The following is a 243,793-nucleotide window of genomic DNA, read 5'->3' on the forward strand; positions in this document are numbered from 1 at the left end:
CCTGCGGTGTGGGCATGCGTTCCCGTCAGCGCATGCTGAAGACGCCCGTAGAGCCCAGCCTGTGCCCAGATGAGCTCGAACAGGTTGAAAAGTGCATGTTTCCTGAATGCCGTGAGTAACACACACACACATACACACACGCCTTTACTTGCTATCTAAATGGGGACATATCAAAGACTTCTTGTTTTCATGTAAAGCTAATTCTAAATACTACAAACTAACCCTAATACGTTTTACCAATTAAAGATGTCCCCAAACGGAATTTGGTTTACAAAATTGTCCCCGTACTATAGCTAAGTACATGTACAAAAATGCACAGATGGGTGAAATGCTGTCTTTTTAATTGATTCCATTCCTCCTCCAGCCACGGACTGCATGCTGTCGGAGTGGTCAGCTTGGTCCGAGTGCAATAAGTCTTGCGGGAAGGGTCACATGATCCGCTCACGAATGGTCAAGCTAGAACCTCAGTTCGGGGGCCTGCCCTGCCCCGAGACGGTCCAGAGGAAGAAATGCAAGATCCGCAAGTGCGCGAGAGGCTCCCGTGCCAGCGACAAGAGAAAGAGACAGGAAGCTCCAGACAGGAGGAGAGGAAAACAGAGCAGAGAGTCTGTGGCAGAGGAGAGCTCAGGTCTAGAATTATTTAGTATTTACTTGTAGCAAATTTAGCTCTGTCAACAGATCATTCCTGGAAGCCGGATTTATGTTAATTGCACATGGATTGTGCAACTGAATCTGAATTTAAAGTCAACCTGAAATTAAATTTGACCTTTTTTTTTTTTCTTTTTTTTTTTTAATATGTTCCTGGTTTTACTTTGCACGGTTTGTCAGTGGAAGTTAATCCAAACGAAAAAAAAACATATTTGTCTTTGCAATCTTTTATCAAAATGTAATAACTTGCAAAGCCTCTTTTTCCTGGCTGATAGCGGATTTGAGGTGGGTAGAAAAACAATACGATGTTACTAATGTAGCCTCGGTTCTCTCTAGAAGAGGGAACAAGTATTGCGTAAGCTAGCTTACGCTAAGGGTAAAGTCATCTTTTCTTTTGCGGAGCGCATAATGTAAATCCTGAGTGCCCTGACGGGGCACAGGATATTCACATCACCCTCACTGTCGGATACAGGCAGAGCCGAGAGAGAAATGACCTGCGCTCTGAAAGGGATGCCCAATATTTTAGGGACATAACCATGTCTCGGCTTGAGGATGACTTGAGAGTCATTTGGCCCTAACTCAAGACACGAAGCACTAACAGATAGCGCGTGTAAATCCCCCACACGTTTAACTGATGAAAGAGCTGTCAGAAAAACGGTTTTGAGCGAGAGGTACTTTACGTCCACGGAGTCTAGCGGTTCAGAGGGGAAAGCTTTCAGGGCCTCTAGGACCAGTGAAAGATCCCAGATGGGAACCGAGGGGGGTCGCGGGGGGTTCATCCGTCTAGCTCCTCTAAGGAAGCGAATGACGAGCTCGTTCCTTCCTATTGACTGGCCGCGCGTCGACTCAGCGAACGCTGCAACGGACGCCACATAGACTTTTAGCGTGGATGGGGACCTGCCCTTATTTAACAGCTCCTGAAGGAAGCTAAGAAACCCCGGGACCCCGCACATTCGTGGGTCTAGATCTCAATCAGCGCACCATTTGGAGAACACAGACCATTTAGACGCGTAAAGCCGCCTCGTAGAGGGGGCTCTGGATTGCGTGATCGTGTTCATAACTCCCTCTGGCAGTACAACGGGTGTCCGTTGATCAACCATGCATGTAGAGACCAGCGCTCTGGATGGGGATGCCAGATTGAGCCGCGGGCTTGAGAGAGGAGGTCTCTCCTCACCGGAATCGGCCAAGGGCCTGTGTGGGACAGCCGCATCAGCTCCGGGAACCAAGTTTGATTCTCCCAGTGCGGGGCTATAAGGAGCACCGAGTGGCACGTTTCCCCGATTCTCTTGATTACCTGTGGTAACAGAGAGACCGAAGGGAAAGCATAGAGTGGGAGGCTGGGCCAGATTTGGGCCAGCGCATCCTCGTTCTTTGAAAAGAACATCGGGCAATGAGCATTGTCTTTTGACGCAAAGAGGTCGACTTTCGCTTTGCCTGAAAAGGCGCCATAGTAACTGGACTGTTTGGGGGTGCAAGGACCATTCCCCCGGGGGGATGTGGTTCCTGGACAGTGTGTCCGGATCGTCGTTCAGATGGCCTGGCACGTGCGCAGCTCTCAGCGAGCCTAGACGGCCCTGAGACCACATAAGGCGTTCCGTCAGATGGCAGAGGTTTCTGGATCTGACGCCACCCTGACGGTTTATGTAGGACACCACCGACATGTTGTCCGAGCGGACCAGTACATGGTGGTCCTGTATGAACGGGAGGAAGCGTTTGAGCGCGTTCTCGACTGCTATCATTTCCAGACAGTTTATGTGGAAGTGTTTCTCTTGGTCCGACCACAGGCCAAAGGCCGGTCTGCCCTCGGAGACGGCGCCCCAACCCAGGTTGTAGGCGTCTGTCGAGATGACCAATCGGTGTGAAACAGCCCCCATCGTCACTCCCCGCTGGTACCAGTCGGCCCGCTAACCAGGGCTGCAGAGCCGAAATGCAGCTCTGAGTAACTCTGATTTGCCTGTAGCCTGAAACCCAAGCCCGGTGAGGCACTTGGGAGTTCAGCCAGCGTTGTAGCGGCCGCATGCGCAGCAGGCCCAGCTGAAGCACAGCCGCAGTTGATGCCATACAGCCTAGCATCCTCTGGAATGTCTTCAGAGGTATAATGCTGCCTTTCTGGAAAGACACGGCTAGCTGTCGAACATGGCGCGCGCGCTGTGTCGATAAGCGGGCCGTCATAGCCACCGAGTCCAGTTCTATTCCTAGGAAGGAAACTGACTGACTGGGCAGTAATGAGCTCTTGGTCCAGTTGACCGTGAGACCCAAGCTTTCCAGATGGCTGAGAAGCGCAGCTCTGTGAGATAAGTTCCCTCTCTGACTGGGCTAAAATCAGCCAATCGTCCAAATAGTTCAGAATTCGCAGCCCTTTCACTCTCAAGAGGGCGAGAGCCGTATCCATGCATTTCGTAAATGTACGGGGTGCTATGGATAGGCCGAACGGGAGGACGGTGTATTGATATGCCCGACCGTCGAAGGCGAATCTCAAGAATGGTCTGTGATGCGGGGCTATCGGAATCTGAAAGTATGCATCTTTCAGATCGAGAGAAACGAACCAGTCTCCTGGGCGAACGTGTGCGAGGATTTGTCTGGTCGTAATCATTTTGAACGGCCGTCTCATGAGAGCTTTGTTCAAATGTCTCAGATCTAAGATAGGTCTTAGAGCTCCATCCTTCTTGGGTACGAGAAAATAACGGCTGTAGAAGCCTGACTCGCTCTGTGAAGGAGGTACTGGTTCTATGGCCCCTTTGCACAGCAGTTTGGCTATTTCTGCGCGGAGTAGATGTGCTACATCCGCTTTCACTTTCGTCTCGGTCCGAGCTCGAAAGCTAGGGGGACGGCGAGCGAACTGAACCCAATCTGTCACACCTGGAATAGCCTTCCATGCTTCTACATGTATAGCTAGGGGCAGAATGGACTCCGGGTTCCGTTGGCCACGTAGCGCGGGCTCGGGAAACTGTACCGGAGGCGTGAGCGGGGTGCGCACGCTCTCTGATCTCAGTAACGGCGGCTCGCCGACAGCTGTAACTGCCTGAGCCACTTGATATGACCCGATTACTGGGAATGGGGAATATTTCGTGGCGATATTTATTGCGAGCGGAGCCTGGGGCGAAGTGTTTGTCCGTAAGCATGAGTGCTCGTGGGCGGTCATGTGACTTACGTTCATAATATGGCCGCTGTGAGGCTGTTGCCGTGTAACAGAGAGTACAGCGAGTAGGTGTGAGCACAGATTTGTGGGCACATTGTCTACATCTAGCACTCGAGCGGCGTTTGCCAGCTTTATGAGAGTGGGCTCTGTGAGTATGTGAGATACATGGGGCATAGTGTTTATATGTAGGGGTGAGCACTGACTTGTGGGCACGTTTTCTACACATAAAACACACTCGACGTGAGCCGGATAACCAGAATTTATACTCTTTTTGAGATTTCTCTGGGTCGCCGTAAAAACGGCGTTTGTGTGCAGGCGAGCGGGCTGTGTTGCCGACTCGTTGGCCGCTATATGTATGTCTGTAGTAGCGTTCACCGAGGGGACTGACCGTGCTTCGACGGTGGTCCGGCCGCGGCGAGACCAGCGCGTCTTTTCCTCACTAGCATTGCTAGGAGGGCTTTCCCTGCTCGGGGTTCAGCACAACCCTAGGCCGGGGTCCCCGGGGGGGAGACGGCCTGCGACCGGAGGAGCGAGATCTAGGGCGGCCGCCCTGTCGACGCTGCGGAGGCTGGGGCTGGGCTGGGCGCTGGCTAGCTTGACGTGTAGTTTGCTCACGTGGGCGGCTTGCAGAAGAGCTAGCGCGTCGCGGCAGGAAAAGGCTCATGGCCTGTGTGGTCTTCTGCACTTCGGAGAAGCGGTCGACGATCACGTTTACCGCTGGGCCGAAGAGACCAGAAGGGGAGAGCGGCGCGTCGAGGAACACGGACCGTTCAGCTTCCCCCATATCCGCCAGGGTCAACCAGAGTTGCCTCTCTGGTTGACAGCTCAGTGTGCAGCTCTGGCAGAAAGGGTGCAGATCTGGAAACGGGCTGGGGGCGGCGGCTGTGCAGGAGACAGCCGTCAAGCCTGTTGGGTGCGGGATCCTTCGGCGGTGACCAATCGAGCCCGAGTTGGTCGACGGCCTTGGAGAGGAGCGCATTAACTCGGCGTCCATGCCTGCCCGAGTCCTGCTGGATTCCTGGACGGATGAGGAGGCGGAGTGATGTGAACTCGACCACTCCTCACTGTCCGACGCCAGCTGTCCAGTGAGTGGCCTCCTTCAGCCTCGTCCCCTGAGGCGGCGGCAGCGCGGGCCGAAGCCGGCGGCTGCGCGTCTGGGAGGGGCGGAGAAGGAGAGAGTGAGGCCGGCGGAAGACGTTGCGGCGAGCACTTCACCGCGGCCACGGGCTCCGGCATCCTATGAGCACGGCGCTTCTTCCTGCGTGGTCCAGAGGTTGGAGTGACAGCGTTCTGTGTGAAGGCTTTGAGTCGAGCCCGCAGGGTAACAGTGCTCGCAGCCGCCCGTATCCAGTGCGAGGGCTGCGTGATCCGGTCCCAGGCAGAGAGCGCAAATCACCTGACGGTCTCCTGCGCAGAGCTGGGCTCTACACGAGCCGCAGGAAAGGCGAGGCATTTTAAAACAAACGTTTGCGCTCTTTTTGTGAGAGAGAGAGTGAGTGTCGCAGCGGCACACACAGATAGCAGTATAAAGGATACACGCCGAATGGCGTAGCAGGCACGGATGGCTGAAGGTGATGAAGACGGCCGGCTTCTTCAGGCACTTTCCTCTGCTTGCTAGTCGCTGGATTCAAAGGCGGCAGCTTCTCTCAGAGTCCAGCGATGCGGAGAGATTCGCTGAAGATGATGAAATCAGTGAGACAACCCACAAGCCTGGCTTTTATACGCTAAGCCACCCTCATTGGACGTGACGTCACGCGCGAGGCTCAGTGGTAGGTTGCAGCAGTTGCCGCAGGGCAACCAATGAGCACGCGATATGGCCTGCTCTAAGTCTGCTAGCTGCTGCACTGCGTTGACAATAAATACAAAATTAAGGTTCATTTTTTGGCTTCAATATCTCAAGCAAAGATGACTTTACCCGTAGCGTAATCTAGCTTACGCAATACGAGAGAACCTCTCGTAAGAGAACTATATTTCAATTTTTTTGCAAAGGAATGCAACGTTTCTCAGGGGAATGCCAAAGTTTTGAAAGTTTTTTAAAAAGTTTTTTTCATTTTCAAATAACAATTGGGATTTTAAGGTTACTTTTTTTTACATTCAATCAATTCCAAAAGGATAAAATCAAGTCATTTTTTTTCTTATTGAATTCTCAATTTTACACAGAAATATGTTGCATTATGGTAGTAAAATGAGTTGCAAGTTCCAAAACCTACAAAGCTGCCTACAGAATCAAGATTTTAAGGCATCACAAGTGCACTCTCAAGGCCTCTTATTAATTTTTTTTTTTAAAACAGCATTTATTTGAAATAGAAATCTTTTGTAACTTAATAAATGTCTTTACTGTCACTTTTGATCCATTTAATACACATTGCTGAAAAATGAAATTATAAATTTAAAAAAACAACAACAATATTTGGATAACATTCCAAACTAAGCACTTATGAGGTGCTATGACAATTGGATGCATCTTAAAAAGATCCCTATGTAGGCATCAATGCTTACTACGTTTTGTAACGGAGCTCATATTTTGTTATTGATCAAATTGTTCTCTTAAGCTCCCTGTAAATGCTCTGTATTGCTCCTACGTGAACCGATCAATACATCAAATCTTTTAAAGCTGTGCCGGGGCATCTCTTACAAACACTAAAACACACACACCGTATTGTCAGCATAAGATGAAGTGATTCAGTATGGCCATAGATGGTGATGTAGAGAATGTCCCAGGCTCATTGTAAAAGGGAAGTCTCTCTGGTCTCGCTGCTCATTTCTAACACACACACATACATCACCTTTAACTGTGCTATCCTCATCATCTGTGGAGGACACTGGTAATATTCATTCTTGGCACTTTATTTTGGTCGCCACCTTCTCAAGAGGAAGTTAAAAACTCTTGATAACCGCCACCCGCCTTTTGAGCATAGACACGAAAGTACACTATCCAAACTTAAATGGTTGTAATTCATGAATGCTTTGGAATTCAGAACTTAGGCTGGTCTCTATTTTTTAAGAATCAAATAAACTCAGTAGATTATTGATGAAATCAAAGCACTTAAAAAAATGTAAGTGTGAAAAATGTATAGAAGTTTGTTTACTGTAAAGAAAAAATATTGCACTAAACATTTTTTTTATTTAATACAAAATATATATTTTACAAAATAATTTGGACTCTACAATTGCTTTAAAATCAAAGACGTACTGTACTGTATGTCTCACTAAGTTATGTTCTAAATTTAAAGGTGATATCACAAAAAATGAAGGTTGCTGTGGCATTTTATTTAGGCACTATACCGAAAAAAATTACACCAGGTGACACCCAAACTCCATTAAAAAACTTTGTTATTACGAAATACTGCACTAAATTTTGTAAAATTTGAAATATGAGACTGCCCACTAGGGGGAGGAGCTTGCTAAAAGGATTTAAAGTACTGTCTCCATTAAAACATGGAAACATGTTTGAATCATTCAACATTTGAATGATACCTAATTTATGATGATTACTAAAATATTTGATAGGGGGAAAGGCAAAAATGCAAAGTGCACCAAGTGTCCCAATACAAGGACACTGACAGTTAACAGTTAAGGGCCCTTGTTCAAAACCCCACCTTGATTTTCTTGTACTCTCTACCAACAGCCTGTCCGATACGCCCGTGGTCCAGCTGGACGGACTGTACCAAGCCGTGCGGCGGGGGGATGCAAGAACGCATGATGAACGTAAAGAAGAAGGGCAAATCCTCACAGCCCAACCACTGCAAAAACAAGAGGGAGATCCGCGCATGCAATGTGCACCCGTGCTAAGAGTGACACTCTATCACTGTAATACACACACGCACACCTCAACACACACAGACTCAGCCCTTAAAGAGGCTGAATAGGGCAGAAACAGCTTAGTTTTAACCCAGGGTTTCCAGAAGTGGGACCAGTGAGGGATGTGTGTTCCAGTTACAGCTTGTAGGATTTTAGAGTAACTCACACGTGGACCAGGCCTGTTATCCGTGATTAGTTTTAGATGCCTTCTTAGCGGGCGTATATACTGTATCAATGTATAACCGACACTTTTCAGTACCAACTTCACTTAAAACATCAGTGTGCACTTCTTTTTAAACAGTAATTACATTTTCCTTTCATTCATTACGCACAGCCACCTTCTTTTGGGGTAAAGGTCAGAGGTCAAAACAGATATGTAGCATTCCTGTAAAAAAACACGTGCTGCATCCGAAATCGCATACTTCCCTACTATATAGTAGGCCACTAGTAAAAACACTAGGCCTATGTGACAAAAGAAATATGTCCAAATTCACAGAACATATAAGAGTAGGCAAAAAGTGCCCGGATGACCTACTACTTCCGGCGAGATTCTGAAGTGTGCATACGATGGACACTGCTATCCCATGAGGCCACGGAAGAGGATTTGTGAATGTCAGTGAGGCGAACATTCATGACAATTACAACATGATGAATGAAATACATTCACAAATTCATCCTTTTTTAGCGTTTGCAAAGTAAGTACACTATTAAAATACTATTGGCATCAATTGTACCATAAAGAATCTTTAACATCCATGGAAACTTTCCATTGCACAAAAAGGTTCCTTGTAGTGGAAAATGTTTTTCACACTTTGAAAAAAACCAACATTTTTTAAGAACTGGTCACTGAACGGTTCTTCTGGGAACTAAAAATGGTTCTTCTATGACATCGCTGCAAAAACACCTATTTAGAAGCTTTATTTCTAAGAGTGTACTTGTTCAAAATAAGTACCTACTCAAGAGAGTATGCGATTTCGGACACAGCAATGGTTTTCTGCATCCAATAAAGCATTTTGGATGCAATCTCATAATGGTTTGCAAAGAAAAACGGAGTTTACCACCAGCATTTCAGTTTCTAATCCGAGGCTGGCTCTATTTAGTGATATCAAGGTGGGTCACCCACAATCGATGCCCAATTGATTCGGACAGCAAGTGTTTGGTGAGGACGGAGGATTTTTTTTGGGAAAACTAGGTAAATACAGGCTTAGGGAGATGCACTGGCCGGCCTATGGATAGTTTAACATTTGCATTCCTGAACTAAAAAGCACAGGCAAGCATAACCATTCGACTTTTTTTGGTTTTATTTTATAAATCGTGATATATTAACTTGGAGATGAAAATAGATTGTGTCTTTTCATTGCATTATTAGATGTATAAGAGGCTAATGTGAAATATTAACTCATCTGTAGGGACAGAAGGCATTTCAATTAGACATTTTATTACTTTTATTGTGGAATTTTGGTATATTTTGTTTATTCAAAAAGTCTCACCAAAGTAAAGTGTGGATTTTCACTCATTTCACTCATCCCTGCAATATTATGCTATTTTGGAATAAATCTTTACAATAAAAGTTTATGTGACTACATGTTGTGACTACATGCTTATTGGAAAAAGATTTTAAAAAATCAGTAAGACACTGTTTTTAATATATTCTTTGCTGATCTAGGACAGACAGTTCTTTCTGGTAACCACTAGGGGGAGACAGAGACTGAAGTTTCGCGATATAATTATGTCGTAAATGCATCAGTTCGTCACCAAGTGGCATCGTGCGTTTACATTTCAGTTTCTCGATCAACTCACTCAGCTGCAGGATGAGGAATAGGACAGCCAAAAGTGAAAATTCTGTCATATTTTATCATCCGTATGTTGTTAGGCAGATTTGATCTTTTTCTTCACCTGAATCTGACGTCTTTGTTGTGTTTCACAGACGAAACAAAGTCATGTGGGTTGTTTGGATTGGAACATCATTAATATTACAGGATATATAGGCCTATATGTTTTATGTTACGTGGTGATCTCATACAGTATACATTTGGGTCATTCCTGGCTTACTACCTTAATGTTTAACCAGAGGTGTCAAGTCCAGGTTCAGAAAGTAAAAATCCTCCTCAGTATTTTGTCCCAATCACCTGGATTTGCTAATTAGCACAGTTTTTCAGCCAGGAGATAGAACTAATTAGTGAAATCAGCTGGCTGAGTTAATGGGTGGAATAAACATATGGCAGGACTTTTACTTTCTGACCCCTGGAATTGATACCTATGTGTTTAACAACATCAATTGTAAACCTGTCTTAGTCATAAATAACACCATTTGAAATCTAAGTAGGCTATATTGAAGTTGATTAAAAAGAAAATTTGATACATTTTACAGCATTTTGATATCAGCATTTTTTCTAAGTCCACAGGCCTATGTAGCCCATTTTCCCATTTTCTTTATATTGTTGGGTATGTCAACTATGATTCCCTCATACATACATATATATATGTGTGTGTGTGTGTGTGTGTGTGTGTGTGTGTGTGTGTGTGTGTGTGTGTGTGTGTGTGTGTGTGTGTGTGTGTGTGTGTGTGTGTGTGTGTGTGTGTGTGTGTGTGTATCAATTATTACATTTATTTTTACAATTATAATTTGGGTCTTTAGCTTGTACCTCAATTTTTGGGCAAGTGAGAGATCCTAGATTGTAACTGTCTATTATTAACAATTTTATCTTTTAAATTTGATGTGGTCAACCTTACATCCACCCTGTTAAAGGAAATATTAAAAAAAAGGTTAGTATAAAAATCGCATTTTTTAAATTACAGTTTTAAAGTCCATGCAATTATTTATCTGATAAACCTTGTTAGCTTGTTTCTGCTCAGATTGCATTGGCTGATTTTTAATCAGCTTGTCCACCCTGTTTATATCTGAGTATATATATATATAAGAGTGAACACTTAGTGTAGTGATTATGAGAGTGCATTTAAAGTTCGATAGGAAATCATCCATTCTTTATAACACTTGTCCACCCTGTATAGCCTATCAGTTTTTCCACCCTGTTAAGTAGCCTACTGTTTTTTTTTTTACAATAATTTCATAAAATCCGCAATAACAACAAAAAACACTAGTAATTCACTAACAATGAAAATTTACTAGAAATTAAATTTTACCTCACCCTATCATGACTACACAACAATTTATTTTAAAAACGGAGTTCTTCATTTTATGATGGCCAAAGAGCACTGAATAGCAGGAATGACCCATTTATTTAGGCGCCTATCGTGCGCCTTAAATATAAAAACTTGCACCGTTATTTAATTTGACAAGTGTGGGGTAAACGGCCTAGGGGCTCTATACTTAAAAACACAGGAGATTTTCCTCTATTCCTAAACATGATAGGTGCAATTTATTGTTAGAACGCATCATGTCTCGGCTAGCACTGAGCACAGAAATTAATTAAACTGGGCCAAACACGGCAGCTTGGTAGTCATGGTAACACACGCTAAAGCCTTATATTTTGCACATGAAGCATGAAGAAAAAAAATATTCCAAAAAAAGCGGCTTTCGCGATATAGCAGTTCAGTAGGCTACACTTGAAATCAAATCGCAATAGACTAGTGTGTGAATATTAAATCGCAAAAATACTATTTAAATACGAATCCCACATGTTCTGTGTGAATGAATGGTGCAGACGACGCAGATTTATTTAGCCTACCACACATACACGCTGAAGCACGTGTAATATGGCGCTCGAGCAGTTTTTTTTTTTTTTTTTTTTTTTTTTTGAGGAAACGTATGCATGAACTTCCTATCCAGACTAGTTTCGGGGGATCTACCTAAATCTGAGTTGATCGTAGAGACCATTGGTGCCCATGGTTCTACGATTTACTTAGGCTTATGATGCTTTTGAGAAATGCGGCCCAACCTTATTTCACCAACTACAACATGTTCCTGGATCAACATCTTTGATGATCCTGGAACAACATTCCAATCATCCAATCAGATTTGAGGGACCATTTTACAGTTTATGTAACTTTAGCCTTAGGTGCTTCTATATCAGTGTTATTCACCTTTCATTTAACTCTGATTATAGGAATACGTTATGGGTAGGGTTAGGTTTAGGGGTTGGGATAGGGTTAGGAATACATTTTCAGACAGGAATGTTGCAGGATCAAATATATATATTGATAAATAAATAAATTAAAAAATAGGTTGATCCAGGAACTTGTCTTATTGGCAAAATCACGGTGACCCAGCCCTGCATACATTAGATCAACTCAAAAGAACTGACTCACAAGAGTCATTCATTCGGGAATCAAACTGCACTGTTCATATAGGCTACTGCAAATTCACTAAACAACCGTCTCGTTAGAATAAATTGTTCAGGAATCAGATTAAACATTTCGCTTGGTTGTTTCTTCCTGATTTGTAGCATACATGTTTAATGAATCAAGTGTACTTTGACTTCACAGATGTTTTGACATCATGCACAATGACATCAGTAGAACAATGTCTGCTCTATTGTCTCTTAATGTGAGTCATCAGGTTGCCTGGCATTGTTAAATGCTACACATTCATTAGGCTACATGGTTTTCAGTAAAGTTTATTTCTTTCAGAGACGCCTCTCCTACATTCAGTTTTTGCTTAAAGGTTTTCTGGAGGTTGTGACCCTAACTTTAAAGAGCATGTTATTGTCTGTTTTGGAAACCATGGGAACATAATGCTCCTACTGTGGAAGACCATGAAGCAGAGAATAATGTGCAGGATACAAGGTTTTCAGATGTTGCTAACCAATGAAACACGTTTTATAAAGACATGTGCATCTGTATATGTACATAAAAGATGTTTCCTGGAGCCTTTTGTGAAGTGAATGCCCAATTGCAAGGAATAGAGAATCGCAAAATTAGTATTGTGGGTTTTCAAATGTCACAATGCATTTGACAACAACAAAAAAAAGATTTTGAAATGTTAATCTTTCAGGCATTGAATAGAAGGCCGTTCAATCTCTTGAGAACAACAGAATGCAATTCTGCTTTTAAACAATTCAGTGCCCCAAACAGCCCAAAGCATGAAAGGAAATTATGCGGATTTCATATGTTGCCTATTCAGGTTGATTTTTTTCTTTGTATCCTGCAGTGCACAAACTCCCTGAATCTTTGCACCTTTATCTGTGATGAAAGTGGCCAGTAAAACAATGCTGAGAGTTGTATGTTCTGCCATTGTGTGCGAGGGGAATTCAGGCTCTGTTGGAACAAACATGAAAGAACATTGAATGAACATTGAAGTTTATGTTCAGTGAGTCAGTAAGCTGATGACTCAAGAACGATGAAGCACTGAAGGCATACACTCACTTCAAGATAATCGGGCCGATTTTGGGACAAATCCCCCTTCTACAGATTATCTTATCAGATTTTCTTGTGGTGTCTGTGAGGTACTCTTTCAGCAATTGCTATGCTATGCAACTGTTATCAAAGCATTGTGTTACCAATTAGCTGAATTAGCTGAATTAGCTAGTTATAGCTAGCTACAGTTTCACTAATATTTAAGCTGAGATTACATGATCATTTTAAGTTAAATGTACAAATTAAGTGAGGAGCAATTAAAATGTACAAATGAGTACATAATTGAAATCTGCTAGTTCTGCTTACTTAAACTTTGAATTTCCTAACTTACATATGTTGATGTAATGATCACCTAAAATTTTTGAGTTTGCAAACTCATTTGGCTTTACAGTGCATCACATTCTTTTGCCCAAAACAAACAAATTTCTACTACATTTTTGACAAGTTTCCGAGTCGAACGTAACATCACTAATCGTTAACCCAAGAACCGCTCACACCGACTGAGTGAACAAATCAGTAAGAATGTTTTTTGTAAATCAGATTGTGTCGTTCATTAATAAGATCTGAACCTGATCTATGTGAACATCTAAAAAGGTTTTTGTGGTATAAATTCTCTGGTCTCCTGTGTTCAACTGTTCGATTTATAAGTCAGTTAACCTTCATTGATGTATCTTGTCCTTCGAACTCAAGCGGAGCTCTTGAAGGTTTTAGTCTTTACAAATCTGATAAGAAATGCAGAAAAATCAATGTCATGTCCAGACATGGCGAGACATGTTTGTTGGTGCACGACTCTGTTTTATTTCCCTCAACCAGCTGCTGGCCTTTGAATCAAGCACAGGAGAACATTTATTTTTGGCACAGGCAAGCAGAAGGGGATATTCTCACTTCAAGATTACTGCAAATCTTTGTGTTATCTGTTTATTCAAATTCATATATGCATACAGTGCGTCTCCAACATGGCCAGTGATTTTTACGCTGGGGGGTGTACTGTCTGCACACGCAGCAAGGTCTCTCGCTCGCTTACGTCTCTGTCGTGCACGCGCGCGGTTTGAAGCACAATATCTGTCTCGCATGCACGCTCGCTCTAGATAGATTACGGGATATTTGAACTAATTTGCAGTATAAAAGTCGATCACGAGTGGCTCAACAGGTAGATATATAGATAAACTCATCTTTCAGGCATTTGACCGACCGGGTTGACACTTCAGCGTGAGAAATCGGTGGTGTGGTGTGGCGTGAGAGCGTGAGAATAGGGTCAATTGCGTGAGTCTCACGCTCAATGCGTGAGAGTTGGCAGCCCTGTCAATTGCATCCTTGATCACAGGCACACAGTACAGAACATCATTATATCTTCATCACACTAGCGTAGCCAGGAATCACAATGTAGGTGGGCCCAGAGAAAATCGGGTGGGCACAGCCTAAAATTGTTTAAAGGGCCCCTATTATGGATTTGAGAAAATTACCTTTAATGTAGTGTCAGGGCTCCAGACTAACTGTTCCACTGGTTGCACTGGTGCTACCAACTTTCTCAGTTTAGAACCAGCATAGGATTTGGTCGCACCAATAATTTTTTTTTTTTTTTTGCTACATGCCATGGGATTAATCAATGCATGCTGATGAATAGTGGTCTTAATCTGCATAGCCTAGTTTTACACTGATGTTAAAAGACTGACAGTGACAAGACCTCATGTTAGCAAAATGTTTTAATCTTTTAACTATCAAATCAAAAAACTCTTTAAAAAAAACTATTAAAAAAACATGTATGTTCTTTTCATTTGTATATGCCTTAATTCTTGAATTCCTAATTGGCGCGTTTCACCATCAGAGTGCAATGCGCTTGATGTGTACGTTCGTTAATAAATAAACTGCAAGTGTCTTACGGAAGAACATTGTAGCCTGAGCTACTTCTCTCCGTTAATGTCTATGGCGAGTCACTGGGCACAGCCGAGCCGACCCCGGGATAAAATGTATAAACACTATAGGCGTACCATAGTGATTCAGGATAAGTCAAAAACACGGTTTGGAAAATGGATTCATGATGTACTCATTCATTTTGAACATAAGTTACGGACTGCAGCAGCTGATACAACGGCGTTCTGTTGCACATGCGTGAATTTAACTGAGTAGTAAATGACCATGCACTCGCAAAAATGCGAGCGACCACATAAAATTTTAACTCGCACATTTTTAAAAAATGGTCGCAGTCTGGAACCCTGTTAAGATTTATTTTTATAGGTCAAGTATTTTAATAATGGCAACAGAATTCCCTCATTAGGCTACCTTGTGTGGCTACTGACTGGATGGGCCTGACTGACAAGTGGGTGGGCCCAGGCCCATCCAGGCCCACCCGTAGCTACGCGAGTGCTTCATCACTCTGAGCTATACAACCAATTACATATTATTTGAGCATTGAATACTTCTGAATATTAACATTCTTTGTTGGGTTCAGGTCAGTTCTGTTCTGTTTTCTGTTAAATTGTACAATGTTCTGTTCTACTCTATTTTTTCTATTTGTTCCATTCTGCTTTGTTTTACTCTATTATATACAGTAGTTCTATTATCGTTCATATTGTGTTCTTTTATTGTTTGTTCCATTCTATTCTTCTTCTATTTTCTTTTCTATTGTTCTGCTTTTTTGTTTGGTTCTGTTTTTGGTTCTTTGGTCCTTTTTCTCTTTTGTTTCCACTTTACTTTTGTTCTATTCCTTTCTTTCTGTCTGTCTTTGTTCTGTTTGGTTCTGTTGTTACATTGCAATATGTTCTAAACTGTCCTGTTCCATTCTGATTTATACAGTTCAATTATTTTCTGTTTGGTTCTGTTTTCTTTTCTGTTTGTGTCTATTATTTGATTCCGTTCTGTACTGTTCTGTTCAATTCTACATTATCTTGTTCTGTTCTGTTTATTTGGTTCTATTTTCTCTGTATTTTCAGTTCCGTTGTTCAATTCAATTCTATTTTAATTAGTCTACAAAACCAAAGATCTGGAGTTTCATTTATGTTTTTGCATATTTTCATGTACAGTAGCATATAAAGACCCTCGTGTTTAAATGTGCATGTGTGCGCTTACATTTCTAACATCGACACATTCTTGTGTTTTACAGGTCACTGTATGGTATTGTCCTCTATTAAAGTTTAATAAGCAAGTGTTCTAAAGGAGATGAGGGACAATCAAGACTTCCTGCTGCTCTTCCCTGTGAATGCCACCATAGTTATGCATCTTTTATTCATGCGTTGACTTCTTCTAGTGCGTCTTTGTACTCCATCATATCAAAACCCACCTAACATCACCATTACAGGCCACTCCATCAAGATTCAACTTTACTGTTAATTTGTCATATACAAAGTCAGACATGTTCTTTTTGTTACATAATAGCCATGAACTATGATGTGCAACATGCTGTTGGGTGGTTGGTCATTTTAGGGGGAGGGACTTTCTCATTTTAGAGTATTTGACTTTTGATTTTTGGTTTTCTATGTAAACATGCACTAGACTGGTGTGTTTGACCATTGCATGTGTCTCATCTATTTGAGAGTTCAACTTTTTTCAAAAACATAACGCTAGACCTTGGTGATCCCGCCACTCTCACCACTCGAGAGACTGTCCATGGATTTTCTTGCCGATGTTTTTCCCAAGGTACAGCAGGTCGCCAGAGCTTTCCCCAACCCTCCCGATTACATGGCTTGAGACTCACACTCACACATTTACACCTACGGACAATTTAGGGTCTTCAATTCACCTGTACTGCATGTTTTTGGATTGTGGGATTAAGGTCTTTTGTGGAAGTTCCAAGTGAATTTAGAGAAAGGTGAACTCAAGGTTGAACTTTAATGCAAATGTGATTTGGTCCTCACCTAAAATACACCAAGATAGATTTCTTTTGGTATATTTGGAAATTAAATTTCCAAGTCTGTCTTGCTGTTTTTCTTCTTTTCCAATTAGATTTTTGTTCAGACCACATTATCAACTCATTTTTAAATTAGTGTAATCATCACCCGGTAGGTAGCTCATTTTTGTTGACTAAGCCATAACACTGTAACCAGAAATAGCATGCATTCTTGAACGATTTCGTAAATGCCAACATATGCCACAGTAATGGTGCTAAGGTGACATTTAAAAGGTACAGTACCAGCATAGGTTCGAAAAATTGCTATACTTGATATTTTAGGAAGTACAATTAAAGAGGGGTTGTTTTTTGATGTATCAAGGCAGGAATGTCTTGCAAATGAGCCAATAGAGAACATTGTGGGTCATAAAGGGTTCAGAGCATATATTTTAAAGAGTTGCCATGGAAATATACCATAAAGAATTGTAGTCGGTACATCATAATTAGATCTTTTAATAGTTAAACCGTTTTTTGAGACAATGACAGTTCTCCTATAAAAACAAAAGGAGGGGAAAAATGTACTCATTAGTCCTTACAAGTATTCCTAGAAGTATCTCTCAAAATATTTTTTCAGCATTTTATTTAGAAAACAATCAATGTGCAATACAAGCATCGACATATTGACTCACAAAGAAGCTCATATTAATTATGTCATATTGCAGTGGACACAACCTCCCACCTGAGTAAACCCAGCTGCCCTGACAGACTTCAGCAGTGATTATTTATTTTTTAACCTCATTATGGATGACACAAATGTCTTCCTCAGCAGAGGGGCTGTTGCCATAGTAACAGAGTGCAGCAGTGGCACATGGTCCCTCTTATGGGACATGCCCTTTCTAAGTTTTTATTATACACGGTCAACCAATCACAGTGGTCACAAGGCCACAAGACACACGGCCTACATGATGTAATATGTCAAACCGGCGACATGATATCATTGGTCAGTGATAGCAGAAAGACAGAATTTGCTCTTAGAGGGTCAGATGTCTGAGAAGCGTCTTCTCTGGCATGTGTGATTCATCAAGTGATGGAATATACAGACACGGTGTTACCATCTTTATTTGTTCTTCAGGGAGCTCAACTGTAATGAGAAACAGTGTGGCGAGTTTCAAGAGCCAAAGGCCATAATCATGTGACAGTCAGGCACCTTGGATTTAGTGATGACAAACAAGGAGCCCGTTGGCATTCTGGGAAAAGTTTGGCTCCTGTTGTTCCTTTAAAAGTACTTTTGACCAAGATAAAGATTGATCTGGACCTTCTTAGAATCTGGTAACCGTTCCAGTAGAAGAACCTCAAGGGGATAGTTCACCCACAAATGAAAATTCAATTATCATTTATGCACCCTCAATTCCTTCCTTATGAATGTATTTCAGTGGAACACAAAAGGAGACATTTTTAGAGGAATGTATTAGGTTCTCTTTGCCATACAATGGAAGTGAATGGTGACCAGAGATGTCACGCAAGATATTCAGTGAATAACAACACAAAAGCATCATAAAAAATGTCTGATCTACAAGGGTTAGTTCACCCAAAAATGAAAATTCTGTCAAATTCAATCTGTTCATCATATAAAGCGATCGTGTCTCTTCAGACATTTTTGACTAAACCACTCAAATATGGATTAGTTTTAAGATCTCTTTATGAAATTTCTGAAGCGACAAAGTGGTAGTTGTGTAAACACTCAATGGAGGGACAGAAATCTCTCAGATTTCATTCAAAATATCTTTGTGACAATTTGTGTTCCGAAGATGAACGACATGGGTTGGAGCGACATGAGGATGAGTTAATAATGACAGAATTTTCATTTTGGGGTGAAAGATAATATGCTTTAAAATAAAGCTGTAATTATTATATATACTTAACAAAAAAAGCTTAAATTGAAATATTAAAAAAAATAATAATAATAATAACAAAATCACATAAAAAGTATTAAAACTTAAAGGAGCCGTATGTAAGATTGTGGCCAAAACTGGTACTGCAATCACTTTCAAATTACTGTAGAGCGATGTATCCCCTCTCCCTCCTCCCTGACTCGAGGTTGCCAGATAAGCTGCAGGATACAGCAGGAATGTAGGCTGCAACAAGAAGCTTTTTCTGTTAATTATGTTTATGCTTCAAATGAGAGATGTTTTGCAAAGTAATTATACGTATATCGCAAAAATGTACTAATGGCGATTAGCCAAATATAATCGTAAAGATGTACGCTTGTATGTGACAGTACATTGTTAGATCAGTAGCTAGTCTAACCTGTAACAGTAGGTATCTGTCACTAACGTAAGTGCAAGCAAAAGCCTCTGTCACTGTGTGTAACCGATATCAAAGATACAGCTATTCATTTAGCTGACGCTTTAGTGAAAGCTACCAGCTGTATTTTTTAACTTACCCCGCAGTACACGTCCATAACGCTAAAATATGTGATGTAAAAGATTTCATGTCATTCTATTATTTTTGGCTGTAGAACTTGCATGATAAACAATAATGGGTGTGCTAATGTTGTTTTCCTCAGCGTCTCAGCATAATGACAGAGAAACGGGCTCTGATAATGCTAATGTTAGCAATGACGACTCGCCGTTTTTATTACACAAACAATTCCTCACCTTTTCAATTCGATGACCCACCTCCTCTATATGACCTAACGTAACATTACTTTGCACGAACATGCTTTGTTCGACTGTCATGAATATTTGAAATGTCCATTTACATCAAGTACAAGTTAGCCAAACATAGATGAATCTTATTACCTGTCCAGAAATTCTTCTCCGTTTTCAGCCGTCTCCATCTTTGAAAGGTATCTCCTACACAGATCCTTGTTTTATTTCGGACTTTGTCACGAAGTATTTCGGATTCATAATGAGTTTTTTTTTTTTTTGGTTTCGCAACGTTAGACATTTTTTTATCCGATTCCGACACGTTTGTAGATGCAGCTGTGGTAACTAGAGCAGAGCTGGGAATCCGGATGCCGCAACACTACTGACTTCCTTATTGGTAGATAGTTGAAGGGTAGCGCATCAGACCGAAACACAACATGACAACATCAACATCAGTTGAGGGCTGCAACTTCACTTTTTAAATGACAATATCCTGGCCGGACTATTGTTGTCAGTGATATAAGTATTTGAAATGAACATGATTTCTTAATGTCTAGTGACATATCAGGGCCATTTTATGATTAATTGAAATAAATTTCTTACATACAGCTCCTTTAAACTAAAAACTTTTTTTTTTTTAAATAATAAAAAATATTAAGAATGAAGGTCATAGAGTTTTGGAACATGCTGACAGAATTATCCTTTGTGAGTGACCTATCCCTTTAAAAGTGAAAAAAGCTGAACTGATATTCCTGTAGCTGTTGTGCAATGGCTTACTTGAGCCTTCATACTAAACGAATCATATTATTTACTGCAGTGGACTGATGGGATACTGTGCCATAAATTCACACATTGTTTCTTAAGGCTACTGCGTTTGTTCCTGTGGAGCTGGTGAGAGAGGTGCAAATGCAATCTCAAAGAAAACGCAATTACATCATAAATTCCATTTGGACATATTGTGCTATGAAAGATGATCAAGCGCATAGAGATCAGAGGAGCACGACTGGTGAGTGCTTCGACTCAATCAGTGTCATATATGTGAAATCTTTCAAGTTCCTCCCTGAAAATAAAAAATCAACAATTGTGCCAAAAGTTGAAAATTGTAACAGAAAAACATAATGAAGGTCTTGGGTTCAATACAAGCTAGTTAATGTATATGGCCATGTATATATGGTTGACGTCTTGCTCCTATAGTGACAAATAGTGGTGTGGCTTCAATATTGCCCCAAAATATTCAGTTGCCGAAATGTTATTTACATCAACCATGATTCATTAATTTAAATCAATAAATAGTGCATTAATTAATAAAAAATAAAATAAAGTTGCCACAAGCAGTTATATATATATACTGGGTCATAGGCCTATATATATATATATATATATATATATATATATATATATATATATATAGGCCTATGACCCAGTATATATATAATTGCTTGTGGCAACTTTATTTTATTTTCAACTTTATTTTATTTGTCTCTATATATTCCATGAGCAAAACTCCTCATTTATGGAATGATTTCAGTTCAGCTATAAAGCAGTGATGTCATTATCTAACTCAGTTCTCTTCTGATAGTGTCAGTGCAGTCAAATCAATAATATTGCTGAATATTAAGTGTCCCCAAATAAGCAAGCAAGAGGATGTATTACACTATTGATACAGTGACGAGTTTACATCATTTTAAACGTGTAATAAATAAAACATAACTATATATTACTCAGTGATGAGTTATATGGGTTAGGCTATCATTTTTTTCCTGTAATCATAAGCTTGTCACAGATGCTGTTGAAAGTGCTGAACATAATATTTTTTCTATAGGTTATTTATGAGTAGAATGAGCATGACTTTTGTTGTTGCACTTGAACTTTACTTTATCATTGACAATTCACCGTTTGTCAGTGAGTGAATAGTAAATTCTATACCAACGGAAATGTAGACCTAATTGTAGGTCCAAATAACCAAACACCAAAGACTTCATCAGATATATCCCACAGTGCTCTGTGTGTGAGAAAGTAGCATCTTGGAGTTCACAGGACATTGTCCAATACAGGGATTTGCTGACGGTGAGTGTGTGGGAATAAGCAGTAATGACTGGCTTTGATTGAACTTTACTGGGTGTTTACACTTGGTCACTTCATGCATTTTGATTGGATCGCTATTCAGTGCATTACATAAACATACCGTTCACTGTTGCACTAAAAAAAGTATTATTATTGTAAAATAAACCTCTTAAAAATACAATATAACTATTATAAACTAAATTTTGTATTAAATAAGCACATCTGTGAGCTGGTTATCGGTTAGCAACATCTGCATATCATTTATGGGAATTTTAGAATGATGGTTTCCTGTTTATGAGTGAAATAAGGTCTGTATTGAACAATACTTGCTAAAGAACAATTGGCCTTAAAAATGTTCCCGTTTTGTTCGCTAACATAAATGATACATAATCATATCTTAAACATGAATTTCAAGCATAGTGTGTTTTAAAAACAGAAGTTAAAAAACAAAATGTACCACCATTGTGATAGAATAAGATGATCTGTCTTAACATAACAACTTCACGAACATTACGGTACAAGCAAGGCTGAAAACACTGAGTTCGATAAAAGAGGAAGTCACGGCATTTCAATGTGCAGGCTATATGTAGCTATCAATATAATGATCAAGGTGATATTCCCAGAACATTCCACATAGTCTTCAAACAGGTATAGAGCATGCCATGTTACGTAAGTGTGCTCTGTCAAAGCTTTTTTTTTAAGTTCTTCAGTAAAAGCAAATCTGATCAAGCCCTAGTAATAACGTCTTGTGGCCACTGGATAGACACGCAATGGCTGTGAGGCTTCTTTTTGCTTCAGACATATAACACACTTAAATAATATCGGATGCCCCTTGGCATCAACGTGTGCAACATTAGAGACTTATTTGAACCTCCAATGGTTGGTATTGCTTCGTACTATTGATGGGAATTGTGGAGGAATATCCTGCTGCTGCAGCACATGAAATCACAGCTCAGTATAGTTTTTGTCATGATTTAAGATCAAAATGTGTTCAGAAATGTATGCAGTTTTAAAGAAATCGACTTGATCTTGAAGCACTTTTAAGCATATCTCCAGACAGTCTTTCTTCAACCAAACTTTCTCAAGCGTAGACAGCAATGTATTCATATTTAATACAATCATGCAAAACACCATCAGTCAGGGCTCCAAACTGCAATTAAAAAGGATGCATTGCAAAGAAGCAAAATATTTGCGCCACTATTTAAAACTCAATGGTTGGAGAAATGTGTGCGGAATATATGTTTCATACTTAACGAACAATAGCAAAAGCCGTGATTCCTGATTTGCAAACAAATTACTCTTTCGAACTGGTTCTTTTTAATGAGTCAGTCAAAATGATTCACAAGTCGTGTCCCGAATGACATACTATGCACTTATATGCATGTACTCTGTGCAGGGGGGTGTCCAGTCCCATCCTGCTCCAGGAGGGCCACTGCCCTGCAAAATTTAGTTCCAGGCCAAATTGAAGCAGCTAATAAAGGTCTTGCATAGCTGAGTGCATGAAGTGTCCAATATTCCACACATTTCTCTTTTTGTTGTTGTTCATTAAGTGCTTAAGTTCACCATGTATTTGAAGTAAATTTTTTGATTTAGGGATTTTCAGTGTGAACACATACTTGTACACTATTCTATGCCATTTTTGTATAAATAGTATAAGTAGGCTATGCAAATTGGGACTATACAGTCTCAAACTCGGTTTGAATCAGACTCACTTGATCAGTGAATCGTTCAAAGCTCTTACAGATTTCACAACGAATTTTATATCCGATTGAAAATGAATCAGAAACCATCTTTTAGATCCAAGTTAGTCAGTTTACTGAGGGGTTTTCAAGCTGATTTTATAGATGAGTGAATACATTAATGTTTTTAACACGACTGTGGTGTGAAACAGGGAAACATATGTTGATCTTCGTTTTAGTCCTCTTTTTGTCTCAACGTCTGCTTGCCATGGTCCATAATGTTTGAACAAAACAACAACAGTGTGAGCGTCCTGCTAGGCATAACGGGCATAACCCAGTTGTCAACGTCTGTCGCCATGATTACTATGGCAGAACGAGATCAAACCTGGCGGAAACCGAGGGTAACGCGGATATGACGCCATTGACTGGCGACTCCTCACCCCTGCTCACACGTCCCGTTTCCTTGGTTAAAATCGCAATTTTCTCACGATTTACAAATAGTTTGAAACATTTGGGATATTGTAAGTAATCAACTAAACAAAATATATAACATTGGCCTAGTGGTTTTTGGATATTTTACTGCAAAAATCCTACATATTGTACCTTTAAGTGTCGTTTTCTTGTTTTACCGCGAGTACCATGTTTTACCATGCCTAATATCGGTCTAGCTTACTGCAGTGTACAACAAGTGTCTCATAGTATCCGCTTAGTAGCGAACGCACAGAGAAGCATTATAGCAACTTTCATCACAGTCAAATATATCTAATATGATAAAACAGCGCTGCATTACCCCACATACGCATGACAGGAAGAAGCGGGAGCAGTCGCCTGCGGCATAATGAAAGCTCCACTGCTCTCCAGCCGTGTGTCGCGCTTGTCTCTCATTAGCGATCGCTCGTTCCGCTCCAACAGCTCTTGTAACGTTAATAAATCATTGATATATTACCGGCGGTCATCCATGAATATGATTTCTGCCCGAGTCCCGTTGTATTCTCCACCGGCTGTAGAGGTGATAACAACTCCCATGATTCTGCGAAATCAAGGCGTCATCAAGCTACGTCTTTCTTTTGAATAAACAACCTCTAGTGGTGAAAAATTACATAGTGTGCCTTTAAAGGGTTAGTTCACCCAAAAATAAAAAATCTGTCATAATTACTCACTCTCATGTCATTCCAAACCTGTAAGACTTTCGTTCATCTTCTGAACACAAATGAAGATATTTTTGATAAAATCTGAGAGCTTTCTGTCCCGAAGCTATGCAATACTGCAAGGTCCAGAATGGTAGGAAATTAATTTACTGTTTATTTGACAGGGACAGCGCACAATTTAAACAATTGCACCAGAGTTAGCTAACAGCTAATTTGCATCTGTTGTCTGTTTAACCTCAATTTTATGAAGTGACGCGAGGGCTTTGTCTGTAAAGAAGTAACATGATTTAAAGCTACCACTTTATTTACAAAAATATTGACCTGAAACCCAGTAGGGGGAGCACCACAACACATGCATGTTGTGTTGACTCGAATGCTAACGTAGTTCCGTGAATGCGCTTTGGATAACAGGCCTATTTTGTAAATAAAGCACTAATTTTGTTTGTTTTTTCCGCAAACAAAGCACTCGCATCACTTCATAAAATTTGAGTCTGGAGTGTCCAATTTCACTGGAGTCACATGGATTACTTTAACAACGTTTTTCCATTCTGGACCTTGAATGTGGTAGTTGCGTATCCCAATGGAGGGACAAAAAAAACACTCAGGTTTCATCAAAAAGATTTCATTTGTATTTCGAAGATGAACAAAGGTCTCACGGGTGTGAAACAACATGAGGGTGAGTAATTAATGACAGAATTTTCATTTTTAGGTGAACTAACCCTTTAAGACTGAAAGATGGGTGAGATTTTCAACCTACATTTTAATAAAGAAAGTGAATGATAAGACACAAATACAATCGGGATCAGAAGTGACAGCTTTAATAATGGGGAAAAAAAGTCCTAGTTAGAATAAACATTCTAGTTTTTATATGACTTAAATTGCCATAGTCTTTTTATTAAAAACATCTCTTCGTCAGAGCACATAGCAGTGACTAATGTTAAAAGGCAAACTGCACTCAATGAGTGCTTGTGAACAATCTTTTTTATTGAATGAAATGTCATTTGATTTTTTTTTAGTCTGGTGCCCTGTCAGTGTAATTTGTATCTCTCAAAATACATCCCAAAAGACATTTTAAAGTTAGACTGAGTCTTTAAACATCAACCCTATCCAGCAGAACGACTCTTTTTGTTATATAAAGACGAAACAGAGCACATAAACTGTTCATAGCCTACTCAAAGATAGAAGAAGGCCAACCGTACTTAGCCTTGCCTCTAAGATGACTGCTTTCTTTCAAAGCGACAGAACAGCTGAAGAGAGACTAGATTAGTCCCGTATGAATAATCCAACAGGAAACACAGAACCTACATTATCACAGAGAACAGCTCTGTCTGTTGACTGTGGAGAATGGCTGGCACTTACAAAGTGTGAGAGAGCTAATTAAAACACAAGATGTGGCACCACACCGCCATAGATAGGAGCAAAGAGAGAGAAGGAGGGGGGTGAAAGGAAAGCAGGGGTGAGGAATCTACACATCTCATTAGCCTTCATCCTTGGATGTGGGACAGTCTGCACTTGTCTAAGCTTTGACTTAAGTCTTTGTATATCTTGTCACATTGGTAAATTGTTGATGTCGGAACACAAGGAGAGTCTGTGTGGAGTTTCAGTCTATTAGCTGCCATGCACTGACGGCTCCAGCGGAAGGGGAAGGGTGAAAAGAATCCACATTATTTCTACTGAGGCTGCCTTGGCATTTGATGGAGCTCTAGATGCCCGAGTCTTTGTATACTTGGAGTGAGAGAAGTCTTACTATTCCATTACAGGACTATTGGTATTGGGAAGGATAATGGATCCGTACTGCTGACAAAGGCATTACATAATCCATCAAGAAACTGGGATTATCCTGGTCAGATGTCTCTTATGTGCAGACAACACAAAATGCATTGAATGTGTATGAGCGGAATAATGGTGGCTGTTACATAAGTGAATACATATTTGATTCAGCTTTCCATTGGAAGTTCTCGGAGTTTATACATCCTTCTCAAAGGATGAATTTTATTATGTTTTTATTTCCTTAATGTTCATCCGGTTGTTTTGTTAGTCACTGTACATCAGTCCTTTGCTTGGCTGGTATTCTTTGTCTATTAGTTATCTTATATAGGCCTATATTATATTATATTATATTATATTATATTATATTATATTATATTATATTATATTATATTATATTATATTAAAATGTTTTATATTTATTGTATATTTAAATCTGTAATCATAAATCTGTATGCATATATATATATGCATAGCTATACACACACAGTAAACTTTATTTAATTTAATGCAGCATTCCAGTTAACATATATATATATATATATATATATATATATATATATATATATATATATATGCATACAGCAGGTTTATAATAAATATGAATATTAAAATGAAATATACATTTTATAAAAATATTTTAATTTTATAATGCACTGTATAATGTAGCTATATATAGGCTACTGTATTTTATATTTCATATATTAAAATAAACTATTTAAATTAAATAAATGTAGCTGTAAATTATATATAAAATTATGTATATTCATTTATTTTATGCTAGAAAGATTTGTATTTTATTTGAAATACATTTTTATTTTATCAGCCAGTAATGCATCACTATATTTTCAAGTTCTGGCAATGACAGTTAGCCTAACTTTTTAACCGTAAATTTAACAAGTTTGTATCATCAACATCAGTGCACAAAAACATGTATTTTATGTCTGTACTAGCAACTGCTAATGGTGTTGTTTAAAACTCAATTTAAAAATTTACTCTCTGATAACATTCTGGCAGAATTTTCTCCCCTCTCATTTTTCAATTTCTCAACAACTTGATTTCTTATGGATTTGAGGAACACAAGTGGGATTTTGTAGCCAAAATGATCCTGTAATAGAAGTCTGGTGTGGAGAAGAGCAAAGCTGGTGTGGGAGGAGCAGTTTTAGATTGGCAGGAGACAAGGGATCCCAGAAGGCTTGAGGAAGATGCGAGCCAGCCAACAGCTTTCCATTCATGAAGATGCAATTCAGCTCTAACACTTGCTGTTTTCTTCGGGAGTAGCCCAGCTGACAGTGTGAATTCAACCAGTGTCACCGAGCGCTATGCACCCAACTATAGACACACTCATGAGTCCAAACTTGTGGGCTTGATCTGAACACAACTGGACACTGTTCAATTCAACTTTCCTTATGGGATTGGTCTGGGCGAGTATGAAGAGCGCTGCCAGAAGCTGGAAGCGGCGGTCAGTGTCTCGATAGGCGTTATAGAAGTGTTCATTCAGAAGGATGCTGGAGGGAAATGCCTGCAGACAGAGAGGATGAGATTTGTGGAAAGGCGCTGGAGCTTCTGTCCGACCTGTGCTCGAGAGGAGAGGTGCACAATGAAAACTGCTTGGAATTCACCTACTATTTTCGCGATCTCGGGAGACCGAGATATTCGGACTCTGGTAAGGACTGTTTGATTTTCTTGTTTAAAACATTATGTTTGCCGTGCTGACGAGCTGTCGTGTGTCGTAACTAATCAAAACGCCGAAAATCACATTTAAACAGTCGCGTCCAGCTGCTTTTAAACTACATACGAATCTTCTACTTGCTATCATGGCACTTACAGGTATTTTTTTTTCTCTCTCTAGAAAGTTATCAGGAATGTTTTCTGGCGACTTTTCGTGTTTAAAATATGCATTTTTGTATTTATGTTCGGGTAATTAGCAGCTAGCATTGATGAAGTGTTTCGTGTCATTAAAGTAACCACACCCATTAGTTACATTATAGCCTGTAAAGCAAACAGTAGCCTATTTATTAATATTAAAAAGGCGTCCTTTTGTTGTTGTCATGCTCTTATTTACTGCGATTATTATTTGATTATTGTTATGTCATTTTTGACTTTCGTTTAGTTTATTCAGTTTTTTAGACTTTTCTCTCTTTTTTATCTACACTGTTTGTTAAAAACAGACAATGTAGCCTGCTATAACTTATAACAAGGAATAAATGTTTTATGCTTTGTTTTTTTTCTAAAGTAAAGTTACATTTAAATATTTATCTAATTACATAAGATCATAGGCCTATATCATTTTTGACAGGTTCTTTGATAAAATTACTAACATTTTTATGTTAACAATGGTATTTGGATTGTTTTTTTATTTTATTTTATTTTGACAACATTTTACATTATTCTTATTTAATGTTTTGTTTGTTTGCTTTGGTTTTTATTCTCTATATTAATATATCTATTTTACTTCAAGACAACCACACACACACACACAGACACACACACACACACACACACACACACACACACACACACACACACACACACAAAACAAGGCCTAATCATCAATCCCCACAGTCCAGCATTAATGACCTATTTTGAGCTGTCCTGTATTTTGCCATTTGGAAATGCAGCCTACATTCATTCAGATTTAATGCTGCAGCATGTCAGAGGCAGTGTAATTTTAGCAATAATATTCCTGTACGACCTGCAGGAACATTAATAGGTTTTTTTGTTTTGTATCTTTTTGCATTCAGAAGTTAAATTAAGCAAAACATTTTTACACAGGTATTCAGTGTTCCTAGAAGGCTTTACAGGAAACTTGTAAGTCCCCAAAACAACCTGTCATTGATGTCAGAAATAGAGCACTGCTTGATTCAGTATATGGGCTAAACTAAACATTAGCTTCACCGAACCTTCATTCATAGATCATGCTCTCCTCAGATCCTGTCGTCCTCATCCTCAGAGACACAGAGCGGTCGACAGGAAGCCATTAGGATTCCACCCCACCCTGCTCTGTACAAATTCCCCTTTGTGATACCCTGCATTGACATCCGTTAACACGAGGCCTTCAGACCCATGGGAGAAAGATTCATACGAGTAATTTGGTCCCTCAGGATGGATTGTACAAGAATTTAATGAAAGGGAACAGCTGGGTTCAGACAGAGGAATCCAGTAAATATACTCTTAGCCTGATGGGAGTTCACATGCTTCGCTGTAAAGTGCCTGTATGGTGGAAAGTTTGTAATGGAACCCAAGGGAACCTGGCACTTTGAGAGGTTAATAACACATCACTGTAATGGATGACTTATGGACAGTTCAGATGGCTTGGTGTGGGTGCATATTGACAGGTCGATGTGTAACTGATGGCCCAAACACAGGAATGACAGTGTCTCATTTTTACATGGGAAAGTTTATAACACATCCATGAGTAATGCAACAGTGAAGGGCTATTGACTGTGAAGCTTGTGTACTATTATGTGAGTCATATTTATTCATAGCTACCCTCACCTATAGTTTCTACTACCGTTGACATCTGGACTGTCATAAAATTGTCTTCGATTGGTCAACCTCTAAACTCTTTTCTACCCTCTGGCAGAAAAAAACGTTGTATATTGCCATTAAATTTGCGAACAGTCTCCCAGCTTCCATCTGATTGGCTAGTAGCTGCTAGCATCTGCACTCTGCCACCTGGATTCACAGAAGCAGAAATAAAAATAGACATTCGTGAGAGGTTGAGCTCGGTGAATATTGTCTTTCGAACTACCTAAATGCCTTAGCATGCTTATCACACGTATAAAGAATGATTAAATAGTGTTTTTGTGTTCATATGTGAACAAATACCCAGATGTAAAAGGTGTATGGATTTGTGTTACACCTGCTAAAGCTCAAGCAGACACCTGTTTAAAAAGATGCATAACAACATGATCCCTGGGAATGTACTGTGTATAGCTTATTAAAATGAAAATGTAAATTGAGAGGCAGTTTGTCTGGAAAATCTGGCTGTAATCCATTTGACACCCTAAATCATGGTTTGCCTTCTCTAAGTGACCTGACCTTTTCTTGTAGACATTCAAGTGTACTTACCTCAGCAGGAGGCTTCATGTTCCTCTGTTTCTTATGTAAAAGTGGGTTCATCTTTGCTCACAAGGACACAAAAAACTCGGAGGACGAAAAATGCAATCTCTTTTTTTTTTGAGCGGGAACGTAATGGTAAACAAATTTGCTTTAAGCCTGTGTCATTAATCTTGTGTTGGATAAGTGAATAATGTGATGTCAGAGCTTAGAAATGAGTTTAGTGTCTTGTGGGATTGTGAAATCATTTTGAAACCATGAGACGCAATCTTTAGTTTCCATATTTGTAACCATTACAGATGCAACATGATGTTTCCATAGAGATGCACTGTTCTTTCTGAGTGCTTGTTGTTAGAGCCTTAAAATGAAGAAACATCCACGAGCCAACAATCTCAATTGTTTTTTGATCTTTTAAATCTAACTCCCTTTTATGGCAAGTCAGTTCACTCAGTGGCCATCTTGGGAAAAAAAAGTACAGTTATACAAGTATAGCTCATATTTGAATGGAGAAAGAGCGTAATCTATTTAAATGTTTGTCAGTGTTACATTTAAATAGATATTTCACATTAGGAATAGGAATGAATTGTGCTTTTTAGCTGAAATTACATAAAAAGGATTGTATTTTTCAAGCTAGTCAGGCTAATGCACATACATGAATAAACAACGCAAAAAAACAGTTGGCAGTTTTAACTTTCAATTGGGATTTTCATTTGTCTAACAAACATGTGATTGGCTGCTTTAACTGTTTGACGGGGCATCGGCTGAGATCTTGAATGCTATGATTTCTCCAACTTTTTATGTTTTAAAGGTACACTATGTGACTATTGGCCCTCTCGCAGTTAAAAAACAAAACTGCATGCATTTTGCGGAAGAACATTGTTTTGGTTGTGCTTCGTCTTTGCGTGACTGTGTGGATGAATATTGTTATCCTGCTGCTTATAAAACATTTACTACTAGGCTTAAGAGATGTAACCAGTTTAGATGGAAAGGATCTCAAGCTGACTCGCTGAAGACGTTACTGTAGCTATACCCATTAATAAACATGTTACTTCCTTCAAAATAAATTACAGCGCAGCACTACAACAACAATCATGAAGTCAACACAATGTTGCCAAGTCAATGTTGATTCGGGTTTTATTACGTGCTTTATCGTATCGCATTCTCTTTTTGACTCTCCTCTGTCAGATATAAAATACAGTATAGCCTATATATACATTATACAGTGCATTATAAAATTAAAACGGGTGATTCCAAGAGGCTTGAGATTTTGCATGTTCCATGTTTATCTTTCTTGCTCGTTGTGACAGCTAACCTATGCCACTCACACACCATACACACGGCAAACCCGAGCAATTTTTCTCTATTTACGGATATGACAAGACATTTGATGTATGTTCACAATGAAAACCATCCCGCTATATCTAAAATATCAACACTTATACTAGGCTTAAGTTACCATAGTGAATCAGGGTAAGACAAAAACATTTTTTGGAAGAAGGATTGATGATTTTTGTTAACTCTTTTCCCGCCATTTATGAGACAACGCTTTTCACTGTTATGTGGTAGGGGCTCTACACATATTCTGAAAGAGTAATAAATCTTTAGATCAAAACACATGTGAATAAGATGCAGAAACAAGTGATAGCATATGTAAGCATGTAAAATAGCGCGATCATCAACATTAAACAGCATATAAATCAAAACTACCTAATGTTACCGAATTAAATGTCAACCCAGGATGGATTCGATCTACTCCATCTATATTTTGATCATCGTTCTGAATCCGATCCAGATCTTTGACAAAAATTATGTATTGCATTACTTACAAGTGTTGATAAAAAAAAAGAATGCATGAAGCTAGAATAAAACAGTTCCCTTTCGAAGCGAACTCAACAATACGTCATTGACGTTATGGGGAACGCCTCAGGCGTGACAGGTGTCTGAAATCAAGTATCAACTCACAGCAATCATGTTGACCGGCGACAGCCCACGCATCATCAGCTCGAATGATGAGCGCGTCAATCTGGATGCATAAAAAGGGCGCCTTGAAACCGTGACAACATCCTTTTCGTCTTCAGGGACTGTTTGTCTGTTTTTGAGTAGTCAACAAAAATGAAGCGTGCAGAGAAGGGGAGAAATACTTTCCGCAAGTGTGCCGACCCGTGTCCCAGATATTTGACACCGGAGGATTCACACGATCTGTGCGTTTTCTGCCTGGGAAAAGAGCAAGAGCGGGAAGTTCTCGAGGGAGCTTCCTGCGCAAACTGTGAGCGTTTTTCTCTGAAAACGCTCCGTTCTCGTCTGTCCCACTTCTCGAGGGAAGTGGGCGCGGCATCTGAACCCCGCGGTGTTGGTCTCGCTCGGGCTGAGCTCGTGGGGCTCTCAGATGGAGCTGGCAGATCATCTGGAGAGGGGCGTTAACCTCGCGGATGATCTGCCAGCTGACGAGGGTGAGTTACAGTTCGATGTTGAAGAGGTTCTTTCTCTTTCTGATGGATCTGTAACTGGTTCTCTTCGGGCCGGGCAGGAGTTGGCTGCTGATGATGTCAGTCTGGTTGAGACTGAATCATCTCAGCCCTCCTGCCCAGTGTACGCTGAGTTGGTGGATGTTATGGGGCGCGCCACCAACAGATTGCAGCTACAGTGGAGGCGCGTCCGGGAGGTACCTGCTCGTGGTATTTTGGACGATCGGTTCCTCCCTTCCCATAAGCCACCAGCCCGGACGAGCCTTCCATTCCTTCCATATATCCGCTCTGAGATCGAGAAGGCATGGAAGAACCCGTTCTTTGCGTGTCTCATCTGCATCGGCGGAATAATTACGCTGTTGTGGATGGGTCGTCCACTGTATGTGTCGATGCCACCAGTGGACGAGACGTTGGCTAACTATCTCGCCTCTGGTCGGTCATCGTCACTGGGAGCTCCGACCCTGCCATCCAAGCCACTTAAGACGACATCACGCTTGAATGGCAGAGCGTACACGGCAGCAGGTCAGGCAGGTGCGGTTCTGCACACCCTCGCGGTCCTTCAGGCGTACCAGGCGGACCTGCTGCGGGACCTCGATCAGGGGGCCGGCCTGTCCCCTGACGCGGTCGCAGAGCTGCGCCGCACCACGGATTTGGCTCTCCGGGCCACCAAACAGTCTGCCGTTTCCATCGGTCGTGCGATGGCGGCTATGGTGGCCACAGAGAGGCATCTGTGGCTCAACCAGGCTTACATCGGGGAGAAAGAAAATACCTTTCTCCTCGATTCGCCGGTTTCACATTCCGTACTTTTCGGACCTTCCGTCGAGACGGTAGTCGATAAGTTCAGGGAGGCGAGGGCGCGCTCTGCGTCGTTTAAGAGCTGCATACCGCGGAGGTCCTCGGCCCAGCCCAGGCAGGCGGGAGGGCCTGGTCCGTTGTGGTCTGAGGATCACAGACAGACCCAGAAGGCCAGTGTCGCTTCCCGTGCACCCCCTCCTCCTAGCAGGGGGAGCAGGGCGCGCAGGAGGCGTAAGGATCTTAGGGGGTAATGTATTGTAAGGTGAGCTGAGCTCCCACATGTTGTGGTCGCCAGGTTACAGGCCTCACCCGGCCTTCCAGGCTATGAGCTTCCATATGTCAGGTCACAGGCCTTATCCAGCCTTCCTGAATGTGAGCTCCCACGACCTCACACACACGGTGGTCGCCAGGTTACAGGCCTCGCCAGGCCTTCCTGGTTATGAGCTCCCACATACTGTGGTTGCCAGGTTACAGGCCTCACCGGCCTTCCTGATATTAGCTCCCACATACTGTGGTCGCCAGGTTACAGGCCTCACCCGGCCTTCCTGAGTATGAGCTTCCACATGCTGTGGTTGTCAGGTTTCAGGCCTCACCGGCCTTCCTGATATGAGCTCCCAGCTACTGTGCTCACCAGGTTACAGGCCTCACCGGCCTTCCTGATATGAGCTCCCACATACTGTGGTCGCCAGGTAACAGGCCTCAACCGGCCTTCCTGAGTATGAGCTTCCACATTCTGTGCTTGCCAGGTTAAAGGCCTCACCCGGCCTTCCTGGTTATGAGCTCCCACATGCTGTGGTCGCCAGGTTACAGGCCTCGCCAGGCCTTCCTGGTTATGAGCTCCCACATGCTGTGGTCGCCAGGTTACAGGCCTCGCCAGGCCTTCCTGGTTATGAGCTCCCACATGCTGTGGTCGCCAGGTTACAGGCCTCACCGGCCTTCCTGATATGAGCTCCTATATACTGGGTATCAGGTTACAGGCTTTACCAGCCTTCCTGATATGAGCTCCCACATACTGTGGTCGCCAGGTTACAGGCCTCACCGGCGTTCCTGTTTATGAGCTCCCAAATACTGGGTATCAGGTTATAGGCTTTACTAGGCCTTCCTGGTTATGAGCTCCCACATGCTGTGGTCGCCAGGTTACAGGCCTCACTGGCCTTCCTTATATGAGCTCCCATATACTGGGTATCACGTTACAGGCCTTACCAGCCTTCCTGATATGAGCTCCCACCTACTGTGGTCATCAGGTTACAGGCCTCACCGGCCTTCCTGGTTATGAGCTTCCACATTCAGTGGTCACCAGGCTTCAGGCCTCCTCGGCCTTCCTGGTTATGAGTTGTCACATGTCAGGTTTCAGGCCTCACCAGACCTACCTGAATGTGAACTCCCACTCACTGTGGTCGCTAGGGTGTGGTTGTGAGCTTTCACATGCCAGGTTGTAGGCCTCATTAGGCCTTCCTGAATGTGAGCTCCAACACATTTTGACTATCAGGTTACAGGCCTCATCTGGCCTTCCTGATCATGTTAAAACCATACTTATGGTAAGTCACACGACGGAACATCTTGTGTACTTTCTAAAATCCATTTTCATGGTAAGGGTCATGCGCTGTATGCTTCGGTCCCTTCCTATGTAACCCAGACCCAGGTCTTTCACCTCGGGTCCCACTCTAGAGGTGTCCTGTCGTCAAAATTTGCTACGACAGACACCTTTTCTGATCCAGGCCTTCCTGGATTCAGAATGATTAAGTACACGCACTTTTGTTTCATGTACTTTCTAAAATCCATATTTATGGCCTTTCTGAAAGTAGCCCCCACATGGTGTGGTTGTCAGGTTACAGGCCTTGTCAGGCCTTCCTGATATGAGCTCCCTCCTACTGTGGTCGTCAGGTTACAGGCCTCCCCAGGTTACAGCCCTCGCCTCCCTGAACTTATCGACTACCGTCTCGACGGAAGGTCCGAAAAGTTCGGAAGGTGAAACCGGCGAATCCAGGAGAAAGGTATTTTCTTTCTCCCCGATGTCTGCCTGGTTGAGCCACAGATGCCTCTCCGTGGCCACCATAGCCGCCATCGCACGACCGATGGAAACGGCAGACTGTTGGGTGGCCCGGAGAGCCAAATCCGTGGTGCGGCGCAGCTCTGCGACCGCGTCAGGGGACAGGCCGGCCCCCTGATCGAGGTCCCGCAGCAAGTCAGCCTGGTACACCTGAAGGACCGCAGGGTGTGCAGAACCGCACCTGCCTGACCTGCTGCCGTGTACGCTCTGCCATTCAAGCGTGATGTCGTCTTAAGTGGCTTGGATGGCAGGGTCGGAGCACCCAGTGACGATGACCGACCAGAGGCAAGATAGTTAGCCAACGTCTCGTCCACTGGTGGCATCGACACATACCCGTGCTCCGCGGCCCCATCCACAACAGCTTAATTATTCCGCCGATGCAGATGAAGACGCGCAAAGAACGGGTTCTTCCATGCCTTCTCGATCTCAGAGTGGAGATCAGGAAGGAATGTAAGGCTCGTCCGGGCTGGTGGCTTATGGGCGGTTTCAAGGCGCCCTTTTTATGCATCCAGATTGACGCGCTCATCATTCGAGCTCATGATGCGCGGGCTGTCGCCGGTCAACATGATTGCTGTGAGTTGATACTTGATTTCAGACACCTATCACGCCTGAGGCGTTCCCCATAACGTCAATGACGTATTGTCTCGTTCCGTTCTCAGGGAACATAGGTTACAGTCGTAACCTGAGACGTTTCCTTATTTAAGCGGAGGGTCTGTTCTTTCTTTTGATTTATTGCATGTTTAGATTTAGATTTTCAAAACCGCTTGTGGGGAAGGAGTTAATTTTGAACAAAAAAAGTTACATAGTTTACCTTAAGTATATTATTTGTCATCTTCAGAAAACCGGTCACTACAAAAACATGTAATCAGCAACAATATCCCACATTTGCTTCATTAGACAGGAGATATTAGCAGCCCAGCTGCTAGTCGCTTCTTTGAGGCATCTCACAAAAGTTTATGTTGTAAATTATATTATAAGTAAATATCATCAGCACTTTAGCCACAATTTTTCGCCCCATTACTTTTTCATCATCTCAGTACTTGTTTAAATGCTAAATCTAAGCAAATCAGATTTATGCAAATAAACATGGTCTGGTATTTACAGTACACTTTAAGCTATACTCCCTAAATTTAAGCTTGGTGTCCTATTTAGCTTACCTTTGGAGTCCCACACTGAAACAATGTGCATGAAATGTTATCATACTGACTATGTGTCCCAGTGAGGCTGGTAGTCAGAGCATGTTCTCTGTTGCATCATTTATTCATAATGTGTGTCCGTATGGTAACCCTAAGGACACAGTGGCTGTAGAGAATGTTTTTTTTTAGTGCATATTTTTTATTTTTTATTTTTAGCCAACATGTTCTAATGGCAATTCACAACCTACAGTATTTTACATTTTACTGAATTGTTGGCTAATTCGAATATATATTTGTTCAATCGCGTTTGTACGATCTACTTATATCCCATTGACAGTTAATTTTATGGATGGACCTTCATACTTTTTTTTCCCCTAAAAATTAAAAAGAAAATTACAGTTCACATTTAATGCAAAATCACCACCAGTGTAGGTTATCAAAAACCCAGCCCAAGTGAGGAAAAGTAATACAAAGTTACGTAATGCATTCCTTTAATAGTAGTTACTAATTGGTTACTTTTTTAGGGAGTAACACATTGTTGTAACTTTTAAAAGTAACTTTCCCAACGGCCAACACCGATCAGCACCTTGTAAAATTCTTATGAGATCAGGTTTATTTTAGCACAGAATACAATTGTTTTATCCCATCTGAGGTAACACAAGAATCATTTTTTAATGTAATATTAGCCATAATAATAGAAAACATCAAAAAATTTCAAATCAAAATGGGCATCTAATTGTGACGTTTCATGCAGACATGGATATTGTTGTATTGGGAGTGTGCTGGATTTCATGCACATGGATTAGTGCATTGTTACGCAAATGAAGCCTGGAGTTAATTTAACGTGTCATTGGAATCCCACAGAGTCTATTAAAATCTGTGGAACATTGCTGAATGCTAATAATACTGATTACACCTTGACAGCAGTACAAAAGGAAGAAATTATTAATCCATTCAATTTATGATTTCCCAGTATGAAGCCTGCAGGAGGATCTGTTTTGTCAAATGATATGTGCTCGCTTTTAATGAACACTCATGACATTTCAGAACAGCCAAATCAAGAAAATCAATCACTTGTTATTTTAGTGCAATGCTATTTTGATTTATGGAAAGTATAACTAATTATTATATTAGTTCGAAAGGACCAAAGATGTTTTATATAAATTCTTCACTTTATAAGCCTCAAATAAAAAAATTAAAAAAATATTTTTTTTAAAGTTCATAATACAACACTTGAGCTTTTGAAGTTTTAATGTAATATTTTTTATACAAAAAAGAAGATTCTGTCATTATTTAATCACCTTCATGTTGTTCTAAACTTATTTGATTTTCTGCAGAACACAAAAGATATTTAGCAGAATGTTCACACTGATCTTATCCATACATGAATGGTGGCTTTTATGGTACTTTTATTGTGCTTTTTTGCCATTTTTGGAGCCATTGACCATTTAATTATGCAAAAGTAAAAGCAATCCTGCCTAACATCTCCTTTTGTGCCCAAAAAAAATGAAAGTCATAGATGTTTGGAATGACATCAGGGTGAGTAAATAATGACAGAATTACATAATTTTTGACTGAACTATAGCTTTAAGTGCATCCTAAGTCTTCCTGTCTCAGGTATGATAACCTGCAAAACTATTCTGAACATATATATATTTTTACCCCATACAGGGAGAAAAGATCGGAGTGGACAGAATAGTTAGCAGGAGGCAGGGTGCTCTGACAGGGATTCATTCAGTCTACACCAAAAGCATCTCTGCCTGGGTGGCCTAATTCAGAGAAACTATCTCAAGAGAGAGAGAAAGAAAGAAAGAAAAAAAAGATAGGGAAGGAGATAGAATCAGGAGTGGATCTTATATGTATCTATTACCGTGCATTCAGCAGTTAGAGTTAAGGTTCAAGTCTAATCCAGATATTAGAGATGTCCTTTGCAAAATATCTCAATATCTGGATCACAGAACGAGTTGTAAAGTTTTCAGCTTTTATTTTGACGGTCTGTTTGGACATAAATCTGAATAACTTTAAAGCCTTTATAAAATACTTTAATTATTTGTGAAAGTTCACTTTACTGTTCTGAGGCTGCGTCATAAACAATTCAGCTCGCCTGTTGAGTCCATTTGTAATGCCTGATCAAACAAAAACATATAAGTTGCATAAATCATATAGTTGAAGGGTATAGGCTAAGTTAGCAGACTAATCTAACAGAACTAATCAAATCAATTTGAAAATCTTAATTTCTCCTAATGATTCTGTTAATGAAATTTATGTTAATTAACTTAAGACTATAGGCCCCTTCAAACTAAGAATGATAACGATATTAGCGTTCACACACCACGTTCTGTTTATTATAAGCACGTACTGCAGTTTTGTCGTCTGCTGCTTTAAATGATCCTGCACTTCTGATTGGCTGTCAATGTTTTTATGGTTCATCAACTGGAAAAAAAGTTTTGAAAGTTTTTCGAGTGATAACGTTCCTCTGTGCAGTTTGCATTACAGTTGTGGTGTGGAGTTCCCTTAGTCACATAGAATTAGAATGATTATTAAAACTTTATAGTTATCTTCAAGGTGGAGGATGACCAACTTTCTCTCTTGGTCTTTGCTCCAGATGTGTCTGTGAGCCTGTTGTCCCTTTTGGTGACCACATGTGGCCTGGCGCTGTTTGCCGTCTCCCTGTTCGTGTCATGGAAGTTGTTTTGGGTGCCATGGCGAGATCGCTTCTGGCCCGGCCTAAAGGACCAGCAGGGCGAGCAGCAGCCGGTCCTGGCCGAGGTGGAGGGTATGGAGCGGGAATACAGCGAGGACTTTGAGAAGGATCCCATCGGCCCAACGGTGCTCCCAGAGTCAGCCATGAAGATCAGCCACACGTCCCCGGACATCCAGCTGGAGGCCCAGTCTAAGGCAAAGGAGCTCAACCACATCCATGTAGCTCGCGTACAGCGCCAAGTCACCGAACCGACCTCATCTGTCAGGTGAGTCATGTGTTTCTGACTTCATCAGGCATAATCACTCAGCCACCATTGATATACATTTAGCAATTCCCAGTTGCCATTTGTCGGACAGTGTGAGCCTCTGTGACCTACAGCTTTAATTAAAATTCTTTTCAGTCTCGTTATTCAGATGTCTAGCATAGTGGTGACCAACAGAAATCCGCCCCTTTTTTCTTCTCACTTCAGGCACAATTCCATCCGGAGACAAATGAACGTCTCCAATCCCGATTTCAACATGGCCCAATTCCAGAGACAGGAGTCCATAACAGGTCCAGGCTTGGGACGCATCAAGCCTGAGCTCTACAAGCAGAGGTCAGTGGATGGGGATGACGTCAGGCGAGCGGACAGCTGCGGACGCCTGCACTTCATCATCAAATACGACTGCGACTTGGAGCAGCTCATCGTGAAGATCCACAAGGCGCAAGATCTACCCGCCAAGGACTTTACGGGAACGTCCGACCCATACGTGAAGATCTACCTGTTGCCAGAACGCAAAACCAAGCATCAAACCAAGGTCCACCGCAAGACTCTGAATCCCATCTTCGACGAGGTTTTCCTGTTTCCTGTGGAGTACGCTGAGCTTCCAACGCGCAAGCTCCATTTCAGCGTCTACGACTTTGACCGTTTCTCGCGTCACGACGTCATTGGCCAAGTGGTGGTGGACAACTTCCTGGATCTACCTGACTTTCCACAGGAAACCAAGCTCTGCAGGGATATCCTTTATGTTAGTGCGGTAAGTCTTCCACAGTGTGTGTATATACTGTATGCTAGTCATGTCAATATTGCTCCTGAATTTGCCCATAAACATATTGTGTGCTCGGTCATCTCAGAGGATGTTGTTGTGGCAGAAGCTCTAAATAGTGAGAAAAGTAACATTCATGAGAGGAAAGCAAGGCTGTTTCGTCACCTGGCTTGAGTGAGGTGTTGGTTGAATTAGCTGGCGTATGTAGTGTTGACTCTGTGGAGGCTTCGAGTCTGTGACTCAAGAAGGTTTTATCCAGGTACAGGAGGCTGCTATTGGAAATCTATGCAGGGAATTTGTACATTGATGATAGTGTCAGTTTACATTAAACCAAACACAAGAACAGTTTGTGTGTGTTTCCCTTGATTTCAGTAATTATAATAATTTTCTATATATATATTTTTTCTGTTTTATTTATTTACATGTTTATTTAAAATAAATTTTGTGGTTTATAATTGGTGAAATCAAGGAAAAAACTTAATATAAAAGTTAAGTTAGTAAGAATTCTTTCTTAAAATAATAATAATACTTTTATTCAGCAAGGATGCATTTTTACATTATGAAATATTTACTTTGAATAAGTGCTGTTCTATTGAAATCTCTATTCATCAAAGAATCCTGGGGGGGGGAAACAGTTGAAGACACATGAAGAGTATTGGTGCTTAGAATTCAGCTTTGCATCACAGGAATAAACGACTTTTTATGAATTTGGATTGTTAACAAATTGTTAAACAATATTAATGTTTTCACTATATATTTTTTTATAAAAGAAATCATCATTGGAGAGCATTAGAGAATTCTTTCAAAAACATTAAATCATCTCTCTCTCTCTCTTTCTCTCTCTCCTCTCTCTCTCTCTCTCTCTCTCTCTCTCTATATATATATATATATATATATCCAGATTATCTTCATGTAAAAAAAAATCCATTATTTATAAAATCAGATTAAGCTTCACAAATGTGTTGCAATGTGCTAAAATCTCTGACAGATTCGAACTCTACTGTGTAGTTTTGGCAAGATTATAGTGGTGTTAACAGTTCATTTTAACACCATGAAATATGAATGGAATTGGAAATGGAATTATTAGTCCATTTGTAACCGTTGTGAAGTAAATGCAGTTAATGGTCATACTGAAAGAACAAGTGAAAATATTTGAGGATAGTTTTCTCTCTATTCCGATTACTTTCATGCTTCAGAGGTAGGAACATAAAAATATACTTTGAGAAGTGTGAATATTTCATAAGCACACATGGCACATGTAGGGGTGACCTATATTTGAAATAGCTGGAGAGTTTGCTCTGACATGAATATACAGCGGTTTCAGGTTTATTGTTTTAAATTGAAGGAGCGCAGGATATGTCTGATGGGGTGAAATTGATCCGTCTCATAAGTGGACCTGTGCCAGTTGTCTGGGAGAAATGCCCTCAGCCAAGAAACAAACACAGGTTGTTGTGTGCAGGAGGTCTTGTGACATACTGTACTTAAAGGAACAGTTCACACTCGTATAATATTTTAAAACCCGTTTGGCGGATGACTCTTGCAAAAAAATTCTTTCACAATTTGTTTTGAAGCCTTACTTGTAATTTTACATTTTAAATAACCAAAATTATTTTCAGTTATTTGGTGGTACTGTGCTAAAATACAGGACAAACTGAATTCTGTAGGGATTTAATGTGGATCTCAATTCTGTTCCCTTAAATGAAGTATGGTATAGATTGTATTAAATGGGATGGTTGGTAACCATACTGTCTATTTGAATATTATCCATGCTTTAAATTTGTATTCATCATTGTTGACATGTTTATTTTAGTCTAGCAGCAATTTCATGTATTTCACTGGATCTAGAGGTTAGTGTATAAGTGATAGAGAGCATCTCACAGGCTGTTTCAGTGCATATAAGTGGGCCATACCTCTAGGGATCGCCTCTTGGTGGAACACAATCCAAACCTGCCATCAATGCATGAATCATTTTTGGAGGCTTGATTGTATATCTAACATAACTTATGTAATACTATGGTGTAAGACTTTACATTTCGATAACGTTCGGTAACTGTATGTTGATGACTTTAGTGCCACTTAAACAATTATGCAGTTGTTTTCTGGTGTTTGGTCGTCATTTGCACACATTCATAAAGCAATTACTTTAAGTCGAGTGAATTGCCATTGCAACCCACTTTGCTTCTTTAATCTGACATATTTCTGATTGCAACAAGATATTTAATTGGAAAAAAGTAGGATGGAACTTAACTAAGGATGGTTTCAATGGTGAAAAATGGGTGTTAAACAGTATTGGAGCAAATTTTAATGTGAGTTTGCTAAAACAATGGCTAAATAGCTAAGTCAATTCAGAGCAGCCTTGCCAAGTCTGTGGTTTTCCTGTGATGTTGGGTTATTTTTACACTGCTTCCACTGGTTGTTTTTTTTAGCCCGCAGGTTGAAGCGAACACCCCCGGGAAACTACATTTTTACCCCATGGAACACGATTTCTACCGGGGAACCCCACCACAACGGGATTGGGGTAGTTTTGGCCTTGATTGGCTGTGTTTTAAATAGCAATCAGGCATATTTTTTTATGCAAACCCGGCAGCCCTGATTCAGAGGATTACATAAGCACAGTTCTTGTTTTGAGAAAGTAAATAGGGTCAATCTTTTTATTTTAAGTTGACTTTAAAAGTGGAAATCAGTCTTTTCTCCAAATAATAGAGTGCTGCAGGAATGTTAATGTTAACCCGGAACATTAATTCCCCACTAGTTCCCTCAAGATTTCCCTATTGGTTTTTATGATGGGGGTTTTCAATTTATGAGTAAAACACAAATTGACGATATTTGGATGTTTGGTTCCACAACGTAAACTGCAGACACGTTCCTATCTAGTTACTTATTAAAAATGTTTTTTACAATAAACATAACAGTTTCAAAATTCACGTTTTCGATTATTGGTGTGGCTAATTTACATTGTAGAGCAAAACGTCCAAGTATCGTTACCATGGATCTTATTTTACTCATAAATGTAAAAACCATTAGGAAAATCTCTGGCGAATTATTCTTTCAGGTTTTGACGTCATCTCTGCAGCACTCTATAAAGATAAATCATGTTTACACAAGCACTTGTTGATCTTATTGGATAAAGCCGACTGTGATTAATACAGGCATAAATAAATAAATATATATAAAAATATAAAATTTGTACCATTTATCTTTCTGCTCTCTCTATCTGATTACATCAGGTTAATTTCTATATTGACATCGATCAGCTAACAGTGTAGCACAGATGTCAGAGTGCTCCCTATCTTCATGCTAACTCTGTATTACTTCAGGGATTCTGAGTAACTTGTTAAAAATGCATGAGAGTTCTAGTAGCACAGCCGGTCTTAGATTGAAATGAAATACAATCCACCGTACACGATCATGACATGCGGATACAACTTTCCGAATATCACCTCTGAAAAAAAATGCAACTTTAACCTTTCTGTTTTTTTGCACGCAAGTAATTTGCATTTCAATCTGAATGAATGATTATGTTTGCTCAGATCTATTCAAGGTGTAATTCGGCTCTGCCTATAAATAAAACACCAGCTAGTTAATGTACGAAAAGGCCAATCCATTCCACCCAGCTGGAGAGCGAAAGATTGACGCATCTCTAATCCGGAAGAGTAAAAAGGTCGATCAGCAGGATTTAGTGCCATTGAATCTCCTGTCAGGATTCACCTCTAACCATGAGACATTTACCTCGGATTGCGACTGAAATGACACTTTTTGTAAACTTGAAACGAAGGTTTTAATCCAGCAATTCTTGGCTTGGGAATGATTGTGACACGAGATAGTTGGTTGTTTCACATTAGTGTACTTGCATATCCTGATGCCACATGGTTTTCAGCATCATTACTCCAGTCTTCAGTGTCACATGGTCCTTCAGAAATTAATATTATAATATGCTGCTTAAGAATCATGTCTTATTATCATTATGTTAAAAAAGTTGTGCAACAGATTTTTTGTGGAAACGATGATATTGTTTCAGCATTATTTGAAAAAACAGTATTGATTTAAAATATAAATATTTTTGTTGGAAATGTCTTTACTGTCACTTTGGATCTATTTTATGTGTCCTTGCGTAGTAAAATTATTAATATGGGGGGAAAATCCCACTGACCCCAAATTTATTTATGATGCAAAGTAGCCTTTAAAGTTAATGTAATCCAATTGTATTTATCATAATCCCATACCACCATTCTACGGCAATCAATTCAACAATCCGACTGAGCTGGAGAGAGCTGTAACAAAGCAAGCCCTTATTTTCTTGTTTGTTTGTAGGCATAGACATGAAAGACAGGGGTATTTCAGCAGACGTTTTGAAATAGTCTGCAGTTAAAGTCAGTGAAGCCATAGATAATGTAAAGCTTTATGGCAGTTGAAATACAGGTAGAAAGACTAGGTCTGCATGTAATAACAGACATAAGGAAAACATGTTTTAGGTTAGATATTTTGCTGACAACGCTGTATGTAACTGTATAAAGGTAATTGTGAGATAAAGTTGCAAAAATGAAATTAAGGGACAATTATGAAGATTAGTTGCAGCTGTTAGATTGAGATATAGAGACACAATTACAAGAAGGAAAGCCTCAATTTTGAGATATTAAGGCACAATTGTGAGACATAAAGTTGTCATTTTGAGACACAAAGGAACAATTTTGAGATATAAAGATTCAATTAGGAGAAATAAACTTGCAATATCAAGATGTAAAATTCACAATTGTAAGACCAATAGCAATGGCTTGTGGAATTTTGAAGTTGAATTCATATGAAATTTTAAATGCCACCTTTTTACAAGATGTAATATTGGTCTCGGGTGTCCCCGGAATGTATTTGTGAAGATTCAGCACAAAATACCCCACAATGAATTTATTATAACCATTTGAAAATGTCATTTTTGGGGCCTGTTTTAAAAAGAGCTGTTTTGGTGCGTACCACCTTAAATGTAAATGAGCTGCATATCCCCGCCCAGCCTTTAGATGAGGGCGTAACTTGCAAACAACAGTCGGTAGAAGCAGAATGGCTGAGAGTGAGAGACGTGCTGTTTTGTATGGCATTCAGCCGTACATGTTTGAACCGGAATCAGACCCAGATGATGAAGAGACTCCGGCAGAAGAAACACAAATGAGAATGGACCAGGACGTCTCGGAATGGTTATTTGAAACCTTTGAAATTATGGATGTGCAACACACAGACACACACAAACTGTGATAACGTTGGTGGAATTTTTTGAAACTACAAACACAAATAATGTGATAACGTTTGCTACGTACAAACGAAATTACATTTATGCGAGGGACCTGTTGCGTCATGTTTACATTACTTGTCGTACAGGTGCTTATGTGGCAAATGTGAGAAGATGGCTACAGAACAAGAAAATATATGCTGCAGGGAGATAGAACAGGTATTCATTTATTTACATTTGTAATTGTTGAAAAAATAATACGTGACATAAAACTGTCTGACGCTATTTGTTGTATCGAAGGTTACAAGACGGATGAAACAGCAATTTTGATGTCTTGCCTTTACAGAAAACATGCACAGTTTTTAATACAATATCTTTAAAAAATATATTTATAAACGTGTGGTCACACACTATACTAACAAGGTTTAAATTATTACACAGACATCCTACGACGACAACAACTTTAGACGCATTTGTTGTTGAATTGTCTGACATAAAATACACTTACTTCTACTGGAGGTGACCTTGGATCGCGAACAGTAGGCAACGATCCACACTTGAGGATTAACTTTGAAGCAAGACGTGCTTTGAATTGACCCTCGTTCACAAAACAGTCTGTCAGAAAATTATTCGCGCAAACATAAACGTATTTTGGAAGTTTAAGTGGCACCTTTCCTTCCTAAATAAAATCCATCCACTGCGTTTTCAGTGGCTCTGATGTCGGAAGTAAGTGAAAACTACTGATGGTGAACAGATCACCGAGGGCGGGGTCTATGCCAAAACCACAGTGTCAATCAAACCACCTAGGTGGGGCTTGCTCAATTCTACGCCACACTGAGCCGAATCTTAGAGCAGCTTGTTCTGAAACAGTGCTTATGATTTATTGAGATTGTAAAAAAACCACTGGGTGGATTTTTATCATTCTAGGGTGGTTTTGCTCACATACTGCCAACACACATTTATGTTCAAACACCATGTAAAAGTGAATTTTGCATAATAGGTGGCCTTTAAGGTTTTGTGCCAGTGCTGGAGTACAGATTTACTTTCTGCATGTGGTCTTGTCACAAAATGGAAAATCTGTGATTAAGCAAATGTTAACAAGCCTCTTCACTTTGCCCTGACTTTCGTCAATGTTTTCATTACGCTCTCTTTCTTTCTAATGTGGTGAGCAGCCCTTGTTAATAAGCCTTTGAATAAGTGGGGGTGGGTGGGATTGGAGATGGAGAATCACACTAGATAGACTCTTTGAGCCATATTCAACCTCTTCACAACTGCACTATAATTTCATTCACAGTTCGCAAGTGACCATAATTTTAACGCTGACTTGATTTAAGTGCTTATGAGAGCTGTGGCGTCTGTTATCCTATAGTCTACAGATGGAAGGGCGTAATTCAATTACCTCGCCAGAGAGGAATTAGTTTCACGAGGTCCTACCCTTAATGTCTCTCACACACAAAAAGAGGGTGTGTTCTGAGCATTAATAGCCGGTTGTCCCACGCCCCTTCCCACCACATCCCGCCCACTTTACCATGACATGTCAGGGAAAGGAACACTACAAACTTAAGCACAATAGAAGGGACAGTTACATTAACTGTCATATTTTGCTATTTTACTGTGATATTTTTGCTGTTTGGCTACAAGAGAATCAATTGCATTGCTATGGGCAGTTCTATGGGCTCTGCATATGTATGAAAAATGTGTTATGTACTCACCATCATGTCAGTTTAAAAAAACTGTTTAATGTCCTTTATTTTTTTTTACTTTTATTTTTTACTTCCCATTTAGAATATTTGAAAAATCCTTGAAATAAATATAATTTTACTTGAGAAGCAACACTGCAGAAGATATTACGAGCTGTTTTCAGAGAATATATAAAGAAATATAGATAAATATTAGGAAATATATAAATTAGTTTAATATGTATGAGTGTACTTTGTATAATTGATTAGTCCAATTTAACAGAATTTTGTCACTTGATTTAAGTAGGCCTACGTTTAAATAAGTTAGGAAAATGGAAGAATCTGCCAGTGCAGTAAGACAAAATACATTTGTATTCAAGAAAAAGGAACACGCCGACTTTTTGGGACTTTAGCTTATTCACCGTATCCCCCAGAGTTAGATAAGTCCATATAAATAACACCAACATTTTCCTATTTATATGTTGTGATTTGTATAGTCACAGTGTGGACAAATAACAAGGTCATATGAGTCACAGGCATCTTCTAACCGTATACATACCGGGAACTATATTCTCAGAAGGCGAAGCACTGCTACTTGGGGTGGAGTGATTTGCTCGCAGCACCTGAGAAGCCCCGTGGTGAGGAGCAGAGAGTTCGCTCAGAGTGTTGCGCTAATCACTCCGCCCAAGTAGCAGTGCTTCGCCTTCTGAGAATATAGTTCCCAGCATGTATACGGTTAAAAGATGGCTCATATGACCTTGTTATTTGTACACACTGTGACTATACAAATCACAACATATAAATAGGAAAATGTTGGAGTTATTTTGTCACTTATTGGGAGCAGTATGCTAGCTGGAGCCATTTACTTCCAGTCTTTGTGCTAAGCTAGGCTAGCCGTGGGTGCGTCAGACAGAGTTACAGCACGCATGGAGATGAAAAGGGTATGTATGGACTTATCTAACTCTGGGGGATACGGTGAATAAGCTAAAGTCCCAAAAAGTAGGCGTGTTCCTTTTAGATTTTATGCAGCGCTGCTTCTCAAGTAAATTTTATTATGTTTTAAGGATTTTTGATTTTTTTTCTTGTTTTCCAGTAAAAATCAAGAAGAAAATGTATGCAGTGTATCTTAGTATAAATGCCATTAATTTATCTCCGCTGTAGTGCTCAAAAACTCATTCACACAAATACATGTTCAAAGATACGTCACATCAGGTTTGGCAACATTGACACCATTTTTCAATATGAGCATATGTTTTGAATACAAGCACACATGACATTTGAAATCTACATTGGAGAGCAAGATTTTCTGTAAATAAAGGCTGTCACACAAAGCTACTATGGCTTTATAGTTTATCACTTTTATGATGTTTTTTGTTTATTTTGGAGCACCTGGTCACTGTTTAATCTTAAAAAAACGCACCATAAACATTCTTTGAAAAGTCTTCTTTTGTGTTTCATGGAAGAAACTAAGTCTTAGAGGTTTGGAACAACATGATGATGACTTTTTAGTGACCGAATCCTTTAAACAAAAGCCTCTAACATTTAATTTCTTAATTTTGTGTGCTGCTTGCTTTAAAAGACAAAGCATTTGTCTTTATAATGAAGCAATGAAGATTTGGCTTGATGAGGAGAATCCAATTTAGGATTTAATTTGCAACAAGAGTCAACCTCTCTTACCTCTCTGTTAATGAAGGCTGTGCATCGTATGGATGAGACGAAGGCAATAAGAAGAAACATTACCTTACTCCCTTACCCATACTCCCTTTCCTAGACACTAATTATTATGTGCAAAGAACAACAAACACTGCCTACATTACATCAAACCCACAGGCCATCACCTTTATTGATCTTTCTGCTTACTTGGCTGTCACTAGGGATATCAACCAGTTTTATTTAAATAAAATTGCCAAAATAATACATAAAAAACAGCACAATTACAATGCAAAAGTGTTAACTCAAATACGAATACACTTAATAAAATGAGTGGGAGTTACTGATTAATATATAATATATACAAATATATACAATACTGTTCAAAAGTGTGGGGTAAGATTTTTTAAAAATGTTTTTGAGAGAAGTCTCTTATGCTCAGCACGGCTGAATTTACTTGATCAAAAATACAGTAAAAACAATAATGTGAAATATTATTACAAATTAAAATAACTGTTTTCTATTTAAATATATTGAAAAATTACATTTATTTATTTATTTGATGGAAAGGCTGAATTTTCAGTCTTCAGTGTCACATGATCCTTCAGAAATCATTCTAATATGCTGATTTGCTGCGCAAGAAACATTTCTTATTATTATCAATGTGGAAAACAGTCGTTCTGCTTCATATGTTTGTGGACACTTTTTTTCAGATCAATAGAAAGTTCAAAAGAACAGCATTTATTTGAAATAGAATATTTTGTAACATTATAATTATATTTATCCTCACTTTTAAACAAAATGTAATGCTAAATGAAATGAAAGAACCAAAACTTTCAAATTGTAGTTTTTATTTCTTCTGATGAACGCAAATGAATATATTTTCAAAAAAAAAAAAAAAGTCTGGTTCAAACATGTTTTTTGGACTCCAATAACTTAAAAATAATCTTCTTTTGTGTTCTGCAGAAGAAAGAAAGTCATCATAAGGGTTTGGAACAACATGAGGGTGAGTAAATAAGAACGGAATTAAATTCTTTAGGTGAACCGTCCATTTAAATAAGCCCATGTTGTTAGGAAAGGTTGTGCTTGCCACTTTTGGTGATGAAGACTGACCTCTAGTCTGACGGTAAACTGATCCTTTACCAGTGTTTGAATCCATGTTCCAAAGGCAATTAAAGGTGATATAGTAGTGTCGACTGTGGAGCTGCACTTAAGTCTGATCTCTGTGAGGCAGTAAAACACCATCCAGTTCAAGTTCATCCCTGTAGAGCATTAATGAACACGACTCTCGGCGTAGCCGACAGGACCGGACGTTGTGCTGAGACCTGGCCAGATAATGACCCTATCTCTGCCGCCTGCCTCCGTGACCTTTCTTCTTCACCGTAATAGATGGAGCCTCCTACTGTGCGAGAAGCCTGAGGGCTGTGAACTGCTCCGAGTGGGACTGATCTATCTTAACAGACCCTCTGAGCTCCTCAAATACACACAATCACAGATGATTAGATTTGTCAGGAAGCCTTAGAAGCCCAATGAGGTGTGCAGACCACTCATGCAGTTTCCTTTACAGTGCCCAAAGAGACTTCCAGAAAGGCAGTATAAGTCCATGACCAGCATGCACTAGGCATAAACCCATTTGCTAAATCAGTGAATAACATCCTTGAAATAAGTCTCCAGTATTTATAGTAGAGTATAGTAAAGTCAAGTGTAAAGCCTTTTAGATGGGTCTGTCAAGTTTCAAGAATTTGAGGTTGAGTCTAAGTCAAGTCTCAGGTGTTTAGGGTAATTTAGTCCAAGTTAAGTATCTCTCTCTCTCTTTTATTTTTTTACTTGTTTGTTTTTAAAACCTTGTTGAAGAGCAATCCGTGTCATATTTGGAGTCCAAAGTCTAAAGTCGACCTATTTATCACAGTGTTTTAGATCAAAATGTCCATGTGATTAATAAGACTTAATTTCAGATCATTTATCTTGAATTAAGTTTATTTTTCTTACTCCACTGGTACTGTCTTTTTTATTATTTACTCATAAACCTCACAAATTATTGATTTATTATTTTTTATTTGATATTTTTAAAATTAGTTTTGAAACAGTAAAAAATATATATATTTGCCAAAGTCAAAGATATTCTATAAAACAAGTGTAAATTTACTGTTCAAAAGTGTAGGGTCACTACGAGTTTTAAAATGTTTTTGAAAGAAGTCTCTTATGCTCACCAAGGCTGCATTTATTTGATCAAAAATACAGTAAAAACTGTAATATTGGTAAATATTATAATTTAAAATAACTATGTAATTTGCCATCACAGGAATGAATTACATTTTAAATTGTAAAGCTGAATATTCAGACTTATGTGTCACATAATCCTTCAGAAATAATAATAATTATTATTATTATTATAAATGTTAAAAACAGTTGTGCTGCTTAATATTTTTGTGGATACTGCAATACATTTAGATAGAAGCATTCTTTGATAAATAGAAAGTTGAAAATGATAGCATTTATTTGAAATATAAACATTTTGTAGCATTATAAAGGCTTTTACTGTCCTTGCTGAAAAAAGTATTAATTTGTAGTGACCTGAAACTATATATATATAAATATATTGCTAAGCAAAACAAAGTTTCTCTTATAATGCCCACTGATGGGCCTCCTGCAACTTCGAGATCATTCTCTTGAATCCTTTGGGGGTAGAAAGATATGAGAGACTAAGTAATGTTAAGAGTTTTTACATGCTCTCAGCAACATTACACACCCATCTGATCCCAGTGCAGAGCGTGTCCATTAACATAGATCAGTTAATAATTGACAGCACGTGAAAGTTCTGGTAGCTGTGGGATCCGCCAGTGCTTGGCTTCTGTGTGCATTAAATGCCCATTTGGGTTCTGCACACTCTTTGATTCATTACTAATGTATGTCCGTCGTCTTCTCTTCCGTCCTGATGTGTCATTGCATTAATGCGCTGAGATGAGCCACAGAGCTGCATGTATACATAACAGTTCACCGATGGTGACCCAAGAACTACATAGTTACCTAGATCACATAGGTTATATCACGATTGTGCTCTGGGGTAATGCATTTAACCCTAGGTTGATCCGAGGGGCTTGTCCAAGCAGCTGGTTAGCGTCTATGAGTCTATGTACTCTATCTTTTCCCAATGACCATTCACAAGTTTGTTCTGATGAAATTCATTTTTAAATAATATAATACACTCATCAGCCACTTTATTAGGTACATCTGTTCAACTGCTCGTTAACGCAAATATCTAATCAGCCAAATACATGGCAGCAACTCAATGCATTTAGGCATGTAGACATGGTCAAGACGATCTGCTGAAGTTCAAACTGAGCATCAGAATGGGGAAGAAAGGTGATTTAAGTGACTTTGAACGTAGTATGGTTGTTGGTGCCAGACGGGCTGGTCTGAGTATTTCAGAAACTGCTGATCTACTGGGATTTTCAGAGGTCAGAGGAGAATGGCTAAACTGGTTCGAGCTGATGTAAAAGGCAACAGTAACTCAAATATCCACTTGTTCCAACCGAGGTCTGCAGAAGAGCATCTCTGAACGCACAACACGTCGAACCTTGAAGCAGATGTGCTACAGCAGCAGAAGACACACCGGTGTCACTCCTGTTAGATAAGAACTGAGGAAACTGAGGATACAATTCTCACGGCCTCAACAAAATTAGACAATAAAAGACTGGAAAAACATTGCCTGGTCTGATGAGTCTCGTTTTCTGCTGCAACATTCAGATGGTTGGGTCAGAATTTGGTGTAAACAACATAAAAGCATGGATCCATCCTGCCTTGTATCAACAGTTCAGGCTGCTGGTGGTGTAATGGTGTGTTTGATATTTTCTCGGCACACTTTGGGTCCCTTAGTACCAATTGAGCATTGTTTAAAGACCACAGCCTAACCTGTGTATAAAGAGTATTGTTGCTGACCATCGCTTTATGACCACAGTGGATCCCTCTTCTGATGGATAACTCACCATGTCATAAAGCTCAAATCATCTCAAAATGTTTCTTGAATATGACAATGAGTTCACTAAACTCATACGGCCTCCATAGTCACCAGATCTCAATCCAATAGAGCAAATTTGGGATGTGGTGGAACGGGAGATTCGCATCAAGGATGTGGCTTATTTTGATGATGTTTTTTATGGACCACATTTTTAGTTCATTATACGAATGACTCTAATTAAAAAAAAAAAAAGTGCAAAGTGTGTCTATTTACAGATGTGATAATTAGGCAGCAGGTTTCTGCTCGCTGTTATGAGGGGATAGCAAAGTGAAAGAACAGGATTCCCGTGAGGTGAATGTGTCTTTGTTCCCATACATCTTTTACCAATTTATTGAGTCTTTACTGTATGTCAGACAAACTTAATAATGTGTTTTATTTCTTAAAGTGGTTATATTGTATGCAGTTTATTGATATTGTCCCATTTAATGATTCTTGCACCAAAAACTGTTGTAATCTAGCTGTACGTGACAGTTTTCTACCCTCTTTCTGACCTTTTGAAATGAGCAGGCTGTCGTTGCATGTGTAATGAGTTGCAGTGTTTACTTGCAGGTTTGCTGTGGGCTCCAATACGATTGGCACTGCTTCATTCTTCAATAACAGCGTCTTTGCCAAGCATGAATTACATTGACACATTCAACAAACAATATGTGTCTTTCAGCTATGTGTTTGAAGAAGCTCCCAATCCTAAATATTAAAGTGAGTTGTAAAGGCACATTCTAAGCAAGGACGAAAACTATATTAGCATACACACCAAACGTTAACACTCTTGTTTATTTTGAGCTAGCGCTGCAGGTTTGACGTCTTCCACTTTAAATTGTTGAACTCTTTAAAGTCTGGTGGATTCTGACTGGCTATTGTTTTTATTGTTAATCAGCTGGAAAAAAATCCTTCTGAAAGGGATTCCTACGATATTTATTATATTATAGTTGTGATGTGGACTCTGCTATTCTTTAATAATTGGAACGATTTTTAGAACTATATCTCTATCATTAGCGTTATAGTTATCGTCCTTAGTGTAAACGGGCCTTAACTCCACAGATAAACGTCAAATCATGCAGGTTGTAGAGAAAAGGTGTGCTATTGCTTTTCTAAGCATCATGGCAGTGAGTTTTGCACTTAAAACAGCAAGGAAAGAAACATGTTTTCCATGGTATGATGCCTAAGAGTGTTTAAAAAGCTATTTCTGTACAAGTTGTGTCCAAGAAAGAGTTTTATATAATACTGCACACTGCTATGGAATGACAGTTACAATGACCAGAAGCTCAAAGAAGACTTTGTAAATGTTATTTGATTTGCACTAAATCAGCTCATATGATTCTTTCCGTTAATGTACTGCATCCTGTTTCTGTATTGCTGTGTCTCTTCTAGGATAATGTGGATCTGGGAGATCTGATGTTTTCTCTTTGTTACTTGCCAACTGCTGGCCGATTAACAATAACGATAATTAAAGCCAGAAATCTTAAAGCCATGGACATCACGGGAGCGTCTGGTAGGCTCCTCACCATCCTCACCTCTACATGAATATTGTCTCTGCAGTAATGATTTTTTTGTGTCATCATGACATGTTAGAACAAAGGTGCCCGTGGCTCTCCTAAAGAACATCGATTTAATCGTCTAAACACTTGAGAATGTGGCCGGATATTTTATATACACAAGTAGTGCTAAGTGGGGTTGGTCAAAATCCAGAATTTCTTGTGAGTTCACTTATGTATCTATGTATTTATATATGGAAGCTTGTTTCTGCCACGGAATAGAACAACTTAAAAGATAATCGAAACTTTTTATTACTTTTTTTACATTTTGCAATTTTGACACTTCTCGTAATTGCAAGTTGTAAAGTCCAATTCTGAGGAAAATAAAGACTGACTTGTTTATATGTATATGTATATTTATATGTGAGAGTTTATATATCTCGCAATTCTAACTTTATAACTATCAATTGTGCGTTTATATCTCTCAATTCTGACTTTATTACTCGCAATTGCAAGTTTATAACACATAATTCTGACTTTATAACTCGCAATTGCAAGTTTATAACACATAATTCTGACTTTATAACTCGCATTTGCAACTTTATATCATGAAAATCTGACTTTATAACTCGCAATTGCAAGTTTATATCACAATTCTGACTTTATATCACGCAATTCTGAGAAAAAAGTTGTATGTAAACTCGCAATTACCTGTGTGTGTGTGTGTGTGTGTGTGTGTGTGTGTGTGTGTGTGTGTGTGTGTGTGTGTGTGTGTGTGTGTGTGTGTGTGTGTGTGTGTGTGTGTGTGTGTGTGTGTGATAATTTTAATTTACTTTCCTAAATTTGAATTGTAATTCCTCAGTCCTGTTTGAACCCAAATTTAAATCATTTGAATAATAATTCAAAAAACAACAGGCATTTTTAATTCAGTTCTGAATGGTGCTGAGCAACTTTTTATGTTCTTTTTCTCTTCTGTCTTTTTAAGATCCTTACGTAAAGGTTTCTATTATGTGTGACGGCCGGAGACTGAAGAAAAGGAAAACTTCAACAAAAAGGAACACACTCAATCCAGTCTACAATGAAGCCATTGTTTTTGATGTTCCACCTGAGAACATTGACCAAATAAGTCTTTTAATAGCAGTCATGGACTATGACCGGTAAGGTATTAATGTGTCTTATTAGCATTATCTCAAAACTAGTGACTAGTATTACATCACTGTTTTATTTCACTGTCACATTTACAGCAGAGCGAACTAAAGCAATAACACATCAGAACGTGTAGAATTGGGAAGTCTAATTCGTTTTAGCGAATTGGCTTGTTCAAACGATTCATTTACATGAACGGATTCAGAAATTATTCACTGATTCATTGAAGTTCATGCACAGTATTTTACTGATTCTCCAGTTCATCACTATGTTTTTCACCCATTTAAATAAATTAGGATGTTTTCTAGTTTTTCATTGCATTTGCTTGTAATTTTTTTAGTTGTAAGTGTATGTCTGTAAATATACTTTTTAACCCCTTACATAGCTTCAATATAGCTAGCTACCTTTTGTTATTATCTTGTACTACTATTTCTTGTACTACTGTGGCTTTACCGGTTGAAAAGACCAGCATGCAAGCAGCAAGCGTTCAAACCATCATAAACCAGCTTGGTCTGGTTAGAAAAACCAGTCCTGTCAAAGTCGCTTCCCCAACACTTTTGTTAGTCCTTCAGATTTAGCAGAGCTAATCTAAAGGTACAGCTAGCAGCGTGGTGGGATCTAGTAAGCATTCAGTGTCAAATTTGAACTGAAAAGGAGTCTCATTTAAATTAAATATGCGTTTAATTTTTCCCAAGCACAGTGCTTAGAGACTACAGAAGTTTAATCTTAGTGCTGGTGGGTGATCTGAGGAACAGCCTGAGCTGTATATTCCCAATGCAGCGAGAGATTCATATCAGATTTAGATCACTGTCCTGTTTGAGAAGTACCAACTCTAGCATTTCAGTGTCTCATCGCTGCTGCAAAAATAAGAGAACAGAGAATGTATTGGATGGAGACTAAGAGTTCATGTGTCTTTGTGATGCAGAGTGAAAGATGTATAAAATATTTTAAGATATATAAATATTTTGCAAAAATCATCATATTTTGTGCTGAAGGGGTAGATGTGGCACTTTAAAGTTGGAAAAAGACACATTGTTTTTTGGCATCCTGGTTCAGCTGTCACACTTTAAGCATGGGTATACTCTTCTCATTTACAGCGTAGGTCACAATGAGGTTATTGGTGTGTGCCATGTGGGAAACAGAGCTCAAAGTTTGGGACGCGATCACTGGAATGAGATGCTCACATACCCACGCAAACCCATCGCCCGCTGGCATCCGCTTGTTGAGGTAATGTTGAGCTTACGACTATCACTTCATTTGAATTTCAACAGCTCCATTTGTTTTTTGAGAAGTGTTTGGAGACCTAGATTCACTAACAACCTGTCAATAATTACATTTACTGATGTTTTGAAATTCCTCTGAATCAGTCAAATAATCTTTAAATTTACTCTAGAACCAGGACTGTATCCATCCATCTATCATTCTTTCTATCCATCCATCCATCCATCCTTCCTTCATCCTTCCATCAGTCCATCCATCCGTCCATCCGTCCGTCCATCCATCCGTCCATCCGTCCATCCATCCGTCCGTCCATCCATCCATCCATCCATCCATCCATCCATCTATCATTCTATCTATCCATCCAACTATCTATCCATCTATCATTCTATCTATCCAGCCATCTAAGCCCTTTGAGCTGAAAACTGATTCAAATTTAAAACTACTTCAAATTGAAATCATTTGAACTTCAAGCTTTTGAAACTGCTTCAAACTTTTTATAATATATTTGAAATATATAAATATATTCAAACTCTCTCTCTCTCTCTCTCTCTCACTCACTCACTCACTCACTCACTCACTCACTCACTCACTCACTCACTCTAACTTCAATCTTTCAGGCTAGGCTTTCTCAAGCCAAAACCAGTTTGTGCACAAACTTTACTCTTTTTAGGAATTATAGGTTTAGGAATAATAGCATCCTACTTTCTCACTGTGATGGTGGGCCATAAGTGTCTTAACATCAAATAGGTGTTGTTGGCGTGTAAATAGTCATATGTTATGTTTTACATTTAATGCTCATATTTATGCATTTGGCAGATGCTTTTATCAAAAATGACCTGCATTGCATTGAAGGTCTACTTCATTAAAAATCAAACCCATGACTTCAACGTTGCAAATGCGAATTTGAGTTCAGTAGATGATTTTGTATTCCTTTTAGAACTGGGAAGCAACTGTTTAGGTCTTAAAGTTACAGTATGTTTACTTTTCATAGTAGAAAGACTTGATTTCTCATCATATGGTGCCTTTATTACATCATGCAAAACTGCAGCGCAGATGTTATTGGAGTCAAATAAACCCACAAAATATGCTGGGGAAAAGTGAAAAGTTATTTTAGGTGATAATGTTTTGGCAGAAACCCCCAGCAAAAGTCCAGTGTAATGTCTCGTTTGTGGGAATTCCATAAAGACTCTTAGGTTAACACTGTCAGTTTCATCATCATCTTTTCCCTTTTTTTAAGGCTTTTCTCACATTACTGCACTGAAATCATGTTTGCAAATCTTTGACCTCTCTGGAGCCCAGACTACACATCTTTAATAATTCACAATCCCTGTCCTCCTCAACCACGTTATGCTCCCCGAGTAACCGTAATATCAAACAAAAGGGAAGCTTAAAACTTCTCATATAGCCTTGGCTCGACTGGCATAATCAAATCCGAAAATCACATCTCGGAAGATGGAGGACAACATAACGTCAGGCAAAAAGAAGTCATTTTAGGGAAATCTGAGGTAGATGAAAGGGTATCATGAGCTGATTTTTGCAGCCATGGCACAATCGCAATTGATTTGAAGGCAAAAACGAGCCGTTCAGACGCTAAGAGGACCATTGTGACAATATGTGCAGCCCTTCAGTGTCAGGGAATTGGATTTCGTCTCTTCTCACGATGCGTATAATGTCTGATCTTTAAATATGATTTTCAGCATCTGATCTGATTTGAGTTCTCCTCTACTAACCCTAATTTTTCTCTCTGGCAGTGGGTCGTTCAGAGCACGACCGGCGGTAGCCAAGACTCCTGTAATTCCCTGAGGACACCTCCTTCCCCATAATGGACGCCGTGAAATTTCAGCCATGAAGAAACCCGGCAAAGTCCAGTTCACAACTTTAATGAAAAGGAAAACGCGAGAGAGAGGAGAAAAAAAATCTCTCGCTTCTGTTAAAGGTCACTTTAAATGTGTGCACACACTCAATGCAGTAAACACGCAGGACACCTTAGACGTAAGATTTCCTGGATAGAAGAAGAGTGTCAAGTCCACTGCATGTGAAGTGACCGCGTGTGCACAGTATTTGGTTATAAATCGAGCCTTGAACATTGTTCTGCTTTTGTTGAAAACTGTAGTTGAGAGGCAAGTATTTTTGACATTGTCATGTTGTATGTATCTGTATAACACATTGTAATACACTAATATTGTTTGAAGTGTAGTGCATGGGGTCTATTTTGTGGTATTTTATTGTAAAAACTTACTGTATAAAAATATATAAGAATTGCATTACAGACTCGAGTCATGATTTCTGCCAAAAGCAAATACTGCCAAAATTACTATTTTGTTTATTTTATAAGCCTGCAAACTGATTCAGACAGTTTAAAAGATATTACATAAATACATAAAGCAATAAAAAACACAATATGGGTAAAATAAAATCATTACAATTGCAATAAAACGAACCTGATGTTTTAGTGTTTAACCTCATTTGCTTTTAAAACGTAATAAAATTAAATAAAAACTCAAAAATGTATTTACATCCGGTGTTTGTTTTCAGAGTATTGCTAACAAGCCGTATACTGCACTTTAGGAGTGTTATTTGTACTTTGTGATCTTTCTGATTGTGAAGATGAAGTTAAATTTTAGTCAGGCTGCTGCTTTAGAAGGTTTTAGGGTTTTTTGTTGTATGTACAAAGGCAAAAACACAAAATCTCTTTTGCTATTTTTTTCCCCTGAATGAGAGCAGACCAATGAGAGAGATCAAAGACGAAGGCTGAGCTTGCGCTGTAATTTTCACTCAAATGATTCCCTTCTTGCCCTCACTCTTTTTAGATTCATCGGGCCCGACCACACATGACTGATGCTTGTCGACTCTGAAATCAGTCGAGGGTAAAAGATTTTTCACAAAAGTGAAAAAAATTGCAATCTGCAAGAAAAGATGATTGATGGCTCTTTAATCAGTGTCCTGCTGCACTGAGGCTTCCTGACGTGTGGAGCGACCTGGGTTTACATCTGTGCTAGGGGTCTAAACTTTTAAAATGATACTTGCCATGCTGTGCTTTTTACCGGAGTCAGTGGACGAGGACTGATGATAGAAAAGATGCTCCTGCCAGTTATCAGGTGGAGATCACAATTACTGACAGCTGGGAGTGAGAGCTGATTGCTGAAGACACAGGTAGAGCAGCTAAAGCAAGTCAGGAAGATTCAAGAGATGAGAGGCATCCAAGGTTAAGATCAGGAATGCAGCGCTGCATTGCTTCTGGACACGTTTATGCGATTTATTTCAAATGCAATTTAAAAAAATGATGTAGTAAGATTCAACTTTTTTTAATTATGAATACTTTTTAATAAAGAGGTAAGTACCTCGCCTCATCAGCATGACTGTTACTGTGTTGTCACTTGGGGCCTCCAAGTTAATATGATATTTGATCCCTGATTATGGCTGGAGGCAATATAAATGACAATGTAAATTTAAGATGTTTTTTTTATCATCCACCAGGTTTAAAAAAAAAAAGTCTAATTGTAGGGTTGTTACAATCAGAATTTAAGTAATTGATACTAATGCCACTGAAATTTCACAATTCTCACGATTATTTTTTGATACTTCAGCACACTTTTATTATTTAAAAAATTCAATATTTACATGAATATTTATATAAATATAAAAAATTATATTTGGCCTTCAAGTACTCCTCAATTAAGCAAACAACTTCATTGTTAAACATTTACATTAATATTTATATTACTATTAACAAATAAAAATTGTTTTTGGCCTTCAAGCATGTCAATTAAGCAAATAGCTTAATTTTTTTAATATTTATATTAATAATTATATTTGGCATTCAAGTATACCAATTAAGGAAAGACTTTTTTATATTTATTCTAATACCAAATTAAGTTATAAAGCCTTTAAATATTTGTCAATTAAGCAATCAACTTCATTTTCTTTTTAATATATTAATATTACCAAATCTATTTAACCTTCAAGTATTTGTCATTTAAGCAAACAGTTTCATATTTTAAATATTCCCATTAATATTTGTTTTATCATTAACCAATTCAATTATGTTTAGCCCTCAAGCTCAAATATTTATCAATTAAGTTACTTGAGTTACTTTTGAACAAACCCCTAACCCTAATAAAGCATGAGCAAGAGTAGCCTAATATTAGCATATTAGCTTAGCAAGCACCACTAATAGCATCTTTGGGCTGTCAGGGTCACATCATAACCACATAACTGTCTACACTATTGTGTAGCTTAAAGAAACAAAAAAAAGATTTGTTTCATCTAAGAGATGAAACAAATGTTGCTAATAACAGCTTGCAGGCTATAGCCGCGGCTTTGTTGATCATAACAGGAACATTCTAGTTTTGTTGCATTACTCGCTCTTATAAGCAACAGGGTGTTTTAGATGTTATTAGAAGCATTTGTTTTGTAAATTGACCGCAGTTAGACCTCCTCATGCCGTTAGACCCATCAGTGTTTACCTAATGCAACCTGAAATTTTATGATGGCAAGAAGTGCTAATGGCTCACATTGCTAATCAAGGAGCTGGCACTCAGCGGTAGAGGAACTGTCAAGGGTGAAGAGGGAAGTGTTTCCAGTAACTGCTGTGTTCTCTGGGCCCCACCGCTTCCTAATTACTGCCAGCATTATGAATTATTTAACAGTGGAATCTCTGTGATGTGCAAAACTGAGGCAAACTCTGGGCTCTCAGATCATTCCATGAGGCCGATCTGTTGCTAGACGGCAGGGCGCTTTAGTAGCGCAGGCATCGTGGGGATTACAGTCCTGTCTAGTGCATTTCGCATCTCGATGCACCTTTTCTCTCAATTCTCTAATCAGACTGCCTTCGGGGGCCGCTAAGGGGGTGAAAGTTAGGACGATTCTAAGGGCCCACGCACTTTTGGGGGCCCCAGAGATCGATTTTATTAATGGAATGGGTGCGGTAGGGGCCCCAACCTCATTCTTTCATAGGGCCGAACATTGCTGGCGGTGCCCCTGTTATTAGAGACACCTTAAGGGCTTCACTGAGGTAGAGCTGAGTGCATATGTATTGCTTTTTTCAGGTAAACTGTAGGTTTTACCATGGTACAGATATGATATCCAGTGTTGTTATCATTAAAGAAACTAAAACTATTAAAAAGGCAGCGGCTATATTGCGCTAAGCGCAAATAGCGATAGATACTATTTACAGTAAGTGTAAATAGTTGTTAGATGCTTAATGCAAATAGTGGCAGATACTATATGCACCTCAGTTAGTGTATTGTAGTATGTTATAAAACGGTAATAGCAACATATTTAATGTATGTGATTATTGGCCGGTTTCATAGACGAGGCTTAAGCCTAGTCCCAGACTAAAATGCAGGTTTGAGCTATCTTATAGCAACTTTCATTGTCATTTTTTTAAAGTCCCCATGAAATCAAAATGGAAGTCAATATGTTAGTTTCACTGTTATCTATAAGCTAGTGTACACCAAAACATTGAAAAAATTCACATTTAGAAGATATAAGCATTCAACACGTACAGTCTCTCACTTCCGCCAATATTGATCAATGATTTTGATGACATCTCTCTGCAGTTCAGCTTTCATCAGATTTTCTGTCCAATCAAATGCTCTCTAGAATCTAAAGCGCCCCGCCCCCCTACACTATAAATAAATGCTGAAGCTGCAGCTGAAATCTGTCACTTGTTCACACATTTACTATTTTTATGCGAATGGAACTAGTGCAGTATATATAGGATAGAAAAAGATTCAGAATGTGTAAATGCTTTCCATTGGGACAAATAATGTCTGATTTCCCGTTAGTGTCACGCAAACTGCCGCCGCACACACAGTCTGCTCCTGAACAGAGACGTGATAGCACAGAGCAGATCATATGCACGAGTCGGTGTAGACCAGAAAACGTTTTCGAAAACGACCCATTTGAATTCTACAACGAATGCTATATTTTAACGCGATTAGGAGGAGAAATGGTTAGAGATCCGGAGGAAACCGTTGCTTTACCAAGCTCAACAGCTCGGGCTGAACTGTGAGTACTAAAGTGATATAAACATATTTTTCTAAAAACAAATTACTCGAGTGCCTTGGATTGTTTTTTCTTATGAGTGAAACTATCCCTACACCCAAAGTGCACAGAGATACGGAAGTTACACCCCGTGCAGCACTTCTTGCATTCCTTGTAGTCTATTTATAAACTGAAGTTATTTCGTTTTAGTTGGCTTCTTTAAAAAATGGGAGGAGCTGTTCGATATTTCCCACCTGTCTTCCTGTTTCAGTGGAAATCACGTCAACACATGGAATAATGGTGTGTCTTTCAAAGCACTTCAGTGGGCTTTTAAAATATGTCAATGCCAAAAACTTAATTAATTCCTGTGCTAATAAAGCAGTATTTTTAGCATCATTACTTCAGACATCATTCTAATATGCTGATTTGATGCTCAAAAAACATTTATTATTATCATCAATGTTTAAAACAGTTATTGCTGCCTAATATTTTTATGGAAACCACAATTTTTTCAAGAATTCTATGATGGATAGAAAGTTCAAAAGACAGATTGACAGAAATCTGTTGTAACTATAAAAGTCTTTACTGTCACTTTTGATCAAATGAATGCATCCTTGCTGAATAAAAGCATACATTTTTTTATTTTGATTTTTTTTATCTTATTGACCCTAAAACAGTAGAGTATGTGATATTGTTTCAAGGCACTTTAAAAATACCATGATACATGTAGAAAAAAGTGGCACTTTTAGTGAATACTTTTAACACCACCTTTAATTTATCAACAGAGCAAGAACTTAGGTTGACTATCACATATAATCTACAGAAGCATTAATCAAACTGAGAAAAGTTTTCGCTGAGGTGATTCACCCTGTTCTTAGCCTCTGTTGCTAAGTGGTAAAGCGGTTCAATTAGCATCTATAATAAACCAATGAACCATATCGAACAATATTGAGTGGGAGAGAAACATTCATATTTTCTGATTATTCTCCACATACACACCTGATCAAATACAATTTGGAGAGTCATTCTATATTTGCTTTCATCTGCCATTGGTTGCATTCAGAGCACTGTTACCGGTATATAACGCCAGTGTGCTTAGTTAATGACTAATGACTTTTATTTAGCAGCTACATCTGTTACAGGATCTGGAGGGTTATAAAGATGTAAAAAGATGATATCAATAAGAGTTATTTTAATTTAAATGTGATACACCAATCAAATCATTTTTGCTTCATATCCCTGTTGTGTGATTTAATACACGTTCATTAGATGTTCAATGTATGGATTTAAATGTCAAAAGTGATCTGTAGAAATAGTTGTACTTGACGTAGTCTTCCTAAAATCCATGGTCAGTTTTGTCTGATCATGTTAACAGCCTGTTAGCTTCATCATGGGGCTTTTTGAGCTTAAAGTTATAGGCAATTTTGGAGAGGCAATAGAAAGCTAGTTTATAATATAAAAGGCTCAAAAATGACAAAAATGTAATGATGATGATTTTTTCACACTCGGACATAGTTGAAAAAGAAGACTAGCTAAAGATTGCACTATTGTTTTCTGTGAAATTCTGCAGCCATAGCACACCATATCTTCAGTAGTAGCAGTCCAGTTACAGAGACAGTTCCCCCACTACACATTATTATACATCCCACACACACCTGTTCAGACAGCAAGCTGGATGACATATTTGTGGATGATTTGGTTCATTACATCAATTCTTTTGCACCTTTCAATTAAACTTGAGAGTGTGCTAACAAGGGTTGCATCCACATAAGCCAGAATATGATATGGCAGCGTGTGATTTTCGCTGCTGATATGTGCATACTAAAGAGAACACCTCCTGAAGTGTTTTCTAAATCAGATTATAGGTTAGACAAACATATGCTGTGTGTGCTCAAATGGCACACTAGTTAATCGGTTTTGCCATTGAAACATCAGTGACATCAGGTGCATGTTACCGTGGTCCACTGGAACTATTATTGATGGTTCATTTAGCCAAGAAAAACCAAGTGCAGAGCACTTTTGTGGCTACAAGCTTATTTTGATGCAAAACAGAAACCATGATATTCTTAAATACAGGCTTGTGGTTTTATTTTTTCTCTATCATCCTTATTATAATCATCACAAGGTATATCTCCTCTCTCATTAAAGTTCAAAGGTGAATTGCAGATTGCAGCCCATGGGCCTCCCGCCTTAAATGCATGCCAATTAGGTGAGCAGTGCTATGGTTACATGTCTCTGATTTACAACCCATGGGGATTCAGGAAAATTAGGGTTTCACTGTTATCCTGCATCACTTATTTGAAAAGCCCTGTGAATGATTGAACATCCATCTAGATTAATCATCAAGCTATCACAAATACCCAATAACGGTTTGTTACTGGCTACTAATCGCGCGATTCACACGCAGAATAATTAAGGCTCCAACCTACGGCTATATCGTTCTCCAAACAATATGATGTTACTCATGATCACTCTTTATTGTACACACAAACATTTATGCATCTTAATATACTTTAATATTAAACCACAGATAATCAGATAATGCTGTTTTACTGTAGGCTGAGAACAATATGTATGTGTTGTATTCACATTTCCTAAAAATGCCATTATGAAATTTTATATAGGAACATGTATTAAATGCCTTAATATGTTCAATATGGCCAGAATGTCGGGGTTACACCCCTACTCTTTTTCCAGGGACATCACCAAAGAGTCAGGACCTTGGTTTAACGTCTCATCTGAAGAATGGTTTAAGATTGGTTTGAGAATTACTACTACACAACTGAACCCTAATGAGATATGATTACAATGCGTTCCTTAGCATTTACGTCAAGTGCAATGTTTTTACCAGTGGTTTTCAATTCATGGACCTTGACTCAAAAATGGGTCTCAGATCCATTCTGATGTTTAAAACAACGCTAAGTGCAAGCAATAAAGTGCATCTAACCGTATAATCGTCCATAAGACAGAGAAGTGAATAAGCTTAACAACATTTAAATGCAATGAGAAAACTTCAAATATTTTGTTGATTGCAAGTAAAAGGTTGTGTGAAATCAAAATCTATGATATTTTGGAGCAGATTCACCTGGTAGAAGTTGCATGAACTGTTTCAGGTAAAAGTACATATGATACAGACTGTTGAATTAATATGCAACAAATACTCCAAATAATAAAAGTAAATAATAAAAGTGTTGAGTTGCATCCTGATGTCCAATGTAAAATCTGGATCCTAACCTGAACTTATTAAGGGAAGCCCTTATAAAACAATTAAAATAACAAGATGTTGTTATTAATAAGAATGTCAGAATTTGCACAAGTAGCCTGGGTGTGTGTTCTGTTTTTCCTCCTGTCAGATTCCTGTAAGGGTGTCACTATCTATCAAATCCATCTGCCACACATGGATCAGGTTTCAGCAAGACCACCGTAGCACTTAGAGTATGTGATGGAGCATAATATATCAGCATGGGAATGTCACCAGATGTCAAGATGATCCAACTCAGTAAGATACTATTCTCAGATACATGGAGGTCCAAAATTCTGAAACCACTAGTAAGAATACTGTTCCAGATTTTGATTGTGGTACGAGGCTTTAGGACCCCAGTGTATTTCCCCCTAATACGCAACGTAGACAGCATGAATATTCAAGTCCTTGTATATACATTAAAGAAGAATAAATAGATTGCTTGCTTTCCCACTGAGTCCCAAGGTGCAAGACATGAAGTTTCAATGGTGATTAATTTTCTTCCGCGCAAGCTCTGAAGAAAGACATTCAGGTCTCAGTTCTCAAAGCATGTTTAATAAATGCTGCAAGGTTAGGCAAGTGCAATCACCAAAACAAAGACTTCCACAACTAGTCAAAGAAAACATCAAACAGAAGACATTAGTGACAAGGTCAGTAAATATAACCAACTCTTGTTTCAGACAAAGCAAATAGTTAAATGAGTCATAACAATAGCCTAATCAAAAAGCAACTGGGTGAATCATTAAACAATTAGTGCCACACAATATTCTGAATAAGAGATCAAAGCAAAGTTTCTAATAACATGTTCAGTCTCAGACTGGGTAGCAGCTGCGTGTCCAGAAATCTAAATAACTTTAACATGAGTTTTAGCATTTCAAATATCAAAGAGTTGCTCTGATAACATTCCCAGGAGGCTGCAAGGCAATAAAGTCTGAATAAAACCAGTCCAGGAATAGAGCCTTGAGGGATCCCTAATGTTATAGTTGTTCCAGCTAAGCAATAACCCTTGATTGAAGCAAAGAATATCCAGTGCCTGGTTTCTTCTCAAAGTAGGCAAGACCCTCTATCTGTGTAACTTCCAATGAAAATCCAAACATCTACAGTATCCCTTCACAGAGAACTGTTATATCTTCACACATTGCTTGATTTCATAGATGTTTATGATTTTATTTGGTAATCCATGTTTAATGTGAAATAGGTAATTTCGAAGGCTCTCGCGACACTATATGATTGTTTTCTAACAGGTTTCGGAAAACTAGACACTGGCTCCATCCATAATCACATTGGCCTACTTAGTATGTAAAAAAAAACTGTGTGACAAAAGTAGTATGTCCGAAATCACCGTACTCATAGATGAGTAGGCAAAAAGTACCCAGATGACCTACTTCTTCTGGCGAGATTCTGAAGTGTGCATACGATGGACACTTTACTATCCCATGAGGCCACGGGAGACAATTTATGAACGGCAGTGAAGCGACGTAACTGACACTGGTAGGTCACATGATAATGACAACATGGCGAATGTAGTAGGTAACATCCAGATTACATTCATACACATTCATACTACATAGACCTTACTTTTTTAGCGGTTGTGAAGTAATTACTAATTCAAAATAAGTACCTACTCGCCTATAGGTCCCTCTTCCAAACACTCCCCCTGACTGTGATTGGTCGGAGAGACAGGTAGTCCCGCTCCCCCAAACTCACACCACTGGACTAGCGTGCTGGTCGGGATTCTCAAATAAGAAGCACGTTTTTGATATCGCAAAACGCTTTACGGGAAAATGAACCTAGAAATGCATTATGTACAGCTAAGATTTTAACAAAAAAATCACACACTTCACTTCACTTATAAATTTAAACACGCTGTCCCGTTTATGCGGGATGTCTTCTTTTTCTGTGCATTCAGAGTTTTTGTTCTTGGTTTACTAAAATGTTAATATGTTAATGTGTAAATGTTAAAATAAAAAGTGAATGTGTATAATAACTTTTTTAAATTGTTATTTAAAAAGCCTTTGCAACACCTTAATTGTTACTAGTAGCCTATGTAGTTTAAATGACATATGCAATGCTATATAAGCCTATTTGAAGGCCTAGTCTTTATATATAGGCCTACTGCTTAGGATGCAAATCTATCAGGAATCAGCTTTGAAGTTTCCTGACAAAGTCATGAATCTGTTGTTGTGTATGTTGTTCAACAGCAGGGAGCTGGTATAGGGCTAAAACCCTAAAAGAAAAAGATGACAGGGAATTATGGAAGTGTGTCAGAGGGTTGGCTCAGTTGTGGAGACTGTTTGGGGACCATGCATGCCCTCATTTGGTGGTAAAAGGGATGTTTGTGTCCATCTGATGTTTCCGAACAGATGTACCATTTCACGCGTATTATTCATTTGTGTATAAAAGTTCAACTGTAGAGATAAACACATTCATTTTTAGTCATTTACCTGTTGAATTTAAGGGATACTGACTGTTATTTTATGTGCAGTCTTTTGTGTAAATAACTATTAGCATTAGTTGCAACTCTCCAGAGCAGAGATGTTATAACCCCAAAAAAATATTAATACCAGACATACACATTAGAAAGCTTTTATGGGCTTTGGGACAGGGACATGAAGTCACTGAAGATGGGATGTTGTTAAACTCATTCAGCATTGGAAGAGACACTGTTCCACTAATGGAGTTTTTGATGATGGGTTTTGTGTCGCTGTGCTAGGTTTGAGTTCGGTCACCAGCCACTTAAACAATGTTATTAATGGAAGTAGGACTACTTTGGGACAAAGTGTGTTGAAATAGTTTTAAAAGGTTTTTAATTTCTTCATGTAAATAGAAAAATAGGGTAAATAATAGATATAGCTCGTTTTCTATAGAAGATTTTGTTGTTGTTTTTTATCTTTTTCTTTATGTATTTGCAGTGCTTTACTTTAGTAAATCAAGTCCCTGGATTTGCAGAGTTGTGATTGAATTAGGCCACAAAAGTTTCCACATTAAATGTTTCTACATCATTTGAGCCTGTCGCTTCCTTTTGCAGTGTTTTCTTTGACAACAAGCCCAGTCCCCTCGTGACAAGCAAACCTCATTTTTGACAATTGCCCGAGCTACTACATTGCCATTTCTGATTAAATGAAATAATAATAATAATAATAATAATAATAATAATAATAATAATAATAATAATAATAATAATAATAGGCTACAGTAAAAAGCAAATGAACGAGGCAAATATAAAGAAGATATGATCTGATCCTAGTTAATGCAGAAGGCCTGTTTTGTGATTTCTGTTTAAGATGAGGCATAATTTTGAATGATGCCATTATACAACAGCCTAAATAATTGACTAGCGAAATTTGGGCCAGTGGTGTCAGAAGCACAAAAACGTCTAAAGGGAGTTATCCAAGTTAAAATGCTGAATTTCAGATAATCACTGATAAACCAGAGATGTTGGGAATGGATATATTTTTAATCCATGTAAACAAACTCTCATTGTCTTAGAGGACAAAATCAACAATGGACACTTGTGAATCCTGTTCCCAGAGTTTACATTGTTGTTTTGGTATTAAGGCGCCATCTGATGGACAAACAGAATAACCACAGTTTATCTGGGAGTCGCAAATGCTAAAAGAAAGTTAAAAGATATTAGCAATAATGTTATGCTAAATAATATTTTAGTAATAGGCTAAAATAATTTTAGTAATTTTAGTTCGTAGCCTACTAATAGAAATAAAATCGGTCCATAATAATTTTTTTAAAAGAAGTGCAGGGTTCCAACAAGTTCCTGGAATAAAGTAATTTTCTTCCCCCCATGTCACTTATTTGGAAGGAAAGTGTCTGTTTGTGGGCCAAAAATGAAGGTTACGTCGGCCAGCCAGACTGAACAACCTGAAGGTGTCCTGATGTGTTTCCTACTCTCAAATTACCTACTTGAACTCTTAAAAGGCTAATCGACAAACTGAAGGGGGGTGAGGCAAATATGGTGTACATTATACTGTAAATATGCAGTAATTTTTGTCGTACTATCTGCAGATTTGATTTACCGAGTGAAAGCGTGTCAGGACATCTGGAGTTTATTAATACTAAAAACACAGCTTGAGAAGAACTGCCTTCTCAGCATCTTCCAGAATACAGTTCCAGAATTTGAATAACAAACAGCCAGTTGCTTCTGGAACTCCGCCTGGCTCCGTTTTAGAAGACTGACATTAGATAAGAAAGGGAGTTTTCTTGCTTTTATTATATGAGACAAACTAAACGAGAGGGAAAGACATCAGAGGTGAAATATACATCATGCTTTTGTCATTGATAACTATACTTTTGCTTGGAACTGCACAAACTCAAAGGACAACTCCTGATTTTATGATGGAGTATTTTCAGAGACAACTTCAGCAGCTGGAGGTGAGACATTTTTTCCTAAAATAGCTTATTTGTGGCCAAATAGTTTTGCTTTTACAGCAACCATTAAAATACTTTAATGCATTGTACAGTATGCACGTTTAGGACAATTAAAGCTTAGCCTACTATCATATGTGTTCAGATATAAATCTTCCTAAAGTACTCTTTTTATATACTGTGATTTTGTATGTGTTCCTGGATCTGGATAGTTGGTTCTGGAGCAACATTGCTACAACATAACTCCAATCTGACCACAAACTAGTTATGAAACCATAGAAGTTTAACTGCACTAATTTGCAGTTCCCATTTGCCTAACTTTTTTCCATTTATCTACAGTGTGACTGATAATTTGAAATGTTGCTCCAAGACTAACAAGGATGTTGATACTTGTCCAAATCAGGAGGTCAAGGTTTAGCTGGTTTGCTATGTGTTCAGACTCAACTAAATTTCAAGCAAAACACATATAAATTGCTAACATTTAAATATATAGTAGATGTTTTACCAGTCGTCGTTCTATTCATAGTTTTACTTTTGAGTTTTAATATAGTGTGATCAGTCACATGGTATTTTTGTGCATTCATCTGAACAGGGACGACTGATCAAATGCGAGCAGGACTTCCAGCACTTCAGTCAAAGGATGTATGAAATGTCCAAGGAGATACACGGGGAAACAAGCAAGATGAACGTGTTGAAATCAGAGGTCAAAGGTCACATTGATACCATCGCTATGCGCATGGATCGAGTGGAGAGAGATGTGGAATACCTGCAGAATAAGATCCCTGACACTCAGATTGACATTGAAGACTCGCTGCTCGAGCACCAGATGAAAGAAGCCAAGCTAAAAAAGACATCTGTTATCCCTAAGGGCAAAGGTAAATTAGAAGTTTAGGTATCTATCAATTGGAATTAAGCCCTACAATTTTAATTTTCAGGACTTTTTTTGGTGTTAGAGCATTACATTCAGAATATTTACCCCCAGTTTCACAAACAAGGCTTGAGCCTAGTCCCAGACTAAAATGCACGTTTGAGCTGTTTTAACTTAATGTCTTAAAATATGTCAGTGCCATTGTTTTGTCTCAAAATGCACACCAGTAATGTTTTTTCTAAGGCATGTCTATAAAAGCTACGTCCTTATTGAACTAAGGTCTAATCCTGGCTTTTGTCTGTGAAAATATGCCTTAGTTTCCAGTAATTGATAAGGTATCAATAAATTCTGCGTTCCTATAAAAAAGATATGGTAAATAAAGGATGTTATCTACATTACTATGTATAAATATAATATTTATAATAACTTATATTGCTGCATAAAGTTGATTATTTTGATCTTGATTCTTCCAGACTGCAGTTCAGAGCTTGTGGGTATCAAGTCCCTCAAAATCGTTAAGAAGGCAGGCGACGTCAATGGATCCTGGATGAAGGATCCGACGAAGGGTTCTGCTAAGATTTACTTTTTTAGCGGGACTCAAAACAGCACAATATTAGCATATACTTCTCTGAAGACTTTCACCGAAGCAAACTCCACCAAAAAGACGGAAGTTATCCGTCTTCCTTTTCCCTGGCATGGAACCGGCCATGTAGTCTATAACGGCTTTGTGTACTACCACAACGTAGACACCAACAATGAGATCCTGAAGGTCCACCTCGGCAACCGCACAGTGGCTGATCGCTTGCTGCTTCCTGGAGCCGGTCGAATGCCTGCTTATTCCCTCAGCCCTCACACCTTGCTGGATCTCGCCCTAGACGAAATGGGGCTCTGGTCGATCCATGCGGACCCAGACTTTGGCGGCAACTTGGTGATCTCCAAGCTGGACCACAGTAGTCTGGCTGTGGAGCACACTTGGGATACCAATTGCAATAGCCGTGATGCAGAAGCAGCTTTCATGATCTGTGGCACCTTATATGTGGTCTACAACTCCCACTATGGTGGAAGGTCCAGCATCCAATGCTTGTTTGATATCCACGACAACATCTACCCCGAAAGCATCCCTGTGCTTTTCTTCCCAAAACGTTACACCAGCCACTCCGGTTTGCATTTCCACCCCAAGGATAAGCATCTGTATGCTTGGGATGATGGTTATCAGACCATCTATAAGTTAGATATAAAGAAGATATAAAATAGGTCAGTTCTACTTAGAATCAAAAGGGTTAGTTACAATAAGGTCCTTTTAACCAGCAGTGCTTTATTCTTCTTCCCAATCACATCTGATCTGCTTGTACTGTAATTTAATGGAAAGCACTTTGTATTGCACTTTGTTGTTGTGCCAGACTGTAATTTCCTGAAAAACAAAGGACTCTTTGGCTCCCTCGGTTCAGTCAGAGGACCGCTATCGTATCTGCACTCTTATGATTGATTTGAGACAATAAATAAAGTTGTTTTGGCCCAGGCTATATGCTCCCACTGTTTTTGACCGATTAACTTTTCCAGCTAAATTTTGTATTACTTGTTTAAATAATTCTATAATAATTTAATGGGGATTTATATTGATATGTTAACTATCAGTATTAGCACCTCTAAGTAATTATGCTTTTGAGTGCAAAGTCTTCAAAGTCTAGGCTATTCATTAAATAAATGTTTAATACTATTTTGTTCACTTTCCCAAGGCTTCAAATCACGATTTTAAAATATTTCCAGGTTTATTTTCACGAGTCAAATACTTTGGTCTCTTTACATTTTGTTTTTAGCTTGCAAGCGTGTCCCTGCGCTGATAACCGTTAGCGCATGCGCACTTGTACATTTTTAGCTGTATTTGTCATATTTGTGAATTTGAACGGCATGAACAATAGATGGAGCTGCTATTCTACCCACACATTTCCAGCACCACCTGAACATGTGGTCACTAGTCGACTGTGGTTGTAACGGAACATATTTGAAGACAAAGGCGACACTACAAACAACGTTATTGAAATGATTATTTTATGAGTTTATTTCATACTGTGACAAAACAGTTAAAACTAAAGAAATTTGTTTTCACCGCTCTTGTGATTCTTAAAATATTACCCCCTCGTTACCTATACCAAATTAAAATTGTTCCACTGTACTTTGATACCCATAATTATGATTAAAGTGTTACTTTAGTTTATTTATTTTAATTATAATATGGAAATCATTTGGCGATAAGACCCGCCCCTTACAGCACATCGCAGGTGATTGGTCAGATGAAATGTACCTCAAATGGCTTTATTATATTGGAGCAACGCAGTTCGATGATAACAGATGAGCGGGACGCCAGCTGACAACAAGAGGATTTAAAATCGGCCAGGATCGGGAATTACTTACAATACAGCCTACAGGTACGTTGAATTTTTAACAACATTCTGCCAACATCCCTTTCTTAGCTACAGAACAACTTTTTCGTCATTTTAAGCATTTTAAATAGTCTTTCGCACACGTGTAGCAGCTAATGTCATAGAAATGATCAAGAAAGTTTAGATGCTGTGTTCTTCGTCATAAATTTAATTTAAATCACATTGATTGATCATTTCTGTCATTGTATTATTATTATTTATGATAAATTTGTGAGTTGTGGCTACTATATGGGATCAGAACTGTCTTGATCTTTTGCATAACATGCAAAAAAAGAAAGAAAAAAAAGCATTTGCATATACTGTTTGTGAAGTTTAATACCGAATGCTAATAAGTAGGCTATATATGAATACATAAAAACTTTAAATGCGAGTGAATATAATTACTTACATTTATATATTAGTACACCAATAAGCTGTAATGATGACCATGTGAATTCTATTTTCTAATGCAAGTATTTAATGCAAACATAAAAACGTCAAATGTGAGTAATATAGCTCACTCCCATTTAAAGTCTTCTTGTATTACATTATATAGTAGTAGTACACAAATAAGCTATACACTGATGATGACCAAAGACTGAGGAATAATCACTGACCAGAAACTTAAACTCAAACGTGATTGGTCTGTCAAATCCTGAAGGATCTTATTAGATAACTGGGTCATACAATGATGAACGGTCTCAGATTAGCCATTATCTGAACGAATATTCACAAAACATTCGGCACTGAATTACAGTTCTTGTCTCTGCCTGTTACCATTCACTGTCCGCGTTTGTTTTACTGCCAGTTTTTATTATAGTGCATAAAGCCTCTTCCTTCAGTACTGACACCAGTGGGCTCAGTGAGCAGCCACACTCTGTGCTGCAATGGAGATTTCACTTGGTAATGACAGTGGGGTTCAACAAAGCTGTCTGTGAAGATCATGTGCTTAGAGAAAAGGATAAAGGCTTTTTTATTTATCCACTTCCCCTGGCGTTCTGAAAACAGCACACAATTGTATTATCTTTGATGACACTACCTTATGTTTGCCAAATTAAACCATTTAGAAATAAAAGAATTTAATAACTTGTGGATGAACATTTTAGTTGTTACAGTACAGTTTTTGTTTAAATAACCATATGATAATGTGTAGTCTTGAAGTAGCTTAACATTTCAGAGATGTTTCAGGTTGATTCAAGCCTTTACAGTCTTCATAACCTTTGACTTCTTTCTCCGTCCCGCTTTGACCCTCACCTTTCTGTATTCAGAGAAGTCTAGTGAGATCCTTGAATATAGCTCACAGCTTAGCCGTTCTTAGCATCTTAGCAGTTTCTTGTCAGACCAAATTAAAAGCAAGACATCGATTTCTTATTGATTTTTTTTTTTTATTGTTGTTGTTGTGGTAGCAAGGTTGAACATGAGCAGGCCTAAGTAGTTTATGATAACAGGTGAAGGAGAACGTTCATATCGTTGTTTTGAACAGACGCATAGCCCTCAGGCTCTTCTACTGTGTGATTACCGTGCCCTTATTTCCATAGAGGTGCACACACACGTCCTGATTGACCAGTTTTACCACAACCATTTAATTCCCAGAATGATAATTTGAAAATTGTAGTGATTTCCTCACTGATATCAAGTAGGCCTAGTTAGGCTAGTTCAAGAGATAATTCACACAAAAATAAAAAGTCTGTCATTATTTACTTACCTTCATGTCATGCCAAAACCTGATATTTGGACCGTACACTCAGAAAATGGTACAAAAAGCGGTCACTGGGATGGTACCATTTAAAATGGCTCTAATATGTACCATTTAGGTGCTAAAATGTACACGTTTGGTACCAATAAGAAAAGGACCTACAAATAATATGCACTCCTCAGGTACAAAGGTGTACCTTTTGAAAGGGTACCTTGCCAGTTACAGCTTTATACTGAAAGTTAATGGTGACCAAAACAACTCAATAATGATGACTGACAACTAAATAAAATAAAATAAAAATAGTCCAAAAAAACTTAGGCAGCTGACTTGTTGCCTCGCTGCCTTATCAGGCCATGACTTTGCAGGTAGCGTTTGCGCACGAAGGCACCTCATGAAATTGGTTTGGGACAGACTTCTGAGGCAGCGTAACAGTTTAATGATCTACAGCAAAATAGAATGAGGTTTGGTGATAACTAAGCAAATATTTAATGACTACAATAGTAATTTCTCGCTAGAAATGACATCAAAAGTAGGTCAAAAGTTGGTCAAAAACGTACATTTAAACACAAACTGACCACCAACCACAACTTTCAGATGCCAGCTTTATTTTTTAGGGTAATTGTCACAGAATGGAAAGCACAGGATTGTGGGATATCAAAGGCAGTGAAGGATACATCTATGCTGCCTTCAAAAATCGTTCAGATCTAGAGACAGGAAGTGAAGCTAACATAGGATTCGGATGTGCCTTGATGCCTTAATACCTCAGAAATCGTCTTCCGAAGGCAGCATTTTTAAGCTTTCGGATGCAGCCATTGGATAATTCACTCAGTTCTCTTTCTCACAGGGGTCTCTCTAAAGCAATACGGGAAATGTATTCTTAAAGCTGAACAGCATTAACTGTTTCTATTATTATTATTATGGAACACTATTAAACATTCATAACTAGTAATATATTCCCCAATTAATTTTTAGTGTATGGACATTTCTAAAAATATCTTCTTTTGTATTCCACAGAATAAAGAAAGTCATACAGGTTGGTAACAACATTGGGGTGAATAAATAATGACATATTTTTTATATTCAAGTAAACTGTCCCACTAAGTGCAATGCAACCTTATTGCGCTTTTGTTTTCTGAGGCTTTCAAAGGCTTGTAAAGTTAAATGCAGTTCAATGAGCATCTAAAAGGGTCCATCACTCACTTCAGCTGCCACACTTGGAGCTCTTTACATGAATTCTTTTCTCACTCTTTGATTTAGATACCATCCACTAGGCTTAGTCGAGATCCAATTCCCAGTTGGCATCTGACTTTCTGTGAACTTCGTACTGAGGTAGACAGCTGTGGAGATCCCATGCAATATGCATTTGGCAGTATTGATGTCAGGGACCTGTAGGACAGAGCCGTGACGTTTTGCCCCATGAGCAGGGTTTTCCTGTGCCGAGCGGCTCACTGACATTTTCGCGGGCCTTGGCACCACAGTCGAATGCACCTGCTCAGGGCTGACATTTCTCTTGTTACTGTGGAGGAGTGCAGCATTCACCCCAGCTGCCAGAACGCATCCGCTCCGGTGAGTACAGCTCAGGATCGTCCAGAGTCTGAGCCCAAATCGAACTTACAACCGCCTACGACGAGTCATGAATCATTCCGCGTACAGCGGTGCGAGTGTGTAACATCAGAGCTGTTTTGATCTCTTGGACATTCTGACGTTAATATGTGTGGAAGTGTTATTGGAAACGTCTTTATTAATATGACGAAGCTTCCTCTCCGTCTTCCGCTTGTTGATCACACTATTCCGCCTGTGGTGTAGTCATAAGGCTCTGCAACTCTATCCCGTTGTTATTTGAACCAGGTTTGTCGTGGATGACTAAACGTGTTTGAAAAGTAACCTGTATTGAGAAGGTAGCTTGTGGCAGAGCATAAACCTGCTTGTAAAATCACATAAAACGTCCAGATCCCACAGCACTGAGGCCTTGTGTCACATTGTGAACTGCGCTTCAGGTCACCTTTCTAACATTATAGTGCGTTTAACCAAGGTATGCGCAGTGCACACGCGATGTGTCACTCCGTCAGCTGCTTACTGAACACACACACAGATACACACACACACATCGGGATGTTTTAATGCAGAGTGCTGAGTGGGGACGGTTAAGCTGTTTGAGGACTGCTGTCTTTGATGTTCTCATATTAAGCTGTGTTGACGTGCTGGGTTTATTGGTCTGACACCTAAAGCTGATGCCACTTCCTCCACCTGCAGTATTTCTGCCCAAGACTGCTTACAGTATGTGTCTTTTTTTTTGGTTTTACTGTACAAAGTGGGGGACATGGATGGAAAATACGTATATATGTTGGACTGGCTTACAGGCAAATTAATAACAATTAAAAATTATAATTAACATGGTTTTATGTTTCGAATAATACCATAGTTGGCACAGTGGATTTATTAACATAATATTTAATATTATATTTTTATATACACTACTGTTCAAAAGATTGGGGTCTGTTAGGTTGTTTTTTTTTTTTATAATTTTTTTTCTCTTCTCAACAGCACATTTATTTGATCAAAATTACAGAAAAATTATGATATTGTGAAATATTGCAATTTAAAATATAAAATATATCAATGTTGAAAATAGTTGTGCTGCTAAATATATTTTTGCGGAAACATTTTTTTATATGAATGCAACAAATGGAAATCTTTTGTAACATTATAAATGTCTTTACTGTCACTTAAATCCTTACTGAATAAAAACATTCATTTCATTCAAATAATTTTTTTTTATTGACCCCAAAACCTTTGAACAGTAGTGTTAATTTATGAGAACTTTTTTTCAAAGAAATATTTTACCTAAAAGTACATTTAATATACAGTATGTATATAATTTGTATATAATATTTCTTATTAGTTTGTTATTTATATAATAATATAATATTTTATATAAATTGTATATACTTTAATATTTTAAAATTTTATGGGAACTGTTTTCAAAAGAGTAAAATTCACAATTCACAAGTGAGGAAAAACAAGTTCCTCAAACTATTGCTATAAAAAGTTATTTAAAAACCCCTATACATCATATACAACAAGTTTAGAGTTAAATAAGTTCCTGAAGTGATACTAGATAGAAGTTTGAAGTCGGATTTACGAGTCAGGTTTAAAGATCATTCATACCAAGAATAATAACTATAACGATTGTTATAGTCCACCAGTGGACGATATCGTTCTGTTTATTCTAAGAGAGCGCTGCAGTTTTGTCATCTGTCCCTTTAAAGGGTAACTAACCCCCTGGTCAGAGCCTGACTCCACCCACTGGCAATTTTTGAAAAATGATGGAAAAGTGGGCAGAGCCCAGCGGAGGGGGGCGTACACCTGAGACGCATATGTCTGCATGGAACTTGCCTACCTCACTAACAACCCCTTATGTCACGAACCACCCCAAACATCCAATAGGAAAATTCAACTGCAGTAGCCACCGTTCAACCTGAAGAGGGCAGCACTCAGACGTTTTTACACCATATATTGTAGAATTAAAACACTTTATACACAAATGTCAAAAAAGTTACTCGAATCAATGAACATTACTAATAAAGCCCCATTCTTACAGATCATTAACTAAAAAAAGTTGGTTTAGGGTTTAGTTACCCTTTAAATGCTCGAGCTCTTTAAAACAGGATGGATTCTGATTGGCTCTATAAAACTGATAAAAATGATTTTATCATTCATGAGCTGGAAAAAATCATCTGAAAGTGATTCCAACGATATAGTTATCGTTATTGTAATTATTCCTGGTGTGAATGGGCTTTAAACCTTAGTAAATCAGTAAATCGCTAATTTAAAAAAAAAATATATATATATTTTACCTTTATTTTACCAGGAAAAGAAGCACATTGAGATTAAGAATCTCTTTTACAAGAGCGTCCTGGCCAAGACTCACAGACACAGCTCGTTTGAGTTTAAAAAATAACATCCATCAATACATAGTTACATACACATATACAAACACAAGCAAATCCAATCAGTTTCAATATAAATACATAACTAGTTAAAACATCTACAGCCCGATGTGTCATTCTCCAAACGCTATTCTTTTATATTTAGATACATTTTTAGTTTACTATTTAGTATAAGCTATATCGTTATTGTTCTTATTGTGAACAGGCTTTTACTAATGTTTACTCAGACTCATTAGTGCATCTGCTCTAAAGTCCAAACATGTTCATGGTCACAATTTTCCTGTATTTTAGTAAAGGACAACCTTGGATGAGCCTGTTTATCATTAACTGTAATGTAGCTAAAAAATACAGGGAATTCCCGCAGTAGTTTCTGTTTGCCTCTCTAAACATCCTGGAGTAAATTAAGGAGAACGGTTAATCTAACACCACAGTTTGCTTTTTGGCACCAATCGCTGGGCTCACAGTCTCGGGCAGTTTTTGAATCACATGATAAATAGCAGTAGCTTGTTAAAACCAAAGAATTCGTTTGCTTGTTTGGTTTCACAATATTTCAAAGGGTTTAAGATCCAAAAGATCTATAGATTCTTGAGTGTCTGCTTGTGAGTGATATCTAGAGCAAGCACTCAAGTGTTGTCAAAAATTGTCACATGTCAAAGTAAAGCAAACAACACTATACTAATGAATCTCTAGAAAACATGTCCAGGTCACATTTCACCTCAAATCAAAAATATATATTTTTATATTTTGCATGAAAAAAACAAAGGTTACTTTAGTAAAAAAAAGTAAAGTAAGGGATTACTCTTAATTCTTCTGTAATTTAATTATAGTTACTTCTGATTTCATTGCATTAAATATTGAATAGACTATAGTACAACTTTATTTAAAACAATAGTGGATTTAACATCAAAATAATAAAATGTATGTTTTTTTAATGTAACCTCCCTTTAAATGCTTTTGTCAGTTGAAGAATAATTTATACGCTTAAATATTATTTATTTTAAAGTATTGTATTACTTTACAGTCCTTGTATTGTTCAACTGGTCGTGGTAGAAATGGGATTTGGAGAGTAATTATTAATAATACGATACATAGAGAGAGTAATTAGTACAATATTCTAATTACACTGTTGAAGATGTAATTAGTAGCTAATAATTAATACTTTTTCGTTGAGGAACTTGCATAACACTGTATACACACACTGTAATGATGGTTGAAACAAGATTTTTACATTTTCCGAAGAAAATGTAGGTGGTGCTTACAAGAGTCGTGAAAAGGTCACCTAAAAGCAGATTACTATGGTGTTCAGGGTAAAGTCTAAATAGCCCAGTAAGTTCTCTATGATATCCTGGTCTTGTAGTTATGACTCTTGTCCCTCCCTCAATGTAAGTCTATGGGATTGATATCATAAATGAGTAAAGTGAGGGTGAGGGATACTGTAGTTGGGATCAGGTTCAAACACTTCATTAAAATCAGTTTCCCCTCTGAAAGCCTCCTCATGAATAACCTGTGGTGGTTTGGATGGCCTTGCAATCTCTATGAGAAACTGCGTGAACGGAAATATTCAGAATGCAGTTGGACTGAATGGGTTTGGACGGAAGAAGGTATTTTTTTGTAATTCAAGGTCCAGCTGTTTACAGGTTTTGCTGTTTGTATTGGCTTATCAGGGTTTTGTAAACACAGAGGAAGGATCTAACCAGCCGAGGACTTGAATACTGTCCGGCATGTGATGTGTGTGTGATTCAGTCACTCTTGAGTATCAGGAACGCTGAGGGCAGGGGTTTCTATTGGAATGTGTCAACACTGATAGAAGCAACACTGACTTACTGTGAGGGACATTTCAGAAGTTCTATTACTTTCCCGCTAAACAAACATTTTAAATATTTGTTTGAGAAACTTATTAATAAGTCAGATCCATATGCATTTATAGTACTGATTATTTTACTGTAAGTAATGTAAAATAATCAATAATTTTCGATAAACAGAAATTCCATTTACAAACTCTACACACATTTCCTTGTTGTCTGTGTTTTGTTGCTGTTTTTGTTATATTTTGCCAATAATTAATATAATATTACAAATATTGCTTTTAATATTACACTAACTATTAACAGTAGTAATATATTGCTATATATATTTACACACAATTTTTATATTAATTATTGATTATCATATGAATCCTATTTATCATATTGAATTAATAATATTATATATTGCTGTATTAACTACTGTGTGTACTCTGTGTGTGTGTGTGTGTGTGTGTGTGTGTGTGTGTGTGTGTGTGTGTGTGTGTGTGTGTGTGTGTGTGTGTGTGTGTGTGTGTGTGTGTGTGTGTGTGTGTGTGTGTGTGTGTGTGTATACAGGTCCTTCTCAAAAAATAAGCATATTGTGATGAAGTTTATTATTTTCCATAACGTAATGATAAAAATGTAACTTTCATATATTTTACATTCATTGCACACCAACTGAATTATTTCATATTAAGACTGCCGACCTGACTGCTGTCCAGAAGGCCATCATTGACACCCTCAAGCAAGAGGGTAAGACACAGAAAGAAATGTCTGAACAAATAGGCTGTTCCCAGAGTGCTGTATCAAGGCACCTCAGTGGGAAGTCTGTGGGAAGGAAAAAGTGTGGCAAAAAACGCTGCACAACGAGAAGAGATGACCGGACCCTGAGGAAGATTGTGGAGAAGGACTGATTCCAGACCTTGGGGGACCTGCGGAAGCAGTGGACTGAGTCTGGAGTAGAAACATCCAGAGCCACCGTGCACAGGCGTGTGCAGGAAATGGGCTACAGGTGCCGCATTCCCCAGGTCAAGCCTCTTTTGAACCAGAAACAGCGGCAGAAGCGCCTGACCTGGGCTACAGAGAAGCAGCACTGGACTTCAGGCATTTTGGCATTTCCTTCTCCCCAGTCTTCCTCCAGATTCTGGCACCTTGATTTCCGAATGACATGCAAAATTTGCTTTCATCCGAAAAAAGTACTTTGGACCACTGAGCAACAGTCCAGTGCTGCTTCTCTGTAGCCCAGGTCAGGCACTTCTGCCGCTGTTTCTGGTTCAAAAGTGGCTTGACCTGGGGAATGCGGCACCTGTAGCCCATTTCCTGCACACGCTTGTTCAAGGTGGCTCTGGATGTTTCTACTCCAGACTCAGTCCACTGCTTCCGCAGGTCCCCCAAGGTCTGCTTCCTTCCCACAGACTTCCCACTGAGGTGCCCTGATACAGCACTCTGGGAACAGCCTATTTTGTTCATAAATTTCTTTCTGTGTCTTACCCTCTTGCTTGAGGGTGTCAATGATGGCCTTCTGGACAGCAGTCAGGTCGGCAGTCTTACCCATGATTGCGGTTTTGAGTAATGAAACAGGCTGGGAGTTTTTAAAAGCCTCAGGAATCTTTTGCAGGTGTTTAGAGTTAATTAGTTGATTCAGATGATTAGGTTAATAGCTCGATCAGAGACCCTTTTCATGATATGCTAATTTTTTGAGATAGGAATTTGGGGTTTTCATGAGCTGTATGCCAAAATCATCAGTATTAAAACAATAAAAGACCTGAAATATTTCAGTTGGTGTGCAATGAATCTAAAATATATGAAAGTTAAATTTTTATCATTACATTATGGAAAATAATGAACTTTATCACAATATGCTAATTTTTTGAGAAGGACCTGTATATATATATATATTGCTGTATTAACTACTGTGCGTACTCTCTCTGTGTGTGTGTGTGTGTGTGTGTGTGTGTGTGTGTGTGTGTGTGGTGTGTGTGTGTGTATATATATATATATATATATACATATATATATATATAATTCTATTATATTAATAATAAGAGTGTTGTTTTAAATATAACCGTATATACTAATTATCTCTAAATTCTGACTCCATGAGAGTACTCGCTAGTATGATCTAAAGTCCAAGAATTTGGAATATGGTTTTAACTTTGATATTTGCATCACATAGGCTACTGTTTTTATAATGTGCTTTAACTGTAGGTGACATAGCATTGAGCTCAGGTGAAACACACCATACAATATATGGAGAAAACTTTACACAGGTGGAGCGTTTGAATGGGGAACTGTCCACAGTGAGAAATAAATAACCTAAACAACCGAAGAATCTCTTGAAGTGATTTGTCAGGTCGTAATGGTATGAAACAGATGACACAGGAGAACTACTATGGTTAACATTATCGTTATCAGACTGATTTAATTGCCTACATTAAAATTGCTGTGTTTGTGGGTCAGATAAGAGCGTCTGATCTTCAGTAGTGGGTCAGGAATCTAAAAATTGTTGTGATTTCTCATAAATGGCAGGAGAACATTGAGGGATTGGATGTTTGTAAGCACAGAAATGAGCAAACCTGCAGATTATTGGACATGAGATGTGAAAGAGAATGGTAAAACTTGATTTGATAAGCAACAGCGGTATATTTCTTTCCCCTACAAACTGCACCACCTCATAATAAGTGAAGAGAGACGAAAAAGCCTCATCAGCATGATCAAATAAGACGTGACTCCTTTTTTAGGGCATGCAGATAGCACATGACAGAAAGCCTACACACCCTTATCTGCTCGAACAACTGGGGTGTGTGCGCAATGCTTGAGGTTGTACTGGATTTTACATTTTTCCTTGCATTAAAAAGCATGCTATCTATTAATGAACAGCACCGGGCTGCGCTCATCTCTTCTAGTCATTTAACTGAAGGCTTGTATTCACGTGCTTATCAGGGCCGTGATTACAGCGCTGTTGTGTGTTTCAGCAGTGAAAGATCCCACCGCCCCGAATAGAGTCAACACTCTCTTGTCGTGTGAGGCTAAATTAAGCTAAACATAATGAACAGCATTGTGGGCCGTGCACAGCACGGTGACCTTCGACAGTTTGTGACCCTCCACCCGACTGGCATGTGTCCCGGCTGCCCACTTAAAAGATTACAAGTAGGTTAAATGTTCTGTTCATGATGTGGCCTACCATTTATAAAAATGTAATATCCAGTGCTCGAAGGTGGCCGGCACTTCTGTGTTTTAATCTGTGGCGAAACCTCATTTTTTCTCGCATACCAGCACTTCTCACATGTTCCTGGTTGTGGATTCCTATTGAAATGATTGTCCGAGCAAGGGTAAATGTGACCGGACCTTTATTCCGAGACAGAAACGGGCTTCCATAATTTAGAGATGCCTCTTTGTGTTTGCTTATGTGTGTGAGGCTAAATATATGATGTATGAATGTGCGTATATTACACATGCCACAAGGCATGACAATAGGGTGAAACTTGACCCTGACAAGTGTAATCATTCTCAAATTTCCCTCCATCACTGAGGTCCCACAGGGAGAAAGTCAACCTGCCTCGGGATACGTCAAAGCAGAGAGTCAGGGGTTAACGCTTTGGAAAATACCAGCTCTTAATATGGAGACCCTTTTATATTATAGCTTCAGAAAGCATGCAGTCAAACACATACAGGCATTTTCTTAAACAGACTTGTCAGAGTGGACAGTATGATTTGTATTTACATGTTGTTGTATACCACATTTGCTCAAGGGAATTTATGTAATGTCTGGTTAGATTGGCATCATTGTACATTACAGTCAGGAAAGCTGCAGTCTTAGACACGCCAAGCTGCTACTTGTGTCAGATGAGATTCATGATATTGGTTCACACACAAGATTAATGTTTTTACTCCACCCTCAATTTCGAAACGCACTTTCCCAGCAACTGTAATTGAGACTTTTATTCATAATGTTGCGTCATTATATGACACATTTTTTGCAGGTCGCTGAGAAGCAAACCAGCAGATGCAGTAGACGGCTGGCGCCATGGCCTCAGATGCAAGTCACATGTTAGAAGCAGCCTTGGTACAAATGGATGATATTATTGCTGGTAAGACTTTAATTTAGACTTTAAAAAGTTGATTAGAAATCCTCCTTATGAACTCAATTACAGAATAACAAACAGGATAATTTCAGCTTCCCACAAAAATGGGTCAGGTAAAGGTTATCTTGCAGTTTGTTTCTGATTGGCTGCTTTTCAGGAAGCGATCAGATAAGGGTCTGCTCCTATATAATGTTTTTTTCAGCATATCTCTTGATCTGTGCATGCTAATTGGATTCCCTCAGCACTACATTTGTGAAGCTTTTTGAAAGGATTACATGGTGTTGGATATTTTGAAAGAAAAGTACTTGCCAAATAAAGGTAAAGCTAAATGAAAAGCCTTGATAGTTAAAATGTACGGCTTAATGATGGGGCTGTCAATTTAATATGTTAATTTAGTAAATGATAATAAAATAATGCATTAAAAAATGAATTCATTTAATCATGCCCCTAAAAAACAAAGGCTATGGCTATATATTCTATCTGCACTATATATATATATATATATATATATATATATATATATATATATATATATATATATATATATATATATATATTAGGGCTGGGAAAAGATTAATCGCGATTAATCGAATTCAAAATAAAGGTTTGTGTTTACATAATATATGTGTGTGCACTGTGTATAATTATTTTGTATATATAAATACACACACATGCATGTATACATATAATTTAAAAAAATTATTTATATATAAAATATTTATATTTATATATAATATAAATTATAAATAAATATATACAGTATATACATGCAAATATTTCTAAAATATATACATGCATGTGTGTGTATTTATATATATACAAAATAATTATACACAGTGCACACACATATATTATGTAAACACAAACTTATGGATTTTATTTTGGATGCGATTAATCGCGATTAATCTTTTCCCAGCCCTAATATATATATATATATTATAGTGTTTAGAATTACTATAATTTATTCTATATTAATGTATAATTACTGTAGTTTATATAATATAATAATTACATGATCGTATTGTAATTTTTTATGAACTATATAATATATATATATATATATATATATATATATATATATATATATATATAAATTGTTATATTACAGAAATTCATATTATTAAATCTGAAAACTCGACCAACTAGCATTGAATACTTTTTATTTATTAATGTATTTTTAAATTAATTAATGTATTGATTGTAATAAATATGTTGTGTTAATTATGTATGTATGTATTCAATATATATATATATACAGTTTCGCAGGGAAAACTCTTAACAAGGCTTGGTAGAGAGAGGATGTGGGGGCTGTGAAGCCCCTCAAGCATTCTCAGCGATTGCCAACATGATTTAACTAATAGAGGATAAATGTTTAATGTGGACAGTCAACAAATTAAGACTGGGGGAGGAATGGAGCGGAACATGCAGTTTGCTGTCTGTGACACAGAGAGAGGTACAATGCAGTGGACTCAGCTAGTCTGGACTGTGACAAAATCTGTGATAAACACTGTTTATTTCAGTTTCCTAACCTAAGGTCATACTACCATTAATAACATTTAGACAAAATACGTTATACCACATTTACTTTTAATGTGGGATAAAAAGAGCCACAGTGATCTAAAGACTAATGGCTATTTTTGATAGGCTTCGCATCATATCATTTTTTAATATATAAATATTAATGTATGTAATAAATGTGTTCTATTATAAGTAAGTGCTGTTCTTTTAAACGTTCTATTCATCAAAGAATCCTGAAACACGTGTATCACAAAAATATAAAGCAGCACAACTGTTTTCAACATTGATAATAATAAGAAATGTTTCTTGAGCAGCATATTAGAATGATTTATGAAGGATCATGTGACACTGAAGACCGGAGTAATGATGCAGAAAATTCAGCTTTGCATCACAGGAATAAATTAATTTTTTTAACATACTTAAAATGTTTTAAAACATAATAATGTTTTACAATATTACTGTTTTTACAGTATTTTTGATCAAATAAATACTACATATTTAATATCTACAATACTACATATTTATTTATTTAATATGTAAACCATTTGTATTGAATTTACAGCTGAAATATCATATGTTAGCATTTATGAAAAATTATTAATAAAGTGTTGTAAGTTATGGATTGCATACCACACATAGTCTAGTAGCTGAGTAGTCCTTCATGTCATGAGTTATAATTGTACAGAATGAAGGCTACATGTGCCAAATATTACAGATGCAAAGGACTTCAAATAGCACAGGCTTATAAATCAATTGCTTATGAATGTAAATCATTTGAAACCATTAATGTTTAGCAATCAAATGTCATACAGTGAGGCTAATCCTGGATCTAGACTTTAAATGAGTGTCTGTCTGTGTGTGTTAAGAATAGGAGGGTGTGATGAGAGTTGACCACAGGCATGTTGTGTCTCTTCGGGTCTGCTGAGTGAATTGACTCATGACAATGAAGGGCTGTTGTTCAGAGTTTCTCATGGTTCTTGAAATGTCTCCACCTGCTGGTGATAGTTGGAACATCTCAATTACAATAAAGATGATCCAACATCTAGCATTCTAGCCTTATTCGATTAAAAGGTCATTTTCAATAGCTTAATTTTATTTTATTTTGTCTTATTTTATTTATTTATTTTAGGTGATTTTAATTTATTTTTGGTGTTTTTATATTTTATTTTTATTTTATTTATTTTATTATTTTGGATGATCAAAACCTAAGGGATATTTGTGAGCATGAGTATCAGAGAAGGGCACAACACCCCCCACCCCTTCATTAAAGCAACCAATGAGGTCATCTTATGCTCTCAGCCAAGCAAAACACTTGCGCCTGAATGCACAAATTACGCATTTATATAAACAGTTAGGCTATGTACATTTTGTCCTCACATAGCAGCCGAAGACATATGGAAACACACACTAGCAGAAGACATATGGAAACGATATAAATCTTACGTTAACGAGACCTGATTTTATTCCACTTAAAATAATGGAAAATTGTATAAAGTGCTGGCAATTGCATGAGATGAAAATGAACACTGAGGCCATTATTCAATAGTCAACTGTGTCTCTCTTTGTTCTTATTGGTGATTCTGCTGTTAAAAAATGGAGCGATGTCATCATAGACTTTTAAAGTGTTATAGAATCCTGATGGTTTCCAGATGTTCTGGTGCTTCCTGTATATGTGTTACGTCTCATTCCATAGTATCCAGATGGGGACCGTTGGAAGTGTTGTTGTGCGAGTTGATGGAGTCAACACGTGGCTGCAGCGGTGTGTGTGGGTGATGGGTAATATGATGTGATGATGTATGACATGGCGTGATGGTGCATCTCTCCTGCACTCTTTGCCTCTCAAGTCACTTTTTTACCCTGTTTGTACTAAATATCACATCTTTTTTCACATACACTGCAAAAATGACTTGAATTAAAACAATGATTATTGGAGTACACTTACCAAGAAAATTCTATTTAGTATTATTTTAGTTTTTAATTTCATTATAGTTTTATTAATATTTTCAATTAATTTTTTTTTATATTATTAGTTTTCATGGTAGGGTTAGGGTTAATTAATTTTATTTAAATTTTAAGACATTCGTTATGTGGTTTTGTCATTTTATTTCATTTCTTTTTAAATATTGCTATTTAGGTTTAATTTATTTATATTTCAGTTTTACTTTTAGCTAGTGTTTGTTTTTATTTATGTAGTTACTCATTTTTGTTGTTCTAATTTAACTTACTGTTTCAGTTTATTGCCAAAGCAATAATTTTCTCATTTTCGCTTGGTTAAAGTTTTTCATTTTCATTTTTTTTATTTCAGCTTTATTTCAATTAACAGAAATATTTTTAATAATTTTAGTTTTAGTTAATGATAATAACCCTGCACTATGCAGTTGTAAGACTGGAAAAACTAGAAGAGAGGGCAACTCTCTGAGAAAACAAAGGAAATTAACATTTGAACTGTCATCACCATTTGATTGGTGAAGAAAACCAAAAGATAATAAAGTTCTTAAGAGTTTAGAGATAACTTGCTCACAGAGGAGGGTGTGTCTTCCAGGCAAATGGCATTCTGCTCCCAAAAGGTGTAAACTCTGAATGCAAATTCCCATTGTTATTAAATGTGTCTTTATAAAGAAATGCAACAAGATGCTCAGGGCGATTTGTAACTCAAATTAGCCCGTGATGCGGAGTGTATCCTATGCAAGACCCTCCGCATCATGAATTTTATAATGTCAGGTTCGCATCTTCTCTCTTTATTCCAGAACATTTGATGTTTCGTATTTATTATCTTTTAACTGATTATGACATTTGTATGGTACATTTACCTGACATAATAAATTGTTAAATTTGATTTTATTCCGACTGACTCTGAAATTGTTTTCCCAAGTAGATTAAACAGATTCGTATGTTACCGCAATTCTTCATCAAATTAGTGACGACTAATATTTGCCACTAATTCAAGTATACTTGGTTTTGCAAAGACGAAGAAGTGAATTTCCATTTAGAACAGCAAAAATGCTGCTTGACCAATCAAAATTTTGGTGTGTCTTACCTCTGTTTTAATTTGTTACTTTAGATAAGTGTACGTGGGAAACCACGGCTTGGCCAATCCAAGGCTATTATAAGAGAAGTATAGAATGCCGACATTGAGTCGATCTAGATGGGCTTACACAGTCTTCAAAAAGTCACGTTTATTTTCTGCAATTATTTGTGAAATTTACTAGCAATTTTAAGTGACAATTGTTTCAAAGTAATGTCCATATGAGCGTATGACGGCTAAAGCAAGCGTCTAACCTCTTTTGCTTCTTATTTAGTGTACCTTATGTTACTGTCGGCAGGTTCCAAGGCTGCGATGGAGTTCAGTAACGGGCTCTATGACCTGGGCTCTCCTGTGAGTGTCGGGCCCCTGCAGGTTCTACAGCTTGCTGAGGAGCTGAGACTGACACTGGAGCTGCAGGTCGGGGACGAGGACCGCAAGTCACTGCGCTCCCAGCTGCCCTGCAGCACTGCACAGAGCCTCATGGAGTGGCTGGAGAAAGGATCGGTGAGCTAAAGCCTAGAAAATGAATGTGGATTTTATGTTGGAATAGTAATACAAAGTCCGTTCATGAAACTCATGTTGGCACAGGCTGATAGATCCTTAACTCAATCTGCCTGCAATTAAATCACATCATTCTCTATTGGGCACAGCTGATTGGTTCCTGCTGTATCAGTAGCCAATAAGCTCGCTGCTCTAGTTTTTTGGATAGTGTTTTCTGCTTCATATAAATATTTGCACACAGTGCAGTGGTACAGATGTTTTTCAGATGACATTTGTCATGCTTTAGAAACAAAAACCTTTTTAATGTAAACCTTGTGACATGATTATAAACAACAAAAGACCCTGAAAGTGTTAGGACAGTTCAATATAGGCAGCTATACTGAGTCATAAAGGGACAGTTTATCCAATGATCCATTAATGAAAATTCTGTCCTAATATTCTCACTCTTATGTTGTTTTAAACCTGTATGGCTTTATTTCTTCAGTCAAACACATAAGTAGAATTAAAAAAATAATTACATATACATATATATATATATATAGACACAAAGTTTTATGAAACTTTATTGAAATAAACGTTATTTCAGTATTATTTATTAATATTTTATTAGAACAAAATATTTTATATTATATTTTTATATTCTATTACTTTTCGGTTTTCATTTTAATTCTTGTTTCAATTTTAGTAATTTGTTGTGTGTTTTTTAAATATTTCTATATAGCTTTAATTTATTTTATTTCAGTCTTAGTAAAAAAAAAAAAATCTGTTAGTTGCCAAGGGACCATTTATAATGTTCGCTTCCTTTTACATTAAGTTTTCCATCTAATATTTATATTTTAATTCAACTTAATTACTGAAAACTATTTTTTTCTTTTACTTTTCCAAAGCATTAACAAGGAGCTCCATAAAACTGTAAAATTTCCAAGTCCCCCCCCCACCCCCCTCACATTAACCCTTTTTGACCATAATGAATAATTAAATTATGTATATACCTGTAAATGTTATTGATAATAATAAAAAATAAAAATATTTTATTGAAAAAAGAACTGAAAGAATATTTAAAACTTTCCTTCTGTATTCCAATGAAAAAAATAACAGCCTACAGGGTTGGAACAACGTACATAAATAATGATAATTATGATAATTTTCATTGTTGAGGGAACGATCCCTTTAAGTACAAACTTCTGCCTATTACAGGGTCTTTTCTCACGTGTCCCAGAGGCAGTTTCTGGCCCAGCACTTGCGTGCGTATGCGTGAATGTTGCTTAGATGTTTTTAAAAGAGTTCGGATCCCCTCTGAGACATTGATAGGGCTGCGCTTCCTGCCTCTCTCCCTCTCTTCCCTTCATATTCCTCTCTCCACACAGTCATTCTCTCCTTTCTCTTCACTCACTCTTTAGTCTATTTAGTCACCTTTGACTCGGCTTCATCTCCTTCAGGGTAAGTATTCAGCTGACATCTCTGCTCATGCAACTAGATTAGTTTGTTGATGTGTAACCTGGCAATGCTTGCATACCAGCTTTCTCAGAATAGTGTTTTTCTTGTTTTGCTGGTATTTGTTATTGGCAAAAACAGTCACAAGATTCAGTATACTGTTATTTGTGTATCCCAATGGAAAATGCTGGCACATGATTCTCATCAGTACCTTGTGGTGATTTCTTGGTCAATTAACATAGAAAATCTCTATGTAAAGTGCATAAGCAACCTGTTGGCGGAGCTCGAAGATCAGTCAAGGGCCGTGTTTTTGCAGGGATCACATTTGTCAAATTTTCAAAGCCGAAATCCAGTAATTTCAATAGGAATCCACACGATGGAAAATTCGCCACGCTTACCAACAGAAATCTGATTGGTTTGAAAGTTACTGTGCTTCATCAAAGTCCCTTTCAAGGAAAGTCTGTTCACTTGTTTACCATATTTGGAACGCCTCCGGGCAGCTATTTCGGGCAACCAAGACCAAGTCTACCTACTTGAACGGGGGAATCTTAAAACCTGCTTGCCACACTAACATAGCATATTTTTAATCAACAACCAAATCTGACATGAACTGTGCCATAAATGCTGTTTCTTATAGCTCAAGTATAGTCAAATGCATAGCCTGTCAAAGTATACTCATAGTTTGTATGAACAAAAGTGCTTGACATATACACACTAGAAATATTCATGCTTGTCCACTGTCTGCACTATTTTTCTCCAAATGTTAAAACATTAGTGATAAAAAAAAAATTCTTTGTACTAATTTAAACTAGAGTTATGAGTATCTCTTGATCTCCTCAGACAAACTCGTCAACATGGGTTTCGATGGTCGTTTCCATCTAGTTTGTTTTTCTTGTTCTCCATTTATCCGCCACTGTTGCCACTTTGTGGCCAAACTAATTAGTGCTAAAAAAAAATCTAAGCGCATAAGCGAGTTGGAAAAATCTGTCTGGGTGTTCGTTCAGTTTGTGGAGACTGTGCTGATGATGAAATTCACATCAAGCACACAGTAGTATGCATACCCTAGCGTAAATGTCAACTCTAAAGTGTACTTGTGGCTTTAGTCCATAGGCTCCTTCTACAACACAACAGTCTTCTGAAAAGTGTCTCTAAGTGGGATCAAGTACACATGCTCCCTAATTACAGCTGATAAAAAACAGTGCAGGAAATGCGATCGACTCTTGATAGTGAGACGTTCGCATCAGAGGGACCGCATTACGCTTTGTTCTTACACGCCGTATCTGGCCCGTGTTTACATGCACATGAGGAATGTTTGTGGCAGCTGCAGAAAAGAGATAAGAGAGGTCGTTCTTCTCATAACCTGATCTGAGACCTGTCTGAGCCGCTGTAGGTAAAGCGTGTCTGTTTGATAGTATTAAAATATGTCTACTCTTGTTTATGTATGCATGCGCACGTGTGTCTGGTGTGTCTCCAGCTCCGCAGCTGTCAGGATCAGAGACTTTGCCAGGTGCAGCTGAACTCGCAAAGCTCTGGATAAGTTGCCTGATACACTAATAAAGACCCAATCGTCTCTGCTTGATCTCAGGGTGGAACCTCTAATAATGCTTGATAGCTGACATAATCACAGCCTCCTTCCCTCAAGAATATGTAGTTGTTTTTGTCTTAGAATGGAGAAAGTTCACCGTAAAGCACCAAAAAGACAATGCAAAGCAGTGTTTTCTCTGCGCAAAATAGCCAAAGTGTCATTTGTTGACTCCAGCTGTATTCATTTAATGTTTTTGACTAGAGTCCCATGTGGTGACCGTATCCCCACTCTTACACAACACCCCATGACACAAACAGGAAACGCTCTGAGCGAGGCAATACTAGGTTTAATGCCCATACTAAATATTTTCAGCATTTTGTATAATTTTGTACTTGTTTGATAGTTATGACTTTATGATAGTTTTGGCTTGCTTGGATAGTTAACCAATTAGTCACCCTTATGTCGTTCCAAACCTGTATGAACCAGTGGAACACAAAAAGTTGTGTTTAAATGTTTAAAGAATATCACAAGCCGCTGTTTTCAATGGGGCTGTCAAGTTCCAAAACGAGACAAATATGATAACAGAAAAATGCTCTATATGACTTGTGCTCTATATTTTCGGCTTTGTGTCAAACAGGCTAAAATGTAACTCTTTACCATCACAGAATAGTCTTCCCTGGCTCTTCTTGGCACGTTTATAAGAATCTTTTTAATGAATCATCAGTCGATCCATTTCCCTAAACCTGTGATGTGATGTTAAATCAATTTTTTTTAACTTAGTTAACTAACAAGTTTTTACTGAGTACTTTTACAATGCTTTTTGTAGTTTTAAAACTTTGGTCTCCATTTATCGTAATTGTATCCAAAGAGCGACCAGCACATTTATAAAATTGTCTTCTGTGTGAGTGGTGACAATGGACATTTTTTTGCACTGGACATGTGACTACACCTTAAATGATACTTTTTTCTTTTTTAGCTCTTTAAGAAAGTTAATTATATAATAGTTTAAATCAATGTAAATAGGGGTATGTTTAGCTAAAGGCCTGACAAGATCACAAGGTTATTATGTTGTTATCTAGTACTAAACAGGCTAGTTTGTGCTTGTCATTCCCTTCACAGTGTTTGCGTCAGCTGTGTTTGTCTATGAAGGAGACAACTGGACAGCAGGGTTGCTTGTAAAGTTAAAAAGACACAGAAATGGATGGATGTCTTCCACAGGAAACAGGGTCTTTGGGTTGTAGCCTTGAGTAAAAACAGATGGGAGATCACTGGAAGGCAGTGTGCCTTTAAATGCCCCCCCCACCCTCTCTCTCTTTCTTGTGCTTAAACAGAGACACTAGCTTGTTTCGGTTCAGACATTGGACCTAGGCTAATTAAAGCCACTGTCTCACACAGAGAAAAGAAAAAGGCTGAAAGAGAGGGAGGGAAAGATTAAAAATATATAGACTTTCACATGTGAACAAGAAAGTTTGTGTGTTGTAGTATGTAACATTAGGGAGTGGAAGTTGTGGATTTATGTTTTGCATCCGACACACACACACACACACACATACACACTGAACTTCTAAGTGTCTGGCTGGACATCAGACGCAGGGGGTCTCGGGCAAACGTCTGGCATTAGAAATGAGGTTTGTGCAGTTGCTTCAGCATGTTAGGAACTCCTGTCTTCAGCAGCCAATATAAGGAGGAGGAGGCGACTGTAAAACAGGCGCACAGATTCACTGAAACCCAAAGCTCAGATCTTAGCCTGCCGCTGCAGTCGCTCCCTTACTATAACGGGTCGAGATGGGCCTTCAGCATGGAAGAGAAAATTGACTTTTATAAGCATTTCACTTGGCTTAAAAAGGTAAGTTGAAATGTCTGCTTTTCTACTGTAAGTTATCCACTTTTATGGATATTTCCATTCAGCTTTTCTTTTTTTTATTTGAGCAGGATATAATATGAAAGGGATCATGCACAGTGAAGAGGTCATTATTGCGATATATATATTATGAAATATTGATTTGAGTTTCAAATATTAAAATGGACAAAACAATCAACAAGACAAACATAACGACAATACTACGGTGATATTAGTGATTTTGAAGGTGATTTTCACAACAATCGCTAAGTGTGATACAAGATGGACAATGTTATTTTAGTACCATTGAGATACTAGTTTTTATTAATATTTATTCATTTTTATATTAAAAATTTTGCTTTGGGAACTAGATTAAATAAAATATATTTAATTTGTAAAAATATTTGATTTTATTTCAGTTTAACGTTTATTTTAATTTTAGTTAACTATTATTACTCACTCCATTTTATCCCTGGCAGAAGTTGCATTTGTATGAAATACAAACCATATAAGAGAGACGTGAAAGTTGCGCCGGTTTCTGTTGCACTTGCACTTTGTCTTGGATGAGCAGACTGATATAGAGTGGTTGGATTTGTGTAGAGCTGTTTGTTGTTGTTCAAAACGTCAGGCTGCTTTGTGCTGGTGTGGATGTGTGCCGGGAGCTTGTGATTTGCAATAGTACAAAAGCGCTTTTTATCCTGTCCAGCTTCAATGATTCTGAGCTCAGAGCCCTTGAACACAAACAAATATGCATTCACTAACACAACACTTGATTCTTAGTGGTCGTAAATCATGCAGTAAATTTTAAATTAAAGGTGGGGGTATGAACACCAGCATGCACACCTGTTCTTAAAGTGCAAAAGGCCTTGAAACGCTTGCTTGCCATGGTTGATGTGGTTTACAAGGTATTGCGGTAAGCCAGGTATGTGTAACATTGCAGGAAAGGACACAATGTAAAACTTAACCAACCATTACAGTTCAAAGTAAGAAATTGCAGTAATTATCCCCCACTAGAAAAAAACTGTAAAAAATGCCAGTTTTGAAGAGGAATGGAGTGCATTACACTATTACAGGGAGGGGTTGTATCATAAAACTCTCAATATTGTCATACATTCTTGGACAGTGGAGTAATAATGAACACTGTAATTTCTTTTTGAGCTCTTCTGAAGACATTTCAGGCCTTAACATTTCTGTTAACAGGCAGTGGGACATGAAAAGGGGGAAATTCCGGGGCTTGTGGGTTGTCTTGCTTATAAACATCTCTCTGGTGAGGTAATAAATTTAAACGGTGCTCTAGAGAGCATCATGAATCTCTGTGTGTGAACTCTAAAGGTTATATTTACTGTTGATTGTGCGTGTTGTGAACTTCTTAAAAAATTGGGCAAAGTTGCTTTCTCTGAGTTTGGGTTTTTCAGTTAAATGTAAATTCCTGTTTCTTTTTAATGTTTATGGTTATGGTTTCCAAGTTAAAACCTAAAGTGTGATTTATGAAGGACTAGTGCCACTGAATGGCAATAGTCGGGTTATGGAAGTAAAATCCCATTCATTTTCTCCATTGGGTAATTAATATTTAATGATAAATTATAGACAGTTAAAGACAGACCTATGACCAACGAGATTGTTAATTGATGGTATACTTTAGTTGAAACCATCAGCCTACATTATTTCAACTTTTTAAAATAATTTTTTAACAGTGACATTCTTGGTGAAAAACAACATTATCCATGATTCTGCAGAGAATCTCCACCAATCAGAAAATCGCGATAGACAAATTACACCAAAAGAACTCTAGTGCCCGCCCCCATGAAGCACTGCGAATTACGTAATTGTAATTGAGACACTCTCAAACAACTAAATATATACATAATCAAAATTTTTAAATTAATTTTTTTATATTTATCCATTGTTTTTTCATTCGATTATATAATTTGTAATTCTTCACGGGATTGTAGTTCTTTCCTTCAATTAAGCCATTAAAGGGGCATTCGGCAACTATTTCAACTTAATAAAACCGTTTAGAAATCATTTGGATGGTTTTATAACCTTTTCTGGTGAGAATGGTGACTTTCCCCGCTCCCCCCAACGTTCCTAGGCGGAAAACTAACCTTGCAACATGAGGATTAACGTCCCGGTAAGTTGGAAATAGGAATTCTCGTGAGAAGCGAGAACAAGCGAGAAACGCAAACTGCTTTACGGCAATTCGACATAAACACACACGCCGCCCTCAATGTGTATGATGTATTACCCACCTCGGTAGACATACTCCACACGATAAAGTTGTCCGGCTCCGATAATAACAAATGCACATGAGCAGCGGTAGAAAGCGAGAGGAGGGTGCCGCAAGTGAGTTTTCTTACGAAATTGTTGTGAAATATACGCCTCACAGCTGTAGGGGGAGCTCGTTGACAAAACATGCGACAACAAAAGTGAAAATCCGCGAAGAAATAGCTAGAATTGCCGAATGCCCCTTTAAGTATACAGTCTTGTACCTTTTACTTTTTGTCTGATTTTCAAATTCTTTTGTTTGCTTTAAATCAAAGTATGTAGTGTTGTGAATCACCTTGTAGCTGGTTGGTTTGGTTCATGGCTTATAACTCTATTTTGAAGACTATCCCTATGGGAGAAATGAACGGGAAAAATTCTTCCTAAAACAAGGCCGATGAAAGAGTGGAAGGACACTGTTGCACTCTATTGAACAAACAAACTCAAGCCACATGTTTATAGTTTTTACAAAAAATAACATTTGAATGCCTTAGAGTTCCCCTTATAGTTTCTGCATATTAAGCTGGGATAAGACAAAGTATACTAGGTTAGGAGGTTGTCAGCCAGGTACCAGCTGGATTATAGCTAATGTTGACCTGGTTAGGGCTGGTACTTTATGCCACCTTTGCTATGCTAGTGTGGACCTGCTTAAGCTGGTTAACGGAACACAGGTTAAACCGTTTGACCAGCTTGAACACATCAATCTTTTTTCTTTTTTTAAATCAGAAAATGGTGTTAAAGGAATTGAAAGATTTGTTGGAATAAAGGCAAGTCAAGTCTATAATATAACTGTTTTATGAAGTGAAATACCGTTCAAGGAGCTTTATCATCACAATAATATATTCATATTTACTCGCTTATTTTATTTATTTATTTAAAAGAGACAATGCATATTAATGAACATCTTAGCTTTTCAGCAATGTAAATATGCCAGAATTAGCCCCAAAGCTACTTTACATATGCAGTCCCCCGTCAGGTCATCATCACAATATCAAGTAACAAGGCTAAACATTGAGATTAAATATGATGCTACACAATTTAAAGGACACCACAATATTCAACAACATATTATAAGAGATACCACCGTTTTCAGACAGGGCATCTAATACAGGTTACACTTACATATACACATATACAATAAAGTGCTATTCTATGTACTTTAAGTACATTGTAATTATGCTAAAATACTAATAAATACAGTAAAGTGCTGGATCTGGTTTGGTATACATACAAATACTTGAACAATACCACAGTGATCATATCCATATCCACAATAAATATCGTTAGTGGGCACAATTTTGATGTGTCTTGAGCCATTGTTTAAGTTGGTTCTTAAAACTGGGGTAGCTCGGACATTCTCTAACAACAGCCGGTAACTTGTTCCAGATCTCTGTGCCCTTAATTGACAATACATATTGTCCAAATGTTGTACGCCTGTAAGGCACCATACAATCACCCCTGATGGAAGCCCTGGTCTTCCCTCTCCTGGTTTTTTCAATATAATGTATTCACTTAGTGGGGGTGTGGCAAGTCCATGCAGGATCTTATATATAGCACAGGCATATTTGAGCTTTAGAAAATTTTCAAAACGTAATAAATTATATTTCTGTAATATTAAGCAGTGATGATATGAAAGCGGTTTTCTATCAAATATTTTTAAAGTTCGTTTAAAAAGTGACTCCATTGGTTTAAGCGTTGTAGCATTTGTGAGTGACCAGTTTGTAAAACAGTATTCAATGTGAGAAAGAATCATAGAATGAAGAAGCATTCTGGCTGCTTTACATGAAAGTGATGGTCTGATATATTTGAAGTTAGCAAGATTAAATTTAACAGTTTTTGAAAGGCATTTGACATGATTTTTAAAGGACAGTGTAGGATCTAATACAATGCCAAGGTATTTAAATTCATTTACAATCTGTATTTCTTCTTGTTTTAAAAATATATTTGAGCGTGTCAATTCAATCTGCCGCTTAGAAAACATTATACAAACATTTTTTTTAGGATTCAATAGTAGACATGATTTTGTGAGCCACTCCTGTACACGAGTCAGTGCAGATGTAAGCGACTGAGAGGCATCTTGAACAGTTTTGGCATGTGTAAAAATTACTGCATCGTCTGCATAAATTAAAATATTGATGTTTTGGCATACTGTAGGCAAGTCGTTAATGTATAAGGAAAATAAAATTGGTGCAAGTACAGAGCCTTGAGGGACACCTACTGAACATTCAAGGTGAGGAGATTTAATATTGTTAACAGAGACACAGTGCTTTCTGTTGGTTAAGTAGGAGTTCATCCAGCTGATGGCTTGTTTGGAGAAATTGAAGTTTGTCAATTTAGACAAGAGCATTTGATGATTGACGGTATCAAATGCCCTTTTCAAATCCAGGAAAACAGCACCAACAACAGAATGAGTGTCTAACGAATGTTTGACCTTTTCAATAAATACATTAACAGCTGTTTCAGTAGAATGATGGGCACGAAAGCCAAATTGCATGGGATGCAGAGGAGAGCCACATATATTTAAATGCTTTACTAGTTGTTTTACTATCCATTTTTCAATAATTTTAGATATAACAGGCAAAATACTGATTGGTCTATAATTATTGATGTCTAATCTGCTCCCTGATTAAAAAATTGGTGTAATTGTGGCCATCTTCCAATCTGGTGGAACAACAGAGTGTTTAATAGATAGATTAATCATATGTGTAATAGGGCATACTAAAGACTCTTTGTGCAATTTAATGAAATTTGTGTCCAATCCAAACTCATCCTTAGCTTTGGAACTATTTAATTCATCATTGATGGAAGGCACATCTGGTTCAGTAATTTCTTCTATCATAAATATAGGCTGTGTGTAATTAATAGGAGAAGAAACACTTTCAGATGGGATAAATAATTGAGATATTTCTTGACCAGAGTTTTTAAAAAACAAGTTTAACTCAGATGCTAGGATGAGTGGATCTTTTACCAATACATAATTAATCTTAAGCTCAGTTAGTTTATCTTGTTTATTCTGTTTACCAGTTAGTTTGTTAATGCTTTGCCAGATTTTTTTCCCATTCCCTTTTGCACTATCAATAATAGTCATAAAAAAATGTGTTTTGGCCTTCCGCATTATCTGTATAACTTTATTTCTAGCTGATGTAAATAGTTGTCTATCTGAGGTAAGGCCAGTTTTAATCGCCCTTTTAAGTAATTGACCTCTTATCTTCATTTGCAGCCTGCAATCCTTATGAAGCCATGGTATATCATTGTCATTTGTTCTTCTGTGCCTCACCTTTCTAATAAATAATGCCATAACCATTTTAACCTTACTGTGGAAAGTAACACTATTATCTATAACATCTTCACATGAGACAAAAGCAGCCCAATCCTGCTCATTTAGGGCTATTTCCAGATTTGAATGTTGACTTTTGGGGATTATGTCATCATACAAATAATTATTTAAAATATTGCAGTACGAGATCGAGATCGTGCTTTGATTAATTTTCGTGAAAAAAATATTCCATTATGATCAGACAGACCAGTTAAAAGGTTGTAGGTTTTTGTAATTCTTTCAGGTCTGTTTGTAAAAATTAGGTCTATTCTTGTTTTAGTTACTCGGGTTGGCGTTTTAATTAATTGTTCTAAATTAAAAATGATCAGTTATCTGTTTAAGGTTTTTTCTTTCTTTCTTTTTTTAAAAATATATTTTAGCTGATGGTTTACGATACATACATATGACTGTGAATGTCATTTCTGTAGAAAGTATAATGTCTACTCCCACACACTCAAGGTTGGTGTCATCAGACCATTCAATCCTACTACATTTAAGGGTGTCTTTAACATATAATATACCCCCCCCCCCCCCTTCCCCTGGTCCCTATCCTTTCTAAAAACATTGTAGCCAGGTATTGTTATTGCTGCCTCTGGTGATGAAGAAGTTAACCACGTTTCTGTTAATCCTAGAATGGAAATATTTGATTGAATTAATAAATGCTCTAACTGTTCACGTTTAGGGATCATGCTTCCGATATTTAGGTGTCCACCAAGTAGCCCTTTAGGTTTACAGCATGGGTCCCAGATCATCTTAGCCTGATTTATAGTCTGAAAATTTTTTGTTACCTTATGTTTCATAAGGTACCTTATGCTTATACTTATACCTTATGCATTACCTTATGCTTCAAGTATGAACGATTCTATGGTTTAAATCATTGCATAAATAATAATTATACTGTTAAAGTTACTTTTGAGCTCTTCATGAGCAATATCACACTGGTCTCGTAGCAGTGCGATATCACAATATTCGGCTGTAGGTAATCACAGCGTAATATACAGCCATATCGCACGGCTACGAGTGTGATATTGCGTTTAAACAACAGTTCGACGGCACATGTGAGTAAATAAATAAGAAACAACAACGGAGTGTCTTTAAAACCCGTCTTTTGTGCAGAACTACTTCCTTGCGCCGCGGATTCAAATCTCAAGTTGACAGTTTGACAGTTGAGCACAAGCCATCGTTACTAATTCTAAAACGTCACTTTAGAATTAGTAACGAAGGAACGCTGAGTTGCTTCATTGATGCTTTTTGTAGAGTACAGTATTATGGTATTACTAGTGCAAAGTTGTATTTGCAAAATCAGTTTTTGTATGTGTTTTTAGTAATTGTTGGTTTGGTGTGTTTGAGTTCAGAGACATTTTTCTTTGTGCATGATAGAAAGCAAATACTGATACTGACATAATGACATACAATAAATATGGAAAATTGAACTACACGATTCAGGGAGCAGGCTTCACAGTGAACTTTGAGAAAACGCTACGCTTGAGCAAACAGTTTGTGAATAGGCTACTACAAAAGATGGCCGTGGAAGAGACTGTGAACGCATTGAATATGATATGTTTAGTTGGTGAATAGCATAGGCTACTATTAAACAGTAGCGATACCGTTAAGCGCACCAGAATAAAATATAATATTCAGAAGTAAACTGCGTAGCTGACTTACAGATTCAGTTAACATCCATAAATGAATAAGCGCGACGATTCAGGGAGCAGGCTACACAGTGAACTCCGAAAAAACGCTACGCTTCAGCAAACAGTTTGTGAATAGGCTACTACAAATGATGGCCGTGAATAAAATATAATATTCAGAAGTAAACAGTGTAGCTGACTTATTGTTTAGCTGACAAAGTGTTTATGTCAGAATGTTTATTTTTAAACCACAAGCTTCTAAGTGCTTCTTTTACCGATATATTTAACAATATCTTTTGCATTTCTAATCCTAACAACCTCAAACTACAGGATTCAAGTGAAATATAGCCTAAATATAGTTATGAAACTTAATTTTCCCTTAACCAAAATCGATTTGCTCTGGAACAAGTAACTTCACTGATTAATAAGACCAAAGATCGCCCATTTGATATACCCCAAATGAAGTATAGGCTATCTCATGTTTAACCACTGTCTACATAAGTGGACTGTCCACTGGCAAACTCCCGAAGGACTGGCCGAGATGACACTGTCCTCTGCGGGTAACGTTACATTAGCGCTGAACGGCCGCTGGCGGCCTGGAGCTTTTGTGAAAGCGTCTCAACATATCGTAAAATAGGCACTAAGATTATATATTAGTCACATATTTGATGTCTAAATAACTACATTCTTGCCTAAAAACTCTTGAAACTACATTTCGTGACAGAAATACAGTTGTATTTATTAAAAATATGGTGGATTTGCTCGACCGCCATAACAGTCGCTGTAAGCGGAATGATACAAACGGTGAAACAGAGTGCTGTTACTGCGCAAATATCGCACAGCTGGAAAAGGCTCTCAGCAAATCAGATTCGAGAACCAGAAAGAACCATTGTATAAACATAAATATAAAATGATATCACATAAAACTCTTATCTTCTTTCTACCTGTTTCCCAATAAATAAATAAATGAACATTCGGTTTAAATTTGCTGTGAACTGCAATTAATGTGCAGTGAAAGCCTCGTGTGAAGACTGAGCACTGCCTTTAGACAGGCTTAACCCTGTTACTCCGCCAGGTAGCCGGCCCTGTAAACCCTGAGTAGACAGCTTTATTGTGGCGCTCAGAAGGAATTGACAGCCCTGGACACAGCAGAAGCTTTTAAAAAAGAGAGATTATCTGTGTGGCAAGTGCTAGCTTAGCGCTGACAAGTGACAGTGTCCTATCTTGCATGCTGTTTATTTATTTACTGGCATGTTTTCTGCTGATATAGTCCGAAGACTGGACAGAAGATTTATTTAATATTTTTATTTTCAGCTTATGAGAATTTGTTATGCTAAATTGGTATCATCCATCCATCCATAACAACCCTGGGGTACATCAACATTTTAATTGTGACCCTTAAACTTTATGCAAATGTCCTCATTAATTTGCAATGAGCTCCTTTATTGTGTTTGCATTGAAGGGGCGTCAAACCTGTCAGTTCATTTTTGGCGCCAACATGTTATATAACACCTTTACAACTCTCAAATGTATGTGGCTCACTTGTATGCTACTCTTTGTTGAAGAAGTTTATTCTGTCATTGGCGGTGAGACATTTATTCTCAAAAAACTGGATAAGCAGGTTAGCTCCGCCTCTTGCACACCTCTCTGTTGACTTTCAGTTTCTGTGTGTGCGTGAGTGTGGTTCAAGTTTTGCTATTTGAGCTGAATGTCCCCACAAAGCAAGTACAACTTGAAACAACCTACATTAAGGGGACATTTGGGAGGCCCTCATGAGGAAAACAGCCACTTAAAGCGATAAAAATACATATGCATGTGTGTGTCTCCACAGGTTAACCTCCAGTCCTCAAGCAACAATGAGACCTATCAAGAACGGCTGGCGAGATTAGAAGGGGACAAAGAGTCTCTGGTTCTCCAGGTGAGATATTTCACTAAGGCCTCCAAGGCATTTCAGCTCAGCATAATAGTCAATATGTCAACACAATGAGAAAACAACTAGCCAACATGCTTGTAAAACCTCACAGGGTCAAACCAGGGGACTGTAGTGTCTCTGTGAACGAATAGACATGTGACACTGCCGCGCTCCAGCCCAGGGTGACACAACTCCCTGTCTAATACACACTGGGTTGGTCATTGATCACATAGCTATGAAACAATCTGGTGAAAGGTTAGAGGGTTGGTGTTACTCAACATGCTACTAAGTCACGATGGTAGCCACCACAGAGTGAGTTTAGCCATTATCAGCTCAATACTGTTCTTTATGGTAATGTTTACACTAAACTAGCAAGCTTGTGTTCAGTTAACAGACTATTCAAAAACAGAAAAAGTCCAATTGCTTAGAAAATACTAGCAAACCTCTCCTCAGAACAATTTGATCATCCATTCCAAGTTGCTTGTCAAACAAACATTGCAATGTTTTGTAACCACCACAGAGCCACAAATCAACCTATAAATAACTTGCAGTTGTCTCTGCACATTCAACAAGGGTAGAATAATATATTTTACCATTACAAAATGGCACACTTCACCTTTAAGAAGTTAGGTTGTCTAACTCTGCAACAAGTGTCAAAAAGTTGTCAATCTCCATATGCCCGCCCTTTTTGCTCTCGGATTGGTGGATTGTCTTGATCTCTAAAACACTGATGAACATGATTGGCTCCTAATGCCCTCAAGGTGTTGTTCTTCTCCTTTTACCTGTCCGGCTGGTTGGCAGTCCTTCAGTTGGTGTTGAACAAAAGGACACTTTCAAAACAATAGAAACTCAAGCAGGCTCACATGTTAGCATGGCTGTGTGTCAAGGCTAAGCAATGGTCGTTTTTAACCTAGATGTACACATTTGAAGGATTACATTCCTCTGCTGTTTAGACTTTGGAGTTGCATGTGTGTTGCAATCACCATTAGCATACCTGTAGGAGGGACCGTCAGAGAAACACTGGCCAGATTTCAAGGTTAGCCTGAGTGAACGGTGTCTACTGTCTGTTGGTTTTAGGTGAGTGTCCTCACTGACCAGGTTGAAGCTCAAGGAGAAAAGATCAGAGACCTGGAAAGTTCCCTGGAAGAACACCACCACAAACTCATTTCCACTGAGGAAATGCTCCAGCAGGTAAGACCACATATTCTGTCATTTATCAGGCTTTACGTTCAGTTTTAAGCAGAAATTAGAGGAATAAGGAAGGGAAGTTTAAAATGATTGAATCTTCTACCTGCTGGTTTTGCTTGACTGCTTTGGAGTGTTGAGTGTGGTTTTGCAGGATTTTTCTTTTCTTTTCTTTTTTTAAAGTCGGACAGAACTGATTTAATTAATTGTTACAATGTTTACAAAAGGTTAAATGATTAATGTGTGAAGTTTCTTCGCACTTCAGACACTTTTTACTTGGAATTCTGCCATTAAATTATTTATTAATTTATTAAATATTTTAAATTATTATAAATAACTTACATTATAATGTAAATAATAGTAATATATTTTTAATATAATTTTTCATAGCTATTGTTTTAATGCATAAAGTTTTTTTTTTAATTTTTTTTTTTATTGTATCTGAACATAGATTTTTTTAATGACAACCAGTTTAATGTTATATTATTGATAATTGCCCTCTTTCCCTGGGATCGTGTTAAGGATTCCATAACAGGAATGCTTTGCTAACAATAATATCAAGATGGAATGTCAGAGATGGAGAGATAAAGACAGCCCTCATGTTTTTCTTGCTTGATAGTGCAAGTAAACTCACAGCTTAGCACAGCACCGCTTTCTTTAACATTACTCGAAGTATATTTTAAATAATGATTTATAGTAGATAATAGGAGACTATATAGAGTGATAGAGAGAGATAGGGATTTTTTTTAAGGTGTGAAAAAGTCATTTAATAAAATCTTATAACTCCATGGACCTTTTTGAACATTATGAATATGGATTTTAGAAATTGTGAGTGAAAAAAATATATTTTTAAATCCTTATCCAGTAAATCAAAAACAACTGGAAAAGTCGAGACAAAGGCCTTATTGTATGTTGTTGTGGACAGTGAGGGGCCTTGGAGTCAAAAGGGTTGAATAATGGAAAAATAGCATGTGATCTAAAGGTCCTAGATCACACAATTTTTTTAAAACTTTTAAAAACTGTTTTTTTGAGTTTTTGTCTGCTGAAAGTTTTTTTTTCCCGGCGTTTCGCCAGCTAAACAATGAGTATGTTTCAAACAACAGTACAATCCAATAAATGCACTGTATTCTAAACCCTCGCAACCTTGTTGTTATTTCTGTCAAAAAGTAAAGATGGCACTACCCTGACTAAGGTCTATTGCATGATAGAGTGTTATGACATGAAATGTTGTATTCTGCTTCAGAAACTAGAAAGGAGAAGTTGTACTGTGAAAGAGGAAGTGATAGTGATAGTGCGTTTTTTAAAAAAAAATTTAAGCTAGAGCGTTTAAGGGTAATTCTGGTTAAAGTATGAGGCATAACTGAGACCAGACAAAATCTGCTGACTTGAATATCTTTTTGGGGATGTAATATATATATATATATATATATTTTTTTTATATTTATTTATTTATTTATTTATTTATTTTTTATTAATAAACAAACATGCAAGAGGTGGACCATTTTTACATGATACCATTATAATATTGTATGTGTATATATATATATGTGTGTGATATTGAGATTTATTGAGGTAAAAATTATTTTACAATAATTTTTTATGAGGGCTATTATGTTTTGACTGGTTAGCAAAAGTTCTCAGAGCCCTGCTGAATTTAGCCCATAGTATCAGGAATGCTGAGAAACGAAGTTTCCCTCTTTTGGCCCTCCTGACTTTCTCACATACATGCTCCAGAGAGGGTGAGGAAGTAAAAATAGCATTCATTGCTTGAGTATATTTAGCGGTGCTTAGCTTTGGCCCAAGCGTTACTGTGAAAGAACTTGGCCAGTGGAGCAGCGAGGAGCCGACTGTGCCGTGGGATTGTTACTGTATACAGTACAACTGTGTGGGTGTGTTTGTGTGTCACCATGTGTTCGCTAACGTGTGTGCATGTGCTGTAGGAGCTCTTCAGCCGAACCTCACTGGAGACACAGAAACTGGAACTGGTGGATGAAGTTTCCTATCTGAAACTCAAGCTTGTCGGCATGGAGGAGGAACACAACCACATAGATGAAGAGAACAAACATCATAAAGCCGAGGTACTGTATCAGACTGTCTGCTCATACAGGGCAACGGGTTCATCCATTATACGATGGTACTTTAATAATATCATATTAACGTTGTTCTTTAAACTACGGTTTAATCCTATAGCTGTTTGCTTCCTCTATTTTTATGGTCTGTCTTGTAAGGATGTCACAATATATAGTATGCAGTAATTTCACAATTCTCGATACCAATTTTATTATTAAAGCAAAAAAGAATGTACTGTCAGTATAATATATATTATTATTATTATAGTATTTATTAATATTTTGATTTAGCATTAATTTTTATATTTCTTAGTTTATTTTTAAGTTTTTTACATTTATTTTAATGTATTGTTTTGGACTTTTTAATGTTATTAAATGCATTTTTAATTTGTATTAGTTTTTTTAGCTTAGATTTTAGGTTTTAGTTTGAGAAAGTTTTGTATTTCAACTTAAACTGTTTTCAGTTAGTTGGCAAGGCATTTTTAAGTTTTTATATAATAATTATATTTTGTTTTATTTCATGTTTATTAAGTATGAACGTTAAAAACTGAATATTGTTATTATAAGTTGTGTGGTGTATATTTTATATATATATATATATATATTGTGTATATATATATATATATATATATATATATATATATATATATATATATATATATATATATATATATATATATATATATATTGTGTATATATATACACACACATGTATATTCATTTGTGAGTCAAAATTTAAACAAGTGAAATACTGGTTTAGCCTAGATGTCCTGACTGAGAGATTGTTATATTCATCTTTTTCATTGTGCCTGTGTCTTTATTGTCCACCTGTTGGCTCTAATTCAATCGACACCAGGCATGTCAGTATATGTGTGGTTTTAATACTTTTAGAACTATATTAACTGAAAAGTGTGTCGTTCGGAATCTGATTTTAGACATTATATCGTGGTTACGAAGAGCGCAATCTTGAAATACAAGAACAGTAAACATGCTCAAAATATGAGCTGATATTTAATCTGATGTTTCCATATGGCACATGGAAACATAACTAGAGGACAGGGAAGTCATGGTGGCATGTTTATGTTGTAGTGTGTGTATATGTGGATGCTGTTGATTTATCACCTCTTAACACCTTATTACTTATAGGACTCCTAGAGTTACACACTGTGTGTCGTCAACAGACTAAACAGAGACTCAGAAAAACACCATAACACTTTAAAAGAGCATCTGTCCTGAGCTTCATTTTTCTTGAACAGACTAAATCTCCGGCTTGCTGACTAAAAATTGGAAGGTTCCTTTTTCAAAGCATTTTCCCAGATGCTAAGTGGATGGGTTTCCCACAGCCACAAGAAAACCTGGGGAAAAAACTGGGCAAATTACAATCATGGAAATGAAAAGAAACTTAAAGTCATGGGGATTTTCATAGTAAATATACATTCGTCTTGGTATCCTCATCTCAAGATATTTAGCTATTTATGAGTGCTGTCTATATTGGATTTTTTAATTAGTATGTGAACATTTTGCAGGTGTTATATTTCAGGTAGGTACAGTATGCCAAGGGTTCAAAGAGACGAAAAAATGGGAAGAAATGTGACCCCAAAGATGTCTCATTTTATGCCTTCATCAATCGTTTGAGCCGGGCTATCACACAGACTCAGCCTTTCCACACTGACAGTGTGTTTACAGAAACATGATTTAATGATATGTACACACACGCACAGACAATTACACATACACACTCAAAACCTATGTCCCACAAATGCTCCCAGTGCCAAAAAGGCAATGCGCTGATAAAGGAAGATGTTAATCGGTAGGGACACAAAAGCATGCGGTGGGCCTAAATGGAAGACAATGACAGGCAGTTTGATGAATGTGAAATGACAGACGCCAGAACTGCTCAGTGCTTGTCTTGATGAGAATTCAGCTCCACACATCACACACACACGGTTTTTAACACGTATCAGCAATGGGTGTCATTCACCTTTAGAAATTAAGTGAAACGCAAAGAAAAGGCTGCTAATGGCCGCTGAAATGCATGTAGCTTTTTCAGTTTTTAGGGCACCGTACTTACATTTTACATTTAATATTTTTACGTTTTGAAATGGGGATGTATAAACCTAAATATTTTCAAAATCGACTTGTCATTCAGTTTAGCAGTAAAAAAAAAACTAGTAAGATATGATAACCTAGTAGTCACGCTGTGTCTGTAGAGAAGCGCACAATAAAGAGAATAGGGAAACAAAAAAGTTTTTATTAAATCTACACCGAATACTCATACTCGAGAAAACATAAGCAACCACATTAACCTTAGACAAGAACATAGACAATACTGGACATATAACTAAGGAAACTCAGGCCTTCAATACAAATTTCTGTCAAATCTTGCTTATTACAAAAAAGTGCATATTCTGTGACTGGTTAATGAAATTTCTAGGTTTTCTGGGTAATGACTACATTTTGTAAACCATTATTTTTTACATCTTTTTTTCTTTTGAAGCGTCACCTCACACTGTTAGTGTTGGGGTAACTGAGCTCTCCTTGCATTTGTTGCATCAACAAACACTGGCCTCAAGGGTGACAGCTGCAAGGCTCCATTCAACGGGACGGAATGGATGAAATTCACTTTGAACATACCACAGTCGCAAACACTTTCACCACAGACATCTCCCCCACTCACAAACCTTTAGCATGGAGCTAAATATAGGCGTGGAACGTGTGCCTTATCATCAGCTTTAGCATCAGTGGGGAATATCATATGAAACTTCCTCTGGCTGACTGCATTTAGTCTGACTAATCATTCACTTGTTCACAAGTGAAAAACAAACCGAACATTAACACGCTCGTTGCTTAAGTCAAATCTCGTAATCAGTGCATAGTACTGTTATACATTTCAGTTTTGATTAAGAATTTGAAATTTACTCCCCATGTTGTCCCAAAACCGATTTATTTGAATCACAAGCATCTGCATTTTATCCCATGAAATACAGTAGCTTGGTCCCCAGAAAAGCTTGCCCTCATAGAGACCCTTCTGTAAAATTAGTAGGTCAGTAACTTATTTACTCTGGCAAAGAGGTCACAATGGAGGTCCCATCATCACCTTTACTATTTATACAAAGGGGCATTGTTTCAAGCATAAAACATAAAAAGTACATATAATGCTGGCAACATGGAGAGGTGTTCACATTTGTATTTTTATGTTCCAGGGGTTAAGTTGGGAAATCTTTGGTCATGCTTTATTTTCTTGTTATTTTTGAATGCCTTTAATGTATAGCCTTTATAGATTTAGGTTAAAAAAAAAAGATTTCCATTTGCCTATCACAGTGCTAATAAATACATTGGTTGATGGAAATAATACTTTTTAAATTTAGTTTCAAAAAAATAAAATGACAATCCAATTGTGGTGTATATGTATATACACTGTAGGACTTTGTTAGTGCACAAATTAACTGACAGTTTGAAAATTGTGTTTTAAGATTTTCAAAATATTATTTTTAAAACATTCTAAAAGTCCACAAGGCCAAAAGTTCAAGAAACCTGAACCTGGAAATACTTTTCTGGAGTGGACATTTGACTTATTACATACTAAAACTGGCTATTCCACGAAGCCAAAGAATGAATGTGCCTTTTCAGAGAACCCAGATTAATCACTTATGCCTATTCATAATTTTGTTTCCAAATCTGATCAACATTTTCCTTTTTCTGGCTTTCTTGTTTTTGCTCTCTCAGAGTGTGGTTAATCTAATTAGTGAACTACAGGAGCAGATGTGTAAATTCCAGGAGGAAATCAGCAATCGCATTCAGGAGCAGCGGGCCCTGGAGAGCATGGGGGACAGTAGCACACGCGAGGCTCTCGACCAGAGCCCCGATGTGGGCCTTGGTGCCTCGGACGCTGAGGAATGCAGCTGTCGCTGTAGAAGCGGAGGAGAGAATGTAGGCAGATCCTCCATTACATGGTGGATTTACTTCAAGACCCTCTTTTACCCCTTTGCTCTACTCTAAAACATAACCATTCCCCCATCTCACTCTTGGACACTCCAACAGGAATTACTACTAACTGCCTCTTCCTACAGTGTCCAATGTGTCTGCGGGCTCCACTGTGGGAATCTCATGGTTATTGGTGTTTGCAGTTTGCTCTGATGAAAGAATGTAATTTATTTTGGGTGTACACCTGCATGATGGATGCTCACTAACGCTAAATGTTGCTGAGTAGTTCCAGAGAGCTTCCAGAAGGGTTGTGGGCTTAGTGGTGAACCCTATTAGATGTTTCCTCCTTGATCAGTTCTGTTAGTTTTTGAGGAGCCAAGGCATCTTTTTAAGAAAAAAGGTTTCCCTGGAATCTCCGGAGCTTTCTTGTGTTTAACTGCACGGTGTGTGGGTTTCATGGGTCAGTCCAAACCCTCTCCTCTGAATTTCTTTGTATTGATCTGAATGATCTTAGTGCAGAGCCCCTAAAGTGAAATTTGTATGGGAAAAGCCCCTGTAACTTTGAGTGTGCGCAAGTACATATTTTCACATGTACAAGTAAATCTTGGGGTTTTATTTTTTGTACAGTCAATTTAGAGGCTCCGCACCTTAGATAGCTGTTGCCAAATGGGTAGGATATTTGCTACCTAAAGGTAATGTGTAATTTTTCTTCTTTTTTCTTCAGGCATTGCTACAAGAGCTTCGCCTTTTTAAGAGCAAAGTTGAAGAACTGGAGGGAGAGAAATCGCAATATGAGAGGAAGCTCAAAGCCACAAAGGTAAAGTACTTTATATTTAATCTGGACTCCTGTTAGCCTTCAGTCTACTTATTGTTGCTCTTGCGGTTTTGATTTGTTCATCATGAACCATCAGCATTTACTAACAGTTTCTTTAGCCATATTGAAAACTCTCAATGCAGCTTCTTTCTTTGATCTTGTAACTATTCTATGCATACTAATTGGACTCTTTATTCAATAGTTAATTGCACTCACAAATTCTTAAGCTCTCAGCATAATGAACATCCCTCTGGCTTTCTCTTCCTCCAGCTTTCTATCACCTATTCCCTCCATGTCTGTTACCAGTCGCTCATGACCAAACTTTCTACCCTGAAGCTCACGGTCGAGCACACTCAGGTAGAACGACAGCATTGGGAGGAGCGCTGTCGGACAGCTCAGGTGCTTAACCCCACTCCCACTCCTTATCCCTTGCCATCCTCCCTGAGGAGTATGACACAAAGGAGAGGGTGATGATGGTCCTGTCTAAAAATGGCTCCCTCAGTACTTGGGTCCACAGTTTAATGTTTTTTTTGCTGCATAACACCACTATAGAGATTGCTATTGAGTCCTTCAAGGTCCATTGAAGACACATGGGGAGTACCCTCTTGAATCATAAAATGAGAAACCATAATGTCTCGTGGACCACAGGGACACTAAAAACAATGAAAGCTGCAAGTTTGCACCAAGAAATGCCATTTGTGATCGATTTCGATTTCAAGTCGATTTCATAACATTTCCACCTCTGCTCAGGACTTGGAGGTCTACGTTTTCAACCGAGCTTTTTCATAGTTCCTTGAAAATATCCACTCCTTTGGTTGTTATGCCTCTCTGAGCTCCCAGTCTGAACTCCATTCTCTGTGTGTCTCTTGAACCCTCTTCCACCTATAATTGTTTTATTTCAAGGACGTTCAATCCGGGCAACCATCCTGCAGAGTTTAGCTACAACCCCAATTAAACACACCTGAACCAGCTTATCAGGGTCCTCAGGATCTTCAGGAACTTTCAGGCCCGTGTGTTAGAGCTAAACTCTGCAGGAAGGTGGCCCTCCAGGAGCAAGATTGAACGCCCCTGGTTTATGTAATTGATTTACTCGGTCAGTTGTTGACAAGCTTTTTACATGCACTGTGTAGTTTTTGTGCAATAATCTTGCAGCTTCATGATCCCCAGTTCTTAACTTGATTCTGACCTTTTTAGACCACTCACAATTGCTCTCAAGAGCAAGCTCTACATGGTCTAGTGGCAATCTTTTAAACCAGGTTATGTGTGGAAGCAAGCAATGTAGGGAAACCGTACGACTGGATGGGCTACTAGAGACCATCCATCTGTGTTTGCCTTGTGCTCATTGATGGAAGAAGCATGTGTATATTTGTGTGAGTATTTGCGTATTAGTTCAGGTATGCATGACTACATCCTCCAGCAGATTGTTGGGTCTGTCTGTCTTGGGGAATAAGGGTTGAGCATTTCAACATGGTGATATAAACAGATACGCACACCACATCGGTGCATGTATCTGAAATGTACATGTAAAAATGTACATCTAAATTTCTGTAGACTTTATTATATCTGGTCGTTTTTCTCTAGCCTATAATGAAATGCTACAAATTTTCACAAGTTTAGTCATATTTGCCTGTTACTACCCACTCAACTCTCTCTCGTGTTTGACTAAACAACAGCAGATGGGGGGGGTGTTTATTTGCCGTGCCATTGATGTTATATGCTAACATTTGAGCATTTACAGGGTTAGCATTCTCTGAGTCTGCTACCAGAGTTTTTAGCCAATCACAAACTTCTGATGGGATGACGTACATGTAATCTCTTCGAGCTGATGTAAATCGAGTCGAAAATCTGTTATCTTGATTTTAGCTTGCTAGAATGTTCATTTAGCTCAAAAAAATACATAATTTTATTCAACTATGTAGCCTACTGTAATTCCAGCTTCTTGAATGTGTTTTTTGGGAAATCATATTTAGAGAGTTCTGCTAGCATTTTGATGGTGGTACGTTAATGGTATCTATATGCTACAAACACAGAAAGTCTTTGTTTGTGTGTGGTATTGTAACTTTTCTTCTGTTTTGTGATGATTTAGTTAGTGTTCTGTGTGAAAGTTCCATTTGTCGCCCCCAAAACGGTGAAGGTCGTTTTATCCTTATTTAACCTTGTTGTGCCGGACCGTCACATTTGTGTTGTCAATGTTAGATTCTTCTGTTCTCCCAAAAAGAATTAATGTGATAGTCCATTTTGAATATCCACCATGATGTTGTGTAAAATGTGTGCCTTGTTGTCTTTCTTACATGAAAATGAAAAAGAATCGTGGTTAAAGATGTTTTCATCATCTTTTGAAAGGTGCTAATCTGCTAAAATGTTTCATTTTTGTTAGACTGAGATTGCCAAACTCCAGCAGCTGCTTTCTACGAAAGATGCAGAAATCGAGTGTCTACAGAGTCAGCTTCTGTCCCGAGGAACCATCAACAATGACATCACAGAGAGAGGTAAATCTAAGAAGATTAAACTTTTCAAAGATTAAAGATTAAGATTAACATGCTACCGAGGCCTTAACCCAGAATAATTTAGCATTACATTACTAAATGGCACTTTCCATGAATAGGCAACAAAAACAGGCCTGAAATTTAAGCCCTGATTTGTTTGAATTACTTTTGTTTTATACAATAAAAATTAAATGGTTAGTTCACTTAAAAATGTTCCCCGTTTGTGGAAAGTACCAAATACAAGCTGCATGGGAGTGACGGTGTGTGTGTTGGACAATGTTCATGTGAGTGTTGAAATGACTAACATGTGGCTTTTTTTGGTAATCACTGTGGCCCTCTGGTCTTCGACGCTCCCTGTTGTAGAGGAAGTGTATAAGAAAAAGCTGAGAGACAAACGTAAGCGCACATTTCAGATCAACATCTCAGATCCTCCCATGCTGTACCCCAGCTTGATTCAACTGCCCTTCAGTATCTTTCTGTCAATCTGCCTAATGTACACTGGCATGCTGTCAAGCCTGTCGCACACATCCCGTGTGTTTGTGTGTGTGTGTGTGTGTGTGTGTGTGGAGGGATTGTTAAGTGTCTGATTCATGCTTGTCATCACACCCTGCAGCCACTCATTGCTTTCCCATGGGTCTATGAGCTTAAACTCATTTTTTACTATTTATGTAGGGCTAGGGCCATGGCCAGTTCAGAGAAAAGAAATGATGAATCAACTAATCACCTCACAGCTATTGTATGTTGCTGAACTTCATTTTTCATTGTAGCACCAAGCAGCTAATCTCAAAATATGTGCATTTATTAACCGCTCAGTAGTGAATGTATTTTATTGACTCAAGTCTTACTCAGTCATCATAAGGCGAAATGACGGCGTTTCCATTAACCAAAGTTATGCGACTAAACCATAATCTTGTCCAAGTCATTCCAAAAATCATGGCGATGGATTTCGGTAGGTTTACGTATATCCCAGCACTGGCCATTATTATTAATCGAAGGAGACGTATGTGTGTTATCCAAGCATTAATGGTAAGGAAAGACCCTTATGCTTGGAGCGGCTGGTGTTTCTGGGTGTTTCTCCCTCATAACTGCTTCGAGGTCTTGATTGTGGCATTTCTTTGAGGTTAAGAATCCAGTATGCCTGTAATTCTTTTGTCTTTAATGAATTTAATAAAGAACTCCGTCTCGTGTTCTGTCCAAACACCGCGTCATATACATCAGGTGACCTGTAAATGCACAAAACTTGTTTCCATTGCAGGTTTGCGAAATATTTCTTTTTCGAATTGCCTGAAAAACCACCTCATGCAGGCGTAGACTTTTTTGCGATAAATGGGAGTTTTTGCGAAATTGGCGGGTTTCCATTGGGCGTATTTTCAATTCGCAATTTTAAGTTGCGCAATTTGAAGGGTAATGGAAACGGGGCTACTGTGTGTGAAAAGTAATCTGTATGTAATAATTTTTATATTTTTATTTTTATTTTATTTTATTCATTTAGCTGACGCTTTTATCCAAAGCGACTTACAATTGCTATATTTCAGAGGTCGCACGCCTCTGGAGCAACTAGGAGTTAAGTGTCTTGCTCAGGGACACATTGGTGTCTCACAGTGGATACAAACCCGGGTCTCTCACACCAAAGGCATGTGTCTTATCCACTGTGCCATCACCACCCTAATTATATGATGTTAAATATACTACATAATTGTAAAAATATTATGAATTTTATAAAAAATTATATATATATATATATATATATGTGTGTGTGTGTGTGTGTATATGTGTGTGTGAGCATATAAGGTACATCGGCCTCATTATATTATAATGATATTTGACTTTGGTTTTTTTTTGTAATCCTTGTATATATGTATATATCCTTATTTATTATCCTATTACATGGGATGTTAAATATATATATTTATATGAATAATATGTATAATTTATAATTATGTAATAAAGTATAGAATAAAATATATAATATATAAAAAATATATTAAGTACATTGGTCCCATTATATTATAAAATATAGTTTACTGTTTTTATTTGTAATCCTTTTGTTACGTTGAATATACAGTTTTACATAATTTGAGTATTCAAATTATACATTATACACAAAGTATACATTGGCCAAATTATATTATAAATTACAGTATATAATGTAATGAATATTGTAATTAATAATATATTATATTAATTGACTAATATGAATATGTGTGATATGAATGATTATCTAATAATAATACTAATAAACTAATCTGTTTTTTGTTTTTTTGTAACATGGTAGCTGGTTAGCTGATTTAGCTGAGGTGCTCAGCCAGCTCTAACAAGGTTAATGTTGCAGGATGAGGTTGTTGACTATCATGTCAGAGTAAATCACTGCTTGACTAAAAAGCATGTAGCAACCTGGACATGCATGTACACACTTAAAGAGAATGTATTTTAAAAGAGTCTTTCGCCTGCCTGCTATTTCTCCTGACAAACCTTCAGAAAGACCAGTATATCTTTGAGCTTTTTTGGACTGACACTTGACCAAGGAGGCTTTTTTCTCTCTCTCTCTCTCTCTTTGAGGGCTGGTTTACCTCAACATCATCTATCTGTGTGTTTTTTAAATGGAGTATGTCACCATAATGCCGTGTTGAGGAGTAACTAACTAAAAGTAGCAGTTTCTTTTAGCTTGACTGTAGCTCAGAAAGATTCAGTTAATTCTTGTGAATCAAAGTCCGATTCTATTGAATCGATTTGTCCTAAACGTTTTTCATGTGTAGAGGAATATTCAGTTAAATCTGTTGCACATTACTATGTTTTTGTATGGTAAGTCAGGGTGCATTTTAGTTTTTTTATTTATTTATTGTATTTAGAGTAAATTTTCCTGTTCAGATTTGATGCTGTCAGCTTAGAAATCCTTGTTTGTTTGTTCAAAAACTCGAAAAATGTGTCTCTGATTAAATTGTGAATTATAGCACATTTTATATATATGTATATATATATATATCCATTTAGGTTTCTACAGTGTAGCTTACTTCTAGTTTACAACTACAGTACATTAAATGCTGTAATGCTACTCATAATTTAAAGTAGCTTACCGTAATGGTGCATAGGAAATGAGTTTTGCTCTTTATGTTCCAGATCAAGAGTTACAGCGGTTAAAAACTGGAATGGATACGCTGATAGCTGCCAATAATGAAAAGGTAAGTCAGCATCTGTGCACTTGGACTTGCAAAATCTGCAGGAAGCAACATGCATCTTGTAACATTTAGAGGGGTTTACTGATGAATTGAACATTTACTCCATTTTGTTTCTGTAGGATCGCCACATAGACGAACTCAATGTTCTTTTGGGTCAGTACAGAAAATTGAAGGATGGCTTGGCCCTTTCTCAAGGTATGTGGTTATTTGTGGGACAACCTTTGCCTAAAACGCCATCTTGCTTGTTCAATGTTTTAGTCACCTTTGCTCAATGAATTTGACCCAAAACATAGCTGAAGCTGATTCTGATTCTCTCTCCCTTCAGTGACCAACGATACGTTGCTGTCTGGCAGCAGTGAAGAGGATCTTTCTGGCAACCGAAAAATAAGAGCCCCGACCCATAGAGTTTACTCGGACATCATCAGATCAGAACTACAGGTAATGTTTCAAAGGGATTAAATCAGGAAAAACTGTATGTTCTTTCTTCCCTTTCTAGTTCAATCAGGCCATTTATGGAAAAAGTTAATTCAGAAATCATTACAATGTCACATAAGACTGTCCGTGTTTTCTTATCAGTTGAGTGTGTAGTTTTTACATGATGAAATGAAGCAATAGTACTTTTATATAGACACTATGGTTCAAAAGTTTGGGGTCGGTAAGATTTTTTAAAAGGTTTATGGAAGAAGTCTCTTATGCTTACCAAGGCTGCATTATTGCTGCATATTATATCAAAACTGCAGTTATATTGTGAAATATTATTATAATTTAAAATACCTGTTTTCTATTTGAATATGTTGTACAATGTAATTTATTCCTGTGATGGTAAAGCTGAATTACTCCAGTGACATGATCCTTTAGAAGGGTCATTCTAATCTGCTGATTAATCTGCCGCTCAAGAAACATTTCGTATTATCAGTGTTGAAAACAGTTGTACTGTAGAAACCATGATACGTTATTTTTCCAGTATTCTTTAATAAATAGTTCAAAAGAACAGTATTTATTTAAAATAGAAATCTTTTGTAACATTATAATATCTTTACTGTGACTTTTGATCAATTTAATGCATCCTGAATAAAAGCATTAATTTCTTTCAAAAACAAAAATTGTACTGACCCAAAAATTGTCGTGTATGTGTAGTAGAAACGGTCGGTTTAATTTGACATTGTCAGAGCGAAGGAGTAAAATGATTGTGGAAAAACTGCATTATGATTGTGAACAGGAAGAAACCTTCATGGGAAACATAAAATGCAAAAGCAAAGATTATATCCCATTTGGTCCATATTTCTATTCAACTTTAGTTAGGTTTTATGTTCCTGTTGTTGCCAATGACAATTTCTATTTATTTTCCTCTGCATAGATGTCTTCCCGAGGCCCGTCGCCACTCCTGGTCCCTCCTCCATGTCTTCTGGACTCCAGGTGAGCGAGAGGTTGTATTATTAACAGTTCACTGATGACAGCAGGGTCTCAGTGGGACGCTTTACTTAAAGGCATCTATGGGAGAAGGACCATTTTGCTGCAAACTCGCTGTCCCAATCGTTCACCCAAGCTAATGTGATTTTGTCACCTCTATCTCTCTTCCTTGCACTCCATCCCATTCTATCCTTCTCCGGCCCAGCTGTCACAGTATACAGCCCTCCATGGAGACCTCGATGGTATCCATTGGCGATTTGGGCTTTTACAGCAGACAATGGCAAGTGCAGTGTGTGTGCTTCTGCGTGTTTAAGAGTCTTTATAATGTTGCAGTGGCTTTTTTTTGTTATGTCATTGCCATAGAGCCACACACACACTGTTTACACGCATCGATCTAGTCTAGGATGTCTGTATTGTTTTTTGCAGTATTTTAGCAACTAGAAAAATTCAAATAAAATTGAAAGGTTTAAAGAACAGCATTTATTTAAAATAGAAATCTTTTGAAACATTATACATATCTTTAATGTGACTTTTGATTCATTTAAAGCATCTCTACTGAAGAAAAGCATTTTTTCTTTTAAAAAACAAAAATCGTACTGACCCAAAAAGTCTATGTGTTGTAGTGTATGCGTAGTAGAGCTTGGTTTAAAAAAAAATGAAATTGAAAAATGTTAATATGGGGCAAAAGCTTTGTAAAAACTGCAGTTGTTTTTTGCTGCTGTTGTTTTTTCACAGAATTTAATAATGCAGTCTTGCCTTGAGATTTAAAATGTCAATTAATTAATAGCATTTTAAATTTAAATTTGACTGGAAAGATGTCATTGTCACCTTGAAAATGGTTTAGTCATTTAGGGGCTTAATTTGCTTTGCAAATCATAGTTTTCATTTTAATCTTTTTTTAAATTATTTTTTCTATGGGAAGGTTTGAGGCTACATATAAAGCTAGTTCATAATGGTTTTTGGTTTTTGACCTTCAAATTTCAGTAATCTTTTGTTTTTAACCATGTGCACTGTATGTGATTCCAGTGTAGACATTTGTTAGTCCATGATAACCTGAACCAATGAGATGCTCTTAGTCCGCAATAACGTAAGCATAGCTCGTTTAATATAATTGTTCATGGTTTTATTTTCAGGTCAATGCAGCGAATGCTGTCCACCAGCTTGGAAGAGCTCCAAAGTGGAAGCTTACAGATGGTACAAAAACCTGAATAATTTTGTTCTAAATAAATGACTCTTGCCAACTAACACATCTCCTTAACAAAATGCTTTTAGTATGAATGTCTCAGCTCAACTCAAATCTCTTTAATACTACATTTACATTAACAATAGTGCTATGTTGTATGTTTTAACTAATGACGTGACTCACCTAACTGAGTGTATGTTTGTGTGTTTTACTGTTGGTTTTTCTTAAGCATGTAGTGGGCCAACCAGTAGAGGCTGTTTTAGAGGTACTACAAGCTAACATGAACCAATAAAACTAAAGCAAATATAACCACAACAATAGCCTTTGCTGTATGCACATGCACTAATTAACATCACATATGCTTTTCTTTTTGTTTGCCTGGCTTATTTAAAAAAAAGCTTATTAACGAGAAAACGCTTACACCTGATAGTAGTGTTCGTTATAGTCATTCTAATAAAATGTGTATTTATTTATTATATCATGTATCATTTTTCATTAAATTCTAAAGCTGTTTGTAATTACAATACATGTTTATGGTTAATATAATTAATATACTCATACTGCAACAACATAAAAATCTTATGATAAATATTTATTAATACATTTCTTCTGCAGAACCGATATAATCCAGAAAATAACAAATACCAGACGCTCCCGGGCAAGTTTAGTCGTCCAGAGCAGAATGGAGTGAGACTTCTGCCGTCTTCCCCACTACAGCTGTCCCCTGATGAAAGTGAAGACAGTGAATACAACCTAAGTAAGCAATCGTCTCACAGAACCCAGAATTATTGTCAAAATCATTTTTCACATGGGCTGTGTCTGAAAGCAAATATAAGTGAGCAAGGATAGATTTAATGTGTACAATATTTATTTCTGGCTAAAAATTGTCAATATATTTTAAATTCTATTCATGTTTTATATACAGTGTATGCGTGTGTGTATATATATATATATATATATGCATCCATTTTTAAAAAATGAATAAATTCATACATTTACTTTTTAGGTATATTAATAAAAATGTTATCTTTCGGACACACCCATCATTTCTGTTTTATACCATGACCTTTGACCTTCTTAACACTGTGTAACCGCAATCATAATTGACCGTTCTTGTTTGCTTTCCCATTTTCTGAGCTCAACAGACTGTATTCTTACTACTTTTGTGCTCTAAGCTTTTCGACCATAACAGCTTTTTTAACACTACTGTGTCTTTGCATGGGCTTCTGTGTATCTTCTTTTACTCTTTCTCTCGAACTAATCCATCTCTCGGGCTGTGTGGCTGTCTCCGCACACGTTTCCCCTCTCTCACTCCGTGCGAAGATCGCTGCCGAAGCGCCAGCGCTCCAGCTTTAGGTATTGTCCTCTCAATCTCACGTTAGCATGCGACCACAGAGCACACTCTTGCTGTGTCATATTGGATTTAACCTAAGCTCTCCTATCCTGATTCTTTAAAGCTGAAAGCAGTGAGTTTTTTCTCTCACACACTCACACTCTCTCCCTCTCCTCTCACAGATTAGACTTCGTTTATGTGAGCCTTGCTGCTTTGCTTTGAGTTTAAACTGGTGCCATGTGATGAAAATATAATGTACTGTATATGAAAAAAGGAATGAGGAAAAATCCATTTAGGTTTCATATAGAGAAGTCTGATGTTAAACTCCAGAAACTTTTATGAGCGTTTACCATGCTTTGGTTTGGTTATTATTCAAAGTCTTGATTCATTATAATTTATATTATATTATTCATAAATACATATATAATAATAGTAATAAATGTACAGCATATATAATTTAATCATTTAATTGAATTATTATATAATTGAATAATCCATTATTAAATAAATTATATTATAAAAGGTTAAACAATAATTTTGATTCTTTTCTTGGAATGTCTAAGGAATTAATAATAATCCATGCCTTCCGGTACTTATTTTATTAGAAGTAGTATTATTGTATACACTTGACCCACTTTAAATTATATTAGACTTTTCTTTCCTGGGAAATTTAATCAGCAGCAAAGGCTATTTTATAAAAGTATTATTCTACTTTTTTGGAATCTATGAGCTTAAATGCATATCTAAAACAGCACTGTGATGTTAGTTTTTCTTTTTTTTCTTCTGCTCTCTTGCATGGCTAATATTTGGTGCAGGCCCGCGGGGAAAGCATGATCAGTTTGTGGTTGGTGGGTACTGATAGAATGTGTATTCAGTCCAATAGTGAACCTATAAAAACATAGAAACACATAAACCTATCAGAACAATTGGATTACTTCCTGTTCACAGGAAAGACAGAGAAGACGGATGACTCAACCTTATCTGACCTTTCGCCAATGTCATCTGGAGTAGAATCAGGTCAACAGTCCCCTGTTTCACCAGAGCACAAGAAGAACCAGAAAGGCATCCGAAAACTTTGGGGAAAGTGAGTTGGTTGTTGACAGACAGCATTCGATAAGCATTTATGTTTCATAATGTGATATATTTTTTGAATAAGCATAGGACAAAAGTTGATTTCATCCATCAGGATACTTGATTGGATCATGAAAAGTGTGCTTTTACTATTGTTTTGTCATATCTTTTTTCCTCTGCTTCACAGGATCAGGAGAACCCAGTCTGGCAGTCTTCCAGCTGATGGTTCTGATTCGGATTTTAAGAGAGGGGGTTTCAGAGCCACGGCTGGCCCACGACTCGCCTGCCTGGGCGTCGGTTCTTCAGCATGGTATCTAAAGCACCTACAATGAGATCTGTTGAGATGTGTGTAAGCACCTTCATTCCTGTTTCTCATTCTACATTTGTGTTCTGCAGTGACATGAACACCCCCTTCTCGAAATGGTCATGTGATCAGGTGTGTGCATGGATGGAGGACTCTGGCATGGGTCAGTACGTGAATATGGCCAGACAGTGGGTGACTAGCGGTCAGACTCTACTCTCTGCCTCCTCACAGGATGTAGAGAAGGTGAGAGATACTTCATTCAAGATATCAGCACATGTTTGAAAGACTTTAGGATAAAGAACATGTGCAGACCTGTGGTTTCAGGTTTTAACAATCATGGAACACCTGGCGGTTCCTGTAAAATGATTTGGCTATGCCTTTCGCCTCAAGTCGTTGGGGTGCCACTCAAATTCTGGTTTGGTTCTACCTGCCAGGGCAGCTTTAACCTCTGTTTCACACCAGTAATGCTGCGCGACTTATTCATTTGTTCTGCCTTCAAACTCACTCAAATAAATGTTCGGCTTTACAAGACCTTACGCTTGCTTAATTGAACATTTAAAAATGTTCATTCCTTGATATTGATAGATTCCATTATCAAAAAAATAATATGCTGTCTCAACCATATTGATTTTTGAATTGATTTTCACATTTAGGATCTGGGAATTAAACATCCACTACACAGGAAGAAGCTCCAGCTGGCTCTGCGCTCCTTCAGCACCAAAATCACAGAGAAATCCTCTGAACTCGACCACATCTGGGTCACACGTATGTGCCAATGAACAAATCAATTTTCTTCTTTTTTTTCTTCTTTTTTTTGTGGCACATATGGAGGATTTGGAGTTCTGCTTAAAAATAAAATGGAAGTAATCAATGAACAGTAATAATTAACATCTAAATAATATAAATAAATCTAGCACCTTTTAAAGTTGAAAAATAAATGGTCTATATATATGTATATATATATATATATATATATATATATATATATATATATATATATGTAACTTTTTTTAAATGCTACATTTAAATAACATTTTTATAAAGCATAAACTGTCTTTATTAACTACATTTTAAAATATGAATTAAATAAATATTTATAAATGTATGTCTTTAATTGTCAATTTGAAAAGTGTTTTATTTGAAGGTTTTGTGACTGAATAAAGTGATAATTGATTGCTTAATTATTATTATTTTTAGGTGACCCTCCTAGTGCTCCATACATAGATATTTTAGAAAATATAAATAAGGAATTACAGTTACACTCTATATAAAGAAACCATGTTATTTCCACACAGGATGGCTGGATGATATCGGATTACCGCAGTATAAAGACCAGTTTCATGACGGACGTGTGGACGGTAGAATGCTGCAGTACTTGACAGTGGTAAATATCTTTGTTAACCTTTAGTGCCTTTCCAATCAAATTAAAGGTCTGGCATTAATGTACAGTATCAACTGAGATTAATATTGGTACTTCTGTTTCATTTTCAGAATGATCTGCTGTTCATGAAAGTCACCAGTCAACTTCATCATCTCAGCATCAAGTGTGCTATCCACGTCCTACATGTAAACAAGTTCAACCCCAACTGCCTCAAAAGAAGACCTGGAGATGAGGTGTGGAGGAAATAAACAGAAAACAAAGAGAGGGCAATCTACTTCTGCACGTCCAGGACTAATAATGCACATTATGGATATGCTAATTCATGTTGTTTTGACAGAATAAGACATCCCCTTCTGAGGTCGTCCAGTGGTCCAATCACCGTGTGATGGAGTGGCTCAGATCAGTTGACCTGGCAGAATACGCCCCCAACCTGAGAGGCAGCGGAGTGCATGGAGGACTTATAGTGAGTTACTCAAATCAAACTCTGTCCTGTTACTAATTAATACTATTAATACTAACTAATTGATTAAATCGTTTCTGCGACACTAGTGGCACTTAGCGGAATTACAAAAATAAAGCATATTTGCAAACGGCTCTTTTGCACGTCGCGCCTCCCTCACTAATTTCACTAATAAAAAAAAGTACACTAATTTCAATAACAGTTTATATTAGCAATACTTTTAGCTGTGCTATGTGTCATGAGTAAGCAATTGAGTAGGCTAACACTCTGTCTAGAGCAAACGTGAGCATCTCGTTTATTTTTTGTAACGCATTGTATCGCAATTCCCTGTTCGCCTTGACGTGTTCATGACTCGTTTAATCTTTGAAGTTCTAAATGCAGTGAATTTTGGATTGCATTTCTGTACCCAAACTCGCACTATTGGTTGGGTTGGAAAGAGATTGACAGGATCTGAGCGGACAACTCTGTTTTGATGGTGCCTGGGAGGCTCAACGTGTTCATTTTTGTAGAAGATGAACCCATTAATGGCATATTAATGATGAAAAATAAACTGGGTTGAGAGAATGTATTTTACCATAAAAAAAAAAACTTATTTCACCTTTAATGAAAGGTTGTGGGTTCTTTTAATTTGGGCAGGTAAACAACTAGCAAACTGGCGAGCACCTAAGCAATCTCTTAGCATCCTAGCAACCACCCGAAACTCCCTAGTAACCTTATACAACACACAAAAAAATGCACTTCAACAGCCTAAATCCTGGTCAGAATGCCATACAAAATGCATGGCCACCTGCTATTAATCACTCAGAACACCTTAGCAACCCCATAGCAACGTCCCAAGCAACACCTTAGTAAAACCCACTCAGAAGTTCATAACATAACTTTATAGAAACTCCCTAGAAACAGTCATCAAATGCCCTATCAATCATCTAGATTCTAGAACACCCTAGAAAAGGAATTGCAACACTCAAAACACCTTAGCAACCCCATAGCAACACCCTAGTTAAAACCACTCAGAACTTCATTGAAACTCCCTAGAAACCATCATGAAATGCCCTAGCAATCATCTAGAACACCCTAGAAAATGCATCGCAACAAGCAACAAACACTCAGAACACCTTAGCAACCTCATGCCCCAAGCAACCTTAGCAAAAACCACTCAGAACTTCATAACATTACAATTTTATAAAAACTCCCTAAAACCATCAAAAAATGCCCTAGCAATAATCTACAACATAATTTAGAACATGCTAAAAACCACTCAAAACACCTTAGCATCCCCATAGGATAAAACACTCAGAACACCCTAGCAAATTCATAGCATAACCCTGAAAACTACTCAGAACACCATATTTGGGATGTTTGTTTGATGTATTTCTTGCTTCAGATTATGATATTCATAAAAATTCCAAACTTTTTTTTTGTCAGATCTTGGAACCTCGTTTTAGCTCGGACACCCTTGCGATGCTCCTGAACATTCCCCCGCAGAAGACTCTGTTGAGGAGGCACCTGGCCACTAATTTCAACACGCTGGTGGGCTCTCAGGCTCAGCAAGAGAAACAAGAGTTCCTGGAATCATCAGGCTACACGCCGCTAACCACCACCGCAAAAGTCCGGGTAAGAAAAGCAGTTCACATTTGCTGACCACATCTTTAGAAACACCTTAATCCCTGCCAACCGTACAGCTCAGAATGAAGATGGAAGCCCTTACACATGTAAATATACAGACTCCTGCTTCAGCAGCCTGATTCGTGTTTAAGCTCAGCTGATGCAGCACACTTGTTTTGACACTTAGATTTTGCTTAGGCCATCTCTACGGAATGTGCTGAGCGAATGGTCCTACAGTGTGCAACATACTTACTAAGCACAATGCAGCTTTAGACGAAACATTTAGTTCACCATCGTCTTTTGCTGACCATTCATTTTTCATGATAAGAGAAAGAATGTGTTTTTTTAGATAAATTATTTCCGGTAAGGATGACGTGACATTAAAGGGTCACTTTGTTGCTCTTTTCCCTCACCTGATATGATTTTGAGTCTTGTAAAAAAAAATTAAACTGATCCCAGAGATTCATGGACTGGGTTTGTCTCAATATTTGGCACCGTTTCCGATTATGATAATTTGATGAATCGCAGTGTATCCTATCATATTTGCTGATGTCCAGTCCAATTTATGAATTGATTGAATTTGGTAAACAAATATTTATTATAATTATTATTATTAATTTTATTAATAAGATAGTTGCTGATATCCTGCTCAATTCAATTAATTAATTCTGGAATTTAAGGAATGACTGAATTAAAGTTGGTTGTAAAATTTGCATTATTCTTATTTTGTTTTGTAGTAAAACTATAAAATCTTTTCCACCAAACATGTTGTAGACACATGTTAGAAACATCATTTAACAACAAAAATGAGCGTAAATATATATTTTTACAGCATTTATTAACTTTTATTAATTATTTAACTTGTATTAACTTTTGTTAATTTTAGTCAATAGAAATATTCATGTTAGTTCACAGTGAATTAACTAATGTTAACAGATGCACCTTATGATTGTAATAAATGTTAACGATTAACAAGATTAATAAATGCTGTAGTAGTTTTCAGAATTTCCCCACAAACTTTATATTATATTATATTATATTATATTATATTATATTATATTATATTATATTATAAGAGTATATTACTTTTATACTCTTTTTGTCTAAATAGAAAAATAAAATGCAAACTAAAAAAACTAAATAAAACATTTTACATGATAGAAGTGATTTGGCCATCACAACAGTATGAAAATGAAAATTAAATTAGTGTTTTTGAAAATTAAATTACTGTTTTTAAAGATTAACCATAAGTGAGCATTAGATGGTAGAATAAAAAAATAAAGGAATTGTGTATACATAGTTAAATATGAAAAATCGGCCGATATAATGACATTTGAAAAATATGTGTTGATATTGGCAGATAGGTACTGATATACTGTTGTTAATCCCTGTTATTCATGCTGCGTACTTTTGTTCCTCAGCCACGTAAAATAGGCTTCTCCAGTTTTGGCCACCGTAAGAAGCGCGCTGACGACTCCACGGACTACATCTGCCCTCTGGAGGCATCTCAAGCCCAGGCCCTGCTCAACGGGGCCAACCGGCCCTACAGCGGCTTCAGGGGCCTGAGCCCCATCTTCGACAGGGACCCAGAGAGGCGGGAGCAGGTGGGAGCTCTACAGATCTGACGCTTGCACCCATATCCCACAAAACCACGGCAACCTCCCAACGACACCCTGCTTCTGTTCAGTGCCATTTTATAACTCCCCCAGCATCCTTCATTGACGAAAACTAGAACGCAGTACGGACACTGCGGAAAGACTTGGATCCAAGGGTTTAGTACATCATCTCACAAGGGAAACAGGGTTTAGTCGCACACTTTTCCCAGAATAGTGCAACTTCACCTGTGATGATACGTTCGACACTATTTTTTTTTTTTTGTGGATCGTAAAAAATGTATTGAGATTTAAAAGTATTCCATTTTTGTAACCCAACACCTACTGTTTCAAAAGACAGTGTGTACTATCTTGTGCAATATTTGCATATTTTAGAGTTATTTAATGGTATATTTATGTGAATTTTTTAAGAGACATACAGACTACTACTTAAATGCTCAAACGCAGCAGCACATTTTGACTAATCTGATGGTTATTTTCATACAATGAAATACACAAGAGTATTTTTATAGGTAGATATCTTGCCTCTTCAGTTGAAAATAGACTAATGATATATAACGCAAAATATTGTTACATAAACAATAAACCTCCTCGATCACAGTGATATTGTGTGTTTTTTACAGTACATAGAGGGATGTTTTCCCTTTAAAAAATGTTCCTTGATAAATATGTTTTTTTGGCTGTATCTAATTTCAAAACTTAATCATCTTGCAAAATGATTTTAATAACAAACTTTCCACACACAAAAAAAACATTGTCATGCATGATTTACAAACATTAAGCACTAACCTGCTGTCATCCATGCATCTGGCCAGCAACAAATGGTCATTTTCACAATGTGGAGAAGTGCATGCTGGGAAGGATTTTCATGCACTTGTGCAGGTACATTCTAATATACATTTCTCTATATTCACATTATTTGCACTTCATTACCACCCATTGCTTCTGCTTAATATTCCATCTATTAATACAAATATATTTATTTTTACTTGCGTACAATGATGAATATTAACTTAGATTATTTAGCTTGATATATTTGATGGATATCTTGACATTTCAGATTCTGTGCGCGAAAGGATCAGGGATGCAGATCGAGGCCTTATCTAGGGGAATTGACAACCTCACAGTAAGGTTTTTTTTAACTCTGCAGTATCTATTAACCAGATATATATATATATATATATTATTCTGTAATAAATTAAGCAGTGTGAATATCGTGAATGTTATTGAAATAAACCAAATATAGACTCATCATTTCAATGAAACTTGTAGCCTGATCCTTATAATAATGTTTATATTTTTTATTTACATGTACCAATATTTATTTACATGTACCAAAATTACAATTCATAGTAAAGAAAGGAATCAATATTTATCTACATATTTTTAAAGTAACACCAGGTAACTTTTGCTCTCGGGGTCCCCCTACAGTTGGGAAACAGTATTGTCCTCTACTACTGTCGTAAACTCTTTCATCCTACATGCACGTGCATTTGTTGACAACCATGATAGCCCTGAACACTGTAGGAGGAGGTCACATGCAGGTGTTCTGCTTGCGTCGTGTGTGAAATGTCTTCATCCCAGGTACAGTGGCATATATTTCAGCATGTCATATGAAAATAATTTCATGGGTTTTATTTTTTTTCTAACGACAAATGATCGCGATGATCACGTTTACAAGCCAGCGTCATTATAGTAGCCTAGTCTATTGGTTACCGTTTTACTGAATCTATATGATAATTCAATGCAATCTTTGAGTTGTAGATAATAACCATATATCGTCAATATTATAATATCAAGCTACCATAAATGAATCTGCAGATTTTACCAATCGATTTGCATTATAGCTTGAGGCAAGACAAATAAACAAATATCACAGAAATGTTAGGTATCCTAAAATATGATTTTGTACATCTTATATATTTACTTGCAAGAATGTAGCCCCTACCAAACTTGTACACGCCGTTTAGACATAGGCTTTCATTTTATTTTTTTCTTTGTACATGTTGAGTAGAGTACACTTTTTAGGTCAAACATTTGCTATTTGCATTTCATCGATTGCAAAGTTCAAATCAGAACGAGAATGCTAGGGATAGCCAACCATCAAAAACTAGAATATCGTTTACTAGCTACCAGATTGATAATTTGCTACTCTAATATCATTACTTGATTCATGAAGATAAACGGAGGATAAGATAGCTTCCGTAACATAGTCAGGCAGACAAAAAAAAAACAAAGAGATAGTTTGCAAGAAATATACTTACTAGTCCAAAAGCATGACAGCCAAGTCCGCATCGATCGGGCACCCCTCCTCCTCCTTCAGCTCACGCCAGCGAGAAAACGCTGGCCCAATGTTGATCCTCGTTCTGCCTTCAACGCGATCACTTTCTCTTTTTCTGTTTTTGCTTTGCTCCGATAAAACCTATGCTTTCTTGTTTTTCTGTGCTGCTTCGGCCATGACTATAACATTTGGCTCGCACGTCCGATTTTAAGGAGGTGTCGGTGGTGGTAGAAGTGACGTATATGCCGTAAAGCAGTCGAATTTTGTAGTTCTCTTTGTTCGCCGGTTACTACCCGAAACCCGAAGTTTAAAAGTACGATTAAAAACGCTACAGACGCCGTCAGGTTATGGCAGACGTGTCATTCAACCTATTGTAAGTCGATGTACCATCACAAGAGACTTGGAAATATATTATGAAGGTTGAAAAGTTACCTAGTGTTACTTTAACACTCCAGAGGCACGAATTGTGATACTAATCTACTCATACACGTAATGACCAAATTGAAGTCACATTAAAACTCAATTTTAATATTCACGATTCTTAACTCTTTCCCCCCATTGACTGAATTTTCCTGCAATCCATGTTTTGCTTCTTTTTTTTTTAAATGAAACTTACCCACATTCAAGTGTTGATAAAAAAAAAGAATGCATGAAGCTAGAATAAAATGTTTTTCTTGTTATTTAAAAGCAGAGGATCTGTTCTTTCTTTTGATATATTGTATGTTCAGATATTCATACAACAAAATATTCTGGGGGTCATGTAAGTTTTGTGAAAATAATCAAAAATCCTGGCCCTGGCTGGCAACTTTTTTTCTTTTTCTTTGGCAGGGATAGAGTTAATATTATTTTGCTAAATCCTAGAAGTGAATATTCAGCCCTAGTGTCACATATTGCAAACAGTTACTGAAAGGTTTTAGGTTTAACTCTGCTAAACTAGTTTAACTTGTGGAGCGCTTCGCACTAATCCTGGCACCATCCCCTCCTCTCACTTCCAGTACTTACTGAGCCGAGACGAGCTGCTGAGAGGAATGAGACGCAGCCACACCGCAATAGTGTGAGCCACATTAACTGCCAAGAACTTAACCCACCTCACCTTCAAACCATCAGGACTTCAGCTGTGCAACACAATCTCATCTGTTCACCATCCAGCTCAAGACTATTTTGTTATTCTATTACTGTTTGTTTTTGATTTGTGAGTTTATAATGCACTATATGAACATTATTTTAAAACGTTTTGTGTACTATGCGAACAGCCCATATTTTATGTCAATAGATAAAATCATCTACCTCCTCCTTTGTTTATGTTATTGTGTTCTTGTAGCCAGTGGAACTGGATGTGAGTAAATTTTTCTGTTTGCCCAGCAGTTTTCTTTTTCTTGGTCTTGATCTTTTTTAAAATCTATATAATATGTTAAAAGCAGTTTTTTTTGTTATTTTTTTCCAAAGCAGAAATGGTTGTTTGCTTGCTATACCTTTGTTAAATCCATCTCAAGGGTTGAAAGGGTTTTGTTGTTGTAAGGGGCTTTATGATGACTTGCCCAACGTGTCCCATGACCCAAATGGCAAACATTATATTTGGGAGGTCCTTATCTGATGGTTTAGCCTTAAATGCGCACACTTATTTTAATAGGACACCAGACAAGAGAAGATCGATCCGTCTCCAGGTTCACTCTCACCCAATACTAAGGAAAGAATAATATTGGTGAGTTATTTTATCTAATGACATTTTACATGTTAGTGAGTGACCATTAATGGCAATTCTCACTATTAGCTAGTTGCTTATTAGCATGCGTATTACTAGGTTATTGGCTGTTTATTAGTACTTATAAAGCACATATTAATGCCTAATTCTGAATGACCATATTCTACATCCCTTAATCCCTAAGTAATAATAGAACTTAATGGGGGGGTTTTTTTCAGTAAAATTTCAGTCATTATCTATTGGATTTTAAATCAGATTTTATGTCGTCCTTAAAGAAATGGTTAAAGGACGAGTTCGGTATTTTACACTTAAAGCCCTGTTTTAAGATCGTTTCTGATTAAATAGAACGGTTAAGATTGAAATTTGGAAAAATACTGCTGTCCCGAGAATTTTCGGGTTTCTGTCTTAGCACCCCCCACACCCCCACCTCCACAATGGTTTCATAGGGGCACTGGAACAATCATTCATAAAATGCATTACACCTTAGTTTTCAAAGACGTGAAACTCACAGAGTGGTCTGGGGTGTTCACTGATATGCTCACACAAAAATTGCTGCAAAAGATGCTTTCCAACAGGTTTTATCGTAGTTTTTGTCCAAATCCATTGACTTGTATTGGATGTTCTGTGAGGTACGGTATTACTCCGCTACCGGAAATGGAAATGGGGTTGTTTGTATTCTTTCTTTAGTCTTATGCAGTCGCGGTATCGTAGGCTACGCTATCCAAACATTGGCAAAGGTGTATTATCGCCACCAACTAGGCTGGAGTGTCTATTATTCAAGCTCTCAACGGAAGAATGTCCGGTTGTGAGGTGTTTGGAAAAATAGGTCCACAGTTTTACAACGAATGGTAAAACACCTGTTGGAAAGCATCTTTTGCAGCGATTTTTGTGAGAGCATACCAGTGAACACCCCAGACCACTCGGTGAGTTTCACGTCTTTGTAAACTAAAGTTTAATGCGTTTTATGAATGATTGTTCCAGTGCCCCAATGAAACCATTGTGGAGGTGGGGGGGGGGGGGGGGGGGGGGGGGCTTGTGCTAAGACAGAAACCGAAAATTCTCGGGACATCAGCATTTGTCCAAATTTCAATCTTAACCGTTCTATTTCATCAGAAACGATCTTAAAACAGGGCTTTAAGTGTAAAATACCGAACTTGTCCTTTAATGGAAAACGCAATAAAATAATAAAATGATGTGTCAATATTTCCAGTGTATTAGGGAAACAACACTTTGAACTGGACCAGCTGGAATGAACCAAAAATATCTCCAGTATGAAGCCAAAACCAGCATTTTCAGAACCTTATGGGCTAAACCCAACAAAACCTCCTCGGCGGCCCTCATCCACCTCTTTAGCGACTGCATCCGAGCGGCTTCATCCAGAACAAAGGAGTACCTGCTCTTCAGTGACCCGGAGAACAAGTTCAACCCAAGTCCTTCCACCCTAAGCGAGATCTTTCTGATGACCTACATCCAGCACAGCAGCCTGTTGAATCTCAGCGACACGTTCAACTGCACGGCCATGACCCAAGAACAGAGGATACTGTTGGGAGCCCACTGGGTCTGGGCCATGCTGGATCAGCCGAGCAAGAACCCCCGGATCCAGATCGCGGTCCAGGTTTTTCACCTGCCGGAAAGAACGGCGGAGAACGTGGAGGAACTGTCCTTGGATATCTACAGCAACATCATGCGCATGGCCGGGATGCATGTGGTGGAGAGAACCCAAGCCGAGAGGATGGTGGAGTTCTGCTCCTCCATCGGCAGAGACTGTTACGCGCTTTTCCTCTTCTTCGGTCGACAAAACGACAAAGGAAACATTTACGGGCTACTAAGCAACAACCTGCACGCCGCTGTGGGGAAGTGTGTGAGGATTGATCAGGTTTTTATCGATCACTTCTTCAAAGGTGCCAAATGCTTTGCCACTTCAAGTGGGATGATGCAAACACTGGTTGGAAAGGAGGGTGACGATCCTCTGACCATGCTTGTTAAGTTCACTTAACAGCTGAGCTATTCTTACTAGTTTCATTAACAATATTTGTGGGTTTATTCTAATGAGCAGCTCACTGCTTGGTAACAGATGCTTTGAATGCAGCACTGGGTCTGTATGTTGATATTTTCCCAAGACTTTCCAGCCTTAAAACTAGTGTCTGATGTCTATCTGCCTCCAGCAATACTTAACTGTTACTTGATGCAAAATAATGTGCAGAAATAAGTATTTTTGCTGAGAAGTTTTGTACTTTTTTGTTACTACCCCACATTTAAAATAAATTCACTCCCGTTGTTGTTGTTTTTCTCTATCTGAAGTATCTATTAAAGGGATAGTTCGCCCAAAAATTAAAATTCTGTCATAATTTACTCACCCTCATGTTGTTCCAAACCTGAGTGTGTTTCTTTCTTCTGTTAAACACAAAAGAAGATGTTTTGAAGAATGTTGCTAACCAGGCAGTTGACGGTAGCCTTTGACTTCCATAATACGGAAAAAAATACTGTGGAAGTCAATGGGTGCCGCCAACTGTCTGGTTACCAACACTCTTCAAAATATCTTCTTTTTTGATGGTTAAAATATTCTCTTTTGTGATGGTTTAAAATATCTTCTTTTTTGATGATTAAAAAGAGTAATTAAAGGAAATGTGATGTGACAGTTGAAAACACTCCTCTGTCCCAATTTTTTTTTTTTTTTTTTTGTAGTGTGTTGCAGCCATCAAAATTCAAATTTGTTTATATTTACAAAATACACTTAAAGGGATATTTCACCCAAAATGAAAAATCTTTTAATTACTCACCCTCATGTCAAGAATTCTAAATTGCCTAAATGCAATCTGTTCATATTATAAAGCAATCGGAAGTCCCTTCAGAAAATTTGTACTAAACTACTCAATTCATATGGATTAGTGTAAAGATCTCTTTATGAACTTTTTGAAGCGTCAAAGTGGTAGTTGCTTAGCTGTCTATGGAGGGACAGAAATCGCTCAGATTTCATTAAAAATATCTTTGTGTTCTGAAGATGAAAGAAAGTCTTACGGGTTTGGAAAGACATGAGGGCGAGTACTGACCGAAATTTTGGGTGAACTATCTCTTTAAGATGGTCATTGAAAACACTGAAAAACTTTTCTTTGTGCTTTTGTCATTTCTGGAAATGTACATATACCCTGTTTTAAAAATACTTTGATATTTATCCTTAAAAACAACAACAAAATACAGATAAAAAGGTTTTTCACTATTACTGGTCTGAATTGGACTTTTTTTAAAGATAATTCCCCACAAACAAAACCAAATTGATTCAACAAAAGATCTATTTTTAAACCTACATCTGGCATTGATTCGACATGTTTCACAAGCTGTAAACCATCCATCACAAATGATCACAGAGTATGTTTTTGTAATACACTAATCAGTGGCAGAAGACTTAGTATGCAAAAGTGTTGTCAGTTTTGTAGCCCAGCTTGTCGAGGTTTGGCAGGCAGGCATACTGGATCATGGGGGGTGGACCGCACATCACGATGAGCACATCACTGTCCGGAGGCGGGAGATGCTCTTTTATCATGGCAGCGTCAACAAACCCTTTGCTGTACTTCCACCCTGTCACAAGAACAGAGACAGAAAATCTTCACAGTCTCTATGGCTGGGCAGTCAAATGATCTCTACAATTAGCATTCATCTGGATATTTATATCTGTACCTTCAGAGGGCTTGTCCAGTGTGTACCACAGATTGAGTTTATCAGGGTGATTTCTATGAACTTCATCCAGCTCTTTACGTAACAATATGTCCTCCTCAGTCTGTGGGAGTGAAACACACTTTACAATACCGCTAACAAACATTAAATAACGTTTAAAATTGAAAGGCAGCCTTCGCTGGAGCTAGAGCGGAGAGGGTATTACTGGCTTACTGACTAACGTTTGTTTATCGATCTCTTTGTTGAATAATTACTTATAATTAATATAGATGTGAGAGTAAATATGATTTCGGATAGATCTGACACCCTTATTGAAGTTTGAAGAGAATTTATCGTTTACGGACCAAAAGAAGTAAGAAGCAGAAGAAGTAAAATTCAGTAAGAAATTAATGTACTGATAATGTTTTTGATTTTTTAAGTCAAAAAATTTTAATGTCTGTGAGTAATTTTCATATTTGAAAACCATAGATTGTGTTGAAGTTATTTTTAGCTATTTGGTGCTGAAGAAATGTAAAATCTGGGTACCCCGTGAAACATAGTAAATCTTACATATTAATGGACTTATTTTCTAATAATTCAACAATAAATAAAAATAAGATTGTATAATACTATAGGCATCCATACATACATCTTCCATACCACTTTTACTATGGGTTGCAGGTATGCTGGATGATTATTGAAGTACAGCAGGTTAATGATATTGGAATAAAGAGGTTGTGGTAATGTTCTGGGAACTTTAGAATAACGTTAGGGGAACAGTAACGTAACATTAGAATAACGTTCTACAAACCAAAAATTAACGTTCTATTTGCGTTAAGAAAACTTTCCAGGCTAACTAAAAACAAACCTTAAAAAACAAAAAGTAATGTTTTGGGAACCAAAAATGGTTGTCAGTCTATGATCCTGTTCACGTGAGCACCACGACACATCCGCATGATGCTGACGCAGGAGCCGGCCAATATTGAGCCGGTGTTCTGACGTAGAAGCGCTACTCTATGTTTGAAACGGCTGAACCCGAAATAACCCTCATTCACTATTCCCTACGTTAGTCCACTAAAACTGTTCACTTGAAGGAGTGAATGAAAACGAGTGAGCGAATTCGGACAGCCGTTGAGCGTACATCGGTTGTACATTTGTTTTTGCAGTGCAATGTCGGATTTAATAAGTCCACTCAATAACGTACACACTATGGTTTCAGACAAATGGCTGTCCCCTCAAATAACTCCCTATTTGAGGCTATAGGGGGCGATTTCGGATTCAGCCAACGTGAACAGTGTCAGAGACTGACATGGAAGAGAAGAAATTGTTAAATAAAGTCGTTTTTTTGTGAGCACATAAGTATTTTTATCGCTTCATAAAATTAAGGTTGAACCACTGTTGTCACATGGACTATTTCAACGATGTGTTTACTACCCTTCTGGGCCTTCAAAGTGGAAATTACGTTGCAGTCTATTGGGGGAGGGGGGTCACAAAGCTCTTGGAATTCATCAAAAATATCTTTATACAACTTGTCTATGGGGGGCGGGAGGTCAGAAAGTGCTTGGATTTCATCAAAAATATCTTTATACACTTTGTACAATAATACACCTTGACTACCTTTTGGAACTACTTTCTTTGGAGGAGAAAAGATGGGTTATGGTATGTCTGAAACTATATTACTTAACCGAGGATGTTTTGATATTGTTTCTGGGAAGGAGCAAAAAATACGTGGTCAAACGCACACTGAGCACCATTTACAGTAATATATTGACTATTTACCTAATGAGAATTCCGTCATGAATATGACTGACCTGGTTAGCAAATATAATGGAGCACTTGGTGTTGTCAGCAGGATCTGCGGTTATACTCCTGATCAGCTGCAGCATTGGAGTGATGCCTGAAAGAACGAACGCGTCATCTTTAATTAATACATATTTAGATTAAATGTCTTGGCAGCAATTCCTGGAATGCCTACTATGAATACATTGGAGCCCATTCAAAATATGTCCATCATTACCTGTTCCACCAGCAATCATGCCCACGTGACTAAACTTCCGCACTTTAGGTTCAGATTTTTTATCAGGTCGAATACCAAACTGCCCTGTAAATGTCAGTAAAGAAATATGCAGCATTTAAATATTTAAAAATGCATTGTGTGTACAGGTTATTCATATAGTAATTTTAAAACAACAAGACATCGCCCTCTAGTGGCTAAATGCATTGCATCGTACAAAAGAAAACTGGTGTAGAAACACTGGAAATGATAGATCTAGGAAAACTGAAAATATAAAAGTTAATTCAAATTATTAATAAATAATGCTAAAATAACACTGAATATGTGATCATTCATAAGTAATAATAAACTAAAAGGAGTATTTTTCCTTACCTTTTCCATTGTATACCAGTAGTCCATTTGGACCCCTAAAGTCAATAGTGTCTCCAATCTTCATATCATTCAAATACTGAGACATCTTGCCTCCATCAGGATAATTTGTATGAGTATTTTTATAGTAGACCTTAAGTGAGATATTGAAGAAAGGGATTTTTATGAAGCCCAATTTAAAACATAACCAGTCATGATTTGCAACTACAAAATGTGTTGCATCACACCTTTACAACTAGATCAACGTATCCCTGGTCTTCATCGCTGGACACAGGTGTGTACGCACGAATAACCAGATTCCCATTCACCTTTGCAGACAGGTAAACATGCTGACCTGTGACACAGAATACAAGATCCATCTTAGAAAATGCGTGAAACTCGGGTGATATTGTGATATTATATTTGAGGTCAGGTGATTCTGCTGATGTGATAAAAGTGTAGTGCGATGCCCTACCAATAGGAAGACCAAGAACGTGAGACGAGGATGGAAGACCAAACCGGAATTTTTTAGTGTCATGAGTGATCTCCTGTTGCAAAGCAAATACAAGTAGTGCAATTGGGCTGCAACCAATATTATTAATTTTACTTTTGCAGTAGAAAACATATTTAAGTTCACATTTAAATTCTGTCTAACCTCTTTCTCTATGAGTGGCAGTTGGTATTTCAGATTGGGATCCTGCAAGGTTTTTGGAAACTTGCTTTGCTTTCGATCTCCACTGGAGCCTCCTGAGTTTAGGACGAGGAAGAGGACTGTGATCACCACTACAGATATCCCAATTAGCACAGGTACTGTCTGCAAAATAAACATTAAACACATTATTGGCACAATTGCTTTATGGTTGAAATGAGTTTTGTAGGCAAATATAAATTATAATTTAATAAAAATATAGGTAAATTAAATGTATATTTATAGTAAAAATATAAGTAAAGTAAAATATGTGTAAATTATAAATATAAGTTAAATGTTTAAATATTGTAATTATTATCTCATATTAAAACTGAAATCGTTTGTTTTATGCAGGATATGGACTGGATGGTGTTTAATTTATTATTTAAATATTTAATTTAACAAAATTCATATTAATTTAACAAATTCAACATGCTGACACTACATAACCACCACACTTGCGTTGTTTTAATGACTTCACTGTTATTCTACATTCTAAATAATTTTGTACACAAATATCAAATGTAATTTTTATTTAAAAAAATGTAAGTACATATATATATAGTATATAAAAGTATATAGTTAATTTTTTATTTAATTATTTAACATTATTTAACAACATTTATTTTGATAACTATAATTCTAAAATGTGAAAAGCGGTCTAGTAAGAATAATAGAGTAGGTGCGTCTAAACATTACATAATAAACAGAGCCACTAACACTAAACTATTGGCATATTGTGCTACATTCAACATCGATTTGATAACCTGCAAATGCCTGTAATTAGCTCTCACTTTCTTTCCACTGCTGTCATTCTAACCAGAATGAAATCAACAGATAAGTGTGAAACTGACATGGAGGACAAGCAAGGTGCTAATTGCTTTTTGCAAGGCAGAGTGAGGAAGAAAGCAGAGAATATATGAATGTAAAGGGGGGGAATACTCACTAGAACTTGATCCATGCTACAGTCTTATTCCTGTAATGTACCGTATCAGTAAATATGGCTAGTAAATATGGCTGTAATGTGAGGAAGAAGTTGTTCATGGTTCATCTCTTTCCTGTATTCTAACCTTTGAACCAAGGCTAGTTAATAGTAGAAGAGTACAGAGAGTTAATGAAATTCAGCCAACAGGAGTAGGCCCCTTAGTGGTCTCAGCCAATAGAAATAGAATATTTAAATGAGCAGAGCAATGTCTATGGTTATTCGTGTGTGTCTGTGAATGGTGTGGGATCACCCCACTGCCTGATATCACATTCAGCGGGATGGGTCAAGGAATCTCCGCAAGTACAGCACATTAGGCCAAGGCAGTTGGAGTAATAAAAACAGAAATGCTGGACATGTTTGAAGCTTTAAAATATTTTTATTCAAGTTAGCCAAGGTTGTCTAAACAATTTAAAGTCCCCCTGTAGTCAGTAATTTTATTCCTTAAAACTAATCTTTGATCACCAAAAATGTTTATTTTCCTTGAAAAAAATTCTTCATGCCTTAAAATAGCTTGAATGTAACTCTACAGCCTTGCCTCATTTAGTTTATGCGGTTCTATGAATATGCAAATTAGCCCCGCCTCAACTAATGCCGGGCGTACACCAAAGGATTTTCACAGTCCCAGACTAAAGACCGGCAGTCTTTAGGAATCTTACTGGAGTCTCGGCGCGCTCCCGTCGTCTCGATCCTTAAATGTGAGGTGATAATTTGCAGTCGGCGACCCAATTTATGCCAGTCTTTCTCTAGTCTTTCATATCAAACATGTTTGATATTATCGCCAGTCTTTAGTCTGAGACTAAAAACTGTGAACCCAAGTCTTTAGATGTGAGCTGATGATCTTTTAAAGTCTTTTCTAAATCTTTTCAAAGTCTTTAGGTGTACAGAAAGCATAACTCACACCAGAAATCAGAGATCCACTCGATGAAGATCACACGTTAACGTGATTGGTTACAGGGAAGTTTGTGACGTCAGAAACACCAGCGATTTCAAACCGCGTTTTTGAGACTGACTTTGGTTCACCGCAGTTTTAAGGAGAAATACTCCCCATCGTGTTGACTTACGAAATTGCACATGATTTGTCTAAAACACAACATAAACATATAACCAAAATTAAAAGCTTGATTTTCACCACAGGGTGACTTTAAAGCATTTTTTGTAGCCTACTTCAGAACGAAATAATTCATAAAATATAGCCTAGCCTATTTTTGAATTCTGCTAATTCACTCGGTGTCCAAATGCTTTGAGATCCAGTTCATGACAGCTGGTACTGAAGAATATACTGCAGGCTTCTGGATCCCACCACAAGGTCCCCAACTCTTCACTCCCATCAGAACAGCCCCAGATGTGTTTGTCTGACAGACGAGAGGTCCACCGTTCCTATGAGTCTGTGAAAAGGTCAGAAATATACTAGCAAAATAGATACTACCGGTTTTTTGTCTAGTCTCTGAAATGTTGCTGCATCAAGTGACAGTACTTCTCCCCCCAATAATTGTTGTCATATTTACTCACCCTCATGTTGTTCGGCGAACAATGAACGACTGTTCAGCTACCAACATTCTTCAAACTATATTCATATGGACTACTTTTTGAAGCGTTGTCACTATGCTGTCTGACATTCTGCCTAACATCTTTTATTGTTAAAGAAAGTCATAGGTTGCAACCGAAATAACAAACTCTTTAGGTAGGCTACTTCTTTTGAATAAGTAATTACTTTGCAACAGTTAAAAAAAATTATGTACTGTACATTGGATGCGCACTTCAGAATCTCACTGGAATAGTAGGTAATTCAGGTAGGCCTACTTTCCTGCCACAGCTTAATGAATACTGTTTATGAATGCATACTATTCTTTTGACATACAGTTTTTCGCCTACTGTAGTAGAAGGCAGTCTGCATATTGAGACGCTGTCACAGTCTCTTCCAAATACTGCTCTATTGATCACCACAAGCACACATCAAGTGGTTTTGGACAGAGCACATTTAAGAGTCATTACTGAATTTACCCACTAGAGGTCAGTATTTCTTCAATTGCATTCCCTACTAGTAAACAGTAAGTGTTCAGTGTAGCTCACAGTAATTCACAGCTCCAGTCCTCACCATGCATGATTCTCCACTTCGCAGTCCAGCACATAACAAAGTAGGTGTCAATCTAGTTCCGTGTTGTTGTTCACACACCGCTCGTTCCAGCACAGATATTTTTAGCCATACAGGTCTGTGCTCCCCGTGTCCTGCTAAAAAGAGTGCATAACATTCACCTAAAGATCCACAGAGAGCAAAATGTGCAACAGAGAAAACGATGTTGTTCAAGTGACATTCAAGTTCTGAAAGTTCAACTACAAGTATTAGTGACATGTCATGTTTGCTTATGATGCACACACATATCAAAATCCTTCAGACTATTGTGTAACCATCACAGCTATCAACACGTGAGGGCAGATGGGTGACGTACACATTTGGCTGGTCCAGCAGCGGAGGGAGGGTGGGATGTCCTGTCCAGCAGAGGGTAGACAGACAGGCTGCGTGCTTTCACTGAGATTTATCGGAGAGCTCAACTGAAGCAAAGCCACATTAAATTCGAGAGAGGATGGGTTGTAATAAGGGTTTATGTGTACTCTTATCACATCACGGGTCTGAAAAGAGATCTCATTTCAGACACAAAATCAACATATTTAGTTCCTGGAACAACATTCCTGCCAATTTCCTGTTGGTGGGATGTTGATTTAGCTACTTCTCACCTGTTTCTTTGAGCCTTCTGTCGTCACTGATAAAATCCTTAGAAGTCTTTCTTCCCTACAAAGAAATCAACATAAAATGTACTTTAGTATAGTGCCTTCATAAAAAAAAGTACTATATTCATAAGTTGTAATGTCTTTTTCAAAGTTAATACATGGCTCTAGAAACTATGGAGCCCCTATAGGTGTCACATTTAAAAAAAAAAAACAGGCGAAATCCAGTTATTAAGAATGTGCAAGATATGGAGTTTCCCGTGAGGGCAATAAAGTTCCCAATGCAGATTTTGCTCTTAAGTTGGTCACCCGAATTCGCAGCGCTGACCAACAGAAAGCTTCTTGGTTTGAAAGTGTCTTCTGTGTGAGTGGTGCTTCATACATCTCTACACAATAGTCAATTGACAATGAACCGGTTTTTCCGCCTAACACGTTTTTTTTTTTTTTTTTTTCATTTCCATGTCCCCTTAGGGGCTCCATTAGATACAGCCTTTTATAACACTTCTGGCATGTTGGCTGCTCACAGGTCATAGACACAGTGTGCATCAGTAAGGATCCATTGTGACTGGATGATCACCCCGCTGCAGTCATGGCCTGCACCCAGACCAATGCTCACTTGCCACAGCCATGGCAGTTTCCCATCATCCTCTTCTCTCCTCAGGCCGTCCATTCCAGAGGCAGCAAAGATATCAGGCATTCCACACGGAGCTGAGAAGTCAGTGGAACGCAAGCATGAATACTTGATGTAAAACCAAATACACCCACACAATCTGATCAGGGATAAATGCATTCTCATCTGTGACTCTGAATAAGTGTATATTCCCTTATTTTACACATTTTTTGGCTCCATCTGGATTCCACACATTCTAAAGGCCCTCTGAGACAAAGAGCCTATTTTAAAGTGGAGAACACAAAGAACAAACCAGCCTGCAAATGTGGCGATATAACTCTGCTGTCATAATCTGCTTCCTCCCCCTGATCTTGATATGCTGTCTTTTGGAGATCTGTGAGGAAAGGTAATATTCAAGGCCTTATCATTTTTGTCATCATTTCACACAGCATTATGTATGTGGTTACAAACTCTGTGGTGTCAAAGAAAGGCTTGGTAAGTTGAGATGTATAAACAGCATTCATTGTGCCTTTGTTGTATCATACTAAATATTAAATACATGTACTATATTATATACATATAATTATATTATCAAAAATCTATAGAAAACCTAAATTGGTTTTAAAATCTTACATTTGATGTTTTATATACAAATAGCCCTACACATAATGTCTTATATAATAGCCTTATATATAATATCATAAACTTTCTGTAAAAATGCATGTATAGATTGCAAAACAAGTAAACTTTACTGTTGACCTTTTGAGGTAGTATTAATAGTAGTTAGTTAGCTAGTGTGTTTATACTGTGGCATACTATTTGCACACGTAGGTCACATGTAAGTCAGGTTTGGTTGCATGACATTTGAACACCTGCAGTGAGCGTTTCTTTGCTAATGTTGACTCTAACCTTTTTCGCTTATAAAAGAAAGGGTTGCGATGAAGCCGCGGGCGGAGATGGTGTTATCTGTGCTGAACTGCAGAAGCATTATGGAACCGTAGCTGAGAACAGCCGGAGGAACGCTCCTGCCACATACAACCACTTAAAACACAAAAATTATAATAGCAGAGCATTTGAAAACTACATTTCCCATAATGCCGCAGTGCAAAATGTTCCTGTGTTACTGATAACAGTGTGACACTGTAACACACACAGTGCATGTAACATTAAACTGTCAACTCTAATGTTTACTTTATTAAAGATAAAATTAAACAGATTCGTTTTATTTTAAAATATACACTGTCGTTCAAAAGTTTCGGTAGAATATTTTTTTGAAAGACATTAATACTTTTATTTAGTAAGGTAATTTTTGAACGAATCAAAAGGGACAGTAAAGACATTTTTTAATGTTTTTAAAGTTTTCTATTCTAAATGCTTTCTTTTCATTAAAGAACCCTAAAAAAATATCCGTTTCCACAGAAATATTAAACAGCAACTTTTTTCAACAATGATAATAATAAGATATGTGGATATGTAAATATACACATTAGTTTAGGGTCCAATATTAACTAACTTTTAACTATGACTTTTGCCTCAGTAAACTCCTAATTACTGCTTATTAATAGTTAGTGCGGAAGTTGTTAAGTTTAGGTATATAGGATTAATAGGGTCATCCAGAATAAGGCATTAATATGTGCTTTATTAGTACTAATAAACAGCCAATATCCTATAGTAATATGCATGTGAATAAACAATTAGTTAATAGTGAGAATTAAACCCTAAACTAAAGTGTCACCAGAAATGTAGTATATTCAAATAGAAAAATTCATAATATTACTGTTTTAGTGTAGGCTATTTTTAATTAAATGAATGAGTCTTATTGAGCAGTAAATTTCTTTTAAAAACATAAAAAAATGTACGGACGGTAAACGTTTGAACGGTAGTGTATAGTTCTGTTTCCATTTTAAAAGATCAAATGCTTCAATTGTAATCATCTTTTTGTACTTTACCTATTTCATCCTTGCCACCAATGTCTCCGAACACTGTGAGTGAATCATATTGGCAGTTTTCTGACTCCTCAAGGTCAAAGTCATCAAAGTCAAGCTTTAAGGCAAGTAGTAAGTAGTAAGTAGTAAGGCAAGTTACTCCATTGTAATTAGCATGTTAGCATATAGCAAACAGAGTGAGATGATCATGAACACATAATGGCCCAGTCAGGTGTTTCTGTCATTGTAAATGCCTAAAAAATGTCATTTTGGCCCAAAAATTCATGAGAGGTTCTTAATTTGAAACAATATACAGCATTTTGTAAACAGCAGGTAACAACCAGCGTTACATGACTGCAGTGACGCCATAACGTCGCTCTTTGGAGTCTAATTGAGTATCACATTCTCTTTTGCAGTGAAACTGATCAGAGCCTCCAATCTCACGGCATGCATGCATTCATGACCGGACAGAGAGGTCATGACTGGACAGAGGGGTCACCAAGCGCTGACTGGGCCAACAATAGGGCTACAGGGTTGTTTTTACCTTGACTATGTGGCCTTCTGGGGCATAGATGACCCAGCTGCAAAGGCTGTTGTTCCTGTAAGCATTTGGGTAGGCGGGGCTCCGCACAGCCCCCTTGGGCTCTAACAGCACCACTGTTCCACATTCAGCCCCTGCACAAACACAAAAGGAGAAACTGGTGGAATGGAGCTCAGCCAATGGCATTGCAGCATGGTGTCACATTTCTGTCTGGCAAGGGTCATACTGACGGGAGCAGGGTGGTGATTTGAACCTACTGTACTGTAGCTCTTACCTTCTCTGAACTTACCACTGGTAGATGGCCCCCTGGCAGACATGTAACTATAGTAACGGTCCTATTGAGATAAGCTCTCTGCTCTCTGAGGAGCCTATCTGAGCGGCTGCAGTGTGAAAACAGAATTCTACTGGGGAATGTTAGCTTTCCTCTCAACCTGACTGGGGAAATTAACACACTTTGCAGACCAGGTGATGAAACTGACAGATCATTTGGGCACAACCTGTGTTGCTAAGGAGAGCACAATTAGGGTGAAATTTTTTTTAAATTACAGAACTGTAGATACACAGACGTGTAAATAAGACAATGCTCGAAAACAACGTCATCAGGCATGTACAAGCAAGCATGCTAATCAAGCACACAGTATGCAAGCAAGCATGCTATTCCAAGCATCCATACAATGTATGCATGGTGATCGGCAAGGGCTACAATTGCACACCTCATTCTGAACTGGACTGTTACCAAACAGGCTTGAGCATTCAGATTTCAAACATTGTTTTGTCTCTTTCAGGAAACTTTGTTGACTTTTTTTTTAGAGCAGGAGAAACCAGTCAGACAGATTAAACTCACCAAAACCGAAGTCTTCGCCAACAACACTGATCTGGATGGCAAATCCTGCACCTGTGCTGCTTACATCTGATACAAACTGTACTGTGACACTATGGGAACCACCAATAAGAATTGGAGTGGGTGGTTGACCGCCACAGAACCGCCCTGGTAAGCAAGGTCACAAGGTGAAACATACAACCACTTGCAGATAGTAAAAGAACAGCAAAGTTATAGTTTCTGTTAATGCTGCCCCCATCACCTATTCGCCTGTCTTTATCCACATACACAGTCAGATGATCACTTTGGCATTGTGTGTCATTCTCCAAGTCAAACTCCAAGAACTCCAGAAGAATACGTTCACCAATGGGAACTTGAATGGACCACAAACACATTCTGCACCAAAAAAATTAAAACATAAGTTGCTGTGAAAGTTTCAGTTTTTGCTTTTTTGTTGCAAATATGTTAAATACTTCAGATGTAACTCACTCATTGTGGTTGTAGCTTTGTCCTGAATGAGCTGGATTTCTGATAATGCCTTCATTTCCAGGTACAGCTCCATCAGGTACACTGCACAGGGACCTTTCCACACCTACTCTGAGTTCTGTAAGCAAGTAGTCATTTATTTAAAGGGTCTTGCAGTACACTTATTAAAACTTGGGGTTAGCCGGCCCACACTGCATAACGGCCCACTGGGAAAACTCCAGGTGCTCCAGGTGGCCAGTCTGCCCTTGGTAAGGTGTCTTGCTTGAGAGCAAATGTGATTGATCAGCTCTTGCTGAACCTACATTGTTTCAGTTATTAGCCTAGGACCAACTCGACAACAATACCCACCTTTCCTAAGATTTGACTTGATCCATGGCAGAAACATTAAGACATCAGTGAATACTCCAGGTGAGCCTCTTTTGGATGATGGTTTGTTCTTGTTGTCATTCCAGCTTCGACCACAGCCCTTACCCCATGACGTGACCCCCACAGCCACCCAGCTTCCATCGTCTCTAGAGCAGAGGAGAGGACCCCCAGAATCCCCCTGGAGCACATTAGGGCAGATTGGAACTCAAAACAGAGAGTTGCAGCTTGCAAGAGCTTAAACCATCTCTGCCGACCTGAACCAGAGGTTCATATAGGTGTAATATTCAGGATGTAAGAATTAATGTCAATTTTAGGGAAATAGATTTGGTGTAAACTTACTTGGCAGGCATCTCTCCGACCTCTCCCTGGCCCAGCACACAGGACTGTGAAGGTCTTCTGCTCAGGTCTAAGAGTTTGCAAGACATCTTTGCACTTGCTTTGCTTTAACAGGTCCAGATGCACCTCTTGAAGAACCGATGGAAGTGGCCCTCCTAAAGAGATGATATCACTTTTTTTAATACCTTAATTATAGTAATGGTTTGAGATATTTTTCCCAATTGCTATTCAAGTGGCTTCTCACTCTCAGTAATACGACCCCATCCACCAACAACACACATGGTCTTGGGTGGAAACCTCTCACCAGAATGAGGCAGACAAACAGGTTTAATGAAATCATCTGTCAAGAAAACACACATACCGGTAAATCATCTCTGATTCTATAGCTGATATAGTGCATAAGTTTGTCTCATAAAACGACTTGCCAAAGTGAATGCTTCCATTGATCTCAAGCAAGGCGATGTCGTAGCTCATGGGAGAGGTACGTTGATATTTTTCATGGAACATTACAGTCTTTATGTGGAAGTTCTGCTCCCCTCTGTCAACTTTTCTGTGGTTGAATTCACCTGCTACAGTCTCAATATTGTGAAGGAATTCCCTAGGGCAAGCAGTTATATTCAAAAGTAGGACAATTAAGTGTTGACAGAGTCAAAAGTTATGATTAGTCATGGGTAAATGAGTGGACCTACGCGGATACACTTGCAAAGCAATGAGCAGCAGTCAAAAGCCAGTGGTCTGTCAGTATGGCTGCAGCGCAGAAATGCGACCCTCTGATCCTAAGAGACACCTGTAGATGATTGTGAAATAGATTTTTGCACCCTGATATATCTACAGCATGCCTTTTGGAAATAAGTATTGCACGATTTATCATGCGATTTGTAAAGATGAACAGTTACGTGCCAGCCACGGATGGGAACCTTGTCTAGCCTCTGACCCTCTGACTATTCTCAAAGAACGGTCAAGTATACCTCTTGACTTAGTCGATCCGCACTTTGCTTCTGCATAGTGACAGGACAAAAGTTTGTCATTCATTTGTGGCTAGTTCCCATACAATTGAATTAAATATTTTCTTACCACTGAGATGAACAGCACAGGTCATTTCGAGAAAACCCAACAAGCTGAGAAAGCCAACAAAGGTCCTGTAGGATAATTCAGACATTCTGTGTCCTCTGCTGTCAAAGACTAAGATTGGGGTATTTATAGAGGTGATAGAGGGGTGGTCTTTTTGGGTGGTTACTCATTAACTTTACTCAGGAACAGGGCATGTTGAACAGAAGATTGCATTGTGAGTAGCTTTGTTACCCAAATTTTAAACCTAGACCCAAGGATAGTTTAACAGTCTACTAATAAGAATCTAAATCCAACCTAAATATTTTGTCCATCTGTGTCTCATTAATTTACTGTTTCTTAAAGTGTACAAGGAGCATGCGCAGAAAAATTTTTTCCAGCTACTTGTGATTCAGCTGAAAGAGAAAAGCTCCTGACAATGCTTCCCTTAATGACCAGATTGACCTTTTAATCTAAAGGTTTATTGGAAGTTGTTGGATTTTGCAGTCTCAGAGTCTTAAGGCTTAAAATTGTGTACTCACATACTGTATACAATTATCAACAAACAGTGTTACTAGGCTACTTAAGTACATTATAGATTGTAAATGGATTCTTTCTCGTATAGATTCTTTAAATTAATGAAGAGGATAGGCTCACCAATTCTAGTAGTTTATGAAGGGAAATGGACATTATGTGTTGTATTCTGTTATGATTATAATGTGTATGTCTGCCGATTATTATTACACTTAACATGAACTAGAGAAACTTTTCAGTATATTACTTTCAGTCATCCTGATAACTACCACATTTAGTGCAATTTCATGCATTAGACACTCTTAAATGAAAGAATTGTGAATTCATGTCTTAGATGCAGACAGCAATGCCAATTCACTTTGTCTTGCATGTGTCAGAGAATTTACACAAACCAGAGGTCTAGTAAACAGTAGGGAAGCTCTGCTGACACAAAAGACAATTGTTGCAACTTGCAAGATGATGGTAGGAAGCTCACCACTGGCACCGACGACACCGGAGCAAACAAGGGCAAGTGTCTTGTTTTAAAATTGTCAACATACTTGTACTTTTGTCTGCTGAGAACAAACGCTAAAGGCAGTTGAGTAATTAATCTTGCAAAAATAATCTTAAACAAATTGACTTGTCAGTCTAGTCAAACATGGCCACAAATCAGTAGCTACAGGGATAGCTACAGCTATTAGAAAGATAAGAATTAATATGCTTTTCGAACCCCACAGCCAACAGTTTTCGAAGTAAAATATAATGCTCCTTTGTTCAGTGATTCTGGGGAATCGTTTGAGCCATACTACCTGGCAACCACAGTAAACCACAGGCTACAGCAGTTAAGAGAAGCCAGAAAAACCTGAAATTCCTTGTTTTATGGAGACTTCTGTCATAGTTTTTCTGTTGAGAACTCCCAACCCTCCGCCCCAGTATTTGCCAGTAACTTATTTGCACACTGGATTCTATGTAGGCCTAAGTTAGCCTACTGAAAAGCTTAAGTTACACTGGATGATGATGATGATTCATTTTGTTCCCAAGGCCGTGTGTCCACCAAAGCGTTTTTAGCCGGCTGAAAACGCTAGGCGCTCTGCTGAAAACGCCTAGCTGTGGGCGCTTGAGAGCGTTTTGGCAGCGCTGCGTTTTTTCATTTGAGACGATTCGTTGCTATGATACAGAATATCCGCAGCACACTTTACTTGTAACTGATTTCGCAGATAATTTTGTTTCATACTAAAAATTTATTTTTCATCCATTTTGTTCGGTTAGCTCTGCTGGTTGACGTCCTTGTACAGAAAGAATGTTGTGACAGTTGGTCGTGTGGTATTTGTCCCGCCCCTCCTCCACTGTGATTGGACGGCTGTGTAAAAAGTGACAGTGATGAGCGCAGCGTTTTACCCAAAGTTGAACCTTTTTCAACTCTCGGCGACCAGTAAAAAACGCCGGGCGCTCAGCGCTTGAGCGTTAAATACACGCTCAGCGCCTCGTTACGCTCATGGCGTTTAAAAAACGCGGCGCTCCAATTGGAATTGGAAAACAATTAGAATTTTACGCCAGCTGCGTGAAAAAACGCTTTGGTGGACACACGGCCTAAGTCTTTTGAAAATGGTTCAAACTGAAATGAAAATGATCAATCAGAATCGTTTTGCTTATTTTTCGGAAAGTGCCGTGCTGTTTTTTTTTTTGTTGCAAATATTGCAGAATATAATAAGTTTAGTTGCATTGTGGGTATTATGTAGGCTATAGCCTGTAAACTGTCATATTCAGGTTGTCGAGCTACAAACTTTGAGATGCCTTACAACGGTGGCCATGTTTAAGGATTATAATATGAATGCTTAATGCTATAGGATTTAACATTAGAGAAGCATATGTTCCCTTAAGGGATTATGGAAAATATCCTACAATCTCCTAGGGTTCTTCCCAGAACCAGTCAAACTGTCACCAACGAATATACACTAAATAAGAAAAATGACATTCTTTTTGCACATAGAATCATCACAAAGGGACGTAATTTTTACTCGCGGGTGGTGGGTTATGACGTAGGTTCTCTTCTGAAACGCATCATCTGGCAACCTATCATCACAGTTCCTCTCTCAGAGAAGCTAAGCTACATCACTGCGTTTCCCATCACTGCTGGATAGAGCACTAGAGCCCTCGGATCAACGCCCAAAAATAGTGCGGGGGAAATATTTTAAACGTCACAGGTAAGTGATCGATTTTTTCACGGTTAAATCCTTTGTTGCCTTGTTTTTCCTAAGCGCAAAATTGAGTTTGCACGTTTTTAGAGAGTGAATGCTAGCCGTTAGCACACTTTCGCATGCGGGGTTTTTAGCGCCGCGCCGGTGTGTAGAAAATCCTCCCTGAAAGACGCACAGCTGTAAAGTAATATTTTGTTTAAATACAACATTTTTATCGATAAATAACGTTTTGTTTCCTTTTCAAATTGGTGACCATAAATAGTTTTTTTCTTCGCTTAAAGAGTTCGTGGGTATATTTAAAAAATATTTGAATGTCTGTTGAAACTTATAAGACTTTTATTGCAGTGTATTTTCTTTGTTAATAATGTACAGTTATTAAATATTGGATTCTGCAATTAGGCCTATGTAGTAGCCTAATATTGATTGTCATCTCCCCATATATGCTTTCAAAACATTTTAAGCATAGCTAAATAAGGAAACACCACCGTTTGTGGGACAAGTAAGGTTAAAATATTAATTTTAAGGGGCGCTTATTAAATGTGACGCATGTGTCATTTTTTTCTCGCGCTCAACACGGTAACTGTTAATGGTGTCAGGTGATGTTAACGTGATTCATCCCAGTGATTCGAATCTTTTGCTTTCCAAAAGATTTGTTGAACTGATTCGTTCATTCACTCTTTCTGCACGTTACTGCGCGTTATACTTATGCCTGTAGCTGGCAACAAAAGTGTCTGCCTTTTTGCTTTTGAGCGAGTCATTGAGTCATTTACTCAACTGATTTTTTTAAACATAACATTCGTTCAATTACAAAAAAAATCCTTTATTATATTCTGCATGTTTGGTAAACTACTAAGCGACTCCTATTAAAGCATCTTTTCCCTGCACTTTATTAACTCTACATGTAATTATTCTGCCTATTTTTGATCTGATGGAGATTGAATCTCGTGATAAACTGAATGACTTAAATTATAGCCTATCCTTTTCAGTATTTTATATAGTAGTTAACATTTGAAGTGGACCAAAAACTTTCATCAAAGTTAAACATGAAATTTGAACAATACCCGTTTTTGTCTTAAGACAACCTTGATCCACTTTTTTGATCCACTTCAAATGTTGACTACTGTAGTATGAAAGTGTGTAGTATGAATGAAATCTGGACGTACTACATTCGCCATGTGACCTACCAGCATCAGTTGCGTTTTCTTCACTGCCATTCACAGATCATCTCCTGTGGCCTCAGAATCTCACTGGAAGTAGTAGGCCATCTGGGTACTTTTTGCCTACTGTTTTATGAGCACTGTGAATTCGGACATACTTTTGTCTCATATTGTTCTCGCCTACTAGCCTATATAGCAGGGAAGTATGAGTTTTCGGATGCAACCAGTCATTCTGAGTCAGACTCAAAACACTGACTTATTCAGTAAAGGTGTATTCGTAAGTCCAACCAATGAACAGCTCATTCCAATACTCAATTATTAATTTCTTGTAGCATAGTTTTTAAAGAGAGAGAATCATGCGCTTCAAAACAGAGAGTAAGAGGAAAATATGAGTTCTTGGAAGTAAATTAGTGATTTGTTCACTTTAAAGATTTGTTTTGATTCGGATGGCAGGGCTTATAAGTTATTTGAACAATTTCTGCCTGTATCCCCGATTTTTCTACTTTTAAAATAGTTCATTCATTGCATATTTCAGTAGCTGTTTCATGTGGATGAACATCCCAACTGTGTTGTTTTAATAAGGATCACAAGATGCAAAGGCAGTGCAGTCTTGTGACAACACCAATTTATTTACTGTCACTGTATCTTTGAGTCTGTACTTCAGTACTGAGGTCTATTGGTGTAATGTTTTACTATGCACACGATATTCAATCCCATTAGCTTTGAGCACTTTTAGTTAGGCTCTTAATGGAAAGCTTTTATGCTAAAGCACTCCTGACCACATTCATTCTGTTTATGGTATTTGTTTACATACCTCTAACTTGTTAAAGTAGTTAAGTTCCTCAGGTGCCCATGTGACACATGAATTATTCAAACTGAGGATGTGGGATCTAGGATCAATTTGCAACTGGTGTACATGAAAGGGACATGATCATGTCAGATGTCCCCATATAGAATTCGGAAAAAGTTGGTGAGATTTGCATTCTTTCTCGGGTGAGCAATAGGGATGTCATGATGAGGAAATTGAGGCGTGGGTCTCTTTTGAATGTGCGCTTGCTTTTGAATTCATGATCACGCATATTCTGTGTATAGGAAGTGGAAGTACTGACCACACAATTTACAAGATTAAATTAGTCGACGCTCAGGATCTGTTGCGCACCAAATCCTCCTCCATCATCCTGTCAGTTATCTCTCCTTATTATCGTCATGCGATGAGTCAAATCTGAGTGTGTTAGGGCTGGGCGGCAGGCTTGTGCAAAATTCAGAATTTCAGAATTGTCCTCCATTCAATTCATGAATTGGAATTTGAATTGAATTGACTCCGCCCACTGGAAGATGAATTTGAATTGAATTGAATTGACTCCGCCCCACAGGAAGTTGAATTTGAATTTGAATTGGAATGACAGGAAGTGGAATTAAATTCATGGCAATTCAAAGAAATTCTACACAGTCACACATAGGGCGACCACCATCAAAGAAACCAAATGTGGGACGATGTGGGACATAACCTGAAACTTTTATATAATGTCCATTTAACTTAATAAAAACATTTGTATTCTGCATTTCAGCTGATAAAAATACTTTATTTAGTCCCTTCTAGACAACACAATTACATCACAATGTAACATAACATGTCTTTATTTTACTTGCCATTTAAATTCAACATCACTGAGCAAGGCCGCAGGCATCATGCAGATCACTATTTTTGAAACAGTTCTGACAAAGTCCAACTAAAATCCAACAAAATAAATAATGAACAAATAAAATATAAAAAAACATGAAATCAGTTTATTGACAGCCTTATATATTAAGAATAAATTAAACCAAACACTTTCATATTTTTAGAAAGGATGTGAATTAAAACAACTAAAGCAGGCAATAAATTGATAAATTCTGTTAAATTAAAATTTTAATTTACCGAATTATCCATTTGTTTTCTGACGGGGAACATATGGAACGAATCACCGCTCAACATTTTGATTGACAACCTACTAGTGACCGTGTTTACTCCTTTCTTTTCAACCATTGGATATGATTTTAAAAACGGCTGTTGTATTTGTACTTCTGACGAAGCGCTGTTAAATATAGGTGAAAAACTACGGCGCAAAAAGAATAAATAAAATGCTTTCTTAAAAAGGCAAAAGAATGCATGCACATTTTCTTAATATGATAATTACAAACAAACAGACTGATAAAAATGCGGGACATTTTCTCAATATGAGACGTGGGGGACAAGGGGTGAAAATGCTGTGCGGTACAACACAAAGCATGACGGGTGGTCACCCTAGTCACACAACAGAAAGAATATGTTGAATCTCACATACATTCAGCGTTAGGAAGGTTACTTTGGAAATGTAATTGCTTACTGTTATAAGTTACCCCTTATAAATGTGGTTTGGATTATTTTATTTGGATTACTTTATCAATGTAAATCAATTTCCTTTTAATTTGATTAGTAACTAATTAAATTACACATTTTATCTCAGTAATACAACTAAATACAATTACATTAATTTTGTAATTCAATAACATAATTTCATTAGTTTACTCACTCCTCAACCCTGCATACATTTTGTTCTAATATATATATATATATATATATATATATATATATATATATATATATATATATATATATATATATATATATATAAAAACAAATGTCCACCTAAAATTGTTTTTTTTCTTCTAAAGATTTACTAAAGTAATTCTGGGAGTCATGTTCTATCATGTTCTGAGTCATGTTCTATCATGTTCCACAAAATTACAATAAATCAAACTTAATTATTTGTTCTGTGACTAGAGCTTTTAACATTAATTGCTGGGGGAAAATATTTCCTGTTAATGTAATCTGTACAAGTAGTTTAAACTAATATCATTTATAGAATATGTAATGCAATCTGTAAAGCTTAATTGTTAAACACTTCACTTAAAATATCTATATGAATTTGTTTTGAATTCCAATTCTGCTTCCTTTAATTCAAATTCGAATTGTAATTCTAGATCCTGTTTTTGACATCCATTCAAATTCAAGACTTGAATTGGAATTTAGGAGTCATTCTCAATTCAATTCTGAATTGTGCACAAGCCTGCTGGGCGGTATATTGAGTTTGTACGCTATATCGATAATATATTTTTTAGAAATGATATGGAATGAGGTAATTCCGTTTATATCGATACAGTAGTTTGATACGAGCATATCTAAAAAATAGCGGAGGACGCAGTGTGACGCACTGCTGCAGTGAAAGTACATAGTACAATTTGTCCTAAACATGACACAAGCTTATATTAATGGCTTCAAAATAACGGGTAAGATATAGTTAACAAGTTTAAAGCAGCTTGCCCTGTCAGATGCTCTGACAGATAGTGGCTGACTGACAGGTAAATACTTGCGTTGTTTAATGTGTTTGAGATGCGGCACTTTCCTCGATGCTTAACTTACATTTCATATATATCCTCCATCTTTATGTTAGAAAGTCAAACAAATGTCCATTTCACTGTCAGGAGAGGATGAGCTTCTGCAAGTTAATCTCCGCTAAAATTCAAGCTTCTGTGAATGAGCGGGCCAAACAGAGAGCACAATAGAATAGTAGCGAAATAATTCTCACTAAAATATACATATTGCTAAAATGTTTGTTGTGGGTAGGGCTGGGCGATATGGCCTAAAAAAAAAATCCCTGATTTTTTTCACAAAAAATTCGATTTACGATTTAAATCGATTTTTTTCTCTCTACTTAAAATCAATCTGCAGATGACAAAGAAATTGTTCAAAACAAGTTTTAACTTTATTTTGTTTTAATATTCCCTTCTGGGATTTGATCTCCATTAAAGTGCAATCAGAAACAACAAGCCAAAAAGACAAGAGGACAGGCCCTGTCTTTGAAAACAATGAAAATGTAACAAAATAAAATGGGTGGATTGGGATTGGGGGGATGTGTAAAAAAAAAACAAAAAAACTTGTGATTGTCAAATTATTTGGTAACTAAACATAATTTTAAGTTTACTGGTATGCTACTGTTTTTATTATTGCTTAACACAAATTTCACAATTTCAATTCAATTATTGTGATTTGATTCTGATCTTGATTCAATATAAATTCCTTTGGATAAATAGGTACAGTAGATACGTTAATGTGTTAATTGTTCTCCCCAAAAAAAAAAAAAATTCACCTAATGCTGTAAACATAGAGAGCCCTGTCAGCTGGTATTATTAAAGGTTAAAACTAACTCAAATTAAATATAATGCGTTTTTTATTTTATAATGCGTCTAACTCACATGCGTGCTGTGGGTCATTAAAAGCCATCCTGAGGTAAATGTAACGTTACGTGACATATGTTGTTCTCCAGCTGTTTTATGGACATCTCTCCGCGATTGAAAAACACTGATCGATCGATTTTATTACATTTCGGTAAGTTGGTAGTAAAGAGTAACAGATGTTCGGTTCACGTGCCGCTTGAACTGAGATCTGTCAGCGTTCTTTCACGTCACATTTACAAGCGCCAAAATGGTGTTTATTGTTTGAATTTTGTTATAAAATTGACAGAATCTGAGAGCTGAGAATCTGTTTCATATCGATTGTAACCTCCTCTGTCTTGTCTGTCGGTGTGAGTGTCCTCTTTGCTTCGCGATTTTTCTCTGCGTGAGAAAATGGATGTGTGGCGTGAGAGCGTGTAAAAAGTGACAGAATTGCGTCTCTCACAGTGAACTCGTGAGAGTTGGCAGCCCTGCAGATTCAGCTTGTAGCCTAAATGTTTTCGGCGGGTGTGCTTCTTCTGCTGCTGTTTGTGTATCTCTATCATGGCAAGCTCTGAGCCCGGTCGGAACTAGGGGAGCCCAGATGGGAGCGTCGGCGGTTGTTAAAGAGAAAACCGATTTTCATTCAGAAAAATCGGCGTAAACTACACATTCGAGTTAATCGATAAAATCGATTTATCGCCCAGCCCTAGTTGTTGGAAACAATAAATGTGCCAAATGTGGAATTTTAAACCTACAAGTAAGTATATTTTTATGAAACTGCTATACTGAAACCATTAAAATGGGGTAATCAAATGCAGGCTAATATAATTAGTTTGTGCTTTTTGTTTTTATTTTCATTTTTAGTTTAGCCTTTAGTCAATTTAAAACCAAAAGCATTATTTTTTGTTTTTAGATTGTAATGTTAGAATGTAATGTGATTTTAACCACCTTTTTGCACATAATATATTGCATAACCTACATTACTTTCACTATATTTGTCTCCTTCAATATCAACATTGTTTGTAGGATATCATTGGGCAGGAGGTGAAATAATTTTTTGTAAATAAATACTTTATCCAAATAGAAAAACGTAGAAAGTACAGAGATATATATCGTATATCAATGGAGCAGACCGAGTAGAGTTGTCAAAAAGTACCGACTTCGGTACTGAAATTTAAAAATGGGCCTAGGCTATACCAGCATTTCCCTCTAGCATTTTGAGCACTGTTAAACGGATTCTTAAAGAGTTAGTTCACCCAAAAATGAAAATTATGTCATTAATGACTCACCCTCATGTCGTTCCAAGCCCGTAAGACCTCCGTTCATCTTCGGAACACAGTTTAAGATATTTTAGATTCAGTCCGAGAGCTTTTTGTCTCTCCATTGAAAATCTATGTGCGGTATACTGTCCTTGTCCAGAAAGGCAATAAAGACATCATCAAAGTAGTCCATGTGACCTCAGTGGGTTAGTTAGAATTTTTTGAAGCACCGAAAATACATTTTTTTCCAAAAATAACAAAAACGATGACTTTATTCAGCATTGTATTCTCTTCCGGTTCTGTTGTCAATCCGCGTTCATAAGTCCGCTGACGTAAGACGAGCTGACGTGTTATCTGGTGCGCCCGAGCTTCGTATACAGTCTGAGGGAGACGCACGCTGTAAACAAAACAATCTTCACAAACATGTCTAAGGATTTCGACACAGGGGAAGACTTGCATTTTTTTTAACCAGACATATTTATTTGAACCCGAATACACGGACGCACCAGATAACACGTCAGCAGCGTCACTGGCCTCGTGAACGCGGATTGACAACAGAACCGGAAGAGAATACAATGCTGAATAAAGTCATCGTTTTTGTTATTTTTGGAACAAAATGTTTTTTTGATGCTTCAAAAAATTCTAACTAACCCCCTGAGGTCACGTGGACTACTTTGATGATGTCTTTATTGCCTTTCTGGACAAGGACAGTATACCGCACATAGATTTTCAATGGAGGGACAGAAAACTCTCGGACTAAATCTAAAATATCTTAAACTGTGTTCCGAAGATGAACGGAGGTCTTACGGGCTTGGAACGACATGAGGGTGAGTCATTAATGACATAATTTTCATTTTTGGTTGAACTAACCCTTTAAAGGGATAGTTCACCCGAAAATGAAAATTAGCCCATGATTTACCCACCCTGAAGTCATCCTAGGAGTATATGGCATTCTTCTTTCAGGCAAATACAATCGGAGTTTTATTAAAATATGTCCTGGCTCTTCCAAGCTTGATAATGGGAGTGAATGACTGTATGTCTTTGGAAGTCTATCAAAGCGAATGTATTTATGATTAAAGTGCTCCACGCATCTCCGGGGGTTAATAAAGTCCTTCTGAAGTGAAGCGATACGTTTGTGTAAGAAAAATGATGAACGCGACTGCCTAGCCCTGTTTGTTTGAACCGCGAGAGGCGTCAATTGCCATCTTTACGTTGTGCGTCAAGTTCAAGCGGTACTCTTTTGCCGTAAATCGATGTGTAGGGCCGTCTGCCGGAAGCTAGCTAGTTATTTTAGTCGATAAAGTTTTAAATATGGATATTTTTCTTACACTAACGCATCGCTTCACATTTTTTAAATACTTTTGACAACTCTAGAGCAGAGCAGGTCCGCTTTCAGTTTATAATTGTAGCGTCCTTTTTCCAATTGAATTAAATGTTTTTTACTTCTATAAAAAAAACTAAACGACAGTAGTGGGCAAGTAATGTAATCGGTGTACGGCCGTACACCGATTACATTACTTGCCCACTACTGTCGTAACACGGGTATCAACAACTACCGCTGCAAGCCTAGTGAGAGATCAGCTTTCAGGGTTGGAAAATGCCAACCTCTCTATAGGGACTGATTTATTTTGCCCACAGTCCCTGAACTTTCTTTTAAGCTTTGCTCACTGACAGTTGGATGCTGTTTAATGCCAGTGTCACTGCAGAGGCAGCTTTCGGTCCTTAGTCAGAGAAGTGCTGAGTGGCTCTTGGAAAGAAATCACACTGCACAATGTCTTGTCTCGCCTTTTGGAATAATCCACCTGACCCCTGCAATTAAAACAGCAGTCATTAGTTCTAGATTGGCTGCTTGCCCTTAAGGCAAGTGCGTCTAAATAACCCATGCACTTCACTAAATGATTTTAAGAGACTTTTTGATGCAGATTATACCCTGCAAGTCTGGAAAGAACCCAGGATTTGCTGCCATACAGTGTCAGACTCTGGGGTGCATGCAGCTGTGGAACTTGGCACCAGTGTTATGCAGCAAACAAAACAGCACATGGCCAGCGGGAAGTTTTTATACTGAGTGGCCTGTTTTCGGAAAGGATCGTATGATGTGGCTGGACGCATTAGGACGAAAGTGACAGGCTGAGATTGAAACAACATATATTGGGTCAAACTAACGTGTTATGCTCTCTAAAATAAAATGTTTCAATTTAACTTTTTCCCCACCAGCGTTTTTGACACAAGTTGCCAGCCACTGCCAGCATTTTTTCACAAAAGTTTAAATATCGTTGAATGAATATCTGAACATTTCAATATGTCGAACAGACCCACTGCTTTTAAACAAACAAAAACTTTGTATTCTAGCTTCATGCATTACTTTTTATCGAATACTCAAACATTTTTAGCAAAAAACTGGGGGAAAATCGTTTTTGTCAGACTACATTCAGATCGGATACAGAATAATGATCAAAACATAGATGGAGTAGATCAAGTCCATCAGCACCCCACAAGCTTCACAGTCCTGTACCTCGTCCTGGGTCGATATTTCATTCAGACATTACATATGCATGGTATTCGCTTGTTTCTGCTTCTTATTCGTCTGTGTTTTGATCAGGGGATTCAGTACTCTTTCAGAAGATGCGTAATAGCGTCCCCTACCGTATTATAGTGAAAACACAGAAAGCCGGACATTTACGTCAATGGCGGGGAAAAGAGTTAAAAAAACTAAATGTTCATGCTGCTTTAAAATTTAAGTTTAGTCAACTCAAATATCCAAGTTGTCACTTAGTACAACTTCACTTTTAAAGTTGACTAAACGTACATTTTAAGGCCGCACGAACATTTACTTTAAGTTGAAACTCTTGTTTACAGTGTGTTAAAGTGAGCCTTAATTGTTCTGATCAAACACTGAGTGAGATTAGATTGTATCCTTTATTTTTTGGGTCATTTACATTTGACCCACATACTGTTTTTAGGCTTGTCAATTTTTTTAACTTGTCAGAATTATCTAGCCTAGTCTGCAGTACAATCTAATCATCTATGCCTTCATTTTCCAATGTTCATGAATTTAGGGCTACTTTGGAGGTTTTTAATGTAAATTATATCCGTGGAAATGCATTTTAAAATGAATTTGTATATGTATATATATATATATGTCTTTAATGTAACTTTTCATCAGTTTAAAGCATCCTTGTTGAATAAAAACAAAACAAAATCCCACTGACCTCAAGCTTCTGAACAGTAGTGTTAGTGTATGTAGTGTATGTGGTTACTTTGGCTGGGCAAGAAGAAATCTGAAATAGAAAATTCTTCACTGTTATTTGATTACATATTAACCCGTATCTGCTGTGGATGAGCTGTATTAGCTTGTTATCAGTGGACAAGAGATAAGAATAGATAAGAATAATAAACTTGTGTATTTTGTTGTGATTTACTACACCATTAAATTTGTCCAATCAATTAGTGAAATGTAAAACATTTTCGTTCGATGCACCTAAAGGACATTTAGGAGCACTTTTATTGACCCAGCTGCAAAGCTGAATAGTAATACAACACCGCCTCTTAAGTAGGCTTAAAGATTTTTTTCAAAAGTCTCAGGTGGTTAAGCCTTTAGTGTCATGCAGTAATTGTGGACTGAGATCTTGTCAGGAAAGGAAGGAAGTGACCTCCATGAAATAGTTACCACAGACTTACAAAACAGCACGATTTCTTTTTTTAAGCTTCTTTACAGTTCTCTATTTGGGTGAGATCCCTTGTGAAATGTGTGCATATTTGCAGTGCGATAGTGGCTATGTTTCTCTTGGTCTTTTTCAGGGGTGTAACAGAGGAGGGAAGGTGCACTCAAGATGGTCACCATTCCAGAGTACTACATGGGGAAAAATGTTCTCATCACAGGGGCTACAGGCTTTATGGGGAAAGTACTTCTGGAGAAGCTGCTGCGCTCCTGTCCCGGTGTCAAAGCTGCCTATGTGCTTGTCCGGCCCAAAGCAGGACAGGCACCCCATACTCGTATCGCTGACATGTGATCAACTGCAAGGTGAGTAAGATCAGGCCTGGAAGATTGTTGGGGACCTTGGTTTGGTTTCTCAACCGGGTATTTATTTATTTTTATTTGACTCTGTTCAGTTAGACATTTGGCATAAAATAAGGTGATTTAGAAAATAATATTCTATATTTTTCAGCCTTTGAACTGTTTTTTTTTTTAATCAATTGAACAATTATTTAAACTAGGCAGTCATCTTTTTTTTTCATCTTCAGTTATAGTAATTTTAGTGCTTCAACTTTGTTGTTTAGCAACATTTTTAATTGTCATCTAATATTGTAAAAAATATATTTCAGCTTCATTTCAATAAAATTTTAGGTAACAATAACAGCACTGATTATTTGTTATGCTGACAAACTGGTTTGTATTTTTTGTCGTGCTTTATTTTTTTACATCAGTTAATTATTGTAATGCATGGTAATTTTTTTTAACTGACATTAATGTTCAGTAATCCATTACCTCATATTTGTATAAAAAAAACGACGATAGCATGATACATTATCATCATCATGATACATGACAATTTTTGTAAAACAAGGAGGGATCGTAAAATTAGTGCTATTAACAGTGACATTAGTTAACTTGGCAAATGGAAAAGTCCATTAATATTTGTGGTATTTAACATTTTTAGTATATGTAAAGTCCTAATTATTGATAGTATATATATATATATATATATATATATATATATATATATATATATATATATATATATATACATAATAACTAATAATATATTATGTTTCTTTTTCTCCTTGGAAAAAAAAACTAGTGTTCTATTGTGGAAATCTAAGGAGTTTTCAGCCTTTGATTTCTCTTAATATAGTTGAAATCAATACCTAAACTAAAGCATATGTCTTTGCTCACTACTTAATGTTTAAAAGTATGGATTAATGACTAAGCCGCAGATGCACTATTTATGTGACGTCAGCATGTAGATTTGCATGGACTCTCAGGATGCTTTGAATGCTCTAGATTGCTCTGATAAGTCTTATCTCTCACTCTGTTTGCTCTATACACCGTTATTATTTGCTCTTTACACAGCGTTATTATAAGCACATCTGGCCATATCTAGGTATTGTTGATAACATTGTTTCACAGGGTGTGCGTGACCGAAATGTACGTGTTTGCTGTAGTGCTTGACTGTAATATGCGATTATGGTGAAAGTGATCTTGAGACTTTAAATGTTTCAGCTTTTTGACAGACTGCGGGAGGAGCAGCCTGATTTCGGAGAGAAGATCGTGGCAGTCAACAGCGACCTGACGCAGCCGGATCTGGATCTGAGCACGGAAGACAAGGAGACCCTGACAGGCTGCGTGAACATAGTGTTTCACTGCGCTGCTACTATCCGCTTCAACGAGCCTCTGAAGTAAGCCGTAATCTCCAGCCACAGGACGCCACAAATCTACTGCTACAAGTTTAGATGCTTCTGATTATTTAGGCGGTTACATCACAGGAAGCAGCCGAGGGACTGTTTACACAACACCGTTTTCAACTAAAAATGGAAAACTTTTTATGCGCTTTGGCTGTTAATTTACACAAATATTGCATATTTTGATTGTATATTTTGTATTATAATAATTATTGTTAATTTTAATAATAATATATGTATTAATGATGCAACAAATGTATTATTTACATCAACAACAAATATTAATAATAATATTAGGAATAGTACAATAATATTATTTTTATTATGTTTTAATTACTTTTGTTATTGCCATTATAGTTATTGTTAATGCTAATAATAATACAAGTGTTAATGACAATCAATTTATTATTAACAGCAACATCAATAATAATAGTAATAATTATAACACAAATTAAGCACTATGATAATACTAATATTAATAAAAAAAATTAGTAATAGTATTCATAATAAATGAGTAGCTAATATATAATTATTATTGCTAATAATACAATTAATAATAATAATATTTATAAAATACAATTATTGTATTTATAATAATAATAATAATAATACAAATTTATAATTATATTATTATTAATACTATTAGTACTGTTAATAATAGTAGTAATTATAAAAAAAGTTAATTATTGTTTTTTTTATAAATATTATTTTAATATTTTGCATTAGTAATATATTTCTACCAAATTCTTCTGTTACTGCGGCATTTTATCAGATCCAACCTTTACCGTCCAATTAAAATAAAGTGAAACGGGAATGCTATACATCCAAAATAAATGGTAACGCCATGTTTATACATTTGTGACACGAACTCTTGCATTCTTCACCTGACTTCATTTTTGGAGTGCTCAAGTAACACTGCTGGCCCAGTAAGAGAGACATAAAATAGATTCACAGTATATATTTTCTTAACAATGATTTATTTGGATAACTCAGTAAGTTGAAAGACTGAAACTACAGTAATCGCAAATGATCATGATTAGATAACGTTTTTCGGTTAGGTGGTTTAAAAGAAATCGCTGCAGGTTTATCTTCACATCTGTGTAGTCAAAACCTCATGTTTCTACAGTGTCACTGAGTGTTTGTTGTTTTTCTGTCCCCTTGCTGCAGAGATGCCATGCAGTTAAATGTGCTGGCCACGCAGAAGATGGTTAGTTTGGCTCACAGTATGAAGCATTTGGATGTGTTTATCCACGTGTCCACAGCCTACGCCCACTGCGACCGAGAGCTCATCGAAGAGGTGGTCTATCCACCACCTGTCGATTACAGGAAGCTTATAGACACACTGGAGTAAGTCTTTACAAAACACTCTTCTTGTCTTTGGATCCTGCAATCTTATGAACAAAAATTAGACAAAACTATGTTGCTAATAAAAAGCTTAAAGACACAACTACAAATAAAATTCAATAACAAAGTAACACAAAATGAACATTGAAGCTATTTTAAGCATGAGTACCCAGACGCAACTCTTTTGCTTTCCCTCAACTTCCTGGATTTGTACGACATTTACAGGTGGATGGACGACAAACTTGTCTCTTTAATAACGCCAAAGTTGTTAGGTGAGCGGCCTAACACGTACACGTTCACTAAAGCCTTGGCGGAGCACCTCGTCCAACAGGAGTCTGGAAACCTCAATATCGCCATCGTCAGGCCCTCTATAGTAGGAGCCAGCTGGAAGGAACCTTTCCCCGTAAATATGCTCATTTACATTCTCAAACATCATTAAAACTGCCTGGATTTTGAACACCACTCTTTCTTTCCCACTCCGTCAAAGGGCTGGATTGATAATTTCAATGGGCCTAGCGGGATATTCATTGCTGTGAGTATCCACTTACATTTTTTTTAGAGCAGATTTAAATGCAGAGGCATTTTACAACATTCGTATCATTGTTTATTGGTACTTGATGTTAAAAGCTGGTTTTTTTTTTGGCTGTGCAGGCAGGAAAGGGGATTCTACGAACAATGAGGGCTTCAAATAACGCTGTCGCTGACCTCGTGCCAGTCGACGTAGTCATAAACGCAACTTTGGCCGCTGCCTGGTATTCCGGGTCCCAGAGACACGCCAGGTTGGACAATCACACAAACACCAATAGGCACACTAAATCCCTCACGCACAGATCACTGGAAAATAAAGTTGTGGAATAGATGGTTCCAGTTCTCTGAAAGTGTCGTTTGTCTCCATCACAGGCCGAGAAGTATGTTGGTGTACAACTGCACGACGGGCGGGATCAATCCTTTTCACTGGGGTGAAGTTGGTATGAATCACTTTTTCAAACAAATCGCTGCATGACTCAAATGCCCACATTGGCCTTCAGTGCTTCATTTTCCCATTTCATTATTGGTCTCCAACTGCAAATCGAAGAATTTGTCACGTTAAATGAACGAGCTTTAAAACCGTGTCACGTTTGAACATGCATGCGTGTATATTATGGGCGTTAGCTGACTCATTCTTTTGCTCGGACTTTTATGGGAACAGATTTAACTTGCATTTTTAAAATTGAGATTTATGCAAGTTTTTAAACAACTTCATTGTTTTCAAGTTCCCATGAAAGTGAAGTAGGGTGGGGAGAAATGAGTTATGATAACCATTAGTAGATGAATTATGATTGGTGTAGTGGTGCTGTAATGTTTTTTTTTTTGTTCATCACTTTATGGAAAAATTGAGACATGGCAACAAAGTAAATCTTTGTCCATTATTATATCATATTATTGCTGAACACATTCATTTAATCCATTTTAATCAGTTAATTATAATTTTTCACTGGCCAAATCACAATTATTATATTTTAAGACACCAGCAGTGTTAAATATAATATAACTGTCTCAAGTTATAACGCAACAAGTATTTACATTAAATTAGTTAAACTAAGCGTTTGGTAATATATATTTCATTAATTAATTTCTTTTACATAAACATTCAGCAAATAAATAGGTTAATAATGTAATATAATGCCTATAATTTCGCAAAGACCCGCCTCCCTTAGTTAGTGTCGCTATGTCCGACAAGCTACGCCGCTGTCACACACACAACATGTTCTCACGCAGTGAAAAATACATCGCGGATCAGAGAGGAGACTGACAATACGCTGACAGACAGGACAGATCAGGTTACTTTTCGGTTACTCTTGATATTAAACATATTAAACAAAGTCTCACCTTTCAAATTTGGTCATTTTTAAAAAGAAATTTAAACAATAAATACCATTTTGTGGCTCTTTAATGTGTCGTGACAGATCGCTGTAGAGCATCAGTTAAAGCTGCTCGTGAACCGATCATCTCTTCCTTCTAGTTCATTTATAGCATCAAATAAACATGAATGAACATAAGAAGGAATGTTGTTTTAACCGCGGAAAGGCGTCAGTATATTCAGTTTTTCAAGTTCAAATCCTCCCATGTTAATTTACTATCTCTCCTGACTGCTTTGTCGGACAAAATGGCGGATGGCGAAGTATGATTGGTCAGATCACCTGTCAATCAAGCTCTCTGCGAAGGGTCAATTCCCTTTTAAATAAGCATTTGTTGGAATACGTTTCAATGCCGTTGTTAGTTATCACAACAAACATGTCTCTAGTGATCTCTTAAAACAGGTTTGACTCATTCTATCGCTGTGATGAGTGACTGACATTCAGAGGGACTGAAAATATTTATATCTATTTACAGATATAAATAGATATTAGAGACATTAGATGAACCATGGTACAAGAGTGTACTGAACCATATTAGGGTCTTTCGCACCGGATAGTTCAAGGAACTAGCCACCAGGGTGGTTCCCCGAGAACGGGTGGTTCCCCGAGAACTAATGGTTCCCCTTGGAACGTTTTCCTGTTGCATTCGCACCGCCAGTAGGAACTTTGTAGTGACATAAGCCACGCTCGTAGTTGTGACTTTTTTTTTTTTACGGTGCGGCGGACCTTTATTTTGATGGCGCTGAGAACTCCAGAGCCTGAGCAAACAAAAGTGCTCACATTCTCCATGTTCATTAGTTTACGATCTGTCTAACAATCCTGTCTAATACGTTAATACATAGAAAGTAGACCGCATATGAAAAGGTATTGGCGTATGCCGTGTGGTTGATGTCCAGTGTTGCTAGCTGAGCAGAAATACATGATCATGTTTCGTTTGGTCCCCTCAAAGTTGCGTTGGATTTTCTCCTGAGCGTAAAGGTTTAGAGGTTCATCTGTCACTGTTTTCCATGTTCGTATAGTTAGTTTCTGGAGTAAATATATAGCCTATAATCTGTGTGTTTACATAGCTTTTTTAAAATTGGCGGGTGCTGGTGTTTTGTTCGGCCCATCCGCGTACACTAACGTCACTGATAGTTCCTATTGTGCTGGTTTAGACCATACTCTGAAGTAGGAGCTAAATTAGTTCCTCCAAAAGAGTTCCTAGAACTAAAGTCGTTCCTAGTTCCCGCGGTGCGAACGTGCCGACATCGGGTACTTTCACCAATAGTTCTAGGAACTAGGAAAATGTTCCTCCGTTGCGAAAGCCCCTATTGTTCACATTTTCTACTGGAACCATTTCATCCCTAATTAGTTAATATCCAAATTAATGTTTAGTTATAATTAGCATTGTGTTGCAGTTGGAGCAATCCATAGGACTCAACAATACAGATTTTTTTTGTTGCCCTGCTCAAATGTTCATTGCCCAAACTTAAAAAAGAAAAAAATATATTTTCTATGTATCAAACAGAATTAAGATAATACCTTATGAAACCAGTTACAACATATTCGGTGTGTGTGTGTGTGTGTGTATATATATATATATCACACACACAATTTTAGTATTATTGATTATATATATAATTATTTATTATAAATATGATTATATATATTTTTTACTTTTTTGTGATTAATTTAAAATAAATTACAGTTCTGTTAACTGGACCAAAGCACCCTCGTCATTGTTGAGCCCTGGCTACTTGATAAGATTAATTTGACCATATATGTATGGGATGATACTTAAAAAAGGATCCCTAATACCAGAGGTCTTCAATCCTGCTCCTGGAGGGCCACTGTCCGGCAGAGTTTAGTTCCAACCTGCTTCAGCACACCTGCCTTTGTATATTCAAACGATCCTGAAGAGCTTGATGAGCTGATTCAGGTGTGTTTGATTAGGGTTGGAACTAAACTCTCCTGGCCCTCCAGGAGCAGGATTGAAGACCTCTGCCTAATACTATGGCAAATAAAATGACCGTGTTGCTTTTTAACCCTGAACCAAGTCATGCGCACCTGTGGCGTTTACTGTTAAACCCGTTTTTGTCTCTTAGAGTACCATGTTACATCTACTTTCAAGAGGAACCCCCTCGAGCAGGCCTTCAGGCGGCCAAATGTAAATCTCACAACCAATCACCTTATCAATCAGTACTGGATTGCTGTAAGCCACAAGGCGCCAGCATTCCTATATGATCTCTTCCTCAGGATGTCTGGAAGAGAGCCCAGGTAAATCCGACCGCTTCCTCCTCCACGCTCGGTCTAGCCATTACGTGTCGTTCTCCTCGTCTAGGGCAAGGATGCATAACCCACTCGGAGACTGGGTTCTGCACGCTTCCCGTCCACGTGTGTGCTTAGCCGTGTGTGTGTGTAGTTCTGTGTTTAAAATGCTCTTGTGTATGTTGTATGCCTGTATTCCTTTTCGCAGAGTACTGCATAAACATGACGTTCAAGACCAACCCCTTAGAACAGGCTTTCAGACGCCCCAATGTTAACCTGCGATCCAACCCTTTTACCAATCAGTACTGGACCACAGTGAGTCACACCCTTCCTGCCCTGCTGTATGACGGGGTTCTCATGTTGACGGGTCAGAAGCCCCGGTAAGGTCTTCAGTACCAGCTTCTCCACCTCTTTGTCCTCCCTCCTTCCCCTCCCTCACCTCCACCACTGGGTGTTGGGTGCGTGGTGTGGCATGGCCAGCCGGTGGGCTGGGAAGGAAGCGCCCAGCCTGGCCTTCTGCTCGACTTCATGGCATCGGACAAACGCTGCTGGCGGGCTAGCATTAAAGTGCATGGAGTCCTGCACGCTTTTTTGTTACTTCTTTGGAAAAGGAGATGGATCCATCCCATAATTCCATCTTTATCTTATTTATTATGTTGGTTTTCTTTTTCTGAACCATGCCATTAAGTCTTCAAGAGAGGTCTTTTGGTCTACTCTTGTAGTATATGGAAACATGGAAGCTGGGAATGATGTTTTGATCAACAACGCCTGTACTCACCAAGCAAGTCGGAGTGCTCCACTCGGATCAGATACGGATAGTTTACACAATAGTTTTCTGTCAAAAACGCCAAACTGATCAGAGAACAGCACTCAATATAAGCAATGGGGCCAGGTACCAAACTCTCTGCTCGAGGATTTGGTTTAAGACGGGGGTTTTCAAACTGGGGTCTAGGATGCCTGCAAGAAAACTTTACTTTTTTAAGGGTTTTCAAGGTAACTTTTAACCATATACAAATTATATATATTTTTATTAACAATATTTTAACAATAATTGTATAACATTTTCCAATTTATGTAAATATTTGTTTTTTAAATAATTAAAATTTATATTTATAAATTATGAAAAAATAATAATTATACATACAAAATGAAATTTCTCTTTTTTATTTTATATCACAATTCCATTTTAATTCTGTTTTTTAAAGACTGGTTGGAAATCATGCGATTTAAGATTTTTTAATTAATATATTACAAAAAATACACAGCTGCCTGAATCCATTAAAATGGCGGTCCTGCGCAAAGGGGTAATATTTTGGGGAACTTGGCTTTAAAAGTTTTAAAAGTCCTTAGTTTAATCCACTAAAATATAATTGCAAGGATCTATCCTTCTTATTTTACATAAAAAATAAGATGGATGCATAAGTTTTTGATCTATCCATCCATTTGATCCAAGTTTTTGATCCATCCGTGCAAAAACCCTTTTAAGTTGCAGTGTGTAGGTGTGTTTGGTATCTGGAGATTTTTAAAAGTTGCTGTTCTAATACGATGCATGCCGTCATCCCCTATCCAACCCATCTTGATGGGAAACTGGGCGTTTCTGGACATTTCCATTTACAATTCCAACAGTGCTTTGTCAGGTAAAGCGTGATCAAATTTGGTCTACATCTGGTACAGTTTATAAATGTACACACACAAAAAAAAAATCTCAAGTACACAAATGCGCCCAGGTGCTCTCCAAGATCCTTCAATGTCTTTTAATCGTGTGATCTTTGCTCAACCAAAACATAACGGGAATCCACAGTTGTTTGCCGGAGGATTGTGGTTCGAAAGTGCCGCAGTGGGATCTAACATGAAGCTAATAAACTACAGGATGAATGGGTCAAAGAAAGTCTTCATATATTCTTTTTGACTAATTGAGTTTTTTTTGGTTGTTTTTTTTACAGAGCCCCTTGACCTTTGCATAAATATACAGACTTTTGCATACACACACAAACGTTTTTACATTATCCAAATTTGAGCTTTTTACGGTAACTCTTTTCAGACGATTTCACAGTGTGTTTTCTCGGCCACCACAGAGTTAAATTTGTGCATTGTCCTGTAAGCTTTACGTACTGGTTCTTAAATGATTGCTCCATCAGCCTATTTCAGTTGTGGTTTCTCGGCCGCCACAGAGTTAAATTTGTGCATTTCCTGTATGCTTTACGTAGTGGTTCACAAATTCTTGCTCCATCAGCCTATTTCAGTGTGGTTTCTCGGCCACCACAGAGTTAAATTTGTTCAACTGGACATAAGGCCTTGAAATAAGATGTACTCCATTAATGAAAGCCAAATTTTGAGCACTTTTCAGTGTACCAATCTTTTTTTATGGACCCTCGAACATGGCAAATAGGACAATGCACACAGCAGTATTGAGCCATCAGCCCATTTCGTGGCGCGGTTTCTCGGCCGCCATAGAGGATGCGTTAAAGAGGACATAAGGCCTTGATATTAGAGTTACTGTCCAAATGAAAGTTATATTTTGAGCAAATAGATCTCTATTAATTCTATGCACATCCATGCTCTTATTTTCTTCATAGTAAGATGACAGTTACACACAAAGGAAATGGGTTATAGGAGCCTATACATAACCGGAAATTATAACCACTGCGTGACCACACAAAAATTCCCGTGGACACGTGTACAGTTTCTTGTGAGCACATAAAGTTTTTCATGCGCACGCGAAAGTATTAATGTTTTATTTTTGCAAAGGTCCCTTTCAGGGCTCCATAGGTTGTTTTTTTTTTGTTTTTTTACGTCTCTTTATTTGGGAAAGCAAACCCATGGAAGCCTCTTTTTTCCCCTCCTAGTAAAAAATTGCAACTGTTTCTCATACTTATGACTATATCTGACAATGTGACTTGATATCTTATAATTGCAACTGTAATTGTGACTTTATATTTATCTGACAGTTACCAGTTTAATTTTTACTCTGGGGGCAGAAATGGGCTTTACTAATAACCTACATTTTATTATTTAATAAAGCATTGCATGGAATTAAATATTTTGCTATCGCTAAAGCATCAAGATTAAGTCATATACGAGTATTAGAACTACTTTTGTAGTTTGTCACCATCTGCTCTTATTAAATTGATTGCCCTTTCGGGGGTTAAACTCCACATCCAGCCCCCTTCAATGCTCATCTGAAGCTATGCATCTCTCCTTTTCTCCCACTCGTTCCCTGTGTTGTTTCCGTGGCGACGCAGGATGATGAAGACAATCACTCGGTTGCACAAGGCCATGATGGTGCTGGAGTACTTCACTAGCCACTCGTGGGTGTGGAACACGGACAACGTCACCATGCTCATGAATCAGATGGGAGCTGAGGACAAGAAGGTGTGTGTGTGTGTATATGTGTACTATTAATACACTCACAGCCTGCCGTTAGCACAGTTAAAGAAGTCTCATCTGGGACTCTGAATCATGATTTACATAGGTTAAAATGTGTCCGTACACTACAATTATATTGTGAATGAAATATTTATTCAAATTCATCTCTGACTTTTATCAATGCTTGAACTCTTGAGTTGAATGTTCTTTTTGTGCTCAGGTATTTAACTTTGACGTCAGGCAGTTACACTGGGCAGAATACATGGAGAATTACTGCATGGGCACTAAGAAGTATGTTCTCAACGAAGAGTTGTCAGGACTCCCAGCGGCACGCAAACACTTGAACAAGTATGTATGGAAGTTCTCAAGGTTACCTTGTGGATAACTAATTATCTAGAGCAACAGTCAACCTGAAATAGTAATTGCTGCTGTCGTATGCAGCTGCTCAATTTTGTCGCATTGTCAAATGTCTATGTCGCCCGTTGAACTCTATTGTAAATTAATAAAAAAAATAATAAAAAATCCAGACTGAAATGCATCTGTAAAAATCTCATTGGAATCGAATATCAAACCAACTCCATATGTGATTTGAAAAAGATTTGAAAAAATCTGATTTCATGTTTGTTTGTTTTTCTGCTGTCCAGACTTGCAAAAACTCATCTGGATATGCCAAAAAATCTGATTTTTGCTGGCTGTTCATTTTTAATGTTATCATTATCAGCCCGATAAGGACATTTGACCGATATATTAAAGCTGATAAATAATGGATTAATTCCTTCAGCTGAACCGCTGCACACTGTTAGTCATGATGTGCAGCGCAAGTCTGTCATATAACAAGCAACATAAAATTATAATGAGAAACATGATTATAATTGTGTGCTTGGGACTTGGATTTTAATGGTGAGACTTTTGTTTTTGTAATCAGGCTCTCAAAAATTATTAAAAAAATATGGATTTAGATTTATCGGCCAATATATCGGTTATCGAGTTTCAAATATAAAGAATTATCGGTTACCTGTATCGGCCAAAGTTTTCATATCGGTGCAACCCTACAGAATAGTATAATTTAATATCAGCCATGAAGTAAAAATAATTATCGACTTGTCAAATATAAATTAAGTGGAGATGCCAGTAATATGACATTTAAATATGTGATAATATGTATAAAAGATATTATTATATGGATTATTATCCTTTTTGTCAATCATTTTTTAAAAATTTGTTTTCTTTTCTCGTAGGCTGCGGAACATTCGCTATACTTTCAACACCATCTTGGTAGTTTTGATCTGGCGCATCTTCATCGCCCGTTCACAGATGGCCAGAAACATCTGGTACTTCGTCGTCAGCTTGTGCTTCAAGTTCCTCTCCTATTTCAGAGCTTCCAGCACCATGAGATACTGAATCCACCCCAGCTGCCCCTCCCCCACCCCCCACTTTCTCCCGACAGCTATGCACTCACTTCTGCTTTGCGACACTCTGAACTCTGAGGGTCAAGCGTTCAGGCATGGTATCCGCTATCCTCCCCTCCTGCGCAAGTGCGCCCTCAACATCACAGGGTGCAAGTGCACTCAACTGCTATGTAGAAAGCATGAATTTTCAGGGCTTGAGGTTTAAGAAGCTCTCTCAGCACAATGAGAGCGACTGCTTCGTGCCGAGCGCGTTTGAGCACTTACTGTACCTGTTCCACCTCCTGAACGCAAACAGGTTGTGGGCGACGCTTGATTATTATGTTTTACATACTTGCTCATACTTGTTGGCGCCAATGGCCCCTTTTCTAACTGTAATCAACGAAGCACAAGGAGAAAAAAATTAGAGATTGGCTTTGTCTCAGCTCTGTGCCTGCAATTCAAAAATTATCTTCATGTGCCCAGTGTCTTTGTTAGATTCATCTCTTTTGCCTTACTACTTTCCAATTCCTCTCACCCTCTTCGAGACAGGGAATTGAGTGTTACCAAATAAGCATCTTAAGCGTCTGATTTCCAGGCCTTATGCTTGTCTTCACACTCTTTTCTTTAGTCAATACCATGTCATCAAATGTTTATTTGTGCTAGTTGAACTTAGGTTGGGGTCTCTTGTTTTTGTGAAAGCAATCAGTCGCTTTTAATCAATCAGGCTTGTCTGTTTTCCTAAAAAAACTAACTAGTTTATTGCCATAAATTTCTAGTGTTCAGGTAATGGACTTCTGTAAATAGAACACGTTATCTTTTGTGTAAATCTCTAAAGCAACCTGAGAAAACCGAATATTTTGACTTTCAAAACTCTTGTATAAAACTACGCTAATTTCTTTGCGTTCTTAAGAGCTTCGATTCCATATCAGAGGGTGACGGTTCATATTTTAACTGGATTAAGTGTTTTTCTTTCCTTTCTTCACCCGATTTATTCTCTGACCTGTCTGAATGTTGAAGTAATGCGAAAGAGCTAACGGATGTATGTTTTCTAAACCATTTCTGTACTTCTATTTAGATAAAACACTGTAATTTCACATTGTCTGCTACCAAGTATTTTCCATGTTTGAAATAAATAGGAAGTGGTTGTTTATGACGTGAAATGACAAGGGAAAAGAAGAGATGTAAAGGCTGCTTTTATGGTCACTCGTGCTTCGGATCACAATTAATGTCAAGAACTCTTTGCACAGCTTAATATGATACCAGGGAACGATGGCGTGTTACTGTGTGGATTATAGATTAACTTTTCTGTCTTTTCTATTAATGGTTTAAAGAACTGATAAAAATGATCGTTGCCTTCATTTCAGCGCTTCTGTCAGGATCCATATTTTTATGTGGGAGTTTGAGTGAAATAGAGAGTTTGAAAATGAGTTCAGTGTATGCAGGGTCTCATCAAGAGTATTTATTTACCCGAAATAGGGTAAAATAAAGGAAAATATATTGCAATGTATAGTAGTCAACTTATCTTTTTAGTTTTATTTGTGATGGGTAAAATTAGGCATCATTGGGATTTTCGTCACAGATCACGGCATTTTATAAAGGTGGTAATATTATCATTTTCTTCATTGGTCATTATATAAAATGTAAGATCAAGTCGATGTCAGGCCTTGACTGGACAAATGTAGTTTGTTTCCCTTTCTTTCCATTTTGTCTGCCTTATTTGTATGTACTGTTTTGTTTCTTTTTGTTTAATATGTAATGTTCTGTAATGATCTAAAATGTTTATTGAGAGAATTGCAATTGCCACATTAAAAGTCAGTGGAGGGTTAAAAATCAATGGGTGCCTTTCGTTTGTAAACCAAAAGAAAATAAAGAATAAACTATGAACTTATTTTTCAGTTTAATGATTCATCATTGGCCGTTACTGTTTTAAGCCGTAAAGAACATAACTATGATTTAAAAGAACTTAAGCACATAACTTGCTGCCTTAGATTGTAAAATATTGTTTTTTACAAGAAAACTTTTCTAATAGTTAAGGAGATGGATTGTAAAACATTACCCCCCCCCCCCATGAATTTAAAATTCATTTAAATTACCAAATTTAAATGAATAAATTTTAAGTGTTCTCGACATTCTCAACCTCATTCATATCCACAGTTCAACACTGCCATCTGCTGTTCATATTTCAACAAGTTATGTCGCATTTTTTGCTTTTTTAAAATAATACATTCAAAAGTCAACCAAAAATGACCAGAAATCATATTTATTAGGAAGGTATATAATATCAAGCTAGTGTAGGTCAACATATTCAGAACAATGTCATTCTCAATCAAAATATTAAAATTTTTGAAAACATGTTATCTTTGTAATTCCATGTAATATCACACAAAGTACAAATGGCACAATTTTTATTTATTTTTTATAAATAAGAGTTCCTCCGATTTTATGAAGAAATTAAAAAAGGCACTTTGATGCTACAAAGATTATTGAAAAGGTTTCAGTTTTTGCGGGAGCGATCAGTCCACATTTCTTTCACCAGAAGAGTTCCTCTCATCTACACACACTGATCTTTTCCTGTAACAATAAAACAGATAAATGTGAGTTTTTTTTGTATATATATATATATATATATACACATACACACACACACACAGAGTACCGGTAAAAAGTTTGGAAACATTGCTATTTTTAATGTTTTTGAAAGAAATTGCTATTTTTAATGTTTTTGAAAGAAGTCTCTTATGCTTATCGAGCCTATAAAAAATCTAAAGAAGCCCAACTGTTTCCAACATTGATAACAAATCAGCATATTAGAATGATTTCTGAAGGATCATGTGACACTGAAGACTGAATAATGATAAGGAATGAAACTGAAAATACAGCTCTGCGTCACAGAAATAGATTATATTTTAAAGTAGATTAAAATAGAAAGCCATTATTTTATATTGTAATATTTCACAATATTAATGTTTTTTATTCTTTATTTTTGATCAAATAAATGCAGGCTTGAGCATAATATACTACAAATTATATATATATATATATATATATATATATATATATATTGTATATAAATATATATTTTATGCATGTCTGTGTGTAGGCTATATACTGAATATTATTTATTTAAAAACATAAATACATACACACTTGTAAATACTCATATATATATATATATATATATATGTAAAATACCAAGAGCTTTCCCTTACCCGCAAGCTGCAATCTGATTGGCTGGCTGGATTACCATTACAAAGAACAAAAATGTTTGTACAAATAAGGCCAGGCCTGCTTAGACGTGTGCAACACACCAGATAGACGCATGCAAGGAATGTTTGTGATGAAATTGCGGCCTCACTCGAGAGGCTGGCAGTGCAGGCCTGCAGCACAGGGGCAGTGCTCCTGCGGCCCCTCCTCGTCCCACAGTAATAACTCCATCAGCTGGTTAGGGTGACTGGGGCAGCCTTGGCCTTCCTGTGGCTTGGGGCGGCACACGGGGAAGAGCAGGGCTGGAGAGAAAAAAAACGAGGAATATTAAAAAGAAGAGGGAGGGAGAGATAGAGACTACAGAGAGAGGTACAGCAGAAATTAGGGAGATAAAGATTAGATGGACTCCAGAACTCAGGAAATTAGGTGATGTGTCAAAACCACAGCAAATATTGTTGGTGTGTATCTTGTGTGATTAATGCATATTTGGCAACAGTAAGACAACTGTGGAACACTGAACTGAGTGAGGAGCGAGGAGTTCAATTGTAAATTCATAAGGAAACAATTATTTAGTACTTTGAGGAGAAACCTTCGGACTGGGAGGCCCAGTGAAACGGGATATTTTCAGATGTTTTACAATATAACCAACTGCTTATCTAACATTGTTGCTTATATAGGCACTTCTATGTCCCAGGGGTTGATTTTTAATAAAACTTTTTCTTGTGTTTATATGAAGTTAAAACTTTTTCTTTTGTCTTTATCATTTATTTTTGGTAGTTCTGAAATGCATTTTATTCATAGATTTAGTTTTACCATTTTCCCAGACTTTAGATCCTAAAACACGAAAATCCACAATAAAAATATGAATTATTACTACTTTAAAACTGATATAATCTATACAAAGATTACACAACCTTTGTGAAAGGCACAGCAGTGTTGAGGACTACAGTCGCTCTGGTACTGGCAGATTGTTCCCGACTGTCCTTTGGTTCTGTTCTCAGCACATACACCCCACACACACAGCTGATCTGCACAACACTCCACGTCCTTTGTGCACTCCTAGATGAAAATAATATCAATATATTTGAACAAAAATTGTGTGTGTGTGTGTTTCCATCTTTCATATATATATATATATATATATATATATATATATATATATAAAAGATGGAAACACGATGCATCTTCATCCTGTTCAAAAATGTTCACCCCCTCTGGCTTTTAATGCATCATGTTTCTATCTGGAGCATCAGTGAATGTTGTATTTGAGTCCCTCAATTGTCCTCGGTATGAAAAGATGGATCTCAAAATCATACTGTCACTGCTGGAAAGGGTTCAATTATGCAAAAGATGCTGGAAACCTGAAGAATTTGCAGGACCTAAAGGATTTTTCTGAAGAGCATTGGCCAGTTTAACTGCTCAGGACAAAACAGTTGAGGATCATCTAGATAATGACACAGTATTAAGAATCAAGGGTATGTAAACTTTTGAACGGGGTCATTTTTATAAATTAAGCTATTTTTTGTCTTGTGGACTATATGTAAACATATTTTATGTAAAATATCTTATTCAGGAAAGTACTAAATAAAAAATAACATGCATTTTGACCGATCCCATTTTTTTAAAATTATAATTATCATTTTGCAGATTTTGCAAGGTGTGTGTAAACTTTTGACCACGGCTGTATATATGCGTTTTTTCTTCTCTTTTTTGAACATAAAGTGAGCACAGACCATATTAGTCGTCTGGCACGGGATGCATTTGGAGGTGATGATCTCATAGAGGCAGAAGCTGTCGTCCCCACAGTCCTCGTCAATCAAGCACTCCTGTGTGAACAAGAATGAAACTGATGGACTATATTTTCATGATTCGACATCAGATTCATAACATCATAAAATTCCCACATTTCTGACAGTGGCGGGCAGTACTAGTGTGATGCTTTTGTTCACCATTCACTTTCATTGTATGGAAAAGAGCAGCGTGGACATTCTGCTAAACATCTATCATAATCTACAGAAGAAAGTCAGTCATAGAGGTTTGGAACAACATGAGGGTGAGAACGAGGACAGTATTTTTGTTTGTCTCATTTATAGGGGATTTTTTCTTTTAACTATCCTACAGTATTGTCACTAAAGTACTGTAATAATAAGTCTTGTTTTGTACTTTAGGTCAAGAAATTCCAACGAGGTGTTTCGCCTCCCAGACAGATATTCAGCTGGGGACTTAAAGAAACAACCACCTACCATTAACTGAAAAACACATTTGTGTTGGGAACATCCACCTCATCTATGCCTCCCACGATGAGTGAATACAATAATGTAGTAACAAAAACAGTCCTTTGTGTGCTTGTACTTTGTTAGACACTGGAAATTGATACAATGGAAATTGTGACAACTTTAAAGCCGAAGGAAATAAGACGTAATATTTTGAACATTTCCACTCCGCTGAAAATATTTACAAATAAACTAGATAAAGAATAGCGAATAGTCTCAAACTGCCCTGCGGTTTAATACAGACAAACAGGAGTCATTTATTAAAGTTAATGCCTGATCATGATCTCATCAGCAGTGTCATAATTAATTCCACATTTACAGATCTGGAGGTCCAGAAACCCCATCTCTGCATTTCACTCATGTGAGAACTGTAACAGCGACCTACCACTAACCCTACCACTACCCTTCCCCCCAGAGTTACAATGCCAGGAGTCTAGACTAATGTGAGTGAGTCACGTGAAGAAAAAAAAAAAACTCTCAGCAATTCCTCACGAACAAAAAACAACTTTCCTTCTGGTTCTGTTCCAACAAGTTCTTCTGGAAGACAGAATACAAACTGAAAATGTGTAGAAAACATAAGACATCATCACAAAATTTATTTAAAATGAATGAGTGAGATTTAGATATGAAATTAATATATGACCGTTACATATTCTAAGTGATGTATAATTATTAAACATATATAAATACATTATACATATTAATTTATATCAATTATGGATATATAGATATAATGTATACAGTACATATCTTGTATATTTTATCTTATTTAATAATAATTCATAAATTCTTAAATAATAAATATACAGTGTGTAAAATGAAAACCAACATATCAATTGCTATATATGTGATATATATATATATATATATATATATATATATATATATATATATATGTATTAGAGGACCACTTACCAAAAAAGTAATAATAATTGTGTGTGTATATATATATATATATATATATATATATATATATATATATATATATATATATATATATATATACACAATTATTATTACTTTTTTGGTAAGTGGTCCTCTAATACATGAAATAAAGTATTGATTATTCACAGGTAGATTTTATTGAGCAAAAAATGACCAGCTGTCCATTACAACACAGACCATGCTTATCAACTGCCTGTGAGCTCAGATTTGCCACTATGCAAAATGGGAGAGAAACACTAAGAGCTTCCTCATGGCAACATGGCTGCTGGCACTAAGTCTCGACCACACAATCCCAGTGCACCACTTTCCATGCATTTTTTCCAGATGTTCTAATTTCACTATATATTGTGCTGGTGCTAGAAGACTGCCTGAACAAGATCCTCTAATGGCACTGCCATCTGTAAAATTGTTGCAGAAATGCAAAGAGACCTTAAGTGTAATGTTTATATATATTCCGGTTTTATTCTGGAATAAATATAATGGTAGCTGTCTGATGTATCTTACTTAAATCAAAAGCTAAAGCTTTTAAACACAGTTAGTCTGTTATTCAAGAGAATTGAGAGTCTACTATAGAAATGAAGGATGCTAAACATGACATTTAGTCTTGAAAACAAAGACATTATGGCCCGGTTTTATAGACAGAGCTTAGATTAAGCCAGGATTGGGCCTTAGTTCAATTAGGGCATTTAAGTAGCTTTTATAAACATGCCTTAAAAAAACATTACTGGTGTGCATCTTGAGACAAAACAAGGGCACTGACATATTTAGTTTAAGTCAGTGCAAGTTGCTATAAGACAGCTCAAATATGCATTTTAGTCTGGGACTAGGGTTAAGCATGGTCTGTGAAACCGGGGGAATGTGTTTATGTTGAATGATCCAGTGTTTAAAAGACTAATTTCTGTAGAGGGCATCTTTTATAAGCCTTATAAAAAGTAAAAGTTTATATTTTAGTCACAGCAACAATACAAAATGTGAGGAAAGAGGACTGATGTGGACCATCTGTCCCTCAACTTTATTTACAAGAATTGTCCATGTTTAGAAAAGTCTCCATAATGATGTGCCACATGTTTCCCATGCAAATAGAAGGTCTTAGTTTGATGACTGGTGAAGTGGAAAATCCATGTTGGTTTTAATAAATAAACTCTGCTTTCAAACCCCAGGTTGCCAAAGTGACGACAAACTCACTTCAGGGTTCATAGCACTGGAAGTTTGATATCGGTTTTATATGGTCACTTTTTGAGAAATTAAAATGGTTTATTATTATAACTTAAAGTGATATGGTATATTAAGGCTATAGATGAAATATAGACTCACATGATCTACTTCATTCCACCGTTCAGTGTCCTGAATGAGAGTTCTGGAAAAATGAGTCTTTCCGGTCTTATTATCTGTTTCCTACAGGAAAACCAGGAGTAAGTTCAAGGCACATCAATCTACAAAGGCATGAGCACAATGAAGTTCTGTTCATGTCAATACAGTGCAAATACATATAAATCACATCAAGTCCAAGCCAATAAACATATAAAGTACCTTGTCAATTCTCTCTATCAGATGCACGGTCCGATTCCCCACCTTGATCTCTGTTGTAGTTTCATTGTGAAAACTGGCAGGAAAGTTACGTTCATGTAACAGCGATTTTGATGACTCATTCTCCATCTGATTGTGCATATTTATCAAATAAGATTAATATTGTCTAGATGTGAATAATGTTTTGACTGTTCTTTTTATTAGACATTGAGAATTATGAGGTAAATCTTGCGTTTAATCCTCTAGTGATGGAAAATTCTGATGAATCAAAACGATTCAGACACATTACACGGTTTTTGTCGATAGTTTTATTAATATTTGCCTGGTTTCACAGGAGGGCTTAGTTCAATTAGGACATTTAAATAGCTTTTATAAGATGCCTTAGAAAAAAATATTGGTGTGCATATTTTAAGATATGTCAGTGAAAGATGCTTCAGGTTAAAAGAGCTCAATATAAGTTATTTACTAAAACCAAATCCGTTATGAGATTCGTTCGATGTTTTGTGAAAATGTTTTAAAAAAAGATTCCATGAAACGACCCGACTCAAATGTCGTTTACGAATCGGACATAATATAGCGCAAAAGCAAATGACATGGCGCAAAACAATATTCAGTCTGCTGAGATTGTTGTTTCCCCAGTCATACCTGGTGGACAGCCTCCTCTAGTTTCTGCTGCGTGTCCTCCATCAGTTTTTCCACCTCCCGGAACATCTCGTTTAAAGTGGTTTGTCCGTGTGCCACATGCTTCTCCAGGGTCTTGGTGATGTCCAGATGTCCCACTCTGTGAACTGAGCTGCCCAACACAAAGCACACGCAAAGGGATAATATCACACACTTCAGCATCGTTTTTTACTTAGGCGAGTTACCTCTGGCGAAAATCACAGACCCTGTCTGTGCCTGGGACGTGGTTTATTTCGAAACATGTGAGGGGAAAAAAAGACCGGAAAAGGTTTTTGGCTCCCAGTATTGCGTCTGATGGCTCAATTATTAAAGCAACAGCGCAGTTAAAAAATGTATTTGTTAGCTCGATATAAAACATAATTTAAAACAGAACGATATCTTGTTTATTGATATTGATATAAGTCGTTAAGTGCATTACAATATTTTTCTACGCCTACTGTAGACTAAAGTATAGGCTATGTTTTTGAAAAAAAGTCTCTTGCTCATCAAGCCTGCATTTATTTGATCAGAAATATAGAAATAAAAAATAATATTGTGAAATATTATTACAATTTGAAATTACGGTTTTCTATTTTAATGTAAGGCTACTTTGAAATATAATTCATTTCTGTGATGCAAAGCTGAATTTTCAGCATCATTTCTCCAGTCTTCAGTGTCCTTCAGAAATCTAATATGCTGATTTATTACCAATGTCGGAAACAGTTGTTCTGCTTAATACTTGTTTTATAATCTGTGATACTTTTTTCAGAATTCTTTGAATAAAAAGTTTTTAAAAAGAAAAAAAGTACAGCATTTATTTAAAATAGAAAGCTTTTATACCGTTTTTACTTTTATTCGTCGAGTCAAGTCACATTTATTTATATAGCGCTTTTAACAATACAGATTGTTTCAAAGCAGCTTTACAGAGATAACAGGAAAATAATGCAAAAAAGTTTGTTTCCAGAAGAAAATAGCATCACAGTCCAGCTTGGGGTGGGGGTCTCAGTGCCCAGGGTTTCAGTGCCTAGGCTCTAAGTCTCAGTGCCCAGGGTTACCAACAGGACAAAACATTTTTTTTTGTTTTTTTTTGTTACAAATTCCTAGAGTGTAAATGAACGCATCTGATTGCACTTACAGTAAAGGCACCTCTTCTAAAAGTGCATTAAGCGTGCACTTCCTTTAAGAGTCCAGTAGATGGCGACAGAGTTCAAGATCTCGTTCGCCGCTGTGCTAATGAAACACCTGCCAGCATGTGTGTGATTACACTGTTGGCGTTCGAGTCAGAACTCTTCCACTGTTGTAGTAGGTAAGACTAAATGCATGCTCATCATCTTTATCAAGACTTAAATACTATGTAGTATAGTAGCATATTGTATATATCATTTAAAAGAATGAGAAACGTCATTTGGCGTGAAGATGGGCTTTTAATGTTCTGGGAGTTTAAAATTAGAGTGCATGTTAAAGGACATTTTACTTAGAGCAGGTCAGGTGTCTGGATCATGAGGCGTCTGTAGGACAGCTGGTTGTATGTGTGTGTGTGGAGAGAAACTAAATTAATGCTTACAAAATTGGGAATATTCCAATCATTAATGCACAACGTGTTTAATTTTGTGGTGGAGTGTATGTACTTGTTAAAAATTCCATTCGTATTAATGAAATGCCGTTTTGCAATCGATGTGTTGTTGCTCCTCATATCATATTTTACAAGACCAAATTTTATTCAAAAACCAACATCTAAAGTTTTTAATATATATATATATATATATATATATGTTGAAAGCATTGCAATTACAGCTTTCGTTCAGCTCAAACCCTCAAGACAGTTTCTCCATAGAATGAAGTAAATCACAGACGCCTGATAAAAAAAAATCAACAGTGGGATTCGCCTTCCAAGTTGATCTGAACTTCCCATTTGGCGTCATGGGAAGCGCCGCCTCTAATTATAAAGGGCATAAAGAGCCAGTGAGTCGCGAGGGCGACCTATATCAACAACCGGGTGGATGGAATCATAAGATACAAACATTTCTCTCTGCGAGATAATCTTCAGAGGTCAGATACTGTATACGGATAATATCGACCGCTGTCAATCAGATTCTGCGGCTGTCGCTAAAGCCAAAGTCACTTTACAGCGGAAAAAGTAAGTTTGTTGATCACTTCATTTGAGCGCGTCAAAGCACGAGCTGCTGGGAAACGACAAGTGACGCTATATTGGGCACGCGCTGCACTGACAGGATACACTGCTGCCATACATATGGAAAAAACATTGTGATATTATTATATGAAATAAATAGGTTTAGTTATACTATGTATAATTGCGTTATGATAATTATATTATTATAATGAACTAACAAATTTGTTAACAAGGCTGTATTGGATATCAAGTCGGGTGTTTTATTACATCTTATCCAGATTAGTTTCAAGAGTGGTGTAAATAATTTACTACAGCCTTTGGAGTGCTTGTCAGCTGTCCGGGTTTAGTTTGTAGTTTATCTCCTAGATAATGCCAATACAGCACTAAAGCATGATTTTTTTTAATCATTATCTTTTGCCTGATACAGCCACTAGCTAAAATGACAGCATTCCCTTTTGGGAATCTATCTGAAGGATGGTCTACCAGTTTGAAACTAGCTAAAATATTCCAAAACACAGTTACTAAGAGACCAGTTTTGGTCTTAGTTATGACTGTTCTCAGGTAAACTTGTTTTTGATGAGCAATTGTCCAATGGTGATTGTGTTTCTTCATGTTGATGGAAGTTTCCTAACTTCTGTGATATGTAACATGAATAGTTTTGGTTAGACTGGAGTGGTGTTTTTCTCTCCTTGTTGTCCAGAATTACTCATTGTTGGTGTGTATTGCTCAGACTGCAGAGATCAACAGGCTCAGACTGGCATCAAATATGTCTCAATTGATGAGTAACTTGATTATTGCCTCCGCAGATGTTTCTTTTGTATTTGTGTGTTTAGTTTAATATGTAATGAATTTCAAGTTGTCTAGATAAATATTTGTACTTTTTTTTCTAAGACTAGTATGTCTGTATCCCAAATTCCCAGCAGTGCTGCTGAACTTTAACACCATCTAGTTTATATGGGTTCTCATAACACAATGTACGAGATGCACCATTAGGTGTTTGCTTTTCTTGATCCTTTAGTCTAGAGCTTTTCAATATGTTGTACCTCTGTTGCCTATAGGGCAAAACGATACTGTTACACAATCCCCGCTCCCTGGAATATGCCATTGACTTATAAGGGCCGTCCTGAGCACAGAGAAAGACAGAAATACACTACTATGGTGTTTGTCTATCAAATGGATTTCTGTTTAATCAACCACAACTTCATCACTGGCATGAGGAAAGATCTGCAGAGAAGTTACAATCGTGAGAAAGTCACAATTGTGAGGTACAGTATAAAGTTGCAATAAATAAAGTCGGTATTGTGCGATATAAAGTCACAATTAGGGCTGCACGATATTGGAAAAAACTGACATTGCAATGTTTACTTGTTCTGCCATTTATATATTGCGATATGAAGAAATAACCTAAATAGCTATATTTGGAAAGAATAGAAAAAATATTCTTGAATGAGTGCAAATAAAATAATTTTAAAAAGCTGGAATATTATTATTATTTACTCTTATTTACTTTTAAATAAGAATACATAGAATTGATTTTTATTGTGATTTTTATTTTGAATCATATATTAAACAAAATAAATATTGTAGTATTGTAACTTGTTCTGTAAAAAAAGAAATTGAGTCTTTTAAATTAAAACAACTGTACAATTACAATACTAATAACATTTACATCTTAATTTTATTTCCAAATGTTAAACCATCACACTTTTATTTCACTCAAATGGATGTATGTCTCAGGTAGCTGTAACCTGTAACGGATGTATTTAACTCAGGGAAACATCACAACCATTTAATTTAGACGACACCGAACAATGAACTGAATGAAGAGTGTGCTTAAATAGACAGAGGAACTAATGAGTAAATTAACTGGACAACAGGTGAATGGAATATTTAATCAAGGGAACAAACTGACACACACTAGGAAACTAGGTCATACAGCTGAACAGGGAAAACAGAACTAAAATGCAATGAAACTCAACCAAAACAGAATATAACCGTTACAGTGTATATTTCAATATATCGTGCAGCCCCAGTCGCAATTGTGAGATACAGTTATGAACAATGAAGTCACAATTGTGAGATATAAAGTTGTAGAGAGGATTGTGAGGTAGATAGGGAAATGACTCTAACACAAATAATGTTGGAGATCCTCTGAGCTGTTTAGGCAGTTATTTGGGATTTTTTTAAAGATAAGATTCAGTAGAAGTTAAGTTAAAATGGCTTGACTCCAATTATCCACAGATTTGAATGCTGAAAGTTTATCTGCTGCACTGTGGACATCTCTCAAAATAACAACCTCCCCGTTCCTCTCGAACTGCCACGATCCTCTCATGCGTTTCATGTGGGTAGTATATCGCAACATGGCAGTCTCTGTAAGATATGGCTTTTCGTAGAAGTTCATCTATTGGGTTTTGTTCGTGACGTTCACGATAAACGTAAAAGAGAATCTGAACACCTGTTAAAGTTGCTTCATGTTGACATTTGATATCTTGAGAGGATTGATACTAAATGTATTTAAATGACTGACTTATTTTAATTAACCTCCTAAGAGGCTATGTAGTTTTTGGTCATGGCAAATGTTATAAGAGGTTTCCATTAGTAAAATTGCAGTGTGTAAGCTCATATCCAACCTAAATCCGTTCACCCTAGTGAATACATGGTTTACATTTGGCCATCCTGTTGTAGTGTTACGGAAAGACTTTAATCCAGAGAACGCGCTTTTTTTTTTTAGTTGAAACTGTTGGTCATTTAGACCTTCTTATCTGAAGCAGCACCACTTTTAGAGTCTTTAAATTCCTCATGCATGTTTCCATTTATAATTCTTCCTTCTACTTCCCAGTGGGTTAGAGAACGTTACAGGAAGTGGAAAGTTGTTTGTTGTCGTAAGGATCATATCATCCACACAACAGGATCAGTTAAAGATGCTGCCAGAAATCTTGATGTCTGCAAGGAACAGTATCTGTCAGAATTTCTGGAGAATAGGACAAAAGCTCTAAAGAGCTTTTAAAACGGATGTTAATGGAAAGATTATTCTGTTTTTAAAGTTTAGGCAAACTCTGCAAATGATTTTCTGCGCAAGCTAACTAGGATTATTTACCCCAGGTCTTCATTAGCCTAATGTCAAGGCTTTGAACCTGCGGCACATTGCTCTACTGCTATAGAATCACACCATGGCAGTACTTGAAACTTGAGGCCTGTCTATTCTGAGCAGGATCACCAGAATGTTTCTCCAAGAGCTTATCCACTTTATATGGAAGCCTGCGTCTGCTTCAGAGTGAAAAATAATATCGGCAATTGTAGGAGAAAATGTTAAGAAATATAAAGCAACAGTGGGAGAGATTTCAGTTTGAAATAAGAAATCACACAAAGTCAAAATTACAATACAAAAGTCGCAGTTGTGAGATATAAAGTGTCAATTGTTAGCAATGAAGTCGCAACTAATATGGCAATTTTGAGGTATAAATTGGAAATTGAGATTTAAATTGGCAATTGTGAGATAAAGTGGAAATTCTTATCAATAAAGTTGCAATTGTAATATATAAAGTGGCAATTGTGAGATATATATTGGCAATTGTTAGATATAAAGTCGCAATTTTTAGATATAAAGTGGTAATTGTGAGCAATAAAGTGGCAATTGTTAGCAATGAAGTCGCAATTGTAATCTACAAAGTGGTAAAATTTAAATTTTTAGTTGTAAAGTGGTAATTGTGAGATATAAATTGGCAATTGTAAGAGAGTCACAATTTTGAGACAAAAATGGGCAGTTGTGACTGAGCAAGGAGATCTAAAGTTGTGATTATGATAATTCTGTTGATAATTATACAATTACCTAAAATTATTTTTAGAGGCAGAAACTGGCTTCAATAATGTTAATACAGCAAGGTTTGTTAATTGTGCAACAAGCTGCATTTGGTAGATCCATCGTTTTATTCTCAAATTTCTTAACAATCTTCCACATGCAACACAGCATGACATTTTATAAAATTGTACTACCCTACAGCATATTCAGACCTTGTTCAAGGGCCAGTTTTCCTCTGAAGTTCTTTCTGCAAATGCCTCACAATTTATTTATTTATTTATTTATTTATTTTGCACATATCACAGTATATATCAGTTATATATGTAGTGGGAATTTTAGGCCTGGTGTTGATTCTGATGGGTTAAGGATTCCTGGTTCCACAAGGGTGTTGCCCAGTTCAATGTCACTCGACCAAATCTGTACTGATGACGTTACTCTAGAGAACACATTACGGGTTTGACCTACATCTTCCCCCTTCATTATGCCTAATGTATGATGATAAGTTGTGCTGTTTTGCGGCTTTGTAGAGTTTGTTTGAACAAGAGTGATTGTTTATCATTCTCAAGAATGATCTCAAAATACTGTAGCTGATTTTACCCCCTTGTGTTTTTCTTTCTACATCTGTTTGCCAATGATATTAGCCCATTAGTTGAGCTGTTATGCCATATTTTGAAATCCTAACAAGTGCATTTTAGCACTGATGTGATCTAGAGGGGCTGCTTTGAATTCTTTGTCCACCACAAAGCAGTAAAAAGTGCACAAACAGGAACGACTTGGACCTCATACAAATATCAGATATCCTGCCTCTGGAAATACTGTTGAAAATCACACTTTTTTATGCATTTTTTGACTGTGTACTTCCAAAAGTTGGAAAAACACATTGGAAATAAGGGAGTAATTCCCTTTAAGGAATAAAACATCTGAGACATTTCTTTAAAATGTTTTATTTCTCAGGCCTTTCTGGCAAAGTGTGCAATCATGTCAAAATAAAATACTTTTCTCTTTCACCCTTTGTTTAATATCCTAGATATTTAAATTTTATACAATTTTTTTTTATACTATACTAAATTTATAAGTGAGTTTTGGATGATTGCCAATGTAATCTAAATCTAAAAATATAGGAAATGAGCATGCTTTAAATATCCAATATCGACCAATGCCATATAATAAATACATAATGCATTATGCTTACTTATAGGTCAGCTGGTTAACAATAACGAACGCCACTTGAACCAGTGTAACCGAACTCTCCTAGAGAGCAGCATTGCTCTCCGGTTACTTTTGTTTGCTGGTACGGTAATACTTCAGGCAGTAAACTACTGATCTATATTGACTCTGAAGTGTGTACTTTCCCTTTTCCCTACAAACAGGAACAACCGTTTGTGTGTGTGTGGGGGGTTTTTTTCTCCTGGTAAACCCCCTCAAAGACACTTTTTATAACCTTGTCCCCATGAGGAAAGCCACTTATAAATCATATTAAATAGTTTTTTGAAAATGGGTTGTGGTGAGGAGTCGGGATCGAATAATATACAGTTTGTACAGTATAAAAATCATTGTCTATGGTAATTCACCTTGAAACATGGAAGCTCAACGTGTGTGTGTATTTTGAACAAATGTATTCTTTAGGATAAACCCCTTGAGAATCACCATTTCAATATACAAAACACACACAAAAAACACATCAACAACAACTAATATACAGTATACACATACACACACATATATTTTTAATTACTATATTAATCCTTTTACATGATCCTTCTGAACTTATTTTGTTCAGTATGAATAGAGTTCAAAAGAACAGCATTTATTTGAAATTTAAATATTGTCTTAGTATCACGTTTAAACCATTTATATTTTGTAATTGCTGAATAAAAGCATTAAAGGAACACTCCACCGTTTTTTGAAATAGGGGTTATTCACCGTCTTTCCTACATTTAGATTGGTTGGCAAACACATTTTTGTCTCAGTGCATGCGTTGTTTTAGTTTGGCATGCACTGAGACAAAAAATGCGTTTCTAAATGTAGGAAAGATGGTGAATAACCCCTTTTTCAAAAAACGGTGGAGTGTTCCATTTTTTTCGTACTAGGTATCACAGTTTCCACAAAAATGTTAAGCAGCACAACCGTTTTCAACATTGATAATAATAAATGTTTCTTGAGCACTAAATCAGCATATTAGAATGATTTCTGAAGGATCATGTGACACTGAAGACTGGCGTAAAGATGCTGAAAATACTTTTGCCATCACAGGAATAAATCACATTTTAAAATATATTCAAACAAAGTTATTTTAAATGCCCTGATGAGAATAATAGAGGAGTTTAACTTCCCTTTTGTGTGCTCCTACATGTCACATGAATAATCTTAGTGGTGTAGGAATGTTGGCTCTTGGGAATTCCAGTTTTAAGTGGTGCTGCTTTCTGCCGAATCCATTGGGATGCGTATGAACCTTTTGATGGTTCTCTCAAAGCTGAAGCTCCTTCAAAAAGATCCGTCAAGACCTAATGGTGAAAGACTGCATGTCTGAGCTGTCGGAGTCAATTTGTTTGGGAGTCACAGTGACATTAGCATGAACTAGTTTTTAATGTCTGTTAATGATAGACGGGATGGGCAAATGTACATGACCCTGTTGAAAAAAAATCTCTGAAGGCAATGGCGCAGGTTGCGTGCAGTTGTGCCATCTGTCGAGAGGCTGGTCCTACTGATCAGTAGAGACCATATGATTTGTAGCTTCTAAATGTGGTCCGTCTTACTGTTTCTCACATACAAGTAGATTTTGTGCCAGGCAACTTTCCTGGCTCATCTTGCTTCAAGAAATATCCCCTGATGCCTTTTCAGCATGGTTAAATTTAGCAATGGGAACTTTCCCACACTGCATTGGCTGCACTGACCATTGGTGACACAAAAATCCGGTCTTTGGAGAATTCAAGGACTAGAAATTTGCGTCAAGTTAATTTTATTATATATCTTCAGCATCATTACTCTAGTCTTGTCTCTTATGTGTGTGTGTGCGTGTGTTTTTTTGGAGGGTGAATGGTAGGTAGGACCAGTGAAAATGTCAACAAACAGTGGATGTGACCTCAGGAGTGTTAATTGAAAGATGCTGGACTGCTATTGAGCTCGAGCTTTTGGCAAGTTTTTTTCACTCGTTCAGATGACCTCTGAAGACGCGGATTAAACGTATTAAACGCACATTCACGTATCGGTGTGCTCTGGTTTCACTCTCAATCAACTCTCCGTTCACTTGCTGAATTTACCTGAAGGACACATTGAGAAATGCATGATAGTCTCACCTTCATGCCATTCCAAACCTATTTACACTCTTCTGCACTGCATGAAGATAGTTTTCTGGCTCACAGGTTGTCTACAACTGGGCCAATCTTGGTGTCCTGATTTTGAACATTCCTTTGTTCTGTCCCATTTGTTCTGCATGCAGTAATCCTATCAAGCACTAGACTCTGAGTTAACGTGACTCTTCTGGCCTATTTTACAGCGCATGCCAAGTGTTTTTGTGTCTTTTCATTTGATTTACCAGCAGTACTTCAGGACAGAATGCACTGTGTTTTACAAGACATGGTCCAGATAGCCAAAGATTGACACATTGTTGTTAGGATGGTTGACTCATTTAATGACGTTTTTGATGCTAAATAGAATAATCCTCTTACATGGGACACCCCCTTCTAAAATAATCTTTAAAAATGGCTAAATGAAAACATTGTTTCCTAAATAATTGCTTAAAATTGTTAAAAAATATATATATTTATTTTAAGTTGACAATTAATGTTTTTTATTATTATTCTATATATGCATTTATTTACTTTTATCACTTCATTTATTTGTATTTCTTCATTTACTTTATGTACTTTACTTTTATTTGAATTAGTATTACATGCCATACCAAATTATTTGGTAAATAAAAAAATTCTTTTCCACAGACCCCATGGGCCCCAGTTTAAAAAACCCTGATCTTTCTAAAATTTAGTTGTGCACCTCTTTAATTCTTATAAGGACAGTGATGTTCTGAGATAATTGACCTTTATATTCAAACAGCTTCAACAGGCTGCAATCAGAGCCCTAAAGCAATAAACGAATCTAGCCGATGTCAACTGCCTACCATTTTTGGTCACTTCACTGCTCTGTATACCCATATATAGGATGCTTTTCCCCACACACAGATTGTGGATTGCAGATAATGAAATGTATGACACTTTCATCCCAGTCTAGAAACAAATTAAACCATCTGTTCCTTTTCTTTCCCCAGTTTTGGAAAGGAATGCCAGCACCAATCAACCTCTGACTGAATCCCCTGTCAACAGAGGGAAAGAGATGGGAGAGACGGAGGACGAGCGTGCGTCTCAGGCCGGCCAGCTGTTTGAGAACTTTGTGCAGGCCACTACCTGTAAAGGAACTCTCCAGGCCTTCAGCATCCTCTGCAGGCAGCTAGAGCTGAACCCCTCCGACCACAGAGGCTTCTACAGCAGCCTGAAAGCTGCCGTCACTTACTGGAAGGCCCAAGGCCTGTGGGCGAAACTGGACAAGAGAGCCAGCCATAAGGAGTATAATAAGGGCAAAGCCTGCACGAAAACCAGAGTAAGTCTCTAGAGCTCTATACGTGTCCTTCAAATCGCACACTTCTTAGAGAAAGCAGAAATTACTTCAAAGAAATAAGGGCACTTTGAAAGGCTGGTTCAGCAAACTTGACAAACTTTTCAAGTGTACGTTTATGGAATTCTGACTAAAAACGTCTACCTATTGAGTAACAAAATAGAATTGAAATGGCACAAAAACTCATTTTCATATCCACATTTGTTAGTCAAATCACTTTTGCCTGATATAGTGGCAGAGATCGCTGTAGCGGTGGTCGTCTTTGTGAAAATGTTTGTGTTCGTTCTATTTATAAAACGAAACAGGAAATGAGGATCAGCATAATTTTGTTTTAACCATCTTTCTGCTACAGTTGACCGTTGGACTGAGGGATCAACGGTTAGGAGGACATGAGTCAGGATTTTTGTCTATCTAGAGCTCTTTTAGAAGAGTAGCAGATGCATTGAAATATCCATGTTTATGAGATCTGAATTGTAATATTAGCATTAGCATGGTTTCTCTGAAATTTCGCCTCTGAAATCCCATACAAGTGATTTTTCTCATCAGGGTGATTTAATAATGTTGCTTTAACTTATGAGAATGGCATGATCTCTATGCTGGAGTGCCATACTAAGCTAATCTAGGCTTAATCTATGTGGAGGCTGCATGCTAGCTAGTGTTTGGGCTATTATTATTGTGTTAGCTTGGGAAAATAAGTCGTCTTTTGTTTAACAATAAGCTCAGGGTGACTGTTAAATTCTACTAAGCATTAACTAGACAACTGCTTTATCGTGTAGACATTTGTGAGCAGTCAATGGGAGAGTCAATCTCAGGTCACTTGACTTAGCATACATGTTGAGATTGTTGTTAGCAAGTTTTGCATGGTGGTTTTGCACTGTGTCTGTGGACTTATTGACCTTATTTGAGCTTGATAAGGTGTTGAAAGAATTGGAAACCCTGAAGAATATTAGTTTTAAAGTTTATTGTCAGGTTAAGGAGATTTCAATGCTAATCTCTACATTTCTGGGGCTTTGGCTATTCATTTCTAGTGTTTTATCTTGGTCTCTGCTATTGTGGTGCAAGTTGTAGTTTGTTTGCATAGGTTTGCATTTCACATTGTGTGCTTAGTTTATTGCTCACATATTTGTTGACTTGTTCCACAACAATAGTTTTAAAGAAATATTTCACCAAAGAATGGAAAAAACAAAAAACATTAAAAGGTTAATAATAATGGGCCTACAAATTGTGTACATCTTCTGAAGTCATATGATAACTTTGTGTGTCAAACAGACCAAGATTTTAGCCATAATTCAGTTTTGCATATTCAAACTCAATGCGTTGCAATCGTTCACGATGCGTGGTTGTCAATGATTGGTCATCGTGTCTTGATGTCACAATGTCATGTCATTATTGACAGACAACTTAATATAATACATAATATTTCAATAGATGTAGAGGGCAAGATTTACAATAAAGAATGCCTTAAATTAATTTCTAATTTGAACTGTTACTGTGCTTTCTTTGACTCATAGTGCTTTATTTTCTGACTGTTCTATCACAGTGGTCTTCCATGCTTGAGAGACCATACGATTAATCCTCTAGCTTGGCTTTTGAATGCGGGTCAGCTGCTGTTAGCATTGCTCTGGCACAGAAACGCCTTCCTGAATGTCTTCAAAAGTAGAAATGTAAATGTGACACAGTGATGCTGAGAGGAAGACTTACTCCAGTGATTATGTCCAGAACAGGAAACATGGGCACGCCGACTCATCAGGCAAAGGCTAAGATAAAGAGTGATGTCAGACATTTTTCACATAAAATATTAAATGTATTAAATGCATATTTAGGTTAGGGTCAGTTTTATGAAGGCACCTTGTTCGGACATCCTCTGAGGTGTAATAAAATCATATATGTGGATATCAATGGTTAAAATATTACGTTCCTCCAGGCCAAGACTTTTGAAATTGTGTCAAACACCTACAAGTTAGAGCAGCAATTAATTGTGTTTAATACACTCTTCTTGCTTCACCCTTACACGCCCTTGGCATCTAATTACTGGTAATAAAACTGATAAGTGTTTTTGCCGTTTTATGACCACTTTTGAACGAGCCTTTTATGGATATGTCTGTTTATACACCATATTAAGTCAAGTAAATGGTAACACTTTTTACAGTACAGTCATAAACCCCTGTTTTGTTGTGAAGGACAAGTAAAGACGTCACCCACAGTCCTGGCTTGTATTAGAATTTACTTGGATTGGGGTTTAAAGTAATACGTAGGGTGATGAAATCATACCATGTGGTTGTGCCAGAAGAGTGGGTATGCACAAATTGGTTTTGATGGGTCAGGAAGTTTATGTAATTGGACTGAGGTAGTGAGGTCATTTAAGTCTTTGCTTGCACTTGTAGAAATTCTCCAAAAAGCCTAGCAGTTATGTGCAATAAAAAATACCAAACTTGTTTGTTTCCACAGTGTCTCATCATTGGTGGTGGCCCATGCGGCTTTCGGGCCGCCATAGAGCTGGCTTTGCTTGGCGCCAAGGTGGTGGTGATTGAAAAGAGGGACACCTTCTCTAGGAACAATGTCCTGCACCTTTGGCCTTACACCATCCATGATCTCAGGAACCTTGGAGCCAAGAAGTTCTATGGAAAGTTCTGCGCTGGATCTATAGACCACATCAGTAGGTTACATCTGCTCCAGTTACAGTACCATGCTTTTGACGATACTCTTCACTGATAACCCTATCCAGTCATCAACAGGAACATAAGATATGGTTTCACTGTTGGAACTTATTAGATGTTGCAATCACATCCAGAGATTTGTGTATGAGCTTGTTGGATGAGATTTTCAGACACTATGATGGTCTTTCTCTTTCAAGCTCTGCCAACTGAACCTATTGTAAGTCTGATATGTTCCTATTTATGGTTCCTGAGATAACACCAGTCCAACCCAACCAAAAGAGATGTAAAACATTCAGAGTAGCCGGGATTATGCAAATGTAATTTTTCAATGCTTATCTCTTGAAAGATATTGTTTGCCTTTTTATAACTTACGTTTGTGCAGCACAAACATGGCTAAATGTGTATATATACATACATGCCTAAATGTTTTATTTGAACAGATAACTTGAGGTTGTGAGCAGTGTTGGGAGTAACGCGTTACAAAAGTAATGCATTACAGTAACATATTACTTTTTGCTGTAACGCAGTAGTGTAAGGCATTACTTATCAATTTTCAGTAATATTTTACTCGGTACATGTTCAGTAAAGCTTGCGTTACAACAGACTTTTAGTTTTAATTGTAAAACAAACAACAACAAAAAACAGCAAGACCGCGAGACATTAACGAATGAAAAATGCAAGTAGGCTAAATTACCTGTTCGTGGTCAGTCAATAGCCGCGTGTGGTGTCCAAGTCTGTAAATAAAGACTAAATGGCAGCGTCTGATATATTTGTATAGCGATTTATTTTTTACAGGAGTGCCGTGAATCATGATTTCGGCCTCTATGCTCGCGCTGGCCATTGGAAAAGCGGCTAATGGTGAAGATGGCATGAAGAAGACTACATTCGCGAGATGGACGTATGCGCATTAGGCTATTCGTTCTGTGTTTTCTTTCTAAACAGTTAGGCTATGTTTATGTGGTATTTTTCATGTTTTCATCACAAAATCATGTTTTTGATGCGGTGGTGACGCGTTCATGTAAGGGCGGCGGCGCTGCCGATAAAGCACCGAAAAGCTGTCACCAAGAACCGGCAAAAGCAATGATTATGAATATGTCAAATATAGCAAGGATACATTTTAATTGTTTATTAATAAAGTCAAGATGAAGTTGACGATGCTGCCTCGCGATCTTCGCAGTAGTGAATGCACCAGAGAGAAATGCACATTTCATTTCATAAGCAGAGAGCAGTCTGTTTTCTTTCGTTTTGAATTGTTCTGTTTACAAGTAGACATTTCAATATAGATATATTTTTCAGGTCCGTGAATAGGCTACCTTATACGCTGAGTTTCGGTTCATTTATTAGACGCGCTCCAGTTCACGCGCTTAAATCCAGGCAATTGGTTGACGAAACATTGATTAAATTTAAGATCCAATTAATACAAAACGAAATTCACTTTAAAGAAAGGCTTTGTGTGTGTAAGGTCTCTGTTAGAGTTTTAAAGCACTCTTTTAGTGCCGCTTCAGAGCGGTCGCGTCCATAACGGAGAACTGTCACGTCTGTAACATTGTTTTTTCCTCACAAATGAGAACACGAAAAATAAAATAAAATGAATATTTTATGTTCTGTGGAGAGCCAACCCTTCTTCATCCGATTTGCGCAGTGTAATTCACAGAATTACACACAAAAAAAATCGTTGCCTCCTAAAAGTTAAAGATTTTTTTTGTCATGCATGACTGTCTATTTCCCTAATATTAAATATAAAACGCATGTGTAGACTGATATTTTTCTAATGTCTGGACTCCTTTCAGGGAGGAGCCTATGGATAAACAGACGTTTCAATATTTTGGTATTAATGCATTTTCTGAGAATTTATATTTAAAGTTTTGACTGCAAATGTCATGTCCATAACGCTGGAATTCCCAAATTTTAAATAATTTATCCTCAACTAGTTTTGTGGTGTAGGTCTACGTATTTTATAATGTTAAGTTAACTTCAGATAATACTAGGCCTAATAGTAATTTAAAGATGTGGTAGCATTGGATCTGGACGGTATGGATAACGCTGGGAGTTGGAAGGGGTGTGTCGCGATTCTGCAGGTTCGTGGATCTGAGGCCATGTCCACACGGACACGGGTATTTTTATAACCGGAGTTTTTCCTACAGCGTTTTTAAAAAAAATCCCGTCCACACATGCTCGGTCTCCGTCTACATGAAAACGTAAAAACACGCAATCAAGCGCGGTCAAGAGCATGCCACGCCAACAGGCGGTGATATAAACCTTAACCCTAAAGTCACGTTGGCCAATCAGAAGCGCAAATCTGATGTCAAACACAGCTGATAACGGCGCACACTCTGACGTCGCAAGGCAAAAACCCCGGTTTCACTGTCTACACGACAACACTGTAACCGGCGTTTCTGAAAATCCTCACCCTGGCAGGGGTTTTCAAAAATGTTCGGTTTCAGTGCGTTTTCGTGTGGACGAACGGCCGAACCGCGTAAAAAAAGTCACGGTTATAAAAATACCCGTGTCCGTGTGGACAGGGCCTGAGTGTCGCGATTTCGGTTTCATATGATATGGCATATCCTTACAGCCCTAGTCATTTTAGAATGTTCATTTCTACTCCTGTAGCCTATAGTTATTTTGGTGAAAGTAACTCAAAAGTAATACAGGAGTAATGTAACGCATTACAATTCTGAGACAGTAATATTGTAAGGTAATGAATTACTTTTAAATAACAGTAACAAGTAATATATAATTTATTACAGTTTGGGAGTAACTTGCACAACACTGGTTGTGAGTCTTTTGAATGATTCTTTAAAATAACCAAGCCATGAAGACAACACAATAGAAAGAACCTGTCTGAAAGATTTTACATATTGTTCTTGTTTTGTGCTTTTTGTTTTATTGTGCTTTGATTTCTTTTTAATATTTCTTATTTAATTTAATTTTAATATTTTCGCTAATTATATTTTATAATATTTTTTAATTACTTTATTTTTTTAATTCTATTAATTTTATTTTGTTTTATTTAAAATTTTACATAACCCAGTCTTTTTTTTATCTCATCACGTTTCATTCAAACTCACAACAGTATTGTAAAGGTCTCGTCCAACATCAGCACAGTTATAGGACATGACAAATTAAACCGTATTAATGGGTTTCCTTGTGGATTTGATGGTGACTTCCTTATATTTTTCAGGTATTCGTCAGCTGCAGCTCATGTTGTTAAAGATCGCTCTTATTGTTGGGGTGGAGGTACACGTCAACGTGGAGTTTGTCAAGCTTCTCGAGCCGCCTGAGGACCAAGGCACTGATGGTAAGCAATCATCATGTCGTCTTAGTGCTAACCATCTAGCTTTGAGGACTACATTGGCACTACATTCACCATGGTGTTACCTCAGCTCACATTTACTGTCCATGATGCAACCTGACAGACCTGAGACATGTGGAACACCAAGGCATCATAACATAATCCCACACAGCCATAAAAATAACTATAAATACGTCCAAGAAAGCCATCACCTGTTTTCTTTACACCTCTTGTGGTCTGGAAAGGGTTGGGTAATCATTACCTTTCGTCTTATGTCATTCTTTGGTGGATTTACACACCCTTTTGCCAGTGGCCCTATACGCACATCCACATGCACATCCCGGCAAGTGTGTTTAAGAATGAGATCACAGAAAAAGAGCAGCTGTTAACCGGTTTTCGAATTTATTTACTCTGTTTACACTGTGGGCTGTGTTTCTTGCAGCCTATTTAACACTCTTAGTTAAAAGTTACTCTTTAAAAGTGTCTTTTATGTATTTTAACACGTTCCATGGGCCTAACACTGCTTGAATGTCAAACTACCAAGGGATTGTTGTATCTTCCTACTTCAAGATCCTAATGGATTTACGGGAGCAAAAGCAGGGCTAAACCAGATCATGAAAATTGACTCCTTTCCCACTATGTACCCTTGACGCACACACGCCGCTGATACCGAGAAGGTTTGTGCCGTTCCTCCGCGTCACTGGCACTCAACAGTCTGCATTTTGCAAATGATAAACCCTCAGTTCTGTACTATATATAAAGTCCGGGGTCAGTGGGGTCTATAGCACCTCTCCTGCAATGCATTGCTGGTTAAAAGAGCATCACTGGCCTTATGTCAAATTATAAAGGCCTCACACATGAAGGATCATGAAGGTTGTATTTTCCGATACAAGTAAGCTTTTCTCCCTGGCGGCTTGACAGTTACAAACTGAGCTGGCTGTACTTTTAGAGTTGTGGTAAACAAAAGAAAGGCCAAGTTAGGTTGTTTTCCTCCGAGCTGAGCCTCTTTTGAGTTTGACCTGGTGTCTGCATTCCAGGGCCTGGATGGAGGACGGAGGTCCGCCCGGCTGATCACCTGATCTCAGACTATGACTTCGATGTGATAATTGGAGCAGATGGAAGGAGAAGCACTCTTGATGGTAAGCGAATATTCAGTTATCGAAAAGCATGCATAGATTCTAAGTGGCGAGATGTTTTACTGTTCCGTAAATCAGCTGAGGTTAATTATATCTTCATGTGTCTTTAAATATATTCTCTTGAAAATGGAGGAATGAAATGATCATATCTTCTAAACAAACATCCCTCTTGTATGGAATGACACTTCCTCTTCGGAATCAATATTGATCTTGGCTGAAATATTTCTGGATCTCAACTGGTTGAACATGATTTTATTCAAAGGTCAAGGGTTTTATTTCCAGGGAATGCACATACTCTCTATATATCATTCGACATTATTATACATTTAAAATTATATAGATATATTATTATGGTTTACCTATTTTATATTTTACAAATATTATTAGTAATGCAAGTAGTATAGCAATATATTATATATTGAAATGAAATATTGTTTATAATATAAATAATTACTGAATTTGTAATGGTACTTTATTTATTTATTTACTATTATAAAAAGTAGTAATGTTTCTATTATATTAATATTCAATTATATATATAATATTATAATTATTCATTTGGAGTATTTATTATTATAAATGAGAATTATATTGCAATACAAAATATTAATTATATATTATTTCTTTGGCTCTATTTTGTGTACCAATCTAGCTTATACTTGAAAGATGGATTTGTTTACTGCAAATATTGTCTTCATGATAAATTGCTTGCTATGTTCCTCATTTGTAAGTCACTTTGGGACAATGCATTAACGTAGATTTATCAAATGAGCAGCAATAAGCCTACTTCCACATTCAAACATTTATTGTCTCCAATAAGCACATTATGGTATAATTTTGGTGCTTTGTTCTCCACACATCTGGTGGACCAAACCAACAAAATTAACTCTTCAGAACATCAACACCATACAAGAAAAATTACACTTTGTCTATGAATGACACACATTTAGCACTTTCAGACTGGAATCTTTCATCTTATGAGATTTGGTTCTCTCAAGCATGATAAACCTGCTTAAAAAGGCTTTAAATGCTCACTCAGTCAAGAAAATTGCCCCAGTGATTCCAATTTCCAAAAACTGTGTCCTACATCCAGTCTTCCACTCCTTCAGAACACTGGTCAGCTCTTTGTTTGACAGGAAGTTTGTTAACCCACCACAGGAGTGCTGGGACAGGACTACTTTCATTGCTTCCTGCTGGAGTTCACAGACATGAACTGATCCTAGATCAGACTTAAATCTGCTCTCAAGTTACAATAAGAAACCTTTGAACCATGCTGTGCTAAATTACACTGAGACGTGTGAGAAGCACTCAGACTGACATGTGAATTATGGTTTTATCATTATTTTTTAAATGTGGGATAGTGCTGGTAAACAAACGCTTGGTGTTGAGTGCTACAATGAAAGCAAAGACCATATTTTGCAATATGTTGTTGTGCAAATGTTTTTGTTTTGCACAGGTCAGTGAGGTCAATGTGCATTTATTTTGGCAAATATATGCTGTTAAAGCAATTACATTATCTATTGATAAAGAAAAAACACATTCATCATTTTAAAGGCAAATTGCATCTTATCTTATACTTAAAGATGTCAGTAAAAAAAACTTTCAAAAATGTATTTATCTGCAACTCAAACATTACATGCCAAAGTATATTTGCTATTGGGAATCTTAGGGAAACAAACAAATAACAATTCTGATGTATGTTTGTTTCCAATCAACTCTAAATAAAAATCATAAATGCAAAGCGGGAATCCTCTCTCTTCTGCAGGCTTCAGGAGAAAGGAGTTCAGAGGGAAACTAGCCATCGCCATTACCGCAAACTTCGTCAATCGTAACACCACAGCTGAGGCCAAAGTGGAGGAGATCAGCGGAGTGGCCTTCATCTTCAACCAGAAGTTCTTCCTGGAGCTCAGGGAGGAGACAGGTCAGGTGACCTACTGTGCATGACGACAACTTCACTCCAACAAGAGCTGGATGACAAAATGATTTAATGTTTTTAATACAAATGACAGGTCAAATACTGACACATACTTGGAATCATTCCGTAATGGTTCCCCTCCTTAAAGTGGAGATGAGCAAAACTGGATTGTATTATTTTTCTGAGACAGATGTAATTTGTCAAAGTTATTAATAGAGCTTAATTCATCTTACACAGCGATTCATAAAACACCAGCAACAAAAGTAGTCATTCATTGTTAAACACTTTGCACAGTCATGCTAATTGACCTCATTTATCTTTTGTACAGGGATTGATTTGGAAAACATCGTCTATTACAGGGACAACACGCACTACTTTGTCATGACTGCAAAGAAGCAAAGCTTGCTGGATAAGGGTGTGATCATCAATGTGAGTTGTGGGTTCTGCTGGGCTCTTCATGGTGAACGGTTTAGTGTCTTCAGTGTGTCAATGTTCTGAGCATGGAATGCCACAATATATTGTTTAAATATTTAAGTTTAAAAAATGTAACATTTAAATGTTGGAGTTTAAAAACATTTTTGCTGTATGCTATATAACTATCTACAACTAACTATGCTATATTTCTTTTACTACAAATATTATAGTAAAGTATTTAAATTTGTAGATTTGTCTATATTAATTTGTAAAGCATTTATACCTCATGGTAGAATTTGTTGTTCTGCCTTTTAGTCTTATAAAATCTGTTTTGATCTTATTTTTTTTTTAAGATAATTGTAAATGTTTGTTTTATCACAAAAAATGTATGTGTAAAATGTCTTTTAGTAGTAAGGTAAGGACTTTGATTAGAGTTAGTCTTTAATGATTCTAATTAGCTTAATTTGCAAATGATAAAAAAAGATCCTCACTATTATGTGCAAACAATATTTTGTGTGTGTGTGTAAGTGTACGTGTGATATGGCGAATACGAGGTTCTCCTATAATAGACGTTACAAAGTGGATATTTTGTTCTTTGAGTGCATTAGAAAGAGCCATTTCATGTTTATTATGAAAAGAAACACTATCAGGAAGCCCTGTGTTGGTGTCTGTGTTAGATGTAGTTACTCAGCAGCTGTGCTGTAATATCCTGTATAATACTCTGAGTGATTGAGGCTCTTTGTAGTGTTTGGAGTTTTAAACTCTCAGGCCCTTAGACAGCGGCCCCGACCTGTACTCTCAGTGGAGTCTATAGAAACCCTGATGATAAAACATGGCTCATCATTCCAGCATAATGACGATGCTAGGATTGTTTGTGATTCCTTAACATCCATGCACGTGCACCTCAAACTGATCTCTGTTATCACAGTGGCCCTAAAAAGTATTTAGACACTTAAGTTTCATTTATTTTCTTACTTTTTTATTTTATTCCATGCATTTATTTAATTTGTTATTTTATGTTATTTTATTTATATATAAAACTAAAATAAAAATACAGTGGTGGCCAAAATTATTAGAACGGTAAGATTATTTTAATGTTTTAAAAGCTCACATTTATTTGATCCAAAAACAGTAATATTGTGAAATTTTTACAGTTTAAAAAAACTGTTTTCTATTTGAATATATTTTAAAATGTAATTTATTCCTGTGATCAAAGCTGAATTTTCAGCATCATTACTGCAGTCTTCCATGTCACATGATCCTTCAGAAAAGTGTACACCTTAAATATTTTTGTCATGAATATTGAATGTAATATATATAAATGTTATATGTTTTTTGTCATACTTTTTCATTTGAAAGCAAGTTCCCTCTGTTTTTTCATTCCCAGGACTATATTGAGACCGAACGGCTGTTGGCAAATGACAACGTGAACCAAGAGGCTTTGCTCTCGTATGCCCGTGAGGCTGCAGATTTTGGCACAAACTACCAGCTGCCCTCTTTGGATTACGCCATCAACCACTATGGCCAGCCAGATGTGGCCATGTTTGACTTCACCTGCATGTACGCCTCGGAGAACGCCGCACTGGTGAGGGAAAAGAACGGACATCAGCTGCTGGTGGCGCTGGTTGGAGATAGTCTTCTGGAGGTAGGTGTCCAATAGCATACTCTATATGAGGATGAAGGAGTTCCATTCTTGATTTTAGTGCTTTTTTCTAATTAAAAAATACAAGGTCTACTATATAATTATATTAGAAATGTATTGTGTATATACTAATTATGTATAATGATAATTCATATGTTATGATATTATAATTTAAGTAAATGATTAACTTGAAGTTCAGGATATTTGTCCACCTTTTGCTTTAATATCAGCAACACTTAAACTACACATCACAAACCTTAAATATTTACTTATTTTACTTCTATACTTTCTTGTTTTGTTCTCTTCAGTCATTTTTGACAATTTTACGTTTTATTTTTTTAGAATTCTTTACTTGCTATGTGAATTCAAGAACAAAAAATCATGGACATTATTTGAAAAGGTTGAATGATCCTGAAAATAATAGTCGCACGTGTACTCCTCATTGTCCAACATGACTGCTTTGGAAACTAAATGAAAATTAATTTCATCTAGTGGAAATGTTTGGCACTGCGCCCAAACAAAATCTCACCGAAAGCTCGTTTTTTTAAGATATCAACCTAAAATTTGAAACAACTTTTTTAGATTTATGGCTCAGATTTTCTCACAGTTTTGGAGTTTATACATGTTTTGGAAAATATGCATTTCATATAAAATTGAAGTGTATTGTTTTTGTGCATTTTTCATAAAACACTTACAATTATATAACTTTAAGTTAACTTTTTTAAAACTTTAAACTCTTTCCCTTCAGCAATAATCTACAAAGTGTCTTTAAAAAGAGACTAAACTAAACTAAAAAGTCTGAGTTTCATAACATTCAATATTTATTAGTTTACAGTTTAAGCAGGAAATTTTGTTTTCAGGTTTATTCTTAAAAAGTGGTTAACGTAATAAATGGATTATAACTACAGCATAAATATAATTTAGTATGATAAAATCCCCTAAAAATACAAAATATTAAATAAACTCTCAAACCAAAATATAGTATATTTATTTCTTTGAAATAAAATAAAAAATCAGTATTTTTTACCGCCATGCAAGGAACACCAGAGGGTTTAATTATTTTTTTTAAATATTTAATTTTGGACCCCACTGCATGTCTAAAATTAAACAAACAAAAGATGGTTTACTTTAGGTAAATATTTCCTGAGTTGCAACATGCCGCTTGACTGTACAGTGTTTTGTTTAGTTTGGCCTGTAAACATGCCATGTTTTCTCTACATCTCATCGGTCTCCAGCCTTTCTGGCCCATGGGGACAGGATGTGCTCGAGGGTTTCTGGCTGCCTTTGACACAGTGTGGATGGTGAAGAGTTGGGCTCAGGGCAAAGCACCCCTTGATCTTCTGTCAGAGAGGTGTGAACATACGCCATCACCGCTGCAACTCTACAATGAAAAATATTTTGTCTTTATTTATATATATATATATATATATAAATTTGGTACAAAAAAACCCAATGCCCTCTTTTTTATTAAAGGGAGAGCATATATAGGCTGCTGCCTCAGACGACCGCAGAAAATATCTCAAAAAACTTTGAGCAGTACACCATAGACCCAGCCACACGTTACCCCAACCTCAACTCCTCCTGTGTACGATCACATCAGGTGAGGCCGCTGCCCATTATCACCATATGCATCTGTCTTCCACCTGTAAATCCTAATCTTTCTGTTTCAGGTGCGACATCTGTACATTAACGGCGAGCAGGACTTAAGTTCTCTGGAGCACAGTGGACCCACACGCAGATCCGCAAACATCACCAGACGAGGTAGTCTACAAATTAGACTGCTTGATTCTGTTCTGATGTTGAAAGAGTCCTTACAGGGACTATGGTCGCACAAATCAATGCAAATTCAACCGATCCCCGCATTTGCTTTGCAACAACTTGCAATTTTGTCTTATTTCTGCATTTCCACATAAAATGGATACAAAAAGAAAGCAATATCAGGTAATGATTCCCCCTGACCAATTTCCCTTTAACATGCTATAATCACAATATATATGACTAATGTCTTATTTTCACTCAGCCCAACTTTCAAAATCTCATTCAGTTTCCTCATACACTAATTAGAGAATATGATGCAGCGGCACCAGGAGACCCATGTTTGTCTTATATTGGCTTCACCTGGATGTGGCCTCACAGGAACAAAGATTTCCACACCCTCTACTCAATCGAAATGGTCATGTTTCATAAAAGATTCAACAAAAGCATGTGCTGGCTTTTAGTAAACCTTACTACTTGCACTCTATTGAGATTGTATGGGTTTTAATCTGCTTCATGTGCAATTAAAATAATAGTAATAATAACAAAAACAGACAGTGCAGGTGTCTTGTATCATCATAAGGGTTGTGTAAAGAAAAAAAATTATAATGCATTTGTGCGTTTTTTTTTATATATATATATATATATGAATTTAAATAAAAATCTTTTGTAACATAAAAAATGTCTTTACATCACTTTTCATCAATTTAACGAGTCCTTGATGAATTATGAAGTATTAATCAAAATAAATGAATATCACTGACCCCAAACTAGCAAGTATTATAAAGAGCAGGGTCTTATTTGTCAAAATGAAAAATTTTGTCTCTGAATGTGTATAATGGAATTTAAGTATTTATTTCCACTCAAAAAAGCTTCTAAACCACCTAATGATGGTACAATTTGATTTCAGAGTCGGAGGTGCGTCCCAGCCGGCTGCTGCTGTGGTGTCAGAAACAGACCCAGGGCTACAGGGGGGTAAATGTGACTGACCTTACGTCCTCCTGGAGAAGTGGCCTGGCTCTGTGCGCCCTCATTCACCGCCAGCGGCAGGACCTCATGTGAGCAAGGCTGTCATATTGATTCAGTCGCATGATCTCACTCTCATACGGTTTGACAAATGGTCCATTATTTAGCGCCCCTTTGATCTCACACACGTGGCGGTACCTCCTTCCCTTAAGCTGTCAAAACAAGTTGTTTCTTTTCACTGAAGGACAATAGTTTTGATTTTTCAGCTTCATTTCCCCTGCGGCTTTCGAAAGTAATTGTTTTTGATTCAATAGGGTGAATAGATCAACAGGGACAAATAGGGAAGAGACATTTTTTCAAAAGAAAGGGGAAGAAAAAACACGCCCATGTCTTGACCTGTCCTCTCACCAATCAAAACAAGACTCTGAATAGAGCTTGCATCATGTTTTAAACTTGCGATAGCATCATAAAGTAATTTTCACGTTTCTGAAATTGCCATAAATCTTGCTGCCTCTTCTGGATGTGAAGGAAATTGTGACTGGGACTCAATGAAATTATAAATCAGCTCATCCAGTCATTACACCATTCTGTTTGACAAATATTGTTGTTCACCAAGGATACAGATTGCGAGAACACAGATTCTCAGTTTAATGGAATGGGAAAAGGTCTTTTTTACCTGATTCTCTCTCCTGACCTGCCACTTTCTCACTCCTGTGGTCTGTTCTTTCTATCTTTGTCCCTTCCTCCAGTGATTTTAACTCCCTGAACGAGGCAGACTGCGCTAAAAACAACCAGTTGGCGTTTGACGTGGCAGAGCGGGAGTTTGGCATCCAGCCGGTCACCACAGGAAAGGAAATGGATTCCAAACGGGGGCCAGACAAGCTCATTATGGTGCTCTACCTATCCAAATATTATGAGATATTCCGCAACTCAACTCAGTCCAACACAGGTAGAGCTTTCCTCACTATTGCACCTCAATAAAAAACCCAAATGAATTTTCAAAAAAACTTCAGTAATGTATTGTTATTAAAAAGTCTGAAATTTGTCAAATGTACTAATATTCTGCATTTATTTAAAAGAATGCCGTGTACCCCATGCAACTCAAATTTATTCTAAAACTCTTTTTAAATAAACTTTATGCCAAATAAAGTGTGAAGATCTCCAATGCCACCTTTTAAAGAATGTTGATCTCAGCATTTGTCATTTAACTCTGTTTTCAGATATAGATTGCATTAGCCATCTAACATGTTAAAGAGCTGATTATTATTTCTCAATGGATTGCACTGGATAGCAGTGCATGTTGCACATTCTGCATGAGTTACAGCAAGGCATTTTAAAAATGTTGGCATCGTAGCTGTTAACTTGCAGATTGTGGGGTGGGGTGTTAGCTGATGGTGTGTATTTGTGCATCTGCTGTACACATGATCTCTGGTTTTGAGCGTTCTCCAACTTGTAATTTATTAAGATTTTATTTTATTTTAAGTCTTGCCTTTAAGCATGTACTGTAAGCTTCTGCAGTGTCGTATTGCAGGTACATCCTAGCATCTTGTTGATAACGCTGGTGTAACATTTCTTGTACATTTTCATTGACATAACACACACTGAAGTACGATGCTAAAAAATCTTGTGTTCTGTTTGCAGGTGTACCCAAAGAAACTGATACAAATAACGAAGATTATTCGTCAAAAACTGCAAACTCTCTTTACAACCCTGTAAATAACGCACAGCCAAGGAAGAGAATCCCAAAGGTAGCATTTTTATCCTGTTCACTTCCTCTGTGACATAAATCCCTTTAACCAATGTAAACTGAACCTACATCTCACCCTAATGATGTAAAACACAATACCACTTCTTTATCCAAAGGTTGATAAGAAGTTGGAAGACAATGACACAAACAAAAAGAGGAAGAAGGCCAGCAGTCACTTGGAGGAGGTATGTTAACTTGCCCTTTTGGTGTTGAATGCTTTCTTAACATTGTTTATTACTTTACTTCCCCTAATTGGTCTGTTTCTTTCTCCAGCAAATGTCCAATCAGAGTGCGCCCCCTGTAGGTGAGAGAGAGGAACAGAAGGAAAATAAGGTGCGCTCCATGGCAACTCAACTGCTGGCCAGATTTGAGGAAAACGCGCCAAGCTCTGGTTTGCGCAGACAGGTACGGCTCAATATCTCCTTTTTCTTTTCTTTTTTTCCTTTCATTAAAGCAGCCTATGTCCATCAGGAGATATTACTACATGTACGGTTCTTAAGGTCTTCTAAGCGTTAGCTGCTGAAATAACAATGTATATTGAGGGTATTTGTGGAGTTTTAGAGTAATCTTTTGTCTTGTAGTCGGTCATTTTACTATTAAAGTTGGACCGTAAACTGCTCGTGGTACCGATATTCAGTAGAACGAGCAGCCGGGATCCACTCCGGCTCCTTAACCGTTCCTGTAATTCCATATGAATACATGTTTTTGTGCAGTGAAAGTAAATCCTCTGGTTCATCATATGCAGAGTCTGAGCATCACAGACCACAATGAAGATATTTTATTTGGATGCATGATGGTACATTTCAAAACATGATCGATGTCTGACAGATATTTGATGTAGACATGAGACATATTTTCAAGAAGTATGTGTAGTGGTTTTTCAAAGCAAAAAGTTTAAATCAGAAGAATGAATGTTTTGACTGTAGTTGTAATCCCTAATGCAGTCCTTATTTGCGATTAGCAGCGGCCATTAAATGTTCTGGCTGCTCAATTATAGGCTTAAAGGATGTAGGTCACTCATGGAGCGTTAATTCTCCATAATTGAATATGAACATCTACAGTAATGAACTTTCTTTGCTGTGCAGTTGAAAAGTTGATCATAAGGCAATCTGAGGTTTTAAGCATTTTATGCCGTTTCTTTCAGTTGTTCTGCTCTTAAGGTATGTTGATAGGATGATAACTATAACCATAAAGATATAGTTCTAAATATAAACTTCCACTCCTCAACTATAGCGATAAGGTCACAGAGAAACAATATCATTGGAATCACTTACAGAGCAAAATCTTTTTCTTTTTTTTTTTCTCAGAGAATTCACCAGAATTTAAAGAGCTAGTGCATTTAAAGTTTCAGACAGCATATGTGAAGCGAATACTTAGAATAAACAGAACGATATCGTCCACTGGTGTTGATGCTAACATAGTTATAGTTCTTGATGTGAACGGGCCTTTACTCTTGCTTGCTTTCCTTTTTCTGTGGCTCTTTCAGCTTTCCTCTGACCTCTCTCTATCTGTCCTGTTTCTTTCTGCATCTTCTATTTCCCCTGGTGCAATGTTACCGAAACTAGTCTGAATCTGAGACTGACTCTCCGGCTGACAAGCCTGTATCTCTGGACATGACTGCAAACCCTCGCTTTGCCAAACCTAAGAGCCAGCCCGCACCCTCTCTGCCCCAAACCAAACCAAAATGGCAGGTATGCTCAGCCAGTGTGTGAAACATCCATCATCCCGCATTACCCATAATCACATGCATCAGTGTATTGATTTCATGTGTGGCCACTGCTGATGTGACGCACATCCATGACTCGTCACTAGATTGACATTGTTCCTAGAATAACATTCCTATCAATCAATCATTGCGTATATGTTTTCCATTATCAGTCATTGCATGTCGTTTCAGTGGATGTTTATCCAGGAACACACCCTACTTGTGTAAATCAAGTTAAAGGTCTTTTATGTGAATTTAGACACACATTTTAGGGATGCACCGATATATGCACCTATGCCAATAATTATTTCATGTTATTATGGCTAACCAAATTTATGCCATTTTGTATAATTTTTTTACAATAAAATTCAAATTTAAATGATTTAATAAAATCATTTAATTTAAAATGTTTTAAAGAAAATTTAATAAAACATTTTATTAAAAATAAAACAACAAAAGTAAGTAAATTGATGTTGCAAGTCAATTTAAGCATCACAACATAATGTGGATAAAGAAAAATGGAAATTAATTGTAAGATTTGAGATAATATTTTGGGGTTATATATATTACCAATTAATTTAATTATTTAAAATAACTAAAGTAATAAATTATTACTGTTTTTACAGATTACCTTTAAGTGCCAGCAAAAATAATCAAAATGTAAAATAGGAAATAAGCATGAACAATTAAAATATCCAATATCCTCAGTACGATAATAAAAAATAAAAAAATAAAAATAAAGTTATCGTCCGCTAACTAATATGGCAGTCATGCATCCCTAATAATAGTTTAGTGAATCTGGCTTCAACTTGTCCCCTGTGTCCTTTCAGCCATCTCCTTATCTAAGACTGCTTGAATCTCACACTCGGAATGAGACCCACGAGCACACAGAAATCCAGTCCAACTACAAAAACACTGAAATTCCCTCAAGTTATCAAGCCAGCGAGTCTCGTCCCAGATCTCCTCACATTCCCTTCAGAGTGCTCCCGTCGGATAGTCATCTGCCCTCATCGCCAACAGACCCCTCAGATTCCCTCCCGTCATTCACACCAGCCCTGGGCGGGACGTTGCACTGCCTGCAGAAGCTGGAAGAGGAAGTAAGTCAGGTGAATGCTGTGATGCATGGATCCAAACCTGTTGCATTTCTAAAACGGATCAATTAAAAAATAAAAACACTTTAGGAACTGCATAGTAAATATCAGGCAACCACCCATGACAAAACAAAACATAAATGTATACATTTAAAACATTAATTTAGATGATTACTTCAAGTGAGTTTTGGCCAAAATTATTTAGGTTAATTAAATTAAAAAATGAAAATAATTAAAAGTTATCACCATCTCTTCATTTTTTACTTTGAGCATGAGGAAAGAACCTAGATCTATTTTTCCTTACTTTTTGAGGTTGCATTCAATGCATGAATATTGTAAACTTGTATAAACTCGTGCTTTTACTTTCCTATTTGTTTTGTGATGCTTTCTGTGTCATCTGCCTTCGAATTATTTGCAGAGAAAAGTGCAAGCTGAGATTACTAGACCGTTCACCAAAAAGAGCATTAAAGAGCGAGCTCAGCAACTGAATGGTCTGTTCTCTGGCAAACCAGCTCAACCTCAGGTGAAAAGAGAAGTCAGTAGTCCAAGTGCATCACTAATATTTGAGCATGTGTTCACATAACGTTAATGGTCAGTTTAGTGTGTTTTACCACGCGAGTATGTGAACTGAGTGCTTTTGGTCTTTGATCTGACTGAAAATAGCCTCAATGTCTATAAGATTTCATCTTGAACTGTGTTCAGTTTCTGCTCAGTTAGTTTGCCCTTTCTTGACCTCACGAGGTTGATAGAACTCCAGCATCCGGTGATCTCCATGCTTTATTTACAGTGACCTTTTCTTTTTCATCCTGACTTCTATAATTATTGAGCCCAACAACTGAAGCAGCAGAAACGCAGAGCAGTTTGTTTGGTCAGCACGCTTTCATTTCAGCAGAACTAATCAGGAATGCATAAAATAGGCCGTTTTGCTGAATGGAGTCCTCTGTTCTCCCGTTCTGTCTGTCTTTCACTTTTTCATTCTCTACTATAGAGACCATTATGATTATTTTAATATATGTATAAGTGATTGTTAAAAATAGTAAATGGTAAAATAAGTGATTGTTAAATATTATTGTTATTGTTATTATTATTATATTAATTGTTGTTTATTGTAGTAGTTCATTTTTATATGCATGTAATATAACAATGCATACTTAGTCATACTCGTCATTTCAATATTAGTTACACAATAATGATAATAATAGATTAGTATTATTATTATTTATTGTAGTAGTTTGTGCATGTAAAATAATACATATTTAAAGGCATACTCTATTATTTCAATATTAGCTACATAATAATAATAATAATAATAATAATAATAAAAAATTACTAGTAGTATGAATTTACAAAAATAACAAATGACCAAATATATTGTTATTGTTATACTACTACTAATACTACTACTACTACTACTAATAATAATAATAATAATACAAATGAATCAGTTATTATCATCATTATTATTAGTATTAGTGTATTTATATATGCTTTTTAACAATAAATATTTAAAGTAATACTGTCATTTCAATATTAGCAACATAGAATTATCATCACTACTATTAGTCATTTATTTTAACAGCACATATTTTATATAATACTATCTACAAAAATAAATATAATACTGTAATATTAGCTACAATAATAAAAACTGATTATTTTTATTATTATTTGTTGTAGTAGTAGTAATAACAATAACAAAATATATTATTTTTATTACACTACTTATTTATTATAATAATAATCATAATAATAATAACAACAATTATTCAGTTTATTATAATAATTATTAGTAGTGTAATAACATCAATATTTACTATGTTATTATTTATTATTATTATTAAATATCTGTCCTGTTATTTTACATTCAGTGCCTGAATAATCTGGAGATTGTAATGCTTTATTTCTTCTTCATCATCTTTCTGCTCCTCTGCTCTCCTCACACAGGCAGATGAAGCTCCTTCAGTTTCTTCTTCTCCTTTCTCAGTCCACACTATCCCAGAATGCTCTACTCTGTCTTGTCTTCTGTCTCCCGTTCCTTCAGTCCAACACGAGCAGGTAAAACATTTCAGGAGCTCTCCTGTTTTAGACTGCATGCGCACTGCATCTGCACAGACTGTGCTGTGAGTCACATCACAGTCAAAAGATCAGTTTGTTTTAAAGCCTGAAAGTAAGTAATGCTGAAAGGCATTTTCCCATTGGTTGTTTAGTGCAGTGAAGATCCAGAAACACAACTGAACCACAATAAACACGCAGATCGCTCTGAAATCAGACGTGTAGAGTGCCTTGACTCCTCCAAACAGGTATTCAAGCTGCTAGTAGTCCAGTGACAAAAAAAAAATCACTCTTCGCTATAGGTTTTCCACTTTTCTTCTCCTTTTCCTGATTTGCATTTACTTTCTATTCTCTCTTTTCCTTCACTACTTATTGCTAGAGAACAGTGGGGAAGGTTTCCTCAGCCATTGGGGTTAAAGCCGCTACATTGGCCATCTTATATGAGACCGATCACAGACCTAACAACCCCTTTACCCTCTCGCTGGTAAGCACCTTCCGTCCTGGGACAAGATCACCATGTATAAGAATTATGCTTGATGTTCTTTTGTTTTTTTTAAATGTGAATCCGGAGTCATTTCATGTTTCCAGCAAAGATTCAGTCTTTGCTAAGTTACAGCCTCAGGATGTTGGCCAACATCATGTTTTTCTTAATTTCTCAGTTTTTTTTAAATGAAAACTGATGTTTAAATCTTGTGATCTGTAGAAAGAAGAACAAACTGCATGTTCTGTTGCTGACGGCCACAACTTTGTGACATTTTCTGTAGTTAAGAGATTCTTTGTCCACAGATAGAGGCCAGAAGGTGTGCAGAATCTGGGGCGGTAATATATTTTTGTATCTGGGTCTTTGCACAAAGCTTTTCGGCTCATTTTGTCAGGAAAATACTTCATGCTTCGGCTTAAGCATTGATTTATAGACCGATTAACTATTATGCCCTTTTATTCTTGTGTGATGGCACAGTGTGGCACTGACATGCTAATAAGTTATAACTTATGCTAATAAGTGATCATTTGTGGTCTTTTACTTTGTGGAGTAAGTGGTTTCCTAACAAGTTTTGCCCTAATTTTCTATTAAACCAGCTGATCAGTGCTAGTAATACCACCAAATACTTAGGCATGCCATTTCAGGTGCTTTATAAATACATTTTGATGTGTTACTCATTGTAGTGCATCAGAACAGCATTGTAACGGCAAAATGTGTTGTATCCCTTGCGTTTGCCATAATTGCATAGATGTTGTGTTTCAGACGAGCATGCGTAAGGAGTTTCCTCAGGGTCTGGGCGGCAGCGACACATGTCACTTCTGTAAGAAGCGCGTGTACATCATGGAGCGCCTCAGTGCGGAGGGATTCTTCTTCCACAGAGAGTGTTTCCGCTGTAACATCTGCGGCTGCACACTGCGTCTGGGCGGCCATGCTTTTGACTCCAACCAAGGTGTGTTGTTCGTGAGGCTTGCATTTATAATTAAATGACATTTTTATTCATTTGACTGCCGTGGTGTTGAATGGAGAAAATAGTTTACTATTGTCTTTTTCTTGCAGGCACTTTTTACTGCAAGCTGCACTTTTCTCAGCAAAAAATCAGCAGTAGGCATCGAAGAGGAGAGGTAATGTTAATATATTTTATTAAACCGATGTTGTCAGCCAATATGCGTTTTTAAATCGACAACAGTCAGTAATAGAGTTTAGAGTTCATCATACAAAATAATTGACTGCAGAATGCTGCGATCAGAATAATTGTTTTGTTTACATTATCGCAGCATAATTGTAGTTTTTTTTTATTGTGTTTAATAGCGAATGAGGCGCACGCACACAATTTATAACATTAAAGTGAACAATAATTGTTGTTAATTTTATTTATAATTATTAATATTTTTCAAATCTAGATTATTATAATAATTGTTAATAATAATATTTATTATTATTGTAAAAGTTGTTTATTATAAAAAAATCTAGATTTGTTAATAATAATAATAATAATAATGGCTTATAATGAATAATTATTCAATCATGTTGTTTATAATATATTATTATTATTATTAGTCATGTTAAGTGTTTTATTATTATTATTATTATTATTATTATAAAAGGAAAATATTATCTATCTTTATGTATTTTGCTGTATTTATTATACTATTATAAATTATACTATTAGTATTATAACTAAGCAATATCATTATCAGTTATTTATTATCATTATTTTTATTAATATTAACCATAATATAAATAATTATAATCTAGATTTGTTATTATTAATAATAATAATAATAATAATAATAATAATAATAATAGCTTATTATTCAGGAATGTTGTTGTTGTTGTTGATGATGAGGATGATGATGATGATTTATTATTATTAATCATATATAGTTATTAGCTGTTGTTTATTATTATTAGTCAGTCTTTTCTATTATTGTTATTATTATTATTATTATCATACCACTAATATTGATTAATAACTACTTGCAGTATCATTTGCACATTTTAAGTACTTTTAGATTGAGTTGCGTTATTTATATATAACATAGTAGGTTATATTTAACATAGTGTATATATAACAGAGGATAGTCACATTTACAATACACGAAAAATTACTTCTAACTATACATATAACTGTTTCTTTACATCATCACACAGATCAACGGAGGCATCAGACCCTCGTCCAGCGCTAGCTCAGATTACACGGCCACCGACGGCCTCAGCGGCCGGCCCTCAGGTACCCTGACTTCCCTTATTAGGAAAAGTCTGCACTGGCCACTGCACGTGGGCCGCACACTGTTCGGTTCCCCCCGCCAGCTTGCCCGCTGGATGTATAAGGCGGCCCGGGCCGTAGGGCTACACATCAGAGAGCGCCAGGAGGACTATGTATTCCTTTATGAGCTGCTGAGTCTGGGTGTGCCCTTCATGTACGTGCTGCATGAGATCACGGCCCAGATGAGCCGTGAGGCCGTCGCTCCCTCCCCAGTGAGCATGATGTAGTCACTCAGTCCAGCGGTACCGGGGATCCGACTCTCTTAAAGGGGCTTCGGTACTGCTGGACTGACGAGGGAAGGGGCTTCTTAAACTCTGTAGACCGGCTCAGTCCCTTACACTGCCATGCTTAGTTTATTTGCCTATATTAGTTATTTCTTTGCACCTTTTACAGTGTTTTGATTTGTACGAAAGCATCTTAAAGAGGACGGTTCACCCAAAATTCAAATTCTGTTATAGACTCGCCCTCATGTCGCTTCAAAACCTGTTTGACTTGCTTCTGTGAAACACAAAAGATGAAAAATTAAGTGATTTTGTATATACAATGCAGTCAGTGGACGAAGAAAGTAAGTAATTCAGGTTTTGAATGACAAGAGTGTGACACATTTTTGGGTGAATTATCCCTTTAAGCTGCAACTTTATTGGCCTACAGGGTTTAAGAATCATTCAGTGTTCGTATATTTATCATCTGATTGACAAACATAAGATCCAAAGCTGATAAACTAAGAGCACTTTACTGAAGGGTTTGCCGCTTCATCCTAACTGCCTGAAACTGCCGGTTAACGTTACTGCAACGTTAAAGTTTGCATCTCCCCTTATGTAATGTGCAATGGAAATGCCAAACAGAATTAAAAAGCATTTTGATGACTGTTAATGAGGACATATTATAGCCGTTATCTTTTTTTTTTTTTTTTTTTTTTTGTTGAATTGTTCACTATTTTGTAGTTTACAGCCTTTTTGGGTACTACTACTTATTATTTTTTTTCACGTTATTGGTGAAATGCATTGATTTTTCTAATGTTAAAGTGGAGGAAATGTCCTTCGGGATCACCGTGAATAGGGCAACTTCAATTGGTGTTCAAACATTCCCCCTAAATGTGTGTTGTAAAGCTTTAAAATGTAAATTTTTTTTTCCTTTCACTGTTTTATCACTGTCTAAGTGTACTGAACATGCATAATTATAGTTCTTTTTCAAAATTCACCAATGATTTTAGTGCTATTTCTCTCTCAATTCCCTTCTTTCTCTTCATATTTCATTCTTCCCATCCTGTCCTACATCATATATATATAGTCTGTTTCAAGTTTCCAATGCTCCAACCCCTGATTGGCTGAACCGTGAGAGCAGGAACACGATTGGCCTGCATGGGTCAGGTGATCAGGTTGTTTCGCTTCGCACTGGCTCCCTGCATATTCCTTGATTATAATATTAACCCTATTATTGTGAATGCAGCATGGGTCTTATGTATGAACGTTTCTTAAGCGTCACAAACATCACTGTCTTTCACAGAAAGACTTTATTACGTTTGTTTGTACCCAGAGCTATTTAACATACTAACAGAAGTGCAGTTGAACGCTCGACTATCCCAGCATGCTTTTTGAATGCGCTTGTTTTTTTTTCTCGCTCACCGCGTCCCGTAAAGTAACCTCCCTTCTTGTTTCTCTCCGTGTTGTGTCCTCTCTGTTGCAGAGGCTGCTTTACTATCCCAATCCCATGTAAGACCACTTTCTTGTTCCTTTTCCTAAAAACAAACTGAGGTCGTTATATGAGAAGACTTTAGTTTTGCACAATTTTAAAAGTCCTTTTGTTTTGTTTTTCTTTTGTAAATTTTTAGCGTACTGTTCCTTGTATATTTCCCAATGAAAAGACTGTTTATTTTAATTTATAATCTATTTAAAACTTGTACGCATAAAATAAATCCATTTTTAACTCTAAAAGTTTGTTTCTGCCTTTTTGTCTGCCGATTCACTGAGCTTCCTGTGTAACCCACAGCCGTCCCAAAGTGTTTGTATTCATCAGTGCAGTGATGAAAAATTCTATACAAATATTTTACTGCCAAGCAATTAATATGAAACGCAACACTATCACAGGTCAGCGCTCAATTAACCGTGTGTTAAAATATCACATTCACAAACACAACCTTCCACATTTTCCCCCCACACTTTTTAACTTCACATCCCATGATTTAAAGCATTGCAACGTCAACTTTTTAAAAATGTATTCATTTATTTTTTGCTAAATATTATTTTGGTACATACATCAGACCCATTTAAAATTATGTCTGAATTCTTGTATAGTCCAACTCAACTTGGTTCTTTTGGGTCTTTTCTATCCTTTCCTTTTATCTTCTTTTGGGTACTGCATTGCCTCCTATTTTGAACTCAAATATTACAGAATAATCATGAGTAAAAAGACTGAATTTTTAACCTTCATGTTCTGTTGAGGTTGACATGATAATGAGAAAATATACATTTGTGTGTCAGGTTATAAAAGGTATATTTATTGAGCTCTTAAAAACCCCAAACAGAGGATAAGGTTTAAATTGATTGAATTTATTCATATCCATGAATTTTTATGAATTTCACGAATTTGGCTCATTTAAAACCTAAATTGCAAATATTTAAAAAAAAACTTGTTTTCCTTTATTTTAAAAAAAAATTTAACAAAGATTCACAGGGTCAAAAATGAATGAAAACATCTATGACAGCATCTAGACATGCTATGTCTTTAACTCATTTGACAGACAAAAATGCAGTATTGAGTGCATTATTCAGCATTTACATGAATGACAATCATGTATTAGAGGGAAAGCTAAATACATTATTATTATTAATAATTATATATTATATAATTATTATTATTATGTATTATTTCGCTAAATAGCGAAAGATAAAAACTATTGTAAAGCATTAATTAAAACAGCCGTTCATATGGACTAGATTTGACTGTCCCTCAAGGTTATAAGTCTGCTTAACATTAAATAAGAGATGAGAAATGAGTTAAGTCTAATGAAAGTTGCAAATACCTTATACTGTCATTCAAACTGGAATTCAGCTTTTACAAGCCATTGAAATAGTCATCAACTAAAGTCTGCCTGTAACATTTTATTAGTTATAAATGTTCTCTTCTAGGGACTTTTATGTGGTATATAATACCATGAATAATCATAATAATAATAATAATACCATATAATAATAATTAAAACATTTACTTTACCATTGTTATTATTATGTGGTAATAATAATAATAAATGTCAATTTAATAAAAGTAACTAAATTCAATTGATTTGAAGGTTATGTTGTAATAATAATGAGGATGTAAATTAATAAAGTAATTTTTGTTAATAATAATAATAATAATAATAAAGTAACTTAATAAATTAAAATAATAGATTTGAAGATTGCATTTTATTATTATCATCATTAATTCTTATCAATAAAATTAATCAAGTAATAAAATTAATGTATTTTCTCATCAGTTTATTATTATTATTTAGTAATAATAATAATGATAATAATAATAGTATTAATATAATCAAGGTTTTATTTATTTATTTATTCATTTATGTATTTATTTATTATGTGGTATTAATAATAATAATAATAATAATAATAATAATAATAATAATACAAATTAAAAATTTGTAATTAAAATAATACATTTATTATTATTATTATTATTATTATTAGTTGTTGTGCTGGTGATGTACAAGGTACGTAGTCATTTCTCAACATAAAGAGCATGACAGCAGAAGTCCAGTTTATGAGTTGAGTTTTTCACGTGTGTGTGCGTGGACCCCGCAGGAGCCGAGTCAGACTCCAGAACTCAGAAGTGTTTGTGGAAGCCCAGCGCTCCGGCTGAGAGTACAGAGCTGCAGGCCCTCTCAAACTCAACAGAGCTCATAAACATGAGGTCGGTTCATAATACACACCACAAATGTGAATGTGGAATCATTTACCATGACATGGAGCTATAAAATGTACACTTGTATTCTCTAGTCACGTGTGTTGTCGGCCATTATGAGACCGAGCGATACTCTTACTTCATTATTTCCACTTTATCATGAACATTTCTAACTTAAGCATTAATAATCAAATATAATTCTAATTAATAATCATGATAAAAACATTTAATTAATAATAATTATTTTAAAATGATAATTTGTGTGAAAGCTAATTGTAAAAACACAATCTATCTAATACCGCATGCCTTTAATGCCCATATTTTTTGTAGTGAAGTCAAAGATTCATCTAAAAAGCCCGACCCTGATTCTGCACCTGCAAGTCTCGATTCTCAACCGCAGAAAGGTCAGTGAAAACCTCTGTATGTTAGTTATATTTTCCTCACAGTTTTACTATTTCACAGGATCTCATAATATTGCCTTACACGTGTCCAAAAGCATTTTGGGGCCATTGTAAAAATCACATATCCAAGGGCCCATCCCTTTGATTTCTACATTATTTACTAGCTCAAACGTGTTGATTTTACACACTTGCGCTATCATTAGTGGAACTACAGAATAGTGAGCTATTAAATAGTGGATGTTTGGAAGCCGTGTTCGTCTCTGGGTTTCCTGCTGGGTTCTCGTCTGTCTTTTGAATGAGGTTAATGTTATTAAATGATCAATGTCACTTTAAGGGTTCATTCTGATGTCTTCTTTTCATCAGTGAAACACTCCACTGCAAAAGGAGAAATTACCAACAAAAACTACCTCTGGAGGAAGAAAATTCGATCCAGTAAGTATCATTCTTCCAGTGTTCCATGAAAAAACAACCATGGGAACCTTCAAACATCCTTCCCATTGAGCTTGTGTTGCCAGGGCATCTCAAACTATAGGTTGAGTTTCTATGTATGAGTTATTTTTCTGCTCAAGGTTGTTAAAGAGCTCGGAGTCTGTGTGTCTCGACTGAACGCTTAACCTTGCTTGTTGTAGTGGCTGTGATGTCAGGTGCCACACGTGCGCTAATCTGATTCTGAATTCATGTGTTCGTTAATCCTCACTGGATTAATATCAGGCGTCATACATGTTCTATTTATAAAAGCTAATGCTGCTTTTTGTCACGCCTCAACATATGTTCTTCATTATTAGAGCTCAATTTCTTTATATTTAGCTCTGAAGTAAATGACTGATCTGAAACTAAAACTGTGAAGCAACTCTGAAAGCTGCAGTATAGAAATAGTTTGTGACAACTTCACATAAAACTGTTTTTGTTTTTTTGATGCTGGTCATATCCAGCCTCTTCTCTAGAGGGCGCTGCTGGTCTGTTTCACAGCTATTGATTCGGACCATACAAAAGCAATTACAATCTGTTCTGCAAATTTTGAGCGTTGCACTATAATATGTAGTTATTAGCATAATTTAGCCATCGTTTACAATGTCAGATTCCTTGCGGGAATAACTTGGCCAAAATGGATGAATTAAAATTCTGAGAGTAATTAACCAGATTGAATGCTGAATTTCACTAATTAATTTGTTTCTAACTTTTAAAAAATTTTACTGAATAATAATCATTAAAATAATATAATGATTACTATTATTGTCATTATCATTCTTTAATTTAACAATTAAATTATAAAATAATTATGATCTAACAACAATAGTAATAATAATAATTACAATAATAATGATTATTTTTATTTATTTTATGAATTTCACTACTGTTTCTCATTTCTCATCTGAATTTATTATTATTATTATTACATGATTTAACAACAACAACAATAATGATGATAGCTATAAATAGTAATAATATTACTATTATCATGTATTGTTTCCAAATTTTAAAAAACACTGTTATTATATATGTTATGTGATTTAATAACAACACTAATTTATTATGAATTTAGCTATGAAAAAAATTGTGCTGGTGATGTATGTACAGACATTTTTAAGCTAGGTAGCCATTTCTCAACATTGATAGAATGATTATTATTAGTAGTACTGGTAGTAGTGGTCTATTCATTTAACCATTATTGATGTTCTTTATTACTATTAATGTTCATTAGATCTGTGATTACTTCTCAAAGCTCTTTTGTGGCATCATTTCCTCACCCAGCCCTGCCCCTCGTCCTGCTTAAGAAATTTCACCGTGGGAAACCAGACGATAAAACTGAAGCCCCCGGCAAGGAAGATGGAGACTCAGACTTTGAGGAGATCCATGAATCTGTAAACCGATTTTCTTTCACTTTTTTTGTCCATCATTCTGTCTCATCACGTCTCTCTCCCAATAATCAGTCATTGCATCCAGCTATTAGGTGGTTTAGTTTATAAATTGTTTGATTTGTCACTGTTCTTAAATTCCTACATCCATGAGCTGTTAAAGATAGTCTTTTCTCACACAGCTCTCCCCAACAAAGCCTGGAACACAGACCACAGAGTCTGACTGCCCCCTACTGGAGGACAAGAACTCAACAGCTCTTGATGAGATCCCAAAGATCCCTCTATATCGCGCACATTTTCATCCTGAAACCCCAAACCCCAGCACTTCCTCTCCAGAGCCTGTCTTCCCAGCCGTTCCCTCAGAGGCGAACTCCGTCAGCCCCAAGAAGAAGCTCACGTTGTCTTCATCCGAGAAGGAGAAGCTGCTCAACTGGGAATTAACCACACCTGGAAAGCCCTCAACTTCTGAAGAGGAACAACATGACAGGACCTCTACGAATCCTCGAAACGATCAACCGGAACCAGAAGCTCCACCGAAACCAAGCCGTCCCCAACCTGAGCCCACTCCTCCACTCTTCGGCTTCCAACAGTGGGCCAACAGTCTCCGGAAGTCCTTCTCCTCCAGCAAAGGGAGCAACCCTGTGGTCCTCAGGAGAAACCGACCTTTGAAAGCTAGGCCGTTGTCCGAGGGCTCCTTCAACCTCAGTGGCTTGCTTGGCAGCAGTGTTCAGAGCAACCAGGATGAGGATCACAGCTGCATGTCTACGGATGAAAGTCAGTGCCGAGCGAGGACTGGAAGCGAGCTCACGACGTTACTGGAGCAGGTGGCTCTCGGATCCAAGAAGGGCACAAAAGATGACATGGCCTCCTTACCACCCAGAAAACTCAATTTCTTCTCCTCCCTGCGCATTAAGAGGAGCGAAGGAGCAGAGAAGAGCAAAGGAGACGACCAGAAAGACATCTTGACTATTCTTTCCAGGTTTAGAAGCAAAGGTAATTGCAGGTTAAAGTGATCTTTAATGCTTTTCTGCTGTTTAATTGTGGTTTAAAATCAATAAATATAATGATATAGGAAAGCAAAAAGTGTAAGAGGTAGAATGTTCTGCAGGAACACGTCGACTCTTCTGAACATAACCGTCACCGTCATCATGCATATGTAAGATATGTGAGTGACTGTTGGAAATCAGGAATGGTGTGAGAACATTGTGCTTGGTATGTTTTTCACCTTCAAACCAAACTTAAGTCTTTAAGTTTAAATCCCGTCTGGCTAGCGCTCTTCCCATAATGTTTTGAACTCATTCGACCACATAAACGTTTACACTATGAAAGCAATCCTGTCGAATGTGTGTTCGACTACCTCGGGAATGTTTTCGAAAACTCATAATGTTTTAGACCCCGTTTACACAGCGTCGTCCACTTGATATTGGATTGATGAATATGCTTCTTAATACCAGGTGTAAACAGGGCCTTTGATAAAACTATAAAATGAATTTCTATTTTCGAACGGTGCAGACAGATTTAATGGGAAATTGCATACATATGTCATACGCCCGCCCCACGCGTGTCACGTCATCTCAGTACACAGAGAAAAGTAGCTGTGGCTAAAAAGAAGCTTCGCTCAGGAAGAGTGAAGCTGAAAGTTTGTTTATAAAAAGAAAAATTGACCATGGATCTTAAAATGCAAACCTGGTGCCTCGAGTTGCATTCATCCGGATGAAGCACAACCAAAACAATGTTCTTCCACAAGATCCACGCACTTTTTTGAATTTATTTTTTAATTGCTAGAGTGACTTGCATGAGTTATATAGTGTAGCTTTAAATAAATCTAGTGTTTACTTGACCCTAGACGATTAACGTCAGCACTCTTTCTCACACGCTCCTCGTTTCCAAGTGACAAGTCACATGACGTACGGCGTGTGCACAAACGCATCGCGCTGCTTGTGTTAACTTCATTGTTATTATATGCAGCACCGTTATCTCTATTATAATCTCCCACCAGCTTTCATTATATTCCCTGCATGCAATAGTCAGGTAACTGTGGAACATTGCACTTTAATCTTGTGATGTATCAAAACGATATTCATTCCACGTTGTTGGCAGCACAATGTTTTGATGATATAGTGATACAGTTTCATAAATGTAATTTCAAACAATGGATCGATTCTGATGCACAAATCTGTTTCACGTACATTCATGTTCAGCATAACATTATAGAGTGCTCCAGGGAGGACATACTTTTGTAGGCCAAAAGAAAGTTAGCATTTCAGAACTTCTCAGTTTATCGTCCTGAAGTCAATGGGTTTTTGGGTAAATGCATGAAATAAGGTTTGTGGTTAACGCAACACAAGCTCAAGATATTTTCACTTCATATTTTATGACAAATTCAGAACATCAGTAATATGTTTTTTTTAAAGCTTTTAAATTTGTGTTGGCCTATAACATGTATTATTATTATTAGTATTATTATTAGTATTATCATTTAATCATTATCATCAGACATTGGTTGGTTTGGTTTATTTATTTACTTACTCGTTGATTTATTTCCGTATTGACTGATAAATCCCTATTTTTCAAATGTGCCTTGACCTAAAATAATAATTAACAGCTTAACTATTATTATTATTAAATAACATTTTGTTGTTTTTATTATTATTATTTATTTAATGATTTTCAGCTGATATTGTATATTTATTTTTTATTTACTTATTTATTGACTGATAAATCCCTTTTTTTTTTTTAAATGTTCCATGACCTAGAATAGTAATTAACATTTTGTTTTTATTGTTATTTAATCATTATCGGTTGATTGATTTATTGACACAATTTTTATATGTGCCTTCACCTACAATAATTAACACACTGTTGTTGTTGTTACAATCTGCTCTTATTTGTTTATTTTGGTATTGACGGACACATTTTTTGACCTAAATCATAAAAGCAAATGTTGTATCCACAGCTTCTGCTCCGCAACCACAGCAACAGGAGTCTAACTCATCCAGTGAGGAGGAACATGACCCAGACTCACAGAGGGTAAACTAATGTTATTGCAACTCTGTGTGCAATCTTCTACAAATTTCAAACACAAAGCCCAGTTTGAACCATTACTTTTTTTGCTCATTATATGCTATAAAGACTGACAGTGGCAACTCACAGAAGAAAAAGGAGAAAACCGCAGTCCAACAAACCAAGAGAGATCAGCTGAAAAGACTTCACAGGGCTCAGGTATACCACACACAAACACATTTATACAACTACTGTAAATGAGTCACCAGAGTGCTATTGTATTCCAATAAATATCAAGCTAGAGTGATAACCCTTGTTCAGCATAAAACGTATTTTTGCATTTTTAGAATAAAAAAAATCACATTTATGAACTGCTCTTTGAGGATGTTTTCAGATTTTGTCAGATTTATCCTCTTTCTGGGGACATTTTCCCATAAATTTCACTGCAAAATATGGCTGCTTTAGAAGCATACATATGAATCGCATATATTCCAGTTAATCAGTGTATATTGGGGTTGTCTGGAATGATTGGCAGGTAATCCAAAGACAACTGGAGGAAGTTGAGGAGAAGCAGAGAGCTCTGGAGGAGAGAGGTGTGGCTCTGGAGAAGGTCCTCAGAGGAGAAACTGGTACGGGATATTCTAACACAGTCACACATTATTACATCTGGAAATATATTATTTAAAGTGCCTCATTATCAGTCCCATTGTCCTTACATGTCCCCCGTCTCCACCCACTCACTTTGTGATGGTGATATGATTATTTAAAGGGGTGTTATGACACTTATGACTTTCATTTCGGTTGCTGACAGCTATACAAATGAAGCGCGCAATGCCGTTGGTCTATCAAGCATGCAAACTTGAGAAATATTTTGCAGTCGCGAACGAGATTTCACAACCTTAAACAATCCATAGACTTGTTCTTTAATTCATTATTATATTATTGTTAACTCTATTGGTTTTGTTTTACCCTGTTTATTTCATATTTCGCACAGGAAGTCAGCAGGGAGTGACTTGATAGGGTGTCTCTGTGTGTACTTCCGGTTTCTCTTCTCAGATTGATTTGATAACGACAAACTAAGACTTGCATACAATATGATCTTTCTTTTTAGTTTTTTAATTTTTATTTAAAATGTTAGAATTTAAAAAGATTTTGTATAATTGTATTCATATATATATATGTATATATATATATAGTGTATATGTGTATATGTGTGTGTGTGTATTTTTTATTTTCAGATTTGTTTTTATATTAATGTTTTATTTCATTGTATATTGTCAATGCATTGTGATTGTCCATAGAAAGATTTTGAACCACAACATAAATACTACGTGAAGACTAACCCCGGATCTATATGGCATATACACAAAGACAACAAATAATGCAAATAAACTGCTGCCTTATTGTTTGACTTTTTTTTTTAGAGGAGGAAAATTAGAGATTCAAATAATAGTGATTTGCATTCAAACTAAATGGCCATTTAGAATCAAATATTATATTGAAATGACTGCAGAGGTAATGGGTTCTGTAAATAGGGCTAGAAAGGGAAAAGTGCCTCCGAAATGAGCTGAAAATGTGATGTTTCATTATTTCGGTGAATGTTGATCTACGTGGGGATTATTAAAGGCAACAAGTCGTTCTGATGAAAAAAGCCCAATCGCAACAGCCTTTTAACGTACTGCATAATGAGTTTATAATCATATTTTGAAAGCTCTAAGCACTAATTATAAGGACTGTAAATAGAATTTTAACATCTCTTAGAAATCCATTTCTCCTGCTTCCTCATAGAAATTCCTTTTTTGACATCCTAAAACCTAGACAGGCATTGTTAGATATTAAGAAACCGTATGAAACTACTAATGCACTAGGAAACTTTATTCCTAGATCAGATCTATAGTTGAAGGTTTCCATTCTATTATTGCATAAAGAAAGCAAATCTCTTGCTTTAAGTATGTCGTGATATCTTATGCCTGGCCTCGGTCTCGGTCTTCCACAACGCTATAAGGATGCAGGCGGTATAGAAGACGTCCCTTGTGTAAAGTGGACAGCAAGGATACAGTGTGTCTTCTATCAACCGACTTCATTGCGGGCAGCAGAATTCTATTAATAAATGCATGGGGGTGAATCTTTTGTGACCTGCCACACTCCATTGTTCGGCATGTTTACGTGTCTTTGTCAGGATAATTGTGTTAAGATGAGGGGCTGTGGGGTGTGCATTTTTTGATGAATAGGTTCTTTGTTAACTGACATTTGCAGCCTCCAAATGGATGGAGAGTGGAAGTATGTAGTAAACAATGCTCTGAAACTGTCAATGTGGGAGACTAACATTGTGGCACTATATTAGACAATTAGCTACATTTTAGTAATAATGTAAGCAAAAATATTTATAATGTATAGAAATTGCTTTGTGCAAGGACATTCTCCATAAATATATTTTATTTTTAAATATTTATTTTTGTATTGTTTTATTTTATTAGTATTTGAATATTATAATATTTTTTAATATATTATGTTTTATTTATCAATAGTATATACTGTGTGTGTATATGTATCTATGTGTGTGTGTGTGTGTGTGTGTGTATGTATGTGTGTATATATATATACACACACACACACACACATGCATACATACATCTATACAGTGGTGGCCAAAATTATTAGAACGGTAAGATTTTTTAATGGATTAAAAGAAGTCTCTTCTGCTCACCAAGGCTTCAATTATTTGATCCAAAATACAGCAAATTATCACTACTGTACAAAAGTTTGGGGTCAGTAAGTTTTTTTGGGTTTTTTTGGAAAGAAATTAAATTAATTAATTTTATTCAGCAAGGATGCATTAAATTAATCAAAAGTGACCATCTAGACATTTATTATGTTGCAAAAGCTTTCTATTTCAGATAAATGCTGTTCTTTTGAACTTTCTATTTATCAAAGAATCCTGAAAAGAAATTGAACACAACTGCTTTCAACATTGATAATAATAATAAATGTTTCTTGAACAGCAAATCGGCATATAAGAATGAAGTAATGATGCTGAAAATTCAGCTTTGATCACAGGAATAAATTACATTTTAAAATATATTTATATAGAAAAGTTATTTTTAATTTTTTAATTTTTAATTTCACTATATTGCTGTTTTTGCTCTATTTTGGATCACATAAATGAAGCCTTGGTGACATTAAAACATTAAAAAATCTTACCGTTCTAATAATTTTGGCCACCACTGCATATATAAATTATTTTTTTAGAGTTATCACAAATGACTGGAAAAGGACTTATGTTAATTATGTGGACATTTTTCATCAGAAGCTTGAGTCTCATATTGTACACTGTCAATCAAATGTTCAAAATTCTAATCGTATTCAAATTTGGCAACATCACAGGGCTGAGTATATTAGTTGTGTTATAGCAGATGCCAATGTTCAGTAAATTTGGTCTATCTCGTGTTCACAGGCGACGACTCCACCGATGAGACCGCGCTGCTACAAACCTGGTTCAAACTGGTCCTGGAGAAGAACAAACTGTCCAGATATGAGTCTGAACTCATGGTCTTGTAAGTACTGTGACTCTTCTAGATTTTTATCAAGGTTATTGTACAAGTCTTATACATGCTCTTGTCCCTAGTGCTCAAGAACTGGAGTTGGAGGACACTCAAAGTCGGCTCCAGCAAGACCTGAGACAGCGAATGAACACCGAAGGTTTGTTACGATATATACAGTACACTACAGGTCAAAAGTTTGGAATAATTACGAAAAAAATGTTTTAATGTTTTAAAAAAAAAAGTCTCTTATGCTCACCAAGGCTGCATTTATTTGATGATAATAATAAAGTAAAACAGAATATTTTGAAATATTACAATTTAAAATAAATATTATTTTGAAATATTTTACAATGTACTTTATTCCCGTGATGCAAAGCTGAATTTCCAGCATCATTACCCCAGTCTTCAGTGTCGCATGATCCTTCAGAAATTATCCTAAAATGCTGATTTGCTGCTTAATTATTATTTATGATAAATTATTAACAATGGTTCTTAATATTATCACTGTTGAAAATATTTTTTTCAGGATTCTTTGATGAATGAAGTTTAAAAGAACAGTGTTTATTTGAAATGGAAATAGTCACATTCCTGCTGATTAACATTTTTGTTTTTTTACTTAACCCAAACTTTTGAATGGTTGTGTATCACGGTTTCCTCAAATATTATTTTTTTTTTGAAAAAAAACGTTTTTCAATATTGATGATAATACTAAATGTTTCTTGAGCAGCATATTAGAATGATTTCTGAGGATCATGTGACACTGAAGACTAGAGTAATGATGCTGAAAATTCAGCTTTGCATCACAGGAATAAATTATATTTTAAAATATATTATAATAGAAAACAATTATTTGAAAAAGTAATAATATTTCACAATATTTGTTTTTATTGTATTTCTGAGCGCATAAATGCAGCCTTGGTGAGCATAACATTTTGAAAAAAGATAAGGTTGAATGTTGTCAACTTTAGATGCATTCCATGTTAAATGTGAAAACATTTATGTCTGTGAACCAACTTTTTGGATATTGGATTAGATAATTGGTTTGTTAGAGTGAAAACATATTGTAAGTGGAAGTGCATGAACTTGTGAACAGGAATTGATAGCTGCAGAGGAAGGTGATAGTGTCTTCATTTGCAAGTCAATGGTTGGTCCCTCAGCCTCCGGCAAACACAAGTTTATTTTAGTTCTTCATGGTGGTGAAGCTCACCGTTTACCACTGAGACATGCAGCGTTAAGCCACAGAACACAGAGGTGTCATTGTGTAATAATTATGGTTATTATCATACAATATATGATGTTATTCAAAAGCGATTAAACATGAGGGAAATGTTATGTGGACAATATTTGACTTGATTATTGCTGATGATAGGCCTGTCTTTGTATTCCCTCAACATCCAGACTGCGAGAAGAGTGCGAGCGAGCTGGTGGAGGAGCAGAGTCTGCTGGTGGAGATCATGAAGGTGGTGGAGAGAAGAGATAAACTGGTCAGTCTGCTGGAGGAACAGCGGCTGAAGGAGAAAGCTGAGGACCGAGATCTGGAGAGCATGATCCTGTCGAGAGGCTATCAGTTCCACTGGACCTAAACTCCTCTGCTAGAACTAGAACAACTGCTTTAGACTTAATGGGAGATCTTGAACAGACTGCAATACACTTGTTTATTCAAACCCAACTTAATGCTGCCTTTTGTGTTCTTCAAAAGAAATAAACCTAAAACCAAAACACGTGTCTCTTTACTAACTGAAAATATTTCCAAACACAGTTGCACTGGTGAGCGGACTGACTACACATTTATTCACACTTGTATTTTTATAGTTAAAGCAGTTTTTTCTTTACTTGTTTGATTTATCTTATGTTTTTGTTAAAATTCTTAATGAATGTTTGTTCAGTTCTTCAGTGAATATTCCAATTGATGCCAAAGTTTAATGGCAGTGATAAAGTGGGTTTGTTTCTATCTCGCAATGAACAAGATATCTTAAGTGACCTTAAATATCAACTATTTCTGAAGTAAAACCAAATGTCATTGTTTCAAGAATCAAGAAGTGCTTAAGAAAATGTACAAATGGCTCTGGTTTTAATCTTGTCTGTCTGTTGCCTTGTGTAATTTATTTAATAAATGTAAAAATAATGAGTGGGCTCTCCTTTTCTCTTTAAAAAAAAAACCTGGAAACTAACACTAAAATATTTGTAATAATATTTATGTTTCTGTATTTTATAAAATATTAACAGGAAAAATATCAATTTTCATAATTATTTTCTGAAATGTATATAATGTAATGGGCCTTTATAAAATCATTTTATTTTTTCCAAATGTTCATTTTCATACAATTAGATGTTAAATAATATGCCTATTAAATAATATGCCAATTAAATGCTACATTTCTATGCATTTATATATAAAATATTAACTTTTGAAAAATGTAAGAATCTTACATTTTCAACATCTAATTAAATTTTGCTAAATTAGTTTTCTTTTATTTCATTATTTTGTTCGTTTTATTTATTTATTTAATTTTTTGGCTCTTTATAGCTCGAGTCTGTAATAATAACATTGCAGTCTTGTATGATATGGCAGCTCACTACGAATAACTTTCTGAACAGTATCCCTCAGGAAAGAGGGTGGGATCAAAGGAAAAGGGAAGCTCGTTTTAGAAGGCTGGGCAAATAGCTGGAATTCCGTTTCCGTTCCTGTTCCTGGGATTTTACGCACTCCCTCAGCGGGGGAAATCACATATTATTTACACTTTTCTGCCCCTGACTGTTACTGATGGCTTCTTCCCCGCAGAAATCTCCGTCTTCTCCCAAGTCGCCAACTCCAAAGTCTCCGTCCTCCAGAAAGAAAGATGACTCATTTCTGGGAAAACTTGGTGGGACTCTGGCCAGGAGAAAAAAGGCGAAAGAAGGTAGATTGAGCTAAAAAAAAAAGAGTCTATTTTGCGAGGAGTGATTTTTTGCGCGTTTTAAATACTGAACAGCTGATCTAGTCATGACCGTTTCGCTTGAAAGTAGCCTACCCAAGTTGCCGCATAACTTCAGAAGTATAAATAATTCCCTCCTTCAACGGACGAGCGTTTGTTAATACTGTCAACATCTCGGTTTCTTGTGTAGGCTATATTTAAAAAAAAACCTCAAAAGAAACGACAACTGGGTGTGTTTAAAGTAGCGAGAAATATAATGTTTACACTAAAGTTTGTGCCGCTTTTTAGCGATGTTTGGACGAATCGCTCTTTTGAGTCGGATCTTTTCAATGAATCATTTCACTAAATCGGCCCTTGTGCTTCTGTAACGCAGTTGTATCGACTCATTGAATCGAAAACCTTCTCTTTTGAGCATGTCTAGCTCGCCCTAAAACCGATTAATTGTCAATTGATTTGAATTGGGGGCGAAAATTTATTTCCAAGTTATTTTGGAAAGGCAAAAAGCAGAAATGTTAGATTTAGATCTAAGCGATAGATTATCAAACCGAGTGCAACTGTCAACTTGCAAAAGTAAAAATTGATTTATTTTCTCTGTAGGAAGATTTTATTATAAACAATCAAAGACAAACCTATACTGTGAGCTTTGAGGTTGTTGCTTCTGATGAATCGGTCAGACCGCATTATTTCTTATTTTGTAAATAATGTTTAACAGTGGAATTCCTTGTGAAAAAACTACAATACCCATGATTTTGCAGAGAAGCTCCACCAATCAGAGAATCAAGACAAGCAAATTGCACCACAATATATATATATATATATATATATATATATATATATATATATTACACACACACACACAGCATATGCATGCATGTTTTGCATAAATGTTAAATTTATTGTTTCTGTATACATAATCAACCTTTAAATCAATAGCTTTATATTTATCCATTGTTTTTATTTCATTTGTCTTTACAATGCTTCATGGGATTGTAGTTCTTTCCATCATTAAAGCTGTTAAGTATACAGTTTTGTGCCTTTGTCTTTTTGTCAGATTTTCAGAACAAAATGTGTTGTTGTTTTTTTGGTTATTCACCTCGTAATTGACCTTTTGTGATTCACCATGGCAGCTGTTTGGTTTGGGTTTTGGCTTCTAACTCTTAAGGCTTTTTCAAAACCCCTGTTGGAAAACTACTTCCTTAACCAAGGCCACTGAAAAAGTGAGTGGAGACTGTTGCACTCTACTGTGTTCAATAACACACAGATATCATAAATGTGTCACATCCACGCATAGTGGTTCATTTAAGATTTTAACATTAGTTATTCCAAAATTTATTAGTAATTTTTTATGATCCTTTTTGGCACATAGCACTTTAAAGTATTCACCTTGGAGGCATGATTATAAAAATTCTTTCAAAATCTTCACCCACACCTAAAAATGACTGAGTCATCAAATCGTCCTGATGAAAACCTCTAAACTATAGTCTTAAGTAACAATAATCAGCCTTTTTATAGTCTAAAAATCTCACGTTGGCACATTATAAAGTGTTCTTAAGCTCTGTCTTCAGCTAACACTCAGCTTTGGTAGTGTTGTTCTAACCATGTAAGGTATTCTGTCTGGACGAGGCTTGAGATTGTTATTGTACAGGAATGAGAGCAGTCATCTCAGCCTTGAGACAAGAACAGCTGCGAAACTGGACCACAATACCCAATAAAAATCCTGACAACTTCTGGTGATCCACATCCTTAACAAATAAAAATATATTAGTTTTGTTGTTGTCCTCTTATCCAGTAAGTAAATTAGTCTGTGTGCCGCTACCCTTTACATTCAAGTGTTTCTTCTGGGTTTGCACGATTCCCAGAGTGCACTTCTGTAATGATTGCACGGCATCCATCAGCACTTGCAAGGCCGTTTGAGAGGAAGACGCAGCTGAGCCTTCGGATTCTCCGACTGCCTATTTCTCCGTCTTGTATTCACCCACGCACAGGACTGTGATCCGGATGGGTAATTGATGTAGGATTTTATTTTTAAATGGGCTATTTCATAAAATGCAGTGAACTTTGTGGTTATTGCTTTAGTTGTAATTGAAAATATAAATTACACAGGATTACTACTACAACTTAAATGGTTGGTGAAAAAATGTGAACATTTAGTCACCTTTCATGTCACTCCTATATGCTGTTTTTTGTTTTTATAAAGAATTGCTATTCTCTCCGAATAATGACATGTTTCAGCTTCAAAGAGTGCAAAAAGCACCATAAAGGAGAGATCTTCTGGTGAAGTTCTTGTTAATGACTAATATTTCTGAAGACATTGTGGTGCTCATTGTTAAACATCCTCCCAGGCAGTCACCCATGTTAATCTCATCGCTCCCCATAATACAAGTTACATGACATCTTTGTCGTGCCGTTGGATTGGAAGCACCCCTCGTGTCAGCGAGAAGCAGCAGCAGGAGAGCAGCTGTGCGTGAGGTTGAGAGGGTGTTGATTAATAGGATATCGTCCTCCATGGGAGGCCTCTGGAATCCAGCACAGGATGTTCGCATCCCCATAATCAGCGCTGTAGACAGTGATGCATGCTGGGTTGCTGTTGGAGCGAAGAGCTGGAGTCTTTGGTTTTTCTCAGAGGATGTTGAGATAGCGACGTTTTCCTTAAGTCTAATAAATGTAGGATTTTTTAAACATTTTGATCTGAAAATGAGCCGTGATGATAGTGTTGTTGGTGGTTGCCAGGGTGTTGCTAAGGTGTTTTTTGTCATTTCTTGGTAGTTGCTTATTGAAAACTTATCATGATGTCTCTGGTGGCTAAATAATATTATTTATAGCACAAACAATAATATTTAATTTAAATCTGCAGTCTATAACTTTTTTTGTGATCAAAATGTACATAATGAGTACATCTTGAATCCATTTTCCAAACCGTGTTTTTGTCTTATCCTGAATCATTATGGTAAACTATATTCGGACTATTTTAGACTGGTACAGGTCGTCCCGCTGCGGAGTAGCCCAGTACCTGTGTGACTCGTCATAGACATAAACAGAGAGAAGTAGCTCCGGCTACAATGTTCTTCCGCAAGACGCATGCAGTTCTGTTTATTAACAGCTAGAGCACCAAAAGTTACAGACTGCAGCTTTAATATTGTTTTGTTGTATTTATTTAATCGGGTCGTTAGATTTTTTTGAGATAAGTCTCTTATGCTCACCAGTTTATTTGATCAAAAGTATAGTAAAAACAGTAATATTATGAAATATTATTACAATTTAAAACAACTCTTTTCTATTTGAATATAGTTCAAAATGTACTTAAGCTGAATTTTCAGCATCCCCATGATTTTGCAGAGAAGCTCCACCAATCAGAGAATCAAGACAAGCAAATTGCACCACAATAACTCTTAGTGACACTCTAGTCTTCAGTGTCACATGATCCTTCAGAAATCATTCACTGATATGCACTGATATTAAAATTACATCACGGAGACGTATATTTGATGTGCGTTTACGTCTGGAAGATGTATTTTTTAGAGTGTATGCTCATCTGCAATATGTCTATAGAACGTTTCCTGTCAGATGTCAAATAGACGTTTAGAAAATGTTTTTAAGATGTTTATGATTTAGAATTTATGTAAAACTTCTTAAAGACATCTATCAGATGTTAGTAAACAGCAGATGCTTTCCAGATGAAGTGATCTTTAACAGACATCTTGCAGACTTAAGTGTGCTATCTGGGATATTATCAATGTTGAAAACATTTGTGCTGCTTCATATTTTTTTCAGTAGTCTTTGATAAAATGAAATTTCAAAAAACAACAATTATTTGAAATAGAAATCTTTTGAAACCTTATAAAACAGCAATAACAAAAGGAATAAAACACTCGATTTCATTTCTCTTTGTTATTTTTTTGGCCACTGTATTCAGAAATAATTTGTTACCTCTCACCCGATGTGTCCTGCCTCCTATAGTATCGGAGCTGCAGGAGGAGGGGATGAACGCCATTAATCTCCCGATGAGTCCCACACCTTTTGAGCTTCATCCTGAGGACATCATGCTAGGTACTGAACCCGTAGCCTGATTTTTCAATTGATGCTCCCTCAGGTTAATAATAAGCCCTTACACCTTCCTCTCCCTCTTTCTGTCTTTCTCTTTCTCTCACAGAGGAAAATGAAGTCCGCACTATGGTGGACCCAAACTCGAAAAATGACCGAAAACTCCAGGAACTCATGAAGGTTTGTGTTTAAAGCCAAAATGTCAATTCTGTCATCATTTATTCACCCATATGTCTTTCAAAATTACACTCTTGATTTTGCCTAAATTAGGTGCTTATCGACTGGATCAATGATGTTCTGGTTGGGGAAAGGATCATTGTGAAGGACCTGGCTGAAGATCTCTATGATGGACAGGTTCTCCAGAAGCTCTTTGGTACAAATCTCTGTTTATTCTTTATGGCTTCTTCTGATTGGTTTTATTTGACTTGACCTAGCCAAGCAAGTTCTACCTGGACTCCTTGAGATCCACCCCACATCACTTTTCTGATTTGGCCTTGTGTTTCTGTCCTGTAGAAAAGCTTGAAGGTGAGAAGCTAAATGTTGCAGAGGTGACCCAATCTGAGATTGCCCAGAAGCAGAAGCTGCAGACGGTTCTTGAGAGAATCAATGACGTGCTGAAGGTCTCCACCAGGAGCATCAAGTGGAACGTCGACTGTAGGTCCCTAGAGCTTCCACTTCATTTGTTCAAATGATCCTAAATAAGACAAGACGAGTGTTATGTGATGTTAAATATGGACCTGGCCTAAAGTGTCCACTTAGACATGCTGTGGTGCACAAAATGGCTTTACAACAAAGTAAAGTCTGTTTAAAATGCTATTGATGGGTGTTTCTCGTAGCTTTGAGTTTCAAAGGCTTGGAAAACACTTAAGGTGATGCAACAGTGAATTTTAGTGGATTTCAATCACTCTACTTATGTGGAAGAGACACTAAAGAGATTGCAGTTCATTTTATGAGGCAGAAAGATTTATGCGCTAATGATTTTCGCATTAAATGGAGGAGAACATCAATCCTGTGTCCTTAAGTAACAATTCACAGATCTGAGGATACTTTTCAGCTTGTTTCCAATACTGGTTTTAATGCATTCAAGGAATGTTAAGATTTAAAGTCGGCATGAAATGGAAGTTGCGATAGTCTTTTCTTTCCTATTCTTATGTATATCTGAGTGAAATTACTAAAATGTAATAAAAATGTAGGGCGGGTCTTAATTTTGCCCATTGAAAATTGATTGGATGGTTGTGGTTTACTATTGCTGTGATGTCATGTGAATGACAGGTTGCTCCGCCCTCGCGTCAGTAAACGCGCCATTAGAGGGAGGGGAAATTTTGAGTAAAGATAACGAGGGCACACAAATTTTGATAAAATGATGTGCACGGATAAATAATTTATAATAAACAATGCAATATTTCATAAAGAAATAAGAATTATCAGTTGATTTCATGGTGACTTTCTTTTTCTTTTGTTTTTTGCTAGCGGTTCACGCTAAGAGCATTGTGGCCATCCTTCACCTGTTGGTGGCGGTTTCACAGCACTTCAGAGCGCCCATTCGCCTCCCTGATCATGTGTCCATTCAGGTGGTTGTGGTCCAGGTATGTAGACTCTGTTTTAGACTGTGATGCTAACTGCTAATAAATCTTTGTTTTTATTTGCGTTTAAAACGCCTTCTGATGAACTTTTCATGCAAATTCTTCTCACAAATCTCCACAAAATCAAATAAAAGGTACATTTGTTGATGTTGACATACCAATTATTGTCAATAAATTTAAGGAAAGAAAGCAAGTCATAATAGAAAGTGCAGATGAAAGCTGATTAGCTGTATTTCATCTGTATTTTGTCATGTTTCCTTTTGATATTTTCTTGCTTTACTTCAATGTTACAAATGATAATAGTCAATATTTTCTTGCAATCATTGGATACAGAATTAAATATGGAGATCTAGTTAATCATCCCCAATATCTAAAGCTTATTATCCTCAGTAACTATTGCTAGCTTGCTGATGTTGATGCTGTGATTTTTAAATTTTTCATTTGTGTTGCTCTCTGTTTTGTCTTCCTTTTGATATTGAGTCAAATAGAGATGGTTGCAGTCCTCAAAGTTTCTGTAGTCAGTGAAAACTTGGAAATATTTGAAATCTCAGATATTTAATTGACTTTAATCTTTCTAAAAAAAATGTAAATGTGCGTATAATCAATTAAAAACTTAAATATCAATCATAAACAATTTTTTTAATCAAATTATTCTTAAGAATCAATATACAGAAATCATGAACAACTGGGAAAATCATAGAAATTAATGGGAAAAAAAGTGAGAATCCCGAATGCCAAAGCTGTTTCCAATTTGTTTTTATTTGCATAATTTAACAGTTCATGAGGAGAATGGATTATATTAAAATAAGTGGTCTCAAATTTTATCGTCTTGTAATTCTCTCGTTGTGCCTGACTAGAGGAACTCATTGTTTTCCCATAACAGATATTTTGATATCAAACGATGGTGATTTCTTAAGTGTTGATATCCAATCTGTTCCCTTTTTCATTTCCCTTAGAAACGAGAGGCCATTCTCCAATCCCGTCAGGTTATGGAGGAGATCACTGGCAACACGGAGTACGTCAATGCTGCACCCCTCATTTCCAAATGTCATCCCCATTTTTTTTGCCAATATCAGGGTTTAATGATCTTTTGCATCTTTTGGAATGATTCCTTTCGTATGTTTCAATCATTGTGCAGTAGATCACTGATTGCAAGATGGCGTCTGGGTTAGTCTATAGCGCTGTTTTGTCACCCTTTGTGTGGAAACACACGCACACATACATATGTTCACAGCTGACTGTAGAGCGGTCCAGCAGGCACCTGGCAGCTGGGGAGATAAGTGTGTGTTTGTGGAATACTTCCTGAGGCTGTTATCACACACACAGTAACTGCTGCTGCCCAGGCTGATTAGAGAGTGAGGAGGAGGGGGCCTCATGGGGAGAAAGCCCTGTCCAGGGCAGTCCCAGACTTGCCTGATCAATTTGATCACCCTTCCACACGCCCAAATAGCAGCTGACTTTCTTTTTTTTTTTTGCCTGGATTTCAGTGACTGTAGAATTATGAAAGATAAATGACTTCCCATGCTGTACAAGAGATTAATGAAATGCATAGCATGCAATAATGCACTGATATTAAAATTCTTGCTGATACCGATAAGCCAATATTTTTTTTCTGTTATGACCAAATGGTTGATATTAAAATTCTACACTATTGTCTAAATAAATTTTAAAAGTGCTTAAAACAAAAAGAATCATTTTAAATCCTGAAAATTGGATATTAATTTTGAGAGTTGCTAAAGATTTCATTAAACTATGTTATTAAATCAGTGTTTTTAAAGATTAACTTTAATCGAGCATTTAATGATGGCAAAGAGGAAATGAGCATGAACATTTAAATATGCAATATCATTAAAAAAAACTCTAATATCAGCCAAAGACTGCTATGTTACCGATATATATCATCTCCACTAGAGTAGCTGGAATTATCATGTGATGTTTTTCTAACCGCATATTCAGTCATAATTGAGTGGAGGTGTTCTTTGTTCATAGGGCATTATCTGGCAGGCATGGTAAGTATTAATTTTAAATTTATATAATTTAGATGTTATATACACACACACATATATATATATATATATATATATATATATATATATATAAGCAGCACAACTTTTGACAAATTGATAATTATCAGAAATGTTTCTTGAGTAGCAAATCAGCCTATTAGAATGATTTCTGAAGGATCATGTGACACTGAAGACTGGAGTAATGATGCTGAAAATTCAGCTTTGCATTACAATGATAAATTACATGTTATAATAAAATATTTAACTGTTATTTTTAAATTTTGATTGTAATTTTTGATAGATACATGCAGCCTTGGTGAGCTTATAAGAGAAAAATGTAAATCTTACCAACCCCAAAGCTTTGAATTGTGTAAATGTTTCAGTTGTTTTCTAATACATGGATGTATTCTTCCATGCAGAGCGTGATGCTTTTGATACCTTGTTTGATCATGCTCCTGACAAGCTGAATGTCGTGAAGAAGGTATGAAAGAGCACAAATATTAGCTGAATTCACATCCTAAGACAAGCCTGACTACATATGCATCTGTTTTCCACAGACTCTAATCACCTTCGTCAACAAACACCTGAATAAACTGAACTTGGAGGTTGCTGAACTGGATACACAGGTAACAAACACATGGATCAACACAATAAATATATACTGTGACTGTGGTAAATTAAAGCGCCAAGCCATGAGAAATCATCCGTTACAGTGGTTTTATAAAATGGTAGCAGGAACAACTTGATAAAAGGGTTATTCGTTCAATAAATTGAATGAAATTACAGTTCTGTCATCATTTATTCCCCTTCGTGTGACATGCCACAGTCCATTTACCTCTTCCAGTCGATCTTTTACATGGAACTAAAATGGGAACTGAAGCTTTCAATCTTCAAAACAGACACAAAAACTCCATGAAAATAGCATTTAAAGTAGTTCATTCGATTTTTTTCCTTCATATTTCAAGTTTTCTGAACCCATATGATAGCTCTGTGTCTATATACTGAAATTTAAGGCGCTATTCTTAACTAAAAAGGTAGTTCATTAGCTTATATGCAGGCTGTTTACGGTTTAATTATTTATTATAATTATTTTTCAGGATTCTTTTTGATTAATTTAAAGGGATAGTTCACCCACAAATAGTTCACCCTCATGTTGTTCCAAACCTTTATGAATGTCTTCCTTCTGTTGAACACAAAAGAAGATATTTTAAAGAATGTTGATAATCAAATAGTTGATGGTAGCCAATGACTTCCATGAGTCCCGTCAACAGAAGAAAGAAACTCATACAAGTTTGCAACAACATGATTGTAAGTAATGACCAGATTTAAATTGTTTGGGTGAACTATCCCTTTAATGCATCCTTGCTGAATAAAAGTATTATTTCTTAAAACAGAACTCTGTTTTATGTAATTTTGCAATTTGGCGTGTACGACAGGATTGAGTTGTTCTGACTGAGGCGTGTTTGTAGTTTGCAGATGGTGTGTATCTGGTCCTCCTGATGGGACTTCTAGAAGGATACTTCGTCCCCCTCTACAACTTCTTCCTGACCCCTGAGAATTTTGACCAAAAGGTATAAATTCTAAGTACATGGGCGGTTAACGTGCTTCAGTGTGGAAGGCCATCCTGGTGTGCTGTGTTGAGTGTTATCGTGTGGGGGTGGTGCTGACAGTCAGCCCAGAGTACAGGCTGCTCACCTGGGTCACATCCAGCAGGCCTGGCCCGTGCCAAATGGGCATGTTGCACCAGGATGCATCTGTAATCTGCCTCTGCACAGGAAACGGATAAGTGGTGTGATGTGTGGCTCCCTTCTAATATCCAGTGCTTGTGTGTGGATTTCAGAGATAACTGCTTTAGGTCCTTCTACAGTCCAGTTTTGGGAAATCACTTCTTTTTCTTTTTTTTTTAAATGCGTACCCCACTTTGTACTACTTCAAGGTGTCAAAATATGGTTTATTGTTTATCTGCAGGTTCATAATGTGTCTTTCTCCTTCGAGCTGATGCAGGACGGTGGCCTGGAGAGGCCCAAACCCAGGCCTGAGGGTAATTATGCCTTTGTTTTCTGCTAATCCTATCATTGTAATTCTGTGGTTGACAATTCTCAAATGTTGCTCTTTTAACCTGAAAGTTAATTTCTTAAATGCCTTGCATATGGAAGTTTCAGAGATAATTGTAAAATATTTCAATTACATTACATTAAAAACAGGCCTTTCTTGCTGTAAAATTTATTTTATTAATATAATCTATATTTTTTGTTTGCAGTATATCTCATACATAATTGTCAGTTTTTGAATATGAAAATAACTTTTTTTAATCAAAATGATTTAAAAAAAAAGTTTAGTTAGTTGGTTGGTTAGTACTTTTTCCTTTTTCTATGTGTTTGTATAAAAGCTTTTGTTCTCAAATGTCAAAATGAGTAATTTTTTTTTCCTCTGTTTTGTTCCAGATATTGTGAATTGTGACCTAAAATCAACACTTCGAGTTCTTTACAACCTTTTCACCAAATACAGACACGTGGAATGAGTCGAAACGGGTAACCTGTTTATGGGATAACGAGTTTTTATGAGGCTGACAAGCAAAATATGCTATTAATTATTTTGGAGTATTGTATAATACCCCTATACGGCTAATAATTGTGTCTAGGTGTCATCTTGATGGATGTAAAAAACACTAAAAAAAAAAACACTATGCATACTAATGTTTTTTTAATGAAACCCATCCATTCCTCAGATGATGCAATGAAGTCTAGCATAACTTCGGCTTTTATTTGTGGAAATGTAAAAGCAGTTTAATCTGTTTTGAAATGTATTCATTCAAAAAATATCCAGCTTGCACTACATTATATCACATAAAACACTATATTCTCTTAAGTCACAGTATTTGCTTATATTATCAAGTGAGTGTCAGGCCAAATAATTGTCTGTTTCACTACATATCTTAATTTGTCATGCTTAGTCATGATGTATGTGCTAATGTTTTTAAATCTGTCCACTTGCGTAGTCTATCTGCATCAACAAAAAAATGTTGCCACACAAATTTGTCTCAGACTTCATAGCAATTAATTTATTTTCTTACGTCTTAAAACATGGTGTCTTGGATCATTATTGTGAAAAATGAAAAACGGATTTAATTAGCGTTCGCGCAACATTTGGTGGAAGCTACAAGAAAATAATTTTCTATACCTTGTTTTGGTTGATATCATTCCAGTAGCATCATTTGTAAAACTCAATGTTCATGTTTTATCGGCACTTGAAAATGTTACAAAATCTACATTAAACATGGATGAATCATCTAGCCCATTGTGATCTAATTTCATCTTTCCATTCCACGGCTGCATTCTTGAGTGCTGTACTTTAAGCCGTCTTGTCACTGATAGACTCTGTTCACTTCACTCACTGGAACAGATGCTTACGGCGTTCAAAATACCGCAGGGATGACCGGCAGACATGGGCCCTCTTTGTCCTTGTTTAAGTGGAAGGCTGTTTGGGGGTAATTTACTTCCATTCAAAACTATCCACGTCCACATGGGGAACCGGTGCTTGAAAAATCGCTTTAACATTCTTTCAAAATGGCTGCAAATCGAAATGACGGTCTAATTTGGTCTTGACAGACTCCATATACTATATGCACTGTATTTTGTTTTGTACTTTATAACAACCAATAAATATAAACATTCTAATACGGAATATCTGTTTTGAGACATCTGAACACATACTGTTGGTTTAAACCGGAGAAAAATACTCTAATCTTGGATGGATTTTTCTAGTCAGAATGGATGGATTTCCTAGAAAATGACTTTTCTACCTGAAGCGTTGAAAATCTTGTGCCTGCTTTAGAAAATTTCTGATCTTTATGTATAATAAGGTTTTGAATTTCCTAAGGAAAAGGTGAGTGGTGCTTGTCAAGCACGATTTACTGCAACAATTGGGCGTTTCTATGCTGTTTCTAGTGGTTTCCTATTGGACAAAATCAAGAGACTCCAGCCAAGTCTCTGATATTCTGGCCCCCTTTTAAATGCAAGCCTATATGGTGTTCTCACCAATTTTATGGTCCCTCAGTCAAATGTGGGAAGTCTATTTTCTACTGTCAATAGTGTAGTGTTGGTCAATGTGGTGAATTTTTATGCGTGAAAAATCCTGTTGCAAAATGTGCATGGGAAATTGTTTTCTGTGAAATTCCTAATGACAGCTAAACAAACCTTGTGTTTCGATGCATCACTTATGTCTAGCACAAAGGGAAAGTTGTTACAATACATTTTAAAATTGTCTTCCATAATGAAGATTCAAGATTGAATATGATTCACTTTATGTAGCTCTGTTTGTTTTAGATATGTGAAAAGAACATTACAAATGAACCATATTGTATAATATTATGCAATTTCCACATATTCTGACTTCCTGTTATCCCAAAAGCAGGTGATTAGTGTAATCTAAGGGGGGAAATTACAAAAAGGACACCTGGGTAATTGACTGATCTGTGTGTAATGTCCTGAATTGTCGTGTTGCTTCCATTAGTTTGCAATTATTTTGCTCTTCGTAACATTTGTTCTCTTTCTCTTAAACATTTGATTTCTTTAATTCTCTTGCCTCTCTCCACCTTTTTTTTTCTTCTTTTTTTTTCTTTTTTTTCTTCTCATGAAGGTTCGGACCCTAGTGTGTGGATTTTCAAAGTTATGCTGGCCTGAAATTCAG

General features: G+C 37.1%; 11 protein-coding genes across 43 annotated transcripts in view; 8 read left to right on the forward strand and 3 right to left on the reverse strand.

Annotated features, from left to right (window-relative positions):
- Positions 1–9,173, forward strand: part of spon1b (spondin 1b) — an 80,147-nt gene extending 70,974 nt beyond the window's left edge. Inside the window, exons 14-16 of the mRNA XM_077210540.1 lie at positions 1–111; positions 365–628; positions 7,416–9,173. The exon at positions 1–111 is cut by the window's left edge and continues 54 nt beyond it. Coding sequence (XP_077066655.1) covers positions 1–111; positions 365–628; positions 7,416–7,579 — 539 coding nt within the window. The 3' untranslated portion in view covers positions 7,580–9,173. The remainder of the gene's footprint in view (positions 112–364; positions 629–7,415) is intronic.
- An 18,056-nt stretch (positions 9,174–27,229) lies between these two features.
- Positions 27,230–58,940, forward strand: syt9b (synaptotagmin IXb). The gene is made up of 7 exons (XM_077210571.1): positions 27,230–27,699; positions 39,147–39,510; positions 39,715–40,261; positions 54,201–54,321; positions 55,290–55,461; positions 56,548–56,677; positions 58,423–58,940. Exons 1-7 carry the CDS (start codon positions 27,552–27,554, stop codon positions 58,492–58,494), a joined length of 1,554 nt encoding a protein of 517 aa, XP_077066686.1. The 5' UTR covers positions 27,230–27,551; the 3' UTR covers positions 58,495–58,940.
- A 10,779-nt stretch (positions 58,941–69,719) lies between these two features.
- olfml1 (olfactomedin-like 1) lies at positions 69,720–72,668 on the forward strand. The gene is made up of 3 exons (XM_077209903.1): positions 69,720–70,286; positions 70,873–71,155; positions 71,622–72,668. Exons 1-3 carry the CDS (start codon positions 70,179–70,181, stop codon positions 72,395–72,397), a joined length of 1,167 nt encoding a protein of 388 aa, XP_077066018.1. The 5' UTR covers positions 69,720–70,178; the 3' UTR covers positions 72,398–72,668.
- An 821-nt stretch (positions 72,669–73,489) lies between these two features.
- ppfibp2b (PPFIA binding protein 2b) lies at positions 73,490–134,332 on the forward strand. 21 transcript variants are annotated; one of them, XM_077210572.1, is made up of 30 exons: positions 73,496–73,574; positions 84,982–85,089; positions 89,925–90,130; positions 103,967–104,053; positions 105,125–105,238; positions 107,173–107,310; positions 111,028–111,231; positions 111,950–112,042; positions 114,417–114,528; positions 114,889–114,921; positions 117,643–117,704; positions 117,821–117,896; positions 118,027–118,139; positions 119,059–119,117; positions 120,245–120,305; positions 120,524–120,559; positions 120,910–121,051; positions 122,443–122,475; positions 122,576–122,711; positions 122,886–123,008; positions 123,095–123,245; positions 123,656–123,767; positions 124,298–124,386; positions 124,494–124,616; positions 124,721–124,846; positions 126,269–126,457; positions 127,870–128,052; positions 129,122–129,187; positions 131,973–132,044; positions 133,255–134,332. In XM_077210572.1, the coding sequence occupies exons 2-30, from the start codon at positions 85,026–85,028 to the stop codon at positions 133,276–133,278; spliced, it is 3,027 nt and encodes a 1,008-aa protein (XP_077066687.1). In that variant the 5' UTR covers positions 73,496–73,574; positions 84,982–85,025; the 3' UTR covers positions 133,279–134,332. The 21 variants fall into 21 exon arrangements, 18 of the variants coding, with proteins under 18 accessions (XP_077066693.1, XP_077066689.1, XP_077066698.1 ...); XM_077210578.1 differs by lacking the exons at positions 111,028–111,231; positions 114,889–114,921; positions 120,524–120,559 and having other exon boundaries at positions 73,490–73,574; XR_013196635.1 differs by lacking the exons at positions 111,028–111,231; positions 114,889–114,921; positions 120,524–120,559 and having other exon boundaries at positions 131,338–132,044.
- On the forward strand, positions 133,294–134,332 carry rep15 (RAB15 effector protein). Its single transcript, XM_077210593.1, has one exon. The coding sequence runs from the start codon at positions 133,294–133,296 to the stop codon at positions 134,038–134,040; it is 747 nt and encodes a 248-aa protein (XP_077066708.1). The 3' UTR covers positions 134,041–134,332.
- A 374-nt stretch (positions 134,333–134,706) lies between these two features.
- cyb5r2 (cytochrome b5 reductase 2) lies at positions 134,707–139,967 on the reverse strand. The gene is made up of 9 exons (XM_077210592.1): positions 139,692–139,967; positions 138,713–138,871; positions 138,533–138,605; positions 138,306–138,412; positions 138,082–138,211; positions 137,713–137,796; positions 137,507–137,592; positions 135,720–135,819; positions 134,707–135,620 (listed from the first exon to the last, which is right to left on the reverse strand). Exons 1-9 carry the CDS (start codon positions 139,704–139,706, stop codon positions 135,448–135,450), a joined length of 927 nt encoding a protein of 308 aa, XP_077066707.1. The 5' UTR covers positions 139,707–139,967; the 3' UTR covers positions 134,707–135,447.
- A 119-nt stretch (positions 139,968–140,086) lies between these two features.
- On the reverse strand, positions 140,087–148,697 carry LOC143720775 (ovochymase-2). The gene is made up of 19 exons (XM_077210591.1): positions 148,613–148,697; positions 148,439–148,536; positions 148,228–148,325; positions 147,964–148,136; positions 147,783–147,878; positions 147,542–147,693; positions 147,185–147,380; positions 146,840–146,942; positions 146,613–146,746; positions 146,375–146,518; positions 145,534–145,664; positions 145,014–145,107; positions 143,974–144,105; positions 143,378–143,458; positions 142,979–143,162; positions 142,464–142,518; positions 142,178–142,358; positions 141,826–141,959; positions 140,087–141,115 (listed from the first exon to the last, which is right to left on the reverse strand). The coding sequence occupies exons 1-19, from the start codon at positions 148,695–148,697 to the stop codon at positions 140,951–140,953; spliced, it is 2,436 nt and encodes an 811-aa protein (XP_077066706.1). The 3' UTR covers positions 140,087–140,950.
- A 2,474-nt stretch (positions 148,698–151,171) lies between these two features.
- On the forward strand, positions 151,172–175,479 carry far1 (fatty acyl CoA reductase 1). The gene is given in 13 exon segments (XM_077210594.1): positions 151,172–151,302; positions 161,747–161,955; positions 161,958–161,969; positions 163,170–163,345; positions 164,516–164,695; positions 164,918–165,095; positions 165,180–165,224; positions 165,344–165,471; positions 165,593–165,660; positions 169,046–169,217; positions 172,080–172,209; positions 172,424–172,551; positions 173,442–175,479. Coding segments are annotated over 12 exon segments (1,557 nt in total). The 5' UTR covers positions 151,172–151,302; positions 161,747–161,778; the 3' UTR covers positions 173,605–175,479.
- Positions 175,480–175,835: 356 nt separating this feature from the next.
- On the reverse strand, positions 175,836–182,502 carry dkk3b (dickkopf WNT signaling pathway inhibitor 3b). Its single transcript, XM_077210595.1, has 7 exons — positions 182,186–182,502; positions 181,544–181,669; positions 181,328–181,408; positions 178,529–178,621; positions 177,710–177,854; positions 176,947–177,097; positions 175,836–176,162 (listed from the first exon to the last, which is right to left on the reverse strand). Exons 1-7 carry the CDS (start codon positions 182,381–182,383, stop codon positions 176,105–176,107), a joined length of 852 nt encoding a protein of 283 aa, XP_077066710.1. The 5' UTR covers positions 182,384–182,502; the 3' UTR covers positions 175,836–176,104.
- Positions 182,503–184,146: 1,644 nt separating this feature from the next.
- On the forward strand, positions 184,147–230,687 carry mical2b (microtubule associated monooxygenase, calponin and LIM domain containing 2b). 13 transcript variants are annotated; one of them, XM_077210596.1, is made up of 37 exons: positions 184,165–184,337; positions 192,395–192,723; positions 195,187–195,394; positions 198,577–198,693; positions 199,725–199,826; positions 201,589–201,744; positions 202,067–202,167; positions 203,540–203,797; positions 205,030–205,145; positions 205,268–205,394; positions 205,465–205,555; positions 206,460–206,607; positions 207,265–207,464; positions 208,157–208,263; positions 208,379–208,447; positions 208,536–208,667; positions 209,828–209,953; positions 210,798–211,073; positions 211,477–211,593; positions 213,003–213,113; positions 213,266–213,358; positions 213,490–213,594; positions 213,897–213,929; positions 214,354–214,540; positions 214,648–214,712; positions 215,743–215,821; positions 219,658–219,766; positions 220,088–220,161; positions 220,522–220,590; positions 221,911–222,020; positions 222,197–223,007; positions 224,971–225,044; positions 225,147–225,236; positions 225,553–225,646; positions 228,472–228,571; positions 228,643–228,716; positions 229,958–230,687. In XM_077210596.1, exons 2-37 carry the CDS (start codon positions 192,460–192,462, stop codon positions 230,140–230,142), a joined length of 5,178 nt encoding a protein of 1,725 aa, XP_077066711.1. In that variant the 5' UTR covers positions 184,165–184,337; positions 192,395–192,459; the 3' UTR covers positions 230,143–230,687. The 13 variants fall into 13 exon arrangements, with proteins under 13 accessions (XP_077066717.1, XP_077066711.1, XP_077066712.1 ...); XM_077210597.1 differs by lacking the exon at positions 213,897–213,929; XM_077210598.1 differs by lacking the exons at positions 213,490–213,594; positions 213,897–213,929.
- A 484-nt stretch (positions 230,688–231,171) lies between these two features.
- On the forward strand, positions 231,172–242,396 carry parvaa (parvin, alpha a). Its single transcript, XM_077210609.1, has 13 exons — positions 231,172–231,459; positions 235,432–235,521; positions 235,625–235,695; positions 235,786–235,888; positions 236,029–236,169; positions 236,986–237,101; positions 238,055–238,113; positions 239,088–239,107; positions 239,524–239,585; positions 239,662–239,730; positions 240,574–240,675; positions 241,073–241,145; positions 241,549–242,396. Exons 1-13 carry the CDS (start codon positions 231,324–231,326, stop codon positions 241,623–241,625), a joined length of 1,119 nt encoding a protein of 372 aa, XP_077066724.1. The 5' UTR covers positions 231,172–231,323; the 3' UTR covers positions 241,626–242,396.
- The last annotated feature ends 1,397 nt before the right edge of the window (positions 242,397–243,793 follow it).

Source organism: Siphateles boraxobius, unplaced genomic scaffold (genome assembly GCF_051911475.1).
Source record: "Siphateles boraxobius isolate OS27281-9 unplaced genomic scaffold, OSU_SipBor_1 65, whole genome shotgun sequence".
In the NCBI taxonomy this organism is placed as follows: Eukaryota; Metazoa; Chordata; class Actinopteri; order Cypriniformes; family Leuciscidae; genus Siphateles; species Siphateles boraxobius.

Excerpts from the sequence above, each read along its gene's own strand:
- syt9b (XM_077210571.1), top strand. The coding sequence starts at position 27,552 with ATGCCTGCAGACAGAGAGGATGAGATTTGTGGAAAGGCGCTGGAGCTT. Across the intron at positions 54,322-55,289 it reads GGACATCACGGGAGCGTCTG|ATCCTTACGTAAAGGTTTCT; the intron begins GTAGGCTCCTCA and ends TGTCTTTTTAAG. Across the intron at positions 56,678-58,422 it reads GCTGGCATCCGCTTGTTGAG|TGGGTCGTTCAGAGCACGAC; the intron begins GTAATGTTGAGC and ends TCTCTCTGGCAG.
- olfml1 (XM_077209903.1), top strand. The coding sequence starts at position 70,179 with ATGCTTTTGTCATTGATAACTATACTTTTGCTTGGAACTGCACAAACT. Across the intron at positions 70,287-70,872 it reads GACAACTTCAGCAGCTGGAG|GGACGACTGATCAAATGCGA; the intron begins GTGAGACATTTT and ends TCATCTGAACAG. Across the intron at positions 71,156-71,621 it reads TGTTATCCCTAAGGGCAAAG|ACTGCAGTTCAGAGCTTGTG; the intron begins GTAAATTAGAAG and ends TGATTCTTCCAG.
- ppfibp2b (XM_077210572.1), top strand. The coding sequence starts at position 85,026 with ATGGCCTCAGATGCAAGTCACATGTTAGAAGCAGCCTTGGTACAAATG. Across the intron at positions 85,090-89,924 it reads AATGGATGATATTATTGCTG|GTTCCAAGGCTGCGATGGAG; the intron begins GTAAGACTTTAA and ends TACTGTCGGCAG. Across the intron at positions 104,054-105,124 it reads AAGAGTCTCTGGTTCTCCAG|GTGAGTGTCCTCACTGACCA; the intron begins GTGAGATATTTC and ends TGTTGGTTTTAG.
- rep15 (XM_077210593.1), top strand. The coding sequence starts at position 133,294 with ATGAACCAAAAATATCTCCAGTATGAAGCCAAAACCAGCATTTTCAGA.
- cyb5r2 (XM_077210592.1), bottom strand. Across the intron at positions 138,606-138,712 it reads TGCCACTCATAGAGAAAGAG|GAGATCACTCATGACACTAA; the intron begins GTTAGACAGAAT and ends GCTTTGCAACAG. Across the intron at positions 135,820-137,506 it reads CCATTATATTTGCTAACCAG|ACTGAGGAGGACATATTGTT; the intron begins GTCAGTCATATT and ends TCACTCCCACAG.
- LOC143720775 (XM_077210591.1), bottom strand. The coding sequence starts at position 148,697 with ATGTCTGAATTATCCTACAGGACCTTTGTTGGCTTTCTCAGCTTGTTG. Across the intron at positions 148,137-148,227 it reads TGCTTTGCAAGTGTATCCGC|GGAATTCCTTCACAATATTG; the intron begins GTAGGTCCACTC and ends TGCTTGCCCTAG. Across the intron at positions 143,459-143,973 it reads TTCTTTTATAAGCGAAAAAG|ATCTCCAAAAGACAGCATAT; the intron begins GTTAGAGTCAAC and ends CTTTCCTCACAG.
- dkk3b (XM_077210595.1), bottom strand. The coding sequence starts at position 182,383 with ATGCTGAAGTGTGTGATATTATCCCTTTGCGTGTGCTTTGTGTTGGGC. Across the intron at positions 181,670-182,185 it reads TAGAGGAGGCTGTCCACCAG|ATGGAGAATGAGTCATCAAA; the intron begins GTATGACTGGGG and ends ATGCACAATCAG. Across the intron at positions 178,622-181,327 it reads GGTGGAATGAAGTAGATCAT|GAGTGCTTGATTGACGAGGA; the intron begins GTGAGTCTATAT and ends TTGTTCACACAG.
- mical2b (XM_077210596.1), top strand. The coding sequence starts at position 192,460 with ATGGGAGAGACGGAGGACGAGCGTGCGTCTCAGGCCGGCCAGCTGTTT. Across the intron at positions 208,448-208,535 it reads CCAGCAGTCACTTGGAGGAG|CAAATGTCCAATCAGAGTGC; the intron begins GTATGTTAACTT and ends TTCTTTCTCCAG. Across the intron at positions 220,162-220,521 it reads CGATTCTCAACCGCAGAAAG|TGAAACACTCCACTGCAAAA; the intron begins GTCAGTGAAAAC and ends TCTTTTCATCAG.
- parvaa (XM_077210609.1), top strand. The coding sequence starts at position 231,324 with ATGGCTTCTTCCCCGCAGAAATCTCCGTCTTCTCCCAAGTCGCCAACT. Across the intron at positions 235,522-235,624 it reads TCCTGAGGACATCATGCTAG|AGGAAAATGAAGTCCGCACT; the intron begins GTACTGAACCCG and ends TTTCTCTCACAG. Across the intron at positions 239,731-240,573 it reads TTGCTGAACTGGATACACAG|TTTGCAGATGGTGTGTATCT; the intron begins GTAACAAACACA and ends GCGTGTTTGTAG.